At 44.4% G+C, this 288,358-nt stretch overlaps 2 protein-coding genes and 1 long non-coding RNA gene across 8 annotated transcripts; 1 reads left to right on the forward strand and 2 right to left on the reverse strand.

The window, feature by feature from the left end:
- Positions 1-3,037: 3,037 nt before the first annotated feature.
- dld (deltaD) lies at positions 3,038-13,875 on the reverse strand. 3 transcript variants are annotated; one of them, XM_063055193.1, is made up of 11 exons: positions 13,228-13,875; positions 12,826-13,119; positions 12,255-12,315; positions 11,907-12,116; positions 11,033-11,093; positions 8,892-9,022; positions 8,618-8,787; positions 7,767-7,983; positions 4,390-5,179; positions 4,142-4,256; positions 3,038-3,672 (listed from the first exon to the last, which is right to left on the reverse strand). In XM_063055193.1, the coding sequence occupies exons 1-11, from the start codon at positions 13,279-13,281 to the stop codon at positions 3,667-3,669; spliced, it is 2,109 nt and encodes a 702-aa protein (XP_062911263.1). In that variant the 5' UTR covers positions 13,282-13,875; the 3' UTR covers positions 3,038-3,666. The 3 variants fall into 3 exon arrangements, with proteins under 3 accessions (XP_062911263.1, XP_062911262.1, XP_062911261.1); XM_063055192.1 differs by having other exon boundaries at positions 11,859-12,116; XM_063055191.1 differs by lacking the exon at positions 3,038-3,672 and having other exon boundaries at positions 4,094-4,256; positions 11,859-12,116.
- An 11,574-nt stretch (positions 13,876-25,449) lies between these two features.
- Positions 25,450-233,241, forward strand: fam120b (family with sequence similarity 120 member B). 4 transcript variants are annotated; one of them, XM_063056615.1, is made up of 11 exons: positions 25,450-25,502; positions 96,096-97,148; positions 119,074-119,254; positions 122,436-122,549; positions 123,058-123,233; positions 123,817-123,909; positions 159,584-159,790; positions 179,246-179,348; positions 185,698-185,823; positions 194,339-194,387; positions 233,042-233,241. In XM_063056615.1, coding segments are annotated over exons 2-11 (2,064 nt in total). In that variant the 5' UTR covers positions 25,450-25,502; positions 96,096-96,134; the 3' UTR covers positions 233,043-233,241. The 4 variants fall into 4 exon arrangements, with proteins under 4 accessions (XP_062912685.1, XP_062912684.1, XP_062912687.1 ...); XM_063056614.1 differs by lacking the exon at positions 25,450-25,502 and adding an exon at positions 94,046-94,227; XM_063056617.1 differs by lacking the exons at positions 25,450-25,502; positions 233,042-233,241 and adding exons at positions 94,046-94,227; positions 213,725-220,666.
- Positions 34,356-85,868, reverse strand: LOC134350207 (uncharacterized). The gene is made up of 3 exons (XR_010018846.1): positions 85,582-85,868; positions 79,220-79,399; positions 34,356-36,197 (listed from the first exon to the last, which is right to left on the reverse strand). It is a non-coding gene; the product is annotated as an uncharacterized LOC134350207 (long non-coding RNA).
- Positions 233,242-288,358: the final 55,117 nt, after the last annotated feature.

Raw genomic sequence — 288,358 nt, forward strand, 5'->3', positions numbered from 1 at the left:
CTCTTGACCATGTCTGCCTGATTTTATGTATTGAGTTGGAGCCACATGATTGGCAGATTAGATATTTGCATTAACAAGCAGATGTACAGGTGTACCTAACAATGTGGCCACTGGATGTATTTCATCTGGCATTAGCAAACAATGAGCTCCATTTGAATTCTCATTTTTAATGTCTTTGCTAGTTGTTCTGCAGTTAAATATGTCTTACCTGCCACCTCTCCCATTCCCACTTCTGTATCTTTAAAAAGCAAAACCCCATCTCTACTAAACTGTCAGACCAATAATGAAATCTGCTGCAAAAACAGAAAGCATTAGAAATAGTCAGCATGTCAGGCAGCATCTGTGGAAAGAAAAATAGAGTAACATTTCAGGTCAAAGACCTTTTGTCAGACCTTCATTTAATGAAGAATCTTTGACCTCAAGCATTAACTTTGTTTCTCTTTCCACAGAGGATCTGCTGAGTGTTTCCTGCATTTTCTGAATGCAAAAGGTTCTGCAAATGTTGGAAATCCAGAGTAATGCACACAAAATGTTGGTGAAGGGTCACAGCCTGAAACTTTGACTGAATATTCTTTTCCAAAGATGCTGCTTGACCTGCTGAGTTCCTCCAGCAGTTTGTGCGTGTTACTCTGCATTGTGTGTGTGTGTGTGTGTGTATGTTTGTGTGTGTGTGTGGGGGGGGGGGTGGTTCCAGTCTTCCAACATCTGCAATGTAGTGGTAGCTGATAGGTTATTCCTGTGCCACTCAGTTAGCTGCTCCCATATGGGAGGAGTTCACATACTGTACATACCAATAAAGTTCAGTAGAGTATCCTGCATGCCAGCATCCTGGTGTGCTCTGCACTCTCCCTCAATAACAAACACAACGTGCAATAGTTTGATTTTTAAGACAAACTGATAACTTGCCGAAAAACAAAAACAGAAGAGAATTGCTCTGGAGAAAAATAGTGTTTTAAGCTGTATTAAGTTTCAGAGTTCTGTATGAAGTTTCTAGTTTCAGATTCTCAAGATATAACTGAGAGAGTTCTGACTTTGAGTGAAAGTGTAAGTTAGAATTTATCAGTTTAGTTACATTACTGTACATCTCCCTCATTCATTTTCTTTGATTTCAGTTGTAGAGGTGTACAGTTCAGAAACGCACACTTCAGCTTTCTCCATGCCAACTTTTTTGCCCAGCTACGCTAATCCTATTTGCCCATTTTAGCTCAGTACCCTTTTATGGCTTGCCTTAATAAATACTTGTCTAACAGATGATGGAGATCGATCTCAGGAATGAAAGGCTTAAATATACGAAGGAGCTTTTGATGTCTCTCGGCCTGTACTCACTGGAGTTTAGAAGAATGAGGGGATCTCTGAATATTGAAAGAGTGCATGTGGAGGAGTCTGGGATCAGAGGGTCCAGTCTCAGAGTAGAACATCCCTTTAGAACAGAGATGAGGAGGAATTCCTTTAACCAGAGGGTAGTGAATCTGCAGAATTTGTTGCCACAGGTGGTATGGAGGCCAAGTCATTGGGAGGTTGACTTGTTCTTGATTAGGTAGGGTATCAAAGGTTGCAGGGAGAAGGCAGGAGATTGAGGTTAAGAGGGATAGGTCAGCAGACTCAATGGGCTGAATGGCCTAATTCTGCTCCTATGTTTTATGGTCTAGTAATTGCGTGGATGGAAATGAATTGGACAGAAAGTGTAAAGTGAGTACCTGATTGGATATCAACCTAAGTTAAGGACATTGGAGTGAGGGGAAAACAACCCACAGCCGAGGCAAGCAAATTACAAACTGTCCAGGTTAATTTGTTAACTTACTTCACAGTGGAAACACAATAAAAACACAAACAGGAAGCCTCAAAGGCAGTGAAATCAAAAATCAAACTCGCACTCTTTCAGAGGTCAGATATTCCCAGGGCAAAGAAAACAGAGCCAGAAACACTTTGAGCTTCACGAAGTTATGTGACACCTTTATAACCAATTAAGTGGTGCCTTTGGACAATTGTTTGGTTTGGAAACTCTCAAATTCCAATTGTTCCAGTTGAAAAGACGCAATAGCCTTAGTTTAAGTCAATGGCAAATACGTGTTAAAGTTACTCACTTCAAGGTGCAGGACAAAACAGAGATGGAATGAAAGAACTGAAGAGGTGATGTTTTTGTCCGATGGGAAAATACACTCAGAGGGCACTTTATTAGTTATCTACTGTAGTTAATAAACTGGCCACTGAGTGATGTTCGTAGTCTTCTGCTGCTGTAGCCCATCCACTTCAAAGTTTGACGTGTTGTGCATTCAGAGATGCTCTTCTGCACACCACTGTTGTAACTCATGGTTATTTGGATTAATATCGCCTTCCTGTCAGCTTTAACCAGTCTGGCCAATCTCCTTTGAACTCTCTCATTGACAAATTGCTTTCCCTACAGAACTGCCGCCCACTGAATGTTTGTTTTTTTGCACCATTCTCTGTAAAACTCTAGAGACTATTGGACATGAAACCCCAGATGATCAGCAGTTTCTGAGATATTCAAAGCACTCTGCCTGGCACTAACAATCATTCCATGGTCAAAGTCACTTGGATCACATTTCTACCCCATTCTGATGTTTGGTCTGAACAGCTGAACCTCTTGACCATGTCTGCATGTTTTTTATGCATTGACTTGCTGCCACATGATTGGCTGATTAGATATTTGCATTTGTGAGTAGGGGTACTGGTGTACCTAATAAAGTGGCCACTGAGTGTACAACTCCTGTAAGAAACCAAACAAATCGTGTTACTGAATGATATAGAAGTTTAGGGACTTGCAATTGTTCTAATTTGAAAAAATGTAACCGCCTTCATTTAAATCATCAGCAAAAATATGTGTAAAAGTTACTTGCACAAAGGTGTAGGACAAAACTGACATGGGCAGAAAGAACTGAGGAACTGATATTTATCCCTATGACAAAATAGGTTTGAAGCTAAAATCAGAGCATGAAGCACTTAGTGTATTGCACCAACAATAGACAAAATAGAACCAGAGAAGACCACCAGAAAATTATAATCCATTTCATTTATTTAGAAAAAATATTTATAAAACACTTTTCTTCAGTAACAAAAAACAATACAAACAAGTCCAATAATCTTTTGCACCTGTTTCTATAAATACGAATATGTACAAAATATAGACATATAGAACTGAAGTGCCTTTTCCTTTTACATACATAGCAGAATTTTAAATTATGTGAAATGAACTTCAAGAACCTTCAAATGCACAAGCAAGTTTTTAAAAAATATTTCGGTGCTTGAAAGAATACTTGTGTTCTCTTTTCCTCCTCCTCTCCTCAACCATTAAATAGTTCACATCCAAGGAAAGGCATCTAGAGGCAGCATTTGTGTCTGCAGTGTGAGAGCATTTTCTCAAATTTCTCCTGAATTTACACTCAAGGGCAGTGCTGGCTTTCTGTTCAGACATTGTAGAGAATACAGGAAGCAACTGTCAGTCCATAGTGCAACGGATTTTTATTTCTTTATAAAAATGCCATTTAAAGACAGTGCAAGTGGAGAGTACAGACTCCTGGCTTGCTGTCTGTCCTTTGAGTCTTCCTGCCAGTTTCAGCAGAGAAACCGGTTCAATCTAAGCAGCAGTTTACTGGAGAAAATCTCTTCTTGGCAAGGCAACCATACTTCAATTATTGTCCTTCCATTTCACACCTGCGGAGAAAGCAAATACATTTACTGTCAGTTGCTGGTCTCTTTTTAAACTTTTATTTACAGATACAGTGTAGAACAGACATTTTGCCCTATGAACTGCACCACCCAGCAACCCACCTATGTGACATTAGCCTAATCACAGGACAACAGAACAATGGCCAATTAAACTCGTAACGGGCAAGTCTTTGGACTGTGGGAAGAAACCAAAGGGCCTAGAGAAAACCCACGCGGTTCATGGGGGGAACATATAAACTCCTTACAGATGGCGCTGGAATTGAACTCTGAATGGCCCGAGCTGTAATAGCAACACGCTAACTGATGCAATATCTCGATGCCCAGAACCTTTGCCACCATAAAGGAGGATTACGTTGAGTGGCATACAGAGAACTGGTTCTATTACACATGCATTAAGTTTATGCCATCATACATTTTGTGTGTGAATTAAGGAATGGAGAAGAAAAATATTGACCTCAGTTGCAATGATACACTCGTCCTTCTCTTCTGATATGACGTATATCGACTGGTACTTGGTATCTTTTGAAGCAGAGTATGCCGACTCTGGCTGCTTCCTTTCTGATGGTTCGCTGGTGGTTTGAGACAAAAGCAAGGGTTAGGTTGCTAAGTAATTGACTGTGTTTCCCAGCAATTCACTGGATATCCCAGATAATAGCCACATTCACAGCAACTAATAAAAAGTAAACGGATTTTCTTATTTACCCATTGTGTTGTGGAGTACTTTTCTGTTCTGCATCTGAAATACTGGCATCCCCCCGCTCATTTTCATCTTTAAGGAAGTCTTCATTTCTCAACTCGTGCACCAGATTATAATCCACTGAAGGGAATTTGACCCGGTAACCATTTCTCTCCATCGAACTTTCACTTTGCAAATCTACTTTCTTGTTGGTGTTTTTGATCTGTGTGGAAGCAATGATGCTGATGGAAATGTCCTTCTCACGATGGCAGTCATTCAGGTTGTTCATTGTCTCTATCTCACTCTTGGAGATGGCGGGCCGCTGTTGGCCCTTCTGAAGCTTTACTCGCATGCAGACAACAATCGCAGCACATCCCAGGAGCAGCATCAGGACCAGAATAATCCCAGCACCCACGGCAACCCACGGGAACTGGCCCTTGTTCTCCGCATCCGTGTATTTATCCTTAATGTCGATGATGAGAGTTTGATCCCGAGGCTGCTCCGGCAACAGGAACTGACAGTTAAGACCACCATAGCCATGGGCGCACTGGCAGATATAATGATCATTTCTTTCATGGCAGGTTGCCCCATTGTGACAAGGGTTGTTGATGCATTGACTGAGAGCGATGCTGCAGTTCTTCCCACTAAATCCAGACAGACAAGTGCAGGTGTAGTCATTAATTCTATCCTGACATGTTCCGCCATTAAGACAGGGCCTGCTTGCACAGTTGTCCGCATCAATATTACAGTTTCTGCCCATGAAGCCAGCGCGACACTTGCATATGTAGGAATCCCCAATATCGACACACTCAGCATCTATAAAGGAAATAAAAGAGATCATCTATTATATGATGACTCAAGTTTTACGTGAAAGCCAGAATTTATATATCAAGGATTTAACACATGAAACTTCCCTCAAGGTTGGAATTGGTTTATTACTGTCACACATATCAAGAAGCAGCAGAAACACTTGCCTTGCATACTGTTCAGACAGATCAAATCATCGAGGTAGTACAAGGTAAAACAATAACAATGCAAATTAACGTGTAACAGCTACAGAGGAACTACAGGAAGGTAAATAAGAAGGCACAAGATCATAACAATCGCACTAAATCAAGAACCTTTCAACCTCTGTTTTAAATATACACAATGCCTTGGCCTCCACAGCCATCCATAGCAACGAATTCCACAGATTCACCACCATCTGGCTAAAGAAATTCCTCCTCATCCCTCTCCTAAAGGAATGTCCTTCTATCTGAGACTGAGGCTGAGGCTGTGCCTTCTGGTCCTAGACTTTCCCCCTGTTGGAAACATCCTCTGCATGCCCACTAAATCTAAGTCTTTCAATATTCAATAAGATTCAGTGAGATTCCCCCCTCATTCTTCTAAGCTCCAGTGAGAACAGGCCCAGAGACATCAAACGTGCCTCATACATTAACCCTTTCATTCCTGGGATCATTCTTAGGCACCTCCTCTGGACCTTTTCCAATGCCAGCACATCTTTTCTTAGTTAAGGGGCTCAGAATTTCTCACAATACTCCAAGTGTGGTCTGACCAAAACCTTATAAAGCCTCAGCATCATATTCTGGTCTTAGAAACATAGAAAACCTACAGCACAATACAGGCCCTTCGGCCCACAATGCTGTGCTGAACATGTACTTACTTTAGAATTCGTTCCTTTTGAAATGAATGCTAACATTGCATTTGCCTTCCTCACCATCGACTCAAGCTGCAAGTTAGCCTGCACAAGTCCTTTTGCACCTCAGGTTTTTGAATTTTCTCCCCATTAAGAAAGTAGCCATGCCTTTATTCTTCTGCCAAAGTTCATGACCATACACCTCCTGACACAGTATTCCATTTGCCACTTCTCTTTGCCCATTCCCCCAACCTTCTGCAGACTTTCTGCTTCCTCAGCACCACCTGCCCTTCCACATATCTTTGTATCATTTGCAAACTTGGCCATAAAGCCATCCAGTCCATGATCCAAATCATTGACATATAACTTGAAAAGAAGCGGTCCTCTTACCAACCCATGCGGAACAGCACTAAGACACCAGCAGCCACCCAGAACAGGCCCCCTTTATTCTGACTCTTTGCTTCCTGTCAATCATCCAATCTTCTATCCCTATTAGTATCTTTCCTGTAATATCTTGTTAAGCAGCCTCATGTGTGGCACCTTGTCAAAGGCCTTCTGAAAATCCAAGTAAACAACATCCCCATTGACTCCATTTTTGTCTATCCTACCTGTTACTTCCTCAAAAAATTCCAGCAGGTTTCTCAGGCAAAATTTCCCCTTAAGGAAGCCGTTCTGACTTTGCTTATTTTATCATGTGTCTCCAAGTACCGCAAAGCCTCATCCTTAATAATGGACTCCAACACCTTCCCAACCACTGAAAGTCAGGCTCACAGGCCTCTCAATTTCCTTTCTTCTGCTTCTTTCCCTGAAAAGACCATTACTAATGCTTACATAATTTCTTCAGCTACCTCTTTGTGGGTGGGTGAGGTGGGGTCTTTGATTATACTAGCGACCTTACTGAGGCAGCGATAAGTATTGACAGAGTCAATAGAGGGACAGCTGGTTTCTGTGATGTGCTGAGCAGTGGCCAGTCCTCTGCGTTTATTTGCTGTCACGTGCATACCGATCTGTGATGCATTCAGACAGAATGCTGTATATGGTGCAGCGGCAAACATCGGTAAGGATTGACGAGGAAGAAGAGGAATTGTTGAGCTTTCTTGGCTGTGGCATCTACATGGTTAGACCAGAACAGACTATCAGTGAGGTCTCAACCTCAACACCATTGATGTAGATAGGAGCATGCACCCTACCTTTCTGAAGTCAATGAGCGTTCTTTTGTTTTGCTGATGTTTGGGGGGAAATGTTGTCTGACACCATGACACTACACTCTCTTATCACCTTCGCACACTCTGACTCATTGTTATTTGAGATGTGACCCACTACTATGGTATCTTCTACAAACTTATAGCTGGAGTTGGAGCAGATTCTAGCGACAGACTTAACCATGAATCAGGAATGTGTGGTTAAGCAACTTTTTTGATGCCGAGTCACAAGAGGTAGTATTAGGAGCGGCTGACCAAAGGACGTTCAAAAGAGACAGGACTTCAGGAAAGCCTTAGAAGGAAAGACAGGTTGTGAGTTTGAGAGGAATTCAGGAACGTGGGTGAGTGGAGGGGGACATGGGTGAGTTGGGGGGATGTGGGAGAGTGGGCGGGTAATGTGGGAAAGTGGGGGGGTAATGTGGGTGTGGGGGTAATGTGAGAGAGTGGGGTGATGTGAGTGAGTGAGGGGGGCAGATGAAGCAAGAAGCTACAAGGTGATAGGTGGATGAAGTAACATAAGCACGACCATTACACCTAAAATCTGCACATTTCCATTCCTGCTTACCATTGGTGCATGGACTGGAACTGCAGAGGTCAATTTTCTTTTCACAGTTGAAGCCAGAGTAACTAGCCGGACAGTGACAGCTGTAGCCACCAGTGGACTTGTCCAAGCATCTCCCTCCATTAAAGCAGGGCCTGTCCTCACACTTCATGGCACTCAGTTCACAGTTTTTCCCATGGAAGCCAGGAGGACACGTACAGGAATACAGATTCTCCAGATCCTAGAGTGAGATTTTCATGCAATGGTTACTTATACACAAGGTGGAGTGAGTCATAGGTCTCTTTTATCAATATAAGTCTCTTTTATCAATATATAACATATATTTACTCAAAAAAACACATACATTATCAGAAGTTCACAAAACCTTTTACAATTTCAAACTAAAATATGATTACTATTATCTCAAGCCCCTGCTGGGCCCCACAGTTCTCCTACTGTGCCCATGGAGGGCGCATGCTCCTTCCCCAAGCCATCGAGCACTACAGCACAGAAACAGGCCCTTCAGCCCATCTCATCCATTCCGAGCAATTATTCTGCCTAGTCTCATCAACACCCAGCTGGGTCATGACCATCCAGACCCCTCCTCTCCATGTACTTATCAAAACTTCTCTTATTGCACCCATTCCTCTGCTTCTGCCCGCAGCAGGTTCCGCGCTCCCACCATTCTCTGAGTGAAGAAGATCCCCCCCCTTAAACATTTCACCTTTCACAGCTAACCCACGACCTCTAGTTCTAGTCTCACCACCTCAGCTGGAAAAGTCTGCTTGCATTTCCTCAATCTATACCCTTGCTAAGAGCTTCATTACACTTGACTAAAGGCAGTTATTCTGTTTTAAAGGGTAATTCTCACTTACTGTGCAGCTTCCGCTATTTTTGCAGGGATTGACATCGCACTCATTGATTTCGGTTTCGCAGTTGGACCCAGTGAAACCAGGGCGGCAAGAACAAGTGTAGCTCCCTTGACCAGTGTTAGTGCACGTGGCTCCATTCTTGCATGGCTTGTGGTGAGTACAGTAATTCAGGTCTGGCATGAGAAATGGTCAATCACAGAAGAAATTAAAACAAAGATTAAATCAAACACCAAACCAAAGAGTTGGACTTTCAGCGAAAATGGGAAAACATCTTTACCTTGGTTGCAAAACAGACCACCCCACCCTTCCTGACAGTTACATTGCCAAGGCTGTTGACACGTTCCATGTAGGCAACCAGGATAATGAATGCACTCGTCACAGTATCGTCCTTGCCAGCCCACCCGGCATCTAGAAATACACAACAAACAATGCTTGGAAACATATTTCATGCAAAAGGAAGTCTTAATTCTCCTCTTAAGGTTTATCTGAACAAACCTTTGTAAGAAAGTTAATCATTCCCCTCCTGAAATTGTTACTTGATGAAAGCAGAAGGCACAGAACTGAGCAACTTTCAGCCCAAGATGGAGGATGCTGTCAGCAGTTCACAGCCTGGGAGGGGTGACAGGTTATTTACTCATTTATGTAACATTGACATCAGAGGGAAGGCTAACATTTACTCGGTATCCCTCACTGCCATTAAGAACGGGACAGTAGTTTTGCTAATTCTGGGACCACAATGCTGCCTCCTCATTGTTAGGACAATAATTCTGTGATGATTAACTACTGTTAAAAGGACACACTGATTAAAACCTAGGGTTTTAAAATATATAGTTATGCAACTACAGTAAATATATAATTATGGAACTGTATATTAGGTATACAGAATTATGAGGGGAATGTATAAACAGGGTAAAACCAAGCACAGAGATTCGGTGAGTCAAAAAGTAGAGGTCATGTGTTAAGGGTGAAAGGTGAAATGTTTAAGGGGAACCTGAGGGTGAACTTCACTTGAAGAGTGGTGAGATTGTGATCAAGTTGCCAGTGGGAGCAGTAGGTGCAGATTTGATTTCAACATTTAAGAGAAGTTTTGGCAGGTACGTGGATGGGAGGGGTGTGGAAGTGATGGAATAGGTGCAGTGGATGGGACTAGGCAGCTTAGCAGACTGGGTCAGCCTGTTTCTGTGCTGTCGTGTTCTAGAGGTGTGCAACTCTGCTGCTTAGAAAACTCAATTTGAAAGTGAAGAACTAAAAACACACAAAGGCAACAATCAAATTGTTGTTCATCATGCCAATTCACAATGTGCAAGATTCAAGTTCAGTAGGTTTGCAGTATTGGTTTATGAAACCATGGGACTTCGCACCAGTTCATATACCACCATGACAGCTGTGGAATTTTAATTCACTGAATAAACTGTTTAAAAAGAACTGGTCTTAGCAATGGTGACCATGTCATAAAAAAGCCACTTGGTTCACCCTCCAGGAAGAAAACAGCTGTTCTTACCCACCTATGACTCTAGCAAGTTTTTGAAAGGTAGCTGAAACCTTCCCAAGGCAATCAACTGACGTCCATATCCTGAAAAATGGCTTAAAATGCCAATTTACGAGAGATTTAAGATTGATTGAATTTCTATGGGCCAGTCTGGTTGACGTGAGAGCTTTAAAATACAATAAATGATTTTGTGAAAAATGTCACTCTCTACAGAATGGTCAGTCACTGTTCCCTCTGAGCTGCTCGGGAGGCCGTGCAGTAACTGAAATGCTCTCTCGCACATTGCCTTTGTTTCCACACAGCTGCGACTGGACGCAGCTAGAAAAGGTTTACGAACGTGTAAGATTTTCTTCCTTGTACTCTATTTCATTATACCCTTCAATTCATAAATAAAAATCGAAAGTATGTGATTTTTCAATTTTCATTCTGAATGTTCATAGTATGCATATTACCAAAGAAAGTTTTCAAAACCCTGTAAAAATTTCCTGCTGAGCAATGGTGGTGAAAAAAGAAGGAAGGTCCGTACTGCTGTGGTCCCATGAAAACTTGCCCAGGTTGACCGAGTGTTTCGTTCCGCAGTCTCTCCGCACGCCACATTGGCCAATAGAGGGCGCAGTGAGCAGCTGTTCGGTGACAGAACACTGAGTGCTGTAATGAGTCTCCCTGCACTCATTTAACTCGGTAATAATAGTAAATTTACTTCCCAGTAGGGTAGTGTAAATTCGAGTTAACAGTAAATGTTTTCCTTTTGTTACATGATCCCCAAAGACTTGCAGTTTCCCAGGCTTCCAAGATGTACCTAACAGCCACCAGGAGATGAACCTCTTTGAACTCTGAAAGATGCCTTCTATTCCCACGCACCTTCCGATACAGATCATTTACCGCCTCTTTTATCTACCGATCATCCGACAGCAGCTCTCATTACTCACTTGCATTCCCCGGGTTTGTCGCAGTATCCGTGTTGTTCGTCGCATCCAGGAAGGCAGATAGCTGAGGGAAGAAAGAAAAGTTGCAACTTTTAATTCTACCTATCAAACCCTAAAACAAAAGATCAGGAGACAGAATAGTACGATGATCACTCACTACTGTAAAACATCCATACAAAGCGAACTCACAAAACGTTTTATATTTAACTTTTATTATCCGCCCTTCTCTCTTTTCTGTAACACCCTCAACTTCATTGCCGTTCAGCAGTTTACAGCCCCCCAACTCCACCTGTGTGTGAGTGTATGTGGTGTGTGTGTGTGTGTGTGTGTGTGTGTGTGTGTGCAGATAAGAGTGGACAGCTGGTTTGCAGGCTGGCTGCAGCAAGACAGCTGCCTCATTGTTCGCTACCTCTCAGCCCCACAGCGCAGCTGCCCTCGTGGACTTGTGTGCTCTCGATAACAATGCACGCCACCGCCAGCCAGCCTGCCGGCCGGCCGCCCACCCTCCCAACCGCGCCCCGGCCCAAAGCCCGCCCGCTCAATTGCCACCGCACGAGCTGAGATGGCCCAATGAGCGTGAACTGGGGGCCCCCGGAGTTGCTGCTCTTTGCATTGGCTAGAGCCTAAAGTTCGCTGCAGTCTGTAAATATAATCTTTGTTCGATATGTAAAGAAGCCCCTTCTTGTTTACGAAATCCATCTTAAAACTTGTTTAAAGTAAATAATGAAAATGGTTTAACCTGAAGAGCAAACTTAAAGACGGGGTTGAGTCCCGTTGATTGAGCAGTGTAAGGTCGCGGCGTGTACAGTAGTGAGAAGTGTGCACTCACATTCAGTACAGTATGGCCCCTTCCAGCCCGGGTTGCACATTTTTTCACCTTTCTCGCCACAGCTGAAGTGGCCAAAGGCATCATCTCGGGGGCGGCAGAATACGGAGCAGCCCTCTCCGTAGTAATGTTCGTCGCAGACGAAGCGGTAGGAGTACTTGAGTTCGGTTCTGCTGCTGATATGTACGTCCTGGGACCACTCGTCGCCCACGGTGAGGTGTCGTTGGGTAGCCAGGCGGCTGATGAGCCGATCTGGATTATCTGCAGCCACGTAGCGTGGGGAAACACGCATTGTTAGATATGACAAAACATCTCACGAGAGGCTTTAATAAAACGGGTGTGTGTTGGGGGGGGGGTTAAATTCGAGATTACGGGAAGTCGGGAGAGGGAGGAAGTTACCTGTACTAAGGTCATCGGTGGGGTCTGCGTGCAGGGCTTCAATGATCAAAGAGAAAGTCCCCTGTTTAAAACAAGATAAAGCCATGTGAACCTGCAAAATTAGTCTCGATAAAAGGGAATCATATCAAAGCTGTTTTTCACTCTCGTAAAGATACAGACACACATATATACATACACACACAAACACAAGACACACACACCACACACACACAATCTCTGCAGTTTTTGCATTTCAAACATTAGGAGCGGATCTCTAATCTCTAATCAGAAGTGTGTTTATAATCCAGGCGCAGGTTACTGGCAGAGATGGCAATTGTTATCCATCTTTACGGTTAATTTCACCACCTTCACACATAGAATTGTAAAATGAAGCCGTTAGGAATCTCACGCTGGGATGAAAATTGCCAGTTAGGGTCTGTGACGTTTCTCACATCATTAACTCTTTTTACTCTAGTTCAAACGCGTGTTCCTTCTTCACAGCCTGACTCTCTCAATCCACCGTCACCTCAGCCTTCCCCCCACTGTTCTCTCTCACACACACGCTCCCTCCCTCCTCAACAATGCAACTTACCGGCCAGGTGAACGCGAACGGGAATCGAATGGGGTTGCTGAATGCTTCGGCGTCCGGGATGGAGAACGAGTTCGAGCCGAGCACAGGGGTGAGGGCGCTGCCGTAGGTGCACGGGGGCTCCGGGGAGATGTTCGTCTGGTAATGTTTCAGACACACGCGGAAGAAGGTCTTACACTCGCAGGGTAGCCCGTAGTTGGAAGCAGAGCCTCCTTTGCAACAATTTACGTTGCCATTCAGGCCCTTGCGATTATTGAATTCTTGTAATTTCAACTCAAACACCCCCGAGGGAGAAGCCTGTGGAGAGTAGAAAAGGTGGGATGTAAAAGGGACGAGGAAGAGCCACGAACGGACGTGAGCGATTTAGGTGTAGGTAGAAAGGGGATAAATCGCGAGCAAGCTTACCTGATGAAGCGTGGCAAAAACTATGATAAGGAGACAGAGGCTGCGACGGGCCATGGCTGGGCACGATCTCACTTGGCCTTTACGGAAGGGGGAGCCCGCACTAAGGCTTGCCGCTCCCAGCTCCACTGAGAATGCTTCTGTTTTTCCTCTCTCAAATCCTCTGCCTGCTGCAATTCTCCACAGAACCGCCCTTGCGCCGATGACTGACAGCTCCTCTCAATGAGACTCCGTGACCGGAGAGCAGCGGTCGGAAGATCGATGCGCACACACTGACGGAGGTCCTTTGCACAGAGCTGACACCTCTCTTTTCTCTCTCTCTCTGCCTCTGTCTCTCTGTATCTGTCTGCCCCCTCTCTCTCTCGCTCTCTTTCTCTCTCTCTCTCTCTCTCTCTCTCCTGCTGCCTCTTTAATTTTACCCCAGATATTCGGGGTTTAATTCCAGAGGGGAACACCCTGTGCAACGAGATGGTTTCCAGGAAATTTACAAACAGCCTTAGTTCTCTCAATTATTCCAGTTGAATTTTTAACTAGTTGATTTTAAATGGAGAAGGCAGAGCGAGAACTAATGTTCTCGGAGAAGGTCGGATCCAGGAGGTTATCCCTTTTGTTGTCCTCTCACTTTTTTTTTACTTTGATGCTCTGCCTCCCTCTCTCTCTCTCTCTCTCTCTCTCTCTCTCTCTCTCTCTATGTCTCGTATACAAACGCCTTCCCTAATTCACTCCCACTCGGATCCGCAACCCTCGAAGACTGATGAACCAAGCGCCCTGCCCTCTCTTTATATACAACAGCGGAACTGCATTCCTAATGACACACAGATTGTTCGACCAACTCTCCCCCCACCCCCTCCCAATCTGGCGAGCTGTTACAAAAGGGGCCGGTCTTGCCCTCCTCAATGGATCGCCAAATGGTCACTGAGCTGGGCAATTCTCCCAGCACACACAAAATCTCATTTAAATTCCAACGAATACATATATGCCGTATATAAACAGTCGTGCAAGTTTCTCTGAATTGTAACAATTTATTAAGTTAACAGAAAAGCGGACTGGGGGGGCCATGTTGTGAAAATATGCTCCCCTTCCCCACTTTTCGCTCCAATTTAACTTTACGCAAGGAATTTGAGGGGTGGGGAGGATTGTAGCGACAGAAACTTTGAGATTTCTGATGAAAGTTAGAGCATTTATGGATTTTGACTCCGTGTGTGTGTGTGTGTGTGTGTGTGTGTGTGTGTGTTTCTGCAAAGCTGTGTCGGGGGGGGGGAATTGGTGGGTGTGTGTCGTTCGCGTGGCTGTCATTACGACAGTTGTTATTGTTGAGCTCAAGGCGACTCATTGTGCTCTCAGCTGTATGTTAATGGCAGCAAGCACCTGCTCCCTACAATAGAGCAGCTCCCCTCGGCGCACGCTGCCTCCCCTCTGGTCCTGCATTGAATCTGGCCAACAAACAAACACATCACAACAACTGACCGGCCCTCTAGGTACAAAAGTGCATTACCTGGCTAAAAGTTCACTAAACCTAGCTCACACACAACAGTTTTTTTTAACCTATCGTAGCTCAAATCCACAGGCAAAAGTTTCTTTATTTTAGTAGACTTTGTTCTGCACTATCGGCTAAGATCTATGAACAGCTGTGGAAGCGGCTTTCACAGAAAAGAACTTACCGGTCAAGTTTGTTGTAAACAGTTTGCTATATTTACCTTTCACTCCTGGGGGCATTTATCGTGCTCCTCGCGATATGTGAAAGGGAGGGGGCGAGGGAGAAATACCCATGGAGAGTTCACATGAAGTGCCTTTTATTGTTATATTTTTAAAAGGCACCGTTGTGCTGCACGGTTTCCTGCTGCATTAATGACTCATCTGACCGGATTACTTTTACATCAGGCGTGCAATGACTTGGAGAAACTCAATTTATCTCGAGCCAATCGCAGAAACATTGACTTTGGAAAGAGAATGCTGATGCGGCGGCTGTAATGTTAACTCTTATAAAAGGAAGCAACAAGTGATTGAAAAGACTTTCTTTGCCACTCTAAACAATGTCTTCCAAAGAGATTTTTTTTAAAAAATACACAGACGCCAGATAATGGCTTGCAAGTTAATGTATTGCAAAAACGTAACGCATTGCAATTTTATTAATATTCAAGTGTAAATAGGTTCCACGCGCAGGGGTTTAACACGACAAAAAAAATGTGCCTTTCTCAACCGCCCAGCATGCGTTTGTTGAGTTGACGGAGTACAGATTTCCCGATTGCAGCGGCAAACCGTGACTGAAAGGCATACTAAAACACAGCAATCCTTGCCAGTGCACTTATTCTTTTCAGGGCCCAATTTATGCCACGCGATTCTGTTTTCGTGAAATCAGGCAGAAAGCTCTCTTTTCTTTCCTCCTCCTCTTCCTAGAAGGCCAAACCTGCGTTTCAGAACGGGAGGGAGGTGGGGAATGAGACAGAGACTGTTTAACTTAAGTGGTTCTGCCAGAGCCTGTTGTAGTTTAACTCCTGTCCACCAGTAACTACGGAAACAAAGAGAGGGCAGCTCTGGCGATTCGAGGTCCAACTATTCAGCTTTTCCCCCCCAGTTTAATTTTCATTATCAAGACAAGAGGAATCCTTGGGGATTCGATCTCAAGGGGTACGACACGCCTCAGACGCGGTCAGCAGATAGCCAACCATCTGCTCCGAACAAATGGCGTTATTCCACTGAAAATGGCATGTCTCTGTATGACTTTACTTGCAAATGCGACCCTCCGATCAGTGCTACTCAAAAGCATGCTCAAAATAACCTGTAACGGTATGGCAAATGACATATGGCTCAGATAGACCATTACTAAGGGATTTGCTCTCTCTCTCTCTCTCTCTCTCGCGCGCGCGCGCGCGCGCTCTCTCTCTCTCTCGCTCGCTCGCTCGCTCTCTCTCTCTCTCTCTCAACATCAGGATAACAAATCTATAAACCCACTGAAATTAGTCACACACTTTGACAGAAGGAATAAAGATTTAGACTATTTTCGAAACGGGAAGCAAATTCAGAAATCAGAGGTGCAAAGGGACTTGAGCATCCTTGTGCAGGATTCCCTAAAGGTTAACTTGCAGGTTAAGTCGTTGGTAAAGGAAGGCAAATGTAATGTTAGCATTCACGGGTTCTTGATTAGTCAGGGCGTCAAAAGTTATGGAAAGAAGGCAGGAGAATGGAATTGAAAGGGAAAATATGTCAGCCATGATGGAATGGTGGAGCAGACTCGATGGGCTGAATGGCCTGTTCCAATGTCTTATGGTCTTGCAGTCTAATTTTCAGATCAAGTTATTAATTTGTTAGAAAAAACATTGTAATGCCCACACTGTGCACTTTTTGATGGTGTGTGTATTTTGTCAGCTAATTTACTTGTTTATTTATTGCCATAGCATTAAATTGGATCCCAAACATTCAGTCCTGAAGTCTAAAATGCAATAACTACATAACTAAGATGTAATTTGCCTCTAGCAGATGCTGTAGATGTGTGTATATGTGTGTATATGTGTGTATGTGTGTGTATGTTTTAGTATGTGTATATGTGTGTATAAGCGTATGTGTGTGTATATGTATATATGTGTGCGTATATGTGTGTGCATGTGTGTATATGTGTATATATGTTTGTATATGTGTGCGCATGTATGTATATGTGTGTATAAGCATATATGTGTGTATATGTATATATGTGTGTGTATATGTACGTGCATGTGTGTATATGTGTGTGTATAAGTGTGCATATGTGTGTGCATCTGTGTGTGAAACCATACAGAGACAAATGCTTGTTATGAGGCTAGGCAGAACAATTCAATGGCATGTCCTATTGATAGAGAGTTAAACAACCACAGTATAATATCCACCCTCTGGAATTCTTGTTTTGAAAAGTGTTATAGGAGGCTGGAGATGCCTCTGGTTAGAAGTTGATGATTTGACAATGAGTTTGGCTTGGCTGAATCAAAGATTATGCAGTCTGAAATTTAACTTTAAAAGCCTTTAAAATGTTATATTTCTGAGTGAGTGTCTTAAAAGAACGGAGTAAAATAGTAAATTATATGGTGAGGTGAGAATCGGAGGACTGAAGAGAATCAGAGGTTTCAATACTAAGAGCACGCCCTCGCATCGGCACTAATGGAATTCATTTCAAGTGAAGCGCTGGTATTGTTGTCTAAAGCTTTAATGACAATTTTGCTTACGTGTTGTTGCGGTTTTGCTGCGAGTTATTTGTAAACAACAGAATAATCCGATGTGCACCTGTGGTGGTAGGCGGAGGAGCTAGAATCGAAAATAATTCTTAAATTGATCCCCTCCTTCAAATTTTTTTTAACAGTTTGAGGAACTGAGCAGAAAGTCTCCGAGCTGGTGCTCGGCGTGTGCTAATTACAATATGAATGCGCCAGTCGCGTGGCTCACCCTGCACTGGGGAAAGCAGATGAGAGATACAAAGCTCTCTTGTCTACCTTTTCAAACACTGCCATCCATCGAAAATCATCTGCTGCGGCGAGTCGCCGGACTCATTTTCATAACAAAACTGGTATGTTTACCTGTGATCTTAGAACCGAGGGGGCATTCCTTTTTTGTCCCCAGATCAGATTACCAGACCAGCTGCTCACTACGTGTCTTTATATACCCCGGCTGCCCAATTCAAAGTGCTCCCGATCTCTATTTTTAAAAAAAATCTTATTCATTTCCGCTTAAGGGGCAGAGAATATGAGAAAAGGTAGGGATGAGGTGAGAAAGATTTACCGTTCCTTACTTCTAATGCAATAAAAACGAAAACTCAGATTATTTGCTGATTTTTTTTGCGGAGCTGAGCGCGGTCGCGTGCCGATGTCTGCAGGCAACATCTGCCGGCTCCGGGGCTAATTCTCAACCTGATTGGAAGAACCCCTTCGACTTGTGGCAAAGGATTGCGCATAACTCCAGGCTACAATTAGCTCCCAGCTAACAGATTGGTAGCGCCAGTGAAGGCTACCGCATTTTGGAAGTGTGCACGTTATCTCTAACACAAGAGTTTCTGCAGATGCTGAATTCCTCCAGCGTTTTGTGTGTTACTCTGCATATTATCTCTGATTTATTTTCCCATAGAAGAACAAAAGGAAACTTTACTAAACATGTTCATTTGTTGTTACGGTTATGACGAATAACAGCGCTTCTTTTTAAAATCTTTAGCACCTTGTATTTGTTTCTCGGCACATTCAAAGCACCTGAAATCTAGCAATGAAATTCCGTTTAAAAGTTACTCGCGGCTGCAAGGTTGTGAAATTCAAACTCTGACGTGAGTTTACAGCTAGGTAGAAGGGATTTGTATTTAAACCCGCAAATTCTTCATTTATACAGTTTAACTTCGATGTGAATGGTCAGGGACATATTGTTAAAAACACTGGGCAACTTCTCGCCAGATGGAGTGGGGGGGGGAGATCCTAGATCGATATATCAATACAATTAATTCAACATTTCCTCTGCACACCCCTTGCCTGGTTGTGTTATTGAAAGTCGCCCACTAATTATGCAATGTTTAGTTCACTAAAGGGAAAATAGTTTGTTTAATCCCTCGATCTGGCTGCGCCGGGGTTTGCATATGTAATGCGCCAGGTTGCAGGTGTTTGTGTAATTGTTGCGCGTGTTTAATGCGCGTTTGAAGTTACTTTTTTTCGTACTAATCAACCTTCGCGTAAACGTGCTTGGATAACGGAAAACAGTCTCCCTGGCACCGCACGCCCCGCTTCTAACTCACAATAATGCTACAACCAAAATATTGGCAACCTCGACACGTTTTTTAATATCCAGAGTGAATTCCGATAGTTTACAGAATATTTGCACCGTTGACTTAGCATTGCTGTGCAATGTGATCTGATTTATTTCACTAAGTATAGAGCAATGGGCTCTGAATGGGACAGGCCGGGGTCGGGGAGACTCCATCGCTTTCTATAAGCATCTGCCTCGAGTTGAACAGATGTCGGCACCTGCGGTGACAGGCTGCATATGTTCCATCCCATTCACTATTCTCTCATACATCACCACAATAGCGAGGCATTGTGCGCACAATTCCACAATATATTAATCTCTCAGATCGCTACACTCCCCAGAGCTCTGCGCTGTTTAATTTTATACCAGCAATAACATCTGACTAATCCCTAAATCTGCTCTTAAAAGATCCTTTAACCCAACCTGTAAAGTTATTTAATTTCCACCTGTTGCCCTTTCAATTTTAACACAGAGCTAACCTTCTAAGAGGTAATTCGGTTGTTCTTCTCTTTACGTTCTCTTTAGGAGTTAGCATTGGCTAGTTCCGCCTAATTAAAGATATGTTGTCAATGAAATTAGGGAGGCAGAGCGGAGAGATGGGAGGCACCACACAGGCCGTGCCAGCCCGTGCCACGCGGCCCCGTGGTTCGCTCAAACAAGCCTCATCTGCAGCTTTTGTCACCAGAGACTCTCGCAAATTTCTACAGAGGTACTGCACCGCGGAGAGCACTGTAACTGGCTGCATCATCGTCTGGTTTGGAGGGGCACTGCACAGGATCGGAAAAAAAACCTGCCAGCCGGCTTCATCATGGGCACCAGCCTCCCCAGCATCGAGGACACCTTCAGAAGGTGATGCCTCAAAAAGACGGCATCCATCATTAAGGGCTCCTATTACCCAGGCCATGCCCTCTTCTCATTTGCTACCCTCAAGGAGGAGTGTCTTCAGGTACAGGAGCCTGAAGACACTCACTGAACGTTCTAGAAACAATTTCTTACCCTCCGCCATCAGAATTCTGAATGGACAATAAGCCAATGAGACTACCTCACTTTTTTTTCTGTTCTCCTTTTGCTCTACTTAATTTATATATAGTTTTGATGTAATTAATAGTTTTTATCATGTATTGCGATGTAGCGCTGCCGCAATCTAACATTGCATGACATATGCCAGTGGTATTAAACTTAATTCTGACTCTGGAACCTCCTCGTAACAAGCGAGAGGTTCCACGGAGAACGGGCTCTTCGCACTGATCTGAAACTACAAGAGAGCGAAAGTACACTGGAAACTTGGAGAGCGCCAACACTGATGTACAGTATATGGGATACACGAACAAATTAGCGTGCACACTTATGCACGTGAATATTTACATATATGAACACAATCTTGCGCATGTGCGAACACCAACACAGCTCTACAACACAGAGTAACACATACAAATTGCTGGAGGGATTCAGCATCTTTGGAAAGGATTACAGAGTCGACGTTTCGAGCCGAGGCCCTTCATCAGGGACTCAACACAATTTCAATACGATCCAGACACGTGCACGGACACATTCATAGTCAGCTCTTCGGCAGTTCTGTCCCCTCTGAGAATGATATGCATACGCGCTCAAGGTCACAAGATTCTGCAAAATTAGATATTGGTGAGCACACATAAACTCAGAAACGCCACAGGAAACGCTTAGAACACCAGAGAATCTCCAGATGATGGAAAACCAGAGCAATACATATAAAATACTGGAGGAACTCAGCAGGTTGGGCAGCATTATGGAGAGGAATAAACTGTCGACTTTTCGGGCCGATAGTTGAATTGGTTAAGGAAATCATCCTGCCATTTTATTTCTGCCAACAAGCACTGCCCATTTCAATGAATGCAAGGGAAGATAGCAAAATATACCGATTGGCTTCATTTGTTAATTCTTGTTTCTTTTTTTCACTCCCTCTGGCTACCTGCTACGACTTTCTTCGCGATATCGTAGGACATGTGCTTCCTGACACAAACACCACACACCATCCCCCTCTCTCTCTCTCTCTCTCACACACACACACACACACACACACAGAGAAACACACATGCTTGCACCACAAACGTGCACACACAAGCACAGACAGAGACACAAACACACAAATGCAGACACAATCATACAAACACAAACACACACACGCACAGACACACACAGGCACACACATACACACAAATACACACACACTCACACACAGACACAAACACAAACACACACATACACAGACACACACAAACAGATACATAAACACAAACATACATACACAGAGACAAAGACAGAGACAAACACACAAACCCACACACCCGCAAACACACATACAGAGGCACACACACGCGCACATACACACATGTGCACACACAAACACACACAGACACACACACAAACACACACACCCACAAACATAGACACACACACACAAACACACACACAGACAAACACACAAGCACACACACAGAAGCACACATACACAAACACACAGACACACAAACAGACATATACACGGAAAAACACACAAACACACACACCCACAAACACACAAACACACACACGCAGAAACACACGCGCACACACAAACACACACACACAAACACAAACACACACACGCACAGACACACACACAAGCATATAGACATAAATACACACACATATGCACGCGCGCCGCATTATTTCTGCGTTTACATACAAGCGTTCGATCCTGTTGTCGGGAAATGCTGGATCCGAGTGCCGGTAATGAACAAGAGGCGCTGCTTGTGTGTAAGGTGGTGTATAGAAGGGAAAGTCGAAAACAGAAGGAAAATACCACTGACAAAATAAAGCTCAGGCCAAGGCTTTCTCATTAAATGTTGTGGAGACAGATTCCGGTTACAGCACAGCGAGCACAGTATAGAGGCTACAGGACATCAGAGGCAGAGGGATAAACTGACCAACTTCGAAATTAACACAACTATTTGTTTCATAAAAATCTGTCGCTCCGTGAATTTGATGGGTCGAAAGCATTCCCTCCACTCTACAACCCCTCCCATTTTCTTCTGAAGGGAGGGCGGAATCAGTATATTTCAAAATTAATATCATGTCGGATGAAAATGTTTACCGAAAGGTTTTATTTCTACCAGTTTATCTGCCTGTCCCTGTCAGCACAATATCTGAGCCAGATAGGGAGAGAGCAGGAGAGTATGTGGCCACTTTGGACCTAATGGCCTGTAGGATTTGCTTGTTACACATTCTGTGGGTCTCTGCTTATGTGAGTCTTTCCAAACAAACTCCGAAGGCAGATACTTACAAAGCCGGACTCGTTTCTGAACAACTTCCTCTGGACGTAGATCACGACCTATGAAAGCTATTCCAGTATTTAAGAGTGTCACTCACATTACATTACAGCTTGAATTATTCTTTCATGAAAGGAATGGCCCCTGATTTCTCAATTTCACCTTTGTATGTCAGAGGTCTGTGGAGTAGTGGGGAAGGTGAACATTCCAATTGAGATAGATCTTCTAAGTCATTTGAGGGGAAAATTGGATCTGAATGCAGCCACTGTACAATAGTTCATCCTTTAATGAAAATGCCAATCCTGGCTAGTGCCAATACAAGTCACTAAGAGTCAGCAAAAAAATGGGAAGGAGAAGATCAATTCAAGTATTGAAAATTGAAGAAAGACCTGATTAAGGTGTTTATAAAAGGCATCAGGATTCAATGACTTATCAGAAAGTCAAACACAAAAGGAAGCCTTCTTATTGCTTCTACCCACTCTGTTAATTTCAGAATAATCTACATAGACACCTCTCTCTACTCTTTTCCCATAGTCCAGCAACTTTTCCCAAAGGAATTATTTTCAATACCAACATTTGAATCTGCTTCCATCGTCTTTCTGAGGAGTGAAAAACATTAAGGACCACCACTATCCAGGCCACACTCTCTTCTCACTGCTGCCAGGAAGGAGGTCCAGGAGCCTTAGGTCCCACATCACCAGGTTCAGAAACAGTTATCACCTAACCCTAACCCTAACCCCTCAACCATCAGACTCCTGAACCAGCGTGAATAACCTCAACTCTGAACTGATTCTACAACCTATGGATTCACTTTCAAGGACTCTACAACTCTTGTTCTCAACATTATTTATTTATCATTATTATTTGTTTTTTTGTATTTGCACAGTTTGTTGTCTTTTGCACTCTAGTTGGTTGTTCATCTTTCCGTGGTGTTTCTTCATTGATTCTCTTGTGTTTCTTTGCGGCTACTCTGAATGCCTGCAAGAAAATGAGTATCAGCCTCATATATGTCCATTGATAATAAGTCAACTTAAACTTGAACTTGAAAGAGTTCTTCTTCCTCGTGTCCCTGCTTCTTTATCCAGTCACTGTGTACTTTTGTCTTCAGGTTCCTGGCCCTTTGGCTAATGGAAACATGTTCTCTAAATTTATGTGATCTCGGTCCTTCACTATTGTGTACACTAATTGCAAGTCACCTCTCAGCCTTCCCCCTTTCTCTGTTCAAAGGAGAACAACCTGGCTTCTCCAGTCTCTTTCAGCAAATCTCAGACCATTCTGCATCCTAGGTTAAATATTTCATTGCATTGATCATGATGATATATTTGCTTTAATGGAGGAACGCAAAACAAAAACCTACAATCTCAAAAAAAAGAGCCTGGTAATTCAGGAGTTAGTTCACTCAAAGGATTGTGGTAATTTTCAATCCAACCAAAAGAGCTCTTTAGCCAAACACAAATCAAAGTCAATATTGAATAAGACACCTGATCATCTTAGCTGTCAGTGTCACCTACTCACAGAAATTTTAAGAATGCTGGGACAATATTTAAAGAAAGATTATTTGCAATGGAAGCAGTGCTCTTCCTCAGAGTTATGTTTGCTCACTTCCCTCAGTTTCCCTGCTAGGCTGACCCTAATCTTCCACAAAACAGCCCACTTACCTTTCACAGCTTCAGAGTAATTTCTGTGGGTCAGTGACAAAAGAGATTGTGTGGACACTGGAAATACAGAGTAACAGAGACAAAATGCTGATGGAACTCAGCAGGTCAAACAGCATCCATAGAAAGGAATAAACAGTCAACATTTCAAACTGAGTCCTGATGAAGGGGCTTAGCCCAAAACATTGACTCTCCATAGATGCTTCTTGACTTGCTCAGTCCCTCCAGCATTGTGTACTGTGTCATTAAGCTATGTAGACCTTGGCATAGAAATCACATAGTACATCGTCCCATAATAATATTGATTCTGGATGAGCTTTAGTAAATTTGCTCTTTAGGAGGGGGCGGGGAGTAAATTTAAGAATGGCTAGCTTTACAAATGAGTAACTCGGTTTGTTTGTTTGTTTATTTATTTGTTTGTTTATTTATTTATTTATTTATGGTGAGGGCTGAGAGGAAAATGGGATCAGCTATGATGAAATGGCAGAGCAGACTCAATGGCCTAATTTTCCTCCCATAGGTTGTTGTCTTATTAACTTAGGAATACAGCATGGAACAGGCCCTTCCAGTTCAATGAGCCCATATTTAACCCCAGCCTAATCACAGGACAATTTACAACGGCCAATTAACCTACTCACCGGTATGCTTTTGGAATATGGAAGAAAACTGGAGCACCCAGAGGAAACCCACAAAGTTCATGGGGAGAATGTACAAACTTCTTCCAGACAGTGCCAGAATTGACCTCTGAACTCCAATGTCCAATCTGTAATAGTGTCACGCTAACCCCTATACTACCATCACATTTATTGTCAAACTGCCCAGAAATATAGAATTTTTTGAATAAATAAGATGACAGTCAACTTTGTGCCTTGCTATTCATGGGTACTATCCTCACTTCTCTGCCTTCAGCTATAGTTGAACCTTTGTTTAAATTGTGCCCTTAGTAATTTAGCCAGTGGCTCAGTTTTCATCCCAGGAACAGGGGTGTTGTTCCCTTGGGACGGTAGGGTGTAAATTGGTGCTTTATCATTGGTTGGACTGATGTATTTTAACACCTCTTTTACTTCACCAGGAGTTATCTTTTAGTTTGACAATCATATACCAGCCATCTCTCCTCTCAGTCCTGATCCAGGGTTTGAATCTGAAATGTCAACAATGCTGCTCAACTCCAGCAGGTTGCTTGACGTTGCCCAATCTGCAGGGTGCTTCCAGCTTTTACCGTAGACTTAGATTTAACCAAGTCAATGGTGTTCTACGTAAAATTTCTGTTTCCAAACCAACCCAGCTTTGGCCCAGGGAAAAAGGAGGATCAGACAGTAAGCTTGAGTATAACATTGATCCCCAGTGAGAGAGGCATACTTATACCACGGCATAAATACAAGAGATTCTCAGAATTTTCTGTATGGGTTATGAGGAACGGGAATTAGGAACGTGATAACTACCACCAGGGGGAGCTTGCTGGGCCGTGCGCGTGCTCGGGAGCTCGCATGTTGTGGGCGCGGACGACGGCTCGGGAGCCCGCACGTTGTGGGCGCGGACGACGGACGACGGCTCGGGAGCCTGCACGTTGTGGCGCGCACTGTGGCGGCAGGTAGGCAAGAGTCGGTCGCATTTAGCCCGCAGCGACGGTGCATTCCGTGGGGAAGAGAACTCGGGCTCTGCTTCGTCTCGTCCTTGGGTCTGAGAGCTGTTCCCGGGGAGTGGGCGCCTTTCTGCGGGAAGTGGGCGCCTTTCTGCGGGAAGTGGGCGGGTGGAGGGAGGGCCTGTAGGCCGTTCCCACTCATCCCCGCCTTTGAGTTCAGCTACGCTGCGGCAAGCGGCTCTCCCTCGAGAGGCGATGGGCAGATGTGTCGTTGTGTCCGCACTTTGTGGAGCTAGCACTGAGATGAAACCAATGTAAGATAATAGCAAAGACGTCCAGTAATTAAACCCAGTAAGGACTGCAGCTGTTATGATATGAAACAGAAAATACTGTAAGGACTCTGTCAATATCGGAGGAAGGAGAAACTAATTATGCATTTCTAGTTAGGGAGCATTCCTCACAACCAGTCTGAGAAAAGGTAGCTGACCCGAAACCTTTAATGTTTTTTCTTCCAAAAGGACATCTTGATTGGCTGAGTTTCTGGTACTGGAATTGCTTTTATTATTGTCATGTGTTCAGTGTGAATCTTGCCTTGCATACTGTTCATACAGATCAAATCATTACACAGTGTATTGAGGTTGTATAATAACATATTAGAGATTAAAGAGCAAGAGGAATCGGTACAGTAGTCATGTCATCAGGTTGGAGGGTACCTAGGCAGAATATAAAGTGTTGCCCCTCCACCCTGAGGGTGGCCTCATCTTGGAGCTAGATACACTGACATGTTGGAATTGGAATTAAAATGTTTGGACTGGGAAGTCCCACTTATGGTGGTTGGTGTGGAAGTGTCAAAGCAGTCCCCCAATTTACTATGGGTATCACCAATGTAGCACCGGTCACAATATACAGCCCCAGCAGACTCGCAGGTGAATTGTTGCCTCACCTGGAAGGACTGTTTGGAGCCCTGAATGGAGGTGAGGGAGGAGGTCTAGGGGAGGTGTAGCATTTATATGTCGCTTAGTGATGTATCTGGAGGGAGATTAGTGGTGAGGGATGAATGGACAAGGGAATTGCAGAGGGTGCGATCCCTGCGGAAAACAGAGTGGGGAGGTAAAGATATGTTGAGTGGTAGGATCCCTTTGGAGGTGGTGGGAGTTGCAGAGGATAATGTACTGAATGCAGAGGCTCAAGTACCAGGCACAAAATGCTGGAGGAACTCAGCAGGCCAGGCAGCATCTATGGAAAAGAGTACAATCGACGTCTCGGCCTGAAATGTCGACTGTACTCTTTTCCTCAGATGCTGCTTGGTCTGCTGAGTTCCTCCAGCATTTAGTGTGTGTTGCTTGGATTTCCAGCATCTGCATACTTTCTCTTGTTTGTGAGTGGATGCAGAGGCTGATGGAGTGGTAGGTAAGGACAAGAGGGACTCTACGGTGAATGGAAGATGAGATGACTGTGGATGTACGGGAAATGGAGGAGAGGCGGATGAGGGCGGCATCAACAGTAGAGGGAAGGAAACCCCATTCTTTCCAAAAAAATAAGAGGACTTCGCTGATGTCTTGGAAAGGAAAACCTTACCTTGGGAACAGACGTGGCAGAGGTGAAGAAACTGAGAAAAGGGAATAGCATTTTTGCAGAAGACAGGGTGGGAAGAGGTATAGTTGAGATAACCATAGGAATCAGTAGGTTTATAAAAGATGTCAGTTGACATTTTGTTTCCAGAGATGGAGACGGAGAGATTAAGAAAGGGGAGGGAGGTGTCAGAAATGGACCAAGTGAATTTAAGGACAGGCTGGAAATTGATTAAATTGACTATCTCAGCATGGCTGCATGAAACAGCACCAATACAGTCATCAATGTAGCAGAGGAAGTGTTGGGGAATACAACCAGGAAGGCTTCGAACATAGAACATAGTTTTTTATATAGCCAACGAAGAGGCAAGCATAGTTTGGGCCCATGCCAGAGCCTATAGCCACCCCTGGGGTCTGGAGAAAGTGAGAGCAGCCAGAGGAAAAATTGTTCAGGGTGAGTAGCAGTTCTGCCAGATGGGGAGGGTGGATTGGTTGGTTCTTTTGTTCAGGGCTCTGAGATCTTCTTGATGCAGGATGGAAATGTACAGGGGCTGAACATTTATGGTGAAGATGAGTTGGTTGGGGCCAGGGAACTGAGGAGATCAAGGGCATGAGAAGTGTTTTGGATGTAGGTGGGAAGGGACTGAACCAAGGCGGGGTAGAATAGAATTGAGATATCAGGAAACAAGTTCAGTGGGGCAGGAGCAGGTAGAGCCAATCAGCCACCCAGACAGTACAGTTTGTGGATCTTGGGTAGGAGGTAGAAGTGAGCAGTGTGGCGTTGCAGACCTATGAGTTTGGTGGCAATGGTTGGGAGTTCTCCAGAGTAGATGAGGTCAGTGATGGTGTTGGAGACAATTGTCTGGTGGTGTGGAGTGGGTCCTTCTCGAGGGGTAGTTGTGTTCTCCAGAGTAGATGAGGTCAGTGATGGTGTTGGAGACGATTTTCTGATGGGTCCTTCTCGAGGGGTAGTTGTGAAGTGGTGTCTGAGAGTTGCCGCCTGCCTGGCAGCAGCAAGATAAAGGTGAGTGTGCCACACGACAACAGCACCCCTTTTGCGGGTTTGATGGTAAGCTTTGGATTGGTGCACAGAGAGTGTAGGGCAATATGTTTGGAAGTGGTCATGTTGGAGGAGGAGAAGGGAGTGTTGAAATTCAGGTGGTTGACATCTTGTCGGCAATTAGAGATGAAAAGATCCAGAGCAGGCAGAGAACCAGAGTGGGTTCTTCCCCACCCTTTCTTTACTCTATTCCCCACTCTGACCTTTCAGTTCTTCTCACCTACCTGTTCCTTTCCCCCAGCCCCCCCCCACCTTTGTCCTACTGTCCACTCTCCTCTCCTGTCAGATTCTTTCTTCTCCAGCCCTTGACCTTTCCCAACCACCTGGCTTCACCTATCACCTTCCAGCTAGCGTCCTTCCCCTCCACCACCTTTTTATTTGGGCATCTTCCCCCTTCCTTCTCAGTTCTGAAGAAGGGTCTCAGCCTCAAACGTACACTGGTTATTCTTTTCCATAGATGCTGCCTGACCTGCTGAGTTCCTCCAGTATTCTGCGTGTTTTGCTATAGTCTAATGTAGGTTTTATTGTCAAGATGCTTCAGAGATGAGTGTAGGTTAAGGGAGTTGGTGTTTTCTATAGACCTGTTTCAGCAGTAGGGGAGTTGCATTGGGCTGAGGTTATCAGGGGGTTAATGCACACAGACTCTTGAAGCACTTCATGATGGTGGATGTCAGAACCACTGTGCAATAATCTTTAACACAAAATAATCTGTAGATGCTGGGGTCAAAGCAACACTCACAACATGCTGGAGGAACTCAGCAGGTCGGGCAGCATCCGTGGAAAAGATCGGTGGACGTTTTGGGCCAGAACCCTTCATCAGGACTGAAGAGGGAAGGGGCAGAGGCCCTATAAAGAAGGTGGGGGGAGGGTGGGAAGGAGAAGGCTGGTAGATTCCAGGTGAAAAACCAGTAACAGGGAAGATAAAGGGGTGGGGGAGGGGAAGCAGGGAGGTGATAGGGGGGAAAGGTGAAGAAAGAATAGGGGAAAACACAATGGGTAGTAGCAGGCAGAACCAAGAGGGAGGTGGTAGGCAGCTGGGGGAGGGGACAGAGTGACATAGGGATAGAGGAAGGGAGGGGGAGGGAATTACCGGAAGTTGGAGAATTCTATGTTCATATCAAGGGGCTGGAGACTACCTAGACGGTATATGAGGTGTTGCTCCTCCAACCTGAGTTTAGCCTCATCATGGCAGTAGAGGAGGCCATGTATGGACATATCTGAATGGGAGTGGGAAGCAGAGTTGAAGTGGGTGACTACTGGGAGATCCTGTCTGTTTTGGCGGATTGAGCGGAGGTGCAGAATTTCTTGTGTTTATGAATTTTGCAGTTGTACATTGACAGTAAACACCATGTTTTGCACAAATATTCCTCTTTCAGTCATAGTGGTATAATTATAGTTTTCTTTTTCTCTTTCTGGTAAGACGCTAATAGAAATGCAGCCCAATCTGTACCTCCTTTTCTTGTGGATAGAACCAGTTCTCTAAATTACTTAACTTGCTTAAGCCCATCACCTTTACTGGGGCCGACAGCAGCTTGCCAATGTCCTCTGCCCTGGGCCTCTCTTTCAAGGTTAACCCATCTTTGAATATTCTTCCTCTCCCAGGGATGAGGTCTTAGGAGCTTCTGTTGGTGTTAATAACTCTGGGTTATTATTGTATAGAGTTGCTAGCCCTGTGCCTAACCTTGCTGCTTTCACAGCTGGGCTTGGGGCTGCCCATGGCAGAGTTAGTCCTCTAAATTATTTTAGTAACATGACAAGCAGAAATGCTCCCTGTGGTCAAAACCAAATTTCTATTCTGCTTTCTCCTCTGTTCTTCTAATGTCTGGTTTATTTTTCTGGTTTCATTAACCTTCATTACTGCAGTGCTTTCAAATTTGTAGTACAAGATCTTTGTCCTTTACCTCATTTAAACAATAATTAATCAAGTATTATGCAGCTTAATTCATTTATCCAGTATTTTACTTATTTATTTAACACAATTAGATATTTTTTAATGTCATAACCATCTAATTTGTCTCTTTGACGAAGTATTTGTTTAAGCCATATTCCTTCTGACTGTGATTGTATGCTGTCTGCCCCTTGGTGACCCTATAGAGAATCAAACAGGCCGTTTGGCCTAATCCGCCTACGCCTGGGGGTTCCCAACTGACCCCTTGCTTAATGGTGTTGGTCCATGGCATAAAAAAGATTGGGAACCCCTGGTCTACGCCATCTAAGGTACCCGTCTAAGGTAGTCCTGCATCTAGACCATTTCTCAACATTTTCTGTCCATGTACACATCCATCTTCCTTTTAAATATTCATGTACCTGCCTCAACTATTTCCCCTGGCTCCTCATTCCACATTCAAACCACCCTCTGGGTGAAAAAGTTACCTCTCGGGCTCATTTTAAAACTCTTTCCTCAGCTTAAATATATGCCCTTTAGTTTGATTTCTGGATCTTGGAAAAAGATTACATGCTTTCCTCATATTAATTTTTTAATTAGTTTATTTTTATTTGTTGAGATTCAGCACAGAATAGGCCCTTCCGTCCCATCAAGCTGCGCCATCCATCCCCCCCACCCCGCCAGATTTAACCCAGGCTTAATCACACGACAATTTACAATGACCATTTAACTTACGAACCAGTACATCTTTAGACTGTGGGAGGAAACGGGAGGAAACCCACGCAGTCACAGAGATGATGCACAAGCTCCTTGCAGAGAGCAGTAGGAATTGAACCTGGGTCACTCATTATGTAAACTAGTGGTCACCAACCTTCTTAAGCCCAAGATCCCCTACCTCAACCTCAGTGAAAGGCAAGATCTGCCTACTAAATCATTTAGAAAAAAAACAGCTCAGATTGTACTTCCAATTTGAGGCCTTTTATTTGGGCGAATTGTATTTGAATTACACAAAATACTTTTGTCAAACTTTCAAATTAATTCAAACAAGAAAACACTGTAATTAGCATATCAAACAGGCCATAGCTGTCTTTCTTTAAGAATATTACAATACTTCACACCTTTAATTCTGACGAAGGGTCTCAGCCTGAAATGTCGACTGTACCTCTTCCTAGAGATGCTGCCTGGCCTGCTGCATTCACCAGCAACCATCTGTAAAAGGCTTCTTGTGTTTAGCCAAATGGTGACTTACACGAAATGATGCTTTAATAGCAGCCTTATTTTGAGCAGCATGTTTTGTGGAAAACGATTGCTGGGCCTTCAACCCCGATTTCAGCTCAACTTTCCAGGCACGAATTGCGCTCTCTGGGGGTAGGTGTCTTTAAATTCCTGGTGGTTGGTGTTGCGGTGCCGATCCAGATTCTCTCTTATAGCCAGTGCTCGTGTTTGGTGGCACAACGTACATACACACTTGTCTTTCACAAGGTAAACAGAAATTCCTCTTCCCATTCTGGATGGAATTTGTATGTTTTCGCCTTCTTTCGTGGAGCCTCCACTATGCTATCAGGATATCACGAGCGACTGCTGATTGCGTTGCCTCTGATCTGGGCCAACATTCACATGCCGGGTGGCACCTAATTAATTAGCTGGTTTATTTTGGCTTTTTTTCTTAAAGGTGTGCTGGGTGCGTCTGGACTACCACTGCACCCCTTCATGCTTCACGGCCCGGAGGTTGGGGACACTGCCGTATTATTGATGTTTGTGACAGTCTGTACTCTTACTTAATCTGGTTGGTCACTTTGATGCAGCACAGGTTCCGCTGAAAACATGGTGCATGGCGGGGAAACTACACACATGCGCACTGGGCAGAAGGAACGGAACTAAACCCCCGCAACCCGGAAACAATCTCTCTTTACAAACAGCTTCTAAGTGAAAATATTTCTATATTACCATTATCCTAATTAGTATTACTTACTTTTATAATGGACAGTATTTGTGTATTTATTTTTGATTTTTCTTCGGGATCTACTGGGAAAGTCTCAAAGATCAACCGGTTGATCGCGATCAACAGGTTGGCGACCCCTAACGTAAAATATTGCGCCAGCCAGCAGACTACTGTGCATCTCATGCCTCTCATGATTTTGTACACCTCTGTTGTTCTTCTCAACTCAGTGAATATACTCCTAAGCTGTTCAATCCCTCTCTGTAGTTGAGTTTCAAGTCTTGGTACCTTCCTTGTGAATATTTTCTGCACTGTTTCTAGCTTAATGGATGACCAAACCTGAACACAGAATTCAGAACAGTGGCCACACCAATGTCTTGTACAGCTGCAACTTAACATCTCAACTTTTATACTTGGTTTAGAACTTCTATACTAACTGCATTGTACTGTAGCAGTTAGTGCAACGCTAGTGACCCGGGTTCAATCCTGCTGCTGTCTGTAAGGAGTTTGTACGTTCTCCTTGTGACTGTGTGGCTTTCCTCAGGGTGCTTCAGTTTCCTCCCATGTGTTAATTGGTCACAAGGGTGTAATTGTGCATCGAGGGTCCATTGTGCCCTAGTACTGTTTCTCTAAATAAAATAAAAATACCCTGGCTGAAGAAGGTTATGCTATAGTTATATAGAGCAGTAACTTCTGGGTTTGTCTTAACATTCCTTCTCACTCTTCTCCCTCCTTCAGCACAATGCCAGGTAGGTTGTCTCCATGTTACATCCGTTTGTAGCCATGGGTCTCTCTGGCAGTCAGTATTTAACAGCTATCCCCTATTGTGTTTGGAAAGGTGATGGTGAGCAGTCTCTTTAAACCCCTCTGTAGTATACTCTGAGCAGATTGTACCAAGTGAATTTTGACCCAACGGTGATAAAAGAGTGACAGGATGTTTCCAAGTCTGGGTGATGTGTGATTTGGAGAAAATTTTATTTAGAGATGCAGCACAGTAACAGGTTCTACTGGCCCAACGAGCCCAATTACCCCCAGGTGACCAATTAACCTACTAACAAGTGCAACACACCTGCCCCTACATCTCCTCCCTCACTACCACTCAGGGCTCTAAACAGTCCTTCCAGGTGAGGCAACACTTCACCTGTGAGTCTGTTGGGGTCATATACTGTGTTTGGTGCTCCTGGTGAGGCCTCCTGTATATCAGTTAGAACTGACGTAGATTGGGAGACCACTTTGCTGAGCATTTACACTCCATCTGCCAGAACAAGTGGGAGCTCCCAGTGGCCACCTATTCTAATTCTAGTTCCCATTCTGATATGTCCCTCCATGGCCTCCTCCACTGTCATGATGAGGTCACAGTTAGGTTGGAGGAACACCACCTTATATTCCATTTGGGTAGCCTCCAACCTGATGGCATGAACATCAAATTTCCAATAATGCCTCTGGTACCCACCCCCTTCACCATTTCCCACTCTCATGTTATCTCCTTGCCTGCCCATTGCCTCCCTGTGGTGCTCCTACTGCCACCCCCACTTTCTTCCATGGCCTTCTGTCTCTTTCACCAATCAATTTACCAGCTCTGCTTCAGCCCTCACCCTCCATGTTTCACCTGGTGTTTCTCTGTCTTCCACCTTTCAAATCAACATCTCAGCTTTTTTTCTCCAGTCCTGCCAAAGGGTTTTGGCTCAAAACATTGACTGCTTTTTTCTGTAGATACTGTTTGGCCTGCAGAGTTCCTCCAGCATTTTGTGTGTGTTAACCTACTACCCAATATATGGGTGGAAACCCCTATGCTCACGGAGAAATGTATGAACTCCTTACAGACAGCAGCACTGAACTCTGGTCTCTAATGCCGTAAAGTGTTGTGCTAACTACTACACTACCCTGCCATCCCATGGTATTTGCCACTGGTGGTGTTTTCAATCTACTTTTGCCTTTGTAAGAGGGTAGGGGCTTGTGGCTTTTGTGGTGGGGTGAGGATAGAAGGGGTTTAATGTTAAATAATCCTTGCTGAATTGTAGCAGTGGTGCACTGCATTGAATGTCGAGGGTGCTTTGTCCCGGGGTACATTGAACTTCGACTATTGTTGCAGTAGTACTCATTCAAAGGGAGTAAGTTTCTTCATGCAAGTTGCTTGTTGCAGGCACTTAAATTCTGACCTGTTTTTGTACCTATGACATGAATGTATTGTAACAAATAAGTTCTATGTAAATGGCTACCCCCAGGATGTTGACGGTGAGGGATTTGGTGTTGCTGCTGTTCTTGAATAATGTGAAGATAGATAAAATAGTTTTTTCCCCAATAAGTACTTTATCCCCATGGACATAATGCATCCTAAGTGAACAAAATGACAAGCCATTGAAAGGTCTCATTGATCTCCCACATTGCCCACCCTTGAAATGAAAGCTTCTGCCAGAACCAGGCCTTGGAAGTAGAGTGTTCTATCAACTAAGAACTGAGCCACACAGAAGCTGTAAGTGGGAAACACAGGTCTTTATTCAGACAGCAAGCCTTCACAAGAGAGGCCAAGAGTATCTCATTCTCCTGACAGGTATCTGCTTCTTCAATGCAAAGATAACAATAAACAATTAACTACAGTTTCATTTGCTAAAATCACTTCTTTAACATTTTGAATATAGTCAGGTAAATGTACAGAATTACATATTTATAATGGTAACACACCCCAAATAACAAAACCCCTTTGAATCTTCAATACTGGTGTCTGTTCCAAAGCCTTTCGAGTACAAACTCCAGACACCCAAAATATGCCCTTTTGGTTATAGAGTTGTGTGATGACTGTACAACTAATCATGTTAAGTGACAAAACAGATATCCTACACTATTCTTTAAGTTGCAGGGGTACACCATTAACAATGTGCAAATTGATTTTCCCTGTGTAGTTTGAATGGAACAGAATTAGAATATCCCATTGTACAACCAACAAATGGTTTCACCAGCCACAGCGTATCTGTTGGAAGTTAAATTCTGTACAGTTTTCCTTTCCTGAAGACTGGTTCTCAGTTGATTCAAAATTATACTATCCATAATGCCATAACTCCAGAATAATCTATAAAGCCATAAGTCATTGGACTATTCAGCGCATCAAGTCTGCTTTGCCATTGCATCATGGCTGATATATTATTCTCAATCCCATTCTCCTGCTTACTCCCTGTATCTTTTACACCCTTACTAATCAAGAACCTATCAACTTCCACTTTAAGTATACATAATGACTCTGCCTCCGCAGCTGTCTGTGGCAATTCCACAGATTCACCACTCTGGAGAAATTTCTCATCTGTTCTAAATAGATGTACTTTTATTCTGAGTTTGTGTCCTCCAGTCCTAGATTCTCCTACAGTAGGAAATACCTCTTAACATCCACTATCTAGGCCTTTCAATGCTCAGTAGGTTTCAACAAGATTTCCCCCTCATTTTTCTAAACTGTAGCATGTATAGGCTCAGAGCCATCAAAAGCTCCCTATATATTCAAAGTACATTTATTATCAACGCATGTGTGAAGTATGCAACTCTGAAATTCTTCCCAGGCAGTCACAAAACAAAGAAAAACCATGGACGAACACATTCAAAGAAAAACATCAAAATATCAACCCCTCCCCCCCCACACACTTGAATGGCTTTAGATTTTCAGCAACAAAATAAAAACAATTGAAAGCATAGACCCTAAAACATAAAAGGCATATTTCAGTACAGTCCAGCTCAGTGTTCATTATCTGCAGGCTGCCCAGATTCAAAAAAAAAAGCCCAAGAATAGCAATGAGAAAAGCGCAACCAGAACCAGAAATAGAACACATCATAAACTTGAATTAGAGTCCAAATCTACAATCCCCATCAATTAAATCTTGCTCTGGTTCCATCTGCTGACAGCATCAAGGGAGAGAGAGAGAGATCACTCGGGAGCAGTGAGAGAGAGTAAGAAACCGCCACACACAGACACCTTCTCCAGCAATGAGTGAGCGAGAGGCTGGTAGACAGTACTGAACACTTTCGTTCTCGACACTTGCCTCGATGAATTTAATCTTCCTTGGCACTTTAATCAATGAGAAATGGAGAAATCAAGGGCTGGCATGCCAACCCCAGACTTCCTGGCGTCCATGCCACATGCTTCGGATACAGCCTCGTGGAGCCATCTTGGAGACAGCAAAGCCTTTCATTCCAGGGATCATTCTCGTGAGCCTCTTCTGGATCCTCTCCATTGCCAGCACATCCTTTCTTAGATAGGGGCCCAACACTGATTCAGATAAACAAAAGAGAAAAGTTAAAATAAGAGATTTTGCTGCTGATAATGCACTGAAAGTAATTCAAATTATGTTGATGCTATGGTCATCAGTGAGGCTTGGTTGCAGGAGGGGCAGAAAAGGCATGTCAATATTTTGGGGTTCCATTGTTTTAGACACGATAGAGGATGGGTGGCATTAACTTGTCAGAGAAAATGTCATAGCAGAACTCAGTCAGGATAGACTGTGGAATTTGTCTAGTGAGGCTTTATGAGTGAATTGAGGAATAAGAAAGGTATGTTACTGGGGCTATAATGAAGACCATCAACAGTCCACAGGATTCAGAGGAACACATTTGTAGAGAGATCGCAGACTGTTGCAAAAGACATGAGGTTGATATAGTAAGTTATATTAACTTTCTTCATATTGACTGGAACTCCCACAATGTACAAGGGATAAATAGGATTTTATGCTTTAAGGAAACTTTCCTGAATCGGTACATAGTAGTCCCTACGAAAGTGTACGATATTTGATCTGCTATTTGGGAATGAGACATGGCAGGTGACAGTGTAGGGAAACAGTTTCCATCCAGGGACCACAATGCCATTAGTTTCAAAGTAAGTATGCAAAAAGATAGGCCTGCTCTGTGGGTTGAGATTTTAAATTGAAAAGAGGCCAATTTTGTTGGTATCAGAAAGGATCTGGCAAGTGTGGATCGGGGCAGGCTATTTTCTGGCAAAGGTATATTTGGTAATTGGGAGACCTTCAAAAATGAAAGTGAGAATATGGAGCTTGTATGTGTCCATCAGAATAAAAGGTAAAGATAGGTGTGTAGCAGGTATAGGCAGATAGTCCTTAAGAACCTCATGTGTTTCTATCAGAAATGCAAGACATTTAAGGAAAGAAATCAGAAGGTCTGAAAGGAAGCATGAGGTTGCCCTAGCAGTCAAGGTGAAGGAGAATCCTCAGATGTGTTAAGAGCAAAAGGATTGCAAGGGACAAAATTGGTCTTCTGGGAGATCAGAATGGCAATCCATGCATTGAGCCAAAAGACAGAGTCCCCTCAAGCCCTTTAAATGGATTTTTTTTGGAGACAGTCATAGGGTCTAAAGAAGTCGGGCAAAGCAGCATTGACTTCATGACCCCTATTCAGATTATAGAGGATGAGGTGTTGAGGCTCTTGAGGCAAATTAGGGTGGATAAGTCCCCAGAGCTTGACAGGGTCTTTCCTCAGACCCTGTGGAAGGCCATTGTAGAAACTGCAGTAGAGATATTTATGTCATCCTTAGTGACAAGTGAGGTACTGAAAGTTTGGAGGAAAGCCAATGTTGTTCTGCTGTTTAAGAAAGGTTCTAAAAAGTAAACCAGGAAATTATAGGCTGGTGAGCCTGACATCAATAGTGGGAAATACATGATAGGGAGTGGTTTAATATGGCAGGGGGATGGAAACCCCCATATAGCTGGGGATGAGCCAGGTTTACAAATAAGTGATGTAATATGTAATATGAATGTAAATAAGGACAAGCCAAAGACTGGCACATTTAGAGATTGGTCAATTTGACATGGACATCACTGGGCTGTGGCTGAAAGGTCATAGTTGGGAGTTTAATATCAAAGGATATACTTTGTATCGAAAGGACAGGCAGGAAGGCATAGACCATGGTGTGGTTCTATTGGTACAAGATGGAATTACATCTTTAGAAAAGTGACAAAGGGTCAGAGAATGTCGAATCTTTGTGGGTGGAGTTAAACTGCAAGGGTAAAAAAGCTATTAGGGAATTGTATATAGGCCTCCAAATAGTGGCCAAGATGTAGGGTTAAGATTAAAAAGGGAGTTGGAAAAGGCATGTAATAAGGGTAATGTCACAATTGTAATGGGGGAACTTCAATATGCATGGGGGAAAATAGGAAAATCCGTTGGTATCGGATCCCAAGAGAAGGAATTTGTTGAATTCCTATGAGATGGCTTTTTAAGAGCAGCTTGTGCTCGAGTCCACTCAGGAAAAGGCCATCTTAGGTTGGTGTTGTGTAATAACCCAGATTTTATTAGGGAGCTTAAGGTAAAGGAGCTCTTAGGAAGCAGTGATCAGAATAGGATTGAATTCATACTACAATTTGAGAGGGAGAAGCACAAGTCACATTTATCAGTATTACAATGAAATAAAGGGAATTAGAGACATGAGAGAGGAAATTGCCCAGGTGGATTGGAGGAGGATATTGGTGAGGATGACAGCAGAACAGAGATAGCTGAAGTTTCTGGGAATAGTTCACAAGGCACAGGATAGACATGTCCCACTAAAGTTGTTGTTCTCAAATGGCAGGGATAGGCAATCGTGGCTGACAAGGGAAGTTAAGGACTGCATAAAAGCCAAGGAAAGGTCATATGAGGTAGCAAAACTGAATGGGAAGTTGGATGATTGGGAAACTTAAAATCCAACAAAAGGTAACTGAAAAGGGAGAAGGGAAAAGATGAAATAGGAGGGCAGCAACACACATCAAAGTTGCTGGTGAACACAGCAGGCCAGGCAGCATCTCTAGGAAGAGGTACAGTTGACATTTCAGGCCAAGACCAGCAACTTTGATGTGTTGCTTGAATTTCCAGCATCTGCAGAATTCCTGTTGTTTGCGTTTTTAAATATGAGGGCAGACTAGCCAATAATATAAAGCAGGATACCAAACTTTTCAGTTATATAAAGAGTACAAGGGAGGCAAGAGTTGATATTGGACTACTGGAAAATTATGCTGGTGAGATAGTAAGAGGGGATAAGGAAATGGCATATGAACTTAGGTCAACTGTTTTGAGCCCCTTATGTCAGAAATGATGCATTGTCATTGGAGAGAGTCCAGAGGACATTTGAGAGGATGATTCTAGGAATGAATGGGTTAACATACGAGAATTATTTGGCAGCTTTGGGCTTTTACTCACTGGAATTTAGAAGAATGCATAGGGATCTCATTGAAACCTACCAAATGTTGGAAGGACCAGTTAAGGTGGATATCGTGAGGATGTTTCCTCTGGTGGTAGTATCCGGAATTAGAGGGCACAGCCTCAAGACTAAGGGGTGACCTTTTAGAACAAATGAGCAGGTTTTTTTTAATATAAAAAGCTAAAGAATGATTAATCTGTGGGATTCCCTGCCACAGACTGTGGTGGAGGCCAAGTCTATGGGTATATCTAAAGCGGAATTTGATAGATTCCTGATTGGTTGTGGCATCAAGGGATTTGGTGAGAGGGCAGGTGTATGGGGTTGAGTGGATCTGGGATCAGCCATGATGAAATGGCAGAGCAAACTTGATGGGCTGAATGGCCTAATTCTGCTCCTCTGTCGTAAGGGCTTATGATTGCCCTAGGGTGGGTGGATTCAGTAGTAATTTTCTCAGCTCTTGGGTGATGAACAGGTCTTTTAATGTTGGTAGCTGACAGCCAGTGATCTTCTCTGCTGAGTGAACTGCTTGCTGCAACCTGGACTTGGAGAGGGAGGAGGTGGTGGGGAAGCAAACACTGATAGAGACATACGAGAGAATTAGGAAGAACATGGCAGTTTTTCTGTTTTCCTACCCATAATGTCTCAGTGGTGCTGAACAAATCCTGGGAACCCATGGCTTATGATATTTGCAGCTTTCCACCTGATGATTGTGTCAGTATCATGCAATCTTACAAAATGGTCTAAGGTTGTCTGCTATCAAGGACCCCCACCAAGGCTATGCTCCCTTCTTGCTGCTGCCATCAGGAAAAAGCTACAAGAGCCTCAGGACCCACACCACTAGGTTGAGGAACAGTTATTACCTCTCAACCATCCAGCTCTGAACCAGAAGGGTTAAGTTCACTTGCCCCATCACTGAACTGCTCCCACAACCTATGACTCACTTTCATCTCAAGTTCCCAATTTTTATTTATTATTTATTTCTTCTGTATTTGCACAGTTTGTTTGTCCACCCTGTTGGATGTGGTCTTTCATTGATTCTTTTTTGTTTCTTGGATATTTACTGCATAGTCCCACAAGAAAGTGAATCTCAGGGTTGTATCTGATGACACCATATGTTACAGGAGGCAAATAACTGGATGACTGTCAGGAGAAATAGAAATGTGAATAGGCAGTTAGTGCAGAGCACCCCATGGCTATTTTCATCAATAATAAATATACCATTTTGAATACTGTTGTGGGGGATAAACGCCACAGAAACTAGGTTACTGGTACTGAGCATGGGTCTATGGAGCAGAGGGAAAGAGGGGAGTGCTAGTGATGGGGACTCAGTAGAGGAAAGACAGGAGATTCTGTGGATGTGAACAGAACACCTGGATGGTATGTTGCCTCCCAGGTGCCAGGGTTAGGGATGTCTTGGATCATGTCCTCAGTATTTTGGAGTGGGAGGGAGAGCAGTCAGATGTCTTGGTACATATTGGTACTAATGACATAGGAAGGAAAAGCAAAGAGGTCCTGAAAAGAGAATTTAGAGAGCTAGGAAGCAGGACCAAGGTAGTAATTTCTCAATTGCTGCCTGTGCCATGTGCCAGTGAGGGTAGAAACAGGATGATATGGCAAATTAATGTGTGGCTGAGAAGCTGGTGCAGGGTGCAGAGCTTCAGGTTCTTGGATCATTGGGATCTCTTCTGGGGCAGGTATGATCTGTACAAAAGTGACGGGTTGCACCTGAACCCAAAGGGGATGAATATTCTCGTGGGCAGAGTTGTTAAAGCTATTGGAGAGAGTTTAAACTAATTTGGCAGAGGGGTGGGTACTGGAGTGAAGGGACTCAGTAGGATGCATGGTAAAAAAGCAAAGAAAGCATGCAGTCAAATTGTCAGGAAGGGCAGCCAAAAGATAGGACAAAATTGCAGCCAGCAGGGTGAGTATCAGTGCATTAGGGATGCAGAATCAAAAAGAGTAGCAAATACAGTACTCGAAGTGTTATATCTCAATGCATGGAGTACAAGAAATAAAGCAGATCGTGTTGCATAGAAATATAGAAAGCCTTCAGCACAATACAGGCCTTTCGGCCCACAAAGCTATACTGAATATGTTCTTATTATAGAAATTACCTAGAACCATAGAACACTACGCCACAGAAAACAGGCCATTTGGCCCTTGTAGTCTGTGCCAAAACATTATTCTGCTAGTCCCATTGACCTGCATCCAGTCCATAACCCTCCAGACCTCTCCCATCCATGTATCTATCCAATTTATTCTTAAAACTTTTAAGAGTGAGCCCACATTTACCACATCAGATGTCAGCTCATTCCACACTCCCACCACTGAGTGAAGAACTTCCCCCAATGTTCCCCCTAAACCTTTCCCCTTTCACCCTAAAGCCATGTCCTCATATTTATCTCTCCTAATCTAAGTGGAAAGAGCCTATTCACATTTACTCTGTCTATACCCCTCAATTTTGTAAACCTCTATCAAATTTCCCCTCATTCTTCTATGCTTCAAGGAATAAAGTCCTAACCTGTTCAATCTTTCCCTGTAACTCAACTCCTGAAGACCCAGCAATATCCTAGTAAATCTTCTCTGCACTCTTTCAGTCTTACTGATATCCTTCCTATAGTTAGGTGACCAGAACTGTACACAAAACTCCAAATTTGGCCTCACTAATGTCTTACACAACCTCCCCATAACATTCTAACTCCTATACTCAATAGTTCGGTTTATGAATGCCAGGAAGCCAAGAGCTTTCTTTACAACCCTGTCTACCTATGATGCCACTTTCAGGGAATTATGTATCTGAACTCCCAGATCTCTGTTTCTCCGCACTCCTCAGTGCCCTACCATTTACTGTGTATATCCTACCTTGATTTCTCCTTCCAAAATGCAACACCTCACTTGTCTGCATTAAATTCCATCTGCCATTTTCTGGCCCATTTTTCCAGTTGGTCCAGATCCCTCTGCAAGCTTTGAAAGCCTTCCTTGCTGTCCACAACACCTCCAATCTTAGTGTCATCAGCAAACTTGCTGATCCAATTTACCATTATCTAGATCATTGATATAGACAACAAACAATGATGGTCCCAGTGCAGATCCTTGAAGCACACCACTAGTCACAGGCCTCCAGTCTGATAAGCAATCATCCACTACCACTGTCTTCTCCCACACGACCAATTTCGAATCCAATTTACAACCTCTCCATGGATACCTAGTGTCTGAACCTTCTGAACTAACCTCCCATGTGGGACCTTGTCAATAGCCTTACTAAACTCCATGTAGACAACATCCACAGCCTTTCCTTCGTCTACTTTCTTGGTAACCTCCTCGAAAAACTCTGCAAGATTTGTTAAACACAATCTACCACGCACAAAGCTATGCTGACTATCCTTAATCAGCCCTTGGCTGTCCAAATACTTGTATATCTGATCTCTCGGAACACCTTACAATAATTTACCTACCACTGATGTCAGGCTCACTGGCCTGCAATTACCTGGTTTACTTTTGGAGCCTTCTGTTAAAACACTGGAACACGAGCTACGTTCCAATACTCCGGCACCATACCCATGGCTAAGGACATTTAAGATATTTCTGCCAGGGCTCCTGCAATTTCTACACTAGTCTCTCTCAAGGTCTGAGGAAATATCATGTCAGGCCCAGGATATTTATCTACCTTTAGTCGCTGTAAGGCAGCAAGCACCTCCTCCTCATTAATCTCTATGTTCCATGACACTGCTGCTTGTTTCCCTTCCTTTCTTGTATGCTATGCCAGTTTCCTGAGTAAATACTGTTGCAAAAAAATTGTTTAAGATCTCCCCCATCTTGAGGATCCACACATTGACAACCACTTTGATCTTCTAGGGGACCAATTTTGTCCCTTACTATCCTTTTAATATACTTATAGAAACCCTTTGGGTTTACTTTGACATTATTTGCCAAAACAACCTCATGTCTTTTTGCCTTCCTGATTTCCTTCTTTAGTATTGTCTTACATTTTCTATATTCTTCCAGTACCTCAGTTGTTCCTTGTTGCCTATACCTGCTCTCCTTCCTTAACCAGATCACCAATATCCCTTGAAAACCAAGGTTCCCTATGCCTGTTAACTTTGTCTTTAATCCTGGCAGGAACATGCAAACTCTGCACTCTCAATCTCGCCTTTGAATGCCTTCCACATACTGAACACATCCTTGCCAGAAAACAACTTACCCTAATCCACTCTTCCTAGATCCTCTCATTTCCATAAAATTGGCCCTTCTCCAATTTAGAACCTCAACTCAGGGACCAGACTTATCCTTATCCATAATGAACTTGAAACTAATGACATTATAGAAACATAGAAACATAGAAAATAGGTGCAGGAGTAGGCCATTCGGCCCTTCGAGCCTGCACCGCCATTTATTATGATCATGGCTGATCATCCAACTCAGAACCCCGCCTCAGCCTTCCCTCCATACCCCCTGACCCCCGTAGCCAAAAGGGCCATATCTAACTCCCTCTTAAATATAGCCAATGAACTGGCCTCAACTGTTTCCTGTGGCAGAGAATTCCACAGATTCACCACTCTCTGTGTGAAGAAGTTTTTCCTAATCTCGGTCCTAAAAGGCTTCCCCTCTATCCTCAAACTGTGACCCCTCATTCTGGACTTCCCCAACATCGGGAACAATCTTCCTGCATCTAGCCTGTCCAATCCCTTTAGGATCTTGTACGTTTCAATCAGATCCCCCCTCAATCTTCTAAATTCCAATGAGTACAAGCCCAATTCATCCAGTCTTTCTTCATATGAAAGTCCTGCCATCCCAGGAATCAATCTGGTGAACCTTCTTTGTACTCCCTCTATGGCAAGGATGTCTTTTCTCAGATTAGGGGACCAAAACTGCACACAATACTCCAGGTGTGGTCTCACCAAGGCCTTGTACAACTGCAGTAGTACCTCCCTGCTCCTGTACTCGAATCCTCTCGCTATAAATGCCAGCATACCATTCGCCTTTTTCACCGCCTGCTGTACCTGCATTCCCACTTTCAATGACTGGTGTATAATGACACCCAGGTCTCGTTGCACCTCCCCTTTTCCTAATCGGCCACCATTCAGATAATAATCTGTTTTCCTATTTTTGCCACCAAAGTGGATAACTTCACATTTATCCACATTAAATTGCATCTGCCATGAGTTTGCCCACTTACCCAACCTATCCAAGTCACCCTGCATCCTCTTAGCATCCTCCTCACTGCTAACACTGCCACCCAGCTTCGTGTCATCCGCAAACTTGGAGATGCTGCATTTAATTCCCTCATCCAAGTCATTAATATATATTGTAAACAACTGGGGTCCCAGCACTGAGCCTTGCGGTACCCCACTAGTCACCGCCTGCCATTCTGAAAAGGTCCCGTTTATTCCCACTCTTTGCTTCCTGTCTGCTAACCAATTCTCCACCCACACCAATACCTTACCCCCAATACCATGTGCTTTAAGTTTGCACACTAATCTCCTGTGTGGGACCTTGTCAAAAGCCTTTTGAAAATCCAAATATACCACATCCACCGGTTCTCCCCTATCCACTCTACTGGTTACATCCTCAAAAAATTCTATGAGATTCGTCAGACATGATTTTCCTTTCACAAATCCATGCTGACTTTGTCCGATCATTTCACCGCTTTCCAAATGTGCTGTTGTCACATCCTTGATAACTGACTCCAGCAGTTTCCCCACCACCGACGTTAGGCTAACCGGTCTGTAATTCCCCGGTTTCTCTCTCCCTCCTTTTTTAAAAAGTGGGGTTACATTAGCCACCCTCCAATCCTCAGGAACTAGTCCAGAATCTAACGAGTTTTGAAAAATTATCACTAATGCATCCACTATTTCTTGGGCTACTTTAAGCACTCTAGGATGCAGACCATCTGGCCCTGGGGATTTATCTGCCTTCAATCCCTTCAATTTACCTAACACCACTTCCCTATTAACATGTATTTCGCTCAGTTCCTCCATCTCACTGGACCCTCTGTCCCTTACTATTTCTGGAAGATTATTTATGTCCTCCTTAGTGAAGACAGAACCAAAGTAATTATTCAATTAGTCTGCCATGTCCTTGCTCCCCATAATCAATTCACCTGTTTCTGTCTGCAGGGGACCTACATTTGTCTTTACCAGTCTTTTCCTTTTTACATATCTATAAAAGCTTTTACAGTCTGTTTTTATGTTCCGTGCCAGTTTTCTCTCATAATCTTTTTTCCCCTTCCTAATTAAGCCCTTTGTTCTCCTCTGCTGAACTCTGAATTTCTCCCAGTCCTCAGGTGAGCCACTTTCTCTGGCTAATTTGTATGCTTCTTCTTTGGAATTGATACTATCCCTAATTTCTCTTGTCAGCCACGGGTGCACTACCTTCCTTGATTTATTCTTTTGCCAAACTGGGATGAACAATTGTTGTAGTTCATCCATGCAACCTTTAATTGCTTGCCATTGCATATCCACCGTCAATCCTTTAAGTGTCATTTGCCAGTCTATCTTAGCTAATTCACGTCTCATACCTTTAAAGTTACCCCTCTTTAAGTTCAGAACCTTTGTTTCTGAATTAACTATGTCACTCTCCATCTTAATGAAGAATTCCACCATATTATGGTCACTCTTACCCAAGGGGCCTCTCACGACAAGATCGCTAATTAACCCTTCCTCATTGCTCAAAACCCAGTCCAGAATAGCCTGCTCTCCAGTTGGTTCCTCGACATGTTGGTTCAAAAAACCATCCCGCATACATTCCAAGAAATCCTCTTCCTCAGCACCTTTACCAATTTGGTTCACCCAGTCTACATGTAGATTGAAGTCACCTATTATAACTGCTGTTCCTTTATTGCACACATTTCTAATTTCCTGTTTAATACCATCTCCGACCTCACTACTACTGTTAGGTGGCCTGTACACAACTCCCACCAGCGTCTTCTGCCCCTTGGTGTTACGCAGCTCTACCCATATCGATTCCACATCTTCCCGGCTTATGTCCTTCCTTTCTATTGCGTTAATCTCTTCTTTAACCAGCAACGCCACCCCACCTCCCCTTCCTTCATGTCTATCCCTCCTGAATATTGAATATCCCTGAACGTTGAGCTCCCATCCCTGGTCACCCTGGAGCCATGTCTCTGTGATCCCAACTATATCATAATCATTAATAACAATCTGCACTTTCAATTCATCCACCTTATTACGAATGCTCCTTGCATTGACACATAAAGCCTTCAGGCGCTCTTTTACAACTCTCTTAGCCCTTATACAATTATGTTGAAAAGTGGCCCTTTTTAATGCTTGCCCTGGATTTGTCGGCCTGCCATTTTTACTTTTCTCCTTTGTACTTTTTGCTTCTACCCTCACTTTACACCCCTCTGTCTCTCTGCACTGGTTCCCATCCCTCTGTTGTGAACTAACCTCACGCCTAGCCTTTTTAATTTGATTCCCACCCCCCAACCATTCTAGTTTAAAGTTACCTCAGTAGCCCCCGCTAATCTCCCTGCCAGGATATTGGTCCCCCTAGGATTCAAGTGTAACCCGTCCTTTTTGTACAGGTCACGCCTGCGCCAAAAGAGGTCCCAATGATCCAAAAACTTGAATCCCTGCCCCCTGCTCCCTGCTCCAATCCCTCAGCCACGCATTTATCCTCCACCTCATCGCATTCCTACTCTCACTGTTGCGTGGCACAGGCAGTAATCCCGAGATTACTACCTTTGCGGTCCTTTTTCTCAACTCCCTTCCTAGCTCCCTATATTCTCCTTTCAGGACGTCATCCCTTTTCCTACCTATGTCATTGGTACCTATATGTACCACGACCTCTGGCTCCTCACCCTCCCACTTCAGGATATCTTGGACACGATCAGAAATATCCCGGACCCTGGCACCAGGGAGGCAAACTACCATCCGGGTCTCTGGACTGCGTCCACAGAATCGCCTATCTGACCCCCTTACTATCGAGTCCCCTATCACAACTGCCCTCCTCTTCCTTGCCCTACCCTTCTGAGCTACAGGGCCAGACTCTGTGCCGGAGGCACGGCCACTGTCGCTTCCCCCGGGTAAGCTGTTCCCCCCCCCCCAACAGTACTCAAACAGGAGTACCTGTTGTTAAGGGGCACAGCCACCGGGGTACTCCCCATCACCTGACTTTTCCCCTTCCCCCTCCTAACCGTGACCCACTTGTCTGCCTCCCGTGGCCCCGGCGTGACCACCTGCCTTCCACTCTTCTCTATCACCTCCTCACTCTCCCTGACCAGACGAAACCCAAAATGTTCGCCTACACATACTTCTGTCACCTGACCGGTCTGGTTCCCTAATAGGAGATCAGGTATTGCATCTTCTCTCGTAGGTGTGTTGATTTTAAAAACTTTCCTGAACACATTTGACAAACACCAAGCCATCTAGCCCTTTCACAGTGTGGGAGTCCCAGTCAATACGTTGAAAGTTAAAATCCCCTACTATTACAACTTTATTTCTTGCATTGGTCTGCTATCTCTCTACAGATTTACTCCTCCAATTCTGACTATTGGGCAGTCTATAATACAACTCCATTAGTGTGGTCACACCTTTCCCATTCCTCAGCTCCACCCATATGGTCTCCGTAGACAAGCCCTCCAGGTTATTCGGTCTATGCACAGCTGTGATATTCTCCCTGACTAGCAATGCCACTCCTCCCTTTCATCCCTCCCCCTCTGTCACATCTGAAACAATGGAACCCTGGAACATTAAGATGCCAGTCCTGCCCCTCCTGCAGCCATGTCGTAATGTCATAATCCCCCATGACAATCCACACCCTAAGCTCATCTACCTTACCTACAGTACTCCTTGCATTGAAATAGATACACCTGAGAACATTTCTATCATGTATAAACCTTCGATTACTGTCTATACATGCAGCCCTCACATGACCTTTATCGTTCACCTCACTATCTGCTCTAACACTCTGGTTCCCCTCCCCCTGCAAATCTAGTTTAAACCCCCGAGCATAACTAGCAAACCTACCCGCAAGGATGCTAGTCCCCCTCCAGTTCAGGTGCAAACCATCCCGTCAGAACAGGTCCCACCTTCCCTGGAACAAAGCCCAATTGTCTAGAAACATGAAACCCTCCCTCCTGCACCATCTCCTTAGCTATGTATTTAGCAGCATCATCTTCCTATTTCTAGCCTCACTAGCACATAGCACAGGTAGTAATCCTGAGATTGCAACCCTGGAGGTCCTGTCATTCAACTTTACACCCAATTCCCTAAACTCTTTGTAGGACCTCCTCCTTCTTCCTAGCCACGTTATTGGTTCCTACATGGACCACAACATCTGGCTGCTCACACTCCCTCCTGAGAATACCAAGAACTCAATCCAAGATATCACGAACCCTGGCACCAGGGAGGCAACAGACCATCCGGGATTCTCAATCTCTCCCACAGAACCTCTTGACTGTCCCCCTAACTATTGAATCTCCTATCACTACTGCTTTCCTCTTTTCCGTCCTTCCTTTCTGAGCTGAGGGTCCAGTCTCAGTGCCAGAGACATGACCACTACAACTTGTCCCTGGTAGGTCATCCCCACCAACAGTATACTTATTATTGATGGGAATGGCCACATGGATGCTCTGCTCATTCTGTCTATTCCCCTTCCCTCTCCTGACAGTCACCGAGCTTCCTGCCTCCTGACTTTTAGGGGTGACTATCTCCCTGAAACTCCTGTCTATTTCTGCCTCACAAATGATCCAAAGTTCAACCAGCTCCAGCTCCCTAACTCGGTTTGTCAGGAGCTGCAGCTGGATGCACCTTCTACAGGTGCCTCCATTACCTACTCTTAAGTTAATTAGAGTAATTAAAGGAACTTACCCAGCCTTACCTCACTGGGAGCAGGCTCACCAAAGCCTCTCAAGCCAAAGCTCTACTCCAACCCTGAGCCACTCACACACTGGCTGCTCCTCTTCAGTTACTCCTCCTCTTATTTGTCCCTGCCAATTATCTCAAGTACTCACTCCCTCTGTTTAACCCTTCATTTGCCCTCCACGCTCCTTTTTAAAGCACACTCACCTGAGCTGCTTCCCAGCACTCAGCGCTGTCCCGAGCTTCTCACTCCTCCTCCTGCTGCGACCGTTCCTCGATCACACTGGGTTACCCAGAGCCCTCTATTTTTCTAAGCACTCTTATAGATTGTCAGGTGTGATGTTGTGGCCATCACTGAGTTATGGCTGAAGAATGGTTGTATTTGAGAGCTGAATGTTCATGGTTACACGTTGAATCAGAGGGTTAGGAAGGTAGGCAGAGGGCGTGATGTGACTCTGCTGGTGGCGAATGGTATCAAATCATTCGAAAAAACTGACATAGGATCAGAAGATATTGAATCCTTGTGAGCTGAGTTCAGAAACTGCAAGGGTAAAAGGACCCTGATAGCAGTTATATGCAGGCCGCCCAACAGTAGCTGGGATGTGGACGACAGATTACAATGGGTAATAGAAAAGGTATGTCAAAAGGGCAATGCTATGATAGTCATGGGTGATTTTAACATTCAGGTCATTTGGGAAAATCAGGTTGGTAATGGATTTCAAAAGAGTGAGTTTCTTGAATGATGGCTTTTTAGAGCAGTTTGTCATTGACATCGGGATCAGCTATACTGGATTGGATATTATATAATGAACCAGAGGTGATTAGGGAGCTTAAGGTAAAAAAAAAACCCTCAGGAGGCAGTGATCACAGTGTAATTGAGTTCAACTTGAAATTTGATCGGGAGACATAGTAGTATTTCAGTGGGGTAAAGGAAATTACAGCAGTATGAGAGAGGAGTTGACCAAAGTAAACTGGAAGGAGATGCTGGCAGGGATGACAGCAGAGCAGCAATGGCGTGACTTTCTGGGAAAAATGCGGAAGGTGCAGGATAGATGTATTCCAAAAGCAAAGAAATACTCAAATGGTAAAATAGTACAACTGTGCCTGACAAGGGAAGTCAAAGGTAATGTAAAAGCAAAACAGAGGGCATACAACAAAACAAAAATTAGTGGGAAGATAGAGGACTGGGAAGCTTTTAAACCCCTGTAGAAAGCAACTAAAAGAATCATTAGGAGGAAAAAGGGGAAGAGGGAAAAGCGAGCAAACAATATCCAAGTGAATAATAAAAGATGTCAGGGGTAAGTTTTTTACGCAGAGAGTGCATGGAATGGGCTGCCGGAGGTGGTGGTGGTGGTGAAAACGATAGGGTCTTTTAACAGACTCCTGGATAGGTACATGGAGCTTAGAAAAATAGAGGGCTATGAGTAAGCTTAGGTAGTTCTAAGGTAAGGACATGTTTGGCACAGCTTTGTGGGCTGAAGGGGCTGTATTGTGCTGTAGGTTTTTTGTGTTCTATGTTTCTAAAAGCTTTTTCAAGTATGTAAAAAATAACAGGGAGATGAGAGTGGATATTGGACCGCTAGAAAATGAGGCCGGAGAAATAATACCAGGGACAAGAAGATGGCAGATGAACTATATCCAGTATGTTGCATCAGTCTTCACTGTAGAGCATGCTGGTGGTGAGCCAGCTGTTGAAAGGTGTGAGGGAAAAGAAGTGAGTGCAGTTACTATTACAAGGGGAGAAGATGCTCAAAAAGCTGAAAGACATAAGGGTACATAACTCATCTGGACCAGATGAATTGCAACCTAAGAAGTAGCGTTTGAGATTGTGAAGGCATTAGAAATGATCTTTCAAAAATTATTGAACTCTGGCATGGTGGCAGAGGACTGGAAAATCGCAAATGTCACTCCACTCTTTAAAAATGAGGAAGGCAGCAGAAAGGAAATTATAGACCAGTTAGCCTGACCTCAGTGGTTGGAAAAATGTTAGAGTCAATTGTTAAGGATGAGGTGATAAGAGTACTTGGTGACACAGAACAAGATAGGACAAAGTCAGCATGGTTTCCTCAAGGGAAAATCTTGCCTGATGAACCTGTTGGAATTCTTTGAGGAGATAACAAGTAGGATAGATAAAGGGGATGTAGTGGATATTGTATATTTAGACTTTCAGAAGGCCTTTGACAAGGTGCCACACATGAGGCTGCTTACGAAGTTAAGAGCCTATGGTGTTACAGGAAAGTTACTGGCATGGTTAGAGCATTGGCTGATGGGTAGGAGGCAGCATGTAGGAATAAAAGGATCCTTTTTTGGTTCGCTGCCAGTGACTTGTGGTGTTCTGCAGTGGTCAGTGTTGGGACCACTTCTGTTTATGCTGTATTTTAATGATCTAGATGATGGAATAGATGGCTTTGTTGCCAGGTTTGCAGATGATACAAAGATTGGTGGAGGGACAGGTAGTGGTGAGGAAACAGGTGGGATGCAGAAGGACTGAGACAGATTAGGAGAATGGGCAAGAAAGTGGCAAATGAAATACAAAGTTGGAAAATGCATGGTCATACATAATGTTAGCATTCATTTCAAGTGGTCTCAAATATAAGCAAGGATGTGATACTGAGGCTTTATAAGGCAGTGGTGAGGCCTCACCTTGAGTATTGTGAACAGTCCTCATCTGAGAAAAGATGTGCTAGCATTGGAGAGGGTTCAGAGGAGGTTCATAAGGACGATTCCATGAATGAAAGGGCTATCATACAAGGAACATTTGAAGGCTCTGGATCTGGATTCGCTGGAGTTTAGAAGGATGAGAGGGGGATCTCATTGAAACTTTTAGAATGTTGAAAAGCCTGGACAGTAGATGTAGAAAAGATGTTTTCCATGTTGGGGGAGTCTTGGACAAGACGGCAGAGCCTCAGGATAGATGGGCGTCCATTTAAAACATAGATGTGGTGAGATTTCTTTAGCTAAAGGCTGGCGAATTTGTGGAATTTGTTACACAGGCAGCTGTGGAGACCAGGTCATCGGGTGTATTTAAGGCAGAGCTTGATAGCTTCTTGAACGGACATGGTATCAAACGTTACGGGGAGAAGACTGGGGAGTGGGGCTGAGGAGGGGAAAAAAGGGTCAGCTATGATTGAACGTTGAAGCAGACTCAATGGGCCAAATGGCCTAATTCTGCTCCTATGTCTTATGGTCTTATATGTACTGTTATAATAAATTTAATTTTGAACTTTAAACTTGATTCTGTTTAGTAAGGTTTCACCACTGCTGCCTTCTAACCTACTCCACAGTGCTGCTTTACCAAATAATCCTATTCTATCTGAAGGCAAATGTTATGAATATTTATTAGTGGTAAACCACAAGTATATTGTATCCTATTAAACTAAGAACACAGAGCTGATATTCAGTGGCTAGTTTATTAAATACACTTGTACACCTGATTATTAATGCAAATATCTAATCAGCCAATCATATTTCAGCAACTCCATGCATAAAAACATGGTCAAGAGGTTTCACGTGTTGTTCAGTCCAAACATCAGAATGGGGGAGAAATGTGTTCTGAGGGACTTCGACCATGGAATAATTGTTGCTGCCAGACGGAGTGGTTGAGTATGTCATCTTCTGGGAGTTTTATACACAGCAGTCTCTAGAGTTTACGGAGAATGGTGTGAAAAACAAAACAAAACTGTGCGTGCCAGTTCACGCCTTGCTAATGAGAGAGGTCAGAGGAGAATGGCCAGAATGGTTCAAGCTGACAGGAAGAAATTGCTCCTTGCCTCTGTTCTAAAAGGTCACCCCTCAAGTTTGAGGCACAACACACTGAACCTTGAAGCAGATAGGCAACGGCAGCAAAAGATGATAAGCATATGCTCAATGGCCACTGAATGCATTTAAAGTATATTACTCAGATGTTCCATAAGCCAGAGAAAACTATGCGTGTAATGCATTTGTCAAGAGGGACTCAACCCATTAATTTTGGCCTAGGTAGGATCAATCTTTTCCTCTAAAAATCAAGGTTTTTTTTTCCTGTTCTCTAATATTTTGTTATGGGAGGAGAGATTTGGCCTGCATAGGAAAGTGCCCTTTTCTTACCAGATGAATTGCACTCTGATGAATAGTAAATAGGATAAAATTTAATAAGCCTTGGGTTAATTTTCACCAGATCACCACAGATGTGACATCAGTGCTATTTTTTTAAAATTCTGTGAGTTGCTACTTTCATCTCACTGTTTCCTGCAGTTGAGCCTTCAGCTCATCCGTCTCATAAACACATGAGATTCTGCAGATGTTGGAAATCGAGAGTAACACACACAAAATACTGGAGGAACTCGGCAGGCCAGGGAGCATCTATGGAACTGAAAGGAGGTTTATATTTTGGGGCGAGCCTCGGCCTGAAATGTAGGTTGTTCATTCCTCTCCACAGGTGCTGCCCTACCTGTTGAGTTCCTCCAGCATTTTGTGTTGTTGCTGATGACTTTCTTTGTGCATTTGATTTCATCATTACTCAGTCCATGTTAGACCATAAGACATAGGAGCAGAATTAAGTCATTCAGCCCATCGAGTCTGCTCTGTCGTTCCACCAGGGCTGATCCCAGATCCCACTCAACCCCATACACCTGCCTTCTTGCCATAACCTATGATGTCCTAACCAATCAGGAAACTGTCAACTTCCGCTTTAAGTATACCCATGAGCTTGTACTCCACCGGAGTCTGTGGCAGAGCATTCCATAGATTCATTACTCCCTGGCTAAAAGAAATTTCCTCCTTGCCTCCGTTCAAAATGGTCACCCCTCAATTTTGAGGCTGTGCCCTCCAGTTCTGCATACCCCAAGACAAGAAAAATCTTCACATCCGCTTTATTTAGTCATTTCAACATTTGATAGGTTTCAATGAGATCCCCCTACATTCTTCTAAATTCCAGTGAGTCCAGGCCCAAAGCTACCAAACCCTCCTCATATGTTAACCCCTTCATTCCCAGAATCATCCCTGTGAGCATTCTCTGGACTCTTTCCAATGCCAACACATCCTTTCTGAGATATGGAACCCAAAGCTGTTGACAATACTTTAAGTGCACTAGTGTCGTATAAAGGCTCAGCATTATCTCCTTGCTTTTATATTCTATTCCCCTTGAAATAAATGCCAACATTGACCTTCTGGGAGACCTGCACAAGGACTCCTAAGTCCCTCTGCACCTCTGATGTTTAAACCTTCTCCCCATTTAGATAATAGTCTACACTATTGTTCCTTTTATCAAAATGTATGATCACACTGCATTCCATCTGCCACTTTTTTGCCCTTTCTTCCAATTTGTCTAAGTCCTACTGCAATTACATTGCTTCCTCAGCAGTACCTACCCCGCCAACAAACAATGTGAAAAGTAGCAATCCTAATACTGACCCCTGAGGAACACCACTAGTCACTGGCAGCCAACCAGAAAAGGGCCCAGTCACTGCCTCCTGTCTGTCAGTCATTCCTTTATCCATGTCAGTATCTTTCCCAGAGCGCCATTGTATTTTATCTTGTTAAGCAGCCTCTTGTGTGGCACCTTGTCAAATGCCTTCTGAAATTCCAAGTAAATGATATCCACTGCCTCTCCTTCATTCACCCTGCTTGTTACTTCCTCAAAGAGCTCTAACAAATCTGTCAGGCAAGATTTCCCTTCACAGAAACCATGCTGATTGTGACTTATTTTATGATTAGTCTGCAAGTACTCCAAAACCTCATCCCTAATAATAGACTCCAGTACTTTCCCAGCCACTGAGGTTAGGCTAACTGGCCTATAATTTCCTTTTACTTGCCTTCCTCTGTTCTTAAGGAATGGAGTGACATTTGCAATTTTCAAGTCCTCTGGGACTATGCCAGAATCAAGTGATTCTTGAAAGATCATGACCAATGTATCTGTTAATTTTGAGGAACCTCTCTCAGGACTGTGGGATGTAGTCCATTTGGGCCAGGTGACTTATCCACCTTAAGACCTTTGAGTTTGCCTAGCACTTTTTCCTTTGTAATAGCAATGACAGTCCTGTTTCCTGACACTCCCTGATCTCTGGTACACTGCTAGTGTCTTCCACAGTGAAGACTGATGCAAAGTACCCATTAAGTTTATCTGCCATTTCTTTGTCCCTCATTACTACCTCACCAGCATAATTTTCCAGTGGTTCAATATCAACTCTCACATCTCTTTTACTCTTTATATAACTGAAAAAACTTTTAGTATATTTATATTATTGGCCAGCTTGCCTCATATTTAACGTTTTCCTTTCTTATAGCTTTTTTAGTTATCTTATGTATTATTTTAAAAGCTTCCCAAACATCCAACTTCCCACTCACTTTTGCTACCTTATATGCTCTTTTCTTGGCTTTTATGCAGTCCTTAACTTCCCATGTCAGCCATGGTTGCCTACCCCTGCCATTTGAGAACAACTTCTGGGACATATCTATCCTGCACCCTGTGAACTATCCTAGAAACTTCAGCTACCTCTGTTCTGCGATCATCCCCATCAGTATCCCCCTCTCTCATGCCTCTGTAATTCCCTTTATTTCATTGTGCTACTGATACATGTGACTTATGCTTGTTCCTCTCAAATTACAGTGTGAATTCAATCTTATTCCTCTACTTTAAACTCCTTAATAAGATCTAGATCTTACTCAACAACCAATCTAAGATAGCCTTTCCATCAGTAGGCTCAAGCATAAGCTGTTCTAAAAAGCCATCTCGTATGCATTCAACAAATTCCCTTCCTTACGATCTGACACCAACCTGATTTTCCCAATCCCCTTGCATATTGAAGTCCCCCATTACAATTGTGACATTACCCTTATTATATGACTTTTCCAGCTCCTTTTGTAATTTCAACCCCACATCTTGGCTACTATTTGGAGGCCTAAATATGATTCCCATTTTTTTTTTACCCTTGGAGTTTCTTCACTCCACCCACAAAGATTCGACATTCTCTGATCCTATGTCACTTCTTTCTAAAGATGTAATTCCATCTCTTACCAACAGAGCCACACCACTGCCTATGCCATCCTGCCTGTCCTTTCGATATAATGTATTTTCTTTGATGTTAAGCTCCCAACTATGGTCTTCTTTCAGCCATGCGTCAGTGATGCCCACAATGTCATACTGACCAATCTCTAATTGTGACACATTGTCCACCTTATTCCGAATGCTATGAGTATTTAAATATAGCACCTTTAGTCCTGAATTCTCTAATCTTTTTGAACTTTGCCTTTGTGGTACAATTTAACTCTTTGCTCTGTTTGCATTTGTACCTAATCATTGGCTTGTCCTTCCTTACAATCATCTTACATCCATCATCTTCTTGTAAATCTACAGGCTCATCTTCAGCTCTATAATACTAGTTCCCATCCCCCTGCCATATTGCTTAAAGCACTCCCAACAGCTCTATCAAACCTGCCCGCAAGAATATTAGTCCCCCTGGGATTCAGGTGCATCTCGTCCCTTTTGTACAGGTCACATCTGCCCCAAAAGAGGCCCTAATTATCCAGAAATTAGAATCCCTGAACCTGCTTCAACTCTTCAGCCACACATTTATCTGGCACCTCATTCTATTCCTATCCCCACTGTCGCATGGCACAAGCAGCAATCTTGAGATTACTACCTTTAAGGTCCTGTTTCTCAGCTTCCTTCCTAACTGTCTGTATTCTTTTTTCTGGATCTCCTCCCTTTTTTTACCCATGTCATTGGTATCAATATGTACCACAACTTCTGGCAGCTCAACCGCCCTTTTCAGGATATTGTGGATGCGTTCAGACTACATATATAGACATAATTGTGTGGCTAGGCATAGCTCAAATACCATCTATAAATTTGCTGACAATGCAACCATTGTTGGTAGAATCTCAGGTGGTGACGAGAGGGCATACAGGAGTGAGATATGCCAACTAGTGGAGTGTTACCGCAGCAACAACTTGGCACTTAACATCAGTAAGACAAAAGAGCTGATTGTGGACTTCAGGAAAGGTAAGATGAAGGAACACATACCAATCCTCATAGAGGGATCAGAAGACCGATGTGAGGAAAACCCTGTGCAGGGTCAACCCGTGGAAGGCTGCTGGACCAGACAGTATTCCTGGCAGAGTGTTTAGAGGATGTACAGACCAGCTAGCAGATATTCTCACTGACATCTTCAACACTTCCCTGAGCAGCGCCATTGTTCCTATGTGCTTCAAGGCCGCCACCATCTTCCCCGTGCCAAAGAAGTCTTCAGTGTCCTGCCTCAACGACTACTGTCCCATTGTACTCACATCCATCATCATGAAATGTTTCGAGAGGCTCGTCATGAGGCGCATCAAGACCCTGCTGCCCCGCTCACTGGACCCCCTGCAGTTCATGTACCGTCCCAACCGTTCAACAGATGACGCCATTGCCATCACTCTCCACCTGGCCCTACCCCACCTGGACAAAAAAGACACGTATGTTCGAATGCTGTTCATAGACTTCAGTTCAGCATTCAACACAATCATTCCTCAGAAACTGATTGGAAAGCTGAGCCTACCGGGCTTGAACACCTCCCTCTGCAACTGGATCCTAGACTTCCTGACTGGGAGACCTCAGTCAGTTTGGATCGGAAGCAGCATCTCCAACACCATCACACCGAGCACGGGGGCTCCCCTTGGGCTGTGTGCTCAGTCCACCGCTGTTCACTCTGCTGACCCACGGCTGTGCTGCAACACACAGCTCGAACCACATCATCAAGTTTGCTGATGACACGACTGTGGTGGGTCTCATCAGCAAGAATGATGAGTCAGCATACAGAGAGGAGGTGCAGCGGCTAATGGACTGGTACAGAGCCAACAACCTGTCTGTGAATGTGAACAAAACAAAAGAAATGGTTGTTGACTTCAGGAGACCACTCTCCGCAGAACATTGACGTCTCCTCCGTAGAGATCATTAGGAGCACCAAATTTCTTGGTGTTCACCTGGCGGTGAATCTCACCTGGTCCCCCAACATCAGCTCCATAGCAAAGAAAGCCCAGCAGCGTCTCTACTTTCTGCAAAGGCTGAGAAAAGTCCATCTCCCATCCCCCATCCACACCACATTCTACAGAGGTTGTATTGAGAGCATCCTGAGCACCTGCATCACTGCCTGGTTCAGAAATTGCACCATCTCGGATCGCAAGACCCTGCAGCGGATAGTGAGGTCAGCTGAGAAGATCATTGGGGTCTCTGTTCCCGCCATTACAGACATTTACACCACATGCTGCATCCACAAAGCAAACAGCATTATGAAGGACCCCACTCACCCCTCATACAAACTCTTCTCCCTCCTGCCATCTGGCAAAAGGCACCGAAGCCTCCGTGCTCTGACGACCAGACTATGTAACAGTTTCTTCCCCCAAGCCATCAGACTCCTCAATACCCAGAGCCTGGACTGACACCAACCTACTGCCCTCTACTGTGCCTGTTGTCTTGTTTATTATTTATTGTAATGCCTGCACTGTTTTGTGCACTTTATGCAGTCCTGGGAAGGTCTGTAGTCCAGTGTAGTTTTTGTGTTATTTTACGTAGTTCAGTGCAGTTTTTGCATTGTTTCATGTAGCACCATGGTCCTGAAAAACGTTGTCTCGTTTTTACTGTGTACTGTACCAGCAGTTATGGTCGAAATGACAATAAAAAGTGACTTGACTTGAAGTGGAGAGAGTGAGAATAGGCCTCTATTTTTCTGAGCTCCATGTACCTGTCCAGGAGACTCTTAAAAGACCCCATCGTTTCCGCCTCCAGCACTGTTGCCAGCAGCCCATTCCACACACTCATCACTCTCTGAGTAAAAAAACTTACCCCTGACATCTCCTCTGTACCTACTTCCATGCATCTTAAAACTATGCCCTCTCATGCTAGCCATTTCAGCCCTGGGAAAAAGCCTCTGACTATCCACATGATCAATGCCTTTCATCATTTTATACACCTCTATCAGGTCACCTCTCATCCTCTGTTGCTCCAAGGAAAAAAGGCCGAGTTCACTCAACCTATTCTCATAAGGCCGCTCCGCAATCCAGGCAATATCCTTGTAAATCTCTGCATCCTTTCTGTGGTTTCCACATCCTTCCTGTAGTGAGGTAACCAGAACTGAGCTCAGAACTCCAAGTGGGGTCTGACCAGGGTCCTGTGTAGCTGCAACATTACCTCTCGGCTCCTAAACTCAGTCCCACAATTGATGAAGGCCAGTGCACCGTATGCTTTCTTAACCACATAGTCAACCTATGCAGCAGTTTTGAGTGTCCTATGGACTCGGACCCCAAGATCCCTCTGATCCTCCACACTGCCAAGAGTCTTACCATTAATACTATATTCTGCCATCATACTTGACCTACCAAAATGAACCACCTTATACTAATCTGGGTTGAACTCCATGTGCCACTTCTCAGCCCAGTTTTGCATCCTATCAGTGTCCTGCTGTAACCTTTGACAGCCCTCCAAACTATCCACAACACCTCCAACCTTTGTGTCATCAGATTTACTAACCCATCCCTCCACATCTTCATCCAGGTCAGTTATAAAAATCACGAAGAGTCGGGGTCCCAGAACAGATCCCTGAGGCACACCACTGGTCACCGACCTCCATGCAGAATATGACCCGTCTACAACCACTCTTTTGCATTCTGTGGGCAAGCCAGTTTTGGACCCACAAAGCAATGTCCCCTTGGATCCCATGCCTCCTTACTTTCTCAATAAGCTTTGCATGGGGTACCTTGTCAACTGCCTTGCTGAAATCCATATACACTACATCTACAGCTCTACTTTAATCAATGTGTTTAGTTACATCCTCAGAAAACTCAATCAGGCTCATAAGGCACGACCTGCCTTTCACAAAGCCATGCTGACTACTCCTAATCATATTATGCCTCTCCAAATGTTCAGAAATCCTGCCTCTCAGGATCTTCTCCATCAATTTACCAACCACTGAAATAAGACTCACTGGTCTATAATTTCCTGGGCTATCTCTACTCCCTTTCTTGAATAGGGGAACAACATCCGCAATCCTCCAATTCTCCAGAACCTCTCCTGTCCCCATTGATGATGTAAAGATCATTGCCAGAGGCTCAGCAATCTCCTCCCTCGCCTCCCACAGTAGCCTGGGGTACATTTCGTCGGGTCCCAGTAACTTATCCAACTTGATGCTTTCCAAATGCTCCAGCACATCCTCTTTCTTAATGCTCAAGCTTTTCTGTTGGCTGTAAGTCATCCCTACAATCGCCAGGATCCTTCTCCGTAGTGAATACTAAAACAAAGTACTCATTAAGTACCTCTGCTATCTCCTCCAGTTCCATACACACTTTTCCACTGTCACACTTGAATGGTCCTATTCTCTCACGTCTTATCCTCTTCACATACTTGTAGAATGCTTTGGAGTTTTCCTTAATCCTGTTTGCCAAGACCTTCTCATGGCCCCTTCTGGCTCTCCTAATTTCTTCCTTAAGCTCCTTCCTGCTAGCCTTATAATCTAGATCTATCATTGCCTAGTTTTTTGAACCCTTCGTAAGCTCTTCTTTTTTGCTTGACTAAATTTACAACAGCCTTTGTATACCATGGTTTCTGAACCCTACCATCCTTTACCTGTCTCATTGGAACGTACCTATGCAGAACTCCACACGTATATCCCCTGAACATCTGCCACATTTCTTCCGTACATTTCCCTGAGAACATTTGTTCCCAATTTATGCTTCCATGTTCCTGCCTGATAGCCTCATATTTCCCCTTGCTCCAATTAAATGCTTTCCTAACTTGTCTGTTCCTATCCCCCTCCAATGCTATGGTAAAGGAGATAGAATTGTGATCACTATCTCCAAAATGCTCTCCCACTGAGAGACCTGACACCTGACCAGGTTCTCAGCAGGTTGGGCAGCATCCGTGGAAAAGATCGGTCTACATTTTGGGCTGGAACCCTTCATCAGGATGGGTTCCGGTCCGAAATGTCGACCGATCTTTTCCACGGATGCTGCCCGACCTGCTGAGTTCCTCCAGAGTGTTGTGAGTGTTGCTTTGACCCCAGCATCTGCAGATTATTTTGTGTTTACCTGACCAGGTTCATTTCCCAATACCAGATCAAGCACAGCCTCTCCTCTTGTAAGCTTATCTACATATTATGTCAAGAAACCTTCCTGAACACACTTAACAAACTCCACCCCATCTAAACCCCTCACTCCAGGGAGATGCCAATCAACATTTGGGAAATTAAAATCTCCCACCACAACAACTCTTATTATTACACCTTTCCAGAATCTGTCTCCCTATCTACTCCTCAATGTCCCTGTTACTGGTCTACTGTCCCTGGTCTATTAAAAAATGCCCAGTAGAGTTATTGACCCTTTCCTGTTCCTAACTTCCACCCACAGAGACTCCATAGACAATCCGTGTCTTCCTCCTTTTCTACAGCCGTGACACTATCTCTGATCAAAAGTGCCACACCCCACCTCTTTTGCCTCTCTCCCTATCCTTTCTGTAACATCTAAAGCCTGGCACTCGAAGTTACCATTTATGCCCCTGAGCCATCCAAGTCTCTGTAATGGCCACATCATACTCCAAGTACTGATCCACACTCTAAGCTCATCCGCTTTCTTCATAATACTTCTTGCATTGAAATAGACACATTGAGCTTGACCCTTCTCTATCACCTGGCTATCCTCCCTCCTCCACTGTCTCCAAGCCTTCTATATTTGTGAGCCAACCACCTCTTCCTCTGTCTCTTCAGTTTGGTCCCAAGTTCCTGGGTGTGTCAAGATCTCTGAGGATCTAACCTGGTCCCAACATATCGATGTAGTTATAAAGAAGGCAAGACAGCAGCTATACTTTATTAGGTGTTTGAAGAGATTTGGCATGTCAACAAATACACTGAAAAACTTCTATGATTGTACCGTGGAGAGCATTCTGGCAGGCTGCATCATTGGCTGGTATGGAGGGGCTACTGCACAGGACTGAAAGAAGCTGCAGAAGGTTGTAAATCTAGTCAGCTCCATCTTGGGTACTAGCCTGAAAAGCATCCAGGACATCTTTAAGGAGTGGTGTCTCAGAAAGGCAGCGTCCATTATTAAGAACCTCCAGCACCCAGGGCATGCCCTTTTCTCACTGTTACCATCAGGTAGGAGATACAGAAGCCTGAAGGCACACACTCAGTGATTCAGGAACAGCTTCTTCCCATTTGCCATTCAATTCCGAAATGAACATAGGATCTTTGGACACTACCTCACTTTTTTTTTAATATACAGTATTTCTGTTTTTGCACATTTTAAAAAAATTATTCAATGTACATAATTGATTTACTTGTTTATTTATTATTATTATATTTTCTCTGCTAGATTATGTATTGCACTGAACTGCTGTTGCTAAGTTAACAAATTTCATGTCACACGCTGGTGATGATAAACCTGATTCTGATTCTGAAACACCACAGACCCTGGCACCTGGCAGACAAGCTACTATCCTTGTTTCTCTTTTTGCATCCACAGAATCGCCTATTTGAAATACAATGTTGGAAAATGCATGGTCATGCACTTTGGTCAAATAAATAAATGTGCAGACTATTTTCTAAACAGGTAGAAAATCCAAAAATCTGCAATGCAAAGGGACTTGAGTCCTTGTGCAGAACACCCTAAAGGTTAACTTGTAGGTAGAGTCGGTGGCAAGGAAGGCAAATGCAATGTTAGTTTTCATTTCAAGAGCTCTGGAATACAAGAGCAGATATGTGATACTGAGGCTTTATAAGGCACTGGTGAAGCCTCACCTTGAATATTTTGCAAAGTTTTGGGCACCTCATCTAAGAAAAGATGTGCTGGCGTTGGAGAGGGCTCAGAGAAGGATCACAAGGATGATTCTGGGAATGAGGGTTATCATATGAGGAACATTTGATAGCTCTAGGTCTGTACTTGCTGGAGTTTAGAAGGATGAGATGGGGGTCTCATTGAAACATTTTGATTATTGAAAGGCCTAGACAGAGTAGATGTGGAAAGGATGTTTCCTATGGTGGGGGAGTTTAGGACAAGTGGGCATAGCCTCTGGATAGGTTTAAAACAGAGATGCAGAGAAATGTCTTTAGCCAGACGGTGGTGAATTTGTGGAATTTGTTACCACAGGCAGCTGTGGAGGCCAGGTCGTTGGGTGTATTTATGGCAGAGATTGATAGGTTCTTGATTGGACACAGCTTCAAAGGTTATGGGGACAAGGCCAGGGAATGGGGCTGAGCAGGGGAAAAAGGATCAGCCATGATTGAATGGTGGAATAGACTTGACGGGTCAAGTGGCCTAATTCTGCTCCCATGTGTTATGGTCTTATGGTCTCTAACTATAGAGTCCCCTATTACTGCTGCCATTCTCTTCAGCATCCTACCCTTCTGAGCCACAGGGCCAGCTCAGTGTCAGAGGCATGGCCGCTGTTGCTTCCCCCAGGTAGGTCCACCCCCTGTACCCCCCCATCTGTACTCAAAATGGAGTACTTACGGTTGAAGAGGATGTTTGTTTGTTGGTAGAACGTTGTACAGACATTTTGAGGAGATTCCGACAGATTAGGAGGCTCAATGTCAGGAAGCTACAAGCCAACTTGTTACGAACTGGTTACTTCGATCTTGGATTGATGGTTGTTTAGAGGCAAGTGTGCTTTCTGTTTCTGATGAATTGTTAATGGATGTCTTATGACAAGAAATTGCCGGAGACACAGTCCAGGTGATTGGCACGGGAGCTAATGACCTAAATTTGGACTCATGCCACGGTTTAACTTCCATTTAGGCATACGTTTATTTATTTCTTTCAGACAAGACAAATTCCAGGGCTGACACTTAATGATTTGAAAGTAGATTAGAAGCTGAGGAAATGCTTTAAATCGGTTGCACTGCTCTTCCAGTGGCTTGGTTGGTAAACATAGTGTGTGACTGGTTTTAATTCGTGGTCTCAATGGGATATCTGTTGTCTGCAGCTTAGGCACAATTAGCTACAGCATCTCTTTATCAGAATGGGAAGTGATGAAGAGTTTACAGCACAGTAATAGATCATTTGACACAATGATTGCTTCTAGTGTTTATGATACTGTACGTGATTCTCCTTCTCTCCCTGCTCATCTCTTTTCTACTTCATTAAGTATGTTTAGTTCAGCACTTAGTGTCTGTTGAGTGTGGACCAAGAAGTGAAAAGAGAAATGAGGGTCGTAGAGATAAGAAGTACTTAAGCAACACGCCAAGTACGTGTTGACCATCAGCCACGCATTTACACTGATCCTACATTAGTTTCAATTTGTATTCTACCCATATACTTACTTAGATTCTAACATGGCGACACATGAGAGAACGTACACCAGTTAACATGTTTTTAGACGAGACATCGGAAGGATGTGGAAGCTTTAGAGCGGGTGTAGAGCAGATTTACCAGGAAGATGCCTGGGTTAGAAAGCACATCTTGTGAGGATCAGTGGAGTGAGTTATAGCTTTTCTCTTAGGAGTGAAGGAGAATGAGAGGTGACTTGAATGTATACAAGATGATAAGGGGCATAGATTAAGTGGACAGCAAGAGATATTTTCCCAGGGTGGAAATGGTAATACACAAGGGTATAAAGGTAAACGTGAGATTCTGTAGATGATAGAAATTCAGAGTACCACAGTAGAAATTCAGGAGAAACTCTGGTCCTGATGAAGTGTTTTGGCCCAAGTCTAAAAGACCATAGACATTGGAGCAGAATTAGGCCATGCAGCCCATTGAGTCTACTCCGCCATACCATTATGGCCGATCCCAGATCCCACTCAACTTTACACACCTGCCTTCTTGCCATATCATTTGATGTGTTGATTGATCGGGAAACGATCAATTTCCGCCTTAAATATTCCCACAGACTTGGCCTCCACTGCTGTCTGTGACAGAGCATTCCACAGATTCACTACTCTCTGGCTAAAAAAAAATTCCTCCTAACCTCTGTTCGAAAAGGTTGCCCCTCAATTTTGAGGCTGTATGCTTTAGTTCTGGATACCCCCACCATAGGAAACATCCTCTCCACAGCCAGCTTATGTAGTCCTTTCAGCATTCAGTAGGTTTCAATGAGATCCACCCACATTCTTATAAATTCCAGAGAGTAAAGGCCCAAAGCTGCCGAACACTCCTCATATGTTAATCCCTACATACCCGGAATCATCCTCATGAACCTCCTCTGATCTCTGTCCAATAAGAACACATCCTTTCTGAGATATGGGGCCCAAAACTGTTGACGGTACTCCAAGTGTGGCCTGACTATTGTCTTATAAAGCCTCAGCATTATCTCCTTGATTTATATTTTATTCCCCTTTAAAAGAAATGCCAACATTGCATTTTCCTTCTTTACCACAGACTCAATCTGTAAATTAACCTTCTGGGAGTCTTCCACAAGGACTTCTGCACCTCTGATGTTTGAACCTTCTCCCCATTCAGATAATAGTCCACACTATTGTTCCTTTTACCAAAATGCATTATCATACATTTCCCAACACTGTATTCTATCTGCCACTTTTTGCCCATTCTTCCAATTTGTCTAAGTCCTGCTGCAAACCCATTGCATCCTCAGCATTACCTATCCCTCCACCTATCTTCGTATCATCCGCAAACTCTGCGACAAAGTCATCAGTTCCATTATCCAAATCATTGACAATGTGAAAAGTTGCGATCACAATACTGACCCCTGAGGAATGCTGCTAGTCTCAGACAGCCAACCAGGAAAGGCCACCTTTATTTCCACTCGCTCCCGCCTGCCTGTCAGCCATTCTGCTATCGTCGTTAGGTCGCATCTGGAATTTCCAGTTGGCGGACAATTTCCCTCCATGCCACTCTGTCCTGACACTTGTCCACAGCATCCCTAGTCTTGTCCAGCTTGGTCCAATCCTTGATGTTATCCAGCCACATTGTTCTTTGCCTTCCTCTTCCTTTCTTTCCCTCCACCAACAAGATGTTATCTCTCCGTGTAACGTGTCCACAATAAGCAACTTTTAACTTCATAATCTTGTCCAGCAATATCCATGGTCTATCAACTTTGGACAAACCCTCTCATTTGAACTTTCTCTACCCAGCTGATCTTCAACATTCAACATTTAGCACCACATTTCAAAAGCATTAATTCGTTTCATGTCATCCTTCTTCAGGGTCCATGCTCCTGATCCATACCTCAGTACTGACCATACGTAACACTTGAGGAAGCGGATTCTACTTTGGATGTCTACCTTCCGATTGCATAGTAGATCTTTTAGCTTCATGAACTGGGTCTTAGCCATACCTATGCTCCTTCTGATCTCAACTTCACATCTCCTGTCATCTGTCAGACAACTGTCAAGAAATATTCGAACTTTCGCACCTGTTCAATGTCTTGGCCATTCACTTGTAACGATACCATCATGAATGAGTCTTTAGTGTTTAATTTGCTTACCACCATCAATTTTGATTTCTTAGGATTGATTTTAAGTCCATAGTCAAGGCTTTTCTCATTGACTTTATTCAGCATAACTTTCAGTTCGCATTCGCTGTCAACTAACAACGCGGTGTCGTCCACATACCTGACGTTATCCACCTTCTGGCCTGCGATTGGAATACCTGTCTCCTGATGGTCGCATTCCCGAAAAATCCATTCTCCGTAGAGGTTGAACAAATCCGGTGATCCAACACAGCCTTGCCTTACGCCTTGTTTAGTACATGCCCATGGTGATAGCTCATTTTCTACCCTGACCGCCGCTTTCTGTTTCTAATACAAGTTCCTTATTATCTGCACATTCTCCCATCCCAGATCGTACTTGTTCAGCACCTCTATTACTTTCTCATGTCTTACTTTATCAAAAGCCTTCTCACAGTCAATAAAGCATAAGTAGATGGTCTTTTGTGCCTCAATGCATCTCTCCATGATGTTTCTCATCGCAAATATTCCTTCCCTTGTTCCTGAGCCTTTACGAAAACCAAACTGTATTTCTCCTTTTTCATCGCTGATTGTACCTTTCATTCTGCTGAACACTATTTTCAACAGTAGCTTGACGCAGTAAGACATTATACTTATCGTCCTGTGTTCGTTACATTATATCGTCCTTGGCTTTTTTGGTAAGGCGATAAATACTGATTTGAGAAAGTCCTCTGGAAGATTTCCTGTCATATAACTGTTGGTTAACATCGCTAAAAGGTTCGTTTTCCCCTTCGGACCGAGTGATTTCAGAATTTCAGTGGAAATCTTATCTTCACCAGCCGCCTTTCTGACTTTTAAACTCCAAATCGCACTTTCCATCTCTGACATCAATATTTTAGGATGATTAGTCATTTGATTTAATTCTGGTAAATCCTCAATTCTGCTATCTTCAAATAATTCCGAGATGTATCGGGGAAAAGAGGCTAGACTGCACAGAGCGCCAAAGTTTTAAAAAGGAAAGGAATTTTCAATGGTCTTTTTTAAATTGGAGCAAGAGGCCGAGAGTGAAGGAGTGAGGAATCTTGGAGAAAAGTCTTTTTTTTACACTGCTTGGGGAAAAGAGGCTGGACTGAGCAGGCGCACGACGTAGAGCGCCAGAGGTTTTAAGAAAGACCACCATATACAGCGGGCAGCAGAGTGAGAGGGAGCAGAGTGGGACGGCTTTGGCTCAACAGGCTTCAGCGTGAACAGGCAGAGGAGAGGGTAGGTTCCGGTAAGTTTTGTTTTGTTTGTTTAGAGTAGAGAGAATGCTAGGCAAGATGTTGGAATGCTCCTCTTGCAGGATGTGGGAAGTCAGGGAGACTGGAGACAACACCTGCAAGAAGTGCATCCAGCTGCAGCTCCTAACAAACCGCGTTAGGGAACTGGAGCAGGAGCTGGATGACCTCCGGATCATTCAGGAGAATGAGGTGTTTATAGATAGTAGCTTCAGGGAGGTAGTTTCGCCAAAGGAGCAGTGCACAGGTAATTGGGTTACCCTCAGGCGAGGGAAGGGGAAAGGGCAGGCAGAGCGGAGTTCCCCTGTGGCCATTCCCCTCAACAACAAGTATACCAATTTGGATACTGTTGGGGGGGATGATTTACCTGGGACAAGCTGTGGGAGCCGGATCTCTGGCACTGAGTCTGGTTCTTCAGTGCAGAAGGGAGGGTAGAGAAAGAGGAGAGTGGTAGTGATGGGGGACTCGATAGTTAGAGGTACAGAAAGGAGGTTCTTTGGTCCTGACAGAGACTCCTGGATGTTCATTGCCTCCCGGGTGCCAGGGTCAGGGTCCTGAAGAGTTAGTATAGAGAGCTTGGTAGGAAGTTAAAAAGCAGGACCTCGAGGAGGGGTAATCTTAGGATTGCTACCTGTAATGCATGCCAGTGAGGGTAGGAATAGGATGTTCTGGCGGATGAACACATGGCTGAGGAACTGGTGTAGGGGGCAGGGTTTCAGATTTCAGGATCATTGGGACCTCTTCTGGGGCAGTGGCCGGGTCAGGCTCAGCCGGCCTGTCTGAGCGTCGAGGCAGTGGATGGGAACGGGCAGCTGCAGGCTGAAGCTATAGACCACCTCGCTGTTGAGGCCCAGGTCAGGGTTGGCGGTCTCCAGCTGGAGCAGCATCGAACTGGGCGGCGTGTCTTCCCGCAGCTCCCAATGGCATATCTCTCGAATAGCCTTTGACAACAAGTCCAGCTCCTGGCTTTCACATGTGGCTTAGCTACTAAGCCCGGTGAAACCGTGTCTACTGACAGGAGAAGAGTCAAATGCAGGTTACAGGTGCCAGGCAGATGGGGCTCATCAGCCATGGTTGTCAGCTCCGCTATACAAGCCAGTATTTTTCCTGTAACACCGCAGCATTTTATTTTATTAAGCAGCCATGTATGTGGTGCCTTCTGTAAATCCACGTAAATGACATCCACTACCCAACCTTTGTCCACCCTGCTTGTTACTTCCTCGAAGAACTCGATTTGTCAGGCAAGATTTCCCTTTTACCGAAACCATACTGTCTTTGACTTATTTTGTCATTAGTCTCCAAGTACCCCGAAACCTCATCCTTTATAATAAACTCTAACACTTACCCAACTGCTGAAGTTATGCTAACTGGTCTATAATTTCCTTTCTTTTGTCTTTCTCCCTTCTTAAAGAGTGGAGTGACATTTGCAATTTTCTAGTCCTCCGAGACCATGCCAGAATCAAGTGATTCTTGAAAGATCATGACCAATGCATCCGTTATCTCTTCAGCAACCTCTCTTCAGGGCGCAGGGATGTAATTTATCTGGTCCAGGTGATTTAACCACCTTAAGACCTTTGAGTTAACCTAGCACTTTTTTCTTCGTAATGGTAATGGCACACACTCCTGCTCCCTGACACCCATGGACCTTTGGCGCATTGTTAGTGTCTTCCACAGTGAAGGCAGATGTAAAGTACCCATTAAGTTCATTTACCATTTCTTTGTCCTCCATTACTATCTCACCAGCATCATTTTCCAATGGTCCAATATCAACTCTCATATCCATTTTACTTTCTATAGCCGAAAAAACTTTCAGTATCCTGCTTTATATTATTGGCTAGTCTGCCCTCGTATTTCATCTTTTCCCTTCTTTGCACTTTTTAGTTGCTGTCTGTTGGATTTTAAAAGCTTCCAATCATCTAACTTCCCACTTCCTTTTGCTACCTTATATGTCCTCTCCTTGGCTTTTATGCAGTCCTTAACTTCCTTTGTCAGCTCTGTCATTTGAGAACTTCTTCCTCTGTGGACATATCTATTCTGCGCCTTGTGAACTATTCCTAGAAACTTCAGCCATCTCTGGTCTGCCGTCAAACCACCATCTTCCCCCTCCAATTCACCTAGGCAAGATCCTCTCTCATGCTCTGTAATTCCCTTTGTGATACTGATACATGTGACTTTTGCTTTTCCCCCTCAAACTACAGTATGAATCCAATCATATTATGATCACTGCCTCCTCAGGGTTCCTTTACATTAAGCTCCCTAATAAGATCTGGGCTGTTACACAACACCCAGTCTAAGATAGTCTTTCCCCAAGTAGGCTCAAGCACAAGCTGCTCTAAAGAGCCATCTCGTAGGCATTCAACAAACTCCCTCTCTTGTGATCTGACACCAACCTGATTTTCCCAATCCCCTTTCATATTGAAGTTCCCCATTACAATAGTGTCTTACTCTTATTACATGCCTTTTCCAGCTCCCTTTGCAATCTCAACCCCACATCTCGGCTGCTATTTGGAGGCCCATAATGTTTTTTTTACCCTTGCAGTTTCTTTACTCCACCCACAAAGATTTGACATTCCCTGACCCTTTGTAACCTCTTTCTAAAGATGTAATTCCATCTCTTACCAACAGAGCCACATCACTGTGTAAGCCTTCCTGTCTGTCCTTTCGATACAAGGTGTATCTTTTGATGTTAAGCTCCCAACTATGGCCTTCTTTCAGCCACAACTCAGTGAAGCCCACAATGTCATACTGACCAATCTAATTGTGCCATGAGTTTGTCCACCTTATTCCGAATGCTACTTGCATTTAAATACAGCACCTTCAGTCCTGCATTCTTCACCCTTTTGGATTTTGTTGTTTAAATTTAACTCTTTGCTCTGTCTGCATTTGTACCCAATCATTGGCTTGTCCTTCCTTACAATCATCTTACAATTTATATCATCTACTTGTAAACCTGCTGGCTCATCCTCAGCTCTATCACACTGATTCTCATCCCCCTGCCACATTAGTTTAAACCACCCCCAATAGCTTTAGTAAATCTGCCTGCAAGAATATTGGACCCCTTGGATTCAAGTGCAACCCTTCCCTTTTGTACAGGTCCCAGCTGTCCCAGAATAAGTCCCAATTATCCAGAAATCAGAATCCCTGCCCCCTGCTCCAATTCTTCAGCCACGTATTTATCTCTGCCACCTCATTCTATTCCTATCCTCACTGCTGCATGGTATAGGCAGCAATTCCAAGATTACTACCTTTGAGGTCTTGCTTCTCAGCTTCCTTCTTAACTCCTTGTATTCTTTTTTTCAGCACCTTCTTCCTTTTTCTACCTATGTGAAACCTCCTGGTTTCCTTGGCTGCGCAAGTCTGGGGAAGACAACCTCCGGCCCCGGCAAACTCATCGGATTGAGGCATGCTACCATCCCAAACCCCTGTTTGTGAAGATGCTGTGTAATTTGCTACCTTGTTACAAATTAGTGGCATGAAACAACAGACAGTACACCGATACAATTTAAAGATTATCTTTATGATTTTTCATTTGACTAAAGGGTTAGTAAAGAAAAGAGAAAAGAACAAAAAAAAGAAAAGGGCCCATTTTAATGATACAGTCTATTGTGCTTAAGTTGGAGCTCACAGTTGCTCCAAGACACCGATCCTCAGTCAATCTCACCCCGGGCTTCATCGAACCGGTCCCACTCCGGCTCGAATTCTATGACCTTTCTCTCTGCTGCGTCTTCTCTCTTCATCTCCTCTCGAATAAAATCCCCAAGCCACCCTTAGTGTCCCTCACCAGAGAAACCTCCCCTGAATTTGACCATCCTAATTGGACGGCACACATTTCTCCTCATCTCTTATCTTCAACAATAACCCAAACAAGCTGCAGTCACAGAACTGCCAAAATGAAATGTATACAGCATAAAATGAAATACATACAGCACAACAGTAAAAATATGAACCAGGGCATTACATATGTCATTGGTACCAATATGTACCACGACTTCTGGCTACTCGCCCTCCCTTTTCAGAATATTGTGGACGCGTCCATAAAGTTAACTGTTTATTCCCATCTCTAGATGCTACCTGACCTCCAACATTTTGTGTGCATGGCTTTAGGGTGCTGGGAGAAAGAATAAGGGTTTATCAGGGGCAGGATTTTTACACAAAGAGTGGTGGATTCGTCAGTGATGGTGGTAAAGCCAGATACATTAGAGATGTTTAATACACTCAGATAGGCACATGAATGAAAGAAAACTGGAAGGTTATGTGGGAGAGAAGGGTTAGATTGATTTTGGAGTAGGTTTAAGGGCCTGCACTTGTTGTACTGATCTATGTTTTGTGTGGAAGGAAAACAGAGCACCTGGAGGTAATGTACCTGGTCACAGGAAGAACATGCAAACTCCACACAGACAGAATCATCCAGGCCAGCCCTCTTCTCGCTGCTGCCATCAGGAAGGAAGTACAGGAGCCTTAGGTCCCACACCACCAGGTTCAGGAGCAGTTATTACCCTTCAACCATCAGGCTTCTAAACCAGAGGGGTTAATTTCACTCACCTCAACAGTGAAGTGATTCCACAACCTATGGACTCAGTTTCAAGGACTGTATAATGTGCTCCGAATTTATTTATTTATTTATTTATTTATATTATTTTTGTTTTTGTACAATTTGTTGTCTGTTGTACATTCATTGTTTGTCCCTCTTGTTTGAGTGTAGTTTTTCATTGATGTTTATTGTGTTTCTTTGTATCTACTGTGAGTGTCTGCAAGAAAACGAATCTTGGTGACATATACATACTTGGGTAATTAACTTATTTTGAACTTTGAAATTTCTTTCAAATATAAAGTCAAGATAGAACAAGGGTCACTAGTGCTATGAAGCAGCAGTTCTATTAGCTGAGGAACAAGGGGTACCAATGGAACCAGATAATATAAATCTAGGTTTCTGTTATGCTACTGATTATAGTGTTTACAGAATGTGGACTTTGGTGACCATAAGGTATAGAAGCAGAATTAGGCCATTTGGTCTATCAAGTCTGCTCCGCCATTTCATCATGGCTGATCTATTATCTCTCTCAGCTTTAATCTCCTGCCTGTTTCCCATATCCCTTCATGTCCTGATGAAATCAAGAATCTATCAACCCCTGCCTTAAAGATACCCAATTACTTGGCCCCCACAGCCGCCTGTGGCAACAAATTCCACATATTCACCACTCTCTGGCTAAAGAAATTCCTCCTCTTCTCCATTCTAAAAAGATATTCCTGTATTCTGAGACTGTGTCATCTGGTCTTAGGCTCCCCCACCATAGGAAACATCCTCTCCACATCCACTCTATCAAGGCCTTTCAACATTTGATCGGTTTCAGTTAGTCACTCCACATTCTTCTGAGGCCCAGAACCATCAAACGCCCTTCATATGACAAGCCGTTCAATTCTGGAATCATTGTTATGAATCTCCTTTGAATCCTCTCCAGTGTCAGCATGTTCTTTAAGAACATAAGAAATAGGAGCAGGAATAAGCCATCTTGCCCATCAAGCCTGCTCTGCCATTCAATAAGATCATGGCTGATCTGACCATGGACTCATCTCCCCGACCTGCCTTTTTCCCATAACCCTTAATTCCCCTACGATGCAAAAATTTATCTAACCTTGTCGTAAATGTATTTACTGTGGTAGCCTCCATGTCCTTCATGTGGCAGAGAATTCCACGTATTCACCACTCTTTGGGAAAGGCAGTTCCTCCTCATCTCCATCCTAAATTTACACCCCGAATCTTAAGGCTGTGTCCCCTAGTTCTGGTTTTTCTAAGATAAAGGGCCAAAAACTGCTCTAAATGCACCAAGTGAGGCCTCACCAGTACTTATAGAGCCTTAACGTTACTTTCTTGCTTTTATATTCTAGTGCTCACGAAATGAATGCTGACATTGCATTTGTCTTCCTCACCACTGACTCAACCTGCAAATTAACCTTTAAGCAATCCTGCACAAGGACTCACAAGTCCCTTTGCACCTCAGATTTTTGAATTTTCTCTCTATTTAGAAAATAGTCTATCCTTTTATTTCTTCTACTAAAGTGCATGACCATGCACTTACCGACACAATTCCATCTGTCACTTCTTTGCTCATTCTCCTAATCTGCCTAAGTCCTTCTGTAACCATATAACAACTACAGCACGGAAACAGGCCATCTTGGCCCTTCTAGTCCGTGCCGAACTCATATACTCACCTAGTCCCACCGACCTGCACTCAGCCCATAAGCCTCCATTCCTTTCCTATCCATATATCAGTCCAATTTAACTTTAAATGACAACATCGAACCTGCCTCAACCACTTCTGCTGGAAGCTTGTTCCACACAGCTACCGCTCTCTGAGTAAAGAAGTTCCCCCTCACGTTACCCCTAAACTTTTGCCCTTTAACTCTCAACTCATGTCCTCTTGTTAGAATCTCCCCCATTCTCAATGGAAAAAGCCTATCCACGTCAACGCTATCAATCCCCCTCATAATTTTGAACACCTCTATCAAGTCCCCCCTCAACCTTCTACACTTCAAAGAATAAAGACCTAACTTGTTCAACCTTTCTGCGTAACTTGGGAGATGAAACCCAGGCAACATTTTAGTAAACCTCCTCTGTACTCTCTCAATTTTATTCACATCTTTCCTGTAATTTGGTGACCAGAACTGTACACAATACTCCAAATTTGGCCTTACCAATGCCTGATACAATTTCAACATTACATCCCAACTCCTATACTGAATGCTCTGATTAATAAAGGCCAGCATACCAAAAGCTTTCTTCACCATCCTATCCACATGAGATTCCACCTTCAGGGAACTATGCATCATTATTCCTAGATCCCTCTGTTCCACAGCATTCTTCAGTGCCCTACCATTTACCATGTACCTATTTCGATTAGTCCTACCAAAATGTAGCACCTCACATTTATCAGCATTAAACTCCATCTGCCATCTTTCAGCCCACTCTTCTAACTGGCCGAAATCTCTCTGCAAGCTTTGAAAACCTACTTCATCATCCACAACGCCACCTATCTTAGTATCATCTGCATACTTACTAATCCAATTTACCACCCCATCATCCAGATCATTAATATATATGACAAACAACACTGGACCCAGTACAGATCCCTGAGGCACACCGCTACACACCGTCCTCCAATCTGACACACAGTTATCCACCACTACTCTCTGGCGTCTCCCATCTAGCCACTGCTGAATCCATTTTACTACTTCGATATTAATGCCTAACGATTGAACCTTCCTAATCAACCTTCTGTGTGGAACCTTGTCAAAGGCCTTACTGAAGTCCATATAGACAATGCAAACACGAGGAATTCTGCAGATGCTGGAAATTCAAGCAACACACATCAAAGTTGCTGGTGAACGCAGCAGGCTAGGCAGCATCTCTAGGAAGAGGTACAGTCGACGTTTCAGGCCGAGACCCTTCGTCAGGACTAACTGAAGGAAGAGCTAGTAAGAGATTGGAAAGTGGGGTGGGGAGGGGGAGATCCAAAATGATAGGGGAAGACAGGAGGGGGAGGGATGGAACCAAGAGGTGGACAGGTGATTGGCAAAAGGGATATGAGAGGATCATGGGACAGGAGGCCCAGGGAGAAGGAAAGTAGGGAGGGGGGAAAAACCCAGAGGATGGGCAAGGGGTATAGTCAGAGGGACAGAGGGAGAAAAAGGAGAGAGAGGGAAAGAATGTGTGTATATAAATAAATAATGGATGGCGTACGAGACAGGAGGCCCAGGGAGAAGGAAAAGGACCCTCGTACCCCATCCATTATTTATTTAGACACACATGTTCTTTCTCTCTCTCTCGTTTTTCTCCCTCTGTCCCTCTGATTATACCCCTTGCCCATCCTCTGGGTTTTTTCCCCCGCTCTTCCTTCTCCCTTGGCCTCCTGTGCCAGATTTACTCTTACAACCCTTCTTAAAGAATGAAACTACATGAGCAATACGCCAATCCTCCGGCTCCGTCCCCGTTTCTAATGACATTTGAAATATTTCTGTCAGAGCCCCTGCTATTTCTACACTAACTTCCCTCAAGGTCCTAGGGAATATCTTGTCCAGACCCAGAGACTTATCCACTTTTATATTCCCTAAAAGCGCCAGTACTTCCTCTTCTTTAATCGTCATACTTTCCATAACTACCCTTCTTGTTTCCTTTACCTTACACAATTCAATATGCTTCTCCTTAGTGAATACCGAAGAAAAGAAATTGTTCAAAATCTCCCCCATCTCTTTTGGCTCCGCACATAGCCGTCCACTCCTGATTCTCCAAGGGACCAATTTTATCCCTCACTATCCTTTTGCCACTAACATAACTGTAGCCTCTCCAGTTTCTCAAATCTACCTGCCCTTCCACCTATCTTCATATTGTTTGTAAAGTTAGCCACAAAGCCATCAATTCTGTCATCCAAGTTATTGACATATGACATAAAAAGGTAGCGGCCCCAACACAGACCTCTGCGGAACAGTACTAGTCATTGTCAGCAAACCAGAAAAGGCTCCCTTTATTCCCAGTAATTGTCTCCTGCCAATCTGCCAATGCGTTACCCATGCTAGTGCCTTTCCTGTAATACCATGGGCTCTTAACTTGTTAAGCATCCTGATGTGTGGCACCTTGTCAAAGGCCTTCTGAAAATCTACGTATCCACATCCACTAATTTTCCTTTGTCTATCCTGCTTATTATTTCTTGAAAGAATTCCAACAGATTTGCCAGGTAAGATTTTCCCTTAAGGAAGCCATTAAGGCATATTTTATCATGAAAACCATGCTGACTACAGCCTATTTTGTCATGAAAACCATGCTGACTACAGCCTATTTTATCATGAAAACCATGCTGAATACAGCCTATTTTATCGTCTGAGGTGAGGTACAGTTAAAGCAGGCATGACAGACAATATATTACAGCTGTAGTACATTAGAGATGATGAGAACTATTGTGATCCATGGTGACCACATCTGTCATAAGAATCTGCAGCTCAAGGTTCAGAGTTGATGATCTGGATTTGGGAATCTCACAGTTGGACACTGATACAAGGAGCAGTAATGTTACTTGTTAGTGTGGAAATGGATTTTACTTGTAGTAACAAAATGGCATTTTTGTCTGTAACAAAATGGAACCTGCATTGTACCAGAGTGTTTTGCTAATAGTGTTTGTGCAGCCTTATGCAGATGTACCCTGAGTTAATGACAAACTGCAGGAAGATAAGTGGATTTGATTATTGGATGAATGCCAAATACACTGATTAAGCAGCCAAACAAAATACACCCTGTTCTTGAACTGAGGCCACATTTGTATATAAAGGAGTGACTATGCTGTTTATTTTCTTGAAGCTATCACTAACTCTTGTGTGGCGCTCATCTTCCCTTCCTGCAAATGCTTATGATTGATCCACTATGAGTTGACTATTTAGATAGATAGATATACTTTATTGATCCCAAGGGAAATTGGGTTTCGTTACAGCCCCACCAACCAAGAATAGAGCACAAATATAGCAATACAAAAACCACAAACAATCAAACAACAAATGCAAACTATGCCAGATGGAAAATAAGACCAGGACCAGCCTATTGGCTCAGGGTGTCCGACCCTCCACGGAAGGAGCTGGAAAGTTCGATGGCCACAGGCAGGAGCAACCTCTCGTGCCGCCCAGTGTTGTATCTCGGTGGAATATGGCCGAAGTCCAACAGTAAAAAGTTCAATATCCAGTCTACAAACACATTCCTCGATCGTAATATGACCCGGATTTGTTATAAGACGTAGCAAAGAGGTGCTTGACATCAGTAAATCAAAATTGTCTTAAGACTGAGACAGGTTCAGGAATCATACAAGTAGCACTGGAGGGCACCACGGTGGCATAGTGGTTAGCATGATGCTATTACAGCTGGGGTGTCGGTGTTCAGAGTTCAATTCTGGCATCCTATATAAGGAATCTTCCCATGGAATGAATGCATTTCCTTCGGGTGCTCTGGTTTCCAGTCCTAAAATATACCGGGTAGATTACATGGTCATTGTAAATTGTTTTGTGATTAAGATTAGGGTTAAATCAGAGTTGTCAGGGGTTGCTAGGCAATGTGGATTATTGGGCTGGAAGGCCTTTTTTGTGCTCTATCTCTAAGCAAATAAATAAATATGTTTGCTGTTGAGTCTGTCCACAGATAAAAGGTCTTGAGGCCTGTGTGGAGGACAGTAGGAAATACTGGAAGGATGAGCAAACTGTGCTAATTTTGCAGATAGCCAATCGAGCAGAGAGAGGGGAAAGGAATGTTTTATTGAAAGGGGACAGTATAGTTGTTGTTCAACAATAAATGTTGTTCCCTGCAACTACATATCAGTGTGAATCATAACGATATCTTCTGAGGCCCAGAAAAGAACTTGAACTTAGATGGGAAAGATAAAGACAAGGGACTCTGCAGATGTTAGAAATCCAAAATAATGCACACAGAGTGCTGGATTAACTCACAGGTCAGATATCAACTATGGAAATGAATAAATGGTCAATGTTTTTGGTCTCGCCTGAAACATCAACTGTTCATGTTATTTCCATAGATGTACCTGACCTGCTGAGTTCCTCTATTACTTATTTATTTACAGAGGTAGAATGCAGAACCGGCCCTTGCGACCCAACGAGCCACACCACACAGCAGCCCACTAGTCTACAATTTACAATGATCAATTAACCTACTAACTGGTACGTCTTTGGACTCTGGGAAGAAACCAGAGCACCCAGAGGAAACCCATGCACCTACGGGAAGAACACACAAACTTTCCTATAGAGGATGCCAGGATTGAATTCTGAACTACAATCTCCCCGAGCTGTTAATAATACAACTTTTTAGTCGATTTGAGAAACAATAACATTGATAGGTTGAAGGACAAGATTCTGCTGAAGGATTATGAATAGTACCATTGTAACCACATTCTACCAGAGCACCACTGAGTGTGTCCTGACCAGCTGTATTATCGTCTACTATGGTAATCACAAGGCATCTGATCACAAGACCCTGCAATGAATCATGAGGACTGCTGAAAGAATCAGCAGGGTCACTCTCCCAACCACGCCCCCCCCACCCCTGCTCCCATATACTAGATGCTGTATTCACAGTGCCATCAGCAATGTCGAGGACCCCTCCCATTCGTCCCATAATCTCTTTGATCTCCCAGTGCCAGGAAGAGGGTATTGCTGTATAAGCTAGCTTTTTCCCCAGGCCCTGAGACTTCTGAATGCCCTGCTATTACTCATAGGTTCATTTATTATCGAAGTATATAACTCTGAAATTCTTTAATTCTCTGGGTAGCCACTTAACCAAGAAAGAAAAGAAAGGCAGTATGATCATCAACCCCCAGATCTCCCCTTCCCATACAAAAAAAACAAACAAAAACAGAATAGGCACATCAACCCGCAAGTCCTTCCTCCCGCACAAAAAAATTAACAAAATGGAACAGGCATATTGACCCCCAAATCCCGCTCCCCACACAGAAAAGACAATAAGATTGAGTGAAAAACACAGATTATTAAAACACTAAATCTGAAAAAAATAGTCTATAGTCCTGCCAGCTACAAGGTTCGCGCATGCTGCCTCTGTCTACTGGAATCCTCTCGGATACTGCAAAGTATCAGTACATCAAATGATCTACAAACTTCTGCACTCACTTTAATGTTTCAGTCACCCCCATCACTTTAATTGGCGAAATGGGGTCAAACATCAGCTTGTGTGCCATCCTGCAGCTTTCTTGCCATGAGGTTCGCTCACGTTGCCTCTGCCTCCTGGAATGCTGTAGGAGGTTGCAGATTGCTGAAGCACCCAAACGATCCCCAAACAGTAAAGCACAGCTGCAACAGTACCAGAATCACATTCAAGAAGAGAAACAAGATGTAAAAGAAGTGAAAAAAAAGGCCCAATATACATTACTTACGACAGTTCCAGTAGCATTATACTGTTGTATATTTAACTCTATGTTGTAGATGCACTTTATATCAATTTGTGCATTTACAGAATTTTTAAAAATTATCTGTTAGTTTTATTGTGTTAATATTTTAAGTGTGTTCTGTGTTTTGCACCTTGGTGCAAAAGGAACGTTGTTTTGTTTAGCTGTGTACGTGTGTACAGTTGAATGATAATAAACTTGAATTTGTTTAGCTGTGTACGTGTGTACAGTTGAATGATAATAAACTTGAATTTGTTTAGCTGTGTACATGTGTACGGTTGAATGACAATAAACTTGAATTTGTTTTGTTTAGCTGTGTGCGTATGTACAGTTGAATGATAATAAACTTGAATTTTGAATATGAAGCAATTGGAGATATGGGCTAGTGTGGTGCCCGGGGGTTAGTGTTTGCATCTCTATTATTCATTTTTATGTTAATTTTTTTGATGTGAGTGTACATGCCACAATTAGCAAGTTGGCTGATACTAAATTAGGGGCCTTGTCGATAATATTGAATTGCAAAGAGATCTTGATCAGTCTGAGAGATGGGCTAAGGAACGATAGGTACTTCATTGATCCCAAAGAGAATTACAGCATTACAGTAGCATTACAGGTGCACAGATATACAAATACACAAATATTAGAAGAGAAATAAGAAAGAATAAAAAAAATAAGTTGTCTCAAACAGTCTAACAGGAGGGGGTCATCACTTCCCTGGTTATAGGGTGACTCACTATGGAGCCTAATGGCTGAGGGTAAGAATAATCTCATATAGTGCTCTTTGGAGTAGCGCAGTTGTCTTGGTCTATTACTAAAAATGCTTCTGTGTTCAGCCAAGGTGGCATGCAGAGGGTGAGAAACATTGTCCAGAATTGCCAGGATTTTCTATAGGGTCCTGTGTTCTTCCACTGCCCCCACTGTGTCCAGTTTGACTCCTATAACAGAGCCCACCTTTCTAATCAGTTTATTGAGCCTGTTGGCATTTCCCATGTTGATGCCATTACCTCAGCACACCACCACATAGAAGATTGTACTGGCGACAACAGACTGGTCAAATATGTGAAGGAAAGGCCTGCGTATTCCAAAGGATATCAGTCTCCTCAGGAAGTAGAGTTGACTCTGGCCCTTTTTGTACAGAGATTCTGTGTTGGTGTTCCACTGAAGGCTTTCATCCAGCTGCACCCCAGGTGCTTGTAGGTCCTCATCACATCCACTTCCTTACCATCAATAGTAACAGGGAGCAATGCAGGCTTAGTTTTCCTAAAGGCCATCACTGTCTCCTTTGGCAAATGAATTTCAACTTGGATAAGCGTGAGGTAATGCACTTTGGGCATTCTAAGCAGGGTAGGACTTGTCAGTGCCCTGCTATTCACTGTATGTGTTGTGGAACAGAGGGACATGGAGCACAGTTTGCTAGAAGTATATTCACAATCTAAGACATAGTGTCAATGAAATCAGAGGATAGAAGTATCTACAACCACAGAAGAATTATCCCTTGATTCGCGTTGACCATTCCTTTATACTATACTTACTCAATACCAGCTTAGATGTTAAGGATGGTCACTATGACTTCACCTCAGGAGTTAAGCACTTTGGTCTATATATAGTTCAAGACATGCACTTTGCCAGACTACATGGAATCAATTGAATTGGCTGAAGACTGAGTTCTTGGACCTCAGCAGAAGTCCAGACAAGCATTAAGCAGTACTTATTTTGCCTGATTAAAATAACTTCTTCTTTGTACACAGCTTAATATTAATCCACACTCGGTCTAGTAAACTGCATATGGCCAGCTCTTATTACTGCTCGAAATCAAGGCAGGAAGTCCTTCTTGCTGGATGAACAGGGAATCCCTGACCCATATGCAAGTGTATGCATCAATTGCCAGTGGGGTGAGTTATAGAATGGTGACCTTTATCCAGAGAATTGTATCTCACTAAGCGTATGGGAAGAAAACTACATAACACCTATCGACTTCTGCCTCCCAAGTAATACCTGTTATGAAGATCATGATTTTATAGGGAGAATATAGATTGATACTAGATTGTCTCCTTTTTAAAGAATGGCCAATGTGTGGAATGGACTTAATGAAATTAGGGAACTAACTAAAGGTCTTTTGAACAGATTTGAGGAAAAAATGCTCACAATCTCCTGATCAAGGTTAGCTGGAGTATGTTAAATGTTGGAACAATAATACAGGCAGTTATATCCCTTGATAATAAGTGGAGAAAGGTTCTGTTTAATCTACCTACCAACTTTACAAATGGACATTTAGTGTAGATCAATTTTGGGAAAAAGTTGCAATTCTGAACTTGGTCAAAATAATTGTCATCAGACATTTGCTATGAAATGCATCTTATTTTGAAGAAAAGCCTGGAAGGCATTCTATATCGGATGCATATATATTATGGAATTTGCATAATTTCTTTCCTTATGTTTGCTGGGACAATTTTAAAATCTTCTTAAGGGTCAAAGGTTTTAGCTGTGGAGATATAATCTTTTTTGCGGCAGGGTTTTTGTTTTGAGAATCATGTCCAGCCCACCTTCCCGACGGACCATTTAGCACAAATGCAATCCCCAGGCCCAGTCATTATAATTTTAATTTTTTTTCCTGTCCCTGGTGTAATAATCGCTGGAATGGATAAGACTGCAATTACTAAAGTTGTGGGAGATATTGATATGGTGTGGCCACCAGTCAGAGTTGACACATTGGTGCTAATAAGTAATGGAGAAAATCACACAAGTTTATTTTGTGTGAAGTTCATAATTTATGACAAATTATTTCCACTACAACTGTTCTTCTCAGGCAGAGGAGCTTCTAGTCCTGAGGAACGGAAGTTTCCTGTGCAAGAATGGGCTCGATAGACTGAATGAGACTTTGTTTAGTGGCAAAAAAATTCAAGGTGATTGGACACCAGCCTCGGCTGTACAAGCATGACACCAATAAACTCTTTCAACTCTATCTGCTTCAACTATACCCACTCGTCAGATTATCTTTCATTTACCATGCAATAGGGTTTCAAGCTGTTAACTCACCCTCTTTTCTCAGCTCTATCTCCCTTTCATCTCATTGAGTCTCAGTTCGGTGTGCAGGGCAAGCCACTGAGGTATTCAGACAGCAAGAGTTCAGCAAATCATGCTCCAGCATCTTAGGAGGAGGGGTTAGAAAGGAGATGGGCTGGCTGATGAATAGGATGACAAAATGGATGAATGCTGGATTTTTTTTTAAAGTTTAGAGAGGTGATAATCCCTGAAGCAAAACAGATAGTTTAAATTGTACAATATTGAACTACCACTCTCCATGTGCAATAGTGTGTAGTTAGTTGGGTTGCTTTCCTTTCCTTTCAGATGTACAAGTTTTTACTTTTAGAAATAAAGCAGACCTGCTTAAAATAGTATGGGTGTCCATCTATTTCTTAGAAAGCAGATAATTAAAAATTGCGGTCATGTGGATTGATCAATATCATCTCAATATGTTTCAGATTTTAAAATAAAATGGTAAAATTCTATGAAAGGGTTCCTTGGAAATGAGTGTGAAAGGTCAAGCTGTGAATTTCTTGATGACAGCTACTCTGTTAAAACATCTGGCCTTGGTGAAAAGTTGATTTGGAGTCGATATGAAAGTAATGCAAGCAGCTTTTACAGTGTTGATCACCCAAGCTATCATGGGAATTTGCATTTCCATTAATTTCTTTCATAAATTCTCATTTAACTCATCTTTAAACAACTATTTTTTGCTAACTCATGCATCCTCTTTATCCCTAGCAAATTATTTCTTCAAAATGAAATATTAGGTTTTTCAAAAGAACGATCCCACAAATGAAAGGTTAATGTATAGGGAGCATTTGAGATTCTGTGCTTGTACTCACTGGAGTTTAGAAGAATGAGAGGAGATCTCATTGAAACCTATCAAATATTAAAAGGCCTAGATAAAGTGGACATGGAGAGGATGTTTCCTCTAGTGGACAGAGGACATAGCCTCAGAACAGAAGGGCTTTAGAACAGAGATGAGGAGGAATTTCTTTAGTCGTAGGATGGTGAATCTGTGGAATTCATCACCATGGAAGGCTGTGGAAGTCAAGCCATTGCGTATATTTAAAGCAGAGGTTGTTATGGTACTTCATTAGTCAGGGCATCAAAGGGCATCAGGGAGAACGCAGGAGAATGGGGAGAAGATACGTTTGGAGTTGAGAGTGCAATTCAGTCATGAAATGTATTCATATATATGTATCCCTTGTTCCTTCATACCGATTGGCATCTTCTCTAGTCTCTTATCTAAGTTTATCAATCTTTTGACCTGCTGATTTCTTTTTTCCTTCATTCTTTGGTGATTTACCCTCAGTTGCAGAAATCAAGTTCATTGCACACTGGCTATGATGACAAACATCCATGATTTTTAATTGTTTGAAAGGAGGAGGTGTATACTGCATATTCTTCCTTGTTCTTATCTCTCCATTGGGTCTTGTGCAAGCTGGAAATAAACTTCACAGGTCCCACACAGGAGATTAGTGTGCAAACTTAAAGCACACGGTATTGGGGGTAAGGTATTGGTGTGGGTGGAGAATTGGTTGGCAGACAGGAAGCAAAGAGTGGGAATAAACGGGACCTTTTCAGAATGGCAGGCGGTGACTAGTGGGGTACCGCAAGGCTCAGTGCTGGGACCCCAGTTGTTTACAATATATATTAATGACTTAGATGAGGGAATTAAATGCAGCATCTCCAAGTTTGCAGATGACACGAAGCTGGGCGGCAGTGTTAGCTGTGAGGAGGATGCTAAGAGGATGCAGAGTGACTTGGATAGGTTAGGTGAGTGGGCAAACTCATGGCAGATGCAGTTTAATGTGGCTAAATGTGAGGTTATCCACTTTGGTGGCAAAAACAGGAAAACAGATTATTATCTGAATGGTGTCCAATTAGGAAAAGGGGAGGTGCAACGAGACCTGGGTGTCATTATACACCAGTCATTGAAAGTGGGCATGCAGGTACAGCAGGCAGTGAAAAAGGCGAATGGTATGCTGGCATTTATAGCAAGAGGATTCAAGTACAGGAGCAGGGAGGTACTACTGCAGTTGTACAAGGCCTTGGTGAGACCACACCTGGAGTATTGTGTGCAGTTTTGGTCCCCTAATCTGAGGAAAGACATCCTTGTCATAGAGGGAGTACAAAGAAGGTTCACCAGATTGATTCCTGGGATGGCAGGACTTTCATATGATGAAAGACTGGATCGACTAGGCCAGGGGTCCCCCACCTTTTTTGTGCTGCGGACCGGTTTAATATTGACAATATTCTTGCGGACCGGCCGACCCAGGGGGTAGGGTTGCCAACGGACAAGAGTAGCAGTCAGAGAAAGACTACAATGACCATGAAGCCTTGCGCGGGCACCAGTGCGCATGCGTGTACCTGTCGATATTATTTTCTGCAAAGCGCTTTTGGCGATTCTGTTCGGGGGGGGGGGGTCATCATGACCGGAATATTGGTAATAAGCGGCTAATACACTCAATTTCATTTCTAAAAGGGTTTATCTAACGAATTTAATATTAAACACACAGCGCATATTTTCCTCGCATGAATATAGTGATAAGTCAATCAGGGGAGGACGGAAACAACAGGAATTCTGCAGAGGCTGGAAATTCAAGCAACACACATAAAAGTTGCTGGTGAACGCAGCAGGCCAGGCAGCATCTCTAGGAAGAAAATGTCGACTGCACCTCTTCCTAGAGATGCTGCCTGGCCTGCTGCGTTCACCAGCAACTTTTATGTGTGTTGTAGGGGAGGACGGGGAGCTTGAAGTGTTGAAAGAACTTCCAGTAAAAGTGGTAGAGGCAGGTTCGATATTATTTAAAGAAAAATTGGATAGGTATATGGACAGGAAAGGAATGGAGGGGTATGGGCTGAGTGCAGGTAGGTGAGAGTAGCTTTCGGCACAGGCTAGAAGGGCCGAGATCGCCTATTTCCGTGCTGTAATTGTTATATGGTTATATAAGTTACTATGAGTCAATAGCATCATAACATTTTAAGTTACGTTTGGATGTTAAACACACAGCACATATTTTCCCCGTATGAACATATAAAATCATTGCAACACACCAGTATCGCTGAATCAGTGGGAGACCTGGGCTTGTTTCCCTGCAACAAGACGGTCCTATCGAGGGGTGAAGGGAGACGCGATACTCGGAGGTTCCTTATGTCGAGTCTATTCCGCAATTTAGTTTTCGTCGCATTCATTGCAGAGATATGTTGGAAATGGAAGCAACGTTTTCAGTGCTTTCGTGGCTATCTCAGGATATTTAGCCTTGACTTTGATCCGTAATGCCAGCAGAGATGTTATGTCAAACATACTTCTCAGCCCGCCGTCATTTGCAAGCTCGAGGAGTTGATCTTCCTGCGCTGACATGGATGACGCGCTGTTAATGACCTCGCGTGTGTTCAAGCTGAACAGTGGGCGTGACAGGGAATGAGGAAAGGTGCAGCTGACTCATATCGCCAAATCATATCGTTTCCTCGCGGCCCGGTAGCAAATGCTCTGCGGCCCGGTGGTTGGGGACCGCTGGACTAGGCTTATACTCGTTGGAATTTAGAAGATTGAGGGGGGATCTTATTGAAACGTATAAAATCCTAAAGGGATTGGACAGGCTAGATGCAGGAAGATTGTTCCCGATGTTGGGGAAGTCCAGAACGAGGGGTCACAGTTTGAGGATAAAGGGGAAGCCTTTTAGGACCAAGATGAGGAAAACCTTCTTCACACAGAGAATGGTGAACCTGTGGAATTCTCTGCCACAGGAAGCAGTTGAAGCCAGTTCATTGGCTATATTTAAGAGGGAGTTAGATATGGCCCTTGTGGCTAAAGGGATAATGGGGTATGGAGGGAAGGCTGGTACAGGGTTCTGAGTTGGATGATCAGCCATGATCATACTGAATGGTGGTGCAGGCTCGAAGGGCCGAATGGCCTACTCCTGCACCTATTTTCTATGTCTATGTTTTCTGAATTGTTGTTTGGATTGGATCTTCAGATTTTTAAAATTGGTTTCAGCTCTCCAAAGCTTGGATTATCAGAGCAAAAGAATCTTGCAGCACAAGAAATAGACTAAGGCCATTCAACCCATCATATCCATACTTGACCGTCATTGGGCTTGGGTTGTATGAAAGCTGGTGTACTGGAGGTTATGCCATCTGGTCTAGGTGGGATTTTCCCCTGAAGTAGGAGCAGTTAGATTACATTAAAAAGGTAGATAGATTAGATTCATTTGTCATATGTATGTTGGACCATACAGTGCATCATATCAGCCAAGATAGTATGTCCACAACTCACTAACCCTAATCTGTAAGTCTTTATAATATGGGAATAAACTGGAGCACCTGGAGGAAATACACACACTCACAGGGAGAATGCAGAAACTCCTTATAGACACTGGGGCAATTGAACCCCAATCGTTAATCGCTGGCTTGTGCTATAAGGCGATGCACTAACTGATACACTACCATGCCACCCCTCTGAGTTTTACCATCCTAGTCCTTGTAAGGAGTAGGTTTTAAATTCAGCACAGATTGTAAGCCGAAGGGCCTGTACTGTACTATACTGTTCTGTGTTGTAATGTGCTAACACATGTATAACTGCCCAAAGTATGCTCATGGTAGATTTCTGCAGTCTGGAATGAAGTTTCTTTGCTCAGGCTGCTTTTGAATTGAAGTTTCAGATTTGAAAGATCAATTTCTCACCCCAGTATTACAATATGCCTGATATTAATGGAAAGTTTTATTTGGGAAGGCAAAGGAATTCACAGTACAAGTCATCTAAAAACATTACATGACTGAATTGTACTCTCATGTCCAACAGACACACCTGATCAGATGGCAATCTATTCATCTAAGTAATTTATGTCAGATTCTGAAACCTTTTCTGCATTACACTTGTACACATTGAAACATTGACTTTGGGCATTCAGGTTTATGAGAATGGATTTATTAACTTACAGTGGTAAATTGGTTTATTATTGTCATGTGTACAGTGCATATTATCCATAGAGATGCTCACACTTTACTAATCCTCAGTTGTACGCCTCTTCTTTGATATGCGGGAGGAAGCGGAGCACATAGAGAAAGTCCACATACAAACTCCTTACAGACATTGATGGAATTGACTGCCTGCTATGCTACAGTGCCACCCCACTTTGTGAATATGCTGGTAAGAAACAGCTGTGCCTGTGCAGGATAGTCTGTAAGATGATTCTGACCCATAGTGGGGTAAAGTAAAATTGGCCTTTAGCTACAATTGATTGGCTGTATTGGCTAAGATGGTGTGGAGATACCAAAGGGGGTGCAAGGTACTCCTGCATTCCGCTAGCCTGCAGGTCACCCTTGGGCAAGGCGTAGCACCTACTTAGGCCCCTCCCCCCCGTCAGTGTCACATGAGAGTAGGTGGGTGGATGGTCATATGAGCAGCTGGTATATATAGCATAAGACCCGGCTATGTGACTGTTGATGCCAGCCAGACAATCTCTGAAGAGTATTGATAATGGCTGAGGTCACCTGCCTTGTAAAGAGGTCACTGCCCAGAAGAAGGCAATGCAAACCATTTCTGTAGAAAAATGTGCCAAGATCAATCATGGTCATGGTCCATGATTACCCACATTATACGACATAGCACATAATGATGGTGATATTGGGCATGCTGTGTTATTCACATGACTGACACAAAACTCTTGGAAGAGATATTCTGTGATGAGTTAACCAGTGCTCTTGGTGTGGCCTTCTCAATATTGGTGAGACTTGACATAGATTAGTGAACCGCTTGCTTGAGCACTTCTGCTCCTCCTGCAAAAAGCAGGATTTCCCAGTGGCCAAGCATTTTAGCTTCAATCCCCATTTCCATTCCGACATGTTAGTCCTTGGCGTCCTGTTCTGCCACAATGAGGCAATCTCAGGTAGGAGGAGCAACACTCATATTCCATCTAGGTAGCCTCCAGCCTGATAGCATGAACATCAATTTCTCCAACATTGGATAATATTTTTTCCCTTCCTCTTCCCTCTTCAATTCCCCACTGTTGCCTCTAATCTCTTTTCCTCACCTGCCTATCACCTTCTCCTGGTACCCCTTCTCCCATAATTCACTCTCTTCTCCCATCAGATTCCTCCTTCTCCCGTCCTTCATCTTTTCCAATCACCTCCCAGGTTTTTATTTCATTTCCCCTCCTCCACACACCTGACTTCACCAATCACCTTATAGCTTGCCCTTCTTCCCCTCTCCCCACCTTCTTATTCTGGCATCATCCCCCTTCCTTTCCTGTCCTAATGAAGGGTCTCAGTTCAAAACGTCGACTGTTTATTCATTTCCATAGATGCCACCTGCCGAGTTCTCAAACATTTTGTGTGTGTTGCTCTAGATTTCCAGTTTCTGCAGATTTTCTTGTGTTTATGATTTACCTTGTATATATCCTTCATAATTTTGTATACCTTTATCAAATCTCCCCTAATTCGCCCATGTTTCAGGGAATAAAGTCCGAACCTATTCAACCTTTCCCTGTAACTGATGTCCCCAAATCCTGCCAACATCCTTGAAAAATTTGTTTTCTTCATTGAAAGATGTTTACTGGTATTAGCCTATTGTAAGATATTCTTGCCTTCATATGGCCGAAACTATTGAATATAAGTGATGGGACATCATGTTGCAACTCTACACAATGTATTGACAACATGTATCACCTTGCTTGATAAAATAAATGTTGGATGTGCAGTTTCCATTGGAGGTATTAACACCAAAGGGCAAATCAGCAGGAGTATGGATAATTGTAGCACTGCATGGCAGAATGACACAGGTTGTAAACCTGCTGCCTCAAAGTTCCATCAACTTGTGTATGTTATGACCTCCAGTGCTGTTTGTGTGAAGACTGAACATTCTCCCTGTAACTGTGTGGGTTTCCTCCAGATGCTCTGATTTTCTCCCACATTCCACATTTAAATGGACACCATGAATTGATGTAGTGTGTTAGTGAGTGTTAGAATCTGGAAAGATTTGGTGAGAATGAAGGAAAAATATGGAAATTTAGAGGGAGTGCCATTACCCTGTGAGCCAACATAAATAAACTCAATGGACTCAAATGGCGAACATATCATAAATAAATATGGAGGAGATTCACAGAGATACCAAAGGGGAGGATATGGAAAAATTTAAAAGTAACAATGAGAATTTTATTTTTGAACTCTGGAGCCATTTTTGTTGGATGTGGGCAGCCTACTTGGTCTAAAATCAGACTCTGATTTGGACTGTTATTTTCAGCTTGCTGGCCTGAGGCAAGGTACACACTCCCTTCTTGATAGCTGCAGATTCCGGCAAAGTCCTAAAAAGATGGATTTCTTGTATTATTACTCTGAATTGTTCAAAATAATCAAACAGGAGGCAGTGCGTTGACGTCTTTGCCAGACTTGATAATTAGTTTGGGGATCAGGTTAGTGACAGTGCAAATGGGAATTCCTGATCAGAGCAATTTTGGTGAACAGCAGGTGATTTACAGCAAGTGCTTTCATGGAAATTTCTGTACTCTTGAGTATTTGACTGAATGCATGAAACATAATACAATAATTGTCCTTGTGCTACTCAGTAGATGTCTCCTCTCCTCCCCCACCAGCACTAATTCATGGCTGTTATATTATAGAGAGTAACCTCTGACTATCAAGCAATCAGCAATATTGGTCTCCAGTACACATACTGAAAATTCCCTTGTTGCTATGTCACCAAGTAACATATGAGACACACTTAGAGTAGTGTTGGTTACACAATAATGTAAGAGACTCAACTATATACTTGAGCTTTAGGTATCTCACGCCTAGAATTGACTATGCAGATTATGAATATTCAGGAATTGAAGTGTTCTCAATCTGCTGTCTTCTAAGGTTCATGATAGTGCTGTGAATTATGACTATTTCAAATTGCTGTTGTTTCAAACAGTAAGTTTTTTATCTCATTATATTCATCTGAACTTGCTGTCACTGGTGTTTGTGTAGGAAAGGAGCCACAGCCTAGCGGTTAGTGTGACACTATTACAGCTTGGGGCACCTGAGTTTGGTGTTCAATCCTGGCGTCCTTTGTAAGGACGTTGTACGTCCACCCTGTGGAATGTGTAGGTTTCCTCCAAGTGCTCTGGTTTCTTCTCACGGTCCAAAGATGTACTCGCTAGTAGCTTAACTGGTAATTGTAAATTGTCCTGTGAGTAGGCTAGGGTTAAATTGGTGGGTTGCTGGCGGCACAGCTCAAAAGGACCGTAAGGGCCTTTTCACACTATAACTAAATTAGATTATGAAGACACGCAGTCCTCTTTTATTGTCATTTAGTAATGCATGCATTAAGAAATGATACGATATTTCCTCCGGTGTGATATCACAAAACACAGGACAGACCAAGACTGAAAAAACTAACAAAACCACATAATTATAACATACAGTTACAACAGTGCAACAATACTATAACTTGATGAAGAACAGTCCATGAGCACAGTAAAAAGTTGAAAGTCTCTCAAATGTCCCACATCTCATGCAGACGGGAGAAGGAAGAAAAACTCTCCCTGCCATGCCCGACTACAGTCCGACTCTGAGTCGTCCGAAAACTTCGAGCCTCCGATCAGCTCTCCGACACCGAGTACCGAGCACCATCTCTATCCGAACCATTCGACCTCAATCTTGGTTGCCAACAGCAGGCAAAGCCGGGGATTTTGAGGCCTTCCCTCCAGAAGGACTCAAAATCCCTTTGAGTTTAAAAAGGGATTAAACTTTTTAAGTAACAACAGCAGCGAACTTGCGTTTCAGAAATTTCTCCAGATGTTCCAGATTAACCAAATAAAATAGCTTAAAAACATATGTTGTCACGTCTTGCCTGATACATTAGGGGCATTTTAAGAAACTCTTAGATAGGCATATAGATGATAGAAAGATAGGGGGCTATGTATGAAGGAAGGTTTAGGTGGAGTAGGATAAAAGGTTTTATAACATTGTAGACTGAAGGGCTTGAACTGTGCTGCAGTGTTCCACAATGCAATGGAATAAAAACTAGGACAAAATGAAAATTGAGCAGGATGAAACAACTGACCCTTTGTTCCTTTCTCCACCTTTCAGTAAGATACTTTATTTCACCTCTGCCATTTCCTCTGCTGGCATTTTATCTCTTGATTCTTTAAAATCCAAAAACCTGTCAGTCTCTGTGCTATATACATAGTGCCTGAACCTCTGTGTTCCTTTTTCATTGAGGATTCAAGATTCAACATTGCTTAATGTCATTTCCAGTACGCAAGTGTAAAGGAGAACAAAATAGTTGTTACTCTGGATCAAATGCAGCACAAAAAAACACAAAGGTTAAAGAACGCGTTAATACGAAAACAAAATGATAAATATAAATACATAAGATAGTTTATTACATAGATTGATAGTGCATAAAGTGACACTAGGCTGTACCTTAGGTGACTGACAAGTAGTGGTGGAATTATTGCCTGGAGGTGTTGATCAGCCTTACAGTTTGAGGGAAGTAACTGTTTTTGAGTGTGGTGGTCTTGGCATGGATGCTATGTAGCCTCCACCCTGATGGGAATCGGGCAAACAGTCCATGGGCAGGGTATGTGGGGTCCTCTTTTCCCGTACTTTCCTGTACATATGTCCTTGATAGTGGGTAGGTTGGTGACAGAGACTTGTTGCTCTTTGGGGAAGGACTCTCCTTTGGTTTCCGTCCTGAGTGGCATACTCTTTATTTTGAGACTGAATCCTGTTTCTATAGTAATTTACCCCTGGCAGATGACATAATCCTTGTATCTACCCTGAAGCCCTGTAAGAATTCTATTGATTTATTTATTTAGAGATGCAAAATGGAGCGGGCCTTTCCGCCCAGAGAGCTGCAGCTCCCAATAGCCCACCTACTTAACTGTAGCCTAATCACTGGACAATTTACAATGACCAAGTAACCTACTAACCAGTACGTTTTTGGCCTTTGGGAGGAAACCGGACCACCTGGTGGAAACGCACGTGTTCATGGGAAGTATATACATACTCCCTATAGACAGCGTCAGAACTGAACTCTGAACACTGATGCCCTGAGCCGTAATAGCATCAAGTTAACCGCTATGCTACCATGGTACCTGGACCTTTGCCAGCAAAATTTTGTATGTTTTAATGAGAACACTTCTAAAGTAGAGTGCGGAGTCCAAGTCTGCAATCTCTCCATCATCTCAGGAGTCAATCTGATGAACATTTGTTGCACTCCTTCACATGTTTTCTTTGGTAGGGAGACCAGCCCTGTACATAGCCATAATGAAATGGAGGGACAAGGCAAAGGCTGGTAGGTGAGTTAGGTGGAGTGAGTGATGGTGGGCAAATGGAGCCAGGTTGGAGGAGAAAGGGTTGGACCAAAGTTGGGAGGGGGAGGGAGGGGAGGTGGTAATCGGTGGAAGCAGACAACGGGAAAAAAGCTCAGGTGGTGGAAGAGTGAAGACAGAAACAGACAATGGAGGATGATGCATGGAGATACAAGGTGCAAGGGCTATTTGCTGATAAGTAAAGATTAAAGAAAATTAAATGTTAGCTTTATTTGTCCCATGTGCTGTACATCGAAACCTGTAAATGTACAGTGAAGTGTATACATCGTTACATCAATGACCAACACAGTGTGTGGATGTGCTGGGGGTAGCCTGCAAGTATCGCCATGCTTCCGGTGCCAATGTAGCATGCCCACAATTTAGTAGCCCTAACCCGTATGTCTTTTGGACTGTGGGCGGAAACCGGAGCACCCGGAGGAAACCAATGCAGTCTCCTTACAGACAGTGGTAGGAACTGAATCCCGATCTTGCATCCAGAGCTGTAAAGCTTTAAGCTAACTGCTTTGCTAATGTGCTGCACCACTTTGTGAATATGCTGGTAAGAAGCAACATAGTGGCACCTGTATCAGTTCAGGATAGCCTGAAAGGTAATTCTGATCTGTGTTGGTGTAAAATTAGATTGTCTCATGTCTAGCATCCTCAACAGTGAGGTCCTGGCTACCGTTAGAACCCCGAGGAGTCGGAAGTGTGGTGACACTTGTGGGCTACTCCTGTCAGAATCCTCAGATTGTATTGGTCACTTAGGTAAAAACGACACATTTCAATGTGCAGATCTGATATGAATTTGAATCCAATTTCACTCTGGGTTACTCTTGTATTCAGGTTTCCCTTTGCTGAATTCTAATATTTCCCTATCCTTTGACTTCCTGCTTTTTTATGGAAACATTGTAAATGTCGTCCTTTGATCTAATTCTATCTTTAACTTTTCTTGTTAGCCATGCCCAGATCACATTTCCTGTTGGATTTTAGTGCCTTAAAGGGATATACTGTATATTTGTTATAAATTATGTGTATTTCCTTAAATGCCATCAGTTGTTTATAGTTGAAAATTCTCAGTTTCAATAACATCATATGATAGTTCTGACTGCCACATAAAAGTTGCTCTTAATACTGAATATACTGATCTGTTAAAACCATCACATACATTTATGAAATGTATCCTCTGGACCATTACTGTTAAGGTTTTCCCTGTTTACAAGTAGATTAAAGTTCCCCATGATTGGCACCATGGTGACGTAAGCGGTTGGAGCGAAGCTTTTACACCTTGGAGCATCAGAGCTCAATTCCGACATCATCTGTAAGGAATCTGCATGTCTTCCTCGTGAATGTGTGGGTTTCCTCTGGGTGCTCCGGTTTCCTCCCACAGTCCAAAGACATACCAGTTGTAAGTGGTGGTTGTAAGTTGTCCCCTGATTAGGCCAGGGTTAATTTGGTGGCCAAAAGGGCCTCTTCAGCACTGTCTCTGTAAATAATAAAATAAAACAAATAAGATTATTCTGAGCAACACAAAGTGCTAGAGGAACTCAGAAAGTCAGCTGACATCTATGGAGGGGATTAAACAGTATCCTGCTGATGCCTCAGATGCGTTTAAGAGCAGAGTTGATAGTGGAGGAAGGGAAGCCCCTTTCTTTAAAAAAGGAAGACATCTCCCTCGTCCTAGAATGAAAAGCCTCATCCTGAGAGTAGATGCCGCGGAGACGTCCGCCAGAGAAAGCAGGATCTCCCAGTGGCCACACATTTTAGTTCCACATCCCATTCCCATTCTGACATGTCTATCCACGGCCTCCTCTACTGTAAAGATGAAGCCACACTCAGGTTGGAGGAACAACACCTTATATTCCGTCTGGGTAGCCTCCAACCTGATGGCATGAACATCGACTTCTCTAACTTCCGCTGATGCCCCACCTCCCCCTCTTACCCCATCTGTTACTTATTTTTATGCACACATTCTTTCTCTCACTCTCCTTTTTCTCCCACTTTCCCTCTGAATATACCCCTTGCTCATCCTCTGGGTTCCCCCCCCCCCCGTCTTTCTTCCCGGACCTCCTGTCCCATGATCCTCTCATATCCCTTTTGCCTATCACCTGTCCAGCTCTTGGCTCCATCCCTCCTCCTCCTGTCTTCTCCTATCATTTTGGATCTCCCCCTCCCCCTCCAACTTTCAAATCCCTTACTCACTCTTCCTTCAGTTAGTCCTGACGAAGGGTCTCGGCCTGAAACGTCGACTGCACCTCTTCCTACAGATGCTGCCTGGCCTGCTGCGTTCACCAGCAACTTTTATGTGTTTTCTGTCTTTTGTCTGTTGTTAGCTCCTCCTAATTGAATTTTTGATTTTCTGAGCTAGGATCCTATTCCTTGGTTCTGCCTTTACCTAATTCTATACACTACGGTTAGGATTACCCCTCCTTTTTTTCCATTTTGCCTGTCTTTTCTAATCTTGATCACTTTGTCAACCCATCTTTGTATAGGCTATTAGACTGTCCCTTTTTATTTCTATTTATACTATTAATTCAGCCATCCTGGTCTTGACAAAACTGCTTCAGTCATTTATATTAACCTTGTTTTCCTTTCCATCTGCATGTGCAAGAAATGGGGTTTGAGATCTGAGCCCCAATATTGGTCTACATTTGAGCCATACATGGTAAAACAATTTGGCAAAGATAGCATGGATCAATCTGTGGCATAGTTCATTTTGCTCTCAATTTGAACAATCTTCTAGACCAGTTCATTTCTCAAAATATTTTTTGGGAATTGTCTTCAGTTCAGTTCAGAGGGTGCTCTCATCTCTGAGTCAAGGTTGTTGTTTCTAAGCCCACTTCAGAATTTGAGCATTCACTGTGTGGCAAGGTGCTTCTTAGCATCAAATTGGTGTCACATTGTCAGCAATGCTGTACCCCTCTACTCTCCCAGTTTCCCTGTGTGTTCATGGTATGTGCATGCATTCATTATCAGATTTTCCCATGGAGGAACTTCCCTCTGCTGCTTATACACTCTCCCCATGATCTTGTGCGTTTCCTGTGGATGCTGCAGTTTCCTCGCACGTTCCAAAGACTAATGGGGTGATAGGTTAGTTGGTCACATGGCGGTAATAGGGTGGCATGGGCTTGATGTGCTGGACGCAGTGTGTATCTGTAAATAAAAATAATAAATAAATAGAGCAAGAGTTTCATCCTAGCATGAAAAGTGCAGATACAGCTGCAGGTATTTTTTCATAAATGATTTTTTAATATCTTTTTTTCCTTTTTTCTCCAGACTTCAAATGTTTTGTAGAGAAGATAAGCTGACTCAACAATGGGTGTAAAGGGACTCCAGCAGTTTGTAGATCACATCTGCCCAGCTGTGAGAGTATGGGTAGACCTGAAGGAGATGGCAGAGCAGTACAGGCACTCCCATCCTGGACGTTCTCCTGTCGTGATGGTGGACACCATGGCATGTCTGCGATATTGGTACACGTCGGAGGCTTGGGTACACGGTGGTCAATGGCGTGAGTATTTAGAGAGTCTGAAATCCTTTGTGAGTGCTTTCTCAGCAGCCAGCATAGAGCTGGTGTTTGTCTTTGATGGGGTAATAGAAGAGAAGAAAAGGGATGAATGGATCAAACGACGTCTGAGGAATAACCAAGAGATTGCAACCATCTTTCAGTACATAAAAGCAACTGCCTGCCAACCAGGAAGAGATATGTTCTTCATTCCATCTGGGCTGGCCACCTTCACTCGCTTTGCCTTAAAATCATTGGGCTTAAACGTCATAAATTCCCTGAAAGAGGCCGATTATGAGATAGCTAGCTACGCAAGGCTAAATGACGGTATGGCAATTCTGAGTCAGGACACAGATTTCCTCATTTATGACACTGTGCCATACCTCTCTATATATAATCTGTCCCTGGATAAGCTAACTACTGTCATGTACTCTCGTGAAAACCTCTGTCACGCTCTCAGGCTGCAGATGATGGACTTACCACTCTTGGCCTGTCTTCTTGGTAACGACATTGTGCCTGAAAACGTGGTGGGGAGACTGAAGAGCCAGTGCCTGGCTGAATACTCGCTAGGTGGCCCAAATGCAAGGCAGAGAAAGGAGATGGTGGCAGCAGTGGCATGTTACATCTCCAGTGTGGACCATTCGCATAGGGGCTTGAAAGAGGTGGAAAGAAACCTGCAACACCACTCAGGCGAAAGCTTGCTAGAAAAGGGAGTGGAAAGTTACTTACTGCCTGGGCAGCGCTCACCATGGCTCCCCCTCAACAAAATACCTCCTGCGACTCCCCAGTGTGAGATGCCCATATACTCAGACCTTAAGATTTTACAGGTGAGTAATTGATTCAAGATCTAAATTTTAGTTTTCTAAGCAATATATGTTTGATGGAAAGAATTAATGGAATCTATGTACGAATCGGAGCATACAAAGGTTATGGGGAGAGGACAGGAGAACGGAGAGTGATAGTAAATCAGTGATGATGGAATGGCAGAGCAGTCTGAATGGCCTAATTCTGCTCCTGTGTCTTGTGGTCTTATCAAAGGTAATAGGGAGCCAATTACATTATTTAAAAAATAGCATAATAATAAGCAACACACACAAAATGCTGGAGGAACTCAGCAGGCAGGCAGTATCTGTGGAAGTCGACGTTTCAGAGCAGACACCCGTCATCAGGGTCTCAACCCAAAGGCAAATAATAAGCAAACCATTCTTGTGATATTGTTGAGGAACTGCAGAAAGTCTGTGAGTTGAGGAATTTATCTAAGTGTCTTGGTTTATAAAGCTTAATTGGAAACTTTGTTACAAAAATGTGTCAACCAAATTGGACAGCTGTTGTAACTAATTGAGAATTTACATTATAAACAAGTCGCTATTTAACACAATGGGCTTGGTATCCACCCTATTGCATTTATGTATGTCCTTTTATGACCTTAGCATATTCCAAACTGAAGGAAAGTACTTTTGAGATATTATCACTTTATTTTGTAAGAAAGAACACAGCTGCTAATTTGCATGCAGAAGCTGGCACTAATAATATAGTTATGATATTTTAGTAATACTGTTTGAGGGGTAAACATTTCACCCAGGGAGTTCCCTCAGCTCTTTTTTAATACTCAGGCCTTGTGATCTTTCACATAAGCCTGAAGGGGCAGCCAGGGCCCCAGATTAATATTGCATCGAAAAGACGGTATTCTGACAGTGTAGAGCTTATTCCACAATCAATGTAACCCTTCCAACACAATCCATAATCTTCCATTTTTATTACATCCATGTGTCTATCTAAGAGTATTTTAACTGTTCGCATTGTACACCTCAGACGTTTTCAGACTGATGCAGTCTTTCATTGATTCTGTTATGGATTTACTGAGTATGCCCGCATGAAAATGAATCTCAGGGTTGTATATGGTGACGTATGTGTACTTTGATAATAAATTTACTTTGAACTTTATTATATCTGCCTCTACCACCATCCGCGGAAGTGCATGACCATTCCTTGTATAAAAAAAACCTATTTCTGATGTTTCACCTAAACTTTCCTTCACTAATCTTAAACGGATGTCCTCTGGTGTTGACCATTGCTACCCTGGGTAAAAGGCTCTGGCTGTCCACTCTATCTATATTTCATACTTTATACATCTTTATCAAGTAGTCTCTCATTCTCCTTCGCTCCAAAGAAGATGGTCCTAACTCGCTCATTCTTTCCTCATAAGATATGTTCTCTAATCCAAGCAGCAATCTGGTAAATCTTCTCTGCACCCTCTCTAAAGCTTTCACATCCTTCCCTATAATGAGGTGACCAGAACTGAACACAATGATCTAAGTGTTGTCTAACCAGAGCTTTATAGAGTCACAACATTACTTCATGGCTCTTGAACTCAATCCCCTGACTAATGAAGACCAAAAAATTATAGGCCTTCTTAACCACCCTACCAATTTGTGTAGCAACTTTGGATGGACTCTAAAACCCCTCTGTTTCTCCACCCTCATAGGAATCCTGCCATTACTCTTGTACTCCACCGTCAAGTTTAATCTTCCAAAGTGTACACCTCACTCTGTGTTGTTTTGTAACTACAACAATCTTTTACACTATGCACAACACCACTAATCTTTGTGTCATCTACAGACTTATGCCCCTCCTCTTCCTCATCCAAGTCATTCATAAAAATCACAGAGCATAGAGATCCCAGAACAGACCATAAGACATGAGACAGAGGAGCAGAATTAGGCCATTCAGCCCATCAAGTCTGCTCCGCCATTCCATCATGCCTGATCCCAGATCCCACTCAACCCCATACACCTGCCTTCTCGCCATATCCTTTGATGTCTTGACCGATCAGGAAACAATCAACTTCCGTCTTAAATATACCCATGGACTTGGCCTCCACTGCAGTCTGTGGCAGAGCATTCCACAGATTTACTACTCCTGGCTAAAAAAATTCCTTCTTGCTTCTATTCTAAAAGGTCACCCCTCAATTTTGAGACAGTACCCTCTAGTTCTGGATACCCCCACCATAAGAAACATTCTCTCCACATCTACCTTATCTATTCCTTTCAATATTCAGTAAGTTTCAATGAGATCCCCCCCACATTCTTCTTCCAGTGAGTACAGTATGTTCCTTGTGGAACACAACAAGTCATGGACTTTGGGCACTATATGCCTCATCCCCTACTACCCTCTGCCTTTTTTGGGCAAGCAAATTCCAAAGCCATACAGCCATGTTTCCCTGTATGCCGTGCCTCCTGTCTTTCAGAATGAGTCTACCATGGGGAATCTTGTCAAGCAGCTAATGGAAACTCATATTCACCACATTCACAGCTCCACCTTCAGCAATCTGATTTGTGTCCTCATCAAAAAATTCATTCAGACTAATTGAGATACAACCTGCCTCTTACAAAGCCAGGCTGATTATCCCTAATCAGACTAATGCTTGTAAATCCTTTATATTAGTTTGCCCACCACTGATTTATAATTCCCAGGATTATCCATACTAACTTTCTTGAACAATGATATAGCATTTCCCATCCTTGAACCTTTTGGCACAATCCCTGTGAGTTGGCTGAGGTGACATACTGCATCTGGTGCTCCCGATGTGGCCTTCTATATATTGGCAAGACCCGACGCAGACTGGGAGATCGTTTTGCTGAACACCTACGCTCTGTCTGCCAGAGAAAGCAGGATCTCCCAGTGGCCACACATTTTAATTTCACATCCCATTCCCATTCTGACATGTCTATCCATGGCCTCCTCTACTGTAAAGATGAAGCCACACTCAGGTTGGAGGAACAACACCTCATATTCTGTCTGGGTAGCCTCCAACCTGATGGCATGAACATTGACTTCTCTAACTTCTGCTAATGCCCCACTTCCCCCTCGTACCCCATCCGTTATTTATATACACACATCCTTTCTCTCACTCTCCTTTTTCTCCCTCTGTCCCTCTGACTATACCCCTTGCCCATCCTCTGGGTTCCCCCCCGCCTTTTCCTTCTCCCTGGGCCTTCTGTCCCATGATCCTCTCATATTCCTTTTGCCAATCACCTGTCCAGCTCTTGGCTCCATCCCTCCCCCTCCTGTCTTCTCTTATCATTTTGGATCTCCCCCTCCCCCTCCCACTTTCAAATCTCTTACTAGCTCTTCCTTCAGTTAGTCCTGACGAAGGGTCTCCGTCTGAAGCGTCAACTGTGCCTCTTCCTGGGGATGCTGCCTGGCCTGCTGCGTTCACCAGCAATTTTGATGTGTGTTGCTTCAGTGGTAACTAGTCCAGTCCCTGGGGGCTCTGTTGGTGCAGTCTTTCATTGATTCTGTTATGGTTATTATTCTTCAATTTATTGAATATGCCCACAAGAAAATGAATTTCAGGGTTGTATATAGTGACATATATGTACTTTGATAATAGATTAACTTTGAACTTTAATGTTTTTCGAAAATTACAACTCTGTCGCCTCCTTAACTTTGATGTGTTCCAGCACATTGGCACATTCTACACTGATCTCACATTCATCAAGGTCCCTCTTAATGGTGGATACCGAAGCAAAGTTTTCATTAAGGGTCTTCTTTATCTTCTCCAACTTCAGACACGATTCACTCTTTATCCATGAACCCTTACTCTATTCATCTATTGGTGGAGGGGCCGGTAGTGCTGAGGAAACAGAGAGTCTGCAGAGAGACTTGGATAGATTGGAAGAATGGACAAAGAAGTGGCAAATGAAATACAGTGTTGGAAAGTGTATGGTTATGCACTTTGGCAGAAGAAATAAACAGGCAGACTATTATTTAAATGGGGAGAGAATTCAAAGTTCTGAGATGCAATGGGACTTGGTAGTCCTTGTGCAGGATACCCTTAAGGTTAACCTCCAGGTTGAGACAGTGGTGAAGAAGGCGAATGCAATGTTGGCATTCATTTCTAGAGGAATAGAGTGTAGGAGCAGGGATGTGATGTTGAGGCTCTATAAGGCACTGGTGAGACCTCACTTGGAGTACTGTGGGCAGTTTTGGTCTCCTTATTTAAGAAAGGATGTGCTGACGTTGGAAAGGGTACAGAGGAGATTCACTAGAATGATTCTGGGAATGAGACGGTTAACATATGAGGAACGTTTGTCCACTCTTGGACTGTATTCCTTGGAGTTTAGAAGAGTGATGGGGGACGTCACAGTACTAGTCCTGACGAAGAGTCTCGGCCCGAAATGTCAACTGTACCTCTTCCTAGAGATGCTGCCTGGCCTACTGCGTTCACCAGCAACTTTGATGTGTGTTGCTTGAATTTCCAGCGTCTGCAGAATTCCTCGTGTTTAAGTGGAAAGATAAAGGGGTGGGGGAGGGGAAGCAGGGAGGTGTTAGGCAGGAAAGGTGAAGAAAGAATAGGGGAAAACAATGGGTAGTAGAAGGAGGCGGAAACATAAGGGAGATGATAGGTAGCTGGGAGGGGGGCAGAGTGACATAGGGATAGAGGAAGGGAGGGGGAGGGAATTACTGGAAGTTGGAGAATTCTATGTTCATACCAAGGGGCTGGAGACTACCTAGATGGTATATGAGGTGTTGCTCCTCCAACCTGAGTTTAGCCTCATCATGGCAGTAGAGGAGGCCATGTATGGACATATCTGAATGGGAGTGGGAAGCAGGGTTGAAGTGGGTGGCTACTGGGAGATCCTGTCTGTTGTGACGGACGGAGCGGAGGTGCTCGACGAAGCGGTCCCCCGAAGCGGTGAGGCGTGGAGAGGGAAAGATGTTCTTAGTGGTGGGGTCCTGTTGAAGGTGGCGGAAGTTGCGGAGGATAATGTGCTGGATCCGGAGGCTGGTGGGGTGGTAGGTGAGGACAAGGGGAACTCTGTCCCTGTTGGTTGTTCCCTCTTCACCCTCTCTGCTTTCCGCAGGGATCGGTCCCTCCGTGACTCCCTGGTCCACACGTCCCTCCCCACGGATCTCCCACCTGGCACTGACCCCTGTAAGTGCAAGTGCTACACCTGTCCCTACACTTCCCCTCTTGCCACCATTCACTTGTGAGTCTGTTGGGGTCATCTATTGCATCCGGTGCTCCCAGTGTGGCCTCCTCTACATCGGTGAAACCTGACGCAGATTGGTGGACCGCTTCGTCGAGCACCTCCGCTCCGTCCGCCACAACAGACAGGATCTCCCAGTAACCACTCACTTCAACTCTGCTTCCCACTCCCATTCAGGTATGTCCATACATGGCCTCCTCTACTGCCATGATGAGGCTAAACTCAGATTGGAGGAGCAACACCTCATATACCGTCTAGGTAGTCTCCAGCCCCTTGGTGTGAACATAGAATTCTCCAACTTCCGGTAATTCCCTCGCCCTCCCTTCCTCTATCCCTATGTCACTCTGCCCCCTCCCCCAGCTGCCTATCATCTCCCTCATGTTTCCGCCTCCTTCTACTACCCATTGTGTTTTCCCCTATTCCTTCTTCACCTTTCCTGCCTATCACTTCCCTGCTCCCCCTCCCCCACCCCTTTATCTTTCCCCTTACTGGTTTTTCACCTGGAATCTACCAGCCTTCTCCTTCCCACCCTCCCCCCACCTTCCTTAGAGGGCCTCTGTCCCTTCCCTCTACAGTCCTGACGAAGGGTTCCGACCCGAAACGTTGACCGATCTTTTCCACGGATGCTGCCCGACCTGCTGAGTTCCTCCAGCGTGTTGTGAGTGTTGCTTTGACTCCAGCATCTGCAGAGTATTTTGTGTTTACAAATCTGTTCACAATTCTCTAAGTGGGGGGCTGACCAAAGCCTTATAAAACCTCAACATTACATTCTTGTTTTTGTAATCTCATCATTTCGAAATGAATACCAGCATTGCATTCCATACTACCGACTTAATTTGTAAGTTAGCATCTTGGGAACCCTGCATTGGACCCCCAAGTCCCTTTGCACCTCTGCATGTGCAGGTGCAATGAAAAACTTACTTGCAGCAGCATCACAGGCACAGAGCATCAAATAGCAGCATTCACACAAAACGCATTAAGCATTCATTAGACACAACTTTTTCAAGAAAAATCAAAAAAAGTCCATTTCCGTGCAGAGCAATTAAAATGTTCATAATGTTGCTAAGCTGTTGTGATGAGAGTTTCGCCAACTGGTTCAAGGACAAAATGGTTGAAGGGAAGTAGCTGTTCTTGAACCTGCTGGTGTGTTCTGTACCTCCTTCCTGATGGTAGCTGCAAGAAGATGTTTCCTTCTTGAGGCCACATCCTTGATAAAGAGGGCCTGCTAAAAGGGCTGGTTATGTTTAGAACATAGAAGAGTAGGCCCTTCTTTCTTACTTACTGTCTCTTATGCCGCTGATGTTTGAGACAGCAATGAGGGTCCTCCATTTCTGTTGCACACAGATAAGGAAGAATTATTCATTGTTGTTTCCATAACAATTTTGTTTAACCAGTCAGGGATGTTAGCCCTGAACTGAACTCCTGAACCTGGAGGACTGGTGGACCACTCTTAGTCTGGCCTCTACCCTTTTACCTGTTTGGCATGGGTAACCCTACCAAGAGCCTACGCATAAAGCCCTGACTCCAACCAACATAGCGCTCTGGGTCATTGAGGCATGCAAGCCCTCTAAGCCCTATGACAAGGTTGTGGTCCTCTTGGAGAAACAGTCCTTTCAGCCCACAATATTATGCCAAACTGTTTAAGATAATGAAGTCTAATTATGCTAATCCATTCTGACTGCATGTGGTCCACATTCTTCCATTCTCTGCATATTCACGTGCCTTTCTAACAGCCTCTTAAACACCTCTACCAAATCTGCCCTAGTAGATTTGCCTAGCACTGTCCCTAGCAGTGCATTGCAGCCACTGACCACTTTCTATGTTTAAAAAAATATCCTTCAAATCTCTTGAAACAGACTTGGCCCCTCTCACGTTAAATGCATGCCTTCTGATATTTAGATATTTTGACCCTGGGGAGAAAGATATCAATAGGTTTCAAAGGTACATTCAATGTTAGAGAAATGTATACAATATACATCCTGAAATTCTTTTTCTTTGCAAACGTCCAGGAAAACAGAGGAGTGCCCCAAAGAATGAATGACAGTTAAATATTAGCGCCCCAAAGCCCCCCCCAGCTCCCCCCTCCCAAGCATAAGCAGCAGCAAAGTGATGACTGCCCCTCCCCCACCAGCAAAAAAGCATCAGCGACCCCACCAAGCACTCAAGGATGCAGCAAAGCATCAATAAAGACACAGACTTGCAGTACAGGTGTCCCCAGCTTTTTGAACGTTCAATTTACAAAACCTCGCTGTTACGAAAGACCTACATTAGTTACCTGTTTTCGCTAACAGAAGGTGTTTTCATTGTTACGAGAAAAAGCAGTGCACGCTCCGAGCAGCCAAGCTCCTCCCCCGGAACTGCATTCTATCTGGCATTGCTTAAACACGTGCCTATGAGCAACCGTTAGCAAGATGAGTTCTAAGGTAATGGAAAAGCCTAAAAGAGCTCGTAAGGGTGTTACACTTAGCGTAAAACTAGACATAATTAAGCGTTTCGATCGTGGTGAGCGAAGTATGGACAAAGTGAGTTTGGCTTGTGGAAGTTGACGAAGATGATGCTGAAGAGGTTTTGGCATCCCAAGACCAACACTGATAGATGAAGAGCTGATGCAATTGGAAGAGGAAAGGATAACAATCGAAACCGAATGCAGTAGTGAACAGATTGAAAGTGAAGTCGTCCAGGAACTGAACATGAAGCAACTGCGTGAGATTTTAGCTGCAATGGTTGCAGAAAAGTACAGCTTTAATTTTGAAAGGGTACATCGGTTTAGGGCATATTTGCAAGATGGTTTGAGTGCTTACAAAGAACTGTATGATAGAAAAATGCGCAAGGCTAAGCAGTCAAGCATACTGTCGTTTTTCAGCCTTCCACATCAGCCACAGCAGACGACGAACCTCAACCTTCGACATTGAGGCAGGCAGACATAGAAGAAGATGACCTGCCTGCCCTGACGGAAACAGACGACGATGAGATGACACCCCAGTGTCCCACCACCCCAACCCCCGGGCAGCGGACTGATACATTGCTGCGGAGAATGCAGTGGTAGCTGGGACGCACCCAGCACATCTTTAGGAAAAAAGCCAAAATAAATACGCTAATTAATTAGGTGCCACCCAGCACATAAATGTCGGCCCAGATCAAAGGCAATTGCCGATTGCCTCTGATCTGGGCCAACATTTACGTGCCGGGCGGCACCTAGTTAATTAGCTTGTTTATTTCGTTTATTTTTCTTAAAGATGTGCTGGGTGTGTCCCAGCTACCGTTGCATGCTTCGTGGATCAGTATCGGTTCACTGCCCGGAGGTTGGGGACCACTGCACCACCCTGACTTCCAACAACTCAGCCTAACATACCATCATCGGTCGTACCATCATCGCTGTCTTCTCGATTCTGGTAAGTGATACTACACTGTACATACATTATTTCTACTTTATATAGGCTGTGTATTTTTATGCGTTATTTGGTATGATTCGGCAGCTTCATAGCTTAAAGGTTACTGGAGAGAGTGTTTCTGCCGACAGCACTTGCGCCGTGTTTCTGCTGACAGCGCTTGCGTGAGATTTTCGCTATGGAGAACAGTGCGGCAATGATTGTAGAAAAGTATTTCTGCTTTATGTAGGCTGTGTATTTATCATATCATTCCTGCTTTTACTATATGTTACTGTTATTTTAGGTTTTATGTGTTATTTGGCATGAGTTGGTATGTTATTTTTGGGTCTGCGAATGCTCACAAATTTTTCCCATATACATAAATGGTAATTGCTTCTTCACTTTATGACATTTTTCGGCTTATGAACCGTTTCATAGGAACGCTGTAGCTTCGGATGGCGGGGGAAACCCCAAAGACTTTTCATTCACCTGGTATTCGACATACCACAGGCTCCCTCTCTCCCCAATAAGGGAAAAAGAGGTGTCCCTGTTTCACAGCGAGAGGGGAGACATAACAAAGCAACTCGCCGATTTATGGTTTTAAAGATCTGTTGCGTCACTTTTTACGAGCTTTCTGCCCAACCATCTCAGGACTCTGGGCACACAGAAAGCAGCCAGCTCACTGCTTTTGATCCTCCATGTACTCCCACAACACATCAGGTAGCAGCACCAGCCTTGAATCCGCCTGCCTCCAGAGCCATGAAAATCTGGCAGCCTGAAGGCGCGCTAGTCTTTCAGGTCGCGTCCTTGGCATATTGAAAAGTGGTCGGTTGTGAGGCCATGAGAGCGGGTCCCATTCCCGCAAAGAACCGAAGTCAACGTGTAGCTCCAGGTCAGGGTCTTCAAAAGAACCCTAAAAAGGAAAAAGAAGAGATAATAAAGGTAGAAATAGAGTTGTACTCTATCTGTGCCTCTCACAATTTTATAACCATCTGCCTTTGCTGCTCCAGAAAAAACAGCCTCAGTTAGACCAACCTCTCCTTTGGTACCTGGACTCTGTTCCGGGTAACATCCTGGTAAACCGCTTATGCGCCCATCACGGAGCAAAGCATCCATGTCCAAAGTCTAGTGACAAAGCCACCATATCATACTTAAAATGGAGCAATCAGAATTGAATACAATACAGTAAGTTCCTGGGTTAAGAATGTCTGACTTACAGACAACTCATACTTACAAACGGACTGCCATAAAGCCTATTATATTAAAAATTTCTCTTATTTATCCTTGTAACCATGCCTCCAAAGCAAAAAATCCGATGCAAGTGCTGGTGATGCATCAAAGAAAAGGAAAATGATCACAATTGAAAATGAAGTGGAAATAATAAAACGATCGGAAAGAGCTGAAACGCCATCAGTCATTGGAAAAGCATTAGGCTACAGTTGGTCAACGATCGGAACAATTTTAAAGGATAAAGTGAGAATAATGGAGCATGTGAAAGCCCCTGCCCCAATGAAAGCTACAATTATTACTAAGCAACGCAGTGGTTTAAGTATTGAAATGGAAAGGCTATTGATAATTTGGTTAGACGATCAAAATCAGCATAATATGCCTATTAGCCTTACTTTAGTGCAAGAAAAGGCTTGAAGCCTTTTCAATGATTTAAAAGCTGCATGTGCAGCAAGTGAAGGTGATTGTGATGAAGAATTTGTTGCAGGTAGGGGTTGGTTCAATCGTTTCAAAGTGAGGGCAAATTTACATAATATTAAAGTGCAAGGTGAAGCAGCGAGTGTCGATGAAAGTGCTGCGAATGATTTTCCTGAAATATTGAAGAAAATTAATGAGGAGGGCGGTTATTGCCAGACCAAATATTTAATGTGGATGAGACTGGCTTATTTAGGAAAAAAATGCCTGAAAGGACTTATATTTCGAAAGAGGAAAAAAGCATTTGACTGACTGATGCTAAATAAGAACCGTATGTACCTGTTCCGACTTACCTACAAATTTGACTTAAAGGCAGACTTAGGAATGGATCTCGTGCGTAACCCGGGAACTACCTGTATTCCAATTATGACTGAATCAGCTGCAACATAACTTCCCAATTCTTGAACTCTGTGCCTTGACTAACAAAGGCAAACATGTCATCTGCCGATTTTACCACCTTTTCAAAGTGTACAGCCATTTCCAGGTATAAAGCAAGCAGGTCACCAGGTCTGAATGGATGTCTCCAAGATTACCAGTGGAAGAGGTTTTGAGGGGGCAGAAGGGCTTACCATAGTCCTTGAAATTTACCAAGTGCATGCAATTAAATATCGTATGTGTTCAAAATAAGGGTTTAAGGATGTGCCAAGCTAACTGCAGGTTGGTTATTTTAATCCTAAACTGTAAGAAAATTTTTAGAAACTATAATTATGGGAAATATTGATAGGGATTTGGAGAAGTTTGAATTGATGAAGGAGAATTGACGTGGGGTTGTTATAAGCATTTCATGTTTGAATAACTTGATTGAATTCTCTTAATGAGGTGGATTGGTTTGGTTAACTATTGTCACATTTATCAAGATATAGTGAAAATCCTGTTTTGCATAATGTTTATACAGACCAAATCATTAATAGTGCATTGAGCTAGAATAAGGTTGGAGAATATTGGAGAACAATGAAGAATAAAGAGTAAAAGATACCAAAAAAAGTGAAGAGCAGGTAAACAATAAAGTGCAAGATCATAACAAGGTAGATTGCGAGGCCAGGAGTGCATTGCATTCAGAGTGATTCAGGAATAGCTTCTTCCCCTCTGCTATCCAATTTCTAAATGGACATTGAGTCCATGAACACTACCTCACTTTTTTTATTATTATTTCTGTTTTTGCACTACTATTTTTAATTTAACTATGTAATGCATGCACACACTATGTATTTATTTATTTATTTATATTATCATACAGGTTTCCCCCACGATCCAAAGATAGAGCATTCCTATGAAACGGTTCGTAAGCCGGAATGTCGTAAAGTGAATAAGCAATTACCATTTATTAATATGGGAAAAATTTTTGAGCGTTGCCAGATCCAAAAAATAACCTACCAAATCATGCCAAATAACACATAAAACCTAAAATAACAGTAACATATAGTAAAAGCAGGAATGATATGATAAATACACAGCCTATATAAAGTAGAAATACTTTTCTGCAGCACTGTCTAGCGCAGCGAAAATCTCACGGCAGCACACTTGGCGGAAGCGCTCTCGGCAGAAACACTCTCTCCAGTAACCTTTAAGCTATGAAGCTGCCAAATCATACCAAATAACACATAAAAAATACACAGCCTATATAAAGTAGAAATAGTACAGTGTATGTACAGTGTAGTTTCACTTACCGGAATCAGGAAGACTCCAATAAATCGCAGTTTCGTCGCAGTTAGTGTGGTCACACAGGGGGTCAGTGAGGACATGGTGGAGGATTACAAATACCTGGGGATACGAATTGACAATAAACTGGACTGGTCAAAGAACATTGAGGCTGTCTACAAGAAGGGTCAGAGCCATCTCTATTTCCTGAGGGGACTGAGGGCCTTTAACATCTGCCGGCCAATGCTGAGGATGTTCTACGAGTCTGTGGTGGCCAGTCCTATCATGTTTGCTGTTGTGTGCTGGGGCTGCAGGCTGAGGGTGGCAGACACCAACAGAATCAACAAACTCATTCGTAAGGCCAGTGATGTTGTGGGGATGGAACTGGACTCTCTCACGGTGGTGTCTGAAAAGATGATGCTGGCTAAGTTGCATGCCATCTTGCTCAATGTCTCCCATCCACTACATAATGTACTGGGTGGGCACAGGAGTACATTCAGCCAGAGGCTCATTCCACCGAGATGCGGCACTGAGCGTCATAGGAAGTCATTCCTGCCTGTGGCCATTAAACTTTACAACTTCTCCCTTGGAGGGTCAGACAACCTGAGCCAATAGGCAGGTCCTGGACTTATTTCATAATTTACTGGCATAATTTACATATTACTATTTAACTATTTATGATTCTATTACTATTTATTATTTAAGGAGCAACTGTAATGAAAACCAATTTCCCCTGGGATTAATAAAGTATGACTATGACTAAACACTTGCTTATATGAATAACCACCTTCTGTAATTGTAAACACAAAATAATCTGCAGATGCTGTAAAAGATCAAAGCAACACTTTCAGTATGCTGGATGAACTTAGCAGGTCGGGCAGCATCAGTCAGAAACAATGAGTCGACGTTTCGGGCCGGAACCCTTTGTCAGGACTGAAGAATGAAAGATGGGGAAGGATTTGAAGAATGCTTGTAGCATCAGTTGAAAGACCAGTAATTTGAAAGACAAAGGGGTGGGGGAGGGGAAGCATTGACGTCATAGCCCTGAAAACAATGGGTAGTAGAAGAAGGAGGCGGAACCACGTGGGAGCTGGGGGAGAGGGTAGAGTGAAATAGGGATAGAGGAAGGGAGGGCGAGGGAATTACCAGAAGCTGGAGAATTCTATGTTCATATCAAGGGGCTGGAGACTACCTAGACGGTATATGAGGTGTTGCTCCTCCAACCTGAGTTTAGCCTCATCATGGCAGTAGAGAAGGCCATGTAGGACATATCTGAATGGGAATGGGAAGCAGAGTTGAAGTGGGTGGCTACTGGGAGATCCTGTCTGTTGTGGCGGACGGAGTGGAGGTGCTTCACGAAGCGGTCCCCCAATCTGCGTCGGGTTTCACCGATGTGGAGGAGGCTGCACCGGGAGCACCGGATTCAATAGATGACCCCAACAGACCCACAAGTGAAGTGTTGCCTCACCTGGAGGGACTGTTTGGGGCCCTGAATGATGGCAAGAGAGGAGGTGTAGGGACAGGTGCAGCACTTACGCTTACAGGGATAAGTGCCAGGTGGGAGATCAGTGGGGAGGGACGTGTGGACCAGGGAGTCACAGAGGGACTGATCCCTGTAGAAAGTGGAGAGGGGTGGAGAGGGAAAGATGTGCTTAGTGGTGGGGTCCTGTTGAAGGTGGCAGAAGTTGCGGAGGATAATGTGCTGGATCCGGAGGCTGGTGAGGTGGTAGGTAAGGACAAGGGGAACTCTGTCCCTGTTGTGGTTGGGGGAGGATGAGGTGAGGGCGGAAGTGCGGGAAATGGAGAAGATGTGGGTGAGGGCATCATTGATGACGGTAGAAGGGAGCCACGATCCTTAAAGAAAGATGACATTTGAGATGTCCTGGAACGGAAAGCCTCATCCTCAGAGCAGATACAGCGGAGACCGAGGAACTGGGAATAGGAAATGGCATTTTTGCATGTGGCGGGGTGGGAAGAGGTATAGTCGAGGTAGTTATGAGAGTCAGTGGGCTTGTAGAAGATGTCAGTGGACAGTCTGTCTCCAGAGATGGAGACCGAGACATCGAGAAAGGGGAGAGAAGTGTCCGAGATAGACCAAGTGAATTTGAGGGCTGGGTGGAAGTTTGAAGTAAAGTCGATGAAATTGACGAGCTCAGCATGGGTGCAGGAAGCAGCACCAATGTCGTCGTCAATGTACTGAAGGAAAAGTTGGGGAGCAGTACCAGAATAGGTCTGGAGTACAGACTGTTCTACATAACCAACGAAGAGGCAGGCATAGCTGGGTCCCATGCGAGTTCCCATAGCTATACCCTTAGTCTGAAGAAAGTGGGAAGAGGCAAAAGAGAAGTTATTAAGTGTGAGAACCAGTTCCGCCAACCGGAGGAGGGTAGCGGTGGTGGGGAACTGGTGAGGTCTATTATCCAGTTATCTATTACCTTCTGTAATTATTTTCTTCAGTTCTGCTGGGAAGTTTTCAGCAGCTTCAGTATCAGCCGAAGCACTCTCTCCAGTAAATGTTAAACTATGCAGCTGCCCTCGTCTCAGAAACTGATCAAACCACCCATGACTACCTTTAAATTCCACTTTCGCAACACTTTCATCACCATCGTCCAGTGCTTTCTGTTTCAGCTTATTAAAAAGACTGACTGATTTCTCCTTAAGTATAAGAAAACTTAATGGAACACCACGCTTTGTACACCCATCAATCCACTCAAGCAGTAGACTTTCCATTTTATCCATTATTGGATGCCGACTAAGAGAGACCGCTTTGCTACGAACAGAACCAACAGTAACATCGGCAGCTTTCAAAATTCTTTCTCTCTACGCATAAATAGTGAGAATGGTGGACGCAGGCAATTTCAACGCGCGGACAATGTCCTTACTTCATTCACCACAATCGAAACGCTTATTTATGTCTAGTTTTACGCTAAGTGTAACACGCTTACGAGCTCTTTTAGGCTTTTCCGATACCTTAGAACTCATCTTGTTAATGGATGCACAAAAAGAATCGAGATAAAGCACGGGCTTAAGCAATGGCGGCTAGAATGCAGTTCCGGGGGAGGAGCTTGGCTGTTCGGGCGCTCGCTGCCTTTTCTCGTAACAGTGAAAACACCTGTTAGCGAAAACAGGTAACTAATGTAGGTCTTTCGTAACAGTGAGTGTCGTAAAGCGAACATTTGGAAAATGGGGGCTACCTGTATATTGTATTGTACTGATACCGCTAAGTTAACAAATTTCATGACATATGCTGGTGATGTTAAATCTGATTCTGATTCTGATTTTATCATACAAGAAGCCTGCTGAAGAGTCTGATAACAGTGGGATAGAAGCTGTCCTTGTGTCTGAATTTTGTACCTTCTGCCCAGTTGGAGAGGGGAGAAGAGAGAATGTCTGGGGTGGGTGGGGTTTTTGATTATGCTGGCTGCTTTAATGAGGCAGAAAGAAATATAGACAGAGTCTGTGGGGGGGGGGCGGGTTCCTGTGATGTTGTTGAACAGTGTCCACAGCTCTGCAGTTTCTTGCCATCATTGTAGAGTCGTTGCCAGAGCAGGTGATGGAGATGGTTGATGAATAGAAAGCAGTCAGTCAAAATGTAGTTCATTGTGCAGTGAGACACCTAATTGCAGCAACATCACAGGCATATAGCATCTCTTAAGCAGCATTCATGAACACATTAAACATTAATTATTTACAGTTTTACAGGAAAGAATAGAATTAGAATTATTTAAAATCCATGTTTTATTTTGGTTTAAAAGGTCACCAGCAACTTAACTGAAACTAAAAGACAAAACATTTGAAGTTTGGCATATGATTAAGAGTGTTGCTCCTACTGGGACCTTTGCTTTCTTTGATATTTTTATTGGAATAAGCAGGCTTCTGCAGGCTAAAAATTTCCAAATTTGCAGATGTAAATGTTGGAAATAATCGACAGGGTAGTAATAGATTACAAGAAGGTACATTTAGTTGAATGAATGGGCAGATGAATTATAACGGGGATATACACTCAGTAGCCACTTAATTAGGTACAGAAGTGGAACTTGATGTTGTGGTCTGCTGTTGTAGCCCATCCACTTCAAGACTCAACATGTTGTGCATTCAGAGATCCTCTTTTGCACACCACTGTTGTAACCCATGGTTATTTGAGTTGCTGTCACTTGCTTGTCTGCTTGAAATCCGTCTAACCATTCTCCTCTGACCACTTTCATTAACAAGGCATTTTTGCCCACAGAACTGCCACTTACTGGAAGATTTTTGTTTATCACACCATTCTCTAGACACTGTTGTGTGTGAAAATCCCAGATCAGCAATTTGTGAGATACTCAAACCACCCCCTCTGGCACCAACAATCATTCCACAGTCAAGATCACTTAGACTACATTTTCCCTATTCTGATGTTTAGAGTGAGCACCAATTGAACTGCTGGACCATGTCTGCATACTTTTATTCATTGAATTGCTGGCACATGATTGGATGAATAGATATTTGTGTTAATGAGCAGTTGGACCTAATAAGGTGGCCACTGACTGTATGAAGCAGTATACGTTCTCAAAATATATAAGAGTCAACGTAGGCATAATGACATATTTCTAAAGTGTGTGCAGAAACATGCCTTCTATGGTATTACAATTTTAAAGACTCATTACATTTTTGGGATCCATCAGGAATGAAATATATGTATGTAATTAACAAATTATGATAAAAAATGGTTAATATGAGGATTGCAGGGTAATGTCCTTCATATTAACACATTGAACACACATGTCTATATAATGGGGTAATGTATAAGAAGTGGGGAGTATTTAATGCTCCCACCACATGCAAGAAGATCATTCTGTTCTTGAAATATCCTTCTTCAATTTAATTAGTAGTTTTTTCAAAACCACATGTCCATTTTTAAATTGGTGCCACAACAACCTCTTACTCAATGTCAGCAAGACCAAGGAGGTGATTATTGACTTCAGGAGGAGGAAACCAGAGGTACATGAGCCAGTCCTCATCGGCTGATCATAGGTGGAGAGGGTCAGCAAGTTTGAATTCCTCAGTGTTATCCTTTCAGAGGACCTATTCCAGGCCCAGCACATAAGTACAATTACAAAGAAAGCACGGCAGTGCCTCTGCTTCCTAAGGAGTTTGCAAAAGTTTGACATGATATCTGACAGACTTCTATAGATATGTGGTGGAGAGTAAATTGACTTGTTGCGTCATGGTATGGAAACACCAGTGTCCTTAAATGTTTTAAAAAAATCTTTTAAAAAAATAGTGGATATGACCCAGTCTGTCATGCGTAAAACCCTCGCCACCATTGAGCACTGTCGCGGGAAAACAGCATTCATCATCAGGGATTTTCACCATCCAGGTTATGCTCTCTTTAGGAAGAAGGTACAGGAGCTTCAGAGTTCATACCTCCAGGAACAGTTATTACCTCTCAACCATCAGGCTTATGACCCAAAGGGAATAATTTCACTCAATTTCACTTGCTCCATCATTGAAATGTTCCAACAACCTATGGACTCACTTTCAAGCACTCTTTAGCTCATGTGAATTCTAATACGAATTTTTGGAATCTCAGGGTGATGTATGTGTACTTTGATATACATTTACCTCGAACTTTGAAATTCTGAAATTGCTCCTGAAGTCTTTTTCATTCAGGATCACATCCCAGGAGGCAAAACATTTTTAAGGACTCTTATGTGAAGTGTTAGTAGGAAAGGTTTGATCAGGGAACTCGAGGTAAAGGAGCCATTAGGAGGTAGTGACCATAATATGATAAGTTTTAATCTACAGTTTGAGAGGGAGAAGGGAAGATTGGAAGTGTCAGTATTACAGTTGAACAAAGGGGACTATGGACCCATGAGGGAGGAGCTGGCCAAAGTTGACTGGAAAGATACCCTAGCAGGGATGACAGTGGAACAACAATGGCAGCTATTTCTGGGAATAATACAGAAAGTGCAGGATCAATTCATTCCAAAGAGGAAGAAAGATTCTAAGAGGAGTAAGGGGTGACCGTGGATGACAAGGGAAGTCAAGGACAGTATAAAAATAAAGGAGAGGAAGTATAACATAGCAAGGATGAGTGGGAAGCCAGAGGATTGGGAGACTTTTAAGGAGCAACGGAAGATAACTAAAAAGGCAATACGGGGGGAAAAGATGATGTACGAAGGTAAGCTAGCCAAGAATATAAAGGAGGATAGTAAAAGCTTCTTTAGGTATGTGAAGAGGATAAAATTAGTTAAGACCAAAGTTGGGCCCTTGAAGACAGAAATGGGTGAAATTATTATGGAGAACAAGGAAATGGCAGACGAGCTGAACAGGTACTTTGGAACTGTCTTCACTAGGGAAGACACAAACAATCTCCCAGATGTAATAGTGGCCAGAGGATGTAACTATGAAAATGGATATGGGAGAGCCAGTGGATATGGTGTACCTAGACTTTCAGAAAGCCTTTGATAAGGTCCCATATAGGAGGTTAGTGTGCAAAATTAGAGCAAATGGTATTGGGGGTAGGGTACTGACATGGATAGAAAATTGGTTGGCAGACAGGAAACAAAGAGTAAGGATTAATGGGTCCTTTTCAGAATGGCAGACAGTGAATAGTGGGGTACCGCAAGGCTCGGTGCTGGGATCGCAGCTATTTACAATATACATTAATGATTTGGATGAAGGGATTAAAAATAACATTAGCAAATTTGCAGATGATACAAAGCTGGGTGGCAACGTGAAATGTGAGGAGGATGTTATGAGAATACAGGGTGACTTGGACAGGTTGGGTGAGTGGGCAGATGCATGGCAGATGCAGTTTAATGTGGATAAATGTGAGGTTATCCACTTTGTTGGTAAGAACAGGAAGGCAGATTACTATCTGAATGGTGTCAAGTTAGGAAAAGGGGAAGTACAACAAGATCTAGGTGTCCTTGTTCATCAGTCACTGAAAGTAAGCATGCAGGTACAGCAGGCAGTGAAGAAAGCTAATGGCATGCTGGCCTTCACAACAAGGGGAGTTGAGTATAGGAGCAAAGAGGTCCTTCTGCAGTTGTACAGGGCCCTGGTGAGACCACACCTAGAGTATTGTGTACAGTTTTGATCTCCAAATTTCAGAAAAGACATTCTTGCTATTGAGGGAGTGCAGTGTAGGTTCACGAGGTTAATTCCCAGGATGGCGGGACTGTCATATGTTGAAAGATTGGAGTGACTGGGTTTGTATACACTGGAATTTAGAAGGATGAGAGGGGATCTGATTGAAACATATAAGATTATTAAGGGATTGGACACGCTCGAGGCAGGAAACATGTTCCCGATGTTGGGGGAGTCCAGAACCAGAGGCCACAGTTTAAGAATAAGTGGTAGACAATTTAGAATGGAGTTGAGGAAAAACTTTTTCACACAGAGGGTTGTGGTTCTGTGGAATGCTCTGCTTCAGAAGGCAGTGGAGGCCAATTCTCTGGATTCTTTCAAGAAAGAGATAGAGCTCTTAAAGATAGCGGAGTGAAGGGATGTGGGGAGAAGGCAGGAAAAGGGTACTGATTGTCGATGATCAGCCATGATCACAGTGAATGGCGGTGCTGGCTCGAAGGGCTGAACAGCCTACTCCTGCACCTATTGTCTATTGTCTGTTGAAAGGCTGAAAATAAACAGACCCCCATCCACTGCAATACTAACCACTGGCACTAAATACTCCCAGGTCAGGCATAGCAGAATAAGTTCCCTGAGCACCACCCAACTGCATGGCATAATCGAATTCCCACACCTCTCCGTGTGAGTGTACCAAATTATCAAACTGCACACACTATATGAATAACTCTAACTCACCTAACAGAAGACAGACTTTGAAAAAGCCAGTCTTTAATGACATTCACTGTTAATTACCTCTGTGTATTGGGCTTTAAACTCCGATAGATCTGCCTGAGGTATGGAGCCAAACTGAGCACAATGGTGAATGGGCACCACAGTAGCGTAGTAGTTAATGTGATGGTATTACAGCTCGGGGCAATCAGGAGTTTGGAGTTTAATTCTGCCACTGTCTGTAAGGGGTTTCTGTACTTCCTCCCTGTATAATGTGTGGATTTCCCTGGGTGCTCCGGTTGCCTCCCACAGTCCAAAGGCTTACTGTGTAGGCTAATTTGTCATTGTAAATTGTCCTGTGATTAGGTTAGGGTTAATCAGGGTTATAGAGTTGTAGGGGCGGCTTGGCTCCAAGGGCCTCCTCAGTGCTGGATCACTAATTAAATAAAAGAAATGATTCATTGAAATAGACCATAGACAACACATTTCACTCAGAGGGCAGGAAAGATATTTTGTCAATTGATTTATGTTTTTACATTGCTCAAGTTAGAAGTAAGTTTGTGAATTGAGAAATTATTTTTGTTTCTATCAGTGTTAAACAAATTTGGGATGAAGTTGTGCCATATTGATAATGTGCCTGTTGCTACTCTCTAAGAAATGCAAGATTTCATTGTTATCTCTAATTTGCCTTCTGTTGGTGGATGCAAATTAAGGTGCCAGCTTTGGTTCCTTTGTGCCATGAGTCATAGGTTCATGGAGTTGAGAGTGTAATTATGCTGAAGCTTCATAGAGCAAGACGCACAAAATGCTGGAGGAACTCAGCAGGTCTATCGATGTTTTTGGGCCAAGACCTTTCATCACGACTGGAAAGGAAGGGGGAAGAAACCTGAATTAGAAGGTGGGGATGGGAGGGGAAGAAGTACAAGCTAGAAGATTATAGCTGAAGGAATGTGGGGAAGGGATGATGAAGCCAGAAGCTGGGAGGTGATAGGTAGAAGAGGTAAAGAGCAGGAGAAGAAGCAATCTAATAGGAGAGGAGTGTGGACCATGGGAGAAGGGGAAGGAGGTGGGGCATCAGGGGGAGTTGATCGGCAGATGAGGAAAAGAAAAAAGAAAAGAAGGGAGTCAGAGTGGGGAATGGAAGAAGAGGGAAGGGGGAGTTAGAGAAATCGATGTTCGTGCCACTCAGGTTGGAAGCAGAATATGAGGTATTGCTTCTCCAGCCTGATTCAATACTATATTATGCTAACTTTCTCTCTATAACAATGTTGATGCGTTTCACAACTACAGTCTCTTTGAGATATTAAGCACTTTGAGACATTCAGGGCTTACTGAAAAGTTTTACAAGTCTATTTTCACCATAAATGTTGTAGCAACCATGCAAAAAGATTGGGTTCAAAGCAAAAGAGACTGGAACTACTCAGCTAGTCAGCCAACATCTGTGGAAGTTAATATTTCAGGATGAAATGAAACAAGCTTCAACATTCAGAGGAAGAGAGAAGATATGTGATAGAATGTAAAGCAGGAGAGGTTAAATGGCAAAAGTGAAAAAGGGAGAAAACAGGACAAATAAGGTAACTTAAAGCTGTGAATTGTTACAGTAAAGTAATCTTGTGAAATTCCAGAGAAAATGATTGTGAATGTTTGATAACTAAATGAAAAGGCAGGAACTGTTGATAATCTGAAATTGTTGAATTCAGTGTTGAGTCTAGAAGGCTGCTCTGCCTGATGGTGACTTTGCATAGTCTGGCTTTTCCTGCGCTTGAGAGTTCCCACTATTTGACATTGGCTTTGTGTGAATTGCTGTACAAGACCGTGATGCATTGACATTTGTTGTTTTGCAGCAGCAGTGCAGTGCAATATATAAAATGCACTATAAATTATAATGAGAGGATATATATTAAATATGTAGTGCAAAAAGAGAGAAAAAATAGGTTGTTCATTGCCAATTCTGATGGTAAAGAAGAAGTTGTTCATAAACTTTGAGCATGTCTCTCTTCAGGTTCCTGTACCTCCTCTCCAATGGTAGCACTGAGAAGAGGGCATGTTCTGGGTGATGGGGTCCTTAATGATGGATGTCATCAATTTGAGGCATCACCTTTTGAAGATGTCCTCAATGGTGGGGAGGCCTGTGCTCATGACATATTGACTTTTCCTTCACCATCACTAGTTTCCAGATGTTCCTACATTATAGCATTACAGTGGCTCACCAGACTGAACTTATAAAGAAAGAATATGCTCATTAAAACTATTTTCCTTTTTAATTTTAAAAGTTTGCAAGAGAGAAGCATTTCAAAGCTGAGAGCTCTATGGTTTATAAGATCTTGAGTACTGGAGAGGTTGACTGCAGCAACACACTGGAAGATGAGTTGGATCCAGACCTTCCTGGACAAGCAATTGTTTATCGATCTGCTCGACAGTCTGTTTATGGCATTCTTCTAGCAGCTGAATCAGGTAGGAATATTTTAAATATTTCGATTGTTCAAATGACAGGTGACACAGTTTCAGGTACCAACAACATCTTGCATCATTCCATAGACCTGGAGGAGTTTCATGAGGATGTTGAACTTTCAGGGTAATAATCAAGTGGCACTGCTGCTGTTAGGGCAACTTGGCCATTTAATGGGATTAGTTTTGCCATTCAAATGTCAGGGGAAAATAAGGATAGTTTTATTTCCTTACAATCCCAACATGACAATTAACCTTGATGTGAAAGGACTTGCTCATTCAAGCATAACAACAGGAATTCTGCAGATGCTGGAAATTCAAGCAACACACATCGAAGTTGCTGGTAAACGCAGCAGGCCAGGCAGCATCTATTGGAAGAGTTTCAGTCGACGTTTCAGGCCGAGACCCTTCGTCAGGACTAACTCTTCCTTCAGTTAGTCCTGACGAAGGGTCTCGGCCTGAAACGTCAACTGAAACTCTTCCAATAGATGTTGCCTGGCCTGTTGCGTTTACCAGCAACTTTGATGTGTGTTGTTCATTTAAGCAGACCACTTACAAAATGATTCCTTTATATACAAATCCAAGAATAAACAGTTATGCATTGTAGAAAATCTGTACTATTATCTGTACTACTTGTCTGTTTTCCCAAATTTCATACATCTCATTAGTTTCTTCACTATTCAGCCATGCATATGTGGAACCATAACGCACAACACCAACAGAGTCCTGAGTTTATATATTATCTGTAACATAGAAGAACATCCCATGGTGTTTAGCAAGGTCCATCAGGCTCCTGATCCAGCATGGATAACTTCCCACCTCAGCTCTGAACTGACTCTACAACCTGTAGACATATTTTCAAGAACTCTAAAACTCATGTTCTAAGTATTATTTATTTACTTTTTTATTAGTATTTGAACAATCTGTCTTAATTTGCACACCAGTTGCTTGTCAGTCTTCGTTCGTGTACAGTATGGTTCTTCATAAATTCTATTGTAAGTCTTTATTTTCCTGTAAATAAAGCCAGCTAGGAAATGAATCTCAAGGTAAGAAATACACCCTCTGATAATAAATTTACTTTGACTTTGATCCTAATAAGAAATTAGCACAGAGAAGGAAATATCAGATGACTAAAAACTTCTTTGGATAGTCGGGTTTTAAATAAAGGGAAGTTAGTATTCATGAATTTATAGTCAAGGGCACTAAGTAATGGTGAAGCAAGAGACTACAAATGCTGTCATCTGCAGCAAAAAGTAACCTGCTGGGGGAACTCAGTGGGTTAAGCAGCAACTATGGAAAGTCAATGTTTGGAGTTGAGACCCTTCGTCAGGATTGAGAGTGTAGAGGAGAAATAGCCAGTGTAAAGAGGTGAGAGGGCAGCTTGAGGCAGGGCTGGGCAGGTGATAGGTGGAACCAGGTGAGGTGGGAGATGATGGGCAAGTTGAGGTGGAAACTGAAGGCAATAAATGAGTGTTTTTTAAAAATCTGGAATGTGCAAAATGTCTTAACTGGAGGAGCACAGAGAGCTCAATTTTCTTTTAAAAGATTACAGAGATAGGAGGGTTGAGTCCAGTAAGACATTTTGTAACTAGGAGGGAAAGGTTCTGGCTCAACAATACTGTCATTTTAAGTCAGGTGGAATAATATTAATGGGTAAAAGAGGTGGTGCAAGTTAATCTACAGACAATTTCAATAACTTAAGTTCATAGAAGTAGAAGGTGCAACTCACCAGAGAACGTAAAATATCAAAGCAGTAGTAGCATCATGGTCCCTTGAACCTGTTCCATCCATCCTGAGGATCATTGGTCATCCTGTCTATTTCCTATCTGATCCTTATAATACCTTGATACTCTAAATTATATCCGTCTGAGCTTTGACTGTACTCAATACTAAAGCAACCTCAACCTTGTGGGTTAGTAGAGATTTTAAAGGTTCTATAACCCTCTAAGTAAAGAAATTTCTCCTCAGCCCAGTCCTGAAGAGACACCCATAATCCTCAGACTTCGCTTCTTAATTCAAAGTTCAAAATAAAATTATTCTTCAAGTACATACATATCACCATACACTAACTTATGGCCAAGTGGTTAAGACATTAGACTAGCTACCTGAAGGTCGTGAGTTCGAGCCCCAGCCGAGAGAATGTGTTGTGTCCTTGAGCAAGGCACTTAATCACACATTGCTCTGCGACGACACTGGTGCCAAGCTGTATGGGTCCTAATGCCCTTCCCTTGGATAACATTGGTTTCGTGCAGAGAGGAAATTTGCAGCATGGGCAACTGCTGGTCTTCCATACAACCTTGCCCAGGTCTGTGCCCTGGAGAGTGAAGACTTGCAGATCCATGGTCTCGCAAGTCTAACGGATGCCTTAAACACTAGCTTGAGATTCGTTATCTTGTGGACGTTTACAGTAAATACAACAAAACACAGCAGAATCAATGAAAAACTACACACACAAAGACAATCAATATGCAGAAAAAAGCAAACTGCAATTACAATGAAAAAATTGAGAACATGGTAAATGACCTTGAGAACATGATGAATGAGAATTCTGATCTTTGCACTAAATAGCAGTTGTCTCTTGCATTTATTCTTTCAACCCTTTCAGAATCTAGAAGATCAGCTTTCATTCTAAGCCCCAGTTAGTATAGGCCAAGCTTCCTGTGACACACTTTGTAGAACAGCTTTCTCATCCAGAGTGAGGTGCTGGTCAGGTGAGGAAAAGATAAAGGGTGAGAGGGGAACTAGATTGCAAAATGGAAAAAAAAGATGGGATGGGGGGAGAGAAATTACCAGAAGCTAGAGAAATCAATGATCATGCCATCAGGCTGGAGATCACGATTATGACACAGGACAGAAAACACTTAAAATAATGCAGGCCTATTTTGAACTACCACCAGAGTGGACTAACTGGATAGCACTTTCAAAGAGCTGGCATTGGGAAAATGAACTAAATTGAGGTTGTCTATGCTATATAATTCTATGATGCATAGAATAGGTATTATTAAAATACACTGACTTGAGAATTAGATGCTGTGGATTCATTGTCAGGGAAAGTCAACACAGGCCTGTGAGAATTAGATGAGCTCTTATCATTCTGAAAAGCTCTATGATTTTAATGTTTTGTAAGTTAGCTAAAAGGAGATATCCGGTTCATCTGATAATCCTGTTTGAAATTCCTTATGTCTAGAAGCCCAGCCTAATTCTGTCACATCATGCCGTACTGTAAAGGAATGGTTTGTATATCCAGGTAACCTGCTCCAGCAGCCAGATCTTGTGCCAGCTCTACCACCAGAACTACCAGGTACTTCCAGTCTTTTTTGCCTTTCTGTATTTTGACGTATGTAGCAGGAAAAAAAGTGAAAGGGCTCAATCCATAGCACCTTTCACGTCTCCAGTGTGATATTGTTGCATTGCACGAATAATACAGTACCTTTGAATTGGAATGACTCTTGCAGGAAATCTGGCTCCCAGACTGCACCCAGATAAGAATTTCTAAACACCACTAAGACAGATGATCGGTAAACTTTTTACTTTGACATTTGTAACATCTCCAGCACTCCTGGATGTTTGTATCTTGGGAATACAGGATACTAACATCAACTGTAGAAACTGGAGCAGTTCTCAGTGAAAGCAAATAATTTCAGTTTTAATAGGAACACACAAAATGCTGCAGTAAATCAGGAAGTCAGGCAGCATCTATGGAAGGGAATAAATGGTCAATGTTTTGGGCTGAGGCCCTTCACTAGATATTGAAACGTTGTTATTCCAGTTTTAATAACTCCAATAATAAATCAATCCTTTGTTTACAGGAGGAATTCCAGATTTACAAACCTTGTGGCTAACAGAGGGATCAGTGGTTGAGGAATTGCGCTATCGCACATTTCTCGCGTGCTTTGGCATACAGGATTTTATTGAGGAATTTCAGCATCTGGAAGATCCCACAATTACTGCGGTTTGCTGCCTACTCACCTATATCACACTGCAAGTGAGGAGAAGCAATGCTTGTTTCAGTCATGGTAATAATGCCATCAAAACCACCAGGTTTTCATGGCATCATTATGACAATATGTTTGCCACCAATAATGAGGGAGTTTCTCTTGTTCATTCACTGAAAGTATTATTAGTCGCCACTTACTGGTTAATGCAAGTATCTAATCAGCCATCATGGGGCGGCAACTCAGTGCATGAAAGCATGCAGCAAGCAGTTCAGTTGTTCAGACCAAACATCAGAATAAGGAAACAATGTGATCTAAATGACTTTGATCATGGAATGATTGCTAGTGCCAGACAGGGTGGTTTTTTGAGATTTTCACCCACAACAATCTCTAGATTTATGGAGAATGGTGTGAAAAACAACGGATCTTGCAGTTCTGTGAGTGAAAATGCTTTGCTAATGAGAGAGGTCAGAGGTTGTGCAGATCGTAACTGGATAGTCTAGAGGAAATTACGTGCAGGGCACCCATAGAATGCCCACAGAATGATTTAAAAGTTCAGCATGATCTTATGGTAGGTTGGAAATGGTCTAGTGTGATTCCAGTGTTTTAAATGTATCGCATTGCTTGTTTCAGGTCAGCACATTATCTCTGGAGGACCTGAATGCATATTTGGCCCAAATGCTATGTATTCAAGAGAAGTCAGCTGACCATCTCAGTCAGATACAGGTACGTGATATTGCATGTCCCAGATAATTTTCATTTTACCTTTCCTAGTTTTTAGCACACAAAATTTGTGTTACCATCTACTGAATAAATTGATCTCTGTAATTAATATTCCATTTATAGAAGTAAACTAGGTTTCAAACCAAAACTACAGTTTCACGGAGTGCTTGTTATAAACTTACCTGTACCAGAATTCAGTGGATTAGTTTAACGATTTGAAAACTCCAAGTACATGTTAAACTGTTTAAATTCAATTAGTGCAAGTCTTTTAAATATTTGGTATGAATGATATTGACAGCTGCCGTCCTTCCATTTGCAGGGAATTTCACTACAGACCCATTCCCACCTCATGCAACTGAATCCCAAGTCAATCTAGAACTCAAGGTCATGGGTTAAGGGTGAAAGGTGAAATGTTTAAGGGGAACATGAAGGGGAGCTATTTTACTCAGAGGATGGTGAGAATGTGGAACGAGCTTCTTGCAGAAATGGTGGATGCAGGATTGATTTCCACATTTAAGAGAAATTAGGATAGGCACGTGGATGGGAGGGAAAGGGGGGGGGCTATGGTCTAGGTGAGAGTTGCAGAATACAATGACTTGTAAAAGTATTCAGCCCCAATCCTTTGTTCCTGTAAATGACTATTAGAACCAAGGATATTAATCAGTTTAACTGAGAATTTTTATTTATGAATCACATGCTTCACAGAATCATATTTTACACAGAGAACCCCAAAACACAATAAACTAAAAGTTCAAAATCTGAAATGTCAGCAGTTCAAAAGTAATCATCCCCCTTTGCTCAGTACTTAGTTGAACCACCTCTCACAGATATTACAGGCACTCATCTTTTTGGATGAGTTTCTATTAGCTTTGCACAATGTGATGGAACAAGATTTGCCCATTCCTCCTTGCAAGATTGCTCAAGCTGTGCTGAGTTTGTTGAGGAGCGGCAGTGGACAGCAATCTTGAGGTCTTGCCAGGGTTAAAAAGTGAGGACTGTGACTGGGCCACTCAAGGCCATTAATTTTCTTCATTTGAAGCCACTTACGGTTAGTCTGGCAGTGTGCTTTTCGCCATTGACTTGTTTAAAGACAAATTTCCTCACTAGTTTATGCTTTCTGGCAGAGGCTAGCAGGTTTTATCCAGGATTTCCAATCCCTGCTGCTGAAAAACACCCAGTTAACATGATACTACCTCCACATACTTTAGAGTAGGGATGGTGTTACCTGGCTGATGCGCAGTATTAGATTTACACTAAATGTACGGCTTAGTGATGAGGCCAAAAAGTTCCACCTTAGTCTCATCTGACCCCAAGACCTTCTCCCCATCTTTACAGTATCTTCTAAGTGACACATTGCAAAATTTTCATGGGCAAGGATTTTTTTTTTTAGCCAGGAGTCCTTCATTGCCACTCTTCCATAAGTATCTTTTTTGTGTAAGATTGTGGGTCGCCTGTATTGTAAAGCATTTTACTAACCGCTACACTCTGTGCCACCCATACCATTACCATACTATTCTTCTCTGACAACTGAGTTTAGAAGGGCAAGCTGACAGTTTGGCTGTGGTTTCACAATGGACTACACTGAGCTCTGAGAACTGTTCAGTGCCTTTGAGATGGTCTTGTACCCTTTCCCAGATTTGTGCTTCTGTATTATCATTTCCCTAACTTGTCTTGAATGCTCTTTTGTCTTCATTTTGGTTTGGTCTGTTGAAAATCTACCATACAAGCATACAGACTTGGTTAAGGGGTTAAGTTGTTGTTCAGACCAAACATCAGAATGGGGAAGAAATGTGATTTAAGTGACTTTGAATGTGAAATGATTGTGGTGCCAGACAGGGTGGTTTGAGTGGCTCAGAAGCTGCTGATTCCCTGGGATTTTCGGCTTAGCAGTCTCTGGAGTTAACAGAGAATGGTGCAATAAACAAAAAAAAATCCAGTGGGCAAAAATGCCTTGTTAATGAGAGAAATCAGAGGAGAAAGGCCAGACTGGTTCAAGCTGACAGGAAGGTGACAGTAACTCAAATAACTACATGTTACAACAGTGATGTGCAGAAGAGCATCACCAAGCGCATAACTCAGATGCATTAGCAGCAGTGGAAGGCAGGCAGAGCACTACCAAATGCAGTGAGTTCATTCTCGCGTGGGGGGTTTACTTATTTTTTAAACCATAAAAGATAGGGTCTAGCAGAGTGGCCATTGTCGGAGCAGGGGCTAGAGTCAGAGTGAGAACTTGGAGTCTTGACGAGAGGCTGAGGCCAAAGAAACAGGTAAGAAGGGTAGGATTTTCCTTTTGTTATTGCCAATTTTGGTCTTGGTTGCCCATCGTACAGTGCAGCCAGGATGGCAGATATGTCAGAGGACTGCTCCTCCTGTAGGATGTGGGAATTCATGGAACCTGATGGTTTTCCTGATGACTACACCTGCGGGAAGCGCAGCCAACTCCAGCTCCTGAAAGACCGCATTAAGAGCTGGAGTTGGATAAACTAAGGATCATGTGGGAGACTGGGCAATTGATAGGTACAACTTTTGAGCAGATGGTTATACCCGGAGTGCAGAATTTGGGGAGTAGATGGGTGAACACCGAGAGAGGTAAAGGGAGAAAGAAGTCAGTGCAGGGCCCCCCGTGGCCATTCCCCTCAGCAATAGGTACTGTTGCTTTTGGATACTGATGAGGGGGATGACCTATCTGGGCAAGGCAGCACCAGCCAGACCAATAGCACTGTGGTCGACTCTGAGCCTCACAAGGTTAGGGTGAAGTCAGGCAGAGCAATAGTCATAGGGGACTCAGTAGTTAGGGGGACAGATAGGAGATTCTTCGGCAGCAAAAGAGACGCCAGGATAGTGTGTTGCCTGTCGGGAGCTCGGGTCCAGGATATCTCTGAGCAGTTGCAGAATATTCTTGAAGGAGAGGGTGAGCAGCTGGTGGTCGTGGCACATGTTGGTACCAGTGACAGAGGTAGGAGTGGGGTAGGGGACCTGTGCAGTAAGTTGAGGGAGTTAGGAAGGAGGCTGAAGAGCGGGACCTCCAAGGTGGTCATCTCCAGATTACTCCTGGTGCAAAGGACTACGGAAGGTCAGAGCCAGAAGGTAGCACAGACGAATGAGTGGCTGAGGAGATGGTGCAGGGGGCAGGGTTTTAAGTTCTTTGGAACCTTTTCTGGGGTGGGTTGCACTTGAACTGGAAGGGAACCAATATCTTGGGAAGGAGGTTCGCTAATGCTGTTGGGGAGGGTTTAAACTAGATTTTCAGGGGAGTGGGAACCGAAGTGAAGAGGTAGAAGGTGGGGAGGTTGGGGCACAAGTAGAGACAGCTTATAGGGAGCTTGGGAGGAAGGACAAGCAGATGATAGAGCAAAGAAGGACTCAGCCAGATGGTTTGAGATGTGTCTATTTTAATGCAAGGAGTATCATAAACAAGGCAGATGAACTTGGAGAGTAGATCAATACGTGGAACTACGATGCTGTCATTACAGAGACTTGGATGTCTTGGGCAGGAATGGCTGATGAGTGTGCTGGGCTTCAGATGTTTCAGAAAGGATCAGCAAGGGAGGCAAAAGAGGTGGGGGAGTGTCATTGCTAATCAGGGATAGTATCACGGCTGCAGAAAATGAGGAAGTCATGGAGGGCTTGTCTACTGAGTCAGTGTGGGTGGAAGTCAGAAACAGAAAGGGGCCGATAACTCTACTGGGTGTTTTTTATAGAACCCCCAATAGTAACAGAAACATTGAGGAGCAGATAAGGAGACAGATTCTGAAACGGTTGTCGTGATGGGTGTTGACTTTCCTGGTATTGACTGGCCATCTCCCTAGATCAAAGGGTTTAGATGTGGTGGTGTTTGTTATGTGTGTTCAGGAAGGTTTCCTGATACAATATGTAGATAAGCCAACTAGAGGAGAGGTTGTACTTGATCTGGTATTGGGAAGTGAACCTGGTCAGGTGTCAGATCTCTTGGTAGGAGAGCACTTTAGAGGTAGTGATCACAACTCTACCTCCTTTACCATAGCGCTAGAGAGGGATAGGTGCAGACAGTTTGGGAAAACATTTGATTATGGTAGGGGAAGATATAATGCTGGTAGGCAGAAACTTGGGAGCAGACGTTCTCAGGGAAATGCATGGCAGAAATGTGGCAAATGTTCAAGGAACACTGGCATGGCATTCTGCATGGGTATGTTCCATTGAGGCAGGGAAAGAATGATAGAGTAAAAGAACCATGGTACAAATGATATAAAAATTCTAATTAAGAGGAAAAGAAAAGCTTACGGAAGGTTCATGAAACTAGGTACTGTAAGAGCTCTAGAAAATTACAAGGTTGGCAGGAAGGAGCTTGAGTATGAAATTAGGAGAGCTATATGGGGTCATGAGAAGGCCTTGGTGAGCAGGAATAAGGGAAACCCCAGGGCATTCTACAAGTATGTGAAGAGCAAGAGGATGAGCCATGTGAGAATAGGACCAGTCAGCTGCGATAGTGGAAATGTGTGCATGGAGTTGGAAGAGGTAGCGGAGGCACTTAATGAATACTTTGCTTCAGTGTTCACCAGGAAAAAGGACCTTGACAATTGAGGGGATGACTTACAGCGGACTGAAATGCTTGAGCATAGAGACTTTAAGAAAGAGGATGTGCTGGAGCTTATAGAAAGCTTCAAATTGGATAAGTCTCTGGGACCGGATGAGGTGCACCCCAGGCTACTGTGGGAAGCAAGGGAGCAGATTACTGAGCCTCTGGTGATGATCTTTGAACCATCAATAGGGATGGGAGAGGTTCTGGAGGATTGGATGGTTGCAAATGTTGTTCCCTTGTTCACAAAAGCGAGTAGATAACCCAGGAAATTATAGACCAGTGAGTCTTACTTCAGTGGTGGGCAAGTTGTTGGAGAAGATCCTGAGAGGCAGGATTTATGAGCATTTGGAAAGACACAATCTGAATAGGGATAGTCAGCATGGCTTTGTCAAGGGCAGGTCTTGTCTTATGAGCCTGATTGAATTCTTTGGAGATGTAACAAACCACATTGATGAAGGTAGAGCAGTGGATGTAATGTATATGGATTTCAGTATGGCATTTGATAAAGGTTCCCCATGCAAGGCTCATTCAGAAAGTAAGGAGGCATGGGATCCGAGACCTTGCTTTGTGGATCCAGAAGTGGCTTCCCCACAGAAGGCAAAGAGTGGTTGTAGACGGTTCATATTCTGCATGGAGGTCGGTGACCAGTGGTGTGCCTCAGGGATCTGTTCTGGGACCTCTCCTCTTTGTGATTTTTATAAATGACCTGGATGAGGAAGTAAAAGGGTGGGCTAGTAAGTTTGCTGATGACACAAAAGTTGAGGGTGTTGTGGATAGTCTGGAGGGTTGTCAGAAGTTACAGCAGGATATTGATTGGATGCAGAACTGGGCTGAGAAGTGGCAGATGTTCAACCCAGATAAGTGTGAAGTGGTTCATTTTGGTAGGTCATATTTGAAGACAGAATATAATATTAATGGTAAGACTCTTGGAGGCGTGGAAAAACAGCGAGATCTTGGGGTCCTTGTCCATAGGACACTCAAAGTTGCTGCACAGGTTGACGATGTTGTTAAGAAGGCGTATGATGTGTTGGCCTTCATCAGCCATGGGATTGAGTTCAAGAGCCGTGATGTAATGTTACAGCTATATAAGACCTTGGACCCCACTTTGAGTCCTGTGTTCAGTTCTGGGCACCTCACTACAGGAAGGATGTGGATAGTATAGAAAGAGTGCAGAGGAGATTTACAGGAACGTTGCCTGGATTGGAGAGCATGCCTCATGAGAGTAGGTTGAGTGAACTTGTCCTTTTCTCCATGGAGCGATGGAGGATGAGAGGTGATCTGATAGAGGTGTATAAGATGATGAGAGGCATTGATCATGTGGATAGCCAGAGGCTTTTTCCCAGGGCTTAAAGGCATTAAATTAGATAAGTCACTAGGTCCGGACGAGATATACCCCAGGCTACTGTGGGAAGCAAGGGAGGAGATTGCTGAGCCTCTGGCGATGATCTTTGCATCATCAATGGGGATGGGAGAATTATCAGAGGATTGGAGGGTTGCAAATGGCTAACACGAAGGTGCTTAGAAGTAGGTACAGAGGGGATGTCAGAGGTAGGTTTTTCACACACAGAGTGGTGGGTGCATGGAATGTACTGCTAGTGACTGTGATAGAGGCAGATACAATTGGATCTTTTGAGAGACTCTTAGGTAGATTCATGGAGCTTAGCAAAATAGAGGGCTATGCAGTAGGGAAATTCTGGGCAGTTTCTAGTGTAGGTTATATGGTCAGCACAACAATGTGGGCTGAAAGGCCATGTGCTGTAGATTTCTCTGTTCTATGTTCTAATAAAATGGCTAGTGAGTTTACATGGGACTCAAATCTTCTCCATGGAACCTGACGAACACACTGCACTCCACTCTAATTCTAACCTCACCATCAAGCCCTCAGTTAAGGGGTGGCTGCTGTAGTGTTCTGGCGGACTGACCTCTATCTTACTGAAGCCAGGTGACACCTCTCAGACAGCTCCTCATACTTACCCCTTGAGCAGGACCTACTAAGGAGCACCAGGCCATTGTCTCCCACACTATCACCGACCTTATCGAATCTGAGGATCTCCCATCTGCTACCACCAACCTCATAGTTCCCTTCGCTGTGCCTCTCGTTTTGTACCTCCTACCCAAGATTCAGGTAGACCACAAAGCAAAATTCTGGAGTAACTCAGCAGGCCTGGCAACATCTATGGAAAAGAGTATAGTCGACATTTTGGGCTGAGACCCATCATTAGACGCTTTTCCACAGATGCTGCCTGGCCTGCTGAGTTTCTCCAGCATTTTGTGTGTGTTGCTTCGATTTCCAGCATCTGCAGATTTTCCTCTTGTTTGTCCAGGTAGACTCATTGTTTCTGTTTGTTCCTGCCCCACTGAACTTGTGTCTTCATACCTTGACTCAGGTTAATCTCTCCCCGTTTCGGTCCCTTCTTATTTAGATCCGTGATACTTCATATGCTCTGGATCTTTTAAATGACTTCAAGTTTTCTGTACACCTCCATTCCCCTATGTCCAGTCCAAATACACCTCTGTCTCCCATGTCCATTCCCAATACACCTCTGTCCCCCATGTCCATTCCCTATACACCTCTGTCCCCCATGTCCATTCCCAATACACCTCTGTCTCCCATGTCCATTCCCAATACACCTCTGTCCCCCATGTCCATTCCCTATACACCTCTGTCCCCCATGTCCATTCCCAATACACCTCTGTCCCCCATGTCCATTCCCTATACACCTCTGTCCCCCATGTCCATTCCCAATACACCTCTGTCCCCTATGTCCATTCCCTATACACCTCTGTCCCCCATGTCCATTCCCTATACACCTCCATTCCCCATCAGGAGGGTCCTAAAGCTCTCCGCTTCTGGACACCAGATCCAACTAGTTTCCCTCCACCACCACTCTCCTCCATCGGTGAAACTGGCCCTCAGTAGTTTCTCCTTCCCACTTCCTTCGAACCAAAGGTACAGCCATGGACACTCGCAAGGGTCCCAGCTATGCCTGCCTGTTGTCAGCTACATGGAACAGTCCGTGTCCTTAACCTACACTGGTATCGTTCCTCAACTCCTTCTACGCTATGTTGTTAACTGCATTTGTGCTGCTTCCTGCACCCATGCCGAGCTTGTTAAGCAACTTTGCCTCCAACTTCCACCCTGTTCTCAAATTTACCTGGTCCACTTCCGACACCTCCCTCCCCTTTCGCAGTCTCTCTGTCTCTCTTTCTGGAGACAGTTTATCTACTGATAACTTCTATAAATTAGACAATCTACATTTTATCTACTGATAACTTTTTTACTGATTTTCAGTTAACCTGGACTATACCTCTTCCCACCCTGTTGCTTGTTAAAATTGCATCCCCTGCTCTGCCATCTCTGCCGCATCTGCTCTCAGCATGAGGCTTTTCATTCCAGAACTGATGAAGTGTCCTCCTCCTTCAAAGAAAGGGGCTTTCCTTCTTCCACCATCAACGTTGCTCTCACCCACATCTCTTCCATTTCACACTTGTCTACCCTCACCCCGCCCTCCTGCAGAGACACCAGGGATAGGGTTCCTCTTGACCTCACCTACCATCCCACTAGTCTCTGCGTCCAGCACATAATTCTCCATAACTTCTGCCATCTCCAACAGGATCCCACCACCAAGCACCTCTTTTCCTCCTCCCCCCCCACCCCATAGCCTTCCACAGGGATCACTCCTATGCGACTCCCTTGTCCATTCATCCCTCCCTAATGATCTCCCTTCTGGTTCCTATCTTGAAGTGGAACAAGTGTCACACCTGACCCTACACCTCCTCCTTCACTACCATTCAGGGCTCCAAGTAGTCCTTCCAGGTGAGGCATCACTTTACCTGTGAGACTGTTGGGGCCATATATTGTACCTGATGCTCCCTATGTGGCCTCCTGTATATCAGTGAGACCCGGTATAGATGGGGAGACCACTTCCCTGAGCACCTACCAGTCATTTCAATTCTACTTCCCATTCCCATTCTGATATTTCCCATGGCTTTCTCTACTGGCTGTGATGAGGCCACACTCAGGTTGGAGGAGCAACACCTTATATTCTGCCTGGGTAGCCTCCAACCTGATGGCATGAACATCGATTACTTCAACTTCTGTAATGGCCCCTCTCCTTTCCTTCACCATTCCCCATTCCATTTCCCTCTCTCACCTTATCTCCTTATCAGTCCATTGACTCCCTCTGGTGCTCCTCACCTTTCTCTTTCTTCTATGGTGCTCTGTCCTCTCCTATCAGGTTCCTCCTTCTCCAGTCCTTTATCTCTTTCACCATTCAACTTCTCAGTTTTCTTTACCCTGCCCCCTCTCCCATTTTCACCTATCACCTACTACATTGTACTATTTCCTTCTCCTCCCCCGCCCCACCGCCTTCTTACTCTGACTTATCATCTTTTTTTCCAGTCCTGATGAAAGGCCTTGGTCTGAAACATCAACTGTTTGCTCTTCCATCAATGCTGCCTGACCTGCTGAGGTCCTCCAGCATTCTGTGTGTGTTGCTTTGATTTCCAGCATCTGCAGATTCTCTTGTGTTTGAGGATGTTTTTGTCTTTTCTTTAATCACCAATAGAAATACAATTTACAGCATTGTAAGATCACCTTAGCTGTAATTCTAAGGTGGACAATAGTTTGACCTGCATACATCACAAGAAAAAAAATTAAAGGTAAAATGGAAAGTACTTATAATTTATCTTGAGCAACACATCCAAACTGCTGGAAGAACTCGGAGGCCAGACAGCATCTATGGAAATGAATAAACAGTTAACATTTCAGGCCAAGACCCTTCATCAGGACTGGAAAGGAAAGAGAAGACCCCAGAATAAGAAGGTGGGACGGAGGGCAAGGAGGACTAGCTAGAAGGTGACAGGTAGGAGGGAAAGGTAAAGGGCTGAAGAAGATTAAATCTGATAGGAAACAAGCATGAAACATGGAGAAAGGGAAGAAGGAGGGGCACTGGGGAGAGGTGATAGGCAGGTGAGGAGAAGAGATAAAAGACCAGAATGGGGAATAAGAGAAGAGAGGAGGAGAGGGAAAAAGTTACCAGGTTGGAGGCTACCCAGACAGTGTTGCTGCTCCACCCTGAGAGTGGCGTCTTCATGGCAAAAGTGGAGGTTATGGACTAACACGTCGGAACTGTAATCAAGAATAGAAATTAAAATGGTTAGCCACCAGGAAATTTCGCTATTGGCGGATGGAGCGGAGGTGCTTGAAAAAGTGAACGCTCCCCAAAGGTCTCACCAGTGGAGAGGAGGCCACATTGGGAGCACTGAATGCAATAGATGACCCCCAACAGATTCGCAGATGACGTATTGCCTCACCTGGAAGGGCTGTTTAGGCTCGGAATGGAGGTGAGGGAGAAGGTAGATGGACAAGTGTAGCATATCTGTCGCTTGCAGGAATATTTGTTGTTGCCAGTGAGGTTACAGGCTGTTCCAGCAGACCTAACCTGAGGACAGACTTGGGCCAGAGCAGAGCGGGGCAACCAATGAAATTGTTCTTTAAAAGAAATGGCAGGGAGGGGCAGAGAGGTTCCCTCTTGCACCATTAGGCATTGGAGCAGAATTAGGCCATTCAGTTTATTGAGTCTGCTCTGCTATTCTATCATGGCTGATTTATTATCCCTCTCGAACCCATTTTCCAGCCTTTTCCCCATTAGCTTACTAATCAAGAGCCTGTCAACTTTTGTTATAAAAATGCTCAATGACTCAGCCATATGGGGCTCTTCTTGTCTTTCTTCCCGGACCTCCTGTCCCATGATCCTCTCTTATCCCTTTTGCCTATCACCTGTCCAGCTGTTGGCTCCATCCCTCCCCCTCCTGTCTTCTCCTATCATTTTGGATCTCCCCCTCCCCCTCCAACTTTCAAATCCCTTACTCACTCTTCCTTCAGTTAGTCCTGACAAAGGGTCTTGGCCTGAAACGTCGACTGCACCTCTTCCTAGAGATGCTGCCTGGCCTGCTGCGTTCACCAGCAACTTTTATGTGTGGGGCATTAATATTTGGACTCCCCTTATTTGGGATTCACTGGGAATATATATGGTGTAACAAGTAGCACAAGAGTATTGTAGAATGTATGGATGCTTTGCAAATCAGTCATTTGGTTGCAAGCACTCATTCAGCACACTTTCTAAGTGCCTTTGTAGTTAGTCGTGTTTGAGTCAATGAGCCATGCTTCAGCTGTCATTGCTAATCATTAGGTAAAGTACTGTTAGTGGAATTCTGAAAACGCGGGAGCTGCCTCCTGTCGGATTGTTAACCTGTTCCATCCTGGACAATCTAAGATACCAACAGTAACCCAAAATAATTGTGCTGGTTTCAAACCTGATAGGTCATAATCTTCACAAACTTACCCCACCACTGCACCAAATACTTTTAATAAAGCTTGATAAGTCAGGTAGATTCTGTAGTATGTATATTTTGGTACAAAATAATGGAAAGCTCCACTGTTTCCCTCAGTGGAAAAGTCATTGTATGGTTACTTCACATGAATAAGAAATTTTGTTGCACTCTGTTGTAAATGGACAATAAACAGATGAAGAAGAATTTCTTTAGCCAATGGGTGGTGACTCTGTGGAATTCATTGCCATAGACACTGTGGAGGCCAAGTCATTGGGTATATTTAAAGCAAAGGTTGATAGGTTCTTGATTAGTCAGGGCATCAAAGGTTACAGGGAGAAGGCAGGAGAATGAGGTTGAGAAGGATAATAAATCAGGCATGATGGAATGGAGGAGCATACTTAATGAGCTGAATAGCCTAATTCTGCTCCTATGTCTTAAGGTATAAAAACATAGAACATAGAATAGTACAGCATAGTACAGGCCCTTCCGCCCACAATGTTATGCAGACTCTCAAACCCTGCCTCCCATGTAACCCCCCCCACCTTAAATTCCTCCATATACCGGTCTAATAGTCTCTTAAATTTCACTAGTGTATCTGCCTCCACCACTGACTCAGGCAGTGCATTCCATGCACCAACCACTCTTTGAGTAAAAAACCTTCCTCTAATATCCCCCTTGAATCCCTTACCTTAAAGCCATGTTCTCTTGTATTGAGCAGTGGTGCCCTGGGGAAGAGGTGCTGGCTGTCCACTCTATCTATTCCTCTTGATATCTTTATACTTCTATCATGTCTCCTCTCATCCTTCTTCTCTCCAAAGAATAAAGCCCTAGCTCCCTTAATCTCTGATCATAATGCATACTCTCTAAACCAGGCAGCATCCTGGTAAATCTCCTCTGTACCCTTTCCAATGCTTCCAGATCCTTCCTATAGTGAGGCGACCAGAACTGGACACAGTACTCCAAGTGTGGCCTAACCAGACTACACTTCATAATCCGAATTTGCTGGAGGAACTCAAAGTTCAAAGTAAATTTATTATCAAAGTGCATATATGTCACTATATACAACCCTGAGATTCATTTTCTTGCTGGCATATTCAATAAATGCAAAATAGAATAATAACCATAATAGAATCTATGAAAAACCGCACCAACTTGGGTGTTCAACCCAAGTTGAAAAGACAACAAACTGTGCAAATACAAAAAAAAGTAATAATAATAAATAAATAAACAATAAATGTCAAGAACATGAGATTAAGAGTCCTTGGGAGTGAGTCCATAGGTTGTGGGGACATTTCAATGATGGGGCAAGTGAATACTCATATTTCATAGATGCTGCCTGACTGAGTAAGTTGATGTTTCAGGCCGAGATCCTTTACTCCCTTCCATGGATGCTGCCAAACTTTTGCTGAGTTGCTCCAGCATTTTATGGAGGTTACTCAAGATTTGCAGCATCTGCAGAACCTCTTGTATTTATAATCTGACTCTGATTGAAGGATCTCAGGAGGATTTTTCTTTTTAGCAGGAAGGTGTGCCTGGAACTCACTGCTTAGAGGAAACAGAGGCAGAAAAACCTCACTCTATTTGAAAGCACTTAGATGAGCCGACAAGGCTTCTGAACAAGAGTGGAGAAGTGGAATTAGGCAGGATGACACACATACACACACACACGCGTACACGTGCGCATGTGCTGAGGGAGCTCGGTCCGGCAACATCCATGGGAAGGAACAAAGAGTTGATGTTTCAAGCTGAGATTCTTATCAGAACTGTGTAGACACTTGATGCACCAAATGGCCTCCTATGTGGTGGATAAACTTGAATTGTTCTATGATGAGGAAATACAAAGTGGATGCAGCTGCTGGAAGAACATCAATGTTCTGGCTCTATCCAATATTTTACAACATCGAAGAGTACAGCACAGTACAGGCCCTTCAGCCCACAGTGTTGTGCTGACCTTTTAACTTACTCCAAGATCAATCTAACCCTTCCCTCCTGCCTAGCCCTCTATTTTTCTATTACCCATGTGCCTATCTAAGAGTCTCCTAAAAGTCCCAGGCAGTCAGCAGAGAAGAAAAGTTTAACTGAAAGATGTGAACAAGCTGTTTTAAGGTATAACTACAAAAAGTGGTTAATTATTAGGAACTTGCAAGGCACACGCCAGGCTCTTTTGAAGCTTTCAGCAAGGAGTGCGTTTTCTGTTATAAGGCAGCTGAGCTTTGACTTCAGCTTTATTAGCATAGTTTGTTATGGGGCAATCGCTATAGCACACACAACTTAATATGACATGTGGAGTGCCTACCCCCAGAGGATTCTTGTTGTTAGGGTGAGGACAGATGAACAGAGAACACTGTGCATCCATCACACATACCAAATACAGCAGCAAAATAGCAGAATGTAGTATTGAACCTGCCAGTGAAATATGTTATAAGGACCCAACACATAGCCTGCTTGCGTGAGGTTTCAGCCTTATCAAACTGCCATTCCCTGTCTTTCAATCCTAAAGTGGTTGATCTGACTCATTTTAGAATTGGAAATGTAGATTTTACTCCCCCAACCCCCACTCCAATTTAAGCAAAAGCAAAGCCTTTCATTAGTAACATTTGCCCCATGCAATCCTTCATTTGAACTGCGCACATTCCATCGTGCTAGAGTGGGTAATTTATAATGAGGACATCATGCTGTTTGGGGGAAAAGGTTCTCATTAAAATCTGACAGGGGCACGACAGATCTGGGTGCACCAGAGCTTGTTATTGTTAGTACCTGTAAAAAATAACCCCTCCCCCTCCCACCACCAATCATCTTAAAACAGCTAATCTGCAAAGCAGTCTGACACTATTACTCGTTCAGCACCCGCTGAATGTCTGAGGAGTCTTGTGCAGCGTGGTGAGGCTGACAGTCAATCCTGAGACGGTATCAGATTGCTCTTTGGAACTGACCGGTGTCTGTAGCGGCAGGTGCTGTCTGAGGGAGGGCCCAGCCTGCAGCAAACTGGGAGCGGTCCATGCACCTGCCTGTCATCTGCCACCGGTCCTGAGCACCTGTTGGGTCCTGTGGGGGGTGGGGGGTGGTGGTTAGTGGGCTATTGTTGCACGTGGTCTGGAATGCAGCAGCATAAAAATGTTTCACATCTGCCACCAGTTTGCATCTGTTCAGTCATCCTTATGTTGAAGGTTGACCATTGTTTCCAACTAGTACATTTGCTCATAGTGAGCTGGTGTGCTTTGTAGGGTGTAGGAAGAGGGGGCCAATAAGGACTGATACATTACAGCGGTATGTGTGTACATCAGGGAGAGATAAAGGGACTGACAGAGCTGTAGGTGTAGTAAGGAGTCGCAGAGGCACAAACATCCAGAGTAACACACACAAAATGCTGAAGGAATTCAGCAGGTCAGGCAGCATCTATAGAAAGGAAGGGGGAAGAAGCCAGAATAAGTAGGTGGAGTGAGGGAAGGAAAACAAGCTGGCAGGTGGTAGGTGGAGACAGGTTGGGGGAAGGTAGGTGGGTGGGAGAGGACAGGATGAAGTGATAGGTAGAAAGATAAAGAGCTGAAGAAGAAGAAGTACACAGGTGTGACTTCAGCACAGGCATATATGGGGGAGGTGGGTGGTAAGCAGTCATGTAATTATGTGCAGTCATGTAATTGTGTGTGAAGGAACTGAAGTGCTGAGGGAAATGATTAAGTTACAAGCAAACATACAGGTGTGAAGAGAGAGTCATCAGAGGAGGTTCATGGGAATGATCTTGGGAATAAAAGTATGATGAGTGTTTGACTCTGGGGCTGTACTTGCTGGCATTTAGAAAAATGAGGGGCGGGGATCTCATTGAAACCTATTGAAAGAGGTAGAGAATGGATGTGGAGAATATGTTTCCTTTAGTGAGGAAGTCTAGGACCAGAGTGCATGGCCTGAGAATAGAAGGATGTCCCTTTAGAACAGAGATAAGGTGGGTGGTGAATCTGTGGAATTCATTGCCACAGGTGGCTGTGGAAGCTGAGTCACTGGGTATATTTAAAGCAGAGGTTGATAGGTTCTTAATCAGGGCGTCAAAGGTTACGGGAAATAGACAGGAGAATGGGATTGAGAAGGATAATAAAACAGCCTTGATGAAACGATGGAGCAGGCTCAATGGGTTGAGTGGCCGAATTCTGCTCCTATGTCTTATGTGTACAAATGTAGATGCAGACAGGGAGATTCTGGGAATGGAGACTGTGGAAGAGGGAGAAAGATACAGCTGTAGCAACTGAAAGAGTAGTAACTTATGGAGAGAAGAGAAATGAATGTGCTTCCAGAAGAATTAAATTTCAATGCTGTTTCTAAAATGAGTTCAAGATGCATCTAGTGGAAATCTGAAATAAAAATGGGAAATATTAGAAATTCTCAGGTCACTCAGCACTGGTGAAGAGAAACAAAGCTGGGTCAATAGTTTTCTTCATGTCAGAAATCCAACAGGATTTATTTTTTTATTTAGAGATGCAGTGTGGTTCGGGTCCTTCTGGCCCACACTGTCCAATTACTCCCATGTGAGCAATTAACCTACATCTTTAGAGTGTGGGGAAACCTGGAGCACCCAGAGGAAACCCATGTGATCAGGAGGAACATAGAACAGTACGGCACAGGAACAGGCCATTCAGCCCACAGTGTTGTACCAAACCAGTTAAAAAGCAAAACAAAAACTTCCAAAATATTAATTCCTTCTACCTACACAATGTCCATATCCCTCCATCTTCCTTACATTCATGTGCCTATCCAAATATCTTTTAAAAGCCACCAATGTATTTGCCTCTACCACCATATCAGGTAGTGCATTCCAGGCATCCACCACTCGGAATAGAAAAAACTTACCCCTCACATCCCCCTTGAACCTATCCCATTTCACCTTCAATGCATGCCCTCTGGTATTAGGCATTTCAACCCTGGTAAACAGATACTCTCTGTCCACTCTATCTATGCCTCTCATAATTTTGTAAACCTCTATCAGATCTCCCCTCAGCCTCCAGCGCTTCAGAGAAAACAACCCAAGTTTATCTAGCCTTCTGTGATAGCACATGCCCTCTAAACTAGGCAGGATCATGGTAAACCTCCTCTGCACCCTCTTGAAAGCCTCAATAGCCTTCCTATTGTGGGGCAACCAAATGTATGCAATACTCCAGATGTGGCCTCACCGGTTTATAGTTCCCAGGATTTTCCCTTATTCCTTTCTTAAATTGGTTGTTGGCTTCAGAAAGAGTAGCAGACCGCATGACCCTATTTACATTGGTGGTGCGCAAGTGGAACAGGTCAAAAGTTTTAAGTTCCTTGGGGTCAATATCGCAAATGACCTGACTTGGTCCAACCAAGCAAAGTCCACTGCCAAGAAGGCCTACCAGCGCCTTTACTTCCTGAGGAAGCTAAGGAAATTTGGCCTGTTCCCTAAAACCCTCCCTAATTTTTATAGATGTACCGTAGAAAGCATTCTTCTGGGGTGCATCACAACCTGGTATGGAAGTTGCCCTGTCCAAGACCGGAAGAAGCTGCAGAAGATCGTCAACACAGCCCAGCACATCACACAAACCAACCTTGGACTCACTTTACACCACACGCTGCCGGAGCAGTGCTGCCAGGATAATCAAGGACATGACCCACCCAGCCAATACACTTTTCATCCCTCTTCCCTCCGGGAGAAGGCTCAGGAGCTTGAAGACTCGTACGGCCAGATTTGGGAACAGCTTCTTTCCAACTGTGATAAGACTGCTGAACAAATCCTGACCCGGATCTGGGCCATACCCTCCAAGTATCTGGACCTGCCTCTCGTTTTTATTTGCACTACCTTACTTTCCCTTTTCTATTTTCTATTTATGATTTATAATTTAAATTTTTAATATTTACTATCGGTTTGTACTCCAGAGAGCACGAAGAGCAGAATCAAATATCGCTGTGATGATTGTATGCTCTAGTATCAATTGTTTGGCGACAATAAAGTATAAAGTATAAATAGAGGTGTAACATTAGCCACTCACCAGCCCTCTGGGACCTGGCCTGTGGCTAGAGAGGACACAAAGATACTAGTCAAGAGCCCAGAAATCTCGTCTCTTGCCTCCTTCAATAACTTGGGGTAAATCCTATCAGGCCCAGGGAATTTATCCACTTAATTCTCATTAGGAAGTACAATGCTTCTTCCTTCTGGTCCTCCGTATCCTTTTCCATAGTAAATACTGAAACAAAGTAATCATTAAGTACCTCACTCACAATCTCAGCATTCAAACTAATGTTGCCGCCTTTATCCTTGAGTGGTCCCACCCCCTATTTGCTCTTGATGTATGTATGCCTTGGGACTAACCTTAATCCTACTTGCCAGTGACTTTTCATGGCCCCTCCTGGCTTTCCTATTTTCTGTCTTCTTTATAATCCTCATGTGCTTCATTTGATCCTGACTTCTGAAACTTTACATATTTTTCCTTTTTCTTCTTGACAAAATGGAAGGGCAGGTATTCAGATGTCTGGATCATTGGGACCTCTTTTGGAGCAGGTGTGACCTGTACAAAAGGGACGAGTTGCACTTGAATCCAAGGGGGACCAATATCCTGGCAGGGAGGTTTGCTAAGGCTAGTGGGGAGAGTTTAAACAAGAAATGCTGGGGGGTGAGAACCAAACTGAAGAGACAGAGGAAGGGGCGGTTGGCTCACAAATCGAGAAAGCTTGTAGACAGTGTGAGAGGGAGGATAGGCAGGTGATAGAGAAGGGATACACTCAGACTGATGGTTTAAGATGTGTCTATTTTAATGCAAGAAGCATCATGAACAAAGTGGATGAACTTAGAGCATGGCTCAGTACTTGGAGCTATGATGTTGTGGCCATAACAGAGACTTGGATGGCTCAGGGACGGGAATGGCTACTTAGAGTGCCAGAATTTAGATGTTTCAGAAAGAAGGCAAAAGAGGTGGAGGGGTGTCACTGCTGATTGGAGATAGTGTCACGGCTGCACAAAAGGAGGAAGTCATGGAGGGATTGTCTACTGAGTCTCTGTGGGTGGAAGTTAGGAACAGGAAGGGGTCAATAACTCTACTGGGTGTTTTTTATAGACCACCACAGGGACATCGAGGAGCAGATAGGGAGACAGATTCTGGAAAGGTGAAATAATAAAATGGTAGGAGATTTTAATTTCCTCTATTGATTGGCATCTCCCTTGAGCAAAAAGTTTTGATGGGGTGGAGTTTGTTAAGTGTGTTCAGGAAGGTTTCCTAACACAATATGTAGATAAGCCTACAACAGGAGAGGCTGTACTTGATCTGGTATTGGAAAATGAACCTGATCAGGTGTCAGGTCTCTCAGTGGGAGAGCATTTTGGAGATAAAGATCACAATTCTATCTCCTTTACCAGACCATTGGAGAGGAATAGGAACAGACAAGTTAGGAAAGTGTTTAATTGGAGTAAGGGGAAATACGAAGCTATCAGGCAGGAACTTGGAAGCAGATGTTCTCAGGGAAATGTATGGCAGAAATGTGGCAAATGTTCAGGGGATATTTGTGTGGTGTTCTGCATAGGTACGTTCCAATGAAACAGGGAAAGGATGGTCAAGAAGAAAAGAAAACTTACGAATGGTTCAAAAAACTAGGTAATGATAGAGATCTAGATATAAGGCTAGCAGGAAGGAATTTAAGAATGAAATTAGGAGAGCCAGAAGGGGCCATGAGAAGGCCTTGGTGAGCAGGATTAAGGAAAACCCCAAAGCATTCTACAAGTATGTGAAGAGCAAGAGGATAAGACGTGAGAGAATAGGACCATTTGAGTGTGACAGTGGAAAACCGTGTATTGAACTGGAGGAGATAATGGAGGTACTTAATGAATACTTTGCTTGAGCATATACACATTAAGAAAGAGGATGTGCTGGAGCATTTGGAAGGCATCTAGTTGAATAAGTCACGGACTGGATGAGATATACCTCAGGCTACTGTGGGAGGCGAGGGAGGAGATTGCTGAGTCTTTAGCAATAATCTTTGCATCATCAACGGGGACGGGAGAGGTTCAGAAGGATTGGAGGATTGCAGATGTTGTTCCCTTATTCAAGAAATGAAGTAGTGAAAGCCCAAGAAATAATAGACCAGTGAGTCTTACTTCAATGGTTGGTCAGTTGATGGAGAAGATCCTGAGAGGCAGGATTTATGAACATTTGGAGAGGCATGATATGATTAGGAATAGTCAGCATGGCTTTGTGAAAGGCAGGTCGTGCCTTACGAGCCTGATTGAATTTTTTGAGGATGTGACTAAATACAGTGATGAAGATAGAGCAGTAAATGTAGTGGATTTCAGCAAGGCATTTGATAAAAGTACCCCATGAAAAGTTTATTGAGAAAGTAAGCAGGCATAGGATCCAAGGGGACCTTGCTTTGTGAATCCAGAATTGGCTTGCCCACAGAGTGCAAAGAGTGATCGTAGACAGGTCATTTTCTGAATGGTGGTTGGTGACCAGTGATGTGCCTCGGATCTGTTCTGGGACCCCTTCTCTTCGTAATTTTATAAATGACCTGGATGAAAAACTGGATAGATGTGCTAGTAAATTTGCTGATGCCACAAAGGTTGAGGGTGTTGTGGATAGTGTGGAGGGTTGTCAGAAGTTACAGCAGGACATTGATAGGATGCAAAACTGGGCTGAGAAGTGGCATATGGCATTCAACCCAGATAAGTGTGAGGTGGTTCATTTTGGTAGGTCAAATATGATGGCAGAATATAGTATTAATGATAAGACTCTTGGCAGCGTGGAGGATCAGAGGGATCTTGGGGTCAGTGTCCATGGGACACTCAAAGCTGCTGCGCAGGTTGACTGTGTGGTTAAAAAGGCATGCGTTGCATTGGACTTCATCAACCATGGGATTGAGTTCAAGAGCCAAGAGGTAATGATACACCTGTAAAGAACCCTGGTCAGACCCCACTTGGAGTACTGTGCTCAGTTCTGGTCACCTCATTAAAGGAAGGATGTGGAAACTATAGAAAGGGTGCAGAGGAGATTTACAAGGATGTTGCCTGGATTGGAGAGTATGCCTTATGAGAATAGGTTGGGTGAATTTGGCCTTTTCTCCTTGGAGTAACTGAGGGTGAGAGGTGACCTGACAGAGGTGTACAAGATGATGAAAGGCATTGATCGTGGACAATCAGAGGCTTTTTCCCAGAGCTGAAATGGCTAGCATGAGAGGGTGCAGTTTTAAGGTGCTTGTAAGTAGGTACAGAGGAGATGTCAGGGGTAAGTTTTTTGCACAGAGAGTTGTGAGTGTGTGGAATGGGCTGCCGGCCACTATGGTGGAGGCGGAAATGATAGGGTCGTTTAAGAGACTCCTGGATAGGTACATGGAGCTTAGAAAAATAGATGGCTATGGGTAATCCTAGGTAATTTCTAAAATAACTACATGTTTGGCACATCGTTGTGGGCCATAGGGCGTGTATTGTGCTGTAGGTTTTCTATGCGTCTATGCTAAATTCATCGCCTCTCTGGACATCCTAGGTTCTCTTATTTTTCCATCCCTATCCTTCCTTCTAAAAGGAACATGCCTTTCCTCTACTCTGTGCAATAGATCTTTAAATACCCTCCACATGTCTGATGTGTCCTTGCCAGAGAAAAGGTGTTCCCAATTGACACTTGTCAGTTCCCCTATAATTTGCCCTATGCCAATTTGAAACTCTCCCACAAGAACTCTTACCTTTTGCTATACTGAAGGATAAGGAGTTGTGGTCACAGTTCCCTAACTTCATGCACTGAAAGGTCAGTCACCTACCAGGCTCATTACCCAACACCAGGTCTAGTACGGTCCCTCCTCTCATTGGACCATCCACATATCCAGGTATTACTCTTCAGCCTCTTTCCTAACTATATGGGACCTCTTCTCCTTTTCTGCCTATGTCATTGGTGCCAATATGCACAACCTTTGTCCGTTCACCCTCCCCCTTGAGAATATCCTTCAGTCACTCCAATACATCATGAATCCTAGCACCCAGGAAGCTGCACACCATCCTGATGTCTCTTTAGCAGCCACAGAATCTCTTTATTAGATTAGATTAGATTATGAGAACACTCAGTCCTCTTTTTATTGTCATTTAGAAATGCATACCTGCATTAAGAAATTATACAATGTTTCTCCAGAGTGATATCACAGAAAACAGTACAAACCAAAGACTAACACTGACAGAACCACATAATTATAACATACAGTTACAGCAGTGCAAAGCAATACCATAATTTGATGAAGAACAGACCATGGGCACAGCAAAAAAGAAAGTCTCAATGTCCCGAGTCGATCAACTCCCGAATCCCCGATAGCAGGCGGCAAAAGGGAGAAGCTCCCTGCCATAAACCTCCAGGCACCATCAACTTGCCGATGCATTGGAAGCAGCCGACCACAGCCGACACTGAGTCCATCCGTCCGAAAACTTCGAGCTTCCAACCAGCCTCTCCAATACAGCCTCCCGAACGCCATCCTCTGCCGAGTGCCTTCGACCTTGCCCCGACCGCTGAAACACGCAAAGCTGAGGATTTCGGGGCCTTCTGCTCGGTGGCAGCGGCAGCGAAGCAGGCATTTCAGAAGTTTTCCAGATGTTCCTCCATGCTCTCAGTATTGTCCCCTAACTATCAAGTCCCCTATAACTACCCACTACCTGACTTTCCCCTTCCCTGTTGAGCCTCAGAGTCGGCTACAGTGCCACCAGCCAGGCTGCTGCTGCTGTGATCTGATGGGTCATACCCCCACCCAGTAGTATCCAAAGGGATATACTTATTGCGAAGGGGAATTGCCACAGGGGAACCTGCACTGACTTCTTAATACCCTTACCTCACCTGGTGGTCACCCGTCTGAAGCCTATACTCTGGGTGTGACCACCTCTTCAAAAGTCTCGCCTGTAATATCTTCAACCTTCCGAATGATCCTCAGTGCATCCAAGTCCAGCTTCAACTGCTTGACCCGGTCAGCCAGGCACTGAAATTGGGAGTACTTCCACAGATGCACTCATCAGGGAAACTGATAGGTATCCTGAATTTCCATATTTACTTTGGATCTGTCTTCACTAGGGAAGACACAAACAATCTCCCAGATGTAATAGTGGCCAGAGGATCTAGGGTAACGGAGGAACTGAAGGAAATTCATATTAAGCAGAAAATGGTGTTGGATAGACTGATGGGACTGAAGGCTGATGAATCCCCAGGGCCTGATGGTCTGCATCCCAGTGTACTTAAGGAAATTGTGGATGCATTGGTAATCATTTTCCAGTGTTCTATAGATTCAGGATCAGTTCCTGTGGATTGAGGGTAGCTAATGTTATCCCACTTTTTAAGAAAGGAGGGAGAGAGAAAACAGGGAATTATAGACCAGTTAGCCTGACATCAGGGGTGGGGAAGATGCTGGAGTCAATTATAGAAGATTAATAGTGGCACATTTGGATAGCAATAACAGGATCGGTCCGAGTCAGCATGGATTTACGAAGGGGAAATCATGCTTGATTAATCTTCTGGAATTTTTTGAGGATATAACTATGAAAATGGATAAGGGAGAGCCAGTGGATGTAGTGTACCTGGACTTTCAGAAAGCCTTTGATAAGGTCCCACATAGGAGATTAGTGGGCAAAATGGGAGCACATGGTATTGGGGGTAGGGTACTGACATGGATAGAAAATTGGTTGTCAGACAGGAAACAAAGAGTAGGGATTAATGGGTCCTTTTCAGAATGGCAGGCAGTGACTAGTGGGGTACCGCAAGGCTCGGTGCTGGGACTGCAGCTATTTACAATATACATTAATGATTTAGATGAAAGGATTAGAAGCAACATAGGCAAATTTGCAGATGACACAAAGCTGGGTGGCAGTGTGAAATGTGAGGAGGATGTTATGAGAATGCAGCGTGACTTGGACAGGTTGGGTGAGTGGGCAGATGCATGGCAGATGCAGTTTAATGTGGATAAATGTGAGGTTATCCACTTTGGTGGCAAGGACAGGAGGCAGATTACTATCTGAATGGTGTCAAGTTAGGAAAAGGGGAAGTACAACGAGATCTAGGTGTCCTTGTTCATCAGTCACTGAAAGTAAGCATGCAGGTACAGCAGGCAGTGAAGAAAGCTAATGGCATATTGGCCTTCATAACAAAGGGAGTTGAGTACAGGAGCAAAGAGGTTCTTCTGCAGTTGTACAGGGTCCTGGTGAGACCACACCTGGAGTATTGTGTGCAGTTTTGGTCTCCAAGTTTGAGGAAGGATTTTCTTGCTATTGAGGGAGTGTAGCGTAGGTTCACGAGGTTAATTCCCGGGATGGCGGGACTGTCATATGTTGAAAGATTGGAGCGACTGGGCTTGTATACACTAGAATTTAGAAGGATGATAGGGGATCTGATTGAAACATACAAGATTATTTAAGAGATTGGACACGCTAGAGGCAGGAAACATGTTCCCAATGTTGGGGGAGTCCAGAACCAGAGGCCACAGTTTAAGAATAAGGGGTAGGCCATTTAGAACAGAGTTAAGGAAAAACTTTTTTACCCAGAGAGTTGTGGATCTGTGGAAATGCTCTGCCTCAGAAGGCAGTAGAGGCCAATTCACTGGATGCTTTCAAGAAAGCGTTAAATAGAGCTCTTAAAGATATTCTCAAGGAATATGGGGAGAAGGCAGGAACGGAGTACTGATTGTGGATGATCAGCCATGATCACAGTGAATGGCGGTGCTGGCTCTAAGGGCCGATTGACCTACTCCTGCACCTATTGTCTATTGTCCGTATCTGGCAGGAGAAGCATTCCACCCTGTCTATTCTGGCCTATAAAAAGGCTTACCTCTTAACTGTGCCTCCATCAATTCATGCCAAAGCCTGTTAAGCCAAAGCTATCACTGGCATACTTCAACAGTAATCGCTCCGCTTGAGCCTACCTTCCTTTTATTTGCTGCTGAGTTTAGGCCTCTGGCACCGACACTTACTGCACCCAAAAAGACTGACCTTGCCTGAATCTGCTCGTTTTATATGCTGTCTCCCAACTTCCTTAGAGCTCTGACACTCACGCTCCTTGCAAGGAGAATGTACAAACTTTTACAAGCAACAGTAGAAATTGAACCCAGGTCTGTGGTGCTGTAAAGGATTATGTTATCTGTTATGCTATTATGCTGCTCATTTAAACGACAAAGAAGAGGAGGAGTGGAGAGAACAATGGGAATGTCTTTGATAGGGTGAAGAGCAAGAGAGACTAACACAATTATGATGTGTTGAAGGCTTATTAATTGCTGCTAATTTGCCTGGAGTTGCTGTAAATAGGCGATGAATTATGGCAGAAGTGAGAGGATGAAAAGAATACAGGAACTGTGAGCAACAGCACACAGGTGCATTTATGAAATCTGAAATAAAAGAGAATGGTGGAGATTCCCAGCAAGCGAGGCAGCATCTGTGGAGAGGGAAATGCTGACCCTTTAGCGGAATCAGGGTGGAATTAATGTGCATGTGAGAGGCAATAGGGTATGGAGGTAATTGGAATGGAATTGATGGGAAGCTCTGAGAACTTCCCCTTTCAGATGGTGGTGTAAGTGTGGCACGAGCTGCCAGTAGAAGTACTGAATTACAGCTTTGAAGAGTTTGGTTAAGTACATGAATGGGAAGGGTTATGGAGGGCTATAGCCTACATGCCACAGGACTAGGCAGAATAACAGTTTGGCACCAACTAGATGAGCCAAAGGGCTTGTTTCTGTGCTGTAGTGCATTATGACTCTGGAACTGATATAGCTATCTATAATGGTCCAAATGGCCTGGTTCTAAATTAGAGGAAACTATGGAGAACTGAGTAAATAGACAAAGATAGGCATCAGAAGGTGCAGAGGGTTAAAGTGAGAGACAACTGTAAGCTCAAGATCATTCTTGCAGGCTGAACATTTTGCCATGCAGTCAACCAATCTGCCTTTAATTTGTCTGGAAACACATCATAAGCACTGAATTGTATAACACTAAGGTGAAAGAAATGCAAGGGAGGATGCTCCACACAGGCTTAGTACTTTAAATTATTTTTGCCTGATCACCATATAAGTAGTTATACAGTAACCACTGGGACACAAGTAACTGTAGATGCTGGAAATGGAGCGATACACAAAATGCTTGAGGAAATCAGTGGGTTCAGCAGCATAGGTTGGAAGAGAGTTGTTGTCAATGTACCATCCTTCATCAATTTTCTGTCCCCTCAATCTCCCCAAATAAAAGGTAAATTGACGTTGAAAATACTAACGAAACAAATAAAATCAATCAGAGGTGCATAATCATTTGTGAGATGCTGAGATGCACACCACTTTCTGGCGTTTTTGGCACAAAAGGACAATGTGCTGCAGCACTTTTGGACTGCAGATAGGTGAGATATCTGTGGTGCTACCTCTTATCACGTCACTGTTGTCCAGGCAGAGGTGAATGTGTCCTGATGAAGTGTCTCCACCTGAAATATCAACTGTTTATTCCTCTCCATAGATGCTGCCTGGCCTGCTGAGTTCCTCCAGCATTTGGATTTCCACCATCTGCAAAATCTCTGGTGTTTATGATCATGTAGAATCTCCCGGCCCAGCTCTTTGAAAAAGCTGCATAATTTGTCTGAGTCTTTCCATATCCTTCCTACAACTGTTTCCCCATTGTGTTTATTGAATTACCTCTTTATTTATGGAATGGCTGTGACCTGAGTCAATTTTTGTAAGAAGTGTCCACTTTGATTTTTTTAAAATTTAAAACTGCTTTCTCAACACCCTTCCTGGTCAGGAGAAATTATACTTCTGTCACTCATAGCTATTGAAAATCTTTCATAACTGTTGACTCTCCCCTACATTAAAAGAGTTGGTTATCTGTATTGGAAAAGCCAGAAACTGCAGGTGCTACCTATATTGTTTACTCTAAATATTAGCAGCAGTAGGCCCTACCCAGGCCATCCTGATGGCTGAGGAATGCAGAACCATTACAAAATCACTTTGTTTGATTAGAGCTTGTTTGCTTTCACCAGACCAATTGGATGATTGAAAATAAGTAGTCTGAAGGGTGATTGATAAGTTCATGGCCTAAGGTAGGAGCAGTCAATTTTAGAAAACGTAGCACATTTATTTTTCCTACATTTACACACTTAGTCCAGCGGTCGTGGAGCATATGGATCCCTTCTTTGTAGAAGTTGGCATCTTGAACCTCCAGAAAGTCATCCACAGCAGGGATGATTTGTAAATTTGTGGCTAAGGTAGAAGGAGATGAGTTATTAACTTCAGACTTGCTGCATTTTCACTCGAAGAGTTGAACTGCATGTGCATGTAACAAGAGCTGTATAACTCATCTCCTTCTACCTTCGGCCACGAACTTATCAATCACCCCTGCTGTGGGCCACTTCTACAAAGAAGGGATCCGTATGCTCCACGACCGCTGGACTAAGTGTGCACATGTAGGAGGGGAAAATAAATGTGCTAGGTTTTCTAAAATTGACTCCTTCTACCTTAGGCGATTGAACTTATCAATCACCCCTTGTATAAACATGAATGAAGCATTTATCAAGTGGGATGAAGCTGGCTTTCTCCACCTTTTATGCCCATGTGGATGGCTTGCTGTTCTAGTACAAACAAGAGAAAATCTGCAGGCGTTAGATATCCAAACAACACACACAAAATGCTGGAGGAACTCAGCAGGACAGGCAGCATCTATGGAAAAAAATACAGCTGCCATTTTGGGCCAAGACCCTTCAGCAGGACTGGTTTGCTATTAACTGAGCTGGAAAGATCCAGTTATGTCTCTGATTGGGTAGACCATAAGATATAGGAGCAAAATAAGGACATTCAACCCTTCATTCCATCATGGTTAATTTATTATCCCTCTCAACCCCATTCACCTGTTTTCTCCGTTACCTTTGATACCCTTAATAATCAAAAATCTATCAACCTTCACTTTAAATATACCCAATAACTTGGGTAGTCCCTCAGGGTTGAGGCTTTCTGTTGGTTCTGTGGGTTCTGAGGTGGCTGTTGAAGCCAACGTGGGATTTGCAGAAATGATCTTAGATGGAGCAGGAGGTGCCTGACACCTAATTAATTTAGGAGCGGGTGTCCTCTTTGTGTATTTACACTGGGCTTCTGTGTTTCTGGCAAACAACGTGGGGGTTCTCAATGCCCTCAGAGTTGTGGATAGGGTAGAAGGTTGGCGTAGACTACAATGTGACATTGATAGGATGCAGAGCTGGGATGAGAAGTGGCAGATGGAGTTCAATCTGGAAAAGTATGGACGGTTGGACTTGAAGGCAGAGAACAGGTTTAATGGCAGGATCCTTAGCTGTGTGGTGCAACAGAGAGATCTTGGGGTTCATTGACAAGTCACCACTACACTACCAAGGCACCCATGGTAGTGTATAAAACTTTGGTTGGACAACACTTGGATTACTGTGTTCAGTCTGGTCACCTCATTGTAGGAAGGGTGTGGAAGCTTTAGAGAAAGTGCAGAGGAGATTTACCAGGATGCTGCCTGGATTAGACAGTACGTCCTATGAGGATGGGTTGAGCAAGCTAGGGCTTTTGTCTGGATCAAAGGAATATGAGAGGTAATGATAATTTGCAGTGCAGATTGACATGGTGGTTAAGAAGACGTATGGTGTGTTGTCCTTTCTTAGTCAGTGAATTGAGTTTAAGAGTTACAAGATAATGTTTATTTTATTTTAATTAGTGATGCAGGGTGGAGTAGGCCCTCCTGGTCCTCAAGCCACGCCGCTCCAGCAACTCCTGACAAACACGATTAACCCTAACCTAATCACGGGACAAATTTACAATGATCAATTAACCTGCCTGCTATGTCTTTGGACAGTGGGAGGAAACTGGAAGACCTGGAGAAAACCCATAAGACATAGAAGCAGAATTAGTCCATTCAGCCCATCGAGTCTGCTCCACCATCGCTGATCCCAGATCCCACTTAACTCCATATCCTGAAACTTCGTCTTTAATAGTAAACTCCAACACTCTCCCAACCACTGAGGTTAGGCTAACTGGCCTATAATTTCCTTTCTTTTGCCTTCCTCCCTTCTTAAAGAGTGAAGTGACATTTGCAATCTTCCAGCCCTCCGGGACTATGCCAGAATCAAGTGATTCTTGAAAGATCATAACCAATGCATCTGCTATCTCTTCAGCAACCTCTTAAAGAACTCTGGGATGTAGTCCATCTGGTTCAGGTGACTTATCCACCTTAAGACCTTTTGAGTTTATCTAGCACTTTTTCCTTTGTAATAGCAATGGCACTCACTCCTACTCCCTGACACTCACTCCTACTCCCTGACACTCACTGACCCCTGACACGCTGCTAGTGTCTTCCACAGTGAAGATAGATGCAAAGTACTCGCTAAGTTCATCTGCCATTTCTTTGTCATTACATGTTTTAACTGTTTTCAGCCCAAGTTGTCAGGAATGGGATGGGTAAACCCAGTACGGTAAAAATAAAAACGTAGAAGAAAGATATTTTAGTCTGAAAAGCCTCTGAGTGTTGGGGTACACGTTTCGCCATACAAATGTAGAATGATGCCATCCTTGGTGCCATTCTAGTGGACTTGGTAGCATGCCTCAAAAAAGTGGCGTCCGTCATTAAGGACCCCTATCACCCAGGACATGCCTTCTTCTCATTGCTACCATCAGAAAGAAGGTACAGAAGCCTTGAAGCCACAGAGTCAACGTTTCAGGAACAAATTCTTCCTCTCTACCATCCAGTTTCTGAATGAACATTGAACCCATGAGCACTACCTTACTATTTTTTAAAATTTCTATTTTTGCACTATTAATTTAATTTAACTATTATGTATATATATTTTACTGTAATTCAGTTTTTTTCTATTAATATGTATATCGTATTGTACTGCTGCCCACAAAGTTCACAGATTTTACAGCATATGGCAGTGATGTTAAATCTGATTCTGATTCTGATATCAGTTTATCTGAGTGGTGATCACACAGAAGTACCATGATGGTTCAGGTGTTGGGAAAAGTACCACCAGAAAGTTGTTTTAAGTTACATTATGAAAGAAGGTTAGGGATATATGTAATGAAAAGTCAGTTTAACACAACTATCCAAAAACTATCCTCAAATAAAAAGCAGTCAATGAATTTACAAAAGCCTTGTAGGCAGGAAAATGGAGGTGAAAAGTTTAGAATAATTTTCAGATAAACATTTTGATACTGCTGAGAATCACCGAGAAGGAATGATTGAAGATAGACTGAATGGCTTCCCATGATTGAAATTTGTTTTGTGCTTCATTCATTCTTGGAGCATAGAGGATAGAACAGTACAGCACTGGACAGACCATTTGGCCATGATATTGTGCAATTTTAATGCCATTTTATACTAGGTGACTTCAAGTTTAGTATTATCCATATCCATTCACTCTCAACAACAAATTTCACAATATACAGTTATGTCAATGATATAAACCTAACCTAATTCTGTTTGTGATTCAACAGTAAGCTATCTTTTTACTTCAAAACTTGAGTGTTTTTTTTACTGGGGTAAAATATCCAACTATTCAGATCCCACAACATGTGTATTTTTCCAGCATTCTGTGGCCTTTAATTGTGCTAAAGGCTCACATTAAATGCTGGCTACATCCTGGCCGTAAATATGCAACATTTTTCTTTGAAAGATGTGGTGTGTTTAAAAAATACACCAGTCATGTAGCTGACAGCTTTTTGTGTTGAGTTACATGGCAAAATGTGCAGTTCCATGTGAGTGTTGCTACCGCTGTTATTTTGCTTTCATTCCCTTTCAGGTACGATAGCCAAACAAAGCTTTGAAATGTGTAGCAGCAGAGTGAAATAAAAGCCTTGGGGCATTCAGTATCAATTGAGCAGTGCACTGTACAGCTCCTTCCACAATCCAGAGTCAGTGGATCAGTTAAGCCCATCTCATATTTTCTGTTTTTCGAGTAACAAGTATCAAACATCTCTTTCAAGGCAAGAAATACCTGAAGGTCAGATGAATTTTGCGCTTTGCTCTTGCACTTCATGATGCTCTTTGATCCACCTCCTCGCACTCATGCTCAACTTGGGCACTTTGGCTACTTAACCACCATTTACTAGGAACATTGCTGAGCGCATTTTGTTTTTAAGAAGAAGGCAATCCCAATTGAAAATAGAAGCTCTAAGCCCTCAAAGAAAATCTGATGGCTGGTCTTTCTAAGTCTGTGTGTAAAGGAATCTCGTGAGCAGCGTGTCAGAGGCTGGCTCCTGGGATTAGAAGGTAAACTGAGAATGAATGGGAACCTGATAGGTCTATTCCACCACACTATGTGAAGTGAAATGACCAAACTGGTGAGCATACACTTAGTTAGGCCACTTTATTAGGTACAGCAGCAGGATTACTGCTGTAGCCCATCCACTTCAAGGTTCGACTTGTGCGTCAGAGATGCTGTTCTGCACACCACTCTTGTAACGCATGGTTACTCGCGATAGAGTCGTGTTCCTGTCAGCTTGAACCAATCTGGCCATTCTCCTCTGACCTCGCTCATTAACAAACAAGAGAAAATCTGCAGATGCTGGAAATCCAAACAACATACACAAAATGCTGGAGGAACCCAACAGGCCAGGCAACATCTATAGAAAAAAGTACAGTCAACATTTACAAGGTGTTTTTGCCCATAGAACTGCCACTCACTGGATATTTTTCTTTGTTTCCTACACTATTCTCTGTAAACTCTAGAGACTGTTGTACGTGAAAATCCCAGAAGATCAGCAGTTTCTAAGATACTCAAACCATCCTGATCACTTAGATCACATTTCTTCCCCATTCTGATGTTTGGTCTGAACAACACTGAACCTCTTGACCATGTCTGCATGCTTTTATGCATTGAGTTGCCGCCACATGATTGGCTGATGAGGTATTTGCATTAATGAGTAGGTGCACCTAATAAAGTGGCCATAAAGTAAAGTAAGTATTGACTAAGTATAGAAGAACACTTTTTAATTCTTTTATATAGGAATGAAAGTGGCATTGACTGCCAGATTCATATAAGTTGGACCAATAATGGACTTGTGGCACTTTTCTGAAGTTTTCTTGGATAATGACTGGTTATCCAGATAAAGACTTGTTTGGTTAGCACAGAAAGAGTGTTTGCCTCTGGCCCTGTACTTGCTGGAGTTTAGGAAAATGAGACAGGAATCTCATTCAAATCTATTTAAAGGCCTAGCTAGAGTGGATGTGGAGAAGATGTTTTCCATAGTGGGGGAGTCTAGGACCAGAGAGCACAGCCTCAGAATAGAAAGGTGTCCCTTTAGAACAGGGACAAGGAGGAATCTCTTTATCCAGAGGGTGGTGAATCTGTGGAATTCATTGCCATAGACAGATCTGGAGCCCAAGTTATTGGGTATATTTAAAGCACTGGTTGATAGGTTCTTGATTTGTAAGGGTGCAAAGGTTACAAGGAAAAGGCAGAAGAATGGGGTTGAGGGGGATCATAAATCAGCCTTGATGGAATGGCAGTGTAGACCTGATGGGCCGAATAGCTTAATTCTTCTCCTATGTCTGATGGTTTTAAGACTATAGCAATGAACCCCACATGCTTAGGAAACAACAGTCGAACTGAGCTAATGGGAAATCATTCCTAGCTGGAAGTTTTTTCTTTTGGCGACCTATAATGCAAAGTGCAGAGGAGGGGATGTCCAGTTGGAACTCGATCAGGCTGTGCCACGATACCCATTGTGATGAATCACAGACCACCAGAGAGTTTCTTGTCCAAGTTGGCAAGTGTAGAGTGAAGACTGTAAGACCATAAAACACAGGAGCAGGATTAGGCCATTTGGCCTATTGACTCTACTCCACCATTCAATCATGGCTGATTTAGAACATAGAACATAGAAAACCGACAGCACAGTACAGGCCCTTCCGTCCGTAAAGCTGTGCCAAACGTCTCCTTACCTTAGAACTACCTAGGCTTACCCATAACCCTCGATTTTTCTGAGCTCCATGTATCTGTCCTGGAGCCTCTTAAAAGACCCTATCGTCATTGTCTCCGCCCCCACCACTGCCGCCGGCAGCCCATTCCACGCACTCACCACTCCGTGTAAAAAAACTTACTCCTGACATCTCCTCTGCACCTACTTCCAAGCACCTTAAAACTATGACCTCTCGTGCTAGCTATTTCAGCCTTGGGAAAAAACCTCTGACTATCCACACGATCAATGCCTCTCATTATCTTATACACCTCTATCAGGTCTCTTCTCATCCTCTGTCGCTCCAAGGAGAAAAGGCCGAGTTCGTTCAACCTATTCTCATAAGGCGTGCTCCCCAATCTAGGCAACATCCTTGTAAATCTCCTCTGCACCCTTTCTATGGTTTCCACATCCTTCCTGTAGTGAGGCGAACAGAATTGAGCACAGTATTCTAAGTGGGGTCTGACCAGGGTCCTATATAGCTTCAACATTACCTCTCGACTCTGAAATTCAATCCCACAATTGATGAAAGCCAATGCACCGTATGCCTTCTTAACCACAGAGTCAACCTGCGTAGCAGCTTTGAGTGTCCTATGGACTCGGACCCCAAGATCCCTCTGATCCTCCACACTGCCAGGAGTCTTATTATCCTTCTCAATCCAATTCTCTTGCCTTCTCCCTGTAACCTTTGATGTCCTTGCTAATTAAGAATGCATCAACCTTCACTTTAAGTATACCCAGTGACTTGGTCTTTACAGTCATCTGTGGCAATGAATTCCACAGATTCATCACTCTGGCTAAAAAAAAATTCCTCCTCATTTCTGTACTAAAGGGTCATCCTTCTATTCTGGCATTGTGCCCGCTGATCCTCGACTCCCACATCATAGGAAATATCCTATCCATATCCACTCAGTCTTCGCCTTTCAATATTCGATAGGTTTCAATGAGATCCCCCCCCCAACCATTCACAATGAGAAGTAAGTAATTATCTGTGGGAGGGAGAAGATTGATTAAAAATTATTATTAAAATGCAAGCTGATGGAGCTGCAGTGTCTGGTAGTTGTCATCATTTCAAATGTTCCTGTGGACCTGATGCTAATTATATGGGACAGACTTTGCACTGATTTTTCCCATGACTATTTGCATCCCATACTGTATAAGCCAATGGGAAACCTCATTGAAATACAGTACACGTTTTGAAGCTGCCACTGGGTTTTGTAGCAAATTTGCTAGGACGCTGGTATTGTTTTAACTGCTGTCAGTTGAAGTTCACAAAGACCTACTGTCTGTTATCTATAACCCAGCAGACATTATCCCTTCATTTTAATGTAACGTTAGATGCCCTGCTTTTGGACTATTGTCTTAAGCCTTCTGCAGATCAGACACATTCTCTGCCCCAGTGCGGGGAACACTCGCTTTAATGGGTCTACGGCTTTTCTTCTTTTGTTGTCTTCTATTTCCCTCAGCTGCAATTTCTTCTTCTTCTGCAAGGAAAAAGCAGGCTTGAGTTGTGAACTTCACCAGAGCCACATGTGAATCCTAGGCACAGGCTCCTCCTAAGAGAACGCCTGCTTTCACATTCCCTTTCTGGCCGACACATGCACTCACTGTCTGCCGTTGATTTATGCATCATAGTAACAATGACTTAATCCTCGTTATTTTTTGCTCCACTGTGAGAACTACTGCTTGGATTCTTTCATTTTGCAACATGTAGATTTGTCTACAGGTCCTCAGTCAATTGTGGGTGTGATTTTCTTCAAGTTGTAGAAACGGGCATTTTTATGCCTGCCATGGCATCTACAAGGCAAAGAGCAATCAGTGATTGGGACAAAGAAGAATCTCACATTTATATAGTTAGTACTTTTCATGACCTCTGGACATTTGGAAAGTAGCAGTCAAAGTCGAGCTGATCATATGCACAAGTACAGGTATGCACATGTGCAATGAAAAACTTCCTTGGAATCAGGATCAGGTTTATTGTCACTGATGTATGTTATGCAATTTGTTGCTTTGTGGCAGAAATACAACGCAGAACCTAAAAAAATACTATAAATTACAAAGTTAAATATTTCTGAAGAGAAATAACGAAGTAGTATTCATGGACCATTCAGAAATGATGGCCGGGGAGGAAGCTTTTAAAGTATTGAATATGGGTCTTTAGGTTCCTATATCTCCTCCCTGGTGGTAGTAATGAGAAGAGGGCACGTCCCAGACGGTGAGGATCTGTAGTGATGAATGCCACCTTCTTGAGGGAATGGATGCCACCATTCTGAAGATGTGCTCAATGGGGGGGAGGGTTGTGCCTTTGATTCAACTGGCTGAATCGACAACTCTCGGCAGCCTTTTCCAGTCCAGTGCGTTAGAAACTCCAAACCAGACTGTGATGCAACCAGCCAAAATGCCCTCCACTCTACATCTGTGGAAATTTGCAGGAGTTTTGTCCACCAACTTCTAACAAAGGAGAACTGCTGAGTAGATCCTTGCAGCAGTATCATAGCATTAGAGATACTACATTCACAAGAAAAACATAAATTATTCAAACATACAATAAAGAACAGAAACAAGATGTCCATTGTAGTGTAAAAAGTTCATTCTGTAGCTATATGAGGTCGTGATTAGGGTTGTGCAGAGTAGTTTAAGAACCAAATGGCTGTTCCTCAACCTGGTGCTGTGGGATTTCAGGTTCCTGCCTTTCGGTATCTGTGAGAAGATGGTTGGGAGCTTTGATGATAGATGTTGCTTTCTTGAGGCAGTGCCTTACATAGACGCTTTCAATGGTGGGGAGGATAAGCCTGTGATGAGTCCACTGTTTATGTTCCTGCATGTTCAAGTTGTCATGATGCAGCCAACTAGGAGACTTTCAACAGTACATCTCTCGTCCCATTAGTAACAATGCCAGTGAACTATTTTAATGGTGTTTGTTGAAGTGTGATTGGTCAGAGAAAACTGATCCACCTTTTTTGAAATAATGTCATTAGATTTTCTTTATACACATTTCTGTGAGATCAGGCAGGGTTCTCAGTTTAATGTCTCATCTGAAGTATTGGAGCTCTTAACCTAATGGAGGGTGCTACCACTGAGCTATTACTGCAGAGATCAGGCTGGGTTTCTTCCCAGACAGGCACTATCCCTCGGACAATATACTGTTCCTGTATTGTATGTAGTCTGTGCCAACAAAAACCATGATCTTAAGGGAGAGTAGCAGGGAATGAGACCGGAGGAGTAGGTTGGAATTGTGGGGTAGGGAAGTGAGGAAGATGGGTGGGCATTATCGAGTGGCATTTGTCACATTACTTCACCAAAGAAGCAGTCCAAAGATTGAGCTCACCACCAGGCTGTTGACAATCTGAATTCAGTTTAAATCTTAAAAAGTGATGAATTGGTAACAAGTGGCAATAGATCTGGTTGATTTTGGTTTAAAAAAGGCGGTACGTAGTGGCATTTCACCAATCACACATGCCAGGAATTAACTAATAGTAAGTTACAGAGAGAGTGGTGGGTGTGCGGAATGCACTGCCAGCAACGGTGCTAGAGGCTCTTTTAAGAGATTCTTAGATGGGTACATGAAGCCCACGTATCACAGGGAGAACGTACAAGCTCCTTCCAGCAAGCGGCAGCAATTGTACCTGGATCGCTGGCATTGTAATTGTGTTTCATTAATTATTACACTACTGTGCTGCCCATAATTTAGCTGTGGAGGCAAAACAGATCGCCTTGTGGTTTTGCTGCCTGCAGAGATATCAAATTGCTGTGTGTCACTTTGCTGTCCGTGCAACTTTGACCATTGTGGCAGTATGGATACCAGAGGGACCTCCCATTAACAGAGCTTGTTTCACACGGTGTGTGCAGCAAGCGACTAATTTGCTGTCATTTGTCTGGTCATTAATCTTTAATTCTCTTTCTCAGGTGCCCTGTGTTGATTCACGAGCTGTGCACCTGGCTTCCCTTTTTATACGGGGCCTGGCTATGCTCATTTCAATTAACAGTGCTTGTGGCTTCCCATTTAAAATGGTCGATCTGATGCCATGGGAGGTGTTTGATGGGAAGCTTTTCCATACAAAGTACCTGCAGTCTCACAGTGGAAGTACAATGGAGGACCTCCTGGAAAAGAACGTATGTATACAGATGGAGTGTTCATGCTTGAGGTAGCTCTCAACTAATGATGATGGTTTACAGTAGGTTATTTTCAAAAGCAAATACCATCTGGTAACATAAATACAAAGACCAGTTATCGCAAGATGAAATTAATGATTAATCTTTTCAGTCCAAAGTCAGCTTGTACCTTCTTATGCCAATACATGCACTTCATTTAAATGCCCTTTTTTAAAACAAAGTTTAGAAATCATAGAAAATTTGCAACACAGAATTATGTTATTTAGTTTATCAAGTCAACAAAATGGTGTTTCTGTGTTTTAAACGCAAGAGGTTCCTGAGATGCTGGAAACCCAGAAAAACACACACACACATACACACACACACACAGAAACGTAGAAAATAGGTGCAGGAGTAGGCCATTCGGCCCTTCGAGCCTGCACCGCCATTTATTATGATCATGGCTGATCATCCAACTCAGAACCCCGCCCCAGCCTTCCCTCCATACCCCCTAGTCCCCGTAGCCACAAGGGCCATATCCAACTCCCTCTTAAATATAGCCAATGAACTGGCCTCAACTGTTTCCTGTGGCAGAGAATTTCACAGATTCACCACTCTCTGCGTGAAGAAGTTTTTCCTAATCTCGGTCCTAAAAGGCTTCCCCTTTATCCTCAAACTGTGACCCCTTGTTCTGGACTTCCCCAATATCGGGAACAATCTTCCTGCATCTAGCCTGTCCAATCCCTTTAGGATTTTATACGTTTCAATCAGATCCCCCCTCAATCTTCTAAATTCCAACGAGTACAAGCCCAGTTCATCCAGTCTTTCTTCATATGAAAGTCCTGCCATCCCAGGAATCAATCTGGTGAACCTTCTTTGTACTCCCTCTATGGCAAGGATGTCTTATGTCTTTCCTCAGATTAGGGGACCAAAACTGCGCGCACACACACATACACACACACACACACACACACACACACACACACACACACACACACACACACACAGAGTCACACATAACACACACACACACCTACCTACCTACAGTAGTTCAGTAAGTCAGGCAGCATCCGTGGAGAGGAATAAGTAGTCCTGGCCATTCCCTGACTCATTCCTTCATCCCTGCATCTTTCAGTCCCAGAGGAGCAAACCTGGACAACTTGGGAGAAGACTGGAGTCCCCCCCCCCCCGCCCCCCAAACATTTGTCTGGCCTGCAGAATACAATCTAATCCAATATTTGGTATCAGGTCTCCGCCCAAAATCCCAACTGTTTATTTCTCTCTGTAGAAACCTCCTGATCTGTCATTTTCCTCCAGCATTTTGTACGTCTGTAATCAAATATGCATTATCCTCATGAAGGTCACAGTTCAAACCTTTATGGTTGCCCTGTTTTATCCTTGCAACTCCCTCTGCTGAGACTGTTTCACCCAGACACTCGTTATTATCTGTCAGTATTACCTGTGTTTGTCAATAGCCTGATTAATCACAGTGAACCTTGTGTCTTGTTCTGATCTGACATTAACACTTGCATACCCCTTGTTTAATTTGACAATTGTACGTTTCTTTAATTCCCACCTGACTTGCATTTGGACTCTGTTGTCCACTTTTCTGCAACAAACCAACTTGCTAAATCACTTTTATTTTTAATGCACTTCATATTAAATCTTACAATCTTCTTACAACGCAATCATTCCTTTATTCATTCCTTTATCCCAACACCTTTCAGTCCCAGAGGAGCAAATTTGTATATTTTGGGAGGAGGCTGGTCCCTCCCCATTCACTTGTGGATTTGCAAACTTCAATTTAATCCAATACTTGATCCAGGATCAGAATCAGGTTTATTATCACTGGCATATCTCGTGAAATTTGTTAACTTAGTGAAAGCAATACAATCCAATACATAATAATAGAGAAAAGAACTGAATTACAATAAGTGTGTGTATTAAATAGTTAAGTTGAAAATAGTGCATTAACAGAAAGAAAAAAAGTAAGATCATTCTGAAATGCAGCGGTAACACCAACAATTCTTATCCAATGCAAACAGCTGCCTTAAATCTCTTGCGGACTGACCCCAGCACAGACTCGGATTGTGTTAGTTGTTAACACAGACAGCATATTTCACTGTATGTTTCAATGTACATGTGATTATTTAATCTAATCCAATCTTTCCCCCTTTTTTCTACTATTACTTCCAACAAAACAAGAACAAGACAAGGTTCCCACCCTTCCAATTGCCATGGAGAGTCAAGTGTAGTTTAAGGATCACACTACCCTAGTCCAGATTCTGCAGAGCCTGGTTTCTATCCTACCTCTCCACATGCTCTCATTTTGTGCCATAGATCCACATTGACTTTCTTCCTGCAAATAGATGAATACTCAGCCTTTCTCACTGGTTGGGCAGTATGGTAGCGTAGCGGTTAGCACAGTACTTCAGGGCGCCAACCATAAGATCGGGTTCCAGTTCCCACTACTATCAGTGAGGAGTTTGAGTGTTCTCCCCATGACTGACTGAATGGGTTTCTGTTTCTTACCACATCCCAAGGACCTGCAAGTAGGGTTAGCGAATTGTGAACCAGAAGCATGGCAACATTTGCAGGCTGTCCAACAATCTTTGCTGATTTGATTTGATTTGATTTGATGCAAACAATGCATTTCACTGTATTTATGCATTTTTTTTTAGAGATACAGCACAGTACAGGCCTTTTTGGCGCAATGATCGCTTGCCACCCAAATACATTCATAACCAATTAAGCTACTATTCTGTATGTCTTTGCACTGTGGGAGGAAACCAGAGCACCTGGAGGAAATACACACTGTCACGGGGAGAATGTGCAAACTCCTTACACACAACGGCAGGAGTTGAACTGGTGCTGTAAAGCGCTACACCACTTTGCCGTCCAATGTACCATACTGTGCAAAGGTCCTAGACACATATCTATAGGTTAAAATAGGAAGATGGTTGGGAAACAGAAATGAGAGCACTTAGCTCAGTAGTATTAAGTTTTTTATGATAACTGGAAAGATATAATATACAGAACTATGCAAAATCTGAGGCACTCTAGCAATGCGCCTAATACTCTTGCATAGTGCTATATGTTTTTCATGTTACGGTTTACATATAACAAATAAAGATAATCTAGTTAACAGGTACTCTTAATGAAAAATCAAATGTCCTGTGAGAAAGATAAAGCATGGATTTTAGAGTCACCCACTTTGGAAAAGATGTCGAAGCTAATGGGTGGTAGTTTGCAATATGGAGAGCATGGTGATGACAGCACATCCCCTCCCACCATCATGTTTGCCCATGTTCCATGCTCTTTGTTATCCTGACATCCAATTTATATTGCTCATTGAGTTTCCATGTCTGAGTGAAGTAAAATGGAATTGTAAGCAACATACATCAAAGTTGCTGGTGAACGCAGCAGGCCAAGCAGCATCTATAGGAAGAGGCGCAGTCGACGTTTCAGGCCGAGACCCTTCGTCAGGACTAACTGAAGGAAGAGTGAGTAAGGGATTTGAAAGCTGGAGGGGGAGGGGGAGATGCAAAATGATAGGAGAAGACAGGAGGGGGAGGGATAGAGCCGAGAGCTGGACAGGTGATAGGCAAAAGGGGATACGAGAGGATCATGGGACAGGAGGCCTAGGGAGAAAGACGGGGGGGGGTGACCCAGAGGATGGGCAAGAGGTATATTCAGAGGGACAGAGGGAGAAAAAGGAGAGTGAGAGAAAGAATGTGTGCATAAAAATGAGTAACAGCTGGGGTACGAGGGGGAGGTGGGGCCTAGCAGAAGTTAGAGAAGTCAATGTTCATGCCATCAGGTTGCCCATCCTCTGGGTCACCCCCCCCCCCCGTCTTTCTCCCTAGGCCTCCTGTCCCATGATCCTCTCGTATCCCCTTTTGCCTATCACCTGTCCAGCTCTTGGCTCTATCCCTCCCCCTCCTGTCTTCTCCTATCATTTTGCATCTCCCCCTGCTGCGTTCACCAGCAACTTTGATGTATGTTGCTTGAATTTCCAGCATCTGCAGAATTCTTGTTGTTTGCGTTAAAATGGAATTGTATCTGGTAAGTGAACACTCCTTATCACCTTAGATTTAGCTGCCTACACCACCCTCCTCCATTTCCTTTGGCTATCTGTGAGAAGACATTGCCTGGGAGATTGTAGGTCAAGGCCATAAAACATAGGAACAGAATTAGACCATTTGAGTCTGCTCCATCATTCCATCATAGCTGATCTGGTTCCCTCTCAGCTCCAATCTCCTGCCTTCTCCCTGTATCCATTCATGCCCTGACTAATCAAGAATCTATCAATCTTTGCCTTAAATATACCCAGTGTCTTGCCAACAGCAACCTGTGACAACAAATTCTACAGATTCACCACTCTTTGGCTAAAGAAATTCCTCCTCATCTCCATTCTAAAAGGACGCCTGTCTATTCTGAGGCTGTGTCCACTGCTCTTAAACTACCCCACCAGAGGAAATGTCTTTTCTGCACTCACTCTGTTGTGGCCTTTCAACATTCAATAGGTTTCAATGAGATCTCCCCTCATTCATCTGAGTTCCAGTAAGTACAGGCTTAGATCCATCAAAAATTCCTCATATGATAAGCCTTTCAATCCCAGAATCATTTCTGTGTACCTCCTTTGAACTCTCTCCAATATCAGCACATCCTTTCTTAGGTAAGGGGCCAAAAGCTGCTCATACTACTCCAAGTGAGGCCTCACAAGTCTCAAACATTATATTCTAGAGCCTCAACATTATATTCTAGAACTCTCAGAATGAATGCTCATAGTGCATTTGCCTTCTTCACCACCAACTGAACCTGCAAATTAACAACATAGAACATAGAATAGTACAGCACATTACAGGCCCTTCGGCCCACAATGTTGTGCCTGGAGGCTGTGGAAGTGAGCGAGGTCCTCAATGAATACTTCTGTTCGGTATTCACCAATGAGAGGGAACTTGATGATGGTGAGGACAATATGAGTGAGGTTGATGTTCTGGGGCATGTTGATATTATAGGAGAGGAGTTGTTGGAGCTGTTAAAATACACTAGGACAGATAAGTCCCCGGGGCCTGACGGAATATTCCCTATAGGCTGCTCCACGAGGTGAGAGAAGAGATTGCTGAGCCTCTGGCTAGGATCTTTATGTCCTCGTTGTCCACGGGAATGGTACCGGAGGATTGGAGGGAGGCGAATGTTGTCCCCTTGGTCAAAAAAGTTAGTAGGGATAGTCCAGGTAATTATAGACCAGTGAGCCTTACATCTGTGGTGGGAAAGCTGTTGGAAAAGATTCTTAGAGATAGGATCTACCGGCATTTAGAGAATCATGGTCTGATTAGGGACAGTCAGCATGGCTTTGTGAAGGACAGATAGTGTCTAACAAGCCTGATAGAGTTCTTTGAGGAGGTGACCAGGCAGATAGATGAGGGTAGTGCTGTGGATGTGATCTATATGGACTTTAGTAAGGCATTTGATAAGGTTCCACATGGTAGGCTTATTCAGAAAGGCAGTCAGAAGGCATGGGATCCAGGGAAGTTTGGCCAGGTGGATTCAGAATTGGCTTGCCTGCAGAAGGCAGAGGGTGGTGGTGGAGGGAGTACATTCAGCTTGGAGGATTGTGACTAGTGGTGTCCCACAAGGATCTGTTCTGGGACCTCTACTTTTCGTGATTTTTATTAACGACCTGGATGTGGGGGTAGAAGGGTGGGTTGGCAAGTTTGCAGACGACACAAAGGTTGGTGGTGTTGTAGATAGTGTAGAGGATTGTTGAAGATTGCAGAGAGACATTGCTAGGATGCAGAAGTGGGCTGAGAAGTGGCAGATGGAGTTAAACCCAGAGAAGTGTGAGGTGATACACTTTGGAAGGACAAACTCCAAGGCAGAGTACAAAGTAAATGGCAGGATACTTGGTAGTGTGGAGGAGCAGAGGGGTACATGTCCACAGATCCCTGAAAGTTACCTCACAGGTGGATAGGGTAGTTAAGAAAGTTAGCTTTTATAAGTCGAGGGATAGAGTTTAAGAGTCGCGATGTAAGTTTGCAGCTCTATAAAACTCCGGTTAGGCCACACTTCGAGTACTGTGTCCAGTTCTGGTCACCTCACTATAGGAAGGATGTGGAAGCATTGGAAAGGGTACAGAGGAGATTTACCAGGATGCTGCTTGGTTTAGAGACTATGCATTATGATCAGAGATTAAGGGAGCAAGGGCTTTACTCTTTGGAGAGAAGGAGGATGAGAGGAGTTATGATAGAGGTGTACAGGATAATAAGAGGAATAGATGGAGTGGATAGCCAGCACTTCTTCCCCAGGACACCACTGCTCAATACAAGAGGACATGGCTTTAAGGTAAGGGGTGGGAAGTTCAAGGGGGATATTAGAGGAAGGTTTTTTACTCAGAGAGTGGTTGTTTCGTAGAATGCACTGCCTGAGTCAGTGGTGGAGGCAGATACGCGAGTGAAGTTTAAGAAACTACCAGACAGATATATGGAGGAATTTAAGGTGGGGGCTTATATAGGAGGCAGGTTTTGAGGGTTGGCACAACATTGTGGGCCAAATGGCCTGTACTGTGCTGTACTATTCTATGTTCTATGACCCTCAAACCCTACCTCCCATATAACCCCCCACCTTAAACTCCTCCATATACCTGTCTAGTAGTCTCTTAAACTTCACAAGTGTATCTGCCTCCACCACTGACTCAGGCAGTGCATTCCACACACCAACCACTCTCTGAGTAAAAAACCTTACTCTAATATCTCCCTTGAACTTCCCACCCCTTACCTTAAAGCCATGTCCTCTTGTATTGAGCGGTGGTGCCCTGGGGAAGAGATGCTGGCTATCCACTCTATCTATTCCTCTTATTATCCTGTACACCTCTATCATGTCTCCTCTCATCCTCCTTCTCTCCAAAGAGTAAAGCCCTAGCTCCATTAATGCATACTTTCTAAACCAGGCAGCATCCTGGTAAATCTCCTCTGTACTCTTTCCAATGCTTCCACATCCTTCCTATAGTGAGGTGACCAGAATTGGACACAGTACTCCAAGTGTGGCCTAACCGTAGTTTTACAGAGCTGCAAAATTACATCGCGACTCTTAAACTCTATCCCTCGACTTATGAAAGCTAACACCCCATAAGCTTTCTTAACTACCCTATCCGCCTGTGAGGTAACTTTCAGGGATCTGTGGACATGTACCCCTCTGCTCCTCCATACTACCAAGTATCCTGCCACTTACTTTGTACTCTGCCTTGGAGTTTGTCCTTCCAAAGTGTACCACCTCACACTTCTCCAGGTTGAACTCCATCTGCCACTTCTCAGCCCACTTCTGCATCCTATCAATGTCTCTCTGCAATCTTCGACAATCCTCTACACTATCTACAACACCACCAACCTTTGTGTCGTCTGCAAACTTGCCAACCCACCCCTCCACCCGCACATCCAGGTCGTTAATAAAAATCACGAAAAGTAGAGGTCCCATAGCAGATCCTTGTGGGACACCACTAGTGACAAACCTCCAATCTGAACGTACTCCCTCCACCATGACCCTCTGCCTTCAGCAGGCAAGCCAATTCTGAATCCACCTGGCCAAACTTCCCTGGATCCCATGCCTTCTGACTGCCTTTCTGAATAAGCCTACCGTGTGGATCCTTGTCAAATGCCTTACTAAAATCCCTTTAGATCACATCCACTGCACTACCCTCATCTATCTGCCTGGTCACCTCCTCAAAGAACTCTATCAGGCTTGTTAGACATGATCTGCCCTTCACAAAGCCATGCTAACTGGCCCTGATCAGACCATGATTCTCTAAATACCCATAGATCCTATCTCTAAGAATCTTTTCCAACAGCTTTCCCACCACAGACGCAAGGCTCACTGGTCTATAATTACCAGGACTATCCCTAATACCTTTTTTGAACAAGAGGACAACATTCGCCTCCCTCCAATCCTCCGGTACTATGCCCTTGGACAACGAGGACATAAAGATCCTAGCCAGAGGCTCAGCAATCTCTTCCCTTGACTCATGGAGCAGCCTGGGGAATATTCCGTCAGGCCCCGGGGACTTATCCATCCTAATGTATTTTAACAACTCCAACATCTCCTCTCCCTTAATATCAACATGCTCCAGAACATCAACCTCACTCATATTGTCCTCACCATCATCAAGTTCCCTCTCATTGGTGAATACCGAAGAGAAGTATTCACTGAGGACCTTGCTCACTTCCACAGCCTCCAGGCACATCTTCCCATCTTTATCTCTAATCGGTTCTACCTTCACTCCTGTCATCCTTTTGTTCTTCACATAATTGAAGAATGCCTTGGGGTTTTCCTTTACCCTACTCGCCCAAGGCCTTCTCATGCCCCCTTCTTGCTCTTCTCAGCCCCTTCTTAAGCTCCTTTCTTGCTTCCCTATGTTCCTCAATAGACCTATCTGATCCTTGCTTCCTAAACCTCATGTATGCTGCCTCCCTCCACCTGACTAGATTTTCCACCTCACTTGTCACCCATGGTTCCTTCACCCTACCATTCTTTATCTTCCTCACCGGGACAAATTTATCCCTAACATCTTGCAAGAGATCTCTAAACATTGACCACATGTCCATAGTACATTTCCCTGCAAAAACATCATCCCAATTCACACCCGCAAGTTCTAGCCTTATAGCCTCATAATTTGCCCTTCCCCAATTAAAAATTTTCCTGTCCTCTCTGATTCTGTCCTTTTCCATGATAATGCTAAAGGCCAGGGAGCGGTGGTCACTGTCCCCCAGATGTTCACCCACTGAGAGATTTGTGACCTGACCCGGTTCATTACCTAGTACTAGATCTAGTATGGCATTCCCTCTAGTCGACCTGTCCACATACTGTGACAGGAATCTGTCCTGGACACACTTAACAAGCTCTGCCCCATCTAAGTCCTTGGAACTAATCAGGTGCCAATCAATATTAGGGAAGCTAAAGTCACCCATGATAACAACTCTTATTTTTGCACCTTTCCAAAATCTGCCTCCCAATCTGCTCCTCTGTATCTCTGCTGCTACCAGGAGGCCTGTGGAATACCCCCAGTAGAGTAACTGCTCCCTTCCTGTTCCTGACTTCCACCCATACTGACTCAAAAGAGGATCCTGCTACATTACCCACCCTTTCTGTAGCTGTAATAGTATCCCTGACCAGTAATGTCACCCCTCCTGCCCTTCCCCCCCCCAACCCTTTTAAAGCTCTGAAATCCGGGAATATTGAGATTCCACTCCTGCCCTGGTGCCAGCCAAGTCTCTGTAATGCCACTACATCATAATTCCATGTATGTATCCAAGCTCTCAGTTCATCACCTTTGTTCCTGATGCTTCTTGCATTGAGGTACACACACTTCAGCCCTTCTGCCTTACTACCTTTACACCAGTCATTCTGCTTCTCTTTCCTCAAAGCCTCTCTATATGTTAGATCTGGCTTTACTCCATGCACTTCTTTCACTGCTCTATCGCTCCGGGTACGATCCTCCTTGCAAATTAGTTTAAACCCTCCCGAACCATGCTAGCAAACCTACCTGCAAGGATATTGCTCCCCCTTGGGTTCAGGTGCAACCCATCCAATCTGTACAGGTCTCACCTTCCCCAGAAGAGATCCCAATGATCCAAAAATCTAAAACCCTGCTCCCTGCACCAACTCCTCAGCCACGCATTCAACTGCCATCTCCTCCAATTCCTACCATCTCTGTCACATAGCACTGGCAGCAATCCAGAGAACGCCACCCTTGAGGTCCTGTTCTTCAGCCTTCTGCCTAGTTCCCGAAACTCACACTTCAGGACCTCATCCCTCTTCCTGCCTATGTCGTTGGTACCAACATGCATCATGACTTCTGGCTGCTTTCCCTCTTGTACCAGGATGTCGTACACCTGGTCAGAGACATCCCAGACCCTGGCACCTGGGAGGCAACAAACCATGCTGGTGTCCTTCTCACGTCCACAAAATCTCCTGTCTGCTCCCCTGACTATAGAGTCTCCAATGACGACAGCCCTCCTCTTCTCCGTCCCACCCTTCTGCACCACTGGGTCAGACTCCGTGCCAGAGGCCCTGCCACCGTGGCTCACACCTAGTTGGTCGTCCCCTCCAACAGTATCCAGAGCGGTAAACTTATTATTCAGGGGAATGGCTACAGGGGTGTTCTGCACTACCTGTCTGCTCACCTTCGCTTTCCCCCCTCTGACTGTCACCCAACAACCTGCTTCCGACAGCCTAGGTGTGACTACCTCCCTGTAGCTCTCATCTATGACTGCCTCATTCTCCGTTATGAGTCGAAGGTCATCCAGCTGCTGCTCCAGATTCCTTACACGGTCTTCCAGATCGCCCAGCTGTATGCACTTCTGGCAGGTGTGACTCTGCGGGAGAGGGGCGCTCCCCCAAGACTGCACATCTCACATGAGAGGCACATCACCATCTCAGGAGGCATTGTAAAGACCAACTGCGAGCAAGCTTGTTTTCTGCCTCTTCTTGTCGAAGCCTCTCGAGTCAAAGCCTCAAAGCCTCCTCCTTCACTGGCCCACTCACTCACTGGCTGCTTTCCACAGGCCACTCCACTTGACCTACCCTTCTATTTATCTGTTTGAACTTTTCAAAATGTTTTGTCACCTGACCTCAACTGCCCAATCAGCTGCTTTCTGCTGAGTCTGAGCTATTCAAATCTTGATTGTCTAATCAACAGCTTTCTGCTGATCTATTCAAACCTTGATTGTCTTAATTGCACAGACCAACTGCCGAAACTGCCAGAATCTCTCGAGTCAAAGCCTGAAAGCTCCACTCCTTCACTGGCCCACTCACTCAATGCCCTTCTATTTATCTGTTTGAGCTTTTCAAAATGTTTAGTCACCTGAACTCGACTGCCCAGTCAGCTGCTTTCTGCTGAGTCTGAGCTATTCAAATCTTGATTGTCTAATCAACAGCTTTCTGCTGTTCTATTCAAATCTTGATTGACTTGATTGCACAGACCAACTGCCAAAACTGCCAGAATCTCTCGAGTCAAAGCCTGAAAGTTCCACCCCTTCACTGGCCCACTCACTCACTGCCCGCTCAACTTGAGCTACCCTTCTATTTATCTGTTTGAGCTTTTCAAAATGCTTTTTCACCTGACCTCGACTGCCCAATCAGCTGCTTTCTGCTGAGTCTGAGCTATTCAAATCTTATTGTCTAATCAACAGCTTTCTGCTGATCTATTCAAATCTTGATTGACTTGGTTGCACAGACCAACTGCCAAAACTGCCAGAATCTCTCCAGTTGCCAGAATCTGCAATTAACCTGCACAAGAAATCCCAAGTCCCTTTGCATCTCAGATTTTTGAATTTCCTCTCCATTTAGAAAATAGATACCAGCTGGTGGCGTAGTGGCATGAGCACTGGACTTCAGAGCGAAGGCTCCTGAGTTCAAATCCAGCCGGCTCCCTTGTACACTTTCCATCTGTGCTGGTTTGAGCATTGAGCTAGCAACTCGGCCTTGTAAAAATAAGAAAGCCTGCTAAAAATACCATCATGACGAAGTCCCGATGGCTCCACTCGGAGCTAAGGGCTTTCCGCTTCTTTCTTCTTAGAAAATAGACTATGCTTTCATTTCTTCTACCAAAATGCATACCATACACTTCTAGACACTGTATTCCATCTGCCACTTCTTTGCCCATTCTCCTAATCTGAAAGTTCCTTCCGTAGCCTAGTTTCCTCAAAATTACCAGTCCCTCCACTTTTTGTCGTATCATCCACAAACTTGGCCACAGAGCCATCAATTCCATCATCCAGTGTCATATGCCGTAAAAAGAAGTGGTCACACTGTGGAACACTGGCAACCAACCAGAAAAGGTTCCCTTTATTCCCACTTTTTGCCTCCTGCCCATCAGCTAATGCTCTATCCGTGCTAGTACCTTTTCTGTAATACCATGGGCACTTAACTTGTTAAGCAGTTTCATGCGTGGCACCCTGTCAAAGGCCTTCTGAAAATCCAAGTACACAACATAACAAGAATTGTTATTTCTTCAAAGAATTCCAACAAATTTGTCGGGCAAGATTTTCTCTTAGGAAGCCATGCTGACTTTGGCCTATTTTGTCATGTGGCTCCAAGTACCTCAAAACCACACTCCAACATTTTCCCAATCATGGAGGTCAGACTAACTGCCCTATAATTTCCTTTCTTCTGCCTCTCTCCCATCTTGCAGAGTGGATGACATTTGCAATTTTCCAATTCTCTGGAACAATGCCAGAATGTAGTGATTCTTGAAAGATCATTACTAATGCCTCCACAATCTCTTCAGTCACCTTTTCAGAACAGTGGTATGTAGACCATCTGTACCAGATGAGCTATCTGCCTTTGGACCTTTTAATTTCCCTAGAACCTTCTCTCTAGCAATGGCAACTTCACACACTTCTGTCCCCAACACATTCAAACTTTGGGCATACTGCTATTGTCTTCCACAGTGAAGACTGATGCAAAATACTCAACCAGTTCATTCGCTACTTCCTTGTCCCCCATTACTACCCCTCCAGCATCATTTTCCAGTGGTCCAATATCAGCTCCCACCTCTCTTTCACTCTTTATATATCTGAAGAAACTTTTGGTATCCTCTTTAATATTATTGACTAGTTTACCTTCATATTCCATCTTTTCCTTCTTTATGACTTTTTTTTTTTAGTTGCCTTCTGTTGGTTTTTAAAAGCTTCCCAATCCTCTAACTTCCCCCTAATTTTGCTCTGTTATATCAGTCGGTTTCAATGGGTACATTTAATGTCAGAGAAATGTAAACAATATACATCCTGAAATTCTTTTTCTTTGCAAACATTCATGAAAACAGAGGAATACACCAAAGAATTAATGACAGTTAAATGTTAGAACCCCAAAGCCGCCCCAGCTCCCCCCTCCCACACACAAACAGCAGCAAGGCTACAATGCCCTCTCACCCCCACCAGCAAAAAGCATCAGTGGCCTTCACCGAGCACTCAAGCATGCAGCAAAATGTATCCATAAAGACACAGGCTTGAAGTGCCCCAAAGACTACTCATTCCTGGTAATTCGACATACCACAGGCGCGTGCGCTCTCTCTCTCTCTCTCTCCCTCCCTCCCTCCCCCCCTCTCTCTCTCCCCCCCAATAAGGGAAAAAGAGGTGTGTTCCCATTTCTGAGCGAGAGGGAAGGTGTAGCAAACACTCGCTGATTTACAATGTTAAAAGTCTGTTGTGTCGCTTTTTCCGAGCTCTGCACCCAGAGAGTTGGCCCCAGAAAGGCGCAGCTCTTCAGACACATCACCCACAGTAGCTAGCCCGCTGTTCCCGATGTTCCTCCCCTGCCCCTGCATTCTTACTCTGACTTCTCCCCTTCCTTTCCAGACCTGAAGAAGGGCCTTGGCCCAAAGCGTCAACTGTTTACTCTTTCCATGGATGCTGCCTGGTTTGCTGAGCTCCTCCAGCATTTTGTGTGTATTGCTTTGGCTTTAATATTGGCTTTGATTTCCCTTGTCAGTCATGGTTGCATCATCCTACCTTTAGAGTACTTCTTTAGAATGTATCTATGCTGCGTTTTCAGAATTGCTCGCGGAAGCTCCAGCCATCGCTGTTCTGCAGCCATCCCTACTGGTTTCCCCTTCTAATCAATTTTGGCCAACTCCTTGCTCATTCCTATTCTTTAATCCACTGTTGTGCGTTCTTCATGCCAGATGTTGCAGTCCTGGGAGACTCAGAGTCTGCCAGGGAACTGCATCTGTGTGAAGTACATCCAGCTGCAGCTCCTTGAAGACCATGTTAGGGATCTGGAGCAGCAGCTGGATGACCTTTAGATTGTACGAGAGAATAAGGAGGTCATCCATCTGAGTTACAGGGAAGTAGTCACCCTGAAGCTGCAGGAGGGGAATAGCTTGGAGACTGTCGGGAAAAATGGAAATATGATTAGGCAGTTAATGCAGACCACCCCTGTGGCCTTTCCCCTCAAAAACAAGTATACCATTTTGGATACTTTTGTGGGGGATGACCTCCCAGGGGAATGCCACGGAGACCAGGTTACTGGCACTGAGCATGGGTTTGTGGTGCAGAGGTAAAGAGGAAGAAGAGGGGAGCAATAGGGGAACAGAGAGGAGATTCTGTGGGCGTGACGTATGTTGCCTCCCAGGTGTCAGGGCCAGGGACATCTTGGATTGTAACCACAGAATTTTAGAAAGGGAGGGAGAGCAGCTAGATGCTTTTGTATGTATTAGTACCAGTGACAGAGAAAGGAAAAGCAGTGAGGTCCAGAAGAGAGAATTTAGAGAGCTAGACAGAAAGCTGAGAAGCAGGACCTCCAGTTTAGTAATTACTGGATTGCTACCTCTGCTAGTGAGGGTAGAAACAGGATGATTTGGCAGATAAATGTGTGGCTGAGAAGCTGGTGCAGGGGGCAGGACTTCAGGTTCTTGGATCACTGGGATCTTTTCTAGGGAAGGTATGACCTGTACAAAAGTGACAGGTTGCAGCTGAACCTAAGGTGGACCAATATTCTCGTGAGCAGGTTTGTTAGAGCTGTTGGGGAGGGTTTAAACTAATTTAGCAGGGGGTGGGAACTAGAACGAAGGGACTCAGGATAGGACAGATGGTAAAAAAGCAAAGATAGTGTACAGTCAGACTGTCAGGAAGGGCAGGCAGATGACAGGACAAAATTGCAGCCAGCAGAATGAATACCAGTGCATTAGGGATGCAGAATCAGAAAGGGTAGCAATTACAGTATTCAAAGTGTTATATCTCAATGCACAGCGTATAAGGTTTTGTTGAACTATTGCTGATTGTCAGGTATGATGTTGTGGCCATCACTGAATCATGGCTGAAGGATGGTTGTAGTTGGGAACTGAATATCCAAGGTTACACATTGTATCGGAGGGATAGGAGGGTAGGCAGAGGGGGTGGCATGGCTCTGCTATAAAGTATCAAATCAGTAGAAAGATGTGACACAGATGTTGAATTCTTGTGAGTTGAGTTAAGAAACTGCAAGGGTAAAAGGACCCTGATGGCAGTTATATACAGGCCTCCCAACAGTAGCTGGGATTACAACAGGAAATAGAAAAGGCATGTCAAAAGGGCAATGTTATGATAGTCGTGTGAGATTTTAACATGGATGTTGATTGGGAAAATCAGGTTATTAATGGATCTCAAGAGTGTGAGTTTGTTGAATGCTTTCAAGGTGGCTTTTTAGAGCAGTTTGTTGCTGAGCCTACTAAGGGATTGGTTGTACTGGATTGGGTGTTACGTAATGAACCGGAGGCGATTAGGGAGCTTAGGGTAAAAGAGCCTTTAGGAGCCAGTGATCATGATATCATTGAGTTCAACTTGAAATTTGGTAAGGAGAAAGTAAACTCTGACGTAGTAGTGTTTCAGTGGAGTAAAGGAAATTACGGTGAGAGAGGAACTGGCCAAAGTAAATTGGAAGGAGATGCTGGCAAGGATGACAGCAGAGCAGCAATGGCATGAGTTTCTGGGAAAAATGAGGAAGGTGCAGGATAGATGTATTCCAAAAATGAAGAAATACTCAAATGGCAAAATAGTACAACCATGGCTGACAAAGGAAGTCAAAGCTAATGTAAAAACAAAAGAGAGGGCATACAGCAAAGCAAAAATTAGTGGGAAGATAGAGGATTGGGAAGGTTTTTAAAAACCTACAGAGAGCAACTAAAAGAGTCATTAGAAGGGAAAAGATAAAATATGAAAGCAAGCTAGCAAAGAATATCAAAGTGGATAGTAAAAGCTTTTCTAATTATGTAAAAAAAAAAGAGAGATGAGAGTGGGCATAGGACTGCTAGAAAATGAGGGCCAGGGAAATAATAACGGGGGAAAAGGAGATAGTAGATGAACTAAATGAGTACTTTGCATCAGTCTTCGCTGTGGAAGACACTAGCAGTGTGCCAGATGTTGAAGGGTGTGAGGGAAGAGAAGTGGGTGCAGTTACTATTACAAGGGAGAAGATGCTCAAAAAGCTGAAAGACCCAAGGATACATAAGTCACCCAGACCAGATGAATTGCACCCCAGGGTTCTGAAAGAGGTAGCGATAGAGATTATGGAGGGATTAGCAGTGATCTTTCAAAAAGCTTTGGACTCTAGCATAGTGCCAGAGGACTGGAAAATTGCAAATGTCACTCCACTCTTTAAGAAAGAGGGAAGGCAGCAGAAAGGAAATTATAGTCCAGTTAACCTGACCTCAATGGTTGGAAAAATGTTGGAGTTAATTGTTAAGGATGAGTTGATGGAGTACTTGGTGATACAGGACAAGATAGGACAAAGTCAGCATGGTTTCTTCAAGGGAAAATCTTACTTGATAAACCTATTGGAATTCTTTGAGGAGGTTACAAATAGAATAGGTAAAGGGAATGCAGCAGATGTTGTATATTTGGACTTTCAGAAGGCCTTTGACAAGATGCCACATTTGAGGCTGCTTAACAAGTTAAGAGCCCATGATATTACAGGAAAGTTATTGCATTGGCTGGTTAGAGCATTGGTTGATTGGTAGAAGGCAGCAAATGGGAATAAAAGGATCCTTGTTTGATTGGCTGTAGATGACTAGTGGTATTCTGCAGGGCTCGGTGTGGGATTGCTTCTTTTTATGCTGTATATCAATGATTTAGATGATGGAATAGATGACTTTGTTGCCAGTTTTGCAGATGATACGAAGATTGGAGGAGGGGCAGGTAGAGTTGAGAAAACAGGTAGGCTGCAGAAGGACTTAGACAGATTAGGAGAATGGTCAAGAAAGTAGTACATGAAATAAAATGTTGGAAAATGCATGGTCATGCACTTTGGAAGTAGAAATAAATGTGCAGACTATTTTGTAAACTGGGAGTAAATCCAAAAATCTGAGATGCAAATGGACTTGGGAGTCCTTGTGCAGAACACCCTAAAGGTTCACTTGCAGGTTGAGTCGGTGGTGAGGAAGGCGAATGCAATGTTGGCATCCATTTCAAGAGGTCTAGAATACAAGAGCAGGGATGTGATGCTGAAGCTTTATAAGGCACTGGTGAGACAGCATCTTGATTATTGTGAACAGTTTTGGGCTCCTCATCTAAGAAAAGATGTGCTGGCATTGGAGAGGGTCCAGAGACGGTTCACAGGGATGATTCCAGGAATGAAAGGGTTATTTTACAAGGAACGTTTGAAGGCTCTGGGTCTGTACTCGCTGGAATTTAGAAGGATGAGGGGGGATCTCATTGAAACCTTTTGAATGTTAAAAGGCATAGACAGAGTAGATGTGGAAAGGATGTTTCCCCTGGTGGGGGAGGCTTGGACAAAAGGGCGCAGCCTCAGGATAGAGGGGCAGCCATTTAAAACAGGGATGCGGAGAAATTTCTTTGGTCAGAGGTTGGTGAATTTGTGGGATTTGTTACCACGGGCAACTGTGGAGACCAGCTCATTAGGTGTATTTAAGGCAGAGATTGATAGGTTCTTGATTGGAAACAGCATCAAAGGTTACGGTGAGAAGGCCAGGGAATGGGGTTGAGGAGAGGAAAAAGGATCAGCGGTGATTGAATGATGGAGCAGATTCAATGGGCCAAATGGCCTAATTCTGCTCCTATGTCGTATGGTTTTATACTGATACACCTGACTTTGACTTTACCTTCTCCTTCTCAAGTTTCAAGGAAAATTCTATCCTATTAAATTCACTCACCCCTAAGGGTTCCTTTACCTTAAGCTCTAATTAATTCCAGTTTCACTGCACAACACCCATTCAAAATAGTGGATCCCATAGTGGGCTCAATGACAAGTTGCTTTAAAAAACGATCTTGTTGGCATTCTGCACACTTCCCCTCTTGGAATCCAGCAGCAACCTGATTTTCCCAATCTACCTGCATATTGAAATCCCCCCCGACTATTGTAATATTGCCCTTTTGACATGCCTTTATTATCTCCTGTTGTAAATTGTAGCCCACATCTTTGCCAAGGTTTGGAGGTCTGTATATAACTCCCATCAGGGTCTTTTTACTCATGTAGTTTCTTAGCTCTACCCACAACAATTCTACCTCTTCTGATCCTACATCACCTCTTTCTAAGGATTTAATTTCATTTTTTACCAGCAGAGCCATGCCGCCCTTTCTGCCTACCTGCCTGTCTTAGAGTCATAGAAAAGTACATTACAGAAAAGAGACCCTTTGACCCATATAGTCCATGCTGGAATCATTTAATCTGCCTACCATCCATGTACCTATTCAAACTTTGCTTAAATGTTGAAATCGAGCTGGCATGCACCACTTGTCTGGCAGCTCATTCCACACTCTCCCAACCCTCTAAGTGAAGAAGTTTCCCCTCATGTTCCCCTGAAACTTTTGGCCTTTCACTGTTAACCCATGACCTCTGGTTGAAGTCTCCACCCCCCAACCTCAGTAGAAAAAACCTGCTTACGTTTATTTTATGTATACCCCTTCATAATTTTGTATACTTCTATCAAATCTCCCATCAATCTTCTGTGTTCTAAGGAATAAAGTCCTAACCTATTCAATCTTTCCTAATACTCTTTATGACTCATATGCCCTCTTCTCATTGCTACCATTAGGAAGGAGATACTGAAGCCAGAAGGCACACACTCAACAATTCAGGAGAAGCATCTTCCCCTCTGCCATCTGATTTCTGAATGGACATTGAGCACATGAACACTACCTCATTACTCTTTTATTTTATATTTTTGCACTCTTTTTAATTTAACTCTTTTATACTTAGTGTAATTCACAGTTTTTTTCCTCCATTAGTATTTACTGCATTATAGTACTGCTACAAAATTAACACATTTCACGATATATTCCAGTGATATTAAACCTGATTCTGTTAACTCAAGTTCTCTAGACCCCCTTGGAAGCAATTGTCAATTGTCAGATTCTACTTATACACTATTGACACCTCACTCCTCCAAAGTCTCATACTGGAGAAGGAGAGATAGATATCCCTCACTCAAATATTGGCAAGACCAAACTCAGTTCCCACTATGAGCTCTACACCCTGGTTTCCAACAGGTTATCTCTTCCTGATTGCCTGAGGCTGATCCAGTTCATTTATAGTTTAATTGAATTTGACCCTGCAGTCAACATCAGACCATATAACTATTACCATAATTACCTACTGTCACCTCCAAAGCATTCCCCATATCACTCTTTACCACAGCTTTCAAATATGCCTTTTTTAACCTCTGGACTTGACAATATCAGTTCAGACCTGCCAACTTCCCCTGTTAGTTACCAATATGTCAATGCACCAATTTTAAAACTGATTTCTTTTTTCAATCCATTGTTGGCTTTGCATTCCTTTCTCTTTGTAGTCTCCTCCGGCCTTGCACCCTTCCAAGACTTTGGTGGCAGATTTACTTTGAAAATGCTCTTGTGATATCTCTTGGGCATGTTTAAGTACAGTGTAAATACAGGTTTTGGTAATGCTATTAGGTGCTGAAAATTGGAATTCGTTTGTGGCAGTGTTCTGTTTTATTCACTTACTGATAATACTTTCTCTTGGTTCTAGGATGTGATGGTTCACAAGTTTCAGAAGCTAAAGGCCCTCATTAACACTGTATGTGCAGGGAAGAATAGGATTATACAGAGCCAGCCTTGGCCTCTTGTCCCAGGTCAGTGTATATTAATATTTCCTTGTTGTCTGCCCTTGCCATATTAGATAAATTATGGAGAAAGAACTAAAATCTTGCTTATTAATCATCATTCTGTAAATCATGAGAATTTTATTTTTTAATTTGGCAAATTAAAAGTTAGTGGTAGGAAGGAAGAAATGAACAAATTGGTGAGATTGGGAGATATTTTGTTTTATTTTAATAAAACAAAGCCAAGAAGATATATTGTAGAGCTATGCTGTGTAATATCTCTCAAAAGCTCGAAAATCTTTCACCTGCAATGCAAATTATCAATATTGTTAGGCGAGGAAATAGGTGCAGGTGTCCCCTGCTTTTCGAACGTTCGCTTTACGAAACCTCGCTGTTACGAAAGACCTACATTAGTTACCTGTTTTCGCTAACAGAAGGTGTTTTCACTGTTACGAAAAAAGGCAGCGCGCGCCCTGAGCAGCCAAGCTCCTCCCCCGGAACTGCATTCTAGCCGGCGTTGCTTAAACACGTGCCTGCGAGCAGCCGTAAGCAAGATGAGTTCTACGGTATCGGAAAAGCCTGAAAGAGCTCGTAAAGATGTTACACTTAGCGTAAAACTACACATAATTAAGCATTTCGATCATGGTGAACAAAGTAAGGACAAAGTGAGTTTTGGCTTGTGGAATTTGACGAAGATGATGTTGAAGAGGTTTTGGCATCCCATGACCAAGAGCTGATACATGAAGAGCATCCCCTGGAGAAGGAAGGATTCAAAGGGGGGAAAGTGGCCACAGTGGTTGACAAAGGAAGTCAGAGATAGCATGGCATTAAAAAAGAAATATAACAGAGCTAAGGTGAGTGGGAAGACGGATGATTGGGAAATTTTTAAGGAGTGTTACGTACCCCGTAACTGGGTTGCCAAACCAGCAGAAATGGATCACTCAGTTGGAGTCTGGATTACTGGAACTAAGAAAGTTTTATTAAAGAAATAAGCAACACAGTACTCTAATCAAAAGGATAATAAATGCAACGATTCAGCAATGATAAACACACATGTACACAGAATTAGGATAACAGGATCAAACAAGCTCTATCGTCGCCTAGGGGTAAATGACCAGTTTCAAAGTGACGCAAAGTTCAGTTCAATTGAGTTCAGTTCAGTTCACAGTAATCACTGCCGTGGTGATGGACAGTGAAGGAGAGAGAGAGCAAAAACGAATGAATATTCAAACGGCTTCCACACAGACCTTCAATATTCTTCGCAGTCAGCTTTCGGGCGAGCCCTTTGTGATGTCTTCTGAGGTCACTGACTGTGACCCCTCCATTTCCAGATACGATCGTTTCTCTGCGGTGAACCTGGCATCCAGGCAAGGGCGGACACACACCAGGTTCTCGCCGATCGTACCTTTCCACCCTGTGCGTCTATGGCTTGGTCCCGCGACCAGCCCTCCAAAACTCCCACCGACTTGTGGGAGGCGCACCGCTTCCAGGGTCTCGTTACCTCGTGGTGTCGTGTGTGTCTTGCCTTAGCGAACCTGTCCCTTTTTATCCCCCTGCTGGTGAATCGCCTGTCCATCACTTCAAACAGTTCAGGGTTCAAAGAGGAGCCGGTCTTGACAGCTCTCCCGTCTCTTCATTAACATCTCCAAATGTTGCTCCATTGTTTTCCTTATTTCTCTTTCTCCTGAAGACAGGTGGCAGACCAACTGCTGATCCCACTGGTGCCAGCACAGGACAGTTAACATCTTAGTCTATGTGTACTTTCGTCACAGGAGCAACAGAACTTAACTAAGAAGGCAATACAGGGAGAAAAAATGAGGTATGAACGCAAGCTAGCTAGGAATATAAAGGAGGATAGCAAAAGTTTTTTTAGGTATGTGAAGAGAAGGAAGATAGTTAAGAACAATGTTGGGCCCTTGAAGAATGAATTAGGAGAAATTGTTATGGGAAACAGAGAAATGACAGACGAATTTAATAAGTACTTTGGATCTGTTTTCACTAGGGAAGACACAAGCAATCTCCCAGATGTATGGATGGGCCAAGGACATAGGATAACAGAGGAACTGAAACAGATTGACATTAGGAAGGAAACGGTGATGAGTAGACTGATGGGACTGAAGGCTAACAAATCCCCAGGTCCAGATGGTCTGCATCCTAGGGTACTAAAGGAGGTGGCTCTGGAAATTGCGGATGCATTGGTGATCATTTTCCAATGTTCCTTAGATTCAGAATCAGTTCCTGAGGATTGGCAAATGGCTAATGTTATCCCACTTTTTAAGAAAGGAGGGAGGGAGAAAACAGAGAACTATTGCCCTGTTAGCCTAACATCAGTAGTGGGGAAGATGCTAGAGTCCATTATTAAAGATGAAATAGCGGCATATCTTGATAACAGTGATAGTATTGGGCCGAGCCAGCATGGATTTACCAAGGGCAAATCATGCTTGACTAATCTATCGGAGTTTTTCGAGGATGTAACCAGGAAGATAGGCGCGGGGGATCCAGTGGATGTGGTGTACCTTGACTTTCAGAAGGCATTTGATAAGGTACCACATAGGAGATTGGTGGGTAAAATCAGAGCTCATGGCATTGGGGGGAGGATATTGACATGGATAGAAAACTGGTTGGCAGATAGAAAGCAAAGGGTGGCAGTGAATGGGCATTTCTCGGAATGGCAGGTGGTGACTAGTGGGGTGCCACAGGGCTCGGTATTGGGGCCACAGCTGTTTACGATTTACGTCAATGATTTAGAGGAAGGCATTGTGAATAACATCAGCAAGTTTGCTGATAATACTAAGCTGGGTGGCAGTGTGACATGTGATGAGGATGTTAGGAGAATTCAAGGTGACTTGGATAGGCTGGGTGAGTGGGCAGAAACTTGGCAGATGGCGTTTAATGTGAATAAGTGTGAGGTTATTCACTTTGGGAGCAAGAACAGGAAGGCAGATTATTATCTGAACGGTGTGGAGTTAGGTAAGGGTGAAATACAAAGAGATCTAGGAGTACTTGTTCATCAGTCTCTGAAGGTGAATGAGCAAGTGCAGCAGGCAGTGAAGAAGGCTAATGGAATGTTGGCCTTTATTACAAAGGGAATTGAGTACAAGAGCAAGGAAATCCTTTTGCATTTGTACAGGGCCCTGGTGAGACCACACCTGGAGTATTGTGTGCAGTTTTGGTCTCCAGGGTTAAGGAAGGACATCCTGGCTGTGGAGGAGGTGCAGCGTAGGTTCACTAGGTTAATTCTTGGGATGTCCAGACTGTCTTACGCAGAGAGGTTAGAGAGACTGGGCTTGTACATGCTGGAATTAAGGAGATTGAGGGGGGGATCTGATTGAGACATATAAGATTATTAAGGGATTGGACAAGATAGAGGCAGGAAATATGTTCCAGATGCTGGGAGAGTCCAGTACCAAAGGGCATGGTTTAAGAATAAGGGGTAGGTCATTTAGGACAGAGTTGAGGAGGAACTTCTTCTCCCAGAGAATTGTGGAGGTGTGGAACGCGCTGTCTCAGAAGGCAGTGGAGGCCAATTCTCTGGATGCTTTCAAGAAGGAGCTAGATAGGTATCTTATGGATAGGGGAATCAGGGGTTATGGGGACAAGGCAGGAACCGGGTATTGATAGTAGATGATCAGCCATGATCTCAGAATGGCGGTGCAGGCTTGAAGGGCCGAATGGTCTACTTCTGCACCTATTGTCTATTGTCTATTGATGTAATTGGAAGAGGAAAGGATAATAATCGAAACCGAATGCAGTAGCAAATGGACTGAAAGTGAAGTCGTCCAGGAACAGAACGTGAAGCAACTGCGTGAGATTTTGGCTGCAATTGACAACAATGATTGCAGAAAAATATGACTTTAATTTTGAAAAGGTACGTCGGTTTAGGGCATATTTGCAGGATGGTTTGAGTGCTTACAAAGAACTGTATGATAGAAAAATGCGCGAGGCTAAGCAGTCAAGCATACTGTCGTTTTTCAAGCCTTCCACATCAGCCACAGCAGACGAAGAACCTCGACCTTCGAAATCAAGGCAGGCAGACATAGAAGAAGATGACCTACCTGCCCTGATGGAAACAGACAACGATGAGATGACACCCCAGTGTTCCACCACCCCAACCCCCGGGCCACGGACCAATACATTGCCGCGGAAAATGCAGCGGTAGCCGGGATGCACCCAACACATCTTTAAGAAAAAAGCCGAAATAAATAAGCTAATTAATTAGGTGCCACTCAGCACGTAATTGTCAGCCCAGATCAGAGGCGACTGCCGATTGCGTCGTCTCTGATCTGGGCCGACATTTACATGCTCACAAATTTTTCCCATATAAGTAAATGGTAATTGTTTCTTCACCTTACGACATTCTGGGTTACGAACCGTTTCATAGGAACGCTCTACCTTCGGATGGCGGGGGAAACCTGTACCCATTTTGTACACAGAGATATTACAGGAACATTGATAAGATGGCATTTAAAGGACCGTGTATGCCATCATGACATTGTTTCGTAGAGCAATGAAAACCAGATACCAGGAGAACCTCTGATTGTTCTTTCATATTTTTGGCACCTATTGAAACAGATATATCTCACTTAGCACCCCTGCTGTGCCTCGATAATGTACTGAAGTCCAGATGATTTAGTTTGCAGAATGAGAATTGTTGGGTTTGGAGAGGATCAGTGAAATGTTTCTGCAGTCAAAGCAGGATACTTTTAGTAGAAAATTTATAAGGAAGTGAATTGGATTTTCAGTTAAGCATCTTTAGTGTGACTTTCACGCTGGTATTATATTCAATTGGTCAGTGTATTATTGTCATTTGTATCAAGACACAATGAAAAGCTGCTCTTGCATACTGTTCATACACTTCAAATCATTACACAGTGCATTGAGCTAGAACAAGGTAAAGCAGTAACAATGAGAGTACAGAGAAAGCACAGTGAAGTGAAACAATAAAGTGCAGGATTGAAAGGTCAAGAGTCCACCTTATCGTGTAGGAGGTCTGTTTAAGAGTCTGATAACAGTGGAATAGAAGCAGTTGAGCCTGGTGGTATGCGCTTTCAGATTTTTGTACCCTCTGCCCAATGGGAGAAGGAAGAAGAGAGAATGTCTGGTGTGAATGCTTTACTGAGGCAATGAAATGTAAAGACACTTTGACTTCAAATATTGAGGCTAGCTTTGAACACTAAACTGTAACAAGAGCTTCGGAGCTTCAAGAGTAAATGGAGAACACTATAGTTGTATGCTCAGTTTCTCAGAAACTGAAGTTAAAGAGGAGAAAGTACTTGCCGTATGTGCAGCAGTGAAACACATACTCATTCATAATGGGATCAAGATAAACAGATTCAGTTCCAGGTTTGAACTGAAAGCCAAAAAAAAAATGGCTTGTGAGCTTACTCAATAAACTGGGCAGAATAACAGTTTGGCACAAACTATATGGCCAAAACGTCTGCCTCTGTGCTGTAGTAGTCTGTCAGTCATTCTCAACATAGGCCATATGGCCCACAGGGGGCCGTGCAGGATTTCATAAGGGTATCAAATAAAAAGAAGTTTCGAAATGGACCACGGTAAGTTTACTGTTTAATAAAATGTTACTAAAGTACATAAACAAAACAAAATGAATGTATGTAATTTAATTGGAACCCTGAATGGAATGAACGATAAAATATGCTAGATTATGCAAATGAGGTAGCAAAACAACTTGGCCTGTGTGTAAAGGGGGAGGGGGAGCTGCGGCACGTCTAATCTCTGCTCCTCTTTGACCACACACATAACACCCATCACAGAGCTAAACGCAGGTCAGAAGTGGGCCATGAGCAGGAAAAGGTTGAAAACCACTGCTCTATGATGCTAAATAGTATTTATCTCAACACCCAGCGCCCGCATTTGAGTAAAATAACAGCAGTTGCTTGACACCATAAAACGATAAGACATAGGAGCAGAATTAGGCTATTCAGCCCATTTGGTCTGCTCAGTCATTCCACCGTGGCTGATTCATTATCCCTCTCAACTCCATTCTCCTACCTCTACCCGTAACCTTTGATGCCCTTACTAATCAAGAAACTATCAAACTCTGCTTTAAATGTACCCAGTGATGTGGCCTCCACAACTGTCTGTGGCAATGAATTCTACAGATTTACCACCCTCGAGCTACAGAAATTCTTCCTCATCTCTGTTCTAAAAGGGCCTCTCCCAAATCTGAGGCTGTGCCCTCTGATCCTAGATTCCCCACATCTACTTTATCTAGGCCTTTAAATATTCAATAGGTTTTAATAAGATCCCCGAAACCCCCCCATTTCTTCTAAACCCCAGTGAGTACTGGCCCAGAGTCATCAAAATGATCCTCATCCATTAAACCTTTCAGTCAATGGATCTTTCATATGTTTCATAGGAAGAAGAATGCCTGACTTCCATGGTAGGGGTAGCCATCACACTTTCCAGGGTGCACACTCCACCCATCGCCCATGGTATCAGGGACGATATCCACAGCCTCGTTGGACCAACTCAGCCCAAAGAGGTAAGCTACAGGTTGTTTATATCAACATGTTTCACCTCATGGACACAAGATTCTGCATTAAGAAAATCCAGAGCCGCACACAAAATGATGGAGGAACTCAGCAAGTCAGGCAGCATCTTTGGATGACATTTCGGGCTGAGACCTTTCATCAGGTATGGAAAGGAAGGGGGAAGCAGCCAAAATAAGAAGATGGGGAGGAGAGGAAGGAGTGCAAGTGGGCAGATGATAGATGAGACCAGGTGAGGAGGAAAGTGGGTGGGGGTGGTGGTGATTATGTGAGGAAATGGAAGGTAGTTGGTGAAAGAAGCCCCTCTCTCCTCCACCACCCACCTACCGTCCCTCTCACCTGGAAACCCAAAAGATTATCAATGTGTATTGACGGATTATTTCTTTTCCCCTTGGGGATTGTGCATGCTCACATCTAAGCAAAATGTGACCAACTTAGTTAGAAATTAGCAAAAGAAAGACAGGAAACTCAAGTACATGCTGTGGTTGGCTGAAGTTCAAATTATTGAATATACCAGCATGAAGAAGTTGTAAGCTTCCCATTCCTTGTCACACTGGAATTGACTCATTGGTTAAATTATGGATATATAGATTCATTTGTGGCAAAGAAAGGAAAACTCGCAACACCTGGTGATGTGCAGTGGATTTCAGTTAATTGGGCCATTGGTTAATCAGAGCAGCCGCTTATTTGGGACAACTCTTAAAGAACAAAATCTAATCGAAAAAATAGTTGGGATTCTCTTCATTTATTTGGCACACTGTGCTGCTTAATTGGAGCAGGGGACTAATGCTGAACAGTTTCTGGCATCAGTCACGTGCACTTGCGTGGCTGGTAAACAACACTGTGCTTCGAGTGAACAGTTTTTAAATAGAGTCAGTAGCGTGTGTTAAAGAAAAACAGCAATTTTTGTCACTGATGGTTGATGAGAAATAAATAGCAAGACAATTTACAATTGTTTTGCTCGCTGCAGTTTCAAGCATTCAGGCTTGGAGATGCCAGAAATGACCAAGAGTGAAAATGAAACAATTTCACTACATCAAAAAGTTAGATACTACAGAGAATTTGAGGATACCAACAATGTTACAATGAAAATGAAGATGTGGAGGATGCAGTTGTCGATAGCATGGTATGAAGGCAGTCCATTATCTGCACTAGGTGTGTGCCCTGATATTGTTCATTTACTGTAAAAAGAATGCAACGCAAATGAATTCCTCTGTCAATAAGTATTAGGAACTAATACACAATTTTATAATACTGCAGTAGTATTGATAACATTCTAATTCATTTTGAATTTCATTTAAATTTATAATTTGTTACTCAGTTTATCTTTTTTATACTTTTTTAACTACTTCAATGAGTTCATGGAAGGGGTCGCGAGTTTCATCCGGAAGTGTATTGAGGATGTTGTCACCCAGAAATCGGTTAAGGTCTTTCCAAACCAGAAACCCTGGATCAACAGTTCCGCGCGAGCAGCACTTACCACGTGAGGCAGAGCTTACACTGCTGGTAATCAGCAAGAGCTCAAGAATTGCAGCTAGGAACTACGCAAAGTCATCAAGGCAGCAAAACAACAATACAGAAACAAGATTCAGACTCAACTTTCCACCATCAACACCCACAGCTTATGAGAAGGTCTGCACACCAAAGCAGATTTCAAAGCCAAATGCAGCGGAGTTTCCAACATCGATGCCTCTCTCCCAGATGAGCTAATTTTTTTTTACTTTCAATTCAATGTCACCAATATGGAGCCCCGGAGGAGACCTGCAGCTGATGCAACTGGCAGCTTGGTCATCTCTGAAGCCGAAGTTTGCCAGTGTTTCCAACAGGTGGACAGCCAAAAAGGCTGCGGGACCGGACAGCATCCAAGGGCAAGTATCTCAGGATGTGCACGGCACAACTGGCAGGTGTGTGTACAGACATTTTTAATCTCTCCCTCTCCCAGTGTAGAGTGTCCTCCTCCTTCAAAACATCCACCATTGTCCCTGTACCTAAAAAGACCAAGATAACATGTCTGAATGACAGGCGTCCTGTCGCATTCACCGGAATAATAAGCAAATGCTTGGAAAGGCGGTCACGGACTACGTCTGCAGCATGCTGCCACCCACACTAGACCCCCTACAATTCGCCTACCGACACAACCGATCAACAGACGATGCAATTGCCACAGCTCTGCACACCGTCCTTACATATCTGAGGGATGCTTCTGTGAGAATGCTGTTGTTGGACTACAGTTCAGCATCCAACACCATGATTCCCTCCAGGCTCGACAAGAAGCTCGAGACCTTGGCCTTCACCCTGTCTTGTGACTTGGATAGGTTGGGTGAGTGGGCAAATTCATGGCAGATGCAATTTAATGTGGATAAATGTGAAGTTATCCACTTTGGTGGCAAAAATAGGAAAACAGATTATTATCTGAATGGTGGCCGATTAGGAAAAGGGGAGGTGCAACGAGACCTGGGTGTCATTATACACCAGTCATTGAAAGTGGGCATGCAGGTACAGCAGGCAGTGAAAAAGGCGAATGGTATGCTGGCATTTATAGCGAGAGGATTCGAGTACAGGAGCAGGGAGGTACTACTGAAGTTGTACAAGGCCTTGGTGAGACCACACCTGGAGTATTGTGTGCAGTTTTGGTCCCCTAATCTGAGGAAAGACATCCTTGCCATGGAGGGAGTACGAAGAAGGTTCACCAGATTGATTCCTGGGATAGCAGGACTTCCATATGAAGAAAGACTGGATGAACTGGGCTTGTACTCGTTGGAATTTAGAAGATTGAGGGGGGATCTGATTGAAACGTATAAAATCCTAAAGGGATTGGACAGGCCAGATGCAGGAAGATTGTTCCCGATGTTGGGGAAGTCCAGAACGAGGGGTCACAGTTTGAGGATAAAGGGGAAGTCTTTTAGGACCGAGATTAGGAAAAACTTCTTCACACAGAGAGTGGTGAATCTGTGAAATTCTCTGCCACAGGAAACAGTTGAGGCCAGTTCATTGGCTACATTTAAGAGGGAGTTAGATATGGCCCTTGTGGCTACGCGGATCAGGGGGTATGGAGGGAAGGCTGGGGCGGGGTTCTGAGTTGGATGATTAGCCATGATCATAATAAACGGCGGTGCAGGCTCGAAGGGCCGAATGGCCTACTCCTGCACCTATTTTCTATGTTTCTATGATCCTGGACTTCCTGTCAGATCGCCAGCAGTTGGTAAGAGTGGGCTCCCTCACCTCTGCCCCTCTGACTCTCAACACAGGTGCCCCTCAGGGCTCTGTACTTAGCCCCCTCCTTTACTCTCTGTATACCTATAACTGTGTCACCACCGGCTGCTCTGCTAATTAAATTTACTGGTGACACTACACTGATTGGCCTAATCTCAAATAATAATGAGGCAGCCTACAGAGAAGAAGTCATCACCCTGACACAGTGGTCTCAAGAAAACAACCTCTCCCTCAACGTCACAAAAACAAAGGAGCTGATTGTGCACTACAGGAGGAATGAAGACAGGCTAACCCCTATAGACATCAATGGATCTGGGGTTGAGAGGGTGAACAGCTTTAAGTTCCTCAGCATAAACATCACCGAGGACCTCACGAGGTCTGTATATACTGGCTGTGTAGTGAAAAAGGAACAACAGCACCTCTTTCACCTCAGACCGTGGAAGAAGTTTGGTATGACCCATCAAATTCTAAGAACTTTCTACAGGGGCACGATTGAGAGCATCCTGACTGGCTGCATCACTGCCTGGTATGGGAACTGTACCTCCCTCAATCACAGGACTCTGCAAAGAGTGGTGTGGACAGCCTAGCGCATCTGTAGATGTGAACTTCCCACTATTCAGGACATTTACAAAGACAGGTGTGTAAAAAGTACATGAAGGATCAATGGGGACCCAAGTCACAGATTGTTTCAGCTGCTACCATCCGGGAAGTGGTACCGCAGCATGAAAGACAGGACCAATAGGCTCCAGGACAGCTTCTTCCACCAGGCCATCAGACTGCTTAATTCGTGCTGATGCAACTGCTTTTCTATGTTATATTGGCTGTCCTGTTGTGCATAATATTTATTACAAATTACTATATTGCACATTTCACATTTAGATGGAGATGTAACGTAAAGATTTTTACTCCTCGTGTATATGAAGAATGTAAGTAATATTGTCAATTCATTGAAACTTCAGCTAATTGGGGCAGTCACTTAATTGGGCCAAAATGTACTGGTCCTGATGTGTCCCAATTAACCAGAATCCACTGTATTTTTATCTTCCTAGTTCTGAAAAATGAACCAGGTCGATTGGTCAGTCATCAGTGATACCCAGGAAACATGGCAGGGGCAGGGATAGGGAAATCAATTTGTCTTACATCTTTCTCACACCTTTTATAAAATCAAGTTTAAGTTTATTATCATTCAACCATACACATGTATATAGCTAAATAAAACATTATTCAAAAAGGATCTTTTGCTTCCCGGCATATGCAATGAATAAACTCTTCTCGGGCTTCCAGCTGGGTACAGGTATCGATTTTAACCAATGTTTTGACACTGCCATCTTTCAGTGGCTTCCTTCACCAGGTGTAGCACAGTAGTTTTGTGCTGTCAAAGTCAATCGTACAGCCATTGCAAGTTTCTCTGGATAACCAAGACAGATACACCTCCTATGCTCCTCAGTGTGAGTTTCCACTGCCCGATATACAACTCATGGCCTCCAGGCACTCCACAGTTCCACAACCACCTGAATAGCATACGTCCAAACATTCAATTTATGATGGAGATGGAGATGAATGTTGCCTCTCATTCCTGGACATTCTAATATGACGGAAACCAGACAGTAGCCTCGGACAAGGCATCTGTCAGAAACCCACTCATGCAGACTTCTACCTCAGCAATAACAGCCACCATTATGCCTCCCAATGTAGAGCGGTTCTCTCTACTTAGATTACAGTGCAAAAACTATTTCGGACGTGGAGAGTCTCCACAAGAAAATAAGATGATTACGCACCATGTTCCTACAGAATGGCTACAAGGTAAAGGAAATCAATCGGGCCCTTAAAAAGGCTGACAGAAGAACCAGGAAACCTAACAACGAGGAGGAACCCGTCACTACTGCATGTCTTCCCTATATTGCCACGGTTTCTGGAAGGATCGCAAGGATCCTGAAGAAATACCAGATAGATACCATCCACAAACCCATAAAGAAGTTCAAATCACAACTTATATGGGTCAAAGATGACCTGGGGCTCAACGGCTGGTGTTTACAAGATTACCTGTGAATACGGAGTAGTGTATTTCAGCCAGACGCAATACATGGTGGAAACCCATATCATGGAGCATGGGAGGTGTATCCATTTGGGTTACCTGGAGAAACCGGTGGAAGCAGAACACTGCATTCGCAATGGCCATAGGATTGACTTTGACGGCACAAAACTAGAGGAGAAGAATTTTAACAAAGATGAAGTTCTCGCTCTAAGTAAGATCTGGAATTCGATTGTAAACAAGGTGGGACAGCAGAAACCTGATTGGATGAGGACTAACCAATTAGGAGGGATGGACGATGGAGTATAAATACCACCAGACTAGACATGCCCAGGCATCATCCCTGAAGAAGATAGTAGAGTTTGTCATTGAAATGTTGGTTAAAATCAATACCTGCACCCAGCTAGAAGCCCGAGAAGAGTTTAAAAATTGTTTCTCTCAGGCCAAGATGCAAAACACTGTACGTGCAATCACAAACATCACATGTAGTTAAAATCCAGCACAAACAGTCACAAAATAATACCCAAAGTGCTTGAGGTCCTTTTGATGTGTGGTCATTGTAAAGTAGGAAACGTGGTAGCCAAAATGCACAGAACTTCAACAACAGCTTTATGGCAATGATTTCAGTGGGTACAAATATCATAGGTGGGGATATAATGATGTGCATTTGGGGTGATGAGCACGGGTAATGCCATAGAACTGGTGGATGTGGTATTCGACTGGTAATATATTAAACCAGCTAGGCTGAGTTTTGTTTGAATATTTCAGTTAGTTGCTACATGTCTGTCACGCTACTGCAAATCACATTTGTCATTGCACCTATGTATACATGTGCATATGACAAACTAGCAGTCAGAAATTACAGAAAAAATACAGAAATTTGGCAGCTTTTAAACTCCTTGCTGATTATCCTGGAATATGATTTATGTGTGGTCTAAACAGAATTTCATATCTTCTTTAATTTGTTTCATGTATTTATAACACCATGGAGATGATGTTATAACATCTGTGCAGCAGGAGGTGTCTCCTTTTCTAAGCTGTAAAGCAAAAGGCAAAACAATGCAGTGATGGAAGTTTGCAGTAAAAACAATAAGATATAGGAAATATTCAAGCTTTCAATTTTGTGAGTGGGGAATGAAATCTTCTGATGAAAAGTTGCACGAGTGAAACTAAATTCTAGTTTTACCGTTTCCACAGATCATTTCCTGCATTTTCTGATGTTAAGTCTATAAAATTCATTTCATTAGGTTTGATTTCTAATGATCTTGGCTGTGGCTATTATAGTTTCTTCTCAGATGCTGCTAGTTTTTAAGCCTCCATGTTAATCAATTCCCATGCTTTTTGTGACATACATTTTTATTTCAGGCTTTTGTTTTAGTCAATACCCATGCTTTTTTGTGATTTATAAATACATTTTTGCTTCAGGGTTTTGTGTTATGCTTAATTTTTCAATAAACCTTATAAACCTGGAGTTGGAGTTGCAGGAGGAGAAGATGGTGGCGCAACACAGCGTGCGTAGCCTCTCTGGTGAAATGATATCGTATTTGTTAAATAGGGGTCGTGCACAATTCTGATTAGATGGAGACAGCTGTGAGAAGCATGGAGGAACATCTGCAGAAACTTCTGAAATGCCCGGTTCACTGCCGCTGCTACTGTGCGATCGAGAATCTCCGGAGGGAAGGCCCCAAATCCTCAGCTTTGCCTGCTGCTGGCGGCTGGGGCTGGAGTCGAAGCGCTCGGCAGAGATGGTGCTCGGTGTTTGGTGTCGGAGGGCTGGTCGGAGCCTCGAAGTTTTCAGACGACTCAGAGTCGGACTGTGGTCGGGCATGGCAAGGAGAATTTTCTTCTTTCTCCCGTCTGCGTGAGATGTGGGACTTTCAAGAGACTTTGAACTTTTCTTACCGTGCCCATGGCCTGTTCTTCATCAAGTTACGGTATTGTTTGCTCTGTTGTAACTATATGTTATAATTATGTGGTTTTTATCAGTTTTTCAGTTTTGGTCTGTCTTGTGTTTCTGTGATATCACACCGGAGGTATATTGCATCATTTCTTAATGCATGCATTACTAAATGACAATAAAAGAGGACTGCGTGTCCTCATAATCTAATCTAATCTAATCTAAACTTTCCTGAAGCAAATTGTGGTGAACTATTGCCACAGACAGTGAGGAGGGGATGAGCAGTGCTGGGGCATTGTGAGGCACAACGTATTCGAGTTGGGGTCACAGGCGGAGTTTGTACCACTGTCGAAGATGGAGAGAGCAATTTGGAGAGAATTCGATGCGGAAGAGTTTGGATGTCCATGCACATAACTTGGTGCGAGGTTGGGTCACTCCAAGTGCCGAGCCAATTTGGTGAGATCGAGAACAGCTTTGGGCTGGGCGGCCCGGGTATGTCGGTGTGCTTGGATCCAGATCCTTGGATGATTTAAATGTCGACCCTGATAGACTGGAAGCCACGTGTCTAGTACAGAGACGAGAGTCAGGCTGATTTCACTTGCTTTCCCGTGAATGTTTATTCCTTTCTCCACAGCACCGAGGCTGTGAACTGATCCGGCTGTTGTGCATTTTCACCCCGGTGGTGTGATGAACCGGGGACCGAGGCTTGAGCCTAGAGCCTACTCCCGCTGCTTTCCCTGCCCAGTGTTTTTTTTTTAATTGGGTTGTTTGGATTTCTGGCTTTGTGGCTGCCTGTAGCAGACAAATTTCAAGGTGTATAATTCTTTGATAATAAAATGTGCTATGAATCTTTGAAAATTTTCTGAATAAATTGATTTAGGGAAGTGGTTTTCAGTTCCTAAGAACTCCAGTGTCCTATGAAGTAACATTATTTGTAATTCATTTACTTGTGATGTCCTACATGTTGAAGTATTTTTATCTTCATTTCCATCTAAATTTTTACTCCAAATTTTAAAAAAGTCAACAGAACATATCAATAAAGTGCCAGCAAAAGAATTGTAGTTGATCACAATACTGGTGTAGGTGCTGGGTTTAAGTGGAAGAAATTTCAAAGTTTCCTTACCTCTTCTGTGATGATGAAAATTGCTTTAAGTAAGCCTATCTTTCTGTGTCTGTAGTACTGACTGTATAAAACTGAAACAGAATGATCAAAATTCTTCTTTCAAAAATGTATTTTATTTATAATATGCACAGGGAGTACAGTCAGTGTAGGTCTTTGTTGTATCATCAAATTCATTCTGTAAAAGTGCATCAATGCTGTTCATTATTAAGTGTACTTATTGTGTAACCTTCTTCGTTATTTCAGGTAGAAGACCTCGAGTTCGGCCAGGGTTCTGCCACAGGAGACCACTGTAGTGAGTCTGAGGAATCATTGTATCTTGTCTCTCTTTGTATCTTTGTATTAAGTTACAAGTATAAAAACTACACAATTTCTTCTGTAACTTCGGAAGTTACAGCACTTTTCCATTTTACCTCCTCCCTTTCCACTCACCATAGCACCAATTACTCATCCCGCAGGAAGCAGCAATTTACCTGTCCTTCATTTGGGGGTGAAGATGTCATCTCCTCCACCTTAGTGAGAACAAACTTTGATGAAGGCTCCTGGACCTGATACAATAACGGTTTCACTTTCCACAGACACGAACTAGCCTTCTGAGCATTTTCTGTTTTCAGACTGAATGATTACTTTGTGAGACATCACCGTTCAGTCCTCGAGCTTACAGCAACTTTGATTTCTGTCACATTCCCAATCTGACCTCTCCATCCTCAGCCAGTAAACCTGTACTATAAACCACAATGAAACCTACAGTAATACACCTCTTACACAAGGAAATAAGAGAAAGAGTAGGCAAACAGGCCCATCAAGTCTATTCCCCCCCCCCCAACACCATTTAAAATTACCATAGCTGGCCTTCTCTTCTGTGGCATTTCTTCATTTCCCACTGTTTCTCAATCTATCAAATATTTATCCACCTTCACTTCAAATGCCTATCATGATCCAGGGAAGACATTCCAGAGTCACATCCTTCTGATTAGCCACATTAAGCCTGGTCTCAACACTGTTCAAGAAGTTCGGGTAATTAGTTTACATTTTCATCTCCTCCAAATATTTGTCCTATTTCCGCCTTTATCATTTAATTTCTCTTACTCAGTGTAACATCAACTTCTCTTTTGTTCTTTTAATCTGTCTAAGTCGTTCTGCAGGCTCCGTTTCCTCAACATTACCTGCCCCTACACCTATCTTTGTTATTATCCACAAACCTGGCCACAAAACCATCAATTCTGACACACAAATTATTGACATATAATGTGAAAAGAAATGGTCCCAGCACTGACCCCAGCAGAATACCACCAGCAACCAACCAGAAAATGCTCTCTTTATTCCCATTTGCCAGCAGGAGACATCCTACCAATCTTCTATCCATACTAGTAATTTTCCATGGGCTCTTTTTTAAGCAGACTCTTATCCGATACATTGTCAAAGGTCTTCTAAAAATCCAAGTAGACAACATGCGCTGAATCTCCTTTGTCTGTCCTGCCTACTATTTCCTCAAATAACTCAGAGTTCAAAAGTCCAAAGTACATTTGTTATCAATGTATGTTTACTATACATACATTGTCTCGGATGTGGGAGGCCCTGGAGTCTCCAAGCCTCCCGGACGTCTACATCTGCGCCAAGTGCATCGAGATGCAGCTTCTAAGGGACCGCGTTACGGAACTGGAGCTGCAGCTCGATGACCTTCGTCTGGTCAGGGAGAGTGAGGAGGTGATAGAGAGGAGTGGAAGGCAGGTGGTCACGCCGGGGCCACGGGAGGCAGACAAATGGGTCACGGTTAGGAGGGGGAAGGGGAAAAGGAAGGTGATGGGGAGTACCCCGGCGGCTGTGCCCCTTAACAACAGGTACTCCTGTTTGAGTACTGTTGGGGGGGACAGCTTACCCGGGGGAAGCGACAGTGGCCCTGCCTCCGGCACAGAGTCTGGCCCTGTAGCTCAGAAGGGTAGGGCAAGGAAGAGGAGGGCAGTTGTGATAGGGGACTCGATAGTAAGGGGGTCAGATAGGCGATTCTGTGGACGCAGTCCAGAGACTCGGATGGTAGTTTGCCTCCCTGGTGCCAGGGTCCGGGATATTTCTGATCGTGTCCAAGATATCCTGAAGTGGGAGGGTGAAGAGCCAGAGGTCCTGGTACATATAGGTACCAATGACATAGGTAGGAAAAGGGATGAGGTCCTGAAAGAAGAATATAGGGAGCTAGGAAGGGAGTTGAGAAAAAGGACCGCAAAGGTAGTAATCTCGGGATTACTGCCTGTGCCACGCGACAGTGAGAGTAGGAATGCGATGAGGTGGAGGATAAATGCGTGGCTGAGGGATTGGAGCAGGGGGCAGGGATTCAAGTTTTTGGATCATTGGGACCTCTTTTGGCGCAGGTGTGACCTGTACAAAAAGGACGGGTTACACTTAAATCCTCGGGGGACCAATATCCTGGCAGGGAGATTAGCGGGGGCTACTGAGGTGACTTTAAACTAGAATGGTTGGGGGGTGGGAATCAAATTAAAGCGGCTAGGTGTGAGGAGGTTAGTTCACAACAGAGGGATGGGAACCAGTGCAGAGAGACAGAGGGGTGTAAAGTGAGCGTAGAAGCAAAAAGTACAAAGGGGAAAAGTAAAAGTGGCAGGCCGACAAATCCAGGGCAAGCATTAAAAAGGGCTAAGAGAGTTGTAAAAGAGTGCCTGAAGGCTTTATGTGTCAATGCAAGGAGCATTCGTAATAAGGTGGATGAATTGAAAGTGCAGATTGTTATTAATGATTATGATATAGTTGGGATCACAGAGACATGGCTCCAGGGTGACCAGGGATGGGAGCTCAACGTTCAGGGATATTCAATATTCAGGAGGGATAGACACGAAGGAAGGGGAGGTGGGGTGGCGTTGCTGGTTAAAAAAGAGATTAACGCAATAGAAAGGAAGGACATAAGCCGGGAAGATGTGGAATCGATATGGGTAGAGCTGCGTAACACTAAGGGGTAGAAGACGCTGGTGGGAGTTGTGTACAGGCCACCTAACAGTAGTAGTGAGGTCGGAGATGGTATTAAACAGGAAATTAGAAATGTGTGCAATAAAGGAACAGCAGTTATAATGGGTGACTTCAATCTACATGTAGACTGGGTGAACCAAATTGGTAAAGGTGCTGAGGAAGAGGATTTCTTGGAATGTATGCGGGATGGTTTTTTGAACCAACATGTCGAGGAACCGACTAGAGAACAGGCTATTCTGGACTGGGTTTTGAGCAATGAGGAAGGGTTAATTAGCGATCTTGTCGTGAGAGGCCCCTTGGGTAAGAGTGACCATAATATGGTGGAATTCTTCATTAACATGGAGAGTGACGTAGTTAATTCAGAAACAAAGGTTCTGAACTTAAAGAGGGGTAACTTTGAAGGTATGAGACATGAATTAGCTAAGATAGACTGGCAAATGACACTTCAAGGATTGACGGTGGATATGCAATGGCAGGCATTTAAAGGTTGCATGGATGAACTACAACAATTGTTCATCCCAGTTTGGCAAAAGAATAAATCAAGGAAGGTAGTGCACCCGTGGCTGACAAGAGAAATTAGGGATAGTATCAATTCCAAAGAAGTAGCATACAAATTAGCCAGAGAAAGTGGCTCACCTGAGGACTGGGAGAAATTCAGAGTTCAGCAGAGGAGGACAAAGGGCTTAATTAGGAAGGGGAAAAAAGATTATGAGAGAAAACTGGCAGAGAACATAAAAACGGACTGTAAAAGCTTTTATAGATATGTAAAAAGGAAAAGACTGATAAAGACAAATGTAGGTCCCCTGCAAACAGAAACAGGTGAATTGATTATGGGGAGCAAGGACATGGCAGACCAATTGAATAATTACTTTGGTTCTGTCTTCACTAAGGAGGACATAAATAATCTTCCAGAAATAGTAAGGGACAGAGGGTCCAGTGAGATGGAGGAACTGAGCGAAATACATGTTAGTAGGGAAGTGGTGTTAGGTAAATTGAAGGGATTGAAGGCAGATAAATCCCCAGGGCCAGATGGTCTGCATCCCAGAGTGCTTAAGGAAGTGGCCCAAGAAATAGTGGATGCATTAGTGATAATTTTTCAAAACTCGTTAGATTCTGGACTAGTTCCTGAGGATTGGAGGGTGGCTAATGTAACCCCACTTTTTAAAAAAGGAGGGAGAGAGAAACCGGGGAATTATAGGCCGGTTAGCCTAACGTCGGTGGTGGGGAAACTGCTGGAGTCAGTTATCAAGGATGTGATAACAGCACATTTGGAAAGCGGTGAAATGATCGGACAAAGTCAGCATGGATTTGTGAAAGGAAAATCATGTCTGACGAATCTCATAGAATTTTTTGAGGATGTAACTAGTAGAGTGGATAGGGGAGAACCAGTGGATGTGGTATATTTGGATTTTCAAAAGGCTTTTGACAAGGTCCCACATAGGAGATTAGTGTGCAAACTTAAAGCACACGGTATTGGGGGTAAGGTATTGGTGTGGGTGGAGAATTGGTTAGCAGACAGGAAGCAAAGAGTGGGAATAAACGGGACCTTTTCAGAATGGCAGGCGGTGACTAGTGGGGTACCGCAAGGCTCAGTGCTGGGACCCCAGTTGTTTACAATATATATTAATGACTTGGATGAGGGAATTAAATGCAGCATCTCCAAGTTTGCGGATGACACGAAGCTGGGTGGCAGTGTTAGCAGTGAGGAGGATGCTAAGAGGATGCAGGGTGACTTGGATAGGTTGGGTGAGTGGGCAAACTCATGGCAGATGCAATTTAATGTGGATAAATGTGAAGTTATCCACTTTGGTGGCAAAAATAGGAAAACAGATTATTATCTGAATGGTGGCCGATTAGGAAAAGGGGAGGTGCAACGAGACCTGGGTGTCATTATACACCAGTCATTGAAAGTGGGCATGCAGGTACAGCAGGCGGTGAAAAAGGCGAACGGTATGCTGGCATTTATAGCGAGAGGATTCGAGTACAGGAGCAGGGAGGTACTACTGCAGTTGTACAAGGCCTTGGTGAGACCACACCTGGAGTATTGTGTGCAGTTTTGGTCCCCTAATCTGAGGAAAGACATCTTTGCCATAGAGGGAGTACAAAGAAGGTTCACCAGATTGATTCCTGGGATGGCAGGTCTTTCATATGAAGAAAGACTGGATGAACTGGGCTTGTACTCGTTGGAATTTAGAAGATTGAGGGGGGATCTGATTGAAACGTATAAGATCCTAAAGGGATTGGACAGGCTAGATGCAGGAAGATTGTTCCCGATGTTGGGGAGGTCTAGAACGAGGGGTCACAGTTTGAGGATAGAGGGGAAGCCTTTTAGGACCGAGGTTAGGAAAAACTTCTTCACACAGAGAGTGGTGAATCTGTGGAATTCTCTGCCACAGCAAACTGTTGAGGCCAGTTCATTAGCTATGTTTAAAAGGAAGTTAGATATGGCCCTTGTGGCTACAGGGGTCAGTGGGTATGGAGGGAAGGCTGGGTTCTGAGTTGGATGATCAGCCATGATCATAATAAATGGCGGTGCAGGCTCGAAGGGCCGAATGGCCTACTCCTGCACCTATTTTCTATGTTTCTATGTTTCTATATACAATCTTGAGATTTGTCTCCTTAAAGGCAGCCAGAAATCAAAGAAACCCAATAGAACCCATTAAAACAAAGGAAGACTATCAAACACCCAATGTGCAGAAAACAACGTCTAAACAAAAAGAACAAGCAAATAATACTCACAAAAGTGAGTGCACAGCCACAAGCCACAGTCACAGTCGATCCAAGAGCCCATTAGATGCAGACTGCACTGAGACGAGTAAAGCCTCACGAGCAGGAGGTTGATCACCAGCCCATTCCTCTACTTTGGCCCAACACCCTGACAGATTTGTCAGGCAAGATTTTTCCTTGAGAACACCATGATGACTTCAGTCTATTTTATCATGTGCTTCCAAGTACCCTGAAACTTGATCCTTAAAGGTATAAACTTGATCACAATTCTATCTCCTTTACCATAGCATTGGAGAAGGATAGGAACAGACAAGTTAGGAAAGCGTTTAATTGGAGTAAGGGGAAGGAAATATGAGGCTATCAGGCAGGAACTTGGAGGCATAAATTGGGAACAGATGTTCTCAGGGAAATGTACAGAAGAAATGTGGCAAATGTTCAGGGGATATTTGCGTGAAGTTCTGCATAGGTACGTTCCAATGTGACGGAAAGGATAGTAGGGTACAGGAACCATGGTGTACAAAGTCTGTTGTAATTCTAGTCAAGAAGAAAAGAGCTTATGAAAGGTTCAAAAAATGAAGTAATGATAGAGATCTAGAAGACTATAAGGCCAGCAGGAAGGAGTTTGAGAATGAAATTAGGAGAGCCAGAAGGGGCCATGAGAAGGCTTTGGCAGATAGGATGAAGGAAAACCCCAAGGCATTCTACAAGTATGTGAAGAGCAAGAGGATAAGACATGAGAGAATAGGACCAATCAAGTGTGACAGTGGAAAAGTGTGTATGGAACCGGAGGAGGTAGCAGAAGTTCTTAATGAGTAGTTTGCTTCAGTATTCACTACGGAAAAGGGTCTTGGCAATTGTAAGGATGACTTACAGTGGACTGAAAAGCTTGAGCATGTAGATATTAAGAAAGAGGATGTGCTGGAGCTTTTGGAAAGCATCAAGTTGGATAAGTCACCAGGACCAGATGAGATGTACCCCAGGCTACTGTGGGAGGCCAGGGAGGAGATTGCTGAACCTCTGGCAATGATCTTTGCATTATCAATGGGGATGGGAGAGGTTCCAGAGGACTGGAGGGTTGCGGATATTGTTTCCTTATTCAAGAAAGGGAGTAGAGATAGCCCAGGAAATTATAGACCAGTGAGTCTTACTTCAATGGTTGGTAAGTTGATGGAGAAGATCCTGAGAGGCAGGATTTCTGAACATTTGGAGAGGCATAATATGATTAGGAATAGTCAGCATAGATTTGTCAAAGGCAGGTCTTGGCTTATGAGCCTGATTGAATTATTTGTGGATGTGACTAAACACATGGATGAAGGTAGAGTAGTAGATGTAGTGTATATGGATTTCAGCAAGGCATTTGACAAGGTATACCATACAAGGCTTATTGAGGAAGTAAGGAGGCATGGGATCCAAGGGGACATTGCTTTGTGGATCCAAAACTGGCTTGCCCACAGAAGGCAAGAGTGGTTGTAGACGGGTCATATTCGGCATGGAGGTCGGTGACCAGTGGTGTGCCTCAGGGATCTGTTCTGGGACGCCTGCTCTTCGTGATTTTTATAAATGACCTGAATGAAGAAGTGGAGGGATAGGTTAGTAAATTTGCTGATGACACAAAGGTTGGGGGTGTTGTCGATAGTGTGGAGGGCTGTCATAGGTTACAGTGGGACATCGATAGGATGCAAAACTGGACTGAGAAGTGGCAGATAGAGCTCAACCCAGATAAGTGTGAGGTGCTTCATTTTGGTAGGTCAAATATGATGGCATAATATAGTATTAATGGTAAGACTTGGCAGTTTGGAGGATCAGAGGGATCTTGGGGTCCGAGTCCATAGGACACTCAAAGCTGCTGCGCAGGTTGACTCTGTGGTTAAGAAAGCATACGGTGTATTGGCCTTCATCATTCATGGGATTGAGTTTAGGAGCCGACTGGTAATGTTGCAGCTATATAGGACCCTGGTCAGACCCCACTTGGAGTACTGTGCTCAGTTCTGGTCACCTCACTACAAGAAGGATGTGGAAACCATAGAAAGGGTGCAGAGGAGATTTACAAGGATGTTGCCTGGATTGGGGAGCATGCCTTATAAGAATAGGTTGAGTGAGTTCAGCCTTTTCTCCTTGGAGCGACGGAGCATGAGAGGTGACCTGATAGAGGTGTATAAAATGATGAGCGGCATTGATCATGTGGATAGTCAGAGGCTTTTTCCCAGGGCTGGAATGGCTAGCATGAGGGGGCACAGTTTTAAGGTGCTTAGAAGCAGGTACAGAGGAGATGTCAGGGGTAAGTTTTTTACACAGAGAGTGGTGAGTGCATGGAATGGGATGCTGGCAACAGTGGTGGAGGCGGAAGTGATAGGGTCATTTACGAGACTCCTGGACAGGTACATGGAGCTTAGAAAAATAGAGGGCTATGGGTAATCTTACGTAATTTCTAAGGTAAGGACATTATCGACACAGCTTTGAAGGCCGAAGACCCTGTATTGTGCAGGAGGTATTCTATGTTTATAGTGGACTCCAACTTTTTCCCAACCACTGAAGTCAGGCTAACTGTTCTATAATTTCCTTCCTTCTGCCTCCCTCCCTTAAAAAGTGGAGTGATATTTTCAATTTCCACAGTGAAGACTTGTTATGTTTGTACCCCATTACTACCTCTCCAGCACTGTTTTCCAGTGGTCAGATATTACTCTCACCTCAAATTCAGGAGTTAGGTGTTAAGTTAAAGGACAGGACCTCCAGGGTTGTGGTCTCAGGATTGCTATCCATGCCACCTGCTAGTAAGGCCAGAACTAGGAGGATTATACATGGCTAAAGAGTTGGTGTAGGAGGGAGGGCATAAGATTTTTGGATCATTGGGCTCTGTTCCAGCAAGGTGTGACCTGTACAGCCGGGATGGTTTGCACCTGAACTGGAGGGGGACCAATATCCTAGCAGGAATGTGGAATGAGATAGGGCAGGTGACGGAGGTAAGTCTTGGGGAGGACTTCGGGTCCAGTGATCACAATACCATTAGTTTCAATATAATTATGGAGAAGGATAGGACTGGACCTAGGGTTGAGATTTTTGATTGGAGAAAGGCTAACTTTGTGGAGATGCGAAAGCATTTAGAAGGAGTGGATTGGGACAATTTGTTTTATGGGAAGGATGTAATAGAGAAATGGAGGTTATTTAAAGGTGAAATTTTGAGGGTACAGGATCTTTATGTTCCTGTTAGGTTAAAAGGAAAGGTTAAGAGTTTGAGAGAGCCATGGTTTTCAAGGGATATTGGAAACTTGGTTCGGAAAAAGAGAGGGATCTTCAATAAGTATAGGCAGCTTGGAGTTAATGAGGTGCTCAAGGAATATAAAGAATGTAAAAAGAATCTTAAGAAAGCAATTAGAAAAGCTAAAAGAAGATACGAGTCTGCTTTGGCAAGTAAGGTGAAAATAAATCCAAAGGGTTTCTACAGTTATATTAATAGTAGAAGGTTAAAATTGGTCCCTTAGAGAATCAGAGTGGACGGCTATGTGCGGAGCCAAAAGGGATGGGGGAGATTTTGAACAGTTTCTTTTCTTCGGTATTCACTGAGGAGAAGGATATTGAATTGTGTAAAGTAAAGGAAACAAGAAGGGTAGTTATGGAGAGTATGACGATTAAAGAAGAGGAACTACTGGCGCTTTTAAGGAATATAAAAGTGGATAAATCTCCAGGTCTGGACAAGATATTCCCTAGGACCTTGAGGGAAGTTAGTGTAGAAATAGCAGGGGCTCTGACAGAAATATTTCAAATGTCATTAGAAACGGGGATGGTGCCGGAGGATTGGCGTATTGTTCATGTGGTTCCATTGTTTAAAAAGGGTTCTAAGAGTAAACCTAGCAATCATCGGCCTGTGAGTTTGACGTCAGTGGTGGGTAAATTGACGGAAATTATTCTTAGAGATGGAATATAATTATCTGGATAGACAGGGTCTGATTAGGAACAGTCAACATGGATTTGTGCATGGAAGGTCATGTTTGACAAATCTTATTGAATTTTTTTGATGAGGTTACTAAGAAAGTTGACGACGGTAAAGCGGTGGATGTTGTCTATATGGACTTCAGTAAGGCCTTTGACAAGGTTCCATACGGAAGGTTAGTTAGGAAGGTTCAATCATTAGGCATTAATATCGAAGTAGTAAAATGGATTCAGCAATGGCTAGATGGGAGACGCCAGAGAGTAGTGGTGGATAACTGTGTGTTAGATTGGAGGACGATGTGTAGCGGTGTGCCTCAGGGATCTGTACTGGGTCCAGTGTTGTTTGTCATATATATTAATGATCTGGATGATGGGGTGGTAAATTGGATTAGTAAGTATGCAGATGATACTAAGATAGGTGGCGTTGTGGATGACGAAGTAGGTTTTCAAAGCTTGCAGAGAGATTTAGGCCAGTTAGAAGAGTGGGCTGAAAGATGGCAGATGGAGTTTAATGCTGAAAAATGTGAGGTGCTACATTTTGGTAGGACTAATCAAAATAGGACATACATGGTAAATGGTAGGGCATTGAAGAATGCTGTAGAACAGAGGGATCTAGGAATAATGCTGCATAATTCCCTGAAGGTGGAATCTCATGTGGATAGGGTGGTGCAGAAAGCTTTTGATATGCTGGCTTTTATTAATCAGAGCATTCAGTATAGGAGTTGGGATGTAATGTTGAAATTGTATAAGGCATTGGTGAGGCCAAATTTGGAGTATTGAGTACAGTTCTGGTCACTGAATTATAGGAAAGGTGTCAATAAAATTGAGAGAGTACAGAGGAGGTTTACTAAAATATTGCCTGGGTTTCATCTCCTAAGTTACAGAGAAATGTTGAACAAGTTAGGTCTTTATTCTTTGGAGCATGGAAGGTTGAGGGGGGACTTGATAGAGGTGTTTAAAATTATGAGGGGGATTGATGGAGTTGACGTGGATAGGCTTTTTCCATTGAGAATGGGGGAGATTCAAACAAGAGGACTTGAGTTGAGAGTTAATGGGCAAAAGTTTAGGGGTAACATGAGGGGGAACTTCTTTAGTCAGAGAGTTGTGGCTGTGTGGAACGAGCTTCCAGCAGAAGTGGTTGAGGCAGGTTCGATGTTATCGTTTAAAGTTAAATTGGATAGATATATGGACAGGAAAGGAATGGAGGTTTATGGGCTGAGTGAAGGTTGGTGGGACTAGGTAAGAGTAAGAGTTCGGCACAGACTAGAAGGGCCGAGATGGCCTGTTTCCGTGCTGTAATTGTTACATGGTTAATGCTGCACGGTGGGGTTTAAACTAGAGTTGCAGGGGGACGGGAACCAGAGTGCCAGAACAGTTAGAAGAAAGGCTGTGGAGGCAGATGTTAGTAAGACCTCAGACAAAAAATTGAGCATGGTACAACTAGTGTCCTGAGCTGTATATATTGCAATGCAAAAAAGTACCATAGGAAAGGTGGATGATAGTGCTGAAAGTGAGGTAGCTGATTTACAAACAGAGGCACTGTGTATTGAGGAGAGGCTATTAATAGGGCAAAATTGCAGTCAACAGGATGAGTTACAAGGCAAAAGGCAGACAAAATCAAAAAGGGTGAATACAGGACTGAAGGTGTTATATTTGAATGTGCGCAGTTTACAGAATAAAGTAGATGAACTTGCAGGACAGTTGCAGATTGATAGGTGTGGTGTTGTAGGCATCACTGAATCATGGCTGAAAGAAGATTATAGCTGGGAGCTTAATGAACAATGATACATATTTTTTCGAAAGGACAGGCAGGAAGCTGGAGGGGCAGTGTTGCTCTGTTGGTTAAAAAATGAAATCAAATCATTAGGAAGAGGTGACATAAGGTCAGAAAGTGTTGAATCATTGTGGATAGAGCTAAGAAACTGCAAGAGTAAAAAGACTTTGATGGAAGTTGTCTACAGACCACCAAACAGTGGTAAGGATGTGGTCTGCAAATTACAACGGGAGATAAATATTGCATGTCAAAAGGGCAAAGTTACAATAGTGATGAGGGATTTTAATATGCAGGTAGATTGGGAAAATCATGTTGGTGCTGGATTCCAGGAGGGGGAATTTCTAGGGTGCCTACAAAATGGCTTCTTAGAGCAGCTCAGGGTTGACCCCACGAAGGGATCAGCTATTCTGAATTGGTTGTGTGCAATGAGCCAGAATTGATTAGAGAGCTTAAGGTAAAAGAACCTTTAGGGGAAAATATTCATAATATGATCGAATTCGCCCTGCAATTTGAGAGGGAGAAGCAAAAGTCAGATGTATCGTTATTACAGTGGAGTAAAGAGAATTACAGAGGCATAAGAGAGGAGTTGGCCAGAATTGATTGGAAAAGAAGAGAACACTAACAGATGATGACGGAGCAGCAATAGCTGGAATTTCTGGAAGCAATTCGGAAGGCACAGGATACATACATCCTAGATAGCAAAAAACATTCTGAAGACAAGATGACACAACCATGGCTAACAAGAGAAGACAACATAAAGGCGAAAGAGAGAGCATATAATAGAGCAAAATTTAGGGAGAAGTTAGAGGATTGGGAAGCTTTTTAAAAAAGAACAGAAAGCAACTAAAAAGGCCATTAAGAAGGTGAAGATGGAATATGAAAGTAAGCTTGCCAATAATATGAAAGAGGGTACCAAAAGTTTCTTCAGATACTTAAAGTGCAAAAGAGAAGCGAAAGTGGGTATTAGACCACTGGAAAATGATGCTGAAGAAATAGTAATAGGGGACAAAGAAATGGCAGATGAACTGACTAAGTATTTTGAATCAATCTTCACTGTAGAAGACACAGGCAGTTTGGTGGAATTCCAGGTGTCAAGGGTCATGAAGTGTGTGAAGTTACCATTACTTGACAGAAGGTTTTTGGAAAGCTGAAAGATCCGAAGATAGATAAGTCTTCTGGACTAGATGGTGTACAGCCCAGAGTTTTGAAAGAGGAGTCTGAAGAGATTGTGGAGGCATTAGAAACGGTCTTTCAGCAATCAAAGTACTTGGAGGCACATGACAAAGTTGGCATGGTTTCCTCAAGGGAAAATCCTGCTTGACAAATCTTTTGGAATTCTTTGAAGAAATAACAAGAATGATAAACAAAGAAGAATTGGTTGATATTGTGTACTTGCAGTTTCAGAAAGCCTTTGACAAGGTGCCACACATGAGGCTACTTAACAAGCTATGAGCCTTTGGTATTACAGGGAAGATTCTAAAATGATGAAGCAGTGGCTGATTAGCAGGAGGCAAAGAGTGGGAAAGGAGGGAGCCTTTTCTGGTTGGCTGCTGGTGGCTGGTGGTGTTCCACAGGGGTCTGTGATGGGACCAATTCTTTTTACATATATGTCAATGATTTGAATGATGGCTTTGTTGCAAGGTTTGCAGATGATATGAAGATACGTAATTTTGAGGAGGTAGAAAGGCTACAGAAAGACTTGGACAGATTAGGAGAATGGAAATGGAATAGAGTGTCGAACAGTGTATGGTCATGCACTTTGGTTAAAGAAATGAAAGCACTCACATCAAAGTTGCTGGTGAACGCAGCAGGCCAGGCAGCATCTCTAGGAAGAGGTACAGTCGACGTTTCAGGCCAAGACCCTTCGTCAGGACTAACTGAAGGAAGAGCTAGTAAGAGATTTGAAAGTGGGAGGGGGAAGGGGAGATCCAAAATGATAGGAGAAGACAGGACGGGGAGGGATGGAGCCAAGAGCTGGACAGGTGATTGACAAAAGGGATATGAGAGGATCATGGGACAGGAGGCCCAGGGAGAAGGAAAAGGGGGAGGGGGGGAAAAACCCAGAGGATGGGCAAGGGGTATAGTCAGAGGGACAGAGAGAGAAAAAGGAGAGAGAGAGAAAGAATGTGTGTATATAAATAAATAACAGATGGGGTACGAGGGGGAGGTGGGGCATTAGCGGAAGTTAGAGAAGTTGATGTTCATGCTATCAGGTTGGAGGCTACCCAGACGGAATATAAGGTGTTGTTCCTCCAACCTGAGTGTGGCTTCATCTTTACAGCAGAGGAGGCCGTGGATAGACATGTCAGAATGGGAATGGGATGTGGAATTAAAATGTGTGGCCACTGGATGATCCTGCTTTCTCTGGCGGACAGAGCGTAGGTGTTCAGCAAAGCCGTCTCCCAGTCTGCGTCGGGTCTCGCCAATATATAGAAGGCCACATCGGGAGCACCGGATGCAGTATACCACCCCAGCCGACTCACAGGTGAAGTGTCGCCTCACCTGGAAGGACTGTCTGGGGCCCTGAATGGTGGTAAGGGAGGAAGTGTAAGGGCATGTGTAGCACTTGTTCCACTTACAAGGATAAGTGCCAGGAGGGAGATCAGTGGGGAGGGATGGGGGGACGAATGGACAAGGGAGTCGCGTAGGGTGCGATCCCTGCGGAAAGCAGGGGGGGGGTAGGGAAAGATCATTCCCATTCTGATAGGTCTATCCACGGCCTCTTCAACTGTAAAGATGAAGCCACACTCAGGTTGGAGGAACAGCACCTTTTATTCCGTCTGGGTAGCCTCGAACCTGGTGGCATGAACATTGACTTCTCTAACTTCCGCTAATGCCCCACCTCCCCCTCGTACCCCATCCGTTATTTATTTATATACACACATTCTTTCTCTCTCTGGCCCTCTGACTATACCCCTTACCCATCCTCTGGGTTCCCCCCCCCACCTTTTCCTTCCCCCTGGGCCTCCTGTCCCATGATCCTCTCATATCTCTTTTGCCAATCACCTGTCCAGCTCTTGGCTCCATCCCTCCCCCTCCTGTCTTCTCCTATCATTTTGGATCTCCCTCCCCCTCCCACCTTCAAATCTCTTACTAGCTCTTCCTTCAGTTAGTCCTGATGAAGGGTCTCAGCCTGAAACGTCGACTGTACCTCTATCCAGAGATGCTGCCTGGCCTGCTGCGTTCACCAGCAACTTTGATGTGTGTTGCTTGAATTTCCAGCATCTGCTGAATTCCTCGTGTTTATGAAATGAATGTACTAACTGTTTTCTAAATGGAGAGAAAATACAAAAAAAATTTGAGTTGGCAGTCCTTTTGCAGGATTCCCTAAAGGTTAACTTGCCGGTTGGATCTGTGGTGAGGAAGGCAAATGTGATGTTCGCATTCCTTTGAAGAGGACTAAAATATAAAAGAATGGATATAATGTTGGGACATTATAAAGCACTGGTGAGGCCTCACTTGGGGTATTTGAGTACCTTAACTTAGAAAGGATGTGCTGAAACTGAAGAGGGTTCAAAGGAGGTTCACAAAAATGATTTCAGGATTGAATGGCTTGTCATATAAAGAACATTTGATGGCTCTGGACTGTATTCACTGGAATTCAGAAGAATGAGTGGTGACCTCATTCAAACCTATTTAATGGTGAAAGACCTTGACAGTGGATGTGGAGAGGATGTTTCCTACGGTGGGAGAGTCTAAGACTAGAGGACACAGCCTCAGAATAGAAGGGTGCCGGCGTCCTTTTAGAATGGAGATGAGGAGGAATTTCTTTAGCTGGAGAGTGTAAATCTGTAGAATTCATTGCCACAGGCAGCTGTGGAGGCTAAATCTGTATGTACATTTAAGTAGAGATTGATAGATTGGTCAGGACAGGAAGGGATATGGGGAGAAGGCAGGAGATTGGGGCTGAGAGGAAAATTGGATCAGCCATGATGAAATGGTGGAGCAGACTCGATGGACCAAATTGCATAATTTTGCTCTAGATCTGATGATGTTATGGTCTTATATTGAAATACCCCATGATTATTGTGACATTGCCCTTTTTGCATGCCTTTTCTATCTCCCATTGTAATTTGTCACCCAGATCCTCGCTACTGTTTGGAGGCCTGTTTACAGCTCCCATCAGGGTCTTTTTACTTTTGCAGTTTCTTAACCCTACCCACATGGATTCTATATCTTCCAATATTACGTCACTTTTTTTAAGGATTTGATTTCATTTTTTACCAATAGAACAACCCCATCCCCTCTGCTTATCTGCCTGACCTTTCAAAACAATGTGTAACCTTGGATGTTAAGCTTCCGACTGTTATCTTCTTTCAGCTGCAACTCAGTGATACTCACAATATCATACCTGCCAATGTCTTGCTGTGCTACCTTATTCCAGAAACTGCATGCATTCAAAATTATATCTTCAGTTCATACCTGTCAATCTCTTACTGCGCTACCTTATTCTGTAAACTGCATGCATTGAAAGTAACATCTTCAGTCCTGTTTCCATCAGCCTTTTCGATCTTGCACCCACTTCGATCTTGCACCCACGTCTGGAGGTTAAATTCTTATCCATGTGTGAGGTTTTTGTCATTTTATTTATTCTGGAGCCTTTCAGAACCTCCCCTGCACTCTCCTTCCCTTTTACTTTATCCTCACTTTTCTAAACTGTTGAACACACCCCTACTATTTATTTTAAAAACACTCTTCCCCCCTCATCCAACTGACTGCAATTTTGCCCTATCAATTGCCTGTCCTTCCTCACACACTGCATCTACTTTGATACCATCTGCCCCATCACTTCAGTTCCCATCCCACTACTAAATTAGTTTAAACCCTCCCCAGCAGCTCTAGCAAGCCTAGGATGTTGGTCAGTTAAATAACTGTGGCATTCCAGCTCCTATACTCAGTGCTCTGACTGATGTGGGCCTGTGTGTCAAATGCCACCTTTACCACCCTGTCTGCTTGTGACACCTCTTCCAGTGAACCATTCACTTTCATCCCTAGGCCTCTCTGTTCAGTAACACTTCCCAAGGCCTTACCATTCACTGTATAAGTCTTACCCTGGGGTTATGGGATCAGCTGGATTCAATTGATGAATGACTTTAAAGAGCTAACAAAGTATATCGATAAGGGTGGGGCAGTATATGGAATTTTTCAAGGCTTTTGACAAGGTCCCACATGGGAGACAGGTTCAAAAGGTTAGGGTTAGGGCCCAGGGAATCCAGGGAAAAATGATAAATTGGACTCAAACTTGACTTGGCAATGTCTGATGCTAGAAGAATACTTCTGTGATTGGATGCTAGTGACTTTGTAATATACGGGAATGACTTAGATTTGGATGTGTGAGACATGATCATTTAGTTCACAGCTGATGTGCTTAGGCTGCAGAGAGATATCGATGTGTTCGTGAAGTAGGCTGAAAAATGACAGATACATGTGAGTTGATGAGAGATGAAGCCAGGATTTGCATCATGAATCACAAACAAGGGAAAATCTGCAGGTGCTGGAAATCCAAGCAGCACACACAAACTATGGAGGGACTCAGCAGGCCAGGCAGCATCTGTGGAAGAGATTAAACAGTCGAAGTTTTGGGCTGAAACCCTTCATCAGGACTGGACAAAAAATGAGAAATCAGAGTAAAAAAGGAGGGGGAAAGGGAGGAAGAGACTGGGAGGGGGAGGGGTGAAGTAAAGAGCTGGATACAGTAGATAACCCCAACAGACTCACAAGTGAAATGTTGCCAAACAGTCCTTCCAGGTGAGGCCACACTTCACCTGTGCACCTTTTGAAGTCATCTACTGTATCTGGTGCTCCAGGTGTGGCCTCCTGTATATCAGTGATTGGGAGACCGCTTCGCCGAGCACCTATGCTCCGTCCACCAGAAAAAGTAGAATCTCCCAGTGGCCACCTATTTTAATTATACTTCCTATTCCCATTCCGACATGTCAGTCCATGGCCTCCTCTACTGCCACACTGAGGCCACACTCAGGTTGAAGGAGCAACACCTTATATTCTGTCTGCGTAGCCTCCAACCTGATGTCACGAATATCGATTTCTGGAACTTCTGTAATGGCCCCTCTCCTTCACCATTCCCCATTCCCATTTCCCTCCCTCGCCTTATCTCCTTACCTGTCCATTGACTCCCTGTGGTGCTCCTCCCCCTTCCCTTTCTTCCATGGCCTTCTGTCCTGTCCTATCAGACTCCCCCTTCCCCAGCCCTTTATCTCTTTCACCAATCGACTCCCCAGCTCTTTACTTCACCCCTCCCCTCCTCCTGGTTTCATCTGTCACCTGCTAGCTTGTATTTCTTCCTCCCCTCCACCCACCTTTTTACTCTGATTTCTCATCTTTTTTCTCCAGTCCTACTGAAGGGTTTCAGCCCAAAATGTCAACTGTGCTCGTTTCCATAGATGCTGCTTGGCCTGCTGAGTTCCTCCAGCACTGTATGTGTGTTGCTGTGCACCATGAATGGTAGGCTCTTGGGGTGTATTGAGGAACAGAGAGACATAGATCCTTGAAGGTGACAACACGAGTACACAACACGGTTAGGAAGTCAGATTGGCTGTGGTGTTAGTTGGGGCATTGGAGTAGGTATTCTGTGCTCCAACTTTGATCTGACCTTAGCTGGAATGCTACCTGCTTTAGGAAGGATGTAAGAGCATTGGATGTAGTGCAGAGAAGATTCACAGAAAAGTTGCGTGGTTGGTGCAGTTCTGTATGAGGAGAACTCTGAGGATCTCGGTTTGTTTCACTGCATGGAGAATGCTAACAGACAACACAAAACAGGCCCTTCAACCAATCTTGTCCATGCCAAACTGCCCAGTCCCATATACCTGCAGCTGGACCATATCCATGTACTCATCTAAATTTCTGATAAATACTGCAATTGAACCCATATCCATCACTTCCGCTGGCAGCTTTTTACACTCGCATCACCCTCTGAGTGAAGAAGTTCTCCTTCTGGTTTCTCTTAAACAATCTATGACCTCTAGGTATGATTGAGGTACTTAATTTTTGAGCGTGTTGATAACGTAGACTGGTGGAAGCTTCTCCACAAATCAGAGCTAGATAAAACTGGAGGCACTAGTTTTCTAAACAGAGCATAAGATTAGATTCGATTTGATTAGATTCAACTTTATTGTCATTGTGCCAAGTACAGATACAAAACCAAAGAAAATGACCAGAAATGCAAAGAATAGTGTTATTTACAAAATAACTATGAATAAAAAGTAAGTGCTACAGCACACAAATATAAAAGTACTGAGACAGTACAATATGGGTGCAATACTGCTTAGCACTGTGATGTGAGGTTCAGCAGGGTCATAGCCTCAGGGAAGAAGCTCTTCCTGTGCCTGCTGGTGCGGACGTGGAGGCTCCTGTAGCGCCTACCGGTTGGGAGGAGAGTAAAAAGTCCATGGTTAGGATGAGATGCATCCTTGATAATGCTTTTCACCCTGCCCAGGCAGCATTTATGGTAGATGTTCTCAATGGTGGGCAATTGGGTGCCAATAATCCGCTGGGCAGTTTTCACCACACGCTGGAGTGCTTTGCGGTCCGATATGGGACAATTGCCATACCACACTGAGATGCAGTTGGTGAGTATGCTCTCAATGGTACAGCGGTAAAAGTCCATCAGTATCCTGGGACAGAGGTGAGCTTTCTTGATGCTCCGCAGGAAATAAAGGCGCTGTTGTGCCTTTTTGATCAGGATGGAGGAGTTCAGGGACCAGGTGAGATCCTCGGAAATGTGGACACCAAGGAATTTGAAGCTTGATACACACTCCAGTACAGCTCCGTTGATGTAGATGGGGATGTGAGTGTGGCTCCTAGCATGCCTGAAGTCCACAATGATCTCCTTGATCTTCTAGGTGTTAAGGGCCAGGTTGTTGTGGCAATATTCCACATTTTGGAAAAGTTCAATGTTAGAACAACCGGAGCAGCTTAGCAGGAGTCATAGTTAATTCTGAAGCTCAGATCTGCTGTATTAAGCTGGGCTGTTGTTAGGATAATGACTAGACTAATAACACAGACCCATGAAGAGGCATGAGTTCAGGTCCCATAACAGTTGTAAAATTCTAAGAATTAACTTGTAATAGTAATCATGAAGTTACCAGGTTAGTGTGAGTCTATCTGGATGGAGCTCATGGAGTAAGAGGCATTTGTCGCAGCTCCAGCTTTCACAACCTACTTTCCACTGTTAGATTTGTTTAAAGTTTGAAGTTTTTTTACTTTTGTTGAAGGATTTACGATTCAATTACAATGGCTGATACTCAATCTGGAATCGAATTAAGAGGTGGTAAAACTCTTCCTGAAGTTAAACAAACAAAGAAATCAGAGGAAGTCTCTACTTCAGAAAGAATGCTTTCTTTAATAGAAGCTATTAATGCTAAGATCGGTATGGTGGACACCAAGATCGATAAACTGACGAACGCTAATGAAAAGCTTGCAAAAACCATTTTCGCTGTTCAGGAATCTTTGAAGAATCTGGAAGTTCAATATCATACGTTTAACCAGATTACTCATAGAATTGAAAGAGAACAGGAGTTAATGAGTCAAACAATTAAAGAACCCAAGAATTGAAAATGTCTTTAATGGAAAAGAAAATTAATGAGGTTACTTCGGAGTTATCAAGAATTAAGAAGAAAATGATCGATCTGGAAAGCAGAAGTCGCAGGATGAATTTATGCATACTGGGTTTGCCTGATAATACGGAAACCAGTGAGCCATTAAAGTTCTTTTCAAACATGTTATATTCAATTTTTAGTGAGATTCTTGAAGCCTGTCCGATACTGAACAGAGCCCACCGAATTCCACATCCTAAGCCTTCAGCCGAAATGAAACCTTGTCCTGTGGTATTATGTTTGCATTATTTTACAAACAGAGAAGGTATTCTTTGGCATGCAAGCAAAACATACATAGGCATCCATTAGTCTTGCGAGACCATGGATCTGTGCCTGGAAAGTCTTCACTCTCCAGGGCACAGGCCTGGGCAAGGTTGTATGGAAGAGCAGCAGTTGCCCATGCTGCTAGTCTCCCCTCTCCACGACACCGATGTTGTCCAAGGGAAGGGCATTAGGACCCATACAGCTTGGCACTAGTGTCGTCGCAGAGTAATGTGTGATTAAGTGCTTTGCTCAAGGACACAACACGTTGCCTCAGCTAGGGCTCAAACTCACGACCTTCAGGTCGCTAGTCCAATGCCTTAACCACTTGGCCACTTGCAAGGAAAAGGGATAAGCTAATTTATAACGGAGTAAAGATTCGTATAGTTGAAGTTCTTACCCCAGAGATTTATTTTGAAAGAATTAAATATCGGGAAGTCATGGCTGAACTTTATAAGATCAACTGTCGTCCCTGTCTGTGTTATCCGGCTCATCTGATAATTACTCCACCTAATACTCGTCCAAAACGGATTGATTCCCCAGAAGACGGTTGGAAATTTATAAATGAGTTTAAGCCCATTTCGCAAGCAATTTGAAAAGTTAATCCTTAGCTGGGAGCTGTTTGTAGCGGCTTCGATGAAAGTCTGTTCCACATTTTATGAGTGCCCAGACATGGAGTTGGTTGATTTACTTAGATCTGTTGCTGTTTGCTTTAATAGTTAATGTAGCTTTGGATTTTATGTATATATATATACACTTACTTATTTTTCTCTTTGATTTATAAGTCTTTAACATTAGTTGTAGTATATTAGTTGGTGCAGCTCCTCAGAGGCCATGTTAGGGATCTGGAGCTGCAGCTTGATGACCTACTGCTTATCAGGGAAAGTGAAGAGGTGATAGACAGGAGCTACAGGGAGGTAGTCATCCCTAGGCTACAGGGGTCAGAAAACTGGGTCACTGTCAAGAGAGGAAAGGGAACTGGCCGGATAGTGGAGAGCACACCTGTGGCTGTCCCCCTCAGCAACAAATATCTTGTTCTGGATGCTGGTGAGGGGGATGACCTGACAGGGGATACCCACGGTGACCGGGTCTCTGGCACTGAGCCTGGTGCTGTTGTGCATGAGAGAAGGAGGGAGAGGAGGAATACGGTAGTCGTAGGGAATTCTATAGTCAGGGGAACGGACAGGAGATTCTGTGAGCCTGACAGAGATACCCACATGGTGTGTTGCCTCCCAGGTGCCAGGGTACGGGATGTTTCGGATTGGGTCCTGAATATTCTGAAGGGGGAGGGTGAGCAGCCAGTTGTCTTGGTACATGTTGGTACCAATGACATAGATAGGACAAAGGTGGAGGTCCTGAAGAGAGATTTCCAGGAGTTAGGAAGGAAGCTGAGAAGCAGGACCTCCAGGGTAGTAATCTCGGGATTGCTACCTGTGCCACGTGCTAGTGTGGCAAGAATAGTAGGATCAAGCAGATGAATGCGTGGCTGAGAGACTGGTGCAGGGGGCAGGGCTTCAAATTCTTGGATAATTGGGATCTCTTCTGGGGGAATTTTGATCTTTTCAAAACGGACAGGTTACACCTGAACCCGAAGGGTCCAATATCCTGGCAGGAAAGTTTAATAGAGCTGTTAGGGAGGGTTTAAGCTAATTTGGCAGGGAAATGGGGACAGGAATGACAGAGCGGAGGAAGAGGAAAACAGAAATAAATCTAAGACAGTGAGCAGTAAAGATGTCAGGAAAGACAGGCAGGTGATGGGGCAAATTTGGAGCCATTAGGATGAGTTGCAGTGCAATAAAGTTGCAGTGAAATCAAAGCGAGAAGTATCAAATACTGGTCTTAAGATGTTATACTTAAATGCACACAGCATAAGGAATAAGGAGGATAATCTTGTCGTACAGCTACAGATTGGCAGGTATGATATTGTGGCCATCACTGAGACCTGGCTAAAGGATGCATGTCTCTGGGAGCTGAACGTCCAAGGATACACAGTGTATCAGAAGGATAGGAAGGTTGGCAGAGGGGGAGGCGTGGCTTCATTGGTAAGAAATGATATTAAATCATTAGAAAGAGGTGATATAGGATCGGAAGGTGCAGAATCTTTATGGGTCGAGCTAAGAAATCGCAGGGGTAAAAGGACCCTGATGGCAGTTATTTATAGGCCTCCAAACAGCTGCAGGGATGTGGACTACAAATTACAACAGGAAATAGAAAAGGCTTGTCAGAAGGGCAGTGTTATGATAATTGTGGGGGATTTTAACATGCGAGTGGATTGGGAAAATCAGGTCGGCACTGGATCTCAAGAGAGAGAATTTGTACAATTTCTGCGAGATGGCTTTTTAGAACAGCTTGTTGTTGAGCCCACTAGGGGATCGGCTGTACTGGATTGGGTATTGTATAATGAACCGGAGGTGATTAGAGAGATTGAGGTGAAGAAACCCTGAGGAGGCAGTGATCATAACATGATTGAGTTCACTGTGAAATTTGAAAACGAGAAGCCGAAATCTGATGTGTCAGTATTTCAGTGGAGTAAAGGAAATTACAATGGCATGAGAGAGGAACTGGCCAAAGTTGACTGGAAAGGGACACTGGCGGGAAAGACGGCAGAGCAGCAGAGTTTATGTGAGAAGTGCAAGACAGGTATATTCCAAAAAAGAAGAAATTTTCGAATGGAAAAAGGATGCAACCGTGGTTGACAAGAGAAGTCAAAGCCAAAGTTAAAGCAAACGAGAGGGCATACAAGGAAGCAAAAATTAGTGGGAAGACAGAGGATTGGGAAGTTTTTAAAACCTTACAAAAGGAAACTAAGAAGGTCATTAAGAGGGAAAAGATTAACTATGAAAGGAAGTTAACAAATAATATCAAAGAGGATACTAAAAGCTTTTTCAAGTATATAAAGAGTAGAAGACTGGTGAGAGTAGATATAGGACCGATAGAAAATGATGCTGGAGAAATTGTAATGGGAGATAAGGAGTTGGCAGAGGAACTGAATGAGTATTTTGCATCAGTCTTCACTGAGGAAGACATCAGCAGTATACCGGACACTCAAGGGTGGCAGGGAAGAGAAGTGTGCGCAGTCACAATTACGACAGAGAAAGTACTCAGGAAGCTGAATAGTCTAAAGGTAGATAAATCTCCTGGACCAGATGGAATGCATCCGCGTGTTCTGAAGGAAGTAGCTGTGGAGATTGCGGAGGCATTAGCGATGATCTTTCAAAAGTCGATAGATTCTGGCATGGTTCCGGAGGACTGCTATTTAAGAAGGGGGCCAGGAAGCAGAAAGGAAATTATAGACCTGTTAGCTTGACATCGGTGGTTGGGAAGTTGTTGGAGTCGATTGTCTAGGATGAGGTTACAGAGTACCTGGAGGCATATGACAAGATAGCAGAACTCAGCATGGATTCCTTAAAGGAAAATCCTGCCTGACAAACCTATTACAATTTTTTGAGGAAATTACCAGTAGGCTAGACAAGAGAGATGCAGTGGATGTTGTATATTTGGATTTTCAGAAGGCCTTGACAAGTTGCCACACATGAGGCTACTTAACAAGATAAGAGCCCATGGAATTACGGGAAAGTTACATACATGGATAGAGTGTTGGCTGATTGGCAGGAAACAGAGAGTGGGAATAAAGGGATCCTATCCTGGTTGGCTGCCAGTTACCAGTGGTGTTCCACAGGGGTCCGTGTTGGGGCCGCTTCTTTTTACATTGTACATCAACGATTTAGATTATGGAATAGATGGCTTTGTGGCTAAGTTTGCTGACGATGCGACGATAGGTGGAGGGGCCGGTAGTACTGAGGAAACAGAGAATCTGCAAAGAGAGTTGGATAGATTGGAAGAATGGGCAAAGAAGTGGCAAATGAAGTACAATGTTGGAAAGTGAATGGTTATGCACTTTGGCAGAAGTTATAAACGGGCAGACTATTATTTAAATGGGGAAAGAATTCAAAGTTCTGAGATGCAACGGGACTTGGGAGTCCTCGTACAGGATACCCTTAAGGTTAACCTCCAGGTTGAGTCGGTAGTGATGAAGGCGAATGCAATGTTAGTATTCATTTCTAGAGGAATAGAGTATAGGAGCAGGGATGTGATGTTGAGACTCTATAAGGCGCTGGTGACACCTCACTTGGAGTACTGTGGGCAGTTTTGCTCTCCTTATTTAAGAAAGGATGTGCTGACATTGGAGAGGGTACAGAGAAGATTCAGTAGAATAATTCCGGGAATGAGAGGGTTAACATATGAGGAATGTTTGTCCGCTCTAGTCAGAGGGTAGTGAATCTATGGAATTTGTTGCCACGGGCAGCAGTGGAGGCCAAGTCATTGGGTGTATTTAAGGCTGAGATTGATCGGTATCTGCGTAGCCAGGGCATCAAAGGTTATGGTGGGAAGGTGGGGGAGTGGGACTAAATGGGAGAATGGATCAGCATGATAAAATGGCGGAGCAGACTCAATGGGCCGAATGGCCAACTTCTGCTCCTTTGTCTTATGGTCTTATGGTTGGATTTATCTTTTTTTGGATGCATGGTTACGTATTTTAAATGAATCTAAGATGGCCGTTGTTAATTAGGTGTTAACTTTAAAGGCATCCGCTAGTCTTGCGATCTGCACCTGGAAAGTCTTCACTCTCCAGGGCTCAGGCCTGGGCAAGGTTGTATGGAAGACCAGCAGTTGTCCATGCTGCAAGTCTCCCCTCTCCACGGCACCAATGTCGTCCAAGGGAAGGGCATTCGGACCCATACAGCTTGGCACCAGTGTCGTCGCACAGCAATGTGTGATTAAGTGCTTTGCTCAAGGACACAACGCGTTGACTCGGCCGGGACTTGAACTCACGACCTTCAGGTCGCTAGTCCAATGCTTTAACCACTTGGCCACGTGCCCACTATTGTTAGACATAATATGAAAATATTTGGAATTTGTTTATTTCTTTATGTAACCTTTGTTATGTCTTTTTGGTGGTGGTAATGTATTACTTTGTAAGCAGGGGCTGCTGACTGAGACAGAAGTCAAGAGTCATTTGAGTAGCATGCTGTCCGCCTATTGGACAGTTTCTGGGCTTTCGGGGGAGGAGGGTGGATCTATTGGATTAGGTTTTTTTTCGGCTAGGCAGTCCTGAGAGTTTTTTTTGTCAATTATCTTGCTTTTCTTTCTGATCGAGTCATGCTTTGTCTTTTTACAGATTTAGTTTGCGCCTGAGCATTAGCTTACTTTATAAAATTTTTAATTAAACTTTAAATATAGATCTTAATAAAATTAATATTGTATCTTAGAATCTGAACGGTATGAACCAACCTATTAAGCACAGAAAGATTTTTAAGAAATTAAAAACACTTTATGCGGATATTATTTTTGCACAGGAAACTCATATCCGTAGGCAGGATGAAAACAGTTTTTTTTTAATTTTGGAAGGAACCCTTATTTCATTCTTTAGCAGTAAATAAAATAAGAGGGGTATCTATTTTTATTAATTCTAAAATCCCTTTTGTACATTTTAATACTGTTACTGATTTAATTGGAAGATATTTAATTGTTATTGCTCTATGTGGTCAAAAGTTAGCTTTGTTGTGTGTTTATGCACCTAATATAGCTAGCCCTGAATTTTTTAAGAAGCTATTTTCTGTGCTGCCGAATTTAAATGAATATAAGTTGATTACGGGTGGTGACTTTACCTGCTGTCTCAATCCGTCAATTGACAGATCGTCCACCAATCCGTCGCTTCGTAATAAAGCTGCGACTTGTATTAATTCTTTTTTATTAGAATACGGTCTGGTTGATACTTGGAGATTTATGTATCCTAAGGATAAGGATTTTTCTTTTTTTCACATGTATACCATAAATACTCAAGAATTGATTATTTTTTGCTGGACACGCGATTGGTGCCCTCTGTTGCTGATTGTGCGTATGATGTGATTGTGTTGTCGGATCATGCACCCATGAAATAAACTTTGAAGTTCTCTGATAATATTCTGAAGATACCTCAGTGGAGATTTAATGCTACATTTCTACAAGATTCAACGTTTGTAAGTTTTATTAAAGAGCAAATTTCTCTATTTTTTTAATTAAATACAACTGAGGGAATGTCAAATTTTGTTATTTGGGATACGATGAAGTCTTTTCATAGGAGACAGATGATTTCATACTCAGTAGGTTTAAGAAGAAAAACCAAGGTGGAACCTTTAGTGATTACTAATAGGATTAAAGAAATGAAGTTTATTCAGTAATGTCTAGTGAAGATCTCTATAAGGATAAAGGGTGGAACTCTAAACACAGCATGATTTGCCTTCGACTTTTCCCATTGAGCAGCAACTTCTTAAATCTAAAAGTCAATTTTACATACAAACCCCATTTCCAGAAAAGTTGGGATATTTTCCAAAATGCAATAAAAACAAAAATCTGTGATATGTTAATTCACATGAACCTTTATTTAACTGACAAAAGTACAAAGAAAAGATTTTCAATAGTTTTACTGACCAACTTCATTATATTTTGTAAACATACACAAATTTAGAATTTGATGGCTGCAACACACTCAACAAAAGTTGGGACAGAGGCATGTTTGCCATTGTGTTACATCACCTTTCCTTTTAATAACCCTTTTTAATCGTTTTGGAACTGAAGATACTAATTGTAGTAGATTTGCAATTGGAAATTTTGTCCATTCTTGCTTGATATAAGACTTCAGCTGCTCAACAGTCCGTGGTCTCCGTTGTCTGATTCTCCTCTTCAAGATGCGCCATACATTTTCAATCGGAGATAGATCTGGACTGACAGCAGGCCAGTCAAGCACATGCACTCTGTGTCTACAAAGCCACGCTGTTGTAGCCTGTGTAGTGCAGAATGTGGTCTGGCATTGTCCTGCTGAAATAAGCATGGATGTCCCGGGAAGAGACGTCGCTTTGATGGCAACATATGTCTCTCTAAAATCCTAATATACGCCTCAGAGTCAATGGTACCTTCATATACATGCCGTGGGCACTGATGCACCCCCATACCATCACTGATGCTGGCTTTTGTACCTTTCGCTGATAACAATCTGGATGGTTGTTTTCATCTTTGGCACGGAGAACTCGACACCCTTTTTTTCCGAAAACTAGCTGAAACGTGGACTCATCTGACCACAGCACACGGTTCCACCGTCTTTCGGTCCATCTGAGATGAGCTCGGGCCCAGAGAACTCGCCAGCATTTCTGCATAGAGTTGATGTATGGCTTCCTCCTTGCGTAATACAGTTTCACGTTGCATTTCTGGATGCAGCGACGGACTGTGTTGAGTGACAATAGTTTTCCGAATTACTCCCGAGCCCAGGTGGCTATAATTGTCACAGTAGCATGACGGTTCCTTAGGCAGTGCCGCCTGAGGGCTCGAAGATCACGCGCATTCAACAGTGGTTTCCGACCTTGCCCTTTACGCTCTAAGATGTCTCTGAATTCTCTGAATCTTTTCACAATATTATGTACTGTAGATGTTGAAAGACCTAAATTCTCCGCAATCTTGCGTTGAGAAATGTTCCTTTTGAACTGACTAACAATTCTCCCACAAATTTTAACACAAAGGGGTGAGCTACGACCCATCCTTGCTTGCAAAGAATGAGCCTTTGATGGACACTACTTTTATACCCAGTCATGATAACTCGCCTGCTACCAATTAGCCTGCTTAATGTGGAGTCTTCCAAACCGGTGTTACTTGAATATTCTGTGCACTTTTCAATCTTATTTTAATTCTGTCTCAACTTTTGTTGAGTGTGTTGCAGCCATCAAATTCTAAATTTGTCTAAATTTACAAATTACAATTAAGTTGGTCAGTAAAACTATTGAAAATCTTTTCTTTGTACTTTTGTCAGTTAAATAAAGGTTCACGTGAATTAACATAGCACAGATTTTTGTTTTTATTGCGTTTTGGAAAATATCCCAACTTTTCTGGAAATGGGGTTTGTACATGGGGACAGGTCAGGCAAATTAAAAGCAAATATGGCTAGAAGGCAGATCCTGAAAATACGAAGACCTGATAGAACTGAAACGGTAGATCCTTATAAAATAAGGTATTTATGGATTTCTACTCTAACCTCTATAAATCTGAATTTTCAGACAATATTACTTTTATGAATAGATTTTTGCAAAAACTGAATATACCTAAAATTTCTATCCAAGATATGAATACATTAGATGCACCTATTAAACAAGAGGAAATAGCAAGGCCTATATCCTCTTCCCAACCAGGTAAGGCTCTGGGACCGGATGGATATACAGTGGAATTTTATAAGACCTTCACTAAAATACTTATACCTCATTTATGTCAAATTTTCACTGATTCTATATCCTCTGGGAATCTCCTGGAAACTTTTTATGAAGCATCAATCTCATTAATTCCTAAAAAAGAAAAAGATTTATCTGAATGCGCTTCCTATAGACCAATCTCTCTACTGAATGTGGATTTTAAAATTCTTTCTAAGATCTTGGCTAATAGACTTGAGAGTATTTTACCTAGTGTTATTTCCAATGATCAAACTGAATTTATTAAAAATAGGTATTCACATTTTAACATTGTAAGATTATTAAACATTATTCACTCCTCTCCATCTAAAGAATCTGAATGTGTTGTTTCTCTTGATGCAGAGAAAACCTTTGATAGGGTGGAGTGGTCTTTCTTATTTGAGGTTTTGGAAAGATTTAATTTTGGTCTAGGATTTATTTCCTGGGTCAAATTGATCTATCTAGCCCCTATGGCTGTAGTTATAACTAATAATCAAAAATCTCCTTACTTTAGATTGTACAGAGGTACTCGGTAGGGATGTCCTCTCAGCTCTTTATTATTTAACTTGGCTTTAGAACCCCTTGCTATTGCTCTTAGAGATTCCAATACTGTTCAGGGTATTAAGAGAGGGAACAGAGTACACAAGGTTTCGTTGTATGCAGATGAACTGTAAGTTTATATTTCAGCTCCTAGGAAACTTATTCCTTCTATGTTATCTATATTTTCTGAATTCAGTAGTTTTTCTGGATATAAATTATATTTACATAAAAGTGAGCTATTTCCCATTAATAATTACTCAGATCAATATCATCAAGTACCTTTTAGTATTGCTAAAAATTAATTTACCAATCTTGGTATTAAAATTACTAAAAATTTTAAGGACCTGTATAAATATAATTTTCTCCCATTAATTGATTACACCCAACAAATGCTTTCTAAATGGTCACCTATGACATTATCATTAATAGGTCAAATTAATGCTATTAAAATGATAGTTCTACCGAAATTCTTATATATATTTCAGGCAGTTCCATCCTTTGTTCCTAAAACGTTTTTTGACAGAATAGATTCTTATATTTTCCTATATTTGGAATAATAAAAATCCTAGATTGAGTAAACCCTTATTGCAGAAATTAAAAAAGGACGGTGGTATGGCTTTGCCAAATCTTAGAATGTATTATTGGGCGATTAATATTGGATATATTACTTTTTGGATTCATTATTCAGACATACATGAATGTCCTTCATGGTTGGATTTGGAGGGAAACTCTGGCTTCTTTACTGGGAGCTCCCCTTCCCTTTTTGTTTTCTAAGATTAGTAGACAAGACTTTAATCCCATTATTAAACATACATTAAGAATTTGGTTTTGGTTTCAGTTTTGTAGATTTTTTGAGTTAAATAATTATGTTCTTTCTAGTAATATCCATTTCAATTATTTTTTTATACCATCAATTTTGGATAAGGCCTTTTTAATTTGGAAAACCAAGGGAATAACAACTTTTTCAGGTTTGTTTTTAGGGGATTGTTTGATGTCTTTTTCTCAGTTAGTGGATAAATGTGATTTATCTAATGTACACTTTTTTTAGATATTTACAAATCAGGAATTTTTTACGTGGTTTGCTGCCAAGTTACCCTTCTCCTTATCTACCTAATATGATAGATGCTCTCTTTCAGCTTAACCCACTTCAAAAAGGGTTGATAGCTATAATTTATAAACGGTTATTGAATTTACGAATGATACCTAACAATAAAATTAAATGTGCTTGGGAATTGGAATTTCAAGAGTCATTTTCAGATAATCAATGGAGTAAAATTTTTCATTGGGTTAATAACTCATCTATTTGTGCCTGCCATTCCTTGATACAGTTCAAGGTAGTACATCGGGCCAATATGTCAAAGGACAAACTAGCATGTATTTTTTCCAACATCAATCCTATTTGTTACAGATGTAATATTGAGGTGGCCACTTTAACTCATATGTTTTGGTCTTGTATAAAGCTAGATGATTTTTGGAGAGATGTTTTTAAAACGCTATCATAAGTCTTGGATCTGGACCTACAACCTAATTTACTTACGGCAATCTTTGGGATTATCCCATCGGAAGCAGGAAATACTCCTGTTTCCGCTCAACGTATGATAGCCTTTTCAACTTTATTGGCCAGGAGAGCCATTTTAATGAAGTAGAAGGATTCTAATCCACCTACTGTCTTTTATTGGCTTTCCTCCATTTTGTCCTGTTTAAGTTTAGAGAAAATAAGAAGTTGGACATTTGATACATCCTTTAAATTTGAGCAAATCTAGCAACCTTTTATTCAATATTTTCATTTGATTTGATTTATTACTCTTCCAATTATTTTTTGTCGAAGTTTTAGATTTGATCAGAAAGTCTTTCCTTTTTATTTGATCGTATCCTCAGAATGGACTGCTCAGTCCCTTTTTTCCCCTTTTCTCGTATAGTGTAGTGTTTTTTTTCTTCTTCATTTAAAAATTTAAAGTTTTTTTTCTCTCACCATGAATTGATAAGAGGAGAATTAGCTGTCTTCTTTTTTATTATATACTACATATTAGCTTAATATGTATTATAGCTTAATACTATGTATGATTTTGCTAATGTCTATTTCACTTCCTGTTTGTATTGTTATTGATATATATATTTGAGATAATTCTCCTCTTGTTTGTATATATGCTCTTTTTAAATCAATAAAAAGATTAATAAAGAAAGAGTCGATCTGGTTCACCAGTATCCTCCAGGGAAAGAAGTCTGTTGATCTTGGCCTGTCTAGGTTAAGCACGTCTAAAGTGTCAAAGCAAAATGATTGACTCTGAAATGAGCGGCCATATTGAGTTGTGCAAGGCATTTTAAAGATCAACAATCAAAATATACTTCCCTTGTCAACAATTTCTACTTCTGATGAAGAAACATGCAAAAAGAAACTTATTTCCCTTGTCTGTTTAACTATTTTTCTCTTAAACCTATCAGTGACGTTTCTCTTTTTCCTTTCCCCCTCCTAAACTGCTGATTGTATTATCCCATCTCTGGGCAAAGATGCCCCTTTTCTTTCTGTTGGAATCATTGTGGTAGACTTAGAAACATAGAAACATAGAAAATAGGTGCAGGAGTAGACCATTCGGCCCTTCGAGCCTGCACCGCCATTTATTATGATCATGGCTGATCATCCAACTCAGAACCCAGCCTTCCCTCCATACCCCGTGACCCCTGTAGCCACAAGGGCCATATCTAACTTCCTTTTAAACATAGCTAATGAACTGGCCTCAACAGTTTGCTGTGGCAGAGAATTCCACAGATTCACCACTCTCTGTGTGAAGAAGTTTTTCCTAACCTCGGTCCTAAAAGGCTTCCCCTCTATCCTCAAACTGTGACCCCTCGTTCTAGACCTCCCCAACATCGGGAACAATCTTCCCGCATCTAGCCTGTCCAATCCCTTTAGGATCTTATACGTTTCAATCAGATCCCCCCTCAATCTTCTAAATTCCAACGAGTACAAGCCCAGTTCATCCAGTCTTTCTTCATATGAAAGACCTGCCATCCCAGGAACCAATCTGGTGAACCTTCTTTGTACTCCCTCTATGGCAAGGATGTCTTTCCTCAGATTAGGGGACCAAAACTGCACACAATACTCCAGGTGTGGTCTCACCAAGGCCTTGTACAACTGCAGTAGTACCTCCCTGCTCCTGTACTCGAATCCTCTCGCTATAAATGCCAGCATACCGTTCGCCTTTTTCACCGCCTCCTGTACCTGCATGCCCACTTTCAATGACTGGTGTATAATGACACCCAGGTCTCGTTGCACCTCCCCTTTTCCTAATCGGCCACCATTCAGATAATAATCTGTTTTCCTATTTTTGCCACCAAAGTGGATAACTTCACATTTATCCACATTAAATTGCATCTGCCATGAGTTTGCCCACTCACCCAACCTATCCAAGTCACCCTGCATCCTCTTAGCATCCTCCTCACTGCTAACACTGCCACCCAGCTTCGTGTCATCCGCAAACTTGGAGATGCTGCATTTAATTCCCTCATCCAAGTCATTAATATATATTGTAAACAACTGGGGTCCCAGCACTGAGCCTTGCGGTACCCCACTAGTCACCGCCTGCCATTCTGAAAAGGTCCCGTTTATTCCCACTCTTTGCTTCCTGTCTGCTAACCAATTCTCCACCCACACCAATACCTTACCCCCAATACCGTGTGCTTTAAGTTTGCACACTAATCTCCTGTGTGGGACCTTGTCAAAAGCCTTTTGAAAATCCAAATATACCACATCCACTGGTTCTCCCCTATCCACTCTACTAGTTACATCCTCAAAAAATTCTATGAGATTCGTCAGACATGATTTTCCTTTCACAAATCCATGCTGACTTTGTCCGATCATTTCACCGCTTTCCAAATGTGCTGTTATCACATCCTTGATAACTGACTCCAGCAGTTTCCCCACCACCGACGTTAGGCTAACCGGCCTATAATTCCCCGGTTTCTCTCTCCCTCCTTTTTTAAAAAGTGGGGTTACATTAGCCACCCTCCAATCCTCAGGAACTAGTCCAGAATCTAATGAGTTTTGAAAAATTATCACTAATGCATCCACTATTTCTTGGGCCACTTCCTTAAGCACTCTGGGATGCAGACCATCTGGCCCTGGGGATTTATCTGCCTTCAATCCCTTCAATTTACCTAACACCACTTCCCTACTAACATGTATTTCGCTCAGTTCCTCCATCTCACTGGACCCTCTGTCCCTTACTATTTCTGGAAGATTATTTATGTCCTCCTTAGTGAAGACAGAACCAAAGTAATTATTCAATTGGTCTGCCATGTCCTTGCTCCCCATAATCAATTCACCTGTTTCTGTTTGCAGGGGACCTACATTTGTCTTTATCAGTCTTTTCCTTTTTACATATCTATAAAAGCTTTTACAGTCCGTTTTTATGTCCTCTGCCAGTTTTCTCTCATAATCTTTTTTCCCCTTCCTAATTAAGCCCTTTGTCCTCCTCTGCTGAACTCTGAATTTCTCCCAGTCCTCAGGTGAGCCACTTTCTCTGGCTAATTTGTATGCTACTTCTTTGGAATTGATACTATCCCTAATTTCTCTTGTCAGCCACGGGTGCACTACCTTCCTTGATTTATTCTTTTGCCAAACTGGGATGAACAATTGTTGTAGTTCATCCATGCAACCTTTAAATGCCTGCCATTGCATATCCACCGTCAATCCTTGAAGTGTCATTTGCCAGTCTATCTTAGCTAATTCATGTCTCATACCTTCAAAGTTACCCCTCTTTAAGTTCAGAACCTTTGTTTCTGAATTAACTACGTCACTCTCCATGTAAATGAAGAATTCCACCATATTATGGTCACTCTTACCCAAGGGGCCTCTCACGACAAGATCGCTAATTAACCCTTCCTCATTGCTCAAAACCCAGTCCAGAATAGCCTGCTCTCTAGTCGGTTCCTCGACATGTTGGTTCAAAAAACCATCCCGCATACATTCCAAGAAATCCTCTTCCTCAGCACCTTTACCAATTTGGTTCACCCAGTCTACATGTAGATTGAAGTCACCCATTATAACTGCTGTTCCTTTATTGCACACATTTCTAATTTCCTGTTTAATACCATCTCCGACCTCACTACTACTGTTAGGTGGCCTGTACACAACTCCCAGCAGCGTCTTCTGCCCCTTAGTGTTACGCAGCTCTACCCATATCGATTCCACATCTTCCCGGCTTATGTCCTTCCTTTCTATTGCGTTAATCTCTTTTTTAACCAGCAACGCCACCCCACCTCCCCTTCCTTCATGTCTATCCCTCCTGAATATTGAATATCCCTGAACGTTGAGCTCCCATCCCTGGTCACCCTGGAGCCATGTCTCTGTGATCCCAACTATATCATAATCATTAATAACAATCTGCACTTTCAATTCATCCACCTTATTACGAATGCTCCTTGCATTGACACATAAAGCCTTCAGGCGCTCTTTTACAACTCTCTTAGCCCTTTTTAATGCTTGCCCTGGATTTGTCGGCCTGCCACTTTTACTTTTCCCCTTTGTACTTTTTGCTTCTACGCTCACTTTACACCCCTCTGTCTCTCTGCACTGGTTCCCATCCCTCTGTTGTGAACTAACCTCCTCACACCTAGCCGCTTTAATTTGATTCCCACCCCCCAACCATTCTAGTTTAAAGTCACCTCAGTAGCCCCCGCTAATCTCCCTGCCAGGATATTGGTCCCCCTAGGATTTAAGTGTAACCCGTCCTTTTTGTACAGGTCACACCTACGCCAAAAGAGGTCCCAATGATCCAAAAACTTGAATCCCTGCCCCCTGCTCCAATCCCTCAGCCACGCATTTATCCTCCACCTCATCGCATTCCTACTCTCACTGTCGCGTGGCACAGGCAGTAATCCCGAGATTACTACCTTTGCGGTCCTTTTTCTCAACTCCCTTCCTAGCTCCCTATATTCTTCTTTCAGGACCTCATCCCTTTTCCTACCTATGTCATTGGTACCTATATGTACCAGGACCTCTGGCTCTTCACCCTCCCACTTTAGGATATCTTGGACACGATCAGAAATATCCCGGACCCTGGCACCAGGGAGGCAAACTACCATCCGAGTCTCTGGACTGCGTCCACAGAATCGCCTATCTGACCCCCTTACTATCGAGTCCCCTATCACAACTGCCCTCCTCTTCCTTGCCCTACCCTTCTGAGCTACAGGGCCAGACTCTGTGCCGGAGGCAGGGCCACTGTCGCTTCCCCCGGGTAAGCTGTCCCCCCCAATGATTTAGATTTAGACTTGATTTAGATCCATTGCCTTTTCATATTTTAGCTTAAAATAAACTCTCAGGTACAATGTAAAGACGGATAGAAATGCTGCGTTTACAACTGACAGTCCAGCCTAGGATCCGCGGTAGCTGTACTTTACATCTTTCACATGCTGTAATTATGGCATAACTTGGATTCTTTAACATACAGTGGCATGCAAAAGTTTGCACACCCCTGGTCAAAATTTCTGTTACTGTGAATAGTTAAAGTGAATAGAAGATGAACTGATCTCTAAAAGTCATAATGTTAAAGGTGAAACATTCTTTTCAACATTTTAAGCAAGATTAGTGTATTATTTTTGTTTTGTACAATTTTAGAATGAAAATAAGGAAAGGAGCACCATGCAAAAGTTTGAGGACCCCAAGAGATTTGAGCTCTCAGATAACTTTTACCAAGGTCTCAGACCTTAATTAGATTGTTAGGGCTATGGCTTGTTCACAGTCATTGTTAGGAAAGGCCAGCTGATGCAAATTTCAAAGCTTTATAAATACCTTGACTCCTCAAACCCTGTTCCAACAATCAGCGGCCATGGGCTCCTCTAAGCAGCTGCCTAGCACTCTGAAAATTAAAATAAATGATGCCCACAAAGCAGGAGAAGGCTATAAGAAGATAGCAAAGCGTCTTCAGGTAGCCATTTCCTCAGTTCGTAATGTAATTAAGAAATGGCAGTTAACAGGAACGATGGAGGTCAAGTTGAGGTCTGGAAGACCAAGAAAACTTTCCGAGAAAACTCTGGAGTGGTGGTGCACTGTTCTACTGTGCAGCGACCCCTGCACAAATATGACCTTCATGGAAGAGTTATCAGAAGAAAACCTTTCCTGTGTCCTCACCACAAAATTCAGCATCAGAAGTTTGCAAAGAAACATCTAAACAAGTCTGATGCATTTTGGAAGCAAGTCCTGTGGACAGTTCAGTTCAGTTCCGTTTTCGTTTATTGTCATTCAGAAATGCATGCATTAAAAAATGATACAACATTCCTCCAGAATGATATCACAAGAAAACACAGGACAAACCAAGACTAAAACTGACAAAACCACATAATTATAACGTATAGTTACAACCGTGCAAAGCAATACCATAATTTGATAAAGAGCAGACCATGGGCACGGTAAATAAAAGTCTCAAAGTCCCGATAGACTCAGCATCCCACGCAGGCGGCAGAAGGGAGGAACTCTCCCCGCCATGAACCTCCAAGCGCCGCCAACTTGCCGATGCAGCACTCTGAGTCCGTACGAAAACTTCGAGGCTCCGACTAGCCTCTCCAACACAGCCTGTCCGAGCACCATCCTCTGCCGAGCGCTTTGACCCCGCCCCGGCCGCCGAGCAATAAGTAAAGCCGAGGACTCAAGGCCTTCTCCGGAGATTCTGGACCACACAGTAGCAGCAGCAGCAAAGCAGCATTTCAGAAGTTTCACCAGATGTTCCTCCGTGCTCTCATGTCTGTCTCCATCAAATCAGGATTGTGCATGGCACCCTATTTGACAAATAACAGACATCACCACCGGAGCGGGCGCTGCTAGCTGCGTCGCGCTGCCATCTTCCCACAGGAAGATGAAGTTAAAATAGAACTTTTTGGCCGCAATGAGCAAATGTATGTTTGGAGAAAAAACGGTGCAGAATTTCATGAAAAGAACACCTCTCCTACTGTTAAGCACAGGGGTGGATCGATCATGCTTTGGGCTTGTTTAGAATAGCCAGTGGCACGGGGAACATTTCACTGGTAGAGGGAAGAGTGAATTCAATTATACCAGCAAATTCTGGAAGCAAACATCACACTGTCTGTAAAAAAGCTGAAGATAAAAAGAGGATGGCTTCTACAACAGGATAATGATCCTAAACACACCTCGAGATTCACAATAAACTACCTCAAGAGGCGCAAGCTGAAGGTTTTGCCATGGCCCTCACAGTCCCCAACCTAAACATCATGAAAACTCTGTGGATAGACCTCAAAAGAGCAGTGTATGCAAGACGGCCCAAGAATCTCACAGAACTAGAAGCCTTTTGCAAGGAAGAATGGGTGAAAATCCCCCAAACAAGAATTGAAAGACTCTTAGCTGGCTAGAGAAAGCGTTTACAAACTGTGATACTTGCCAAAGGGGGTGATACAAAGTACTGACCATGCAGGGTGCTCAAACTTTTGCTTCAGGCCCTTTTCCTTTTTTGTTATTTTGAGACTGTAAAAGATAGAATTAAAAAAGTAATCTTGCTTAAAATATTAAAGAAATGTGTCATCTTTAACTTATGCCTTTTGGAAATCAGGTCACCTTTTACTCGCTTAGCTATTCACAGTAACAGAAATTTTGACCAGGGTGCCCAAACTTTTTCATACCACTGTATTTGAAATTCTCTTCCAATTGTAAAATCTCTTTTCCTGATTTGCTACCTATCCTGTGCATTGCCTATGTGGGGGTACTTTTAATAATTACCGGGGATGTTGAGTAGACCATAAGGCACCAGGAGCAGAATTAGGGCATCTGGCCTAATTCACTAGAAAGTGCAAAATTGGGAGCTGTGCTTCAGGAGTGGTTTCATACTGAGCACAAGCAACACATTTTCAAAATGCAAAAAAAGAATCCTCGTATGTGACAAATAGGCTTCTTGGCCCATGCCAATGTTAATCATTCCAACTCTGAGGCTTGTGCCAAGAACCTTGGTTCTGAAATCCCATTTTTCAAGTGAATTCAGGATGAATTTTCAAATGCAATAAAGATGCAAGTGATCAAACTGTCTTCAGTCAGCTGCTTTCAACTGACTTCGAACTGAGTTCAGCCCATGCTGGCCATTTGCACCCATATGTCCAATTAACCGACTAACCCACATGTCTTTGGAATGTGGGAGGAAACCAGGCAATCACAGGGTGAATGTACAGACAGTAGTGGGAGCTGAACCCATGTCGCTGGCCCTGCGCTAACCCTACATTACCATGTTAGCCCTGGATACCCGGTGCCACCCGTGTATGATAAAGAGGAGTCAAAAGACAAGTTGCCATGTTTTACTCACACTTCTGTCGCTTGTTTTACTCCGATCTTCACACATACGAGGAATTTCATTGCATACTGTTGTATGTGACAGTAAACTTATGTGAAAACACTAGTCCACTGTGCTCTCCTATCAGATTCCACCTTCAGCCATTTACCTCTTCCGTCTACCAGCTCCAAACATCTCACTTCATTTTCCCCTTCCCCCTCACCTATCACCTTCCAGTTTGTATTCTTTCCCCTCTCACCATATTCTTATTCTGGCTTCTTTCCCCCTTCCTCTCCAGTCCTGATGGAAGATCTCGGTCCAAAACACCAACTGTTTATTCCCTTCCTTAGGTCCAGTCTGACCTGGTGAGTTCCTCCAGTATTTTGTGTATTTGTGTGGCAAAGAATTCCGTTGATACCTTGCAGATCAGGCAGCGTCTGTGCAGAGAGAACCAGAGTTAACCTCACAAATTAATGACCTTCGACCAGAAATGATTAGTGTTCTGAGGAAGGGCCATTGACATGAAGCATTGTGCAAGATAATTGACATCATCACATTTGTCCAAGACTTTTGCTGAGAAGCAGCTTTCTGACCATTGTCTTGTTTTCATTTTATTTTAGGCCATTTAGTTTCCAACGTTCACAGCCTGGTTGGAGCTAGTCAGAATGTTAGAGGAGAGAAGACGGATGTGGACCTGAAGGAGAATGTAATATCGATTTCCACTGGTTCAATCAATAAACTACCAGAAACATTAATTATTGACTTAGCATGTTAAAGACACTTTTTGTATTGGACTGGCAGAACAATAAATGATTTATGAAGTCTGATGCAACTTTGACAACATCTATGCAAGTTTATCCACTGTCATGTTCCCTGATTTGCTAAAAGGTCATTAACATACTTTCCTCTGCTGTCTCTTCTGGAATTTTCCCTTCTTGTCACCTGTTTGAACGCTAGCTGCATTATCAGGTCCCAGATTGGCAGCAACTTCAACCGTGTGACTGGTGATGGATTCATTAACACAAAACCAAAAATGCTGTAAGTGCTCAGCAGCAGCTGTGGAGAGTGACACACAGACAGTATTTCATTTCTAAAACCTTTCACCTGCTTTGTTTCAGCTTTCCAACATATGCAATTTTTTGCTTTTAGGTTGGTGGTCTTGCTTGTTATCTAGGGAGTCCTGCTAGTCTTGATGCACTATTTGGAAGAAGAGCTCCTATCCCATTCTCTTTATCAAAGTATATATGATGTAATGCCAACTTTGGAAGATCCCTGAAGTAATTTTAAGTTTAATGATTACAAGCTTGAAATTGTACATGGATTGCCCAAAACAACTTTCAAATACTCTCTTAAATGCCAGAGCTTGGTCAATATCAAATTATGAGGAGCATAGAGAAGTTGAATGCACACAGTTTTTTTCCAAAGTTTGGGGAAATCAAAAACCAGGTGACGGATATAAGGTGAGAAGGGAGAGATTTAATAGGAACCAGAGGGGTAACCATTTCACCAAGAGGGTGATGAAGTGGCCACTTTAATAGGTACACCTGCTCATTAATGCAAATATCTAATCAGCGAGTCATGCGGCTGCAACTCAGTGCGTAAAAAACATGCAGACATGGTCAAGAGGTTCAGTTGTTCAGTCCAAGCATCAGAATGGGGAAGAAATGTGATCTAAGTGATTTTGACCATGGAATGATGTTGGTGCCAGATGGGATGGTTTGAGTATTTGAGAAGCTGCTGATCCCCTGGGATTTTCATGCACAACAGTCTGTAGAGTTTGCAGAGGATGGTGCTCACATGCTGCTCATCTTTTCTATAGACTCTGTCCATCTCCTGAGTAAATACAGATGCGAAAATTCCACTTAAGATCTCCCCCATCTCTTTCAGCTCATGCATAGATAATCAATTTGATCTTCAAGAGGACTATTTTTGTCTCTTGCAATCCTCATGCTCTTAATACAATCCTGGGGATTCTACTTCACCTTGTCTGGTAGAGTAACCTCATGCCTTTTATCCCTCCTGCTGTGTCCTGCCACTGCCTTCTTAACCTCGAGGCCCTCCGTTGGTTGGGGTCGACCGTGGATGTTGTGTCCCAGCTATCTATGTGATGCGCAAGCCGGGGCAGTGTGGTATGGAGAACAAGCTGTTGCCCACGTAGCAGGCTCCCCTTCTCCATGTAGTTGATGAATCCAAAGGAACTGCAGAGACTGATACAGTTTGGCACTGGTGGCATCAAGAGTTGCCAGTGTCATGTGTGAAGCCAAGTAGAGCTGCAGAACAGATGCTGTTAATGAGAGAGAGATAACGAGAGACAAAGGAGAGCCATTCAAAATGCTAATAAGAGAAAAGAGAGAGATAACGAGAGCGACACACATAATTCAGTATGTTGGCGTCTGCCACAGGCAGTTTGCTCTGAACCTGACCTGTTCATTAACAATCCTGCTGAGACAATAGGAAGTGTGAAGTTTGATGGACAGGTGATACCCCATCGGGGGAAGGGGAATAAAATAGCGGGTTTGCTAAGGCACAGGATAACACGCCATGCGACCCTGGAAAGAGCATTGTGCCCCACAAGTTGGTGGGAGTTTGGAGGACCGATTCGCAGAAATTGGTCAGAGGCTCACAGGGTGTAAAGGTACGACCGGTGGGAACCTATTGTGTGTCCACCCTTGCCTGGGTGCCGGGTTTACCACGGAAGAACGATCGCATCTGGAACAGAGGGGCCACAGTCGGTGACCACAACGGGATCAGAAGGCCTCAAAAGGTTTGCCTGAAACCTCAACTGTATCTCTCTCTCTCCAACGGTACAACAACAGTGATTACTTCAAACTACACTAGACTGAACTGAACTCTGCTTCACCTTAAGACCGATCATTTTAACCCTAGACTGCGATAGAGCTTGGTTGATTCCTATTACCCTATTCCTGTGTATATGTGTATACTATCATTGCTAACCTGTTACATTTATAACCTGTTACCCGTTATTTCATCCTCCATCGGATTCACGCCTGCAATCGTCATTTTTTTGACTTTGTCATGTTAGGCAAAGATCGCAAGATCCTACATCTATGGACTCCAGAGCCTGCTGGCCATGAAACTAGCAGGCATGAACTTCAGATTGCGGCTCTTGCCGTTGATATCACTAGCTCCAACACCTCAGGGCATATTCCAAACCTGGACTCCAGCAATCACCATGGACACCTTCAAAGCGATTGCACAACCACCAACTGCGACTCCAGCCTTGAACTCCAGGCTGGGTCTTTATGTGCTGCTATTGTGACTCCCGTCTCCCCTTCCCCCACCAATACTCTGCAATCCCGTCTCCTTCAGATCCCATCGTCAGCTCCTGGGTCCTCAGAGGCTCCATCTTCCTCTCACCCCAACCCTCCCCTCTCCACTGACACCCCCAGCCTCCCCCCTCCCCCCTCTGATCCCAGCTCTCATTCGTGCCGGGTCTTTACCATCCCCTCCGACCTTCAACTGTCGTAGGCAGAACGCTCTGTCCTCAGTAAGGGCCTCACCTTTGTCCCCCTTCGCCCACACCTCAGCGAGTTCCGTGTTCGCCATGATGCGGAACTCTTCTTCCGCTATCCCTGTCTCCGAGCCTACTTCTTTGGCAAGGACTCTTCCACCCCCACCGATGACCCCTTCTCCCGTCTTCAACCCTCCTCTTCTTCATGGGCACCCCGCTCTGGTCTTCTGCCTGCTCTGGATCTCTTTATCGCTAACTGCCGACGGGACATCAACCGTCTCGACTTCACCGCACCTTGTCCCCATTCCAACCTCACTCCTTCGGAACGCTCTGCTCTCCACTCCCTCCGCACTAATCCTAACCTTATTATTAAACCCGCCGATAAGGGGGGTGCTGTTGTAGTCTGGCGTACTGACCTCTACCTTGCCGAGGCACAGCGACATCTCGCGGATACCTCCTCTTATTTACCCCTCGATCGTGACCCCACTAAGGAGCACCAGGCCATTGTCTCCCACACCATCACCGACTTTATCCACTCAGGGGATCTCCCATCCACTGCTACCAACCTTATAGTTCCCACACCCCGCAGTTCCCGTTTCTACCTCCTACCCAAGATCCACAGACCTGCCTGTCCTGGCAGACTTATTGTCTCAGCTTGCTCCTGCCCCACCGAACTCGTTTCTGCATACCTCGACACGGTTTAATCCCCCCTTGTTCAATCCCTTCCTACCTATGTTCGTGACATTTCTCACACTCTTAAACTTTTTGATGATTTTAAGTTCCCTGGCCCCCACCGCTTTATTTTCACCGTGGATGTCCAGTCCCTATATACTTCCATCCCCCAACAGGAAGGTCTCAAAGCTCTCCGCTTCTTTTTGGATTCCAGACCCAATCAGTTCCCCTCTACCACCACTCTGGTCCGTCTAGCAGAATTAGTCCTTACTCTTAATAATTTCTCCTTTGGCTCCTCCCACTTCCTCCAAACTAAAGGTGTAGCTATGGGCACCCGTATGGGTCCTAGCTATGCCTGCCTTTCTGTTAGCTTTGTGGAACAATCTATGTTCCGTGCCTATTCTGGTATCTGTCCTCCACTTTTCCTTCGCTACATCGATGACTGCATTGGCGCTGCTTCCTGCACACGTGCTGAGCTCATTGACTTTATTAACTTTGCCTCCAACTTTCACCCTGCACTCAAGTTTACCGGTTAGTCCTGACGAAGGGTCTCGGCCTGAAACGTCGACTGCGCCTCTTCCTATAGATGCTGCTTGGCCTGCTGCGTTCACCAGCAACTTTGATGTATGTTGCTTGAATTTCCAGCATCTGCAGAATTCCTGTTGCTCAAGTTTACCTGGTCCATTTCCGACACGGCCCTCCCCTTTCTAGATCTTTCTGTCTCTGTCTCCGGAGACAGCTTATCCACTGATGTCTACTATAAGCCTACTGACTCTCACAGCTATCTGGACTATTCCTCTTCTCACCCTGTCTCTTGCAAAAATGCCATCCCCTTCTCGCAATTCCTCCGTCTCCGCCGCATCTGCTCTCAGGATGAGGCTTTTCATTCCAGGACGAGGGAGATGTCCTCCTTTTTTAAAGAAAGAGGCTTCCCTTCCTCCACTATCAACTCTGCTCTCAAACGCATCTCCCCCATTTCACGCACATCTGCTCTCACTCCATCCTCCCGCCACCCCACTAGGAATAGGGTTCCCCTGGTCCTCACCTACCACCCCACCAGCCTCCAGGTCCAACATATTATTCTCCGTAACTTCTGCCACCTCCAATGGGATCCCAGCACTAAGCACATCTCCCCCCCCCCCCCGCTTTCCGCAGGGATCACTCCCTATGCGGCTCCCTTGTCCATTCGTCCCCCCAATCCCTCCCCACTGATCTCCCTCCTGGCACTTATCCTTGTAAGCAGAACAAGTGCTACACATGCCCTTACACTTCCTCCCTTACCACCATTCAGGGCCCCAAACAGTCCTTCCAGGTGAGGCAACACTTCACCTGTGAGTCGACTGGGGTGATATACCGTGTCCGGTGCTCCCGATGCGGCCTTCTATATATTGGTGAGACGCGATGCAGACTGGGAGACCGCTTTGCTGAACACCTACGCTCTGTCCACCAGAGAAAGCAGGATCATCCAGTGGCCACACATTTTAATTCCACATCCCATTCCCATTCTGACATGTCTATCCACGGCCTCCTCTGCTGTAAAGATGAAGCCACACTCAGGTTGGAGGAACAACACCTTATATTCCGTCTGGGTAGCCTCCAACCTGATGGCATGATCATCGACTTCTCTAACTTCCACTAATGCCCCACCTCCGCCTCGCACCCCATCCGTTATTTATTTTTATACACACATTCTTTCTCTCACTCTCCTTTTTCTCTCTCTGACTATACCCCTTACCCATCCTCTGGGTCCCCCCCCCCCCCCGGTCTTTCCCTGGACCTCCTGTTCCATGATCCTCTCATATCCTCTTTGCCAATCACCTGTCCAGCTCTTAGCTCCATCCCTCCCCCTCCTGTCTTCTCCTATCATTTTGGATCTCCCCCTCCCCCTCTCACTTTCAAATCTCTTACTAGCTCTTTCTTCAGTTAGTCCTGTCGAAGGGTCTCGGCCTGAAACGTCGACTGTATCATTGCTAACCTGTTACATTTATATCCTTGCAGTTAGTGTACTGTATTACTTATTTTTTTAATAAAACTTTATTAGTTTCTAGAAATCACAGACTCCAATGAGTGTTCCATTTCTGCTGGTTTGACAACCCAGTTACGGGGTATGTAATACCAGTTAGTGTTAAACTCAATGTAAGACTGCCTTAGGGACTCCAGCTCAGGATTTTCCTAGATGAGCTGCCAAGCACAGCTGACGAAGTGACTGGTTTTAAGATGTCAATGACCCACCTTTGCCTCTTCTTCTGTCAGTAGAAACGATTCCACTGGGCTTAGTAGCTAAACCACATGTGAAGGACAGGACTTGCTTGTTGGAGGCTATTTGAGATGCAGGCCATTGGGAGCATTTAATAGGCATGGAGCTTAGCCCCACTACTACCCCTGGTTACAACAACATCAAGGGACCCTTTCTTAACCAGGGTCTCAATATCTCTTGAACACCAGTGTTTACTGTTATCCTTGCTTTTTATTCTGACAGGCACAAACAAGCTCTGTTCTCTCTTAATTTTACTTTTAAAGGCCTCCCACTTACATAGAACATAGAAGACTACGGCACAAGAATGGGCCTTTTTGGCCCACAAAGTTGAGCTGAACCAGCTAAAAAGCAAAGTAAAAACACCCAAGCACTAATTCCTCCGCTACACTGTCCATATCTCTCCATCTTCCTTATATTCATTTGCCTATCCAAACGCCTCTTAAAAGCCTCAAATATATTTGTCTCTACCACCATTTCAGGCATCCATGACTCACTGAGTAAAAAACTTCCCCCTCATGTCCCCTTTGAACCTTCAACGCATGCCCTCCAGTATTAGACATTTCAACCGTGGGAAACAGATTCTCTCTGTCTATTCTATCTATGCCTCTCATAATCTTGTGAACCTCTATCAGATCTCCCCTCAGCCTCCAAAACCGCAAGAAGACAACCCAAGTTTATCCAGCCTCTCGTGATAGCACATGCCCTCTAAACCAGACAGCATCCTGTTAAACCTCTTCTGCCCCCTCTCCAAAGCCTCAACATCCTATCTATAGTGGAGCAACCAGAGCTCCAGATGTGGCCTAGCCAGAGTTTTATGAAGTTGCAATGTAATCTCCTGACTGTTGAACCCAAAGTCTTGATTAATACAACCACACATTCCACAAGTCTTCTTAAACACCTTATTGACCTGTGTAGCTGCTTTCAAGGGGCTATGAACTTGGATCCCAGAATCTTTTTGCTCAGAAACACTGTTTAGGACCATACCCTTAACAGTGTGCTGTCTCCTTGCATTTGCCCTAGCGAGATGCAACACCTCACATTATCTGGGTTAAATTCCATCTGCCATTTCTCTGCCCAAATCTGTAAATTATCTATATCGTGCTGTATTTTTTGCCAGTCTTCTACGCTATCCACAACTCCACCAATCCATCTGCAAATTCACTAACCCACCCTTCAACATTTTCATCCAAGTCATTTATATACAGCAGAGGTTCCAGCACATCTCTGCGGAACTCCACTAATTGCAAACTTCTGGTTTGAATAAGTTCCTTTGACCACTTCCCTCTATCTTCTATGCGCAAGACATTTCTAAATCCAAATAGCCAATTCACTGTGGATCCTATGAATCTTAATCTGGATTAGTTTCCCATGAGGTATTTATCAAATGCCTTACTAAAATCCATGCAGGCAGCATCCACTGCCCTACTTTCATCAGTCTCTCGCGTCGTCTTGTCAAAAACCTTAATCGGGTTCGTAACCCACATCTTGCCACACACAAAGCCATGCTGGCTCTCCCTAATTATGCCATGGGTTTCCAAATGCTCATATATCCTATCCCTAAGAATTTTCTCTAGCAACTTCCCTACAGCTGACACTGGGCTATAGTTCCCAGGATTTACCCTTGATCCCTTCTTAAATAGAGGTACAACATTAGCCAGTTGCCAGTCCTCTTGCTTGTGGCTAGAGAGGACACAAAGATACTGGTCAAGGGCCCAGCGATCTTGTCTCGCCTCCTTCAATATTCTGGGTAAATCCCATCAGGCCCTGAGAACTTATCTACTTTGATACTCATTAGAGAGCCCAATACTTCCTCCTTCGTGACCTCTAAATACCTTAAAATATTTATACACAGCACTGATCTCCTGGAACTCTGTATTATCTTCCTTGTTAAATACTGAAACAAGGTACTCATAAAAGTAACTCACTCACATTCTCTGCATCCAAACAAATGTTCCCCCTTTATCCTTGACTGGCCCCACCCTCTCCCGAGTTATCCTTTTACTCTTCATGTATGAATCTAATTCCTTGGGAGCATTCTGATTGGCTGCATCATCATCTGGTATGGGGTGAGTGGGGCTACTGCACAGCATCAAAATAAGTTGCAGAAACTTGTAAAATTAGCTCCATTATGGGTACTAGCCTCCATAGTATGCAAGACATCTTCAAGGAATGGTGCCTCAGGAAGGCAGTGTTCATTATTAAAGATCCCCAGCACCAAGGACATGCCCTCTTGTCATTGTTACTATCAGGGAAGAGGTACAGGAGACCGAAGGCCCACACTCAGTGATTCAGAAACAGCTTCTTCCCCTCTGCCATCTCAGATTACAAAGTAAGCACAAAATACTCTGCAGATGCTGGGGTCAAAGCAATACTCACAACACGCTGGAGGAACTCAGCAGGTCGGGCAGCATCCGTGGAAACGATCAGTCAATGTTTCGGGCCGGAACCCTTCGTCAGGACTGAAGAGGGAAGGGGCAGGGGCCCTATAAAGAAGGTGGGGGGAGGGTGGGAAGGAGAAGGCTGGAAGGTTCCAGGTGAAAAACCAGTAAGGGGAAAGATAAAGGGGTGGGGGAGGGGATAGGCAGGAAAAATGAAGAAGGAATAGGGGAAAGCACAATGGGTAGTAGAAGGAGGCGGAACCATGAGGGAGGTAGAAGGCAGCTGGGGGAGGGGGCAGAGTGAAATTGGGATAAGGGGAGGGAATTACCGGAAGTTGGAGAATTCAATGTTCATACCAAGGTGCTGGAGACTACCTAGACGGTATATGAGGTATTGGTCCTCCAGCCTGAGCTTAGCCTCATCATGGCAGTAGAGGAGGCCATGTATGGACATATCCGAATGGGAATGTGAAGCAGAGTTGAAATGGGTGGCAACCGGGAGATCCTGTCTTTTCTGGTGGACGGAATGGTGGTGCTCAACAAAGTGGTCCCCCAATCTGTGTTGGGTTTCACCAATGTAGAGGATGCCGCACCAGGAGTACCAGATGCAATAGATGACCCCAACAGACCCACAAGCGAAGTGTTGCCTCACCTGGAAGGGCTGTTTGGGGCCCTGAATGGTGGTAAGAGGGGAAGTGTAGGGACAGGTGCAGCACTTACGTTTACAGGGATAAGTGCCGGGTGGGCGATCCGTGGGGAGGGATGTGTGGACTAGGGAGTCGCTGAGGGAACAATCCCTGCGGAGAGGGGTGGAGAGGGAAAGATGTGCTTAGTGGTGAGGTCCTGTTGAAGGTGGTGGAAGTTGTGGAGGATAATGTGCTGGATCCGGAGACTGGTGGAGTGGTAGATGAGGACAAGGGGAACTCTGTCCCTGTTATGATGGTGGGAGGATAGGGTGAGGGCCAAAGTGCAGGAAATGGAGGATATGTGGGTGAGGGCATCATTGATGACAGCAGGAGGGAAACCACGATCCTTAAAGAAAGAGGGCATTTGAGATGCCCTGGAATGGAAAGCCTCATCCTGGGAGCAGATGCGGCAGAGACGGAGGAACTGGGAATAGGGAATGGCATTTTTGCATGTGGCAGGGTGGGAAGAGGTATAGTTGAGGTAGTTATGAGAGTCAGTGGGCTTGTAGAAGATGGCAGTGGACAGTCTGTCTCTAGAGATGGAGACTGAGAGATCAAGAAAGGGGAGAGAAGTGTCCGAGGTAGACCAAGTGAACTTGAGGGCTGGGTGGCAGTTTGAAGTAAAGTCGATGAAATTGACGAGCTCAGCATGGGTGCAGGAAGCAGCACCAATGCAGTTGTCAATGTAGCGAAGGAAAAGTTGGGGAGCAGTACCAGTATAGGTTTGGAGCACAGACTGTTCCACATAACCAACGCAGAGGCAGGCCACTGAAGGATCAGCTATTCTGAACTGGGTGCTGTGCAATGAACCAGAATTGATTAGAGAGCTTAAGGTAAAAGAACCCTTAGGGGCAGTGATCATAACATGATCAAATTCACCCTGAAATTTGAGAAGGAGAAGCTAAAATCAGATGTATCAGTATTACAGTGGAGAAAAGGGATTTGCAGAAGCGTGAGAATATCAGTGAGGTTGATGTTCTGGAGCATGTTGATATTAAGGGAGAGGAGATGTTGGAGTTGTTAAAATACATTAGGACAGATAAGTCCCCGGGCCCTGACGGGATATTCCCCAGACTGCTCCATGAGGCGAGGGAAGAGATTGCTGAGCCTCTGGCTAGGATCTTTATGTCCTTGTTGTCCACAGGAATGGTACCGGAGGATTGGAGGGAGGCGAATGTTGTCCCCTTGATCAAAAAAGGTAGTAGGGATAGTCCAGGTAATTATAGACCAGTGAGCCTTACGTCTGTGGTGGGAAAGCTGTTGGAAAAGATTCTTAGAGATAGGATCTCTGGGCATTTAGAGAATCATGGTCTGATGAGGGACAGTCAGCATGGCTTTGTGAAGGGCAGATCGTGTCTAACAAGCCTGAGAGAGTACTTTGAGGAGGTGACGAGGCATATAGATGAGGGTAGTGCAGTGGATGTGATCTATATGGATTTTAGTAAGGCATTTGACAAGGTCCCAGATGGTAGGCTTATTCAAAAAAGTCAGAAGGCATGGGATCCAGGGAAGTTCGGCCAGGTGGATTCAGAGTTGGCTTGTCTGCAGAAGGCAGAGGGTCATGGTGGAGGGAGTACATTCAGATTGGAGGATTGTGACTAGTGGTGTTCCACAAGGATCTGTTCTGGGACCTCTACTTTTTGTGATTTTTATTAACGACCTGGATGTTGGGGTAGAAGGGTGGGTTGGCAAGTTTGCAGACAACACAAAGGTTGGTGGTGTTGTAGATAGTGTAGAGGATTGTCAAAGATTTCAGAGAGATGCAGAAGTGGGCTGAGAAGTGGCAGATGGAGTTCAACCTGGAGAAGTGTGAGGTGGTACACTTAGGAAGGACAAACTCCAAGGCAGAGTACAAAGTAAATGGCAGGGTACTTGGTAGTGTGGAGGAGCAGAGGGGTACAGGTCCACAGATCCCTGAAATTTGCCTCACAGGTGGATAGGGTAGTTAAGAAAGCTTATGGGGTGTTAGCTTTCATAAGTCGAGGGATAGAGTTTAAGAGTTGCGATGTAATGAAGCAGCTCTGTAAAACTCTGGTTAGGCCACACTTGGAGTACTGTGTCCAGTTCTGGTCACCTCACTATAGGAAGGATGTGGAAGCATTGGAAAGGGTACAGAGGAGATTTACCAGGATGCTGCTTGGTTTAGAGAGTATGCATTATGATCAGAGATTAAGGGATCTAGGGCTTTACTCTTTGGAGAGAAGGAGGATGAGAGGAGACATGATAGAGGTGTACAAGATAATAAGAGGAATAGATAGAATGGATAGCCATCGCTTCTTCCCCAGGGCACCACTGCTCAATACAAGACGACATGGCTTCAAGGTAAGGGGTGGGAAGTTCAAGGGGGATATTAGAGGAAGGTTTTTTACTCAGAGAGTGGTTGTTTTGTGGAATGCAGTGCCTGCGTCAGTGGTGGAGGCAGATACACTAGTGAAGTTTAAGAGACTACCAGACAGGTATATGGAGGAATTTAAGGTGGGGGTTTATATGGGAGGCAGGGTTTGAGGGTCGGCACAACATTGTGGGCCAAAGGGCCTGTACTGTGCTGTACTATTCTATGTTCTATGTTCTATGTGAGAGAGGGGTTGGCCAGAATTGATTGGAAAAGAACACTGGCAGGGATCATGGCAGCAGCAGTGGCTGGAATTTCTGGGAGCAATTCAGAAGACACAGGATATATACATCCCAAAGGAAGAAGTATTCCAAAAGAAAGATGACACAACTGTGGCTAACAAGAGCAGTCAAAGCCAACATAAAAGCCAAAGAGAGCGAGTATAATAGAGCAAAATTAGTGGGAAGTCAGAAGATTGGAAAGCTTTTTAAAACCAGCAGAAGACAACTAAAAAGGTCATAAAGAAGGTAAAGATGGAATGCAAAACCAATAATATTAAAGAAGAGACCAAAAGTTTCTTCAGATACATAGTTAAAAGAGAAGCAAGAGTGTATATTGGATCACTAGAAACAATGCTGGAGAGTTAGTAATGGGGGACAACAAAATGGCAGACAAACCTATTCAGTAAGTATTTTGCATCAGTCTCCACTGTGGAAGACATGAACAGTATGGTGGAAGTTCTGGGTATCAGGAATCATGAAGTGTGTGAAGTTGCCATTAGTAGGGAGAAGGTTCTTGGGAAACTGAAATCTGAAGGTAGATGAGTCAGCTGGACCATATGGTGTACAGCCAGAATTCTGAAAGAGGTGGCTGAAGAGATCATGGGGACATTAATAATGATCTTTCAAGAATTGCTAAAAATGTTCCAGAAGACTGGAAGTTTGCAAATGTCACTAAACTCTTCAAGAAGTGAGAGAGGCAGAAGAAAGGAAATATAGGCCAGGTAGTCTGACCTCAGTGGTTGAGAAGATGTTGGAGTCGATCGTTAAAGATGAGGCCTCAGGGTACTTAGAGGCACATGATAAAATAGGCCATAGTCAGCGTGGTTTCCTCAAGGGAAAATCTTGCCTGACAAAACTGTTGGAATTCTTTGAAGAAATAACGATCAGTATAGACAAAGGAGAATCAGTTGATGTTGTGTATTTGGATTTTCAGAAGGCCTTTGACAAGGTGCCACACATGAGGCTGCTTAACAAGCTATGAACCCATGGTATTACAGGAAATATTCTACCATGGATAAAACAGTAGGAGTCAAAGAGAGGGAATAAAGGGAACCTTTCCTAGTTGGCTGCCGGTGACAAGTGGTTTTCCACAGGAGTCTGTGTTGGGACTGATTCTTTTTACATTATATGTCAATGATTTGGATGATGGAATGGATGGCTTTGTTGCAAAGTTTGGAGATGATATGAAGATAGGTGGAGGGGTAGGTAGTTTTGAGGAAATATGGAGGCTTAGATTAGGAGAATGGGTAAAGAAATGGCAGATGAAATACAGTGTCTGGAAGTGTATGGTCATGCACTTTGATAGAAAGGGCAGCCTATTTTCTAAAAGGAGAGAAAATACAAAACAAAAATGAGAAGCAATGGAACTTGGGAGTCCTTGTACAGGATTCCTTAAAGATTAATTTGCAGGTTTAGTCTGTGGTGAGGAAGCCAAATGCAATGTTAGCATTCATTTCAAGTGGATTACAATATAAAGGCAAGGATGTAATGTTGAGACTTTATAAAGAACTGGAGAGTCCTCACTCAGAGTATTGTGAGCATTCTGGCCCCTTATCTTCAAAAGAATATGCTGAAACCAGAGAGGATTCGAAGTAGGTTCAAGAAAATGATTCCAGGTTTGTCAGATTGAATGGCTTGTTGTATGAAGAGTGTTTGATGGCTCTGAACTGTATTCACTAGAATTCAGAAGAATGAGGGGTAACCTCATTGAAACCTATTGAATGGTGAAAGGCCTTGATGGAGTGGATGTGGAGAGGATGTTTCCTATGGTGGGAGAGTCTAAGACCAGAGGACACGGCCTCAGAATAGACAGGTGTCCTTTTAGAACGGAATTGAGGAGCAATTTCTTTAGGCAGAGAGTGCCGAATCTGTGGAATTCTTTGTCACAGGGAGCTGTGGAGGCCAAGTCTTCATGTATATTTAAAGCAGAGGTTGATAGATTAGTAATTGGTCAGGGTATGAAGTGATACGGAGAGAAGGCAGGAGTTTGGGGCTGAGAGGGAAATGGATCAGCCATGATGAAATGGTGGAGCAGACTCGATGGGCCAAATGGCCTAATTCTGCTCCTATATCTTATGGTCTTATGGGTAAGTCCCAGCTACGATCTTCTTTCATCCATGTTTCAGTGATGCCCAAAACGTCATACATGCCGATCTGTAACTGTGCTACAAGTTCATCGACCTTATTCCATATACTGTGCACATTCAAATATAACACCTTCAGTCATGTATTAATCACTTTTTAAAAAAAATTGTCTTCCTCTTATGTTTCAGCTCATCCTACTGACTACCATGAATCAGCGCCACTATTGCTGAGTGACATACAGTAGACTCAGTATTCGTAAGTACTTGTCAGGACAGTCCAGTCTTGATTGTGTTCGTCAGTGAACTTGGCGGTCTACCATATCAAATTTTTCCTGTAATTGGCATGCTGTGGAGATCATGTCTGTGGTACCTCTAAAAGGTGGAAAGCACACTGCAATTCAGGGATTACTTCTTCAGATAGTCAGTTGACAAGGATACTCGCAAGCACTTTGCCAGTTTTTGACAAGAAGGAGATGCTTTGTAATTGGCACAACCTGCCTTGTTTAATTTCTTGAATATGGTCACTGTTCTGAGTTCTGAGTGCAGTCGTTCCTTTTCCCAGGCCTTCAGAAGTGAGGCATGTATGTGATACAGGAGTGCTGGTCCACCTTACTGAAGGATCTTTGCCGGGATCCTGTCATGACTTGTGGTTTTGTTGCTTTTCAGGTTCCTGATGGCATCAGAGTAAACTCCAATGTGTTCTGAATACCCTGGGTCTTAGTGAAGACACAGATCCTTTTTCAGTAACCAGCCATTTTATCCAGCCCTCCAGAAATGGTGATGATATTGCCCTTGAAAATGTAAACTACTTCCCTTACTTTGGCATTCTCTCTTCAAATGCAGACATCGACTCAGAAATCAGCCACCATCTGAGTACTGCTAGTGCAGCCTTTGCAAAATTAAGGAAAAGAGTCTTTGAAGACCAACAGGTCCAAACAAAACTTCTGTTCTACAGAGCAGTTGTCCTTCCTACATTACTGTATGAAGCTGAATCATGGGCTCTACAGTAGACACCTAAAAGCCCTGGATTAATAACACCAAAGATCCTTGAAAAGGATTTTGAGGAACAGCTGGAAGGACGGATGCACTAACACCAGTGTAGTAGAGGAGGCCAACATGAACAGCATCCCCACCATGACAGGTCATGTCATCTGGATCCCTGACCAACGCCTCCCCAAACCGTTCCTTTATTCCCAGTTGAAGGAAGGTCTGTGAACCCCTGGCGAGCAAAGCAAACACCTCAAACATAACATCAAAATCAGCCTGAAGAAATTCAACATCACATCTAAAAACTGGGAAGACATTGCATGCAATAGATATACCTAGAGGAAATCTGTTCCAGAGGAGGCTGCACTACGTGAGAGCAACCTCCACTGTGCCACAGAGAACAAATGGAAGCTGTAAAAGGAAAGACTGAACAAGCAAAAAGACCCAGCCACTAACCATTTACTCATACCCACACTACACCAGAATATGTGAAACTCAGATCGGCCAGAACAGCTGCCTGAGGCCCCACCAATAGACAAACCCTAAGAGGAACTTCATACTTGACTTGAGTGATCGCACTACTTTCAAACCAAGTAGCAAATGCAAGAGCCAGCACAAAGCAAGGTGTATTCAAAGTAAATGTAACACCAAAGTACGTATACCTCCTCATGTACTACCATGAGATTCATTTTCTTGCAGGCATTTATGAAGAAATACAATTAAATCAACGAAGAGCTACACACAAAGACTGGCACGTAATCAATGTGCAAAAGAAGACAAAATGTGCAATTATAAACACATTAATAAATAGAAAAAGTAATAAATGTGAAGAAAATGAGTTGCAGAGTTCTTGAAATTGAGCTAATAGGCTGTAGAATCAGTTGAGGGATGAGGTGAATGGATTAGGAGCTTGATGTTTTTTTATTATTAATTTTTTATTGCAACACCAACAAATTACATTCAATACAACCAATTGCCAATTACATTTTGACTGTTTAACCCAGCCACCCCGCAACCTTCATCACCATCCCCCCTCCAACCCTCTCTCCCCCATCCCTCTCCCCTCCACCAACCAACTGAATAGTAGTACATACACAGATAAAGCATTATTATTTTAACAAAAGATCTTTTAAGTTAGATATTAAATTTGTCCACATTAAGATTGCGTTTGGTCGTGCATTATTTACTTTGCTGATGTAAGTTCCGGGTAAGAAATGTCCAAAAACCTCCGAAGCCAGTGGGTATTTGAAATATCATGGGGAGGTTTCCAATGCTGGACTACAATCTTCTTAGCTACAGTCAGGCCTGCCAGCCAGATTTGGCGTGTTTTTTTCTATATGGGAAAGGTGGGAGTCATCATTTAGAAGATGTACAGCGGGGTCCATTGGTAATTGTACCCCTGTTAGTTCTGTAAGGGTACTGATAACCTTCCCCCACAAACCAAAAACCCCTGGACATTCCCATACAACATGTATAAAAGAGCCAACGGTTCCGTGGGAGCTTGATGTTTGAAGGTTAATAACGGTTCCTGAACCTGGTATTGTGGGACCTAAGGCTCCTGTACCACCTTCCCGACATCAGCACAGAGAAGAGAGTGTGGTGTGGATGATAGAGATATTGATGATGGATTCAGCTTTCCTGTAGCAATACACCTGTAGATATGCTCAATGATAGGGAGGGCTTTGCCTGTGATAGACTGGGCTGCTGTGTCCACCACTTTTTGCAGACTTTCCATTCTTGGGTGTTAAGTTTGTTCTTAATAAAGACAAACTCGGCACGGATTTATGCTAAGAACATTTTATTACGGAATTACTGTTTAACACTGAACGCTTGTGACCAGCTTCCACCATCAAAACTTCTAGTTACAGGTTAACCCCTTGCATTACCACACTGAGAACTGGAATCCTTTATTATGTGCACACATCATAACACATCTTCCCCCTTTAAAGAAAAACAAACACAATACTATGTCCTCATAAACCCACAAGAAACAGTAATCCTTTCCAACAAAGTTATTTAAATTCTATAGCCAGTCACCTTTCCTCTCAGCAACTTTCAGTCATTCTCTGAGGAGGTTTAACGATCCTTTCTGCTCTGCTATTTGTTTCCACAGGTGTATTGTTTTCATTTGCTGTGTTAGTATTTGTGTCTTTCTGAGAACGCCGATCAACATGTTCATTCTTTACAGCTGCTGGCCCTTTTGGTGTACTAACAGGTGACGCATCACAGCTATGGGTTGGAACTTGTGGTTGTAGATCCTGCGGTTCCTTCACAGAGGTGTCCCACACTCAGCCTGAATCTGATAGGAGGTACTTCCTCTTGCAAAGTCCTTGCATGGACCATGTGCCAGAATCGTGATATCAGAGTCAAACTTGATCTCCAGGCTGCAGGACTGGTAGGCTTTTTGCAGTCCTGTCATGATACCCTTTCTGTTTTTCTTTCCCTTTCATTTTAGCCAATTTGACCTTGGGTGTTGCTTTAGGTGTCAACAGGTTTTTGTGCACTGGAAGGTCAGTGTATATGTGTCGACCCATCAACACTTGGGCTGGTGGAAGGCCGTTCTACAGTGGCACATTTCTCTAAATCATTAGACCTTTGTGAAAGTTTTCTTCATGACGCCCTTTACTTCCTTGACTCATCTCTCCTAGGCCATTAGATTTTGGATGATGTGGGCTTGAAGTTACATGTCGAGCCCCGCAGTCACTAGCAAAGGACTCAGATTCACAGCTTGAGAACTGTAGACCGTTGTCTGATACACTTCCCATGGAACTCCATACCTCACAAACACAACTTTCAGGAAGGTGATGACTGCTCTGCTGGACGTTGATTGCAGTGATGCAGCCTCTGGGAATTGGAAAAGTATTCTGTTACAACAATGACTCTTCCCATTACAATCAAACAAATCTACTCAACTTTGAAGCACAATTTGCCTGGAACAGAGTGTGGTGTAAACAGTCTTGCTTGCTGTTATGGTCTGTAGGTAAGGCATATTTCACGTGAAGCAATGGTCTGGCTGATAACTTGGTTTTTTTTTGGCCTGTACACCACTTCATGAGATTTAAGTTTACATTTTTCCTCACAAAGATGCCCTTTGTGTATCTTCTGAAGCCTACAGCTCAGCCAGGGCCAACCTGAGGAGGGGAATCTGTCAGGCTAAACGCATATACAAACAGAGGATCAAGGAGCATTTCAACTCCTCGGACCCCCGGCACATGTGGCATGGCGTACAGGTCATGACAGACTTCAAACCACTGTGGTTTGGACCAGCTCTGCTTCTCTCCCTGATGAGCTTAATTACTTCTACGCTCGCTTTGACCGAGAGAACAAAGAGGTCACCCTCAAAGCGGATCTCCCACCTGGCGAACTACCTCTCTCACTTTCCACCTCCGATGTTTGTGCCACCCTGAGCAGGGTGAATGTACGGAAGGCAGCTGGTCCAGATGGAATACCTGACCGTGTGCTCAGAGTCTGTGCAGGGCAGTTGGCCGGGGTCTTCACGGACATTTTCAATCTGTCTCTGGCACAGGCAGTTGTCCCCACAAGCTTCAAGATTGCCACCATCGCCCCAGTGCCGAAGCATTCCACTGCCACGGGCCTGAATGACTTCCGCCCAGTTGCACTCACCCCCATCATTGCAAAGTGCTTTGAGGGACTGGCTCTATCACATCTGAAATCCTGTCTGCCCACTACCTTGCACCCCCATCAATTTGCCTATCGCACCAACAGGTCTACAGAGGATGCCATCTCCACGGCACTTCACTCTGCCCTGACCCACCTGGACAGCCCCAAATCTTATGTCAGAATGCTGTTCATTGACTTTAGTTCGGTATTCAATACTGTGATCCCCTCCAAGCTGATTGCCAAACTTCGCCAGCTTGGTATCAGCTCATCCCTCTGCAATTGGACCTTGGTCTTTCTGACTAACAGACCTCAATCTGTTAAGTTAGACAACCTCTCCTCCTCCATCCTCACCCTGAACACCGGCGTGCCTCAAGGCTGTGTGCTGAGCCTTCTTCTGTACTCCCTTTTCACCTATGACTGCGTTCCTGTACATTGTTCTAACCCCATAATCAAGTTCGCAGATGACACCACAGTGGTTGGCCTAATCAGAGGGGATGAGGGGATGATGAGACGGGCTACAGGGACGAGGTCCAGCACCTGGCCACGTGGTGTGCCGACAACAACCTGGCCCTTGACACCCAGAAGACCAAGGAGATCATTGTGGACTTCAGGCATGCTAGGAGCCACTCTCATGTTCCCATCTACATCAACGGAGCTGTACTGGAGTGTGTATCAAACTTCAAATTCCTTGGTGTCCACATTTCCGAGGATCTCACCTGGTCCCTGAACTCCTCCATCCTGATCAAAAAGGCACAACAGCGCCTTTATTTCCTGCGGAGCATCAAGAAAGCTCACCTCTGTCCAGGATACTGACGGACTTTTACCGCTGTACCATTGAGAGCATACTCACCAGCTGCATCTCAGTGTGGTATGGCAATTGTCCTGTATTGGACCGCAAAGCACTCCAGCGTGTGGTGAAAACTGCCCAGTGGATTATCGGAGCCCAATTGCCCACCATTGAGAACATCTACCATAAACGCTGCCTGGGCAGGGCAAAAAGCATCATCAAGGATGCATCTCACCCTGACCGTGGACTTTTTACTCTCCTCCCATCCAGTAGGCGCTACAGGAGCCTCCGTTCCGGCACCAGTAGGCACAGGAAGAGCTTCTTCCCTGAGGCTGTGACCCTGCTGAACCTCACATCACAGTGCTAAGCAGTATTGCACCCATATTGTACTGTTTCAGTACTTTTATATTTGTGTGCTGTAGCACTTACTTTTTATTCACAGTTATTTTGTAAATAACACTATTCTTTGCATTTCTGGTCAGATGCTAACTGCATTTCATTGGCTTTGTATCTGTACTTGGCACAATGACAATAAAGTTGAAACTATTCTAATCTAATTTCCTTGGATGCCAACACTGAAATCACTTGTCCCCTTGAAGACCAGATTTTCCACTACTAACAGTTCAGCTGTGCATGGAGTTCAGTCGGGATACCTTCCACTGTACGTCTGTAGAAGTCTGTCAAGGTGTTTGATGATGCATAAACCTCTAGAGACGTAGAGGTCAACAACAGTGGAGTTGCCACCAAACTTTTGTATAGCATTGGAACTGTACTTAGCCTCACAGTCATAGGTATAAAGCACACATGCCAACTAAATTTGGCAATAACCCAAAGTATGGGAGACCCTTTCACTTACAGGAATAGGAGGGACTTAGGTGGCCATTGGTGATTTCTTATCATTAAACCTCTTTGAGTAAGACAAAAATATTGACAAGTAGAAAGAGAAAACAAAAAGACAGTAGGAGGGATCTTTACAATGCAGTGTGTTATTACAATGCAGAAGTCGAGTTGGAGAACAAAGCTGGAGTGAGCCAGCAAATGGGTTCTCCTGCAGTAACAGCAACAAACAAGCAGTTCATTCCTATCATGATCTTATCAGGGGTTAATGATCATTGTGTCAGTCCACATAATACAGATCCCCTAGAAACCAGCTGTGCGTTTCCATGTCAGTTGTGTATTTAGCACACAGTCGCAAAGCAGACAGGTTTTCAGCCACGAATGTAAGGTCTTCACACTTTATCCTGCGCTTCAGTGCTTTCCTCTAATTGTATGCTGCAAAGCTTTTCCAGCCAAGAGGGGACGGCTGTAATGTGCCCTCCTGGAAAGCAGCGTGTTTGTTTCCTTGTCCTTTCCTCTGTGCCTTGGAGTAAGTGGGGAGTGGGAAGATCCTGGACTGCTCTTTGCTTCTTATCTATTTTTATTTATTTCGAGACAATGTGCCTGAACAGGCCCTTCTGACCCACTGAGCCACATTGCCCAGCAACCTCCCAACTTAACCTGAGCCTTGTAACAGAACAGTTTACAATGACCAATTAACCTCCTAACCGGTACGTCTTTGGACTGTGGGAGGAAACTGGAGCACCCAGCGGAAACCCACACACTCATGGGGGGAGCGTGCAAGCTTGCTTACAGAGGAGGCCACAATTAAAACTCCGAACTCTGATGGGGCCCCCAAGTTGAAACAGCATTTGCTAACCGCTATGCTACCGTGGTGCCACATGTGAGATTTGTTCTTGTTATACCTTTAAATATTGTTATTTATGTTTAATATATTTCTTACTGTAACTTGTAGTATTTGTTTATCTATTGCACTGTACTGCTGCCACAAAACAACAGATAAAGCTGATTCTGATTTCAAAATGCTTTCCATCATCTATAGAGAAAATGCAGTGATCTGCCCTTAGACAGTTTCCCTTCTCCCCCACCCCACAGCACAGCACTGCTGGCAAGCATTTAATTGAATATAAGGGCAGATTTAAGCCTGCTCTCAGTGAAACAGACTGCAATCTGTTTATTGATCTTTGAAAGCAGGCTTAAAGGACCACTGCTGACCCTTCTGAGCTTGTTTAAGTCCAAGGTTTGTGGATATGCTGTTACAGAATATCCTTTGTTAGATGCCTTCAGCGACATGTCATTTATATAGTCTGATTAGTTAAAACTAGAGTTGGGTTTGTAGCTGCAGTGGTCAGGTTACTCACTCTGTACTTCAAGATTGAAGTTTATTTTATTTGTCACATGTACATTAAAACAGACAAAATGCATTGTTTGTGTTAACGACCAACTCCCCAAGGATGTGCTGGGGGCAGCCGGCAAGTGTCACCACACCTTCCAATGCCAACATAGCGTGCCCACAATGCTCGGCAGAACAGGACAAGCAACAAAGCAGCAACAGCAAAACAAGCCCCCATTCCTCTCTCCCAGCTATGAACATACACCAGCCTCTGACCCTGACCCCAAAATGGTCTATATTCTTTGACCTCCAGCAGATCCAGATTTGGAGGATGGCCCTCAGCACCAGGTCATTGACTACCCCAGCAAACTCACCGAGATTTGCAGACTCAGTGCTTGGGCTAACAGGCTCCGACTGCCAATCGGTCTTGGGCCTCTTGTGGAACTTCAGAATGTCCCCTAGCCTTACTCTAACATAGTGCAACTTGCTGTGAAGTTGCATTTTGCAGACAGTTTGGATATGGTCAGGCTAGACAGTGAAGCTGTGCCGAGTTAAATATTCTAAGCTTATACATAAAGGATGGCCATTTAGATGACACACTGTAGAGTGCATCATGTCATATAAACTCCCAGAATTGAAGGAAGTTATAATTAGTGCCTTTGCATTAATGTTAACATTGAGATTTTTTAAAAATAGTAGTAACAAAATAATTTACATTTAGTTTTTGGTTTCCACAAACATACTACATCTGTGGGTACAAGGTCAGGTAAGGGCAGGGGTGGGGGGGTTGCTACACACCCAACATCACCTTAGTAGATTATCTGGTTATAGTCATAGTCATACTTTATTGATCCCGGGAGAAATTGGTTATCATCAGGGACAATGCTGTGTGCAAATTCCCATATCACAACAACACCATTACAATGTCTCAAGGGATAGTTAATTGACTGGCAAAGCATTTTTTAAGATCTTGGAAATTGTGGAAACTACTACTTAGAACATACAGCATGGTACAGGCCCTTCGGCCTACAATGTTAGACCGGTTAGCCTAACGTCGGTGGTGGGGAAACTGCTGGAGTCAGTTATCAAGGATGTGATAACAGCACATTTGGAAAGCGGTGAAATGATCGGACAAAGTCAGCATGGATTTGTGAAAGGAAAATCATGTCTGATGAATCTCATAGAATTTTTTGAGGATGTAACTAGTAGAGTGGATAGGGGAGAACCAGTGGATGTGGTACATTTGGATTTTCAAAAGGCTTTTGACAAGGTCCCACACAGGAGATTAGTGTGCAAACTTAAAGCACACGGTATTGGGGGTAAGGTATTGGTGTGGGTGGAGAATTGGTTAGCAGACAGGAAGCAAAGAGTGGGAATAAACGGGACCTTTTCAGAATGGCAGGCGGTGACTAGTGGGGTACCGCAAGGCTCAGTGCTGGGACCCCAGTTGTTTACAATATATATTAATGACTTGGATGAGGGAATTAAATGCAGCATCTCCAAGTTTGCGGATGACACGAAGCTGGGTGGCAGTGTTAGCTGTGAGGAGGATGCTAAGAGGATGCAGGGTGACTTGGATAGGTTGGGTGAGTGGGCAAATTCATGGCAGATGCAATTTAATGTGGATAAATGTGAAGTTATCCACTTTGGTGGCAAAAATAGGAAAACAGATTATTATCTGAATGGTGGCCGATTAGGAAAAGGGGAGGTGCAACGAGACCTGGGTGTCATTATACACCAGTCATTGAAAGTGGGCATGCAGGTACAGCAGGTGGTGAAAAAGGCGAATGGTATGCTGGCATTTATAGCGAGAGGATTCGAGTACAGGAGCAGGGAGGTATTACTGCAGTTGTACAAGGCCTTGGTGAGAGCACACCTGGAGTATTGTGTGCAGTTTTGGTCCCCTAATCTGAGGAAAGACATCCTTGCCATACAGGGAGTACAAAGAAGGTTCACCAGATTGATTCCTGGGATGGCAGGACTTTCATATGAAGAAAGACTGGATGAACTGGGCTTATACTCGTTGGAATTTAGAAGATTGAGGGGGGATCTGATTGAAACGTATAAGATCCTAAAGGGATTGGACAGGCTAGATGCAGGAAGATTGTTCCCGATGTTGGGGAAGTCCAGAACGAGGGGCCACAGTTTGAGGATAGAGGGGAAGCCTTTTAGGACCGAGATTAGGAAAAACTTCTTCACACAGAGAGTGGTGAATCTGTGGAATTCTCTGCCACAGGAAACAGTTGAGGCCAGTTCATTGGCTATATTTAAGAGGGAGTTAGATATGGCCCTTGTGGCTACAGGGGTCAGGGGGTATGGAGGGAAGGCTGGGGCGGGGTTCTGAGTTGGAGGATCAGCCATGATCATAATAAATGGCGGTGCAAGCTCGAAGGGCCGAATGGCCTACTCCTGCACCTATTTTCTATGTTTCTATGTTGTGTCTACCCTTTAAGCTGCTCTAAGATCAATCTAACCCTTCTCTCCATTTTCCTTCCATCCATTTGCATATCCATGAGTCAGATATGTGTCCCTAATGTATCTGCCTCTACCCCTGCTAGCAAATTCCCTGCACCTACCACTCTCTGTATCAAAAAACCTGTCTCTGACAATGCCTCTGTATTTTCCTCCCAACACCCTTAAAACTATGCCCACTCGTATTAGCCATTTCTGCCTGGGCTGTCCACTCTATCATCTTGTAGAGTCATAGAGAAGTACATCACAGAAACAGGCCCTTCAGCCCATTTAGGTCATGCCAAGAATCATTTAAGCTTCCCATGATTGTGTAGCCAAGTTTCCATCGAACTCAATATATAAGTTTGCTGATGATACAACAACTGTAGGCCGTACCTCAGGTAATGATGAGTTTGAGTACAGAGAGGAGATTAAGAACCTGGTGACATGGTGGGAAGACAATAACCTATCCCTCAACGTCAGCAAGACAAAGGAATTGGTTGTTGACTTCAGAAGGAGTAGCGGACCGCACGACCCAATTTACATCGGTGGTGCGCAAGTGGAACAGGTCAAAAGCTTTAAGTTCCTTGGGGTCAATATCACAAATGACCTGACTTAAGACCATAAGACCATAAGACCATAAGACAAAGCAGCAGAAGTAGGCCATTCGGCCCATCGAGTCTGCTCCGCCATTTTATCATGAGCTGATCCATTCTCCTATTTAGTCCCACTCCCCCGCTTTCTCACCATAAGCTTTGATGCCCTGGCTACTCAGATACCTATCAATCTCTGTCTTAAATACACCCAATGACTTGGCCTCCACTGCTGCCCGTGGCAACAAATTCCAAAGATTCACCACCCTCTGACTCAAAAAATTTCTATGCATTTCTGTTCTGAATGGGCGCCCTTCAATCCTTAAGTCATGCGCTCTCGTACTAGACTCCCCCATCATGGGAAACAACTTTGCCGCATCCACTCTGTCCATGCCTTGGTCCAACCAAGCAGAGTCCACTGCCAAGAAGGCCCACCAGCACCTTTACTTCCTGAGAAAACTAAAGGGTGCATCACAACCTGGTATGGAAGTTGTCCTGTCCAAGACCGGAAGAAGCTTCAGAAGATCGTGAACACAGCGCAGCACATCACACAAACCAATCTTCCGTCCTTGGACTCACTTTACACTGCACGCTGTCTGAGCAGTGCTGCCAGGATAATCAAGGACATGACCCACCCAGCCAACACACTTTTCGTCCCTCTTCCCTCCGGGAGAAGGCTCAGGAGCTTGAAGACTTGTGCGGCCTGATTTGGGAACAGCTTCTTTCCAACTGTGATAAGACTGCTGAACGGATCCTGACACAGATCTGGGCCGTACCCTCCAAATACCCGGACCTGCATCTCATTTTTTTTGTACTACCTTACTTTCCATTTTTCTAATTTTCCTATTTGTGATTTATAATTTAAATTTTTTATATTTACTATCGATTTGTAATTCAGGGAGCGGGAAGCACAGAATCAAATATCGCTGTGATGATTGTACGTTTTAGTAACAATTGTTTAGCGACAATAAAGTATAAAGTATAAAGTATGCCCAACGACCTCCTCTGTGACTATAGCCCTGCATATCCTTACTATCCGTGTACCTGTCCAAAAGTCCCTTAACCGTTGAAATCAAGCTCACCTGGACATTGTACAGCTCTATCAAGTCACCTCTCATCCTCCTTCGCTCCAAAGAAAAGAGCCCTAGCTTTCACATCCCACGCTAGCCCAGGCAGGATCCCGGTAAATATCTTCTGCATCCTTGCTAAAGTTTCACATCCTTCCTATGGTGAGAGAACCAGGGTGCCTTTCTTAGAAATCAGGTTTCCTGGAACCTCCAAGGCTTGGAGAGAGTAAACTCTTCCTGTGCCCAATTTCTCATTCAAGGACCAGCAGGGTCTGCTAAAGCAAGTGGGTAATTCTCAGTGATAGACAATAGACAGTAGGTGCAGTAATAGGCCATTCGGCCCTTTGAGCCAGCACCGCCATTCACTGTGATCATGGCTGATCATCCATAATCAGTATCCAGTTCCTGCCTTATCCCCATAACCTTTGATAGATGGTAATATTGAATCAGAATTATAGGAAAGGTCATCGCTGTTATTTGTCGTGAGGGTTGGGCCACAGTGATTTGTTCCCATGTTTCTTTGTGGTAATAGAAACTAGGGATCCCTGGGAAGTGAAGTGCACCACAGAGTTAGAGCACAGAAACAGGCCGTTTGGCCCATCTAGTCCATGCCAAACTGCTACTCTGCCTGCACCTGGACCATAGCCCCCAGTATCCCTCACATCCGTGTTAAATGTTGCAATCAAACCCACATCCACCACTTCTGCTGGCAGCTCGTTCCCCATTCTGAGTGAAGAAGTTCTTCCCTTAAACATTTCAGTTTTCACCCTTTACCCATGACCTCTAGTTGTTGTCCCACCCAACCTCAATGGAAAAAGCCTGCTTGAATTTACCCTATCTATACCCCTGGTAATTTTGTATAACTATCAAATCGCCCCTCAATCTTCTACACTCCAGGGAATAAAGTCTTAATCTATTTAACTTTTGCCCATAAACTTACAAAAGGAAATCAATGGTTAGGTTTAGAAAATAGAAAGTGTGATATTTCTGATAATATTTTAGTAAGGGGAATATTTTTAGCAAGCATAATCAGAAACAGGAGAAAGTCTGCAGATGCTGGAAATCTAAAACAATACACACACAGTGCTGGAGGAACTCAGCAGGTCAGGCAGCATCTATGGAAAAGAGTACAGTTGACATTTTGGGCCAAAACCCTTCGTCGACACTGGAAGGGAAGGCGGAAGACAACACGATAATCAGAGCAGTGGTCCGTAGCTGCCTCCCGTCTTGTTCAGGGAGTGAGTTGTTGGGAGTCTTGTATGGGAGCAGGTTCCACATCGCCTTGTGCTTTCCACATGAATGAACTCAGTTAATCTACATGTGTGAAGGATTACAATAGGGCAGCAAATGAGGAGGAAATGTCAGGGTATGTTCCTGCACCAGCCTTCTCTCCACCCTCCATCTGTGGTGATGTCAGGCCTCATTGTCACATATGTTACCTGTTGCACACTGACCATCTGTTTACCAATTTGATTAAGTGCTTTGGTTGCTATGGGGACTGAGCCACTGAGAGCAATGGTATTGAAAGCATTTTATGCTCAGATTTCACTTTTCCTCAGACAGTGAGTGCAAAGGAATGGCAGTAAATGATGTGTTTTTTTTTCCAGGACACCCCCTCTTCTGAATGCACTGAAGTGTCACAATGATAAGGTGCACTGATATCAATTGCTCCCTGGGCTAAATATTCTTCACAGGATTATGCTGACCGCTTTCTAATAACTGCTTTAGGGAGGGAGCATTTCTCATGTGTGGCTCGGTCAGTCAGTGTGTGCAGACCAAAAGTACGTGGGCACCGTGTGTCACTGTGTGCTGAGAGTCTGCCTGTTCCTGGTGCCGTGGAAGACAGACCTGGCCAAGTAATCACGCAGCGTCACAATTAGACGGAATTTGCCGCTCCACCTGTCTTTTTCAGAAGAGTACTTCCCAAGTCAGGGTGGTTCAGCATTTAGCATAATGGTCTTACAGTGCTGGTGATCCAGGTTCAACTGTAAATCAGAATGAAGTCAGGTTCAATTCAAGCTGGATGCAGTCTGGGCATTCTCTTTGTGACTGGGTTTTGTCTGCATGCTCCAGTTTCCTCCCGTGTTGGAAAGACATACGGTTCAGGGGGTGAATTGCTCACGTGGGTGTAACTGGGCAGAGTGGCCTCGTTGGGCTGGAAGGACCTGCTACAGTGCTGTATCTCTAAATCAATCAAATAATTAAAAAATTAACTTGGACTTTGAACATGAAGGTGGAGTACAGGGATACTGGTACAATTCTTAGCAGTGGGGAGGAACAGATGGAATTTGGGGTCCGTGTCCATAGATCACTCAGATTTGCTATGCAAGTTAATAGGGTATATGTTTCAGGCTGCAGGGTGTGCTGAGAGACACCCTGAAGGTCAATGCAGCCAATGCAAGGGCTCTGTGGGGAAGGACCACATTCTCAACTCTTTCTTCCACCAGACATAGAGGGGCAGAGTTCAGACAATGAAAGCTGAGGGTCAACTAAAAGTTTAAAAACTGACAAAGATTTTTGTGAAAGAACAGAATTAAGAGATATGGAGTTAAGAAAATAAACAGAGTTAAGATCAGTCAGATCTGGCAGAATAGACTGAAGGTTTAATGGCCTCCACCTTCTCCTATGTTCTCCCAGCAAATTACACAACATTGAGGATGTCTGTTTTGTTGTTTATGTCTACAGAAAGTAGTTGAAACAGCCCAGTCCCTCACAGATAAAGCCTTCCCCTTGTACTCCTTCATTTACAAGCAGCCCTGCCACGAAAAGCAGCATCCATCATCAAGTACCCTCACTGTCCAGGCTATGCTCTCTTCACACTGCTGCCATGGAGCCTCAGGCCCCACACCACCCACTTCAGGAACAGTTATTACCCTTCAACCATCAGGCTTCTGAACTGTCATAGGTACCATCACTCTCCTCAGCACCGAACAGATTTCACAACTAAAGCAGCACACATCAAAGTTGTGGTGAACGCAGCAGGCCAGGCAGCATCTCTAGGAAGAGGTACAGTCGACGTTTCAGGCCGAGACCCTTCATCAGGACTAACTGAAGGAAGAGCTAGTAAGAGATTTGAAAGTGGGAGGGGGAGGGGGAGATCCAAAATGATAGGAGAAGACAGGAGGGGGAGGGATGGAGTCAAGAGCTGGACAGGTGATTGGCAAAAGGGATATGAGAGGATCATGGGACAGGAGGCCCAGGGAGAAGGAAAAGGGGGAGGGGGGAAAAACCCAGAGGATGGGCAAGGGGTATAGTCAGAAGGACAGAGGGAGAAAAAGGAAAGTGAGAGAAAGAAGTGTGTAAATAAATAACGGATGGGGTTCGAGGGGGAGGTGGGGCATTAGCGGAAGATAGAGAAGTCAATATTCATGCCATCAGGTTGGAGGCTACCCAGACGGAATATAAGGTGTTGTTCCTCCAACCTGAATGTGGCTTCATCTTTACAGTAGAGGAGGCTGTGGATAGACATGTCAGAATGGGAATGGGATGTGGAATTAAAATGTGTGGCCACTGGGAGATCCTGCTTTCTCTGGCGGACAGAGCGTAGGTGTTCAGCAAAACGATCTCCCAGTCAGCGTCGGGTCTCGCCAATATATAGAAGGCCACATCGAGAGCACTGGACGCAGTATATCACCCCAGCCGACTCACAGGTGAAGTGTTGCCTCACCTTGAATGACTGTCTGGGGCCCTGAATGGTGGTAGGGGAGGAAGTGTAAGAGCATGTGTAGCACTTGTTCCGCTTACAAGGATAAGTGCCAGGAGGGAGATCAGTGGGGAGGGATGGGAGGGGGGACGAATGGACAAGGGAGTCGCATCAGGAGCGATCCCTGTGGAAAGCAGGGTGGGGGGGGGAAGGAAAGATGTGCTTAGTGCTGGGATCCCATTGGAGGTGGCGGAAGTTACTGAGAATAATATGTTGGACCCGGAGGCTGGTGGGGTGGTAGGTGAGGACCAGGGGAACCCTATTCCTAGTGGGGTGGCGGGAGGATGGAGTGAGAGCAGATGTGCGTGAAATGGGGAAGATGCATTTGAGAGCAGAGTTGATGGTGGAGGAAGGGAAGCCCCTTTCCTTAAAAAAGGAGGACATCTCCCTCGTCCTGGAATGAAATGCCTCATATTGAGAGCAGATGCGGCGGAGATGGAGGAATTGCGAGAAGGGGTTGGCATTTTTGCAAGAGGCAGGGTGAGCAGAGGAATAGTCCAGATAGCTATGAGAGTCAGTAGGCTTATAGTAGACATCAGTGGATAAGCTGTCTCCAGAGACAGAGACAGAAAGATCTAGAAAGGGGAGGGAGGTGTCGGAAATGGACCAGGTAAACTTGAGGGCACGGTGAAAGTTGGAGACAAAGTTAATAAAGTGAACTACCTCGGCATGTGTGCAGGAAGCAGCGCCAATGCAGTTGTCGATGTAGCGAAGGAAAAGTGGGGGACAGATACGAGAATAGGTTCGGAACACAGATTGTTCCACAAAACCAACAAAAAGGCAGGCATAGCTCGGACCCATGCGGGTGCCCATAGCTACACCTTGAGTTTGGAGGAAGTGGGAGGAGCCAAAGGAGAAATTATTAAGAGTAAGGACTAATTCCGCTAGACAGAGCAGAGTGGTGGTAGAGGGGAACTGATTAGGTCTGGAATCCAAAAAGAAGCGGAGAGCTTTGAGACCTTCTGGATGGAGGATGGAAGTGTAACAGCCCCCCAGACCTATAGTCAGATTAACAGCCCCCCAAACCTCCAGTCAGAGTAACCATCCCCCAAGACCTCTAGTCAGAGTAACATCCCCCCAGACCTCTCGTCAAGGTAAACCCCCAAGACCTCTCGTCTGAGTAACACCCCCCAGAACTCTAGTCAGATTAACAGCCCCCCTCAGACCTCTTGTCAGAGTAACACCCCCAGACCTGTAGTTAGATTAACAGCCCCCCCAAGACATCTAGTCAGAGTAATCACCCCAGACCTCTAGTCAGAGTAACACCCTCCACACCTCCAGTCAGAGTAAACCACACCAGAACTCTAGTCAGAGTAACCCCCCCAGAACTCTAGTCAGAGTAACACCCCCCAGACCTCTAGTCAGAGTAACCCCTCCAGACCTCTAGTCAGAGTAACGCCCCCAGAACTCTAGTCAGAATAACAATCCCCAGACCTGTAGTCAGAGTAACCTCCCTAGAAATCTACTCAGAGTAACAGCCTCCCAGCCCTAAAGTCAGAGTAACAGCTCCCCAGAACTTCTAGTCAAACTAACCCCCAACTCCCTAGTCAGAGTAACAACCCCCCAGACCTCTAATCAGAGTAACACCCCCCAGACTTCTAGTCAGAGTAACTTACCCACAGACCTCGAGTCAGTGTAACCTGCCTGATCTCTAGTCAGTGTAACAGCCCCCAGACCTCTAGTTAGACTAAAAGCCCCCCAGCTCACTACTCAGAGTAACCCCCTGAAGCCCTCTAATCAGAGTAACACCTGCCAGACTTCCAGACGAGTAACCCCCCCGACACACTAGTCAGAGTAACCCCCTCAAGCCCTCTACTCAGAGTAACACCCCCCAGACCTCTAAACAGATGAACACCCCCAGACCTCTAGCCAGAGTAACACCCCACAAGCCCTCTACTCAGAGTAACACCCCCCAGACCTCCAGTCAGAGTAACCCCACAAGCCCTCTACTCAGAGTAACATCCCTCAGCCTCTAAACAGAATAACACTCCCAGACCTCTAGTCAGAATAACGCCCACAGACCTCTAGTCAGATTAAACTTCCTCAGAAATCTAGTCAGGATAACACCCCCAGACCTCTAGTCAGAGTAACAGACCCCCAGACCTATTGTCAGAATAAACACCCTACCAGACCTCTAATCAGAGTAACAGACCTCTAGTCAGAGTAACCCCACCCCACAGAAACCTAGTCAGAGTATCAGCCCCCCAGACCTCTAGTCAGAGTAACCACACACCCCCAAAATTTAGTCAGAGTAACAGACCCCAGACCTCTATTCAGAGTAACAACCCCCAGACCTCAAGTCTGAGTTACAGCCCCCTGACATCTTGTCAGTAACAGTTCCCAGACCTCAAGTCACTATAACACCCCCCACACCTTTAGTCAGATTAACCACCACAGACCTCTAGTCAGAGTAACATCCCAGACCTCAAGTCAGAGTAACAGCACCCCAGACCTCTAGTCACATCCCAGACCTCTAATCAGAGTAACAACACCCCCAGACCTCTAGTCAGAGTAACAGTCCCCCAGACCTATAGTCAGAGTAACTCCCCCAGACCTATAGTCAGAGTAACAGCCCCCAAGACCTATAGTCAGAGTAACTCCCAGACCTATAGTCAGAGTAACAGCTGTCTAGAATTCTAGTCAGAGTAACACCACAACACTGTAGTCAGAGTAACAGCCACCAGATCTCTAGCCAGGGTAACCACCCCAGACCTCTAGTCAGAGTAAGACCCCCCAGACATCCAGTCAGAGTAACACCCACCCCGCCAGACCTTTAGTCAGAGTAACATCCCAGACCTCAAGTCAGAGTAACAGCCCCCCAGACCTATAGTCAGAGTAACTCCCCCAGACCTATAGTCAGAGTAACAGCCCCAAGACCTATAGTCAGAGTAACTCCCCCAGACCTACAGTCAGCTGCCTAGAATTCTAGTCAGAGTAACACCACAACACTGTAGTCAGAGTAACAGCCACCAGACCTCTAGCCAGGGTAACCACCCCAGACCTCTAGTGCAAGTAACCCCCAGACCTCTAGTCAGAGTAACACCCCTCAGACCTCTAGTCAGAGTAAACCCCCCCCCCCGACCTTTAGTCAGGGTAACCCCTGCAGACCTCTAGTCAGAGTAACACCCCTGAGAAATCTAGTCAGAGTAACACCCCTGAGAAATCTAGTCAGAGTAACACCCCTCAGTCTTCTAGTCGGAATAACACCCCCCAGACCTCCAGTAAGTGGAACCCCCCCCCCCAGATTAACTCCCACAGACCTCTACTCAGAGTAACAGCACCCCAGACATCTAGTCAGAGTAACACCCCACAGAAATCTAGTCTGAGTAACAGCCCCCAGACCTCCAGACAGAGTAACAATCCCCAGACCTCTAGTCAATATAACACCCCCCACACCTCTAGTCATTGCAACACCCACAAGCCCTCTACTCACAGTAACCCCCTCCCCAGACCTCTAAACAGAGTAACACCCCCAGATGTCTAGTCAGAGGAACAACCCCAGACCTCTAGTCAGATTAGCCCCCACAGACCTCTGGTCTGAGTAACAGCTCCCAGACCTCCAGTAAGAGTAACAGTCACAAGACCTCTAGTCACTATAACACCCCCCACACCTCCAATCAGAGTAACCCCCACAGACCTCTCGTCACAGTAACAGCACCCAGACTTCCGGTCAGAGTAACACCCACCAGACCTCTAGTCAGAGTAACACCTCCCAGACCTCTAATCAGAGTGACAGCCCAGACATCTAGTCAGAGTAACCCCCCCCCAGACCGCGAGTCAGAGAAAAACCTCCCAGCCCTCTAGTCAGAGTAACCACCCCCAGACCTCTAGTCTGATTAACACACCCCAGAGCTCTAGTCATAGTAACACACCCCAGAAATCTAGTCAGAGTAACTGACCCAGACTTCTAGTCAGAGTAACAGACCCCAGACATTTAGTCAGGGTAACAGCCCCCCAGACCTCTAGTCAGAGTAACAACCCCACCCAGACCTCTAGTTAGAGTAACAGCACCCCAGCCATCTCGTCAGAGTAACATCCCACAGAAATCTAGTCAGAGTAACACTCCCCAGACCTCTAGTCAGAAAAACACCCCCAGACCTCTAGTCAGAGTAACAACCCCCAGACATCTTGTCAGTGTAAAAGCCCCCAGACCTCTAGTCAGAGTAAACACAACCCCCCAGACCTTTATTCAAGGTAACCCCTACAGACATCTAGTCAGTGCAACACTCCCGAGAAATCTAGTTAGAGTGACATCCCAGACCCCTAGTCAGAGTAACACTTCCCAGACCTCTAGTCAGTGTAACACCCCTCAGACCTCTAGTCAGAGTAACTGCACCCCCCGCAGACCTTTAGTGAGGATATCCCCTGCGGACTTCTAGTCAGAGTAACACCCCCCAGACCTCTAGTCAGAGTAACAGCCCCCAGACCTCCAGTAAGAGTAACAGACCCAGAACTCTAGTCAATATAACACCCCCAACACCTCTAGTCAGAGTAACCCTCACAGACCTCTAGTGAGAGTGACAGCCCCCCAGACCTCTAGTCAGAGTAACAGCACCCCCAGACCTCCAGTCAGTGTAACAGCCCCCCAGACCACTAGTCAGAAAAACCCTCCAAGCGCTCTACTCAGAGTAACACCCCCAGACCTCTAGTCAGAGTAACTCCCCCCAGACATCTAGTCAGAGGAGCAAACCCAGACCTCTAGTCAGAGTAACCCACACAGACCTCCAGTCAGAGTAACAGCACCCCAGACATCTAGTCAGAGTAACTCACCCCAGACCTCTAGTCTGAGTACAGCCCCCAGACCTCCAGGAAGAGTAACAGTCCCAACACCTCTAGTCACTATAACACACCCTGCACCTCTAATCAGAGTAACCCTCACAGGCATCTAGTCAGAGTAAACCTCACAAGCCTCTAGTCAGAGAAAAAACTCCCAGACCTCTAGTCAGAGAAACCACCCCCCAGACCTCGAGTCAGAGTAACCCCACCAGACCTCTAGTCTGAGAAACACATCCAGACCTCTAGTCAGAGTAACACACCTCAGACCTTTAGTCAGGGTAACAGCCCTCAGTTCTCTAGTCAGATTAACACTCCCCAGAGCTCTAGTCATAGTAACACCCCCCAGAAATCTAGTCAGAGTGACAGCCCAGACATCTTGTCAGAGTAACCCCCCCAGACCTCGAGTCAGAGAAAAACCTCCCAGACCTCTAGTCAGAGTAACCACCCCCAGACCTCTAGTCAGAGTAACCCCACCAGAACTCTAGTCCGAAAACCCCAGACCTCTAGTCAGAGTAACCCCCTCAGACCTCTGCTCTGAGTGACACCCCTCAGAAATCTAGTCAGAGTAACCGACCCAGACTTCTAGTCAGAGTAACACAACCCAGAACTCTAGTCAGTGTAACACCCATTGGACCTCTAGTCAGAGAAACACACTCTAGATATTTAGTCAGGGTAACAGCCCCCCCAGACCTCTAGTCAGAGTAACAACCCCACCCAGACTGCTAGTCCGAGTAGCACCCACAAACTCTAGTCAGAGTAACAGCACCCAGCCATCTCGTCAGAGTAACAACCCACAGAAATCTAGTCAGAGTACCACCCCCCCAGACCACTAGTCTGAGTAACAGCCCCCAGGCATCTTGTCAGAGTAACAGCCCCCAGACCTCTAGTCAGAGTAAACACCACCCCCCCCAGACCTTTATTCAAGGTAACCCCTACAGACATCTAGTCAGTGTAACACCCCCGAGAAATCTAGTCAGAGGGACATCCCAGACCTCTAGTCAGAGTAACACCCCCAGACTTCTCATCAGAGAAACACCCCCCCCCGACCTCTAGTCAGAGAAACCCCCCGGGACCTCTAGTCAGAGTAACTGCACCCCAGACCTTTAGTGAGAGTATACCGTGAGTCAGAATAACAACCTCCAGTCAGTGTAACAGCCCCCAGACCTCCAGTAAGAGTAACAGAACCAGAATTTTAGTCAGTATAACAACGCCCACACCTCTAGTCAGAATATCCCCCATAGACCTCTTGTCAGAGTTACAGTCTCCCAGAACTCTAGTCAGTATAAAACCCCCACACCTCTAGTCAGAGTAACCCCCACAGACCTCTAGTCAGAGTGACAGTCCGCCAGACCTCTAGTCAGAGTAACAACACCCCCATACCTCCAGACCACTAGTCAGAAAAACCCTTCAAGCCCTCTACTCAGAGTAACACCCCCTAGATCTTTAAATGGTGTAACACCCCAAACCTCTAATCAGAGAAACACCCCCAACACCTCCAGTCAGAGTAATTCCCCCCAGACCTCTAGTCAGAGGAGCAAACCCAGACCTCTAGTCAGAGTAACCCCCTCAGACCTTCAGTCAGAGTAACAGTACCCCAGACATCTAGTTAGAGTAACACACCCCAGACCTCTGGTCTGAGTAACAGCCCCCAGACCTCCAGTAAGAGTAACAGTCCCAAAACCTCTAGTCACTATAACACACAACACACCTCTAGTCAGAGTAACCCTCACAGGCATCTAGTTAGAGTAACCCCCCCAGACCTCTAGTCAGAGAAACACCCTCAACACCTCCAGTCAGAGCAACTCCCCCCAGACGTCTAGTCAGAGGAGCAAACCCAGACCTCTAGTCAGAGTAACAGCACCCCAGACATCTAGTTCGAGTAACACACCCCAGACCTCTATTCTGAGTAACAGCCCCCAGACCTCCTGTAAGAGTAACAGTCCCAAAACCTCTAGTCACTATAACACACAACGCACCTCTAGTCAGAGTAACCCCCACAGGCCTCTAGTCAGAGAAAAAACTCCCAGACCTCTAGTCAGAGTAACCACCCCCCCAGACCTCGAGTCAGAGAAACACCTCCAGACCTCTAGTCCAAGTAACAGCCCTCAGACCTTTAGTCAGAGTAACAGCCCCCAGTCCGCTAGTCAGATTAATACCTCCCAGAGCTCTAGTCATAGTAACACCCTCCAGAAATCTAGTCAGAGTGACAGCCCAGACATCTTGTCAGATTAACCCCCCCCCAGACCTCGAGTCAGAGAAAAACCTTCCAGACCTCTAGTCAGAGTAACCACCCCAGACCTCTGCTCTGAGTGACACCCCCCAGAAATCTAGTCAGAGTAACCGACCCAGACTTCTAGTCAGAGAAACACACCCCTGAACTCTAGTCAGAGAAGCACCCCCAAGACCTCTAGTCTGATTAACACCCCCAGACCTCTAGTCAGAGTGACAGCCCCTCAGACCTCAAGTCAGTGTAACAGCCCCGCAGACCACTAGTCAGAAAAACTCCCCAAGCCCTCTACTCAGAGTAACACCCCCTAGATCTCTAAATGCTGTAACACCCCCAAACCTCTAGTCAGAGTAACTCCCCCCAGACGTCTAGTCAGAGGAGCAAACCCAGACCTCTAGTCAGAGTAACCCACACAGACCTCCAGTCAGAGTAACAGCACCCCAGACATCTAGTTAGAGTAACACACCCCAGACCTCTAGTCTGAGTAACAGCCCCCAGACCTCCAGTAAGAGTAACAGTCCCAACACCTCTAGTCACTATAATGCACCCCACACCTCTAGTCAGAGTAACCCTCACAGGCCTCTAGTCAGATAAAAACTCCCAGACCTCTAGTCAGAGTAACCACCCACCGGACCTCAAGTCAGAGTAACCCAACCAGACCTCTAGTCTGAGTAACACATCCAGACCTCTAGTCAGAGTAACACCCCTCAGACCTTTAGTCAGGGTAACAGCTCCCAACCCTCTAGTCAGATTAACACCCCCAGAGCTCTAGTCATAGTAACACCCCCCAGAAATCTAGTCCGAGTAAACCCCAGACCTCTAGTCAGAGTGACAGCACCCCCAGACCTCTAGTCAGAGTAACAACACCCCCAGATCTCCAGTCAGTGTAACAGACCCCCAGACCACTAGTCAGAAAAACCCTCCAAGCCCTCTACTCAGAGTAACACCCCCAGACCTCTAAATGGTGTAACACCCCCAGACCTCTAGTCAGAGAAACACCCCCAACACCTCTAGTCAGAGTAACTCCCTCCAGACCTCTAGTCAGAGAAGCAAACCCAGACCTCAAGTCAGAGTAACCCCCACAGACCTCCAGTCAGAGTAACAGCACCCCAGACATCTAGTTAGAGTAACACACCCCAGACCTCTAGTCTGAGTAACAGCCCCCAGACCTCCAGTAAGAATAACAGTCCCAACACCTCTAGTCACTATAACACACCCCGCACCTCTAGTCAGAGTAACCCTCACAGGCATCTAGTCAGAGTAAACCTCACAGGCCTCTAGTCAGAGAAAAAACTCCCAGACCTCTAGTCAGAGTAACCACACCCCCTCCCCGGACCTCGAGTCAGAGTAACCCCACCAGACCTCTAGTCTGAGTAACACCTCCAAACCTCTAGTCAGAGTAACACCCCTCAGACCTTTAGTCAGGGTAACAGCCCCCAGTTTTCTAGTCAGATTAATAGCCCCCAGAGCTCTAGTCATAGTAACACCTCCCAGAAATCTAGTCAGAGTGACAGCTCAGACATCTTGTCAGAGTAACCCCCCGCCAGACCTCGAGTCAGAGAAAAACCTCCCAGACCTCTAGTCAGAGTAACTTCACCAGACCTCTGCTCTGAGTGACACCCCCCAGAAATCGAGTCAGAGTAACACCCCCAGACTTCCAGTCAGAGAAACACACCACTGACCTCTAGTTAGAGAAACTCCCCCCCCAGACCTCTAGTCTGATGAACACTCCCAGAGCTCCAGTCAGAGTAACAGCCCCCAGACCTCCAGTAAGAGTAACAGACCCAGAACTCTAGTCAGTATAACAACCCCCACACCTCTAGTCAGAGTAACCCACAGACCTCTTGTCAGAGTAACAGCCTCCCTGAACTCTAGTCAAAGTAACATCCCAGCCCTCCAGTCAGAGTAACCCCCACAGTCCTCTAGTCAGAGTGACAGCCTCCCAGACCTGTAGTCAGAGTAAGGACACCCCCAGACCTCCAGTCAGAGTAACACCCCTCAGACCTTTAGTCAGGGTAACAGCCCCCAGTCCTCTAGTCAGATTAACATCCCCCAGAGCTCTAGTCATAGTAACACCCCCCAGAAATCTAATCAGAGTAACCGACCCAGACCTCTAGTCAGAGTAACACAACCCAGATCTCTAGTCAGCGTAACACCTGCCGGACTTCTAGTCAGAGTAACACACCCCAGTCATGTAGTCAGGGTAACGGCCCCCCAGACCTCTAGTCAGAGTAGCACCCAAAGAACTCTAGTCAGAGTAACAGCACCCCAGCCATCTCGTCAGAGTAACATCCACCAGAAATCTAGCCAGAATAACACTCCCCAGACCTCTAGTCAGAGAAACACCCCCCAGACCTCTAGTCTGAGTAACAGCCCCTAGACATCTTGTCAGAGTAACAGGCCTCAGACCTCCAGACGGAGTAAACACCCCCCCGCAAGAGCTTTAGTCAGGGTAACCTCTACAGACATCTAGTCAGTATAACACCCCCGAGAAATCTAGTCAGAGTAACATCCCAGACCTCTAGTCAGAGTAACAATTCCCAGACCTCTGGTCAGTGTAACCACACCCACCCTCCCCCAAACTTTGAGTCAGGGTAACCCCTACAGACATCAAGTCAGTGTAACACCCCTGAGAAATCTAGTCAGAGTAACAGCCCCCAGACCTCTAGTCAGATTAACAGCCCCCCAGACCTCTAGTCGGAGTAACAACCTCCAGACCTCCAGTCAGAGTAACAACACCCCAGATCTCCAGTCAGTGTAACAGACCCCCAGACCACTAGTCAGCAAAACCCTCCAAGCCCTCTACTCAGAGTAACACCCCCAGACCTCTAAATGGTGTAACACCCCCAGACCTCTAGTCAGAGAATCACCCCCAACACCTCTAGTCAGAGTAACTCCCTCCAGACCTCTAGTCAGAGAAGCAAACCCAGACCTCAAGTCAGAGTAACCCCCACAGACTTCCAGTCAGAGTAACAGCACCCCAGACATCTAGTTAGAGTAACACACCCCAGACCTCTAGTCTGAGTAACAGCCCCCAGACCTCCAGTAAGAATAACAGTCCCAACACCTCTAGTCACTATAACACACCCCGCACCTCTAGTCAGAGTAACCCTCACAGGCATCTAGTCAGAGTAAACCTCACAGGCCTCTAGTCAGAGAAAAAACTCCCAGACCTCTAGTCAGAGTAACCACACCCCCTCCCCAGACCTCGAGTCAGAGTAACCCCACCAGACCTCTAGTCTGAGTAACACCTCCAAACCTCTAGTCAGAGTAACACCCCTCAGACCTTTAGTCAGGGTAACAGCCCCCAGTTTTCTAGTCAGATTAATAGCCCCCAGAGCTCTAGTCATAGTAACACCTCCCAGAAATCTAGTCAGAGTGACAGCTCAGACATCTTGTCAGAGTAACCCCCCGCCAGACCTCGAGTCAGAGAAAAACCTCCCAGACCTCTAGTCAGAGTAACTTCACCAGACCTCTGCTCTGAGTGACACCCCCCAGAAATCGAGTCAGAGTAACACCCCCAGACTTCCAGTCAGAGAAACACACCACTGACCTCTAGTTAGAGAAACTCCCCCCCCAGACCTCTAGTCTGATGAACACTCCCAGAGCTCTAGTCAGAGTAACAGCCCCCAGACCTCCAGTAAGAGTAACAGACCCAGAACTCTAGTCAGTATAACAACCCCCACACCTCTAGTCAGAGTAACCCACAGACCTCTTGTCAGAGTAACAGCCTCCCTGAACTCTAGTCAAAGTAACATCCCAGCCCTCCAGTCAGAGTAACCCCCACAGTCCTCTAGTCAGAGTGACAGCCTCCCAGACCTGTAGTCAGAGTAAGGACACCCCCAGACCTCCAGTCAGAGTAACACCCCTCAGACCTTTAGTCAGGGTAACAGCCCCCAGTCCTCTAGTCAGATTAACATCCCCCAGAGCTCTAGTCATAGTAACACCCCCCAGAAATCTAATCAGAGTAACTGACCCAGACCTCTAGTCAGAGTAACACAACCCAGATCTCTAGTCAGCGTAACACCTGCCAGACTTCTAGTCAGAGTAACACACCCCAGTCATGTAGTCAGGGTAACGGCCCCCCAGACCTCTAGTCAGAGTAGCACCCAAAGAACTCTAGTCAGAGTAACAGCACCCCAGCCATCTCCTCAGAGTAACATCCACCAGAAATCTAGCCAGAATAACACTCCCCAGACCTCTAGTCAGAGAAACACCCCCCAGACCTCTAGTCTGAGTAACAGCCCCTAGACATCTTGTCAGAGTAACAGGCCTCAGACCTCCAGATGGAGTAAACACCCCCCCGCAAGAGCTTTAGTCAGGGTAACCTCTACAGACATCTAGTCAGTATAACACCCCCGAGAAATCTAGTCAGAGTAACATCCCAGACCTCTAGTCAGAGTAACAATTCCCAGACCTCTGGTCAGTGTAACCACACCCACCCTCCCCCAAACTTTGAGTCAGGGTAACCCCTACAGACATCAAGTCAGTGTAACACCCCTGAGAAATCTAGTCAGAGTAACAGCCCCCAGACCTCTAGTCAGATTAACAGCCCCCCAGACCTCTAGTCGGAGTAACAACCTCCAGACCTCTAGTCAGAGTAACAACACCCCCAGATCTCCAGTCAGTGTAACAGACCCCCAGACCACTAGTCAGCAAAACCCTCCAAGCCCTCTACTCAGAGTAACACCCCCAGACCTCTAAATGGTGTAACACCCCCAGACCTCTAGTCAGAGAAACACCCCCAACACCTCTAGTCAGAGTAACTCCCTCCAGACCTCTAGTCAGAGAAGCAAACCCAGACCTCAAGTCAGAGTAACCCCCACAGACCTCCAGTCAGAGTAACAGCACCCCAGACATCTAGTTAGAGTAACACACCCCAGACCTCTAGTCTGAGTAACAGCCCCCAGACCTCCAGTAAGAATAACAGTCCCAACACCTCTAGTCACTATAACACACCCCGCACCTCTAGTCAGAGTAAACCTCACAGGCCTCTAGTCAGAGAAAAAACTCCCAGACCTCTAGTCAGAGTAACCACACCCCCTCCCTGGACCTTGAGTCAGAGTAACCCCACCAGACCTCTAGTCTGAGTAACACCTCCAAACCTCTAGTCAGAGTAACACCCCTCAGACCTTTAGTCAGGGTAACAGCCCCCAGTTTTCTAGTCAGATTAATAGCCCCCAGAGCTCTAGTCATAGTAACACCTCCCAGAAATCTAGTCAGAGTGACAGCTCAGACATTTTGTCAGAGTAACCCCTCGCCAGACCTCGAGTCAGAGAAAAACCTCCCAGACCTCTAGTCAGAGTAACTTCACCAGACCTCTGCTCTGAGTGACACCCCCCAGAAATCGAGTCAGAGTAACACCCCCAGACTTCCAGTCAGAGAAACACACCACTGACCTCTAGTTAGAGAAACTCCCCCCCCAGACCTCTAGTCTGATGAACACTCCCAGAGCTCTAATCAGAGTAACAGCCCCCAGACCTCCAGTAAGAGTAACAGACCCAGAACTCTAGTCAGTATAACAACCCCCACACCTCTAGTCAGAGTAACCCACAGACCTCTTGTCAGAGTAACAGCCTCCCTGAACTCTAGTCAAAGTAACATCCCAGCCCTCCAGTCAGAGTAACCCCCACAGTCCTCTAGTCAGAGTGACAGCCTCCCAGACCTGTAGTCAGAGTAAGGACACCCCCAGACCTCCAGTCAGAGTAACACCCCTCAGACCTTTAGTCAGGGTAACAGCCCCCAGTCCTCTAGTCAGATTAACATCCCCCAGAGCTCTAGTCATAGTAACACCCCCCAGAAATCTAATCAGAGTAACCGACCCAGACCTCTAGTCAGAGTAACACAACCCAGATCTCTAGTCAGCGTAACACCTGCCGGACTTCTAGTCAGAGTAACACACCCCAGTCATGTAGTCAGGGTAACGGCCCCCCAGACCTCTAGTCAGAGTAGCACCCAAAGAACTCTAGTCAGAGTAACAGCACCCCAGCCATCTTGTCAGAGTAACATCCACCAGAAATCTAGCCAGAATAACACTCCCCAGACCTCTAGTCAGAGAAACACCCCCCAGACCTCTAGTCTGAGTAACAGCCCCTAGACATCTTGTCAGAGTAACAGGCCTCAGACCTCCAGATGGAGTAAACACCCCCCCGCAAGAGCTTTAGTCAAGGTAACCTCTACAGACATCTAGTCAGTATAACACCCCCGAGAAATCTAGTCAGAGTAACATCCCAGACCTCTAGTCAGAGTAACAATTCCCAGACCTCTGGTCAGTGTAACCACACCCACCCCCCCCCCAAACTTTGAGTCAGGGTAACCCTTACAGACATCAAGTCAGTGTAACACCCCTGAGAAATCTAGTCAGAGTAACAGCCCCCAGACCTCTAGTCAGATTAACAGCCCCCCAGACCTCTAGTCGGAGTAACAACCTCCAGACCTCTAGTCAGAGTAACCACCCCAAGGCCTCTTTCAGAATAACCCCACCTGACCTCTAGTCTGAGTAACACCCTCCAGACCTCTAGTCAAAGTAACACCACCCCAGACCTTTAGAAAGTGTAACAGCACCGCAGACCTCTGGTCAGAGTAACATCACCCCCCCCAGAAATCTAGTCAGAGTAACACCCCCCAGATGTCTTGTCAAAGTAACACCCCCCCCGACATAGAAACATAGAAACATAGAAAATAGGTGCAGGAGTAGGCCATTCGGCCCTTCGAGCCTGCACCGCCATTTATTATGATCATGGCTGATCATCCAACTCAGAACCCAGCCTTCCCTCCATACCCCGTGACCCCTGTAGCCACAAGGGCCATATCTAACTTCCTTTTAAACATAGCTAATGAACTGGCCTCAACAGTTTGCTGTGGCAGAGAATTCCACAGATTCACCACTCTCTGTGTGAAGAAGTTTTTCCTAACCTCGGTCCTAAAAGGCTTCCCCTCTATCCTCAAACTGTGACCCCTCGTTCTAGACCTCCCCAACACCGGGAACAATCTTCCCGCATCTAGCCTGTCCAATCCCTTTAGGATCTTATACGTTTCAATCAGATCCCCCCTCAATCTTCTAAATTCCAACGAGTACAAGCCCAGTTCATCCAGTCTTTCTTCATATGAAAGACCTGCCATCCCAGGAATCAATCTGGTGAACCTTCTTTGTACTCCCTCTATGGCAAAGATGTCTTTCCTCAGATTAGGGGACCAAAACTGCACACAATACTCCAGGTGTGGTCTCACCAAGGCCTTGTACAACTGCAGTAGTACCTCCCTGCTCCTGTACTCGAATCCTCTCGCTATAAATGCCAGCATACCGTTCGCCTTTTTCACCGCCTGCTGTACCTGCATGCCCACTTTCAATGACTGGTGTATAATGACACCCAGGTCTCGTTGCACCTCCCCTTTTCCTAATCGGCCACCATTCAGATAATAATCTGTTTTCCTATTTTTGCCACCAAAGTGGATAACTTCACATTTATCCACATTAAATTGCATCTGCCATGAGTTTGCCCACTCACCCAACCTATCCAAGTCACCCTGCATCCTCTTAGCATCCTCCTCACTGCTAACACTGCCACCCAGCTTTGTGTCATCCGCAAACTTGGAGATGCTGCATTTAATTCCCTCATCCAAGTCATTAATATATATTGTAAACAACTGGGGTCCCAGCACTGAGCCTTGCGGTACCCCACTAGTCACCGCCTGCCATTCTGAAAAGGTCCCGTTTATTCCCACTCTTTGCTTCCTGTCTGCTAACCAATTCTCCAGTAGCCAGAGTAACACACCCCAGACCGTTAGTCTGAGTAACCCCCCGAGACCGCTAGTCTGAGTAACACCACCCACACCCTCTAGTCAGAGTAACACCCCCCAGACCTCCAGTCAAAGTAACACCCCGCAGACCTTTAGTCAGGGTAACAGCCCCATGTCCTCTATCAGAGTAATGACCCCCCCAGACATCTAGTCAGATTAACACCCCCCAGACCTCTATTCAGAGTAACACCCCCCAGACCTTAGTCAGAGTCAACCCCCGGCACCCTGTAGGCAGAGTAACGCACCCTAGACCTCTAGTCTGAGTAACCCCCTGAGACCTCTAGTCTGAATAACACCACCCAGACCTCTAGTCAGAGTAACTCCCCAGACCTCTGCTCTGAGTGACACCCCCCAGAAATCTAGTCAGATTAACACCCCCAGACTTCTAGTCAGAGAAACACACACTGACCTCTATTCAGAGATACCCCCCCAGACCTCTAGTCTGATTAACACCCCCCAGAGCTCTAGTCAGAGTAACAGCCCCCAGACCTCCAGTAAGAGTAAAAGACCCAAAACTCTAGTCAGTATAACAACCCCCACACCTCTAGTCAGAGTAACCCCCACAGACTTCTTGTGAGAGTAACAGCCTCCCTGAACTCTAGTCAAAGTAACATCCCAGCCCTCTAGTCAGAGTAACCTCCACAGACCTTTAGTCAGAGTAACAACACCCCCAGACCTCCAGTCAGTGTAACAGCCCTCCAGACCACTAGTGAGAAAAACCCTCCAAGCACTCTACTCAGAGTAACATCCCCAGACCTCTAAATGGCGTAACAAACCCAGACCTCTAGTCAGAGTAACACCCCCAACACCTCTAGTCAGAGTAACTCCCCCCAGACGTCTAGTCAAAGGAGCAAACCCAGATCTCTAGTCAGAGTAACACCCACAGACCTCTAGTCAGACTACCAGCACCCTAGACATCTAGTTAGAGTAACACACCCCAGACCTCTAGTCTGAGTAACAGCCTCCACACCTCCAGTAAGAGTAACTGTCCCAACACCTCTAGTCACTATAACACACCTTGCACCTCTAGTCAGAGTAACCCCCACAGACTTCTTGTGAGACTAACAGCCTCCCTGAACTCTAGTCAAAGTAACATCCCAGCCCTCTAGTCAGAGTAACCCCCACAGACCTTTAGTCAGAGTAACAACACCCCCAGACCTCCAGTCAGTGTAACAACCCTCCAGACCACTAGTGAGAAAAACCCTCCAAGCGCTCTACTCAGAGTAACACCTCTCAGACCTCTAAATGGTGTAACACCCCTAGACCTCTAGTCAGAGAAACACCCCCAACACCTCCAGTCAGAGCAACTCCCCCCAGATGTCTAGTCAGAGGAGCAAACCTAGACCTCTAGTTAGAGTAACAGCCCCCAGACCTCCAGTAAGAGTAACAGGCCCAACACCTCTAGTCACTATAACACACCTCGCACCTCTAGACAGAGTCACCCTCACAGGCATCCAGTCAGAGTAACCCCCAAAGGCCTCTAGTCAGAGAAAAAACTCCAAGACCTCTAGTCTGAGTAACACCTCCAGACCTCTAGTCAGTGAAACACCCGCCAGACCTCTAGTCAGAGTAACACACCCCAGACATTTAGTCAGGGTAACGGCCCCCCCAGACCACTAGTCAGAGTAACAACCCCACCCAGACCTCTAGTCAGAGTAGCATCCACAGAACTCTAGTCAGAGTAACAGCGACCCAGCCATCTCGTCAGAGTAACATCCCCCAGAAATCTAGTCAGAATAACACTCCTCAGACCTCTAGTCAGAGAAACACCCCGCCAGACCTCCAGTCTGAGTAACAACCCCCAGACATCTTGTCAGAGTAACAGCCCTCAGAGCACCAGACAGAGTAAACACCCCCCCCCCCCGAGACCTTTAGTCAGGGTAACCCCTACAGACATCAAGTCAGTGTAACACACCCGAGAAATCTATTCAGAGTAACAGCCCACAGACCTCTAGTCGGAATAACAACCCCCAGACCTCTAGTCAGAGTAACCACCCCAAGGCCTCTTTCAGATGAACCCCACCAGACCTCTAGTCCGAGTAACACCCCCCAGACCTCCAGTTAAAGTAACACCCCCCAGACCTTTAGTCAGGGTAACACCCCGCTGTCCTCTAGTCAGAGTAATGACCAACCCAGACATCTAGTCAGAGTAACACCCCCCGGACCTCTATTCAGAATAACACCCCTCAGACCTCTAGTCAGAGTCAACCCCCACCCAGCCCTGTAGGCAGAGTAACACCCCCCAGAGCTCTAATCAGAGCAACAGCTCCCAGACCTCCAGTAAGAGAAACAGATCCAGAACTCAAGTCAGTATAACAACCCCTATACCTCTAGTCAGAGTGACAGCCCCCCATACCTCTAGTCAGAGTAACATCACCCCCAGATCTCCAGTCAGTGTAACAGACCCCCAGACCACTAGTCAGAAAAACCCTCCAAGCCCTCTACTCAGAATAACACCCCCCAGACCTCTAAATGGTGTAACACCCCCAGACCTTTAGTCAGAGAAACACCCCAACACCTCTAGTCAGAGTAACTCCCTCCAGACCTCTAGTCAGAGGAGCAAACCCAGATCTCAAGTCAGAGTAACCCCCACAGACCTCCAGTCAGAGTAACAGCACCCCAGACATCTAGTTAGAGTAACACACCCCAGACCTCTAGCCTGAGTAACAGCCCCTAGACCTCCAGTAAGATTAACAGTCCCAACACCTCTAGTCACTATAACACACCCGCACCTCTAGTCAGAGTAACCCTCACAGGCATCTAGTCAGAGTACCCCCACAGGCCTCTAGTCAGAGAAAAAACTCCCAGACCTCTAATCAGAGTAACCACCACCCCCCAGACCTCGAGTCAGAGTAACCCCACCAGACCTCTAGTCTGAGTAACACCTCCAGACCTCTAGTCACAGTAACACCCCTCAGACCTTTAGTCAGGGTAACAGCCCCCAGTCCTCTAGACAGATTTATAGCCCCCAGAGCTCTAGTCATAGTAACACCCCCCAGAAACCTAGTCAGAGTGACAGCCCAGACATCTTGTCAGAGTAACCCTCCCAGACCTCTAGTCAGTGTAACCACCCCCAGACCTCTAGTCAGAGTAACCCCACCAGAACTCTAGTCCGAGTAACCCCCAGACCTCTAGTCAGAGTAACGACCCCCCCAGACCTCTGCTCTGAGTGACACCCACCAGAAATCTAGTCAGAGTAACACCCCCAGACTTCTAGTCAGAGAAACACACCCCTGACCTCTAGTCAGAGAAACCTCGCCCCAGACCTCTAGTCTGATTAACACCCCCCAGAGCTCTAGTCAGAGTAACAGCCCCCAGACCTCCAGTAAGAGTAACAGACCCAGAACTCTAGTCAGTATAACAATCCCCACACCTCTAGTCAGAGTAACCCCCACAGACTTCTTGTGAGAGTAACAGCCTCCCTGAACTCTAGTCAAAGTAACATCCCAGCCCTCTAGTCAGAGTAACCCCCACAGACCTTTAGTCAGAGTAACAACACCCCCAGACCTCCAGTCAGTGCAACAGACCCCCAGACCACTAGTCAGAAAAACCCTCCAAGCCCTCTACTCAGAGTAACACCTCTCAGACCTCTAAATGGTGTAACATCCCCAGACCCCTAGTCAGAGAAACACCCCCAACACCTCCAGTCAGAGCAACTCCCCCCAGACGTCTAGTCAGAGGAGCAAACCTAGACCTCTAGTCAGAGTAACAGCCCCCAGACTCCAGTAAGAGTAACAGGCCCAACACCTCTAGTCACTATAACACACCTCGCACCTCTGGACAGAGTCACCCTCACAGGCATCCAGTCAGAGTAACCCCCAAAGGCCTCTAGTCAGAGAAAAAACTCCAAGACCTCTAGTCCGAGTAACACCTCCAGACCTCTAGTCAGTGAAACACCCGCCAGACCTCTAGTCAGAGTAACACACCCCAGACATTTAGTCAGGGTAACGGCCCCCCCAGACCGCTAGTCAGAGTAACAACCCCACCCAGACCTCTAGTCAGAGTAGCATCCACAGAACTCTGGTCAGAGTAGCAGCGACCCCAGACATCTAGTTAGAGTAACACACCCCAGACCTCTAGCCTGAGTAACAGCCCCTAGACCTCCAGTAAGATTAACAGTCCCAACACCTCTAGTCACTATAACACACCCCGCACCTCTAGTCAGAGTAACCCTCACAGGCATCTAGTCAGAGTAACCCCCACAGGCCTCTAGTCAGAGAAAAAACTCCCAGACCTCTAATCAGAGTAACCACCACCCCACCAGACCTCGAGTCAGAGTAATCCCACCAGACCTCTAGTCTGAGTAACACCTCCAGACCTCTAGTCACAGTAACACCCCTCAGACCTTTAGTCAGGGTAACAGCCCCCAGTCCTCTAGACAGATTTATAGCCCCCAGAGCTCTAGTCATAGTAACACCCCCCAGAAACCTAGTCAGAGTGACAGCCCAGACATCTTGTCAGAGTAACCCTTCCAGACCTCTAGTCAGTGTAACCACCCCCAGACCTCTAGTCAGAGTAACCCCACCAGAACTGTAGTCCGAGTAACCCCCAGACCTCTAGTCAGAGCAACGCCCCCCCCAGACCTCTGCTCTGAGTGACATCCACCAGAAATCTAGTCAGAGTAACACCCCCAGACTTCTAGTCAGAAAAACACACCCCTGACCTCTAGTCAGAGAAACCCCGCCCCAGACCTCTAGTCTGATTAACACCCCCCAGAGCTCTAGTCAGAGTAACAGCCCCCAGACCTCTAGTCAGAGTAACACCCCACAAGCCCTCTAGTCAGAGTAACACCCTCCAGTCCTCAAGTCAGAGTAATACCCCCCAGACTTTTAGTCTGAGTAACTCCCCAAGACCTCTAGTCTGAGTAACAGCCCCCAGACTTCCAGAAAGAGTAACAGTCCCCAGACCTCTAGCCCCTATAACACCCCACCACACCTCTAGTCACTGGAGCCCCCACAGACCTCATGTCATAGTAACAGCCCCACAGACCTCGAGACAAAGTAACACCCCCCAGACCTCTAATCAGAGTAACCCCCCACAGACCTCTTGTCAGAGTAACAGCAACCCAGACCTCCAGTCAGAGTAACACCCCCCAGCCCTCTAGTCTGAGTAACATCCCTCAGACTTCATCAGAGTGACAGCCCCAGGACCTCTAGTCAGAGGTAACAACACCCCCAGTCCTCTTTTCAGAGTAACGGCCCTCCCAGACATCTAGTCAGATTAACACCCCCAGACCTTTATTCAGATTAACAGCCCCTACAGACCACTACTCAGAGTAACCCCACAAGCCTTCTACTCAGAGTAACACCCACCAGATCTCCAGACAGAGTAACACCCTACAGGCCACTTGTCAGAATAACCCCCTCAAGCACCCTACTGTGCGTAACAACCCCAGACTTCTAAACAGAGTAACACACCCAGACCTCTATTCAGAGAAACACCCCGCAAGCCGACTAGTCAGAGTAACACCCGCGCCCCCCACCCCCAGACCTTCAGTCAGGGTTACATTCCCCCAAACATCCAGTCAGATTAACACCCCCAGACCTCTAAACAGAGTAACACTCACAGATTACTAGTTAGAGTAACAGCACACCAGACATCTGGTCAGAGTAACATCTCCCAGAAACCTAGTCAGAGTAACCCCGCTTGACCTGTAGACAGATTAACCCTCACAGACCTCTAGTCAGAGTAACAACACCCCTAGACTTCTAGTCAGAGTAACACCCCGCAGTCCTTAAGTCAGAGTAACACCCCCCAGACTCTAGTCAGAGGAGCAAACCCAGATCTCTAGTCAGAGTAACCCCCACAGACCTCTAGTCAGAGTAACAGCACCCCGGAACTCTAGTACGAGTAACACCCTGCAGATCCCTAGTCAGAGTATCACTCCTAGACCCCTAGTCAGAGTAACTCCCCAGACCTCTAATCAGAGTAACCTCCCCAGATCTCTAGTCAGAGTAACACCCCCCAGATCGCTAGTCAGAGTAACACCCCAGACACCTCCAGTCAGAGTATCCCACACAGACCTCTTGTCAGAGTAACAGCACCACAGACCTCTAGTCAGAGTAACTCCCACTGACCTCCAGTTGGAGTAACAGCGCCCCAGACCTCCAGTCAGAGAAACACCACTCAGACCTCTAGTCAGAGTGACAGCCCCCAGACCTCTAGTCTGAATAACAGCACCCCAGACCTCTAGTCAGAGTAACAGACCCTGCAGACCTCTAGTCAGATTAACACCCCCAGACCTTTAGTCAGATTAACAGCCCCCACAGACCACTATTCAGAGTAAACCCACCCCAAGCCCTCTACTCAGAGTAACATCCGCCAGATCTCTAGACAGAGTAACACCCCACAGGCCACTTGTCAGAATAACCCCCTCAAGTGCTCTACTGTGCGTAACACACCCCAGACTTCTAAACATAGTAACACACCCAGACCTCTATTCAGAGAAACACCCCGCAAGCCGACTAGTCAGAGTAACACCCGTGTCCCCCACCCCCAGACCTTCAGTCAGGGTTACATTGCCCCAGACATCCAGTCAGATTAACACCCCCAGACCTCTAAACGGAGTAACACTCACAGATTACTAGTTAGAGTAACAGCACACCAGACATCTGGTCAGAGTAACACCCCCCAGAAACCTAGTCAGAGTAACCCCCCCTTAACCTGTAGACAGATTAACCTTCACAGACCTCTAGTCAGAGGAACAACACCCCTAGATCTCTAGTCAGAGTAACAACCCCGAGTCCTCTAGTCAGAGTAACCCCCACAGACCTCTAGTCAGAGTAACAGCACCCCAGACCTCGAGTCAGCGTTAAATCACAGACCTCTAGTCAGAGTAACACCACAGACGTCTAGTCAGAGTGACAGCCGCCCAGACTGCTAGTCAGATTAACAACATCCCAGACCTCTAGTCAGAGTAACACCCTCCTAGCTCTCTACTCAGCGTAACACAATCAGACCTCTAGTCAAAGTAACCCCACGAGTCCTCTAGTCTGAGTAACACCCCCCAGACCTCAAGTAAGAGTAAAATCCCCAGATCGTTAGTCAGGGTAACTTCCCCCAAACCTCCAGTAAGAGTAACAGCCACTCCAGACCACTAGTCAGAGAAGCCCCCCAAGCCCTCTGTTCAGAGTAACACCTGCCAGATCTCTAGACAGAGTAACAAACCACAGACCACTAGTCAGAGTAACCGCCACAAGCCCTCAAATCAGAGTAACACTCCCCAGACCTCTAGTCAGAGGAACAACCCCAGGCCTCTAGTCAGAGTAACACCCCACAAGCCGTCTAGTCAGAGTAACACTCCCCAGTCCTCCAGTCAGAGTAACACACCCCAGTCCTCTACTCAGAGTAACAGCCCCCAGACCTCTAGTCAGAGGAGCAGCATCAGACCGCTAGTCAGAGTAACCCCCACAGATGTCTAGTCAGAGTAACAGCACCCTAGACATCTAGACAGAGTAACACCCCCCAGACATCCAGTCTGAGTAACAGTCCCAAGGACTCTAGTCACTATAACACCCCTACACCTCTAGTGAGAGTAACAACAGCCCAGACCTCCAGTCAGAGTAACACCCCAGAATCCCTCTTTTCTGAGTAACATATCCCATACCTCTATTCAGAGTAACACCCCCAGACCTCTAGTCTAAGTAACACCCCCAGACCTCCAGTAAGTGTAACACCATCCAAACCTCTAGTCAGATTAACCCCTAGAGACCTCTACTAAGAGTAACAGCACCCCAGACATCTAGTCAGAGTAACACCCCCCGCAGACATCTAGTCTGAATAACAGCCCCCAGAACTCCAGTAAGAGTAACAGTCCCCAGACCTCTAGTCACAATAACACCCCCACACCTCTAGTCAGAGTAACACCCCCAGACGTCTAGTCAGAGTGACAGCCCCCCAGACTGCTCGTGAGATTAACAACACCCCGAGACCTCTAGTCAGAGTGACAGCCCCCCAGACCTCTAGTCTGAGTAACAGCACCCCAGACCTCTAGTCAGAGTAACAGACCCCGCAGACCTCTAGTCAGATTAACACCCCCAGACCTTTAGTTAGATTAACAGCCACTACAAACCACTAGTCAGAGTAACCCCACAAGCCCTCTACTCAGAGTAACACCCACCAGGTCTCTAGACAGGGTAACACCCCACAGGCCACTTGTCAGAATAACATCCTCAAGCACTCTACTGTGTGTATCACACCCCAGACTTCTAAACAGAGTAACACACCCAGACCTCTATTCAGAGAAACACCCCGCAAGCCGACTAGTCAGAGTAACACCCGCGCCCCCACCCCCAGACCTTCAGTCAGGGTTACATTCCCCCAGACATCCAGTCAGATTAACACCCCCAGACCTCTAAACAGAGTAACACTCACAGATTACTAGTTAGAGTAACAGCACACCAGACATCTGGTCAGAGTAACACCCCCCAGAAAACTAGTCAGAGTAAACCCCCTTGACCTGTAGTCATATTAACCCTCACAGACCTCGAGTCAGAGTAACAACACCCCTAGACCTCTAGTCAGAGTAACACCCCCAGACCTCTAGTCAGAGGAGCAAACCCAGACCTCTAGTCAGAGTAACCCCCACAGACCTCTAGTCAGAGTAACAGCAACCCAGACCTCGAGTCAGAGTTACATCACAGACCTCTAGTCAGAGTAACACCCCAGACGTCTAGTCAGAGTGACAGTCGCCCAGACCGCTAGTGAGATTAACAACACCCCAAGACCTCTAGTCAGAGTGACAGCCCCCCAGACCTTTAGTCTGAGTAACAGCACCCCAGACCTCTAGTCAGAGTAACAGACCCCGCAGACCTCTAGTCAGATTAACACCCCCAGACCTTTAGTTAGATTAACAGCCCCTACAGACCACTAGTCAGAGTAACCCCACAAGCCCTCTACTCAGAGTAACACCCGCCAGGTCTCTAGACAGGGTAACACCCCACAGGGCACTTGTCAGAATAACCCCCTCAAGCACGGTACTGTGTGTAACACACCCCAGACTTCTAAACAGAGTAACACACCCAGACCTCTATTCAGAGATACACCCCGCAAGCCGACTAGTCAGAGTAACACCTGCGCCCCCCACCCCCAGACCTTTAGTCAGGGTTACATTGCCCCAGACATCCAGTCAGATTAACACCCCCAGACCTCTAAACAGAGTAACACTCACAGATTACTAGTTAGAGTAACAGCACACCAGACATCTGGTCAGAGTAACACCCCCCCAGAAAACTAGTCAGAGTAACCCCCCTTGACCTGTAGTCAGATTAACCCTCACAGACCTCTAGTCAGAGTAACAACACCACTAGACCTCTAGTCAGAGTAACACACCCCAGTCCTCAAGTCAGAGTAACACCCCCAGACCTCTAGTCAGAGGAGCAAACCCAGACCTCTAGTCAGAGCAACCCCCACAGACCTCTAGTCAGAGTAACAGAACCCCAGACCTCTAGTCCGAGTAACACCCCGCAGATCCCTAGTCATAGTAACCCCCCGAGAAATCTGGTCAGAGTAACTTCTCCCAGACCACTAATCAGAGTAATACCACCCCAGACCTTTATTCAGGGTAACAGCCCCCAGATCTCCAGTCAGAATTACAGCCCCCCAGACAACTAGTGAGAGTAACCCCCCAAGCCCTCTACTCAGAGTAACTCGCACCAGATCTCTAGACAGAGTAACACCCCCACAGACCACGAGTAAGAGTAACCCCCTCAAGTTCTCTACTCAGAGTAACACCCCAAGACCTATAGTCAGAGTAACACCCCAGAATCCCTCTTTTCTGAGTAACATATCCCATACCTCTATTCAGAGCAACACCCCCAGACCTCTAGTCTAAGTAACACCCCCAGACCTCCAGTAAGTGTAACACCCTCCAAACCTCTAGTCAGATTAACCCCTAGAGAACTCTACTCAGAGTATAGTACCCCAAACATCTAGTCAGTGTAACACCCCCCCAGACATCTAGTCTGAATAACAGCCCCCAGAACTCCAGTAAGATTAACAGTCCCCAGACCTCTAGTCACAATAACACCTCCACACCTCTAGTCAGAGTAACACCCCCAGACGTCTAGTCAGAGTGACAGCTGCCCAGACCGCTAGTGAGATTAACAACACCCCGAGACCTGTAGTCAGAGTAACACCCCCTAGCTCTCTACTCAGCGTAACACAAGCAGACCTCTAGTCAAAGTAACCCCACCAGTTCTCTAGATTGAGTAACACCCCCTCCCCAGACCTCTAGTCAGAGTAAAATCCCCCGGACCTCTAGTCAGAGTAACATCCTCCCGCACACCTTTAGTCAAGGTTGCACCCCCACAGACCTCCAGTCAGAGTAACTCCTCGACCACTAATCAGAGTAACACCCCCAGACCTCTAGTCAGAGTAACACCCCCAGACCTCTAGTCAGAGTAACACCCCAAACCGCTAGTCAGAGTAACACCCCCCCATCGTCTAGTCAGAGTATCACCCACAGACCTCTAGTCAGAGTAATCCCCTCAGTCCTCTAATCAGAGTAACCTCCCCAGACCTCTAGTCAGAGTAACACCACACACACCTCTTGTCAGAGTAACTCCCATAGACCTCTAGTCAGAGTAACTACACCCCAGACCTTTAGTCAGAGTAACTCCCTCTGACCTCTAGTCAGAGAAACAGCGTCCCAGACCTCTAGTCAGAGAAACACACGACAGACATCTAGTCAGAGTAACACCAACCCCAGACCTCTAGTCAGAGTACAGCCCCCCAGACCTCCAGTCAGTGTAACAGCTCCCCCAGACCTCTAGTCAGAGTAACACCACCCCCCAGACCTCTAGTCAGAGTACAGCCCCCCCAGACCTCCAGTCAGTGTAACAGCTCCCCCAGACCTCTAGTCAGATTAAAACCCCCAGATCGTTAGTCAGGGTAACTTTCCCCAGACCTCCAGTCAGAGTAACAGCCACCCCAGACCACTAGTCAGAGAAGCTCCCCAAGCCCTGTACTCAGAGTAGCACCCGCCAGAACTCTAGACAGAGTAACCACCCAGACCTCTAGTCAGAGTAACACCCTCCCATCGTCTAGTCAGAGTATCAGCCCCAGACCTCTAGTCAGAGTAACACACCCCCAGTCCTTGAATCAGAATAACCTCCCCAGACCTCTAGTCAGAGTAACACCACACACACCTCTTGTCAGAGTAACTCCCATAGGCCTCTAGGCAGAGTAACTACACCCCAGACCTTTAATCAGAGTAGCTCCCACTGACCTCTAGTCAGAGAAACAGCATGCCAGACCTCTAGTCAGAGTAACAGCCCCCCAGACCTCAAGTCAGTGTAACAGCCCCCCCAGACCTCTAGTCAGATTAAAACCCCCAGATCTTTAGTCAGGGTAACTTTCCCCAGACCTCCAGTCAGTGTAACAGCTCCCCCAGACCTCTAGTCAGAGTAATACCACCCCAGACCTTTATTCAGGGTAACAGCCCCCAGATCTCCAGTCAGAATTACAGCCCCCCAGACAACTAGTCAGAGTAACACGCACCAGATCTCTAGACAGAGTAACACCCCCACAGCCCACGAGTAAGAGTAACCCCCTCAAGTTCTCTACTCAGAGTAACACCCCAAGACCTATAGAC

Source organism: Mobula hypostoma, chromosome 8 (assembly GCF_963921235.1).
Source record: "Mobula hypostoma chromosome 8, sMobHyp1.1, whole genome shotgun sequence".
NCBI lineage: Eukaryota > Metazoa > Chordata > Chondrichthyes > Myliobatiformes > Myliobatidae > Mobula > Mobula hypostoma.

Coding starts and splice junctions, on each gene's coding strand:
- dld (XM_063055191.1), bottom strand. CDS start 13,281: ATGGCCCGTCGCAGCCTCTGTCTCCTTATCATAGTTTTTGCCACGCTT. Junction 13,120..13,227: donor TTTTTGCCACGCTTCATCAG/GTAAGCTTGCTC, acceptor TACTCTCCACAG/GCTTCTCCCTCGGGGGTGTT. Junction 12,117..12,254: donor CACCGATGACCTTAGTACAG/GTAACTTCCTCC, acceptor ACGTGGCTGCAG/ATAATCCAGATCGGCTCATC.
- fam120b (XM_063056615.1), top strand. CDS start 96,135: ATGGGTGTAAAGGGACTCCAGCAGTTTGTAGATCACATCTGCCCAGCT. Junction 122,550..123,057: donor TCTACCACCAGAACTACCAG/GTACTTCCAGTC, acceptor CTTTGTTTACAG/GAGGAATTCCAGATTTACAA. Junction 123,910..159,583: donor ACCATCTCAGTCAGATACAG/GTACGTGATATT, acceptor TCTCTTTCTCAG/GTGCCCTGTGTTGATTCACG.